The sequence below is a fragment of the Phyllostomus hastatus genome, unplaced genomic scaffold (genome assembly GCF_019186645.2).
Source record: "Phyllostomus hastatus isolate PE091 unplaced genomic scaffold, TTU_PhHast_1.1 phas_contig_17, whole genome shotgun sequence".
Classification (NCBI taxonomy): Eukaryota; Metazoa; Chordata; class Mammalia; order Chiroptera; family Phyllostomidae; genus Phyllostomus; species Phyllostomus hastatus.
In genome coordinates, this window is record NW_025333664.1 from 18,050,534 (window position 1) to 18,254,856 (window position 204,323).

General features: G+C 41.7%; 3 protein-coding genes, 1 non-coding gene and 3 pseudogenes across 6 annotated transcripts; 4 read left to right on the forward strand and 3 right to left on the reverse strand.

Annotated features, from left to right (window-relative positions):
• Nucleotides 1–17,953: 17,953 nt before the first annotated feature.
• CNBD2 (cyclic nucleotide binding domain containing 2) lies at nucleotides 17,954–70,369 on the reverse strand. Of its 2 annotated transcripts, none has more exons than XM_045832717.1 (12): nucleotides 70,319–70,369; nucleotides 68,016–68,153; nucleotides 65,668–65,721; nucleotides 61,310–61,473; nucleotides 56,637–56,793; nucleotides 55,736–55,887; nucleotides 53,752–53,890; nucleotides 46,322–46,436; nucleotides 33,984–34,161; nucleotides 31,931–32,051; nucleotides 26,063–26,214; nucleotides 17,954–18,297 (listed from the first exon to the last, which is right to left on the reverse strand). In XM_045832717.1, the coding sequence occupies exons 1-12, from the start codon at nucleotides 70,367–70,369 to the stop codon at nucleotides 17,979–17,981; spliced, it is 1,740 nt and encodes a 579-aa protein (XP_045688673.1). In that variant the 3' UTR covers nucleotides 17,954–17,978. The 2 variants fall into 2 exon arrangements, with proteins under 2 accessions (XP_045688673.1, XP_045688671.1); XM_045832715.1 differs by having other exon boundaries at nucleotides 26,063–26,226.
• Nucleotides 70,370–84,889: 14,520 nt separating this feature from the next.
• Nucleotides 84,890–85,907, forward strand: SCAND1 (SCAN domain containing 1). The gene is made up of 2 exons (XM_045833238.1): nucleotides 84,890–84,958; nucleotides 85,061–85,907. The coding sequence occupies exon 2, from the start codon at nucleotides 85,121–85,123 to the stop codon at nucleotides 85,658–85,660; it is 540 nt and encodes a 179-aa protein (XP_045689194.1). The 5' UTR covers nucleotides 84,890–84,958; nucleotides 85,061–85,120; the 3' UTR covers nucleotides 85,661–85,907.
• Nucleotides 85,908–87,870: 1,963 nt separating this feature from the next.
• PHF20 (PHD finger protein 20) lies at nucleotides 87,871–187,903 on the reverse strand. 2 transcript variants are annotated; one of them, XM_045832927.1, is made up of 18 exons: nucleotides 187,776–187,903; nucleotides 168,284–168,398; nucleotides 155,598–155,769; nucleotides 153,987–154,071; nucleotides 145,897–145,976; nucleotides 141,972–142,359; nucleotides 137,607–137,720; nucleotides 136,708–136,896; nucleotides 135,534–135,713; nucleotides 118,312–118,590; nucleotides 112,696–112,794; nucleotides 112,006–112,170; nucleotides 110,998–111,176; nucleotides 104,118–104,217; nucleotides 101,028–101,223; nucleotides 96,398–96,797; nucleotides 94,537–94,720; nucleotides 87,871–90,391 (listed from the first exon to the last, which is right to left on the reverse strand). In XM_045832927.1, the coding sequence occupies exons 2-18, from the start codon at nucleotides 168,364–168,366 to the stop codon at nucleotides 90,249–90,251; spliced, it is 3,036 nt and encodes a 1,011-aa protein (XP_045688883.1). In that variant the 5' UTR covers nucleotides 168,367–168,398; nucleotides 187,776–187,903; the 3' UTR covers nucleotides 87,871–90,248. The 2 variants fall into 2 exon arrangements, with proteins under 2 accessions (XP_045688883.1, XP_045688884.1); XM_045832928.1 differs by lacking the exon at nucleotides 136,708–136,896.
• On the forward strand, nucleotides 103,640–103,743 carry LOC123815450. Its single transcript, XR_006785107.1, has one exon. It is a non-coding gene; the product is annotated as a U6 spliceosomal RNA (small nuclear RNA).
• LOC123815024 lies at nucleotides 169,077–187,849 on the forward strand (annotated as a pseudogene).
• Nucleotides 187,904–189,351: 1,448 nt separating the features above from the next.
• LOC123815459 lies at nucleotides 189,352–189,447 on the forward strand (annotated as a pseudogene).
• A 13,017-nt stretch (nucleotides 189,448–202,464) lies between these two features.
• LOC123815182 lies at nucleotides 202,465–203,361 on the reverse strand (annotated as a pseudogene).
• Nucleotides 203,362–204,323: the final 962 nt, after the last annotated feature.

Sequence of the window (204,323 nt, forward strand, 5' to 3'; positions counted from 1 at the left end):
TAGTAAATTAATAAATAAGATAAAGTATATAAAGTAAGTTCTTTGCACGGTGCCTCACACATAAGAAATACACAGAAAGCTTCATTATTATTAATCAAATAATGAAATATTGTGATTAATGAAGAAGGAAATAAGCAGGGTGATGTGATAATAACTGGAAGAAACCTCCTTGAGACAGAGGTCAGGAGAGGCCGTCTAAAAATATAATATTGGAATGGAGAAGATGAGAAGAAACAGCCTTGCTAATAGCCAGGTAAAGAGCTATCCAGGTAGAGGGAACAGCATATGTAAAGGCCTTGAGGTTGAGAAACACTTAGAGAAGGAATAGCAAAAAAGCCAGTGTGGCTGGAATGTAATGACACAGGATAGTAGGTTATGGTAAGAAGTTTGGATTTTCCTCAAAGTGCGATGAAAAGCCGGATTAAGATCTGATTTCTGATTAAAAGTAGGAGAATGGATTAGAAGGGAAGAATAGTAGAAACAGTAAGAACAATGATGAAGAGGCTATTAGAGTCATCCAGACTAGAGATATTGCAGGTTTGGATCAGATTATAGATCAGCACTGCCCTGTGGCTTAATGGGATGATGGAAATGTTCTATAGCCGTGCTCATAAGGCAGCCACACACTTGGAATGTATGGCTAGTGCAGATGAGGAATTGAAATTTTTAATTTCATGTCATTGTCATTAAAATTTAAATAGCTTCTTGTAGCTAATGGCTAGTATATTGGACAGCACAGGAAACTGGTAGTATTTTAAATATAATGAGGAGGAAAATAGGACTTATGATGGTTGGAGGATGGGGAATGAGAGAGAGTGGAATCAAGGAAGATGCCTCATTTTTTCATTTGGAAACTGGGTGAATGATACTACCATTTACTGATTTGGGGAAGAGCAGGCTCTGGGAAGATATCAAGAGTTTCTGTTTTATACAAGAGGAGTTTAAGATGCTGGTAGAACATTCAAGTAGAGATATCAAGTAGGAAAGAGGATGTATACATGTTTGTCATCATCATCATCTTTCGGTCCCAGAGATACCAGCCCTTTGGCTGCTTAGCAGGTAGGGAGCTCAGAAAGGGAACCAGGAACTCCACACTGAGACTTTCCTTCTTTTCTTGGTTAATGTATCAACCACACAACTAGCCAGCCAGCCCTAGTGTTTGAAATCTTGTGTGATCCGTGCCTTCTCCTTCCCCCCTCCTTCTTCTCTCCAAGTACTGAATACAATGACCCCCTCCTCTGCAAAGAAACCCTCACTTCACCTGTTTTCCACTCCTGTACCTCTCCCTGCAGCTCAGGGCTGTGTCACCTCACTGTGTACTAAAGCCCCAGTGCCCACAGTCCCTGGCCTTCTCATCACTCTCCCTTTCTTCCTCCCAGCAGAGGGGTCTTTTAATTACAGGATTTTCCTCCTGGAAATCCTATCTGAGTCTGTATCAAGAGACTTAAGCCTGAACCAACCCTTTGATCTTTATATTTCTCAAGTATCCAAAGGAAACCAGAAGACTCCATAAAGTTTGAAAATTCACAAGAAGTTTCACCGCAGCATGAATTATAAAAGTTTGAAGTATAGTAATTCTCAACTGTATTTCAGGTGACCTATTAGTACTGTTTGACACTATTGATAACTCTCCTCTGAACCACTTTCTTCATTTACTTCCAAGACACCATACTCTTGTGGTTGTTCTCCTACCACTCTGGTTATTCCTCAGTCTTCTTTGCTGGTTCCTTCTCATCGCCCTGACCTCTATCCATGCCCCAGGACTCAGGCCTCAGACCACTCTTTCTCTCTATGTACTTCTTGGTGCTGTCATGCAGCCTCAAAGCTGCTGACGTCCCAGTGTTTATGTCCGGCTCAGACTCTCCCCTGAATGCCAGTCATAAATCCAAATGTCCACTTCACATCTCCACTTCAATGTCAAACAGGTATCTCAAATTTAGTATGTCCAGAATTGAACTCCCGATATTCTCCCCAAAATTTGCTAACTCCATGGTCTCTCTCATCTCAGTTAATGACAATTCCTCTCCTTCATCTGCTCAGACCAAAAGCCTTGAAGTTATCCTCAGTTTCTCTATCTCACACTCCACATCTGGTCTATCAGCAAACCCTGCAAACCGTATCTTATATTTATCTTGAATTCAACCACTTTTGCCACCTTTACTGCCGTCATCCCGATACAAGCTGCAACCCTATTTCACCTGGGTGACTTCACATTACACGCATGGCCTGTTCTAACCTCTACCCTCTTGCCTGCTCACTCTGCTCCAGCCTCCCTGCTGATCCTGGAACAGGCCAGGCTCATATGCTTCAGCTTTAGAGCCGGTGCACTGGCTGTTCCCTTCTGCCAAGAAGGCTCTTCCACCCCACATCACCTCCTTCAGATATCTGCTCAAAAGCCACCTGGCCCCCATCCAAAACATTCTACACTTACACTTCCCATACTCCCCTTCTCTACTATTTATTTTTACATAGCACTTTCGTTTGGTATCTGGCCTTTTATGCATTTTTAAGGACTGTCTGTTTTCTCTACTTTAGAATAGAAATTTCAGGAGGGCAGACATTTTCGGGTTTTTTTCCTTCACTGCTGCATTCCCCAGTGCTTATGTGGCACATAGAAAGCGCTCAATAAAAAAGGTGGTGAATAAGTGAATGAAAGATGGGAAAGAGCCTCCCAGTCCAAAAGCGAGAGTGAAGGAACTGAGAAATACGCACATTCGGGTATTCTGAGGTCAGTAACAATTACCATGCAAAGGACAAGCCAGTAAGGCGTCCTTACCCCACGTGACCCGTCCCTCCTCCCTCCCCCGCCCTCTCCCATTCCCTCCCATCCGGAACGTTTCAGTCCCGGAACCTTGGCTCATGGGTTCAGGCGCAGAGCACTTCCGGTGCTCCCTTTTTCTAGCCAGCGTAGAGAACTGCCAAGTCAGTTCCGGCAGAGATCGCAGTGAGAAGCAGAGCGCGGCCTTGTCCTCTGAGCTCCTCTGGGCCCTCCAGGCCCTCCGGCCTCGGGCCGGTGGGTGAGCTGGGGGGCCCGGGGACAGGACAACAGACTCTATCCTGCAGAGACCCAAAGCCCTCCCTGCAGCTGCCCACTGGCCGGGGCCAGGCTTTGAAGCAGCAGCAAACCTCTCCCCCCACCCTCATCTCCGCGACCTGATGACGGTGGCCTCGGAGCCCGCATCCTGCTCTGTGGACTGTCGGCTCTCCGGGTCCACCCCTGCGGGGCTTACGTGGGGCCTAAGCGAAGCCCCTGCCAAGCCACAGAGGACGCGCAGCCTTTGGGCGTGGCGGGGCTAGAAGAATGGCGGCCACTGGAATGCAGCGGAGGGCCCTTAGGCCTTCAAGGGCCCGAGAAGGCGGGTCTACGTGGACACAAGCTCGCCCACCCTTACTTAGGCTTTGGAGCTGCGTGGATGCGGCACCTGGGGCGACTCTTCTGCCCCAATTGGACGAAACCTCACCTCGTCCTGACAACGATGGACAAAGGACAAAGGCCTTAACGGGCCCAGAAGGTGAGCGGAGCCCTAGTCGGCGACGGGTGGAACGGTTAGCGGGCCTTCGGGCGGTTGGGCTTCGTTCCGCTGTAGACCTTGATTTTGGAAGAAAGAAACGACAGAATAACATACCACATTTGGCAGATGGGAAGTGCCCACCACCCTTTGGGAAGATTTACTGGCCATTTATAGAAGGCCTGTGTATATAATATGAAAAAGCTGCTCTCAACTTTCCCCCTAACCTTTCAAAAGAAAACTTTGCTACGTCTAGGCCATCTAGATGTGAAAAGGTTGCCAACGTATGATAAACTAGAGTTAGAAAATCACACATCTTGCAGATGTCCATTTTTTAAGAAAAATTCAAAAAGGAATGTCTTCTGGAAATGACTTGAAAATGGAATTGTGTGATACCTCCAGAAATGACATGAAACATCGGGAGCAACGCACGGCCATATTTGTTCAGTGGGGTAGAGGACTGGAGTGGAAGACCTTGAGGAGGAAGAAAAGAAGGTTCTGTGCCAGACTGGTCATATTTAGAAGACATTTCATATTGTAACCATTGTTTTAATATGTGCATTTTATTCCTCACTGCTGTATAATAGTTGACAATGCTAAGTACATTTTTACAATATCTTTCTACATGTTCTGAAGTGCCTGATAAAAGTAGAGGTAGTAAAAAGACATTTTAGTAAAGATCTTGTTACGATTCATATCAAATGTTGTTACTTTGGGAATGACCAAACCACCTCCTTGAACAGCGCACCTTGTATCTGTGCCTGGTTCAGGGGAGAAGGAAGTGCTAGGAGCTCTGTGCCGTGTTTTTCTAAGTGAGGCGCGATCGACCATTGTCCCTTATGTTCCTGCATTTTGTTTTACTTAGCTGTGTATATAGTGTATATAATGGACAAATGAGTCCTGATTTACAACATCTGGTCTTTCTAGATGTTAAAAGAGGTTGCCAGTGTATGACAAAAATAGAGTTAGTAAACTAATACATTTTGTATGTGTGTTAAAATTTCTAGGAAAGATTTGTCTTCTGCAAATTTGAGCATTATAGCCCATGCGGTTGGTAGAGGAGCAGGAGAAGGGAAGGGTGGTTTTAGGCTACAGTGTTCATATTTCAAAGACACTTTCAGATTATAACTGTTACGTGTGTGCGGTTTATTCAAAACTGCTGTGTATATAGTGGACAAATTAAGTCCTTAATTTGAAACATCTAGTCCATCTAGATGTTTAGAAGTGCCCAACGTATGTTAAATGTAGAGGTAGTAAAATATTACTTTTGTAAATATCTTTTTACTAAAATTCATAGGAAATACTATCTTGAGGGAATGGAATTGTTAAACCACCTCTGTGAGCAGTATATTTGTTCAGTGGTTTGGAGGAGGTGGGAGGGAAAGAATTGCAAAAGGTAGTGTGATAGTGTGTTCATATTTGGACATTTTCAGATAAAGTCATTTTTGTATGTTATGTGCATTTTGTTTTGCTGTATATAATGTATATAATGGACAAATAAGTCCTAAAATTGTAGTATCTAGTTTCTAGATGTTACAGCGGTTGCCAGTATGACAAAGTAGTAAAATTAGCACATTTTGTAAGCTTTGCGTTGAAATTCACAGGGAAGCTTGTCTCGTGTAAATGATTTTTAGGTATGAGTTTGTTCAACCACCTCTAAGAATTACACATGCTTATGCTTGTCCACGGGGTTGGTGGTGGAGAGGAGCGAGAGAGGGAATGGCTCAGGCCAACATGGTCATATTTAGAAGATACCTCAGATCATAACCATTGTTATGAGTGTGCAATTTTAACAGTGCTGTGTAATAGTGGGCAAGTAAGTTCTTATATGAAATATGTAGCTTTTCTAGACATATAGAAGTGCTTAATGCATTTAAAAGTAGAAGTTATAGAATAACACTTGTAAATAGTTTTTAAAACCTGATAGGAAATACTGTCTTTGGCAATGAAATTGTTAAGCCACCTCTCCGAACAGTGTACTCCATGCGTGTTCACTGGGTTGAGGGAGGTGGGAGGGAAGAAATTGCAAAAAGATGCTTTGCTAGTGTGTAATAGAATATTTTAGCTTATCCTTTGCCCCATATTTTATGCACATTTCATTTAACTTTAATGTATATATTGTGAATATACTGGACAAATGGGTCCTAATTTTAGAATATCTAGTCTCTAGATATTAAAGAGGTTGCCAATGTATGACAAAAGTAGAGTTAGTAAACTAACACATTTTGTACACTTTGTGTTAAAATTCATTGAAAGGCCTCTTCTGAAAAGAAGGAAGAGATAGGGAGAAATGAAGGGTTCCAGACTAGAATGTTCCTGTGCAGAAGGCACTTTCAGATATAACCATTGTTACATGTGTGTAGTTTATTCAACACTACTGTGTATATAGTGGACAAACTTAAGTCCTTTTTTGAAACATCTAGTCTTTCTAGATGTTTAGAAGTGCACAAAGTATGTTAAAAGTAGAGGTAGTAAAATAACACATTTTGTAGATACACTTTTGTTAAAATTCATTTTAAATACTGTGTTTTGGAAATGAGATGATCAAAATGGTCAAGCCACCTGTGAGCAGTACATGTTGTTATACTTGTGCTGGTTCAGCGGGGAGGGAGAGGACAGTGCAAAGGGCTTTATACCAGTATGTTTATAGTTAGGCCAGATTAACCATCTTCGCGTGTGCCTGTGCATTTTGTTTACTTAGCTGTGTATATAGTGTATATGAAGGACAAATGTCCTAATTACAACATCTAGTCCTTCTAGATGTTACAGAGGTTGCCAGTGTATGACAGAAGTAGTTAGTAGACAAATACATTGTGTAGTTTGTGTTAAATTCCTAGGAAAGACTTCTGAGAACTTGAGGAAGTGGAATTGTTAAAATACCCTCCGAGCATTATGGATGTTTCTTACACTTGTCCACAGGGTTGATTGAGAGGAGCAGAGGAAGAGTTCTAGGCCAGAGTCCTAGTTCCTTCCTGTTTAGAAGATACTCAGATTACAGCCTCTGAGTACGATTTATTCACTGCGACTCTGTGTGTAGTGAACAAATTTAGATCCCTATTTGAAACATCTGGTCTTTCTAGATGTTTGGAAGTGCACAGCATATGTTAAAAAAGTTAAAGTAACACCCTTTGAGTATTTTTTCTTGTTAATTCACAGGAATGATTGTATTTGGGAATGGAATTGTCAGACGTGGATATCTTGGAGAGTGTGCCGACTGTTCACGGGGGAGGGAAGAAAGTGCAGAGAGACAGGTTCTGTGCCCCTGAGTCTAGACAAATTCAGATTGTCTAACATTGTTACGTATGTGATTTTAGTTAATATTGCTATATATCCAAGGATAAACAAGTCTTAATGCTCGAAATATATTAAAAGTAGAGGTAGTAAAGTAATCCCTTTATAAATGCCCTTTTGTTAGTTTTAGGCAGGTGTGTCCTGTATTTAGTCATTGAAATGGTGGAGGGGAAAAGAGGAAGGGTGAAGGGAAGGGCTCTTTGCTAGTGTCTCTATATCTAGAAGAAAGTGTTAGGTTATAACCATAGGTCTATATGTGCATTTTTTGTAAACTACCTGTGTTTATTATGGACAAGATTCATTATTTTGCAACATCTTGAGCTTTTTAGATGTCCTGAGGTGACAGTATATGATAAAAAGTAGAGCTAGTGAATTAACCAGTTTGTAAATAGCTTTTTGTTACAATTGATAGAAAAGAAGTATCTTGGCCATGGAATTGTTAAACCATCTCAGAAATGGACATAAGGACTTGCTCAATGGGCTGGTAGCAGAGGGGCAGGAGGAAGGCCGAGGGAGAGAGGGATGTGGATGTGTTCGTCGCTGCGTTGTGATGGTAACCACTCGTGTGTGTGCATCCCTTGGTGGTTCTGTAGGAATATACTGTAAAGTATTTCGGTCAAAACTTGCCTCCTTGCTAATATTTTAAAAGTACAGATCATAATGAATTCTCTTAGAAGCATTGTATTTTATGTACTCTGTTGCTTTGTGTCTCATTTTTAATTGAACATTAAAAGAATGCATTATTTTAATTGTAACTTTGCCAATATCTTTATCTAATTGTAACTTGCCAATATCTTTATCTTTGTCTGTTGCTGTTTTTGTCCTTTATGAAATTTTTGTCGCCAAGAAAGGCAGGATTACACTTTCTTATCTTCCACACTGAGTTGGTGTAGTGTATTCTTGGTTATCAGAATACTCATAGTTTTGAGACTTTGAAATGGTAAATATTCATGATGTGTGAAAAAGCATGATTCATAACTTTATGATCTTTACACTAAATGGAAGCTTAGTTGTGTAGATAGATTACACAGGGGACTGAGGACATGTCAAACTGTAAACTGCTTGTGGCTATGGATGACTTTGTTCTTTGCTTCTTGTGTTTTTCAGTTTCCTACTATATGCACTTGTTAGCTTTTAAAAAATAAATGTTAATTAAAAAACCTACGTGAAGTCTTCATTACTTGTAAAGTTACCGCACTCCATAGAAGCACGGAGTTCACACCCTTCATGCCTGGGCCCTGTGGTATCTGAAGTTTCACCTCTTGAGACACCTTCCTCCATCACGTAGATTTTCCCACCCTCTGGGGGCTCTGCTGTTTTTCAAGGTAACCTTGCACTTTGGTGATTCCAACTTTGCTCAAGCTATTCCTTTGGCTTATAGTCCCCTTTCTACATTTTTCACTTAGCAATTCAAATTGCCCAACTCAAATTTTAATTTATATACAGTCTTATCTACGAGAACCTGACACCCGAGAATTAGAGTGCCAGAACCAAATGTCACAAGAAGGCTCTTTCCCTTGCAGCCCCTATTGTGCCTTTTAAACATGGACCCCACTTGTACCATCATTGTTGCTTGAGAGTCTCCGTGATTGAGTTCAGGCTTAAATCCACTCTGCATCACAATGCCCGACAAATAGCCCAAGCTTAGGAAATGTCTCGAATGCAAAGGACACATGCTCAGCTTTTCCGGCATTGTTACAGGCACTGGTTAGATGGCTGGCTTCCCAGGCTGGAAGTTCATTTCACAGCTGGCCAAACCAGAGGGTGCAAGTCAGATGCAGCACCATCCACCCCCAAGTCAGGCACAGAAAACCTCTACAGTATACCAGTGGGGTTCTTACTCCCAACTTTGAGGTGAGGCTCAGGACACACCTTCAGATGTGGGGAGGTAGTGTTTATAATGTTTCCTCGGGTGCTGTTGGTATAACCTGGGTGGCTTGGGAGCCAATGACAGCAGGTAGAGCAGGCCCGTCCCATGACCTCAATCCAGGACTCGGTCTCCACCCCATCTCTCCTGTGGATGCCCGTATGAGACAGGTGTCAGCTGACCGAGATGGGCTTCAGGGGGACACATATGTCTTGAATCCCTGTTCCAAAAGGGGAGAACCAGGTGCACTTGGACAACTTATCCCAGGCTGAGACCAGTCTACAAATCCCAAATCTGCTAGAGCTGGAGATAAAAACTGAATCTCTACTCTGCAGTTTAAGGTGGATTCGCACATAAAAGTCTCCAGGGTGGAGCAGGGCACGGGGAGAGTAAGGCTCATAAAGAGCTAAGAGTCAAGGTTAGAACTCAGAACAGCTGTCCTGGACCCCCAGGGCAAAGTTAGTCCTCTGGACAGAAGAGGAAAGGTTCAGAGAGGAGACAGCCCCACTGGGATCACACCTCATAGCTAGCAGTACCTATTGCCAGGGAAGAACACTGGATAGGTAGGGAGTCAGAGGCCTCAGTTCTCATCTAAACTCTGCAGCTCCCTGGGGAATGGCCAGATGATCCTGTCTGGGCCTCAGTCCCCTCGTCTGTAAATGAGGGGTTTGGTTGATGAGGTTTGTCCCTCCAGATGCTGGGCCTTTCAAAGCCACAAATTTCATGAGCAGCAGAGCGAGGGCCAAAAGCTTCTAAATACCATTCTCTACTAAAAGGAAAAAGGGTCCTTAGAGAAATGGCTAGCTCCAGGCCTGCAGCAGGGAAAGTGCAAGGTGCTCCTAGAATAGCATGTGGCAGAGAACAAGGGAAGTGCTCAGAAAATGATAGGAACATGTGAAAAGGACAACAGAAGCCACCTTGAAGTGGCTTCCACTGGCCAAATATGACAACTTTTGCATCAAAATACAGAATGATAATAACAGAGTATAACATGTTAAATAAAACAGAAGACCGCCCTGGCTGGTGTGGCTCAGTGGATTGAGCAACAGCCTGTGAACCAAAGGGTCGCTGGTTTGATTCCCAGTCAGGGCACATGCCTGGGTTGCAGGCCAGATCCCAAGTAAGGGGGCTCCCAAGAGGCAACCACACATTGATGTTTATCTCCCTCTCTCCCTCCCTTCCTCTCTTTCAAAAAATAAATAAATAAAATCTTTTTAAAAAAGTAACCCCCACCTCTATATGTATGTCTCCGACACCACAGCCTTCTCTGACTCAGAAAATGGCTACTCCACCCTCCGCTTGCTCAAACTAAAATCTCTGGAGTCACCCTTGACTCCTCCCTCCCATTCCTCATGTTTAGTCCATCAGCAAACTCTCATCAGTTCTACCATCAAAATATGTCCAGGATCAGCCCCATCACCACACCTCCACCACAGCCACTCTGAACTGAGCCACCATGACCTCCTACCTGGATTATGTCACCACCCTCACCCCGCCTCCCCCTTCCAACCTTGTGCTTAAACCCCAAGTCTGTACAGATCATACTATTCCTCTGCTAAGAACCTCCCAAATGCTCCCTTCACATGATCATGAGCTGGCCGAAGGCCCCTCTGCCCTAGTCTCCTTTCATTCCTCTCTCCTTTGACTCCATTCGAGCCACACCAACCTTACAGCCGCTATTCAGCCAGGCTGTGCACCCTACCTCTCTGCCTGGGAGGTTCTTCCCCCATGTACCTGCACGGCCCATTTCCTCACTTCCTGTACTCACCAATACCATATCCTTGCAGTAGCCTTCTCCGACTACCTTTTACAAAGTAGTAACCTCTAACCCATCTGCATCCCCCGCTTACCCTGATTTTTCTTGCGCCTTTTTTGTTTTCTTTGACTATCAATCCAGAATACAAACTTGGTGCCAAAGGCTTTGTTTGGTTTGGTGCTGTATATCCACACCCTGACCAAACTCCCTCTCCCCAAAGCATATCTGCTGATTGGAGATATGCTGACTAAATTCATTTGGGTTTCAGTCTGGTCCTGTCAGCTCCCATATGCCTCCCTATCCTAATGGAGATGCCCAGGAGCCTAGAGGCTGAGGGTCAGAGGACACGCACTGGCATAAAGGGAGGAGGAGGAGGAAGAGGAAGTAGGCAGCCAACAGAGAAGCTCCAGGGATCTCCTCTGAAAGAGGCAGAGGGCCCCACGAGCAGGTAGTTATTGTATGATACCAGAACAATGTGTGAATGCAGAATGGTTCCTTGGTGAGAGCTCTGTACATGTGCAAATCCCCCAGCGGCTGTGATCTGTTAAACTGAGAAATGCCCACACGGAGGACTTTTCAATGTCACTCTGTGGGCAGGGCTGGCCTGGCCTGGCCACCCTGTTGGTCTGCAGGGCCCGCGCACCTAGTATCCGTACCATTTTGTCCCTGTCTGCCCCTTTTCCCCCCACCTCAAGCATCTGCTTTCTGAGAGTCGAATTCTGAATTTAGTATTTTATGTGGACTACTTAGTTTTCATGACTTTATTGCCAGGGGAAACTAAGGCAAAGAGAATTCACTTACCTAATGTCATGCAGTTGATCTGCAGCAAAGTGACCTAAATCCGAAACTCCTGCTCATAATCCTGCTCTGTGACTTCAGTAAAATCAGACAGACAGACAGGAAAAGGACTGGCTTAATTAGGAGGAGACTTCCAGAAAAGCGATGAGAAATTCCTCCCCATCTCCACCTTACACAAAACAAGAGAAAGGCTTTAAAGGTCGTGTGAGTTTTAAGTTATGACAAGAAGAAGGACTTCCTGATAGTTATCTTTCAAGATAAAAACTTGCTCTCAGGAAAAGACATGGTGTCAGTTTCTATCCATCAAAATGATAGATGATCAGTGTTGTTAGTGCTTAAAGGCTGAGAGTCCACTGCCTTCTTCCCTGTGATAAGCCTTCAATCAGGGATGAGGAGGGAACAGCCCTCATGTGCAGCCAACCACTCTACATACCAGCTTTGCGGTATCAGAATGGGCCTGAGGTTGAGAAGTACAGAATCAAGTAGAATAGGCAGACCCCTAATTTAAGGTACCACCCAAAAAGGGAACATACAGTAAACTGAGTAGAAGGCACATATGAAAAAAGGAGTGAGGATAAACTTCCCCAACCTCCTAGGGAGGTTACTCTCCTGAGGGACTGAGCAGATTCTTCCTTTCAAATAATAAAATACTATGTTTCTCTTTTTGCCTTGACCATCAGGAAGCTCAAAGCCATATTTCATAATCATGGCTAATGCTTATACAAAAATCCATGTTGACTACTTCCCTTTGCTTCTTGGTCTTAACTATATAATTGCTAGTGAAAGAACATGTTTCCCTTCACCCTTGGCTATCAGGGAGCTTATCATCAGATTTTAACATCTATTATCACCTAATTGCAAAGTCAATTAGAGCTAATATTTATTCATATCTGTATTAGCTCCCTCTGTATTTTCTTTTTTCAGCTATACTTTTTATTTTGAAATAATGTCACACTATAATTGCAAGAATGATATAAACCACTATAGAAAATAGTATAATGGTCCCTCAAAATATTAAAAATGGAATTATCACATGATGTGGCAATTCCATTTCTGAGTATATACCAAAAGAATTAAGAGCAGGGTCTTGAAGATACTTGCACACCCATGTTCACAGCAACATTATTCACAACAGCCAAAAAGTAGAAGCAACCCAAGTGTCCACAGACAGATGAATGGATAAACAAAGTATGGTGTATATGTATAATGGAATATCATTTAGCCTTAAAAAGCAAGGAACTTCTGCTACAACATGGATAATCCTTGAGAGCATTATGCTAAGTGAAATAAGACAAGCATTGTAATTCCACTTATATAAGGTATCTAAAGCAATCAAATTCATAGTGACAGAAAGTAGAATGGTGGTTGCCAGGGGCTGGGAGGAGGGGGAAGGGGAGTTATTATTTAATGGGTACAGGGTGTCAGTTCTGCAAGATGAAAAAGTTTCTGGAGATGGATGGTGGTGAAGGTTGCCCAACAGTGTGAATGCACTTAATGTCATTGAACTAACTCTGCACTTAAAAATAGTTGAGAAGGTATATTTTATGTTTTTAAATAATTTTTAATTGCAAAAAGGGTTTAAAGAACTCCTAAATACCCTTCATCCAGATTCTCCAATTGTTATCACTTTGCTGTATTTGCTTTGTCATTCTAAATATACAAACATATTTCTAAATCATTTGAAAGTTGAAGAAATCATCTCCCTTAATGGCCAAGTATTTAAGTGTGTACTTCTTAAAAACAAGGAGATCCTCCTACATAAACACCATATAATTACCAACATCAGGACATTTGACATTAATATAATACCATGATCTCAACCACACTTCATTTTCACACTTCACCAAGGGTCTCAGTAATCCATTTTCTTGTTGATTCTGATTTTCTGTTGAGGGTGGGGAGGCTTTGGAAGTAGGAGAATAGGTGGGTGCAAAAGAGCGAGGGTCAGGGGCCCCGCAGAGCCGTGGGTTTGGAGGGAGGCTTGAAGAACGCCTCCTGGACCCCTCAGACTCACAGATGATAGCAGTGAAGCTCCCGGAAGGGAAGGAGCCCGGCTGGAAGTCACTCAGCACACACCCGACGCACCACCTCCCCCTGCGCCCGGCTCTCTCCCAGGGCTGGAGCCCAGAGCCTTCCACAGCCATGAAAAACCCTCATTTCAGCTTTCTGCACCTAGAAACTACTCGACCTCTTTGTCAGCTCTGAATCAGCGATTGTTACTCAGCACCCTTGTGGTTAAACCCCCAAATCCCTCAAGAGCAGAAAAGGACCACAGGAAAATGGCCTCTGGGAGTACTCAGGGGGTCGCAGAGTGACCCATCTCACCCCTTAGGCTTCCCGTAACTGGAAGGGAAGATTTTTCCATGAGTTATATAAAAGGAATAGAGGATTTAAAGAATGCTTTTGCTTCCAGTCCCAAGATGAGATCTTAAACACTTCCCATAACAAATACTGGCAACGCCTCCCATGTTTATTTTTCAAGTGGGTTTTTTCATTTTCCTCAAACAGTGGAAGCTGTTAGTGCTGGGGGCTATATTCTTGGCTCCAGTGGCCTGGTGTGCCTCTCCAAGTATGACTGTGCTTATTTACATATGGAAAATCACTCCAGAGGGTGATTATATTCTCTCCAGCACAGTTCCTGGGTTGTGTGCGCAGAATTGCTGCTTTGAAAACAGGTGGTGCATGTGGGATGGATGAACAAGGTGGTGTGACAGTGCACACACTGGAATGCTGCTGCCTAGGAGGGCACCGGGGTGCAGAGAGAGCACAGGGATTCCCTGGAACGGCCACCTGATTGTCCAGTGAGCTTAGACAGGCTTTTGCCTCTCTGGGCCTCAGGCTCTTCATGTGTCAAATGGGAATAATTGATGCGGACCCCAGCTCATGGGGTCTGCGACATTCTGGATGAGACACTACAAATTCACACAGACTACCGAGTCCTGTGGAGGAAAAGGGATGGCACAGTTTCTCTCTCAAGAAGAGAAAAAGCCTCGGCCCTTGCTGACAAGCTTTTATTGCTTTTCTGGGCACATTACATGATGGTCCTCATTTACTACTCACAGGTTCGCATTAGGTGGTTACCTTTTACAGAAAACAAAGGAGAGGATGCCGCTAATCACATCACAGAAGAAGGATATTTGCAAATGCAAAGGGAAAAGTGGTTGAACTGGTTACACTCATCCTTGGAAGGTTTAGCATAGATTTTAGGGAGTTACTTTAAAGATATGCAGTAAATGTTTGCTGCCTCAATTCAGGGTGAGGGAGTTTTAGCAAAAGCAGGGCTCACAGCAGTCTAGGTACAATGCAGGCCTGATTCCCCATGGGAGAACCTATTGGAGGGCGTGGGTCCTGTCTGGGCCACACCACGCAGAACAGTCTCCTATAGATAATGCCACCTAGAGAGTTGCCAGGACATATTTTCAGGGTAAGTGATGGCCTCCGTTGAGTGCCTGACATAATGCCTGGCACATGCTGGGCATCCGATACCTGAGCCTGGGTCCTTCTCCCTCATGTCAGATCACAGTGGGCTTCCTGACCCCTGGGTCTGTACCCAGGTGGGCAGTGAGGACCTCTGTAGCACTCAAGACAGAGTTTGTTGCCAACACTTGTGCCAAGGGGCATCGTATTTGCTTCTCTGAATGAGCAAATCAAGCCCAATTTGTCCTCCCCTGCCTGATCCCGATCCCTGCTCCATGTTGCTCCATGAGTGTATGTGGGGGAGGGAGAGGGAGCCTTGAGAACCACCACTCATTCTGAAGCTCACAGCTTGGAAGCTAGGAGGCTCTCGCACTCTTACAAGCAATTGCAGGCCCTCCCCCACTGTCCCTCCCATCTTTCCTGCAACAGCACCCTCACCCACAATGCATGCTGATGCTTTGGTGACCTGCCTGTGCTCTCTGCCCCCAGGGCTGCCCCTTAATGTTGATAGTAGTCATGTCACTTGGTGAAGAGTGTGGGGGTTGGGCAAGATGCCAGCCAGGACCACCTCTCCCCAAATCTCTTGGAGAGGGCCTTTATCACTGATGACGAAGGCTTAGCCTTCCAAAGCCTTGGTTTCCCATTCCACTGAAAGGGGAACAGTGTCTCCGGTTGGCCAAACTGGTCTCAGTCAAAAAGGTGCTAATAATATCTAGTGTGTATGAAGAGCTTACTCTGCACCAGGGTCTGAACATGTGTAACCCAAATATAACTGGGGCCTCCTGCTGCCCACTGTCCATTTGGTTACTGAAGTCAAACAGCGGTACTGCCTAAACCTAATTAAGAGCTATTCAAATGTGTCATTTGGTTTCTCAAGAAAATGTCAAAAGAGAAACACATTCTCAATGCACGGAAAAGCCCTTTGAAGTTCTCTTTAGACATTTCTCACTCTCAGGTTCTTCTGTCACCCAGTGGCTTCAGAAAAAGCTTTGCTCTTTCTCTGCTGCCCTCAAGACTTCCCAAAGGCCAGCACCTCACGTCTGTCTCCCCACACAGCGCCTTCACCCTCAGGTTGTCCTTCTAGTTAGTGTGTTTTGTCACCCACCACTGTCTTAGGAAACAGGATCCGCCTCCTGTTCTGGAAATTTTTTCTCTCACTTTCCAAAATGCGGAATCCAGGGGTCTTGGGTGAATGCAGTCCTCCACTTTTCGGTACATGTACCAACTCTTTTAATCCTCAACAGCCGTTAAGTGGTGAAACTGGGATCTTAGCCCAGAGGTCATCAGATTCCACAGTCAGACGCTTAGTCAGGTGGCTGTCATAGAGTAAGTGCTCAGTAATAAGCTGCTCTCCCCACATCGTATCTGCTCAGGAACCTTTAAGGGCTTCCTGTTGCCTAGAGTCAGGGTAAACAAATTATGGCCAACAGGCCAAATCCGGCCTGCCACCTGTTTTTGTAAGTAAAGTTTTATTAGAACATGAAAGCTGCTTTCACCATATAAAGTTGAATAGTTACAACAGAGACTGTATGGCTGGCAAAATCTAAACTATTTATTCTTTGACTCTTTACGGAAAGGGTTTGCTGGCCCCTGGACTAGAGAATAAGAGGGAACAGAGGCTGCCTCTTATCCTCCTTTGAATCTGCTACGGAGCAAGTGCTTAACCAATAAATTTCAAATGAATGAACGAGATGTACGCACCATCAGTTTATAGCCATACCCCTACTTGCAAAGAGATCCCAAATAAAGTCAGACACTCCCACTTACCCGGTTCCATAACAGTGCCACCCCATCCTTGTAGGTCACAGAGAGCCCTTCCGGGACTACCGCAGAAGTCTCAGACTCCCCGACCTTCCAGAGCTATCCGGGAAGTTAAGATGATTAATCCACACTGCTCCTCCACCCTTTTACACCCATATCCCTTCTGACAGAAGAATGCCATGCTCCCTCTCCTTTGCTATGCAACATAGCTTTTTTCTTTTTAATTCAACACACAAAAGGATGTTGAATATGCTTTTAAAACTATACTCACCTCTCACTCATGAAAACCATTGATCTTGCCCAACATGCTCACCTTGCCCCTGGAGAACCTGGGGTGCAGGTAAAGGACTCAAGGTGCTCAAGGGGGTCCAGTGAGATGGAAACAGAGCCAGGTTCTCCAGAGCTCCCGACATCCAGCTGGGCACTAAATCCCTCAGACCCCACTCCTTGATAGGGGTGGGGAAGGGTGAGTGTTTGCGTGTGTGGGGTGGGAGAGAGTTCATCTCGCTGCTGGTGGCCAGGCCAGGCTTTTGTGCTGCCACGGCCTCCGCCAGGCCCCTTGGCGCTGTCTAAGCTAAACTATGGGGTTTCCTAAAGCAGAGAGGTGATTGAGCACTGGGTGTGTGTTCCTGAGGCTAAAAGGAGGCAGGAACTCTAAGTTCTAGGTCCAGGCTACCCAGAGGAGAGCCAGCTCAGGTCAGCGACAGGTGGCTTCAGACTCAGCACCCCTCCCCAGAAGAACTGAGGAGCCCTCTTTAGGTCTAACCAGCCACCTCCTTGTTGCTGCCTCCTCTCTCTCAGGCTGCTTGCTCTTCATTCTTGACCCAGGACGCTGTTCCTGCCATGCCTCCCACCTCTCTCTCTGGCCTCTTACCCCTCCCTCCACAGTCCTGCCTCTCTCCGGTCCCTGGCAGTCTGAAAGAGGTACTTTGTGAGCATTGGCAGAATAACAGTTTGCAGGTCCAACACAACCCACATATGTGTTTTGTTTGCCTAACACGGTATTTCAAAAACAATTTGAATTAGTTGCTCACATTTAAAAAACAGTGGGAATCTTCTTAAATACTGGGTTTCCTGGTTCTCTTGAAAAATAGACTAGCAACAACAGGCCCGACTTCCTTGCACTTACTTCCTGGCATGGCATCGATCAACTGGGTCCAAGAAGCAGCTGCTGCATCAGGATGGGATTGTGCACACCAGTCCCAACCACCCGCTGTTGCCTCCCCAGGCCTTCTGCTGTGCCCCTTTAGATCACTTGTCTGGCCTTGGAAGGCATTTAGGTTCTCAATCTGTCTTGCTCACTTTGATCTGAGCCCCTCTGTGTCTCCCATCCATCTTGGTAGATAAGCTCCTCCCACCCTAAAACCATCTCCAGTGATGAACACGCTCACACCCAGCCTCCTGACCATCTACTCACTCAGCTCCGCACATGTCAAGGGAGACAGTGCCTCAGTTGCTGCCCTCGGACACCTCTCCAGACCCACAGCTCAGCCCCCATTGGCCCCCCACTCCAAGCCCCACAACTCCCATGGTGGTCATTCAGGAAACATGGTGGACAAACCTACATCCTTTATTGGGTTTAAAATAGGATGCCGGCATTCTTGTACTGAGGCAGGAGTTCTTGGATTTTGTACCGGGGCGGTGTGATAGCGTGGACAATCCTCAGTGGGGGTAGGTTTTTCTGTTGTACCATGAAAATGGGATAACGACGTTTAGTCTTCTTGTCCAAGTTGTGCAAATCCAGCATCAGAGACTTGGGGTTGTAGATTTCTTTCTTCTTGCGCTGGACTTGGGTGAGTGGTGGATGTTGGCGAGGCTCTACCAGCAGCCTCACCAGGTCCTTCCGAAAGACATTCCAGCTGTTCTCCATGAGGAAGTTCTGGCACACATCATCATCACTGAAGACAGAGCACAGATGCTGAGGGTCCCACCCCTGCTCCGCCCTGCCCCTCCGCCCCACTGCCCCTCCAGCCTCGCCTCCAGCCTCACCTCCCACCACTCTTTGCAATCCCCAAACACAATGTGCTGCCCTCCACCTTGGTGCCTTCTTCCAGATTCTTCTCTCTGCCTCCTTTGCCTTTCTACACTTTCTTCCCCTAGACCTGTGCTGTTCCACAGTGTTTATGAGGCACAGGTGGCTTCTGAGTACCTGACGTGTGGCCATTCTGAAGTAGAGATGTGCTGGGAGTATAAAACATACCCCCGACTTCAAAGACTTAGAACAAAAAAAGAATGTGGAGTACCTAATTAATAATTTTTATGTTGATTACATGTTGAAATGATAACATTTTAGGTATACTGAATTCAATAAAATATATTATTACAATTAATTTCACCCATTTTACTTATTTAATGTGATTGCTGAAATTTTTAAATTACATATGTGACTAGTAGCCATCAGGGAAATGTAAATCAAAGCCAGAGTGAGATACCACTTACACCCGTTAGAATGGCTATAATTAAAAAGACAGATAATGAGTGCTGACAAGGATGTGAAAATACTGGGACGGGGGTTCCCATACATTAATAATGGGAATGTAAACTGGTGCAGCCACTTTGGGAAACAGTCTAGCAGTTAGATCCTCAAAAGGTTAAACAGAGTTAACTTAATGACTCAGCAAGTCTACTCCTAGGTATATATGCACAGGAGAAATGGAAATGAATGTTCACAGAAAAATTTGCACAAGAGGTTCACTTCCAGTCATGACAGAGGCATAAACATGCCTCGCACTGCTCACAACTATAGCAAAAAATACAACTAGACAACAAAAGAGGTATCACCCTCTTTTGACAGAATTGTCAGAAAATCAAGCTTTGTATCAAGTCAGATAACCAAAAACAACTGATCTAAAGAAGCCACATTCAGCCAGTTGGGTAGGAGGGGTGAAGAGGTGCAGAGACAGGAATGGGAAGTCCCACATCCATGTGTAATAGATAAAAAATGGGAGGGATACCTCAGGAGCCGGATCCCAGCTCCAGTTCAGACCACCCAGCCCAGGGTTCCATTGCCAGGAAAATAAGTCCCCATAACTTCTGGCTATGAAAACCAGTGAGGGATGGGATGGCAGAAGAAACTGCAGGACTCTCAAAAGACTCCTCTTAAAGGGCCCCCAACAGACTTAGGACTCACACAGACCCACCCCCTCTGGGATTCAGCACCAGGGCAACAGCTGGAAGGGCACCAATGGCACATGGGGAGAAAGTGAAGTATGACTTCTGGGAGACAGCTTGCTTCCAGGCAAAACTCCAGAGGCCAGGCAGTGGCATTGTCCTCTCTTCAAACTTTCCCCCACACAGAGCAACAGAGCCATGACACAGGTTGCCCCGACCTAGCAGTTACCTAAGGCTCTACCCCATATAGCTTAACAAGTACATCTTTCTGCAATAAGCCATGCTACTAAGACAGGGAGTCAAAGCAGCTTTACATAATACACAGAAACAAACACAGGAAGGCTGCCAAAATGAGGAGACAAAGAAATATGGCCCAAATGAAAGACCAGAACACAACTCCAGAAAAAGAGCTAAATAAGATGGAGATAAGCAATCTATCAGATGCAGAGTTCAAAATACTGGTTATCAGGATGCTCCAGCAACTCAGTGGGTACTTCAACACCATAAGAAAGTCCCAGGCAGAAATGAAGGTTGCATTAAGTGAAATAAAGAAAAATCCATAGGGAACCAACAGCGGAGAGGATGAAGCTGAGACTTAGATCAATGATTTGGAACACAAGGTATGAAAAAGCATTCAATCAGAACAGCAGAAAGAAAAAAGAACTGGAGAAGTGAGGATAGGCTTAGGAACCTCTGGGACATCTTCAGGTGTACAGGACAGTGACTCAACCAGCTGAGCCACCTGGCCAGGGCTTGAGGGACATCTTTAAATGTACCAACATCTGAATCCTAGGGGTGCTAGAAAGAGAATAAGAAGAGTAAGAAATTTAAAAATTATGTGAAAAAATAATGGAAGAAAACTTCCCTAATCTGGTGAAGGAAACAGACATATAAGTCCAGGAAGGAGAGAGAGTCCCAAACCAGTTGGACCCAAAGAGGACCACACCAAGACACATCATAATTAAAATGCCAATGGTTAAAGATAGAGGATCTTAAAAGCAGAAAGAGAAAAGCAGAGACTTACCTACAAAGGAGTTCCCATAAGACTATCAGCTAGTTGATTTCTCAAAAGAAACTCTACAGGCAAGAAAAATTCAAAGTGATGAAAAACAAGAACCTACAACCTAGATTACTCTATCCAGCAAAGATATCATTAGAATTGAAGGACAGATAAAGTGCTTCCCAGACTAGGTAAAGCTAAAGGAGTTTGTTATCATCAAGCTATTATTATATGAAATGCTAAAGGGAATTATATAAGAAAAAGAAGATCAAAACAATAAACATTAAAGTGGCAATAAATTCACAACTATCTATAATTGTATCCAAATAACAAACTAAGCAAACAAGCAGAACAGAAACAGAATTATAGATAAAGAGATTATTTGGTGGGATATCAGTTGGAAGGGAGAAGGAGGGTAATGGGGGGAAGGTGCAAGGATTAAGAAGCACAAATTGGTAGGTACAAAATAGACAGGTATGTTAAGAACAGTGTAGGTAATGTAGCAGCCAAAGAACTTAAATGCATGACCCATGGACAAGAACTAAGGGAAGGAATTGCTGGCAGGAATGGGGGTACCAGGTAGAAGGGGACAAAGGGGAAAAACTGGGACAACTGTAATAGCATAATCAATAAAATATATTTTAAAAAATATCTGTATAAGAATGTTCATAGCAGCATTGTTCATAATAGCCAAAAAGTAGAAACAACCCTAATGTCCACCATCTGATGAATAGATAAATAAAGTACGATACACACAAGCAATGGCATATTATTTGACAATAACAAGGAATAAAGTATTGATACATGCTGCAACATGAATGAACCTTGAAAATACGCAAAGAAGCAAGTTACAAAAGACCACATCTTGTAGGATGCCACTCATATCTAGTAAGAGACATATCTGTAAAGACAGAAAGCAGAATGATAGCTGCCTTGGACTGGCCTTGGTGTCCTTGTTCCGCTCTGCCCCTTGCCCTCACAGCAGGTAAGACTGGGGAAAGCAGGGGAGGGTCGTATGAGCTCAGCACTCATTGGCTTATTTCCTTCTGAGACCACAGCAAGGGAAGGGCACGTTCAATTTCCATTGACTCACCTGCACTCTCACCTAAGGAGGCAAGCCTAATACATCACAAGCAGATTAGAACATTCTTCTGGCTACATTATTTGACCAGAACAGAGTCCACTTTGATTCATAGAGATCAACTTAATAAAAATCCCAGAAATTGAAGTAGGCTACAAACCAGTCCTATTGGTCTCAGTGGTGCACCAAAGTCAGCTCCCACCAGCTCACGGGAGCCAACTGTGTGCATCTCTTCTCACTTCCATGTTCAGTGATACCAGGTCAATAGCTCGAAAATGGGCACAGCGGGAGGGTGTACGCCACGGAAATTGGCAAACACTTCAAATCAGGTTTACCTCCCACCCCCCAGAGAGTTTGTTGTTAAACATTCACCCGCATACCACTGGGAAGTCTTCATTTAAAAATTTCCACTAACCTTCCAATTTCTTACATCATAAATAACAACACTAACTCTGACTTAGCACTTACCATGTGCCAAACGCCTTACATTTGTTAATTAATTTAATCCTCATAACCACCTCAATTCACAAACGTGGGAACTGTGGCCAAAGAGGCTAAGGGACTCACCAAACCCTGAGCGGGGCAAACAGATGATTACAAATTCGTAGGGGATCTTCTTTTTCCAAGTTAAGACAAACAAAATTCCATGTTACTTCCAGATGCTGATGGTCATACCCAGTTCTGGTCTAGTTTTTTCACTAAACAGGGTAGCTCTTCTGGAGCTCCACTGCAGGGAGGTGTTTTAGTTCCAATCCCTGACCCACATGAACTGAAAGTGTCGTCTACCCTTGCCAGCTTCAACCCAGGACACCTCTAACTCCCATCCTCACTGGGCAATCCCAACACTGGATCCCTCTCTGTGCTTTAGTTTTTACGTTCCTCTTCATGTTGCCCTTGGAGATTTCCCTTCTTTCTTATGATTATTTTCTACATGGCACTCCCTGTGTTTGTAGGGAGAGAGGTTTCAGGTTATCTAGCCCAAAGCATTTACAGGATAGGTGTCCTGGCCAGTGGCTACGTGACATACAGGATGTCACAGCCCCTTTCCTGGGCCTCACGGTCCTCAGTTAAAACATGAGGATTTGAGCTAGATAATGGATATGATTTCTGCCTGCTTTAGCAGTTTAGAAAACCAGGAGTTCAACAATTAATGAATAAGCCAGAACTCAGTCTGTCAGCATTACAGACGATTGCAGCAAAGTGCTGACTGGGCAGCCCCAACATCTGCTACCCTCAAACCTATGGAAACCTTCTCTGACTCTCACTTCAACAGACATTAACTGAAACCCATCATGTGCCAGGCATTATGTGAGGAGCTAAGGCTCTTCAAATGGTTCCTTGGGTAGATGGCTCTAAACAGCCAGTTTCTATACGGGTAGTACACAGAGAATTGTGGCATTTTTGAACTGCAAGAGACCACCACTGTTTCCCAATTTGTTTTTCTCACAAAACTGCCCCAATTTGGGCCATATCTATTTATTATCTGTTTTTTTTTTAATTTACTAATGACTTTTCTTAAATCTACTTAGTTTCTTTCAATTAAATACTTACTTTGGCTTTGTTCTAAGCAACAAAATCTGTCAGATTATGGGTTTGGTGAGTAAGTCATGTTATTTTTCTAATTCACACTAGAATAAATACATAGCTGTTAAAACTAACAATGTCAATCAATCATCTTGTAAACCTGTGAATGTGTTCCATACTTTAGAGAACACTGTTCTAGTCTCATTTTCTGGTTTTGCAGATCAGAGACTGAATCAGCCTAGAGAAGGGAAATGATTTATCCAAGGTCATACAGATCCCATATCAAGTCTTTTCAGGGGCTTATGGGACATAGCTACCGACCTGCCTGCCTTCACACCACCTCTCTCTAACACTGGAATCACTCGCTTCCAACGCTTGCCAGCAAAACCAAGTCTGCTCACAATATCACCACAAGAAAAGAAAAAGGGGGAGGATGCAAAATTGTATAATCCACATGATTGATTCCCATCAAAAAACTTTGTGTGTATGAATAATAAGTGATAGAATTGGCACATATCCATGTGGTTAAAAAATACTAAAAAGAAATACACAGAATGTTAATTGGGATGGCTGAAGCAATACAAGTTATTTTGGTTCTCACCTTTTTAAGTGTTCAGCATTTTCTAGTTTTCTGCAATGAGTATGTCCCACTCATTCAACAATTACTGAGCACCTACTAGGTACCGTACAAGTGCTGGAGATGAAAGACGGGTAAAACACAATCCCTGCCCCTGTGAAGCAATTAGTCAGGTGGTGGGGAAAGAACTGTACAAACTATACAGCTCTCAACAGCTGTACTACAACATGTATGGTCCACGGTAGAGCTGTGGAGGGAGCATAATGAGTGTACAGAAAGGTGTACTAACCCCTCCCGGGGGTCAGTCAGGAAAGGTGTTCTGGAGGAGATGAATCTTAAAGAATGAGCAGGGATTTATTAGAAAAAGAGGGATAGGATTGGGGGATGGCATTTCGGGCAGAAAGGCCTACAATGGCAAAGGCAGATACGTGTAGGGTCCATGAGGCCGGCTGCCTGGGTTGCTGAAGTGGGTTAGAGGTGGGGCAGGAGGATCTGAAGGAAGTTGAGGGGTCAGACTCTGAAAAGCCATTTATGTGGCACTGAGTCCGCACTGTATCCTATAGGCAGTGAGATACCACTGAAAGTTTTTTGTGTTTTTTTAAAGAATTTATTCATTTATTTTTATAGAGAGCGAAAGTGGGGCAGAGAAAGAGAGGAAGAGAAACATCAGTGTGTGAGACAGAAACATCACTGTCCTATGTGCCTTGACAGGGGACAGAACCCACAATCCAGGCATGTGCCTTAAGGATATCCAAATGGTGACCCTTCACTTTGCCCATGACACATAACCAACTGAGCTACATGTGTCAGGCTACCACTGGAAAGTTTTAAGCAGGAGTGTTAACACAGCCAGATTTGACTTTTAGCAAGAGCAGAAAGGATCTGGTGAGGAGGAGATTGAGGCAGGGTTACCAGTGGTAAAACTTGTAGGAGTCTAGGCTGGAGGTCCCAAAGTGGATGTGGGGGCATGTCACCCAGGAAGATGAATAAGATGAAGAAAGTAGTAGGAGTATATAGAGAAAATAGTAAGACTCAGCCCTGGCTGGGTGGCTCAGTTGGTTGGAGCATTGTCCTGTACACCAAAAAGGTTGTAGTTTGATCCCTGGTTGGGGCATATGTGGGAGGTTTGAGAGATCTTTCTCTCTCTCTCTCTCTTTCTCTCTCTCTCTCTTTAAAATCAATAAACACATCTTTGGGTGAAGATAAAAAAAGAAAAAAATAGTAGAACTTCATTTATATTTATCTTTGCCTTATTATTTTTAAAGATCTATTTTTATATTTACAATGTATATAATATATAGTACAATATATGGATATAATACATGAAATTAATTAGCACATGTTATTTATATTGCATATATATTCTTAGAGGAAATACACTCAAATACTTTTTTAGTAACAGTGTAAGATCAAAACAGTTTTGTGACCTGATGTGGGCAATAGATTCATTTTCACATAAAAAATAAAGTGGGTTTTTTTGACATTATAAGTGTTCACTCAGGAAAATTTGAAAACTAGGTAAAAGTAAAAAAAAATCTTCTACTGAATCTTTCAAGATAGATGTTTATCTTTTTTAATTATGAAAGTAATATGTCATCATTACAGAAAATTTGGAGAATAAAGGACAAAAATCCACTTAGAATGGCACTACCCTGACACCACTTTTACCAAGTGTATCTTTTCCCCTCATTCTAAAAGCAATGCATGCTCACTGGAAAAACAAAATGAGAGGAATGCGTAACTGCAACCAGAAAGTCCCCTTTTAGCCCCACCTTCCAGAGAGAATGACAATTACCAATTTGACAATACCACTGCAATTATCATTTTTGTCTATCTCCTTCTAGATGTTTTGCCTGTATTTTACAAAGGCACAGTCATAGTATAAACACAACTTTGTGTCCTGCCCTTTTCATTATCGTTAAATTACCTATTTTACCCTTCTGCTATTAGAGCCTTTAAACTTTATAATATTAATGAAACAGCTACATTCCATCAAGTGAATGGACCACAATTTTCTAAACTATCCCCTTATAACACGTGTGGGTGGTGGAGGTTGTTTTCTCTCTGCTATGAATAGACTGCTCTGAACACCCTAATGCACGCAGTTTTCCCCATAACTTAGTTATATAAAGATAAACTTATGGGGGGGACCATTGCTTTCAAGGGTAGGAACAGTTTTATGGCCCTTGAAACATAATAAAATTACATTGTCCAAAGGATTGCACCCATTGAGAGTCTAGCAACAACTACCAGTTTCATCCCACCCTTGTCAGCATTAGGTATTAGCATTTTATTCTTTCTTTTACTAAAACAACAGGTGGAACTGTGTTCATTTGACCGGTGGGGTGTACACACACATCCAGCACTGACCTGGGGTACTTGATCTCGAATCCGGACAACTTTTCTGTTACCTTGCTGTCGATCAGGTCACAAAATTTTTCTTTCCTCACAGTTAACAGCTCAACTCCCAGGCTCAGGAGGATCAAGGGCCGCGTGTCTAGTTGGCTGTTTGGAAGGAGGATCTGGTGAAGGCCCTAGAGAAAAAAAGTCCCAGAACGTTTGACCTCAGACTCCATCTGCTTCTACTAGCAGATATTCTGGATGGGAAAAACAAGGCTGCGAAGGGGAAGTGAATCCATCCAGGGTCATTCAGCAAATAACAGGGAGGAGTCCCGGGCTCCTTTTGCTCCACAACATCCAGCCCTCCCACTCCTCAAATTAGAACAGCCCTTAAGGCCTTTGTCCCCGTCCTGCCTGCAGGCAGCTGGCTCTTGCCCAGCATGTACTCAGAGTCGCTCCCCAGGGGATGGCATTTTACGAGTTTCCCCTAATATCCAGTCTGAACACTTCCTTGTGCCAAGGAAGTCTGTTTTCTCTTCCTTAGGACTGTGACAAAAATCACACAGCTAGTCTTCCTCTTCTAGAGCTTCCCTTTGCAGCTACCACCCTCCGCCTTCCTTTTCTGCAGGTCTTGGCTCACAAATGCATGTTACCACAGAGCCTCAGTTCTCTCTCCATCCTGCATAGACTTTGGACGCCACTGGCCTCCTCTCTGCAGCTCATGACGCTCCTTTGTCTCCCCGGTATGGATTCCTATTTGGTTATATCTGGAAGGGAGGTAGAAATTGACAGGCATACCTGGTCATTTTACAGAGAGTATAACCCCCTTCTGAGGAGACACCCTGAGATGGGGCCAAGCCCTTGTTGCTGAACTCCCAGTTCAATGATCACTCCCCAGCATTCGCAGCTATTAAGACTCAGGTAGCGAGGGAAGAGGAGGTCAGTGGTCCCAGAGTCTCCAGTGCCCTGCTCTTTAGGGCTTAAGTAGAAAGGGGTCCAAAAACCAAGAGAGCTGCTCTAAGGCCACTGGGATCAGGAAAAATCCTGGCTTCAGAAAGAAGAGCCAATGGTTTACTTGTTATGTGACTTTGGGCAAGTTCCACCTCCCTGAGCCATCTGTGAAACCCTCTGCAGGATTCTGAATTTGAAAGATCTGAAGTGGGATTTGGAACAGCATCCCCCCACCCACCATATGGGTTCTAGACAGCTGTTGAAGGTCCAAATAAGATGGTGTGTGTAAGGACGTTCTGGAAGACACGAAGCACCTCACACGTCAGTTATGCTTAGTACAGTGAGCATGAAACCCCTTCTGTAGGGCGAGACCTTGTAAAGAAATCATAATGGCTGCCCTTTAGCTTCTACTGTATGGTAGAAATATATACATGTGTGTGTGTGTGTGTGTGTGTGTGTGTGTGTGTATGCATGTGTATGTGTGTGTGTATACATATTCCTCACAACCATCCTGTAAGATAGGGATTATCATCCTTAAATGTAGAAAATGAGGCTCAGGAAAGGAAACTTACTTGTCAAAAGTCATAAACCTTGTAATTAACAATGATTATAATGACGATGGCACTAGCTAAGTTTACTGAGCACTCACTAAATTTCAGCCCCTCCTGTAGCTTTTGTGTATATTACTCATGTAGCCCTCACGACAGCCCCATGAGGTGTGTCCTCATTTTATAGAGGATTCTGCTGAGGTTCAGAAATGTATCCAACATAACAACAAGGAAGCAATAAAGCTAGGATTTGAACCCAGGTTGTCTGTCTTCAGAGTCCATGCTTTCAACCACTACACCATGAGGAAACTAAGGCACAAAGAGGTTAAGTAACCTGCCTAAGAACAGAAAGTGGTGAAGCCAGTATTTGAATCCCATGACCTGTTCAGGGCCTCACTAAGGACAGCACTGCCTTCTGGCACTCACACCTACCTCCAATCCACCCCCAACACTCTAGCTGGGGAGCAGGCCCCTCCTCTGCTGAGACCCTTCAAATAGCTTAAGGCCAGGGCTATCTGGCCCTTGCCAGGCTCTCTAGCCTGACTTCATATTGCCCTGCCTTGTTTGCTCTGATCTAGCCACGCTGCTCGCCCTTCCAATCCCCTCAACACACCAAGCTCTTTCCCACCTCAGGCTTTGAACTTGCCGTTCCTTTATCTGCAACATTCTTGCTTCAGGTTATCCATAGTTTGTTCTTGTCATCATTCCAGTCTCAGCTTACATGTCACCTCCTCAGAGCAGCCTTCCTTGACCACCATATTTAAGAAGCCTGTCCCCACAACTCAGCTTGCTACTCTGTTCCTAACAGCAATTTGCAATTTTCTATGTGTTTGCTAATTTATCTGTATATTTTCTATTCCCAGGCTAGATCGTAAGCCCCATGAAGTCAGGAATGATGTCCATTTTCTCACTGACACTGGTACCTTGTAGAATGTTTGGAGCATGGTAGATGCTCGAGAAATACCGCTAAATGATGTTCAGATGGAATCACAGAACATTACAGCTGGAAACTCCCTCAGGTGAATTTCCTAATTTTTTTATGAGAACACAGATTCAGTGAAATAAAGTGATGTCCCCAGGCCACACAGCTGGCTAATTAGAAGCAAAATGAGAATAAGACACTACCCCCTTACAATGTCATCTTCTTTCTGCACTGTCCATGGCCCTGACCTGCCCAGTCCTGACCATCTCTGAGGCTTCAGGCTGTCTGTTCTCTGGAGAAGCTCATTTCCTGATGCCTCCTGGCTCAATACCCAGGTCTCTGCTCTGGGACCCAAGTTCTGTGACCCAAGCTCTGCTTTTCCCAGGTTCAACCCAGCTCCACCTCCTGCTCCTGAGAATGAAGAAAATGTGATCTCCTCTCTTCTGGTCAGTGTAATAGTAACAGCTATCACCATTCATTATCCTACAAATAAAGCCAAAGCCTTGAAAGCAGGGAAAGGGTCTTAGCAAAGGCATATCCACAAGCATCTTCATTAAAAGGGCCCTGTTAACACATATTTGTGGGGGCCTTCCTATGCACTGGACTCTGTGTGGTGAATGAAGCAATCAGGCCCTTGCTCTGAGCCCCACCCAAAGCCTGTCAGGTCTCCCTAGAGAAACAAGTCCCAGGCCCCTATTCTGGCATTGCAGGACCTCTACAGGATGCACCCTATTCTTCTGCCATCTTACATAGCCTCATATTCCTCTCACCATCTACCAAATGGGACAATGCCCTCCCTGTTCTCTGGTGCCTCCTTCTGCCCAGATGCCAAGCCTCTCCAGCTCCTCCACCTTGCAACGTGCCAGGTGGCATTCATGGGCCAGGCACTAGGCCTCAGGTGCCTGTGTTCAGTCCAGAACACCTCACTCAGAAACACTGACAAACTGCAGTGAAGGTGGACAGTAAGAAGGCTGGAAATTACACCACGTGAAGACTAACTGAAGGAATGCAGGATGTTTTGCCTGAATAAGAAAATAAGTAACAGCACATTGGCACTGTGCCCGGTTCCATACGTGCCGAATGGAAAACAAAACAGCATTCTCTAAATACTTAGGGGCCATCACATGGCAAGGAAGCTGATTTCTTCTGTTTTGTTCTTGGAAATGGGCTATGGTGCGGGGAGGTGCAGGGAACTAGTTAAAGTTACAGGAGGCAGAATTTTATTGAATAAAAGGAAAAGATTCCTAAGAGCTCAAAACTTTTCAACTGACATTCACCGTGGGCTGAGGGAGTGCCTGGGGCTCCCAGACAGTACGAAGACACACAGTCCAGCAGGGCAGAAGCACTGAAGAGCCTGCCACCACATGGGTGAGAAGGGAGTGACGAGGACTCTGGTGACACTGTAACTGAGGAGCACTGGGGAGAGCACACATGAGGGAACAGCCTTCCAGACTAAGGGGACTCCACACAGGGCTCAAGAAGAGGACTGCAGAGATGGAGGGCCATTCTCGTCACATACCCCATTTTTGTCATGTCATATCAAGGGGACATACTATCGACCTGACTTATCCCTGTCGATGTTGGCCTTAATCAGCTGCCTGTGGTAGTGTTTCTCAGGTCTTACTTCTGTAAAGTTATTTTTTCCCTTTCCACACAGTACTCTTCAGAAGGAAATCATTATGTGTAGCCCACACCTGAGGGGCAGGGAGTTATAAGCATCCTCTCCTTTAGGGCAGAGTATCTACAGAAAGGATTTGGAATTCTTCTGCATAGAGGTTTGTCTCTTTTTTGTTAATTTATTCATTATTTATGCATTACATTGGTATGTCCTCATGGATGTTTATTTTATACTTTGAGTACTTCTTGGCACTACAAAATACTCCAGGCTCATCTTGAATGTTTCCTGCCCTAGTTCTAAAATCAATCATTTCCCAAGGATCCCTTTTCTTCTTGTTGAAGAATGGTATTAGACACCAAGATCTGGGTGCTAAGTGTGCTCGTTGTTATAGGGGTGTCACTTCTTTTAGGTCCTGTCAGCTGACAGGGCGAAAGGTATATGCTTACACATATATTGATAAATATTTCTATATGTAATTATCTATATCAATATGAGTGCATACTGATGTCTTCAACTCTGATCCATTATCACATGGATCATTCTAACCTCTTGCCCATACTTATCTGTAAATTTCCATTCCAGTGGTGAGATACCTGGCTCCTACCATTCATTTATTTAACTGATCCATTCATTTATTTCATTGATCTATTTCAGTATACATGTACAGAAGTATTAATTATTAATCCATACACTGATGGAAAACAACTTTATCAACTAGAGTACAATGCTCGTGTGTAGTTCCTTTTGCTTTTAGCCTTACAGACTCCAGGTATCTCCAAATACTTAGGTCTTCGGCACTTTTTTCTCTACCCCCTTCAATGAAGTGGTTTCATTCATTTGTAATATGGTTAGATTTTCCTGTCATAGTCTGTTCCTTTCTGAGATCCCCTGACCTCTCAGATGACATCTTTTGTTTTTACAAAATGCATACATTAAGGTTACTCTTTGTGCTATATACAGTTCAATGGGTTTTCACAAATTCTTAGTTTTGAATCCACCATTACAGTAACAAACAGAATAATCTTACTCTCCTAAAACTCTCGCGTGCATTACCTATTCATCCCTGCCCCTGAACTCCAAATCTTGGGTGACCTCTGATCATCTTATTATCTCTATGATTTTGCCTTTTCCAGAATGTCACAGAATTGGATTCATACAATCCATGAACATAGAATACTTTCCATTTATTTAAATCTTCTCGGAATTCTTTCATTATAGTTCAGAGTTTTCCTCATATATTTTGAACATATTTCCTTGAACATATTTTGTTAGATTTACATCTAAGTATTTCCCTTTTTAGTGCTATTGCAAATGGTACTGTGTTTGTAATTTCAAATCCCAATTGTTCATTGCCTTATCCCTGCAACTTTGCAATAATCATTTATTAGCTATAAAAACAAAAAAATTATTTTTGTTTTTATTCTTTAAACTGTCTACATAAACAATCATGTCATCTGCAAATAAATGCAGCTTTATTTCTTCTTTCCCAATATGTATATATTTTATTTCCTCTTCTTGTCTTAATGCACTAGCTAGGACTTCCAATACAATGCTGAATAGGAGTAGTGGGTGAGGACACCCTTGCCTTATTTCTAAATTATTTTAAAGCAAGTTCCAGATGTCATATTTTATCTGTAAATATTTTTACATGTATCCTCTAAATAGAAGAACTCTTTTAAAAACATAAGTGTAATATGGTAATATATTCTTAAATTGTCATATCTAAAAAAAATCAGCAATGCTCCTTAAGATCACCACATATAGAGCAGGGTGTTTTTCAACCTTTATGGTCATTATTTAACACTCCTGCCCCATCATGTTATACACTGTATCATAACCAGGGCTCTCTATACTCTTACAATGACTTCTCCTTCGTCCACTGTGTGGATCTTGATGTAGGCCCCCACTAACGCCTCCTTTGGGAGATCACCATGCTTGGTATTGATCATGGGACACTTGACCAGATGAGGTTGCCTGGATCTGAAATTAGACAACTTGTTAAAAAGAACTCATTTGTAACACAGGCAGTTTATGAGGGCATGGATAACCAGCTCCAACTCTACTGAACATGAGATCTTCTTCCCCTTTCTCTCGGAAGTGAGAAAACCCAAAAGCCAGACCTGGACTGATTGCTTCAGGAATTGGAGAAGTTTAATAGGAGAATACCTGGAAGAGAAGATGGTAGGACCCCTTTAAGCCCCTGAAGGCTGTCATGTGCAAGAAGGGGCTAACGAACTCACGCAGCTGAACCAGTCCTGCTGGGTGAGAAGTCCAGGCTGGCTGACACACTCAACGTGAGGAAGGAATTTCTGAGAGCTATCCGAAAATGGAACAGACTGTTTGACAAAGAGTAAGATCTGTGCCTTTAGGGACACAACTAATTCAGGGGCTCTCCTTGAGAGGAAGGCAGGGAAGAGATGGTTTTTGTTTGTTTGTTTACAAAGACAGACTTCCATGGGTAACTTGGAGACTCTACTTTGTTCATGCTAGGGTTAATTTTACCAGGCAATCTTGTGCTTTCTTTGGTCTCAGGCTAGGTAGAAGGAAGAGGCAGGCTATGCTGTTTGGATTAGAGGCAGGAAAAAGATTATTTGTCAGCAGAAAATATAGCTGAACTCACCCAACACACCAATAAGGTTGGCTCCTATTCTCACCCTCACCCTCAGGACTTGCACGTGAGTGGCACATGACCAGCATGTCCTTTATTTTTCACTTCTGGGTCCAACCTGTCCCTTTTCCCTTACTGATTTATAGCAGAGAAATGGGGTCTGTTCCACCTCTACCTTCAGAAGAACTGGGATAGGATTTCAAGCACTGGATCCCTTAGAAAGAATATCCATCACAGAAAAACCTCAGAAGCCACGGGATGCTCATCATGAAGGCAAGCAGGCTAGAAATGGTAACAGGCAAAAGACTCCGGGAAAATGGCACTACAGCGGTTCGGAAATGGTGATGCTGATTCTATTGTCAGTAGCACTGCAATATTTTTATTCCATATTTAATGTGGGAGGGAGGACTTTTATGTTTCTCTGGGTCCAGCGTTGAGCTGCGCCTAGGCTGGTGCCCACTGAGTCCTTTCCTTTTCCTCAGCCTCTGTGGGCTGAGGCAAAAGTTCATCCGCCTTTCCCCATCGTGAGAACTGCACCAGACAAGACTGAGTGCTAACAAGCTATATGGGTTTGAATCCTGGCTGTGCAACTTCCTACATGTGTGACCTCAAACAAGTAACTTAATCTCTCTCTGTACCTTGGTTTTCTCACCTGAAAAATGGGAGTGATAACAGCAGTACTTACACTTACCTCATAGGGTTTTTGGTGAGGAGGATTAAATCAGATAATCCAGTAGCAGGCAGAATATTTCGTAAGTGTTAGATATAGTTATCATTATCTTGTTTAACTGCTGACTTGCAACAACCCTGAGACTTAGACACTATTGGCTACAGACAAGGAAACTAAGGCTTACAGAGGTAAAGCTCCTTGCCCAGGGAGACAGAGTTAAACTAAGTGGCCAAGCCAGGATGTGAACCTGGGTTGAAATGACTCCAAAGCCTCTATCTACTGCCACCCTTGGATGGTTAGAATTTTCTGAAGAGGCTCAAGGCCCACCAACACACAGATAGAGTGTCAGGGCTATAAGATCAGTCCTGCCCCTTCTTCCTCAAATGGGTTCCCCAACAAAGGAAGTAGCTGGCCACCTAGAGTGGCCCCAAGAGCTAGAGGCAGAGAATGCAGCTCCTGGATATCAAACCTGGCACCTCTCAGGCCGCCTAACCCACATAACCCAACCTTTGGGGTCAAGCTACACCTGCTACCTCCACCCCTCCCCAGTATCCCTGACATTCCTGCCCTGTTAGTTATATCAACCTTTTCAACCAGAATCTGGACCCTTCGATCGGCCAAAAGCTAAGCTTACTTGATCTTTGGGCCCAAGAGCTTTGGAAGACTGCTTTCTTGGGTATTAATCTTCCTATCAAAGCTGGTCCCCTGTTGTTCCCAGGCTTTCTGGAGATGCAGAAGTTTCAGAGAACTAAAATCCTGTACAGGATATGATTTGATCTGGAATTCCTTAAATCTCTGCATAGGAGAAGATTCTGTTAGAGAAAGCACAAAGAAACATATTAGCAGGTCTTTGCATATATGAAGGTTGTGGTGGTGGCAGTTAGAGGTATATCATAGTGACCTGCCTGGCTAGTCTGGTGCATGGGGAGATTAAGAAAAATAGAAGGGAAAAAAACAACAACAACAACACTGTGGTGTCCATGTATTATCCCTCTGTGTTAGGCCCTGAGCTAGAGTCTTTATATCCATTGCATCCAGAAAATTGTCACTGGCCTCATTTAAGAGATAAAAGGAGCAGCAGAGAGGTTAAGTCACTCAGGAAAAGGATAAAGGCTGGATCTGAACTCAGGTCTACCTGATTCAAAGCTCATGTCTTTTAGCAGATTGCATTTATCTGGGCTTTTAAATTGGGATTGGGGGTGGGGGCAGCAGTAAAAGACAAATGGATAACCAGCCATAGAACTGTGAACAAGTCACATAATCTCTTTGAATCCTTACAGGATAACTGTAAGAATGACAGATAAAAGCAGGTGCTATGTACCTAGCACAGTGCCCAGCACATAAGAGGCCCTCCATGAGAGTTATTTACAAGTTCTCCAAGAGAATACTCCTCAGAAATAAAAAGGAAAACCAAGTACTCAAAAACACTGTGCTGAGTGAAAGAAGCCAGACATAAAACAGTACATATGGCATGATTCTATTTACATAAAACCCTAGGAAAGACAATTGTACAGGAAAGACTTTCTGTACAGATAGAAAGTAGGTTGTTGGTTAACTAGGACCATGGATGAAGAGTAGGGATTGTCTGGGAAGGGGCACAAGGAAACCTTTTGGGGTGTTGAATCTTATATCTAGATTCTGGTTGTTGTAACAGATACAAGTTTCTCAAAATTCACTAAACTACACATTTTAAATGTGTGCATTTATTGTATGAAAATCAAATCTCAATAATACTTTAAAATTTTTATTTATTTATTTTAGAGAGAGAAAAGAGGGAGAGAGAGAAGCATCGATTTGTTATTCCATTTATTTCTGCACTCATTGGTTGACTTTTGTATGTGCCCTGGCTGGGGATCAAACCCACAACTTGGATGTATCAGGACTCTGCTCTGAGCAACAGAGCTATCTGGCCAGGGCTCAATAATGATGATTTTAAAAACAGATCTCCAAACTCTCAGAATCAACTATTAAAGTTAATATTAACAGAAATAAGTCCAAACTTCACAAGGAGAAGGTCCTGGTTTAATGGAGCACATATAAAAAGGCCTGAGTATAAGCTCTTTAGAAGGCATTTTGGCAATATCTATCAACATTAAATGTGCATAGCCAGTACATGCTGGATCAATGACTTGATTCAGTCTTCTAAGAATTTATTCAATATGTTTTTTGCACAAATATGCAAAGATAAACACACCAGGAAATTCACCACAGTAGGGTAAAAGTGAAAAATTGGACATAACCCAATATATTTGTAAAGGGTAATTAGTTTAATCCATCATGGCATGTATGCACAATAGAATGAAACTCAACTGTTAAGAAACACAGATCTAGACTTCTGGCCAAGATGGAGGTGTAGGTAGATATGCTTCACTTCCTTGCACAACCAAAAGAAGGACAATAACCAATTTAAAAATAAAAAATAACCAGAATTGCCAGAAAATTGAACTGTATGGAAGTCTGACAACCAAGGAGTTAAAGAAGAAACATTCAGACTTCTAGCCAAGATGGAGACATAGGTAGACACACTGTGCCTCCTTGCACAACCAAAAGAAGGACAACAATTTAAAAACAAAAAACAACCAGGACCAACAGAAAATCGAACTGTATGGAAGTCCAACAACCAAGGAATTAAAGAAGACACACTCATCCAGACTGGTAGGAGGGGTGGAGTCGGGCACAAGGAGAGGACTCACAGCAAGGTGGTGGCTGGAGGACCAGGCAGGCAAGGCGTCAGCTGGCAAAGCAGGTGGTCCCACATTCCCATGCAGATAAACCAAGAGGAACAATTAGGGAGCAAGACAGACCACACAACCAAGGGTTCCAGTGAAGGGAAATAAACCCTCAAACCACTGATTGCAAATACCTACGGGGATTGAGGCAGTAAGAGAAACTCCCAGCATCACAGGAGAGTTCATTGGAGAGACCCATAGGGCCCTAGAATGTACACAAACCCACCCACCCAGGAATCAGCACCAGAAGGGCCCAATTTGCTTGTAGGAAGTGGGGGAAGTGACTGAAATCTGTCAGAGAGTGGAGCAAGTGCCATTGTTCCCTCTCAGACCCCTTCTCCACATACAGCATCACAACACAGTGATGTGGGTTGCCCTGCCCTGGTGGACTCCTAAGGCTCCAGCCCTCACTACATAACAGGCATATCAAGATTAAAAAAAAAATGGCCCAAACGAAACAACAGATCAAAGCTCCAGAAAAAATACAATTAAGCAACAAAGAGATAACCAACATATCAGATGCACAGTTCAAAACACTGGTAATCAGGATGCTCACAGAATTGGTTGAATTTGGTCACAAACTAGATGAAAAAATGAAGGCTACACTAAGTGAAATGAAGGAAAATGTACAACCAATAGTGATAGGAAGGAAACTGAGACCCAAATCAACAGTGTGGACCAGAAGAAAAAAAGAAATATCCAACCAGAAAAGAATGAAGAAACAAGAATTCAAAAAAATGAGGAGAGGCTTAGGAACCTCCAGGATATCTTCAAATGTTTCAACATCTGAATTATAGGGGTACTAGAAGGGGAAGAGGAAGAGCAACAGATTGAAAATGTATTTGAACAAATAATAAAGGAGAACTTCCCCGGTCTAGCAAAGGAAATAGACTTCCAGGAAGTCCAGGAAGTTCAGAGAGTCCCAGAGAAGTTGGACCCAAGGAGGAACACACCAAGACACATCACAATTCCATTACCCAAGATTAAAATGAAGGAGAGAATCCTAGAAGCAGCAAGAGAAAAGGAGACAGTTACCTACAAAGGAGTTCCCATAAGACTGTCAGCTGATTTCTCAAAAGAGACCTTAAGGCAAGAAGAGGCTGGAAAGAAGTATTCCAAGTCATGCAAGGCAAGAACCTACATCCAAGATTGCTCTATCCAGCAAAGCTTTCATTTAGAATGGAAGGGCAGATAAAGTGCTTCTCAGATAAGATCAAGTTAAAGGGAACTCCTTTAACTTCAAGGGGTTAAAGGAGTTTATCATCACCAAGCCCTTATTATATGAAATATTAAAGAGGATTTATCTAAGAAAAAAGATGAGAACTATGAACAGCAAAATGACAATAAACTCACAACTATCAACAACTGAACGTAAAACGAAAACAAACTAAGCAAACAACTAGAACAGGAAGTTAATTACAGAAATGGAGATCACAGGGAGGTTTATCAGTGGGGATGGGGGAGGGGAAAGAATGGGGGGAAAGGTACAGGGAATAAGAAGTGTAATTGGTAGGTACAAAATAGGCAGGAGGAGGTTAAGAATAGTATGGGAAATGGAGAAGCCAAAGAACTTATATGTATGACCCATGGACATGAACTAAGTGGGGAGAATGCTGGAGGCAGGGGTGTACAGGGCAGAGGGGGTAAAGGGAAGAAAAAAATGGGACAACTATAATAGCATAATCAATGAAATACACTTTAAAATAAAAGAAACATAGATCTAGACTTGTGGTTCAAGCCAAATGGACTAACACGGACTAGATTTACTCCCCCACTTGAAACTACTGAAGTATCAGGATAAATGTATGAAAAAAAAATGGTTTTCAAAGCATTGGCCATCTGGCCTCAGTCTTGAAAGACAGAAAACAAAGGGGATGAGCCCTACTATTGCCCCAAATTTCTGCCTAGAGATTTCCCAGGACATGGTGCAGGGAAGGGAGACTCAAGTGCCTTCTCTGAATTCATGAAATACAACTGAGACCCTGGGGAGAACAAAGTAGCTGCAGTTCACAGAGCAGAGTGCCAGAGAGCTGCAAGAGGGAACTCTGAAGATCTTCCAGGGCTCCCCCTTCAGTCTCAGCTGAGTACTGAACATGTGTATCATGTCAGCAAACCAACAGTGGTAGGCAGCCTCTAAGATGGACCCCAACGATCCCCACACTTCCTGGCATTCCCACTTTGTGTAATACTTCCCATTAAGGGTTGGTTGGACTTGATTCTAACAAACAGAACACAACAAAAGTGATGGGATGTAGCTTTGGATTAGGTTGAAAAGATTGTAGCTTCTGCCTCAGGCACACTTTGTGTTGCTCTCTTTTACTTCTAGAGAAGCAAGCTGCCATGTCATAAAACAACTCCGCAGAGACATTCATGAGGTGAGGGGCTAATAGCCATGTAAGTGAGCTTGGAAATGACTCCCTCCCAGCTGAGGTTTCAGATGAGACCACAACCCTGGCAGACAGCTACAGCCTCCTGAGACAACTTGAGCTAAAGGCACTCAGCTAAGCCATGCTCAAATTTCTGACCCACAGAAACTGAGAGAGAGTGTCTGTTGTCTTAATTCAGTAGGTTTTGCAATAATTTGTTACACTAGTACCCAAGACTGGGAAAGAATCATCCAAAATAATTAGAGAATAAATCATCAGAGCTCACACAGGACCAGAAGTAGTTCCTATTCCCAATAGCTAGAATAGAAAGCCTCATGAGTCATGGGGCACCATGAAATATTCAAAATGGTTTTTCATTATGAATGGGGCAAAATTAGCTCTAGACTGAACATTGCTCTCATCCCACCTAACAAAGCTTAAAAGCTAGTCTCCAAAAGATAAAAATATTCCCAAGAAACTTAACTATATCCCAGAACAAAGCTCATGAATATTTATAGGAATAAAAAATATGTAGCACCCAAAATTCACAGTTTCTAGCATCCTATGAAAAATTACAAACCATGCAAAGAAGTAGGGAAGTATGAACCATACAAGGAGAAAAAAATGAATCGAAACTGGCTCCAAAATGACAGAATATAAAAGGACATTAAAACATTATCACTTATTAACAGCTATTATCATATACACAAAGGGGACATTTTGTGTATATGAAGCAAAAACATGGCAGTTATTTTTTTAAATACCCAAATCAAGCTTCTAAATATGAAAACAACAAGATCTGAAATGAAAAGTCACTGGATTGAATTAATAGCAGCTTGGACAATGCAGAGACTTGTAAACTTGAACACATAGAAATAAAAACTATACAAAATGACAGTGAGAAAAAAGGACTAAAAAAAAAAAGAGAAACATTAACAGAGAATCAATGAAACAACTTCAAGCAACTCAATATACATGTAGTTGGAGTCCCCAAAGTGTAGGAGAGAGTGGGAAAAACAGGAAAAAATAATGGCCAAAAATTTCCAAATCTGATGAAATAATGTAAACTCCCAAATCCAAGAACCTAAATCAGCCCCAAGCACAGAAACATGATGAAAATTATGCTAAGGCTCAACATAATCAAATGTCTTAAAACTACTGATAAAATTTTTTTTAAACCAACAGAACAAAAGGGCACATTATGTACAGAGAATAAACAAAGTTCTGCAAAGAGGTTACATGAAGATAAAAGTGTTGTTAGACTTCTTTTTGAAAAAAATACAAGCCAGAAGACAGGCTTTAATGCAACATCTTTAAATTACTGAACAAAAAATCTGTTAATCTAGAATTTTTTTATCAACAACAGGAAGAACAGTTTCGGGGGACATGTTGAATCTGAGTGTCTCTGGCTGGACAGATGGGCAGAGAACCTGTCCTACCTGCCAAGCACTAGCCTGGGGGCAGGGACCACCCACCTGTTAACCTAGAATTCTATACCCAAAATTCTTTCAAAAATAAAAACAAGATAATTTTCATTATATTTCAGAAAAGCTGAAAATTTCATCACCAGCTGACCTGAGTTATAAGAAATGTTAAATAGTTCAGGCAGAAGGAAATGGTACTACGGAAAATTGTATTTATACAAAGAAATGAAGAGCATCAGAAATGGTAACTACACAGGTAAACATAAAAGACTTTTGTTCTTATTATTGAAGTCTATTTAAAAGATGATTGTTCAAAACAAAAGTGATAAACATGTATTGTAAGATTTTTAACATATGTGAAAGTAGAATATACAACAATACCAAATATGGAAAGTGGAAGATTATCATTGGAAGGCTCTGATTCTATATGTGAAGTGGTGTAATATTTCTTGAAGATAGATTATGGTAACTTAAAGGTATATACAATAAATTAGAAAGCAACCACTAAAATAATACAATAAGGGGTTATAGCTAATGAACCAACAAAGAAAGTAAAATGGAATTATACAAAATAATTAATCTAAAAGAAGGAAGAAAAAACAAAAAGACAAGGGGAATAAAGAACAGATAGGACTAATAGAAAACAAATAGCAAGATTGTAGATTTAAACACAACCGCAATCAATACTAACCTTACATATAAATTTAGACATGTCAATAAAAATGCAGATTGTCAAGATTTGATTTTAAAACAAAGACCCAACTATATGCTGTCTTCCAGAAACCCACTTCAAATATAAAGACACAAATAATTGAAATGTAAAAGGATGGAAAAAGATATACCAAACTAATATTAATCAAAGGTGTGGCTAAATTAATATCAGAAAAAGTGGGTTTTAAAGTAAAGAATATACCAGGCCAGGGATAGAAGTTCATTTTATAATGAGGAAGAATTCAGTACTAAAGTCTTAGCACCTAATAAGAGAGCTTTAAAATACATGAAGCAAAATTGGTAGAAATGCAAGGAGGAAAATATTAGAGATTTTAACAACTCTCTACATTAATAATTGATAAAGTAGACAGATATAAGTAAGGGTATAGTTATCTTGAACACTACCAATCAACTTGACCTAACTGACATTCACAGAACAACACTGCACCCATTTCCAACTGCAAATGGAACATTTACCAAGAAAGACTATATTCTGATCCATAAAACAAGTTTCAATACATTTAAGAGAATTCAAATCATACAAGGTTTGTTCCCTTAGAAACCAGCGACAGAAAGATAGCCAGATAATCCCCAAATATTTCTAAACTAAATAACACCATTGTAAACATCCAATCAATCAATGATCTCTTTTCTTTCAAGAAATCAAAAGGGAAATTTAAAAGTATTTTGAACTGAAGTCTACAAAAACACAACATAAACTTTGTTTAGAAACTCTGAAGATTCCATGATAAAACTGCTAGAGATAATAAATAAATTCAGCAAAATAGCGGGATACAAAGTCAACACAAAAATCAGTTGCATTTCTATATACTAACAATGAACAATCTGAAAAGGAAATTCCAAAAACAGTTCCATTTACAACAGCATCAAAGAATAAAATTCTTAGGAACTAACTTAATCAAGGACTTGAAAGACTTGTACAATAAAAATTACAAAACACTGCTAAAAGAAATTAAAGAAGATATAATAAATGGAAACACATCCCAGTTCATGGATTTGAAGCCAATATTGTTAAGATGTTAATACTGCCCAAAACAATCTACAGATTTAATAAAAAATCCCAGTGACTTTTTTTGAGAAATAGAAAAACTCATCGTAAAATTCATAAGGAATCTCAAGGGACCCCCAAATAGCCAAAACAATCTTGAAAAAGATAAATAAAGCTGGAAAACTCACCTTTCCTGATTTCCAGTTTACTACAAAACTACAATAATCAAAGCAGTGTGGTACTAGCATAAAGATAGACATGCAGATCAATGGAACAGAATGGACAGCCCAGAAATAAATTCTCACTTATATGGTCAAAAGATTTTTGACATGGGTGCAAAGACCATTCAATGGAGAAAGGACAGTCTTTTTCAACGAATGGTGCTGGAGTAACAGGACATCCACATGCAAAAGAATCAAGTTGGACTCTTACCTAACACTACACACAAAAATTAACTCAAAATGGATCAAAAATCTAAATGTATGATCTAAAACTATACAGGTCTTAGAAGAAAACATAAGGCAAAATCTTCATGACATTGGATTTGATAATGATTTCTTGGATATAAACCAAATGCACAAGCAACAATGAAAAAATAGGCAAAATGAACTTCAAATTTTATGCATCAAAAGACAAAATTAAAAGAGTAAAAAGCAAACTAAAAGGGGATAAAATATTTGCAAATCTTATATTTGATAAGCAATTAATGACCAGGATATATAGAGAACCCTAAAACTTAAAACAAACAAAAAACAGATTTAAAAATGGGCAAATAATTGGAATAGACTTTTCCCCAAAGAATATATAAAAATGCCCAACAAGCATGTGAAAAGATGTTCTACACAGCACTAGTTATGAGGAAAATACAAATCAAAACTACAATGAGATACCACCTCACACCCTTTAGGATGAATACCATTAAAACATAAATAAACAAGTATTATTGAGGATATGGAAAACCTGGAACCCTTGTGCACTGTTAGCATTAATGTAAAATGGTATAGCTGCTATAAAAACAGTATGGCAAGTCCTCAAAATAAAAATAGAATTACTATATGGTCCAACAATTCCACTTCTAGGTATATATTCAAAAGAAAAAAGGGTCTCGAAAAGATAGTTGTAAACCCATGTTCATAGCAGCATTATTCACTAAAGCTAAAATGTGGAAGCAGCTCAAGTGTCCACTGACAGATGAATGAATAAACAAAATGTAGTTTATTTGTACAATGGAATATTATTCAGCCTAAAAAGGAAGGAAATTCTGACATATGCTACAACATAGATGAAACTTGAGGACATTAAACAAAGTAAAATAAGCCATTCATAAAAAGGCAAATATTGTATTATTCCATTTCCATGAGGTACTTAAAGTAGTCAAAATCATAGAGACAGAAGGTAGAAAGATGGTTGCCAGGGGCTAGAGAGAGGAGGAAATGGGAGTTACTGTTTAACGGGTACAGGGTTTTAGTTTTACAAGATAAGTTATGAAAATGGATGGTGGTGATGGTTGCACAATATGAATGTATTTAATACCACTGAACTATATGATTAAAAAGGGTTAAGATACTAAATTTGGTTACATGCATTTTGCCACAATTAAAAAAAAAAAAACTGGGCCCTGGTCGTGTGCCTGAATGGATTGAGTGCTGGCCTGCAAACCAAAGGGTTGCTGGTTCGATTCCCAGTCAGGGCACATGCCTGCGTTGCGGGCCAGGTCCCCAGTGGGGGTACACACTACACGCAGCTTCACATTGGTGTTTCTCTCTCTTTCTCCTTCTCTTCCCCTCTCTCTAAAAATAAGTAAATAAAATCTTTTTAAAAATAGGACTTCCGGCCAAGATGGAGGCATAGGTAGACACACCATGCCTCCTCGTACAACCAAAAGGACAATTTAAAAACAAAAAAAAAAAAACCAGAACTGACAGAAAATTGAACTGTATGAAAGTCTGACAACCAAGGAGTTAAAGAAACATTCACCCAGACCAGTAGGAGGGGTGGAGTTGGGTAGTTGGGCAGAGAGGGCTCCCTGCAAAGAGGCGGCTGCTGGACCCAGCAAGGCGGCAGATTGTGGAGGGGCTCAGTGTACAAGGCAGCTGGTGGACCTGGTGGTCCCACATTTGCGCGCCGATAAACCAGACGAAACTGGGGAGTGAGACGGACCACACAACCCATGGTCCCAGCGTGGGGAAGTAAAGCCTCAAAACACAAATTGAAAACACTTGTGGAGGTTGAGGCAGCAGTGGAAGAAATTCCCAGCCTCACAGGAGAGTGCGTTGGAGAGACCCACAGGGTCATAGAATGTACACAGACCCACCCACCTGGGAATCAGCACCAGAAGGGCCCAATTTGCTTGTTGGAAGAGGGGGAAGTGACTGAAATCTGGCAGAGAGTGGAGCAAGCACCATTGTTCCCTCTCTGATCCCTCCCCTACAGACTGGGTCACAACACAGAGAGGTGGGTTGCCCCACCCTGATGAATACCTAAGGCTCTGTCCCTCATATGTAACAGGCGCAACAAGACACAAAAAAATGGCCTAAATGGAAGAACAGATCCAAGCCCCAAAGCAAATACTTTTAAGCAACGAAGAGATAGCCAACATATCAGATGCACAGTTCAAAGCACTGGTGATCAGGATGCTCACAGAATTGGTTGAATTTGGTCACAAACTAGATGAAAAAATGAAGGCTACACTAAGTGAAATGAAGGAAAACACACAGGGAACCAATAGTGATGGGAAGAAAACTGGGACTCAAATCAACGGTGTGAACCAGAAGGAAAAAAGAAACACCCAACCAGAAAAGAATGAAGAAACAAGAATTCAAAAAAAAAAAAAAATGAGGAGAGGCTTAGGAACCTCGAGGACATCTTTAAACGTTTCAACATCCGAATTATAGGGGTACCAGAAGGAGAAGAGGAAAAGGAAAACTTATTGTTAGTGGAAAAGTTATTTGAACAAATAATAAAGGAGAACTTCCCCAATCTGGCCAAGGAAATAGACTTCCAGGAAGTCCAGGAAGTTCAGAGAGTCCCAGAGAAGTTGGACCCAAGAAGGTACACACCAAGGCATATCATAATTACATTACCCAAGATTAAAGATAAGGAGAGAATCCTAGAAGCAGCAAGAGGAAAGGAGACAGTTACCTACAAAGGAGTTCCCATAAGACTGTCAGCTGATTTCTCAAAAGAGACCTTAAGGCAAGAAGGGGCTGGAAAGAAGTATTCCAAGTCATGAAAGGCAAGAACCTACAACCAAGATTGCTCTATCCAGCAAAGCTTTCATTTAGAATGGAAGGGCAGATAAAGTGCTTCTCAGATAAGATCAAGTTAAAGGAGTTCATCATCACAAAACCCTTGATATATGAAATGTTAAAAGGACTTATCTAAGAAAAAGAAGATGAAAACTATGAATAGTAAAATGACAGCAACCAACTATCAAAAACCTAACCTTAAAAAACAAAAATAAAAATGAACTAAGCAAAAACCAGAACAGGAACAGATTCACAGAAATAAAGACCACCTAGAGGGTTGTCAGTAGGGAGATGGAAAGGGGAGAATGGGGGAAAGGTACAGGGAATAAGAAGCATAATTGGTAGGTACAAAATAGGCAGGAGGAGGTTAAGAATATTATGGGAAGTGGAGAAGTCAAAGAACTTACTTATATGTATGACCCATGGACATGAACTAAGGTGGGGGAATGATGGTGGGAGGAGGGGTACAGGGTGGAGAGGAATAAGGGGAGAAAAAAATTGGACAACTGTAATAACAAAATCAATAAAACATTTTTTAAAAAAGAACTATTTATTGAACACCTACCAGGCCCTGTGCATACATGATCTCACTCAGCCTTCCTTAGTAACCTGTGTAATAATGACACAACATCTACTGTATTCTTTATTTTTTTATTTAATCTTTATTGTATTTTTTCCATTACCATTTAGTCCCCTTATGCCTCCTCCCTGCCCCGTAATCACCACAGTGTTGTCCATGTCCATGAGTCCTTTTTCCTTTTTGCTCAATCCCTCTACCCGCTACCTAGCCCCCCTTAGCAGTCATCCTGCTCTCTCTCTCCATCTATGCTGAGTGAAACAAGCCAGTCAGAGAAAGACAAGTACCATCTGATTTCACTCATATGTGGAATCCAATGAACAAACTGATCTAACAGGGAAAATTGGGACAGACTCATAGATGAATAACTACATATTCTTATGTATCCAGGCAGTGTTCTGAGAGCTTTATATAGTCATCTGCTTAATTTCATAACTAGTCTATGAAGCAGGGACCACAATTCACATTTTACAGACTGATGGCATGGATACACAGGGACAGGGAGTGACTGGTTTAGAATTACACACAGCTGGTGAGAGACAGACCCTGGATTCAGACACAGTCCGGCTGCTGGGCCTATGCTCTAAACCTGGCCCAGACGCTAAAGTACCCACTATAGTCACCCAGTTAATCAGTGGGATGCGAATCAGGCTCTGTCTAGCTCCAAGCTCTCTTTTGCCCCTGCCCTCTACCTAGGGGAACCTGAAGTGAAGAGGGAAGGCTGCAAAGGAGTGGTAGAGGTGGGCTGGAGCCTAACTTGGCCAGGTTGTGTGGACCAGGTTTCCACAGCTTATAGAAGAAGGCGTCCAACCAGACATCCTGCCAGGCCTTCTTAGCTATAGATTTCTGAGACTCTACGGGCTGGGGACTGAGAACAGGATGGGACCAGGTACCCCACAGCGGCTTACCTTTGAGGTTGGTCTTCAGAGCTCTGTCATCTATCAGCTCCAGATGCTGCCAGATCCACTTGTAGTAGGAAGGCGAGGCACCAAGGTCTAGTAGCCGCAGGACTTCACAGCTGCCCTGGACACATCAAGGGACACAAACCAAAGGTTTAATCTCAAGGGCTCCAAGAAGGTCTCGCTTTGAAAATAAGCTCTCTGTATTACGACTCATTCAATTGTGTTTTACTAGCTCAATACAAGTAGTCCCAGGTCCTTTTTATAAAAAATTTAAAATGTTATATACTTATAGAAATTCAAATAGCTAAAGAGGCACAAGAACCAAATACAATGCTGGCACTGGAAATAATCATTGAGGGTGTTATTGGGACACTTGGTGAAACTGATTATGGACTATAGATTATACTTTTTTTAAGTTTTTAAAAAATATGTTTATTGATTTTAGAGAGAGAGGAAGGAAAAAAAAGAGAGGGAGAGGGAGACATTGACTGGCTGTCTCCTATACGCACCCTGACCTTGGATTAAACCCGCAACCTAGGTATGTGCTCTGATCGGGAATCGAACCCCCAACTTTTTGGTGTATTGGATATGCTGTAACCAACTGAGCCACCCTGGCAAGGACTATAGATTATATACAAATGTTAAATTCCCAGATTTTGATAATTATTCTATAGTTAATTTCTGATTTTAGAGAAAGTATTCATGTAAGTGTATGGGGTAAATAAGTATGATGAATGACACTTAACTCTCAGATGATTCAAGGGGTAAAACATATATATATTAAAGCAAATACCACAAATGTTAACAATCAATGAATCCAGGTTAAGTTTCTATAAATCTAAAATTATTCTAAATTAAAACTTTAAAAATATTTAAACCAAACAGAGTTAAAACTATCTCAATTTTAACACCCAGAAATAACAAATAATAACATTTTGGTGCATATTATTTCAAACTTTTCCCTATAAGCATATACAATTTTTTTCATAAATGAGCCCATTTATGTAAACAGACTTTTGTAACCTTTTTTAAAACTCAACATATCAAGGACATCTTTTCACACCAAGCAATATGGTTCTACATTATTGCTTTTAATGATTGTGTATTGTTCTATGTATGTCAGTATTTAGAAAATATCAAAAACAACAAATATTCAGATGACCAAAAGAGGTCAGACACAAAAGCACATATCATATGATTCCATTTATAAGAAGTTCAAGAACATGTGAAAGTACTGCAGGGTGACAGAAGTCAGAAGAGTGGTTGGGGAATGTGCCTGGGAAAGGGCACAAGGGAGCCTCTGAGGTGCTGAGAATGCGCTCTATCTTGGTCTGGGTGGTGCTTACACTGGCGAGCACATACAGAAAAATTCACCAAGCTGTAAAATTTAGAGTTATTTACTGTATATGTTACGCCTCAAGAAAATATTTTTGAATTGGATGTGGCCTTCTTACTTGCTTTGGCCAATTTCCGTTAGCACAGTGATGTGTGGTACTCTCGGTGGAAACTTTAAAAGCCAGTGCTTGATTCTGAACATTCCCTTCCCCTGCCCTATTGATCATGGGAGCATGGGTCCCTGAGTGACCATAAGGAGCCAGACCAGCTGGCTTGCTGTGATCAAGTAGTAGGCTGAAGAAATAAATCTTTGTTAGTTAATCCACTGAGATTTGAGGATTGCTTATAATACAGCAGAATCTAGTTTACTTAATAGAATACCCATGTTTGATTATCTCCTTGGGATTAATTCGTAAAGGTATGCATATTTCATTTTTAAAGGTTTTATTTATTTATTTTTAGAGCAAGGAGAAGGGAGGGGGAAAGAAAGGGAGAGAAACCTTGATGTGTGAGAGAAACATCATCAGTTGCCTATTGCATGCCCCAATGGGGACCTGGCCCGCAACCCAGGCATGTAACCCGACTGGGAATTGAACCAGTGACCTTTCGGTTTGCAGGATGATGCCCAGCCCACTGAGCCACACCAGTCAGGGCTTTGCATGTTTTTGATACACATTGCCGAACTGCCCCCCAGAAATGTCAGATCAGTTCTGACCCTCTCTGACAGTGTATAACATAGCCCCTTGTAATACATCTTTGTGTTACGATGACAGCTGGGTTTGCACAATCCTTTTAATCTTCTCTAATCTGATAGGCAAGAAAAATGTCATTTTAAAATTCATGTTTTTATAAAATCTTACCTTTTTTAGCAGAAACTCTAAGGGATACATTATGAAGGGTTACAGTTCAAGACAGATTACCGTTGAAGAGGAGAAGAAGGGATAAAAACATTTAATAAGCCCTTATTATATGCCAGGCATTGTGCCTGGAGCTTTATTCAACATTCATTCAGCAAACATTTATCAACCAGGAACTGCAGGTGCTAGAAAAAAAACTCCCAACAGTTTCTTCTTAGAAAGCCTCTCATGGGTATTTAACCACATCTGTATCTGTGGAGAAAACAATTTCACCATGTGTCCCCAAATGATAAACTGTTCAAAATGAGTTGATTATGGGCATTAATTATGTTTGTGATGCCAGCAGGAAATCAGGTTCTACTTTTCGCGGGTCTCAAGGACTTCCAGCCACCAGATGCTGATTTTGCCCTCTAGTGGTAATATGAGTCAACTACAGGTGTTAAGACATCCAGTCTCCTTTAGCACACGAACACTCAAGGAGCTAGACAGACAGGAAATAAAAAGGAAAGAAAAAAAATAAAAAAGAAAGAACGAACAGTTCCTTTACAGGGGACAGGTGCTCTTCAACTCCAGCTAGAGGGGGCCACACCTGGTGTTTCCTGATCTTCTAACTATGCAAAAAAAAAAAAAAAAAAGGCAGAAATCAGAATTTTTCTGTACAATTTTCACCTTGATGATTATTAAATCACCTTTTTAAAAAATCCTCACCCAAGGACTTTTTTTTCATTGCTTATAGAGAGATATGAAGGGGGAGAGAGAAACATCAATGAGAGAGAAAAGTATCGATTGGTTGCCTCCTGCATGCAAATGGACTGGGGACCACATATGCCCAGACCTGGGACTGAACCCACAGCCCAGGTATGTGCCTGACTGGGAATCAAACCTGCAACCTTTCAGTTACAGGAGGACACTCCAACCAACTGAGCCACACTGGCCAGGGCTAATTCAGATTTTAATAAAACACTGGAAGGGACAAACCAAACTTATCTGCTGGTTAGGATGAGTTTATGATGTCTCTATTATTTTTCTCAGAATGAAGTTTAGCACACCTGCATTAGAATCATCTGCGACACTTATTCCAAATGCAATTTTCCAGAGTTAGTGAATCAGGATCTCTTTGGTGAGGCAGGAATCTGCCTTTTTAAGAAGCACCCTAGGTATTCTTTATGTTTACTGAAAGTTGAAAACGCCTCCCTTAAATCACAGGTTCTCCAGCTTTAGTGTGCATTAGAATCACCTGAAAGGCTGAGCGAACACGTTACTGAGCCCCCCCCCACCCCCGTCTCCCAGAGTTTTGGATTTAATAGTTCTTGGGTGGGCTCGAGACTTTGCTATTTTAATGAGTTCCCAGGTGGTTCTGATGCTGCTAGTCTAGCCACAACATTCTGAGAGCTACTGGATTAGAGGATAAATGTCAACTGAGTGAGTATATATGCTAAATTCTCCTCCTTACAGACTTTAGGAGGTAGATTGGTCCCATTTTACAGATGAAGAAGTAGGGGCAAAGAAATGAAGAACAGTCCCCCACTTTCTGCTGGTCAGGATGTAATCACCCTGATGATTAAAGGAGTCTTGAACTCATACTCATAACCCCTCCCCCTCAATAATTTTAGGAAAAACAACTTTTAAGAATGACAAAGCAGATATCAGGGAAGAGAAGGAACTGCAAATTATTCAGGTTGACCTTCGGGACTCTACCTCTTCTTCTAGGCTCTCTCCCTCTCTTCTCACATGACCATCAGGATTCTCCAAACTCGTATAAACCCCAGGCCCATCCCTACTGCAAGCTGGCTGCCCACTGTTCCCCTCAGCTGGCAAGGACCGCATCCTCATCTCCACCCTCGACTAGGTCAGACCCCGTCCATCCAATCCCCTTTTGTTTAGTGTTGAGGCTGGAAGCCAAACACTAACATTTCCTAAGCTCCCCTGCAGCTAAGGCTCTGGATGTGATTTGGGTTCTACCCGTCCTATGCACTCGGGTAGGCTTGGCTTTGGAACTGCCAGACATCCACTTTGTCAGTAGAGGTGGTGGCTATAGAAGCGGCTTCCTGAACGTGGCAGGAGCAGCAGCACCTGTGGCGCTCCTGATCCGGACTCTGATCTGGAGTTGTCTGGGAGTCATTTTCAGTCCAGGTCTGTTTCTTCAGGCTTCCCCAACCCCCAATAAATCTTTTAGCCATTGAATAAGTCTGTTAGTCAGTAAATCCCTTTCTGCTTAGGTTAGTACAGTCAACTCTGTTCTTTAGGACTGAACCCAGAATAATAACACAAGCCACATCCCTGGTGGTGCTGTTAGGTTTAACAATTGGCTCTCTAGGAAAATGTACACAAATCTATAAATTTTACTGTTATAAAGAGTATGTTAGCCCTGGCTGGCGTCAGTGGATTGAGCGCCGGCTGCAAACCAAAGTGTCACAGGTTCGATTCCCAGTCAGGGCACATGCCTGGGTTGCAGGCCATGGCCCCCAGCAACCATACATTGATGTTTCTCTCTCTCTCTCTTTCTCCCTCCCTTCCCTCTCTGGAAATAAATAAATAAAATCTTTTTTAAAAAGAGCATGTTATATTCAACTTATAAATAACGAAACATATCATACTTTTATTGGAAATTCCACATAGCCAATTGATTCTCATAGAATGCTTCTGTTGACTTTGGCTGGCCTCTTATGTCCATGGTCAATTTATAGTCATGATTTGACAAATGAATTTGTATCCCAATCCACTGTTTTCCCAATAAATTTCATCTTATTAAATCTGATTCCTAATTTACTGGTAAACTAATCCTCACTCTCATATAAACCACATTCATTAAATTGAAACCTCTTTTAGCTTTATCACTATGTATATCAGAATTTCACTGTTCATCAATGATATGACTAATTTCTATGATAAATCAGATAATACCTTTTAAATACTAGAAGAATATTTTCTCAATTTTCTTCTCTTCATAGTGTGATGGCTGCAGACCCTATCCACTATTAAATATAACCTGCATTATAAACACTCTCTATAGCTTTCTTAAGACAATCAGAAAAACCGTAAACCAAGACCTGACTTAAGAGTATCTGCCCATCCCCCTTGTGTAAACTCCCATGGTGGCCGATTTTAAGCCACCAATGAGAGTGAAGTCACTGAATGTGGAGTTGAGAAGAAATGTACACAACTGTATGGTATTTCCACCATATAGATGCAATAGACATAAGTAACCTCAAAAGTATCCATAATAGTAAAATGCAGTGACATCATTAGAAAATGGTGAGTTTTCAGCATTTATTACTCTTGTTTTCAATATAATATATAATATACTTAATTATAGGTTTATATAATTTAGTCTTTAATAATTAAAGTGTTTACGGACACACAGAATTCCTGAAAACTTAGTCAGCTCTCCAAGGTGACTATGAGCCAGATCCAGCACACAACCAATTTTGCCCCCTCCTTTTCTCAAATGGTCCAGTACTTCAAGGCTCACCTCCTACCTCACCTCTTCTAGGAAAAGGCTCACCCCCTACCTCACCTCCAGTCTTTAGAGAGCTATCTCTCCTGAATTCTTTTTTCATTTTTATTCATTGATTTTAGAAAGAGAGAAGAGAGAGAGAGAGAGAGAGAAAGGAAACAGGAGATAGAGAGGGAGAGAGAGAGAGAGGGGGAGAGAGAGAGAGAGAGAGAGAGAGAGAGAGAGAGAGAAATCAACCTGCTCTTTCACTTATTTATGCATTCACTGGTTGGCTCCTGAATGTGCCATGACTGGGGATGGAACCCAAACCCTGGCACATCAGGATGACTGTCCAACCTCCCAAGCCACCTGGCTAGGGCTCTCTCCTGAATTCTTATAACTCACAGAGTTTGCACTCATCACTTGGTAATTGGCATTGACTCCTTTGTCTATGCTCAGAATCTAGTGGAGGAGACATATAAGGAGAGAGAACCAGTCTTTTCCATCTTTGTATCCCTCCTGAGCCTGGACCAATGTATCATGGACCTTGGCAAAAACTCGACAAATGTCTATGGTGGTTTAACATTTAGATAATAGATATATGGGAAGTACCAAAAGTTTGGGGGCAGGACTCTGGCTCTGCAATTTAGTAGCTGGGTGGCCTCTCTTAAGGTATCTTATCTACAACAGCCTTCTATAAACTTAGGATAATAATATCTTCCTTATAGAGCTTTGGTGAATATTTGTGGTGAAATACTATGTACAAGGTTATTCATCAAAACACTGTTTGAAATAACAAAAGATTGAGGCAACCTAAATATCCATCTATAGGAATCTGGTTAAGTAAATTACAGTACAATCATACAGTAAAATACTACACAGGTAGAAAAAAAAGAATGAGTGTGTTCTATATGTACTAATATGAAACAATCTACAGAATGGTCTTAAACGAGAGAGCAAAGTGAAGAACAGTCTGTATAATTTGACACATTTATGAAAAAAGGACTAAACATATACACATGCATTTGCCTGTACCTGCAGAGAATACACACAGGACAGACATGCAGGAGCCTGGTGACGGCAGTTGCCTCGAGAGGAGAATGCTGGGTGGCGGCAGGGGAAAGAGACGGAAGGGAGACTCACCACTCTTTTGAACCTTTTGAATTTTGAACCATATGAACATATTGCCTATTCCAAAATACACACACACAACTTAATGATGGTAGTAGAACCTCTGGCACAAGCCAAAGAACCTCAAAAATTGGTGACTCTTAAAATGATAATCATGATTAACTACTTAGGGTCTGAGCAGAATCAACAATTGACAGGAAGTTCAACTCAAATTCCAAATCCCAGCTCCCAAGGAGGAGGGCTTTGGAGTCAGACCTGGGTTGAACCCTGCCTCTGTGCGACCTTGGACAAATCACTTAACCTTCCTGTGCATCAGGTTTCCTCCTCTGTGAAATGGGAATAATAACAATACCAACCCCTTTTGCTGCTCTGAGGCTGAAATGAAATGCAGCATGTGAAGCGTGCAGCCTGCTACACGGTAAGCACTCAATATGTTAGATTTTCTTTTCATTATCAGCCAACAGAGAAGTTGGCAAAGGCATCAAGCAATTCGCAAAAGACAAAATTTAGATAGTAAACAAGCATGATTAATCTTACTAATAGTCAAAAAATATATAAATTAAATCCTCAATGAGGCAGCGATTGCCAGTTGCAGGTGCTGTAAACCCCACCTATCTGGCCACAGGATATCATATCAGGCGTGCTCTCCCCAACCAACCCCAGCCCAGACTTCTTACCCCGCAGACAAACATGATGGAGGACGACTTGACAATGTCTTCTGAGATCAGCTGCCCATATGGGTACTTCTCCACCTTCCCCAGGGTTACCAGCATCCAGAGCTTCTCATCAGACAATGACAGTAATAGATCCATCTTCCTAAAAGGAAAAGCCTGCTACAATTCATCGCCCTCCATCACAGAAGGTGCACAGCTCTTAGCAATTTCCAGAAAGGGAGCGTGTTCTATGGTTGGAAGATTTCACACACCCGCCAATCACCTAGCCTGTGGCCAGTCTCCTATCACATATTGCCTTGGCTTCCTCTGTTCTCTTCTTGAGGCCCTCGCCTCTAGCCATTCCCCTCTGCTGTTTCTCAAACACACCTGTGTAACCCAACAACTGTGATTCTCTCACTTCTGTTCTCCCTCCAGGAGACTTTCCCCAGCTCCACTGCCCACGCCCTTGTGGCTCACTAACCTATTCCCATTCTAAGGAACACCCTGAGAGGGCCTCGCTTCAGCTCACCAGCTGTTCTGCCCCCTGAACCCAGAAGTTCTGGCCTTACTTTGGTTTGGGAAGCTCATTCCTAGTCATCTCCTATGGCCTATGGGCTTCAAATACTCGGCCCTGGGGAACTGTCTGGACTCACCTCTTTTTGCCAGATTGTTCCGTGGTTGAAGGCCCACCACAGTGAGCACCCCTTCACCTGACCTCATACACCACATACACGTGTTTGTCTTCCCTCATGTGTGGCCCCAGGGGGCTACTACCAATTGGTTACTGAGCTTAGATTTTTTCAGCTCAGAACTTGGTGACTCAGGCCTTAGTGGGGCCACTGAGTTCCATCCAGAGCACCAAAGGATAACAGGGTTGGTGCCATGTGTACATGAGGAGAAGGATCTGGAGACACTGAAGGAAAGCAGGGCCACCATAGAAGGAGCACCTACTGTGTGCCAAGCATAGGGCCGCACATTTCCCATGATCCTTTTATTTGATCCTTACAGTGACCTCGGAAGAGAGGGATCATTATCTCCATTTCACAGAACAGGAGACTAACGCTGGAGAAGTGAAGTGACCTACCTAGGGTCACGTGGCCAATAGGCATAAGAGCTGAGACTGAAGGAGCCCAGCCCTGTTTTCCTACTGTATGAACAAATGAACTGCTCCACCCTTGGGCTAACTTCCCCCTTGTCAGGCTCCAGCTCCTTTGTGAAGCTCTCTCTCCGCTCTAGTGCACAGGGGCTCTCTGTCTGTCATGATTCTCTATAGCCTGCAACCTACAACCTGTATTTTCAGTGCCAGTGCATATACTTCATGGACTTTCACTCTCTCCCCAAGGGTAGGTAACTAAAGATAACTATGTAAGTACCTGCCTGTGCCCGGCACTATGACAGCACAGGGATTACAGTGGTGAAAAGGGCAGATATGGCCTTGTCATCATACTGCTTACTGTCTGATGGGGCAAATACACTGTAAAGAAAGCACTGTGTAATCAAGAATTAGTTTGCATGGGGTTTTATGGAAATACAGTGTGATAAAAGCACTGAGGGGCACCCTCTCTATTCTGGTGTGAGGGTAGGTGGAGTTGGTTAGTGAAGTGGGGTGGTGAGGCCTGGAGACGTCTGAATCAGACATTCTGGGACATCCCCATCCTGAGCCTTACTTCCCTCACCTGTAAAATGGGGAGAATGAGAGAAACATCCTCACAGGACTGAATGTGAAATTAAATAAGGCAGGTAGTACAAAGGTCTTAGCTCTCTGCCTGGCCCAGTAAGCACTCAGTACATGTTAGCTGTTCTAGTATTACTGTCCCACAGGGAAGAAATATTTGAGCTGACACCTGAAGGTATGGTAGGAGTCTGATAGAGAAGTTGGTGGGGAGGTGGTCACTGAAGAATATTTGAGGCAGGGAGAAAAGCAGCCAGATTTTCCCACCAGGCCTGGGACAAATTTTGGCACCTAATAAACACCCAGAAGGAAGATGCTGGCTGATGATGGAGTTACCTAAAAAATTCAAACCGACACTGAGCATCCTTTTTAACTTCCTGGTCCAGGTTATTAGCCATGAAATCCTCTTTGTCAACAACCAAGAACTCTGTTTCCTCCATACAGACCACAGTGGCCCTCCTTACTGAAGAACTCAGGAGACCCATTTCCTGTTGGGTAGACAGAGGCAAAGGCAAGTGAGAGGCTACTTCTGGCTTCCTGCTTGCAGCCTTGCACACCAGTTCCCTGCTTTTATTGCCCCCCACTTCCTGGAAATATCTTCCCCAGACTGCAGGTTCCTGGGCCAGCCCTGTGCTCCTGCTCATCCCCCTCTTCAATGGGACCACTCCTCCCTCTTAATATATTGCCTGTGGTAAAAGAGGCAACACATTTGACCAGGCCAGAGACAGGAGGCTGGAGAGGCCGCACTGAGGAGTTGCTGTATCTCTAAGGGGTTATATAGGGAACATACTCCTTAAATATCACAGAAGGAGAGGTTGGCCTTGGCTGACTAATGTGTGGCCAAGTTGGTTGGGCATCATCCTGCAAAACGAAAGGTCACTGGTTTGATTCCCTGTCAGGGCACATGCATGGGTTGCAGGCCCAGTCCCCAGGTGGGGTGCGTGCAGGAGGCATACAATCCATGTGTTTCTCAAACATCAATGTTTCTCTCCCCTTCTCTTTCCCTCCCTTCCTCTCTCTCTAAAAAGTAGATAAATAAAGTCTTAAAAAAAAGAGGCTGGCCTTGGATAGCACTTGGTCCAACTCCATTGGCATTTGACAGTTAAGGGTGCTGGGACCCACAACAGGGCTGTGACTTTCACAGAGAGTAAGGTGGGACTAGATCTGGCTGAGAGGTTCTAACAGCAATCCTCACACCCCAACCCCACCCCAGGAAGCCAGGCCCTTCCCCTGTTACCCCAAAACAGTCGCCCTTGCACAGAAGCATGGGATGGGGGTCCAGGAAGGCACTGCTGCCATCTTCATCCTCAGTCACTGCGACTCTGCCCAGGTAGATGAAATAAAAGCTGTTGCTCTTCTGCACCTTCTTTATGATGACACGCTTGCGACCAAACCTGGGAAAAGATCATGGCAATTTGATCTGGTAGCAACGCAGAGCCCAGTCCTGGGCTGGAGGAGAGCTGAACTGGCAGTGCTCTTTGCTCTGGAGCAGGAAAGCACAGACTGGGACTAGAAATGACCTCAGAAGAGCCCAGGCCCAGTTCCATGAGGCTTCACTTCTTCATGAACACTTACCTAGTTGCCCACCTCTGTCAGACTGAAGCTTTCTGAGAGCAGAGCCTCTGTCGGTCTGCTTAGGCACATAGTAAATGCTCAATGAACTGTTGTGAAATAAATAAATGAACAAATGCTAAAAGCAATGAATAAGTAGCTACATAATTAACAGCACTGGCTTTAGAGTCACATTAGGATCCCAATCCTGGTTCTGCCCCTGCGCAAGTGGGCAAAACATATCCGCTTTCTGAGCTTCTGTCGATCTTATCTGTAAAAATACAGAGGAGTATGTCTAGAAAGAGATAGATAAATGGTCTTATGATCCTCAAGAACTCACTACCCAACTGGGAACACTTAGAGTAGAAGCACCCAGGTCCAGAGAAAACTGGAAGTTAGTTCTTAAGCTCAGAGGAAAGTTTCTGTATTTCAAATGCAAGCTCAAGTCTCACTTCTTTCAATATTCATTAATTTTCATCATTCACTCAATAGTTAAATAAATGCCAACTGTGTCTATTAGGCACAGTGATAAAGGACAGAGATTTTGTTCTCAAAATTATAGCCAAGTAAGATTTTAAAATGCTTAAGGAGAGGTAAGCGCAGGCTAATTCAGAAGCACAGAGAAGGAATGTTTAATGCAACTTAGGAAAGCCAAAGGAAGTTCTGAGATAGTGGCTGGAGTCACCCAGATGGACAGAGAGACAGAAGAATGTCCCAGGCAGATAGACCATCATGTACAAAAGCACAGCAGAGACTGGAAGCATGACACATTCAAAGGGATACCATAAACTCCATTAGAGGGGGAAATGGGAGATGAGGAGGAGGTCGGAGGAGTAGTGGAAGAGAAATCTGGTTCAGTCCAATCATGAGGACTTCAAAAGCTGGGCTAAATTTGGATTTGGGGCAGACATGGGGAGCCCAAAGTCTCTTCCAAGGTCTGATGAAACAGTGGCCTTTGTAGAAGTGCCCCAGTGTTGTCCAGACTGCTGCCACCTCCCTCAACTCTAACCCGTCTGCCCTGCCCTCAACAGGTCTTCCTGGTCCCCTTCCTCTCCTCACTGAGCTCCCAGCAGCAGGAGGAGAGCCAACCCCCTGCACGGCGGGCCAGTGGGCCGAGTGCGTTACTTCCTTTGTTTCATTAATTGTCCACACTGCTCCCCCTGCCTGGAATGGCCTTTCCTCTCTTATCCACTATCCAAATTCTTTCAAGAGCTCAAGGTCCAGCTCAGATCATATCTCCTCCAGTAAGACCTCCCTGACTCAGCCCACAGCAATCTCCCCGCTTAGGAGCTTCCAGAGCACCCACTGGCATCGTGACCCTGTGGCAAACTCTTGAGGGCAGGGATCAGAGAACAGGGGGACTGAGGACAGCATTAGGCTGGAATCAGTTAGCTGCAGGCTCCCCTCTGGCTGTGGGCCTGTTTGGATACAAACCAGAGGCAATGTCAACTTAGGAAGGAGGTGATGACCCAGGTGACAATGACTGGATGGGCAAAGGCAGGCATATTCAGCCAGGAAATAAGACACTGGGGACAACAGAGCATAGCCACTGCTCATTAAAGGGCAGACTCCTACAGTTGGAGCCAGAAAGACCCTCAGGGGCCATCTGGCTCAGTCTGCATTTGCAGGATAAGGAAAGTGGGGCCCTGGGGAGCCCACAACTTGTTGAAGATCACACAGTGAGTCACACCTGAAGCAGCATCAGCACCTGAATCTCCTCCAGTAGACAGACATCTATGTTTTTGCTGCCAAGCATCTGGTCACATTTTTCTACAAACTGCACCTGACTTTGCTTTGGGGGCAACACCCTTTCTTGACTCAGAAAATCAGAGCGTCACTGCCCACAGATGATTCAAATGAAGCCAGTCTGGCTCAGAAAAAAACTAACCCCAAGGCTCTGACTCGAGGGCCTGGGAGCATTTATTCTCTCTTTTCCAAGGGACTGAAACCAAAAGGATGGAAGTAAGAAGCAGCCATTTTGCCACTGTAAGAAGAGAGTCTGGCTGGGAAGGTAGCTTATGCTATGAAATACCAAGAGGTAGAGATAAACACTGGGTCCTGGTGACGTTAAGGCCCTGATTCCAGCTCAGTCTGAAGCTTGAGAACTATCACAGGAATTTGCAGATACATGAGCCACTAATGCATACCCTTGGGCTGTGTTTTCTGTCACTTGCAACTTGAAAGACCCTGTCTAATCTGCTAACTCCCAGTCCTGGCCATAATCTACAACTGCCTTCAACAATCACCATCTCTTGATCTATATAAAATCCATATTATCTTCATTTCCCTGATGAGGATACTAGGCCCAGAAAGGTCAAAAGTCACAGTGGGACAAACATGGCATTAAGTTCCAGCCCTGGCTGGTGTGGCTCAGTGGATTGAGTGCTGGCCTACAAACTAAAGGGTTGCTGGTTCAATTCCTGGTAAGGGCACATGCCTGGGTTGTGGCTGAGATTCCCAATAGGGGGCATGCAAGAAGCAACCACACATTGATGTCTCTCTTCCTGCCTTTCTCCTTTCCTTCTCTCTAAAAATAAATAAAATCTTTTTTTTTTAAATCCAGAGTGTCTTGCTCCATGATTCCTTTTCTTTTCATGACACCATTCTGCCTGCTCTGGAATCTTACTTTAAGATAGCAATGACTTGGCCCTGGCTGATGTGACTCAGTGGACTGAATGCTGGCCTGCGAACCAAAAGGTCACTGGTTGGATTCCCGGTCAGGGAACATGCCTGGGTTGTGGGCCAGACCCCCAGTTGGGGGTGTGCAAGAGGCAACTGATTGATGTATCTCTCACACATCGGTGTTTCTCCCCCTCTCTTTCTCCCTCCCTTCCCCCTCTCTAAAATAAATAAAACCTTTTTTAAAAATTAAAAAAAAGATAGCAGTGACTCACTCTTCTTCACTGGGCTACAACAAAGCAGATGGTTCCTTCTGCCTTGAGTGAACTTGTCCACACTTCCCCTGTCAGATCTACCTGTTTAAATGCCACCTTGGTGGGAAACTCCCTTGGTCAAGCCAGCTGGAGAATAATCTCCTCCCCCTGGCTAATTACCTGTAAAAAGGATTCTGCATGGCTCATAAAGGTCATAATCTATTGTGATTATGTCCTAGACTGTGAGCTCCATGAAGGAAGATATCAGAGCACAAACCTACAGTGACATTACATCCTGGATTTTCAAGAGGACCTTACCTCAAATATTCGGCTAGGCTGTCCCCTAGAAGCCATGGAAATGTCCTAGAAATGGCAATATTTCCATACGTACCTCTTAAACTTCTCTAGTACAAGGTATTTACATGGCATCTTTTGTGCCAAGGGCCCTGTGACAATTTGGTGAAGTCTTCACAGAATAACATTTTAAATGTATAAAATAAAGTGCAGCAGAATTACAGTTAATAAAACCCCCAATTTTTTATATAACAATATGTGTGCCTCTTTATTAAGGCACCAGATAAGGACAGCATGTCTAATATCTAATAACTACCATATTTTTGAAGATGTGATAAACTATTTTTCCAGAAATCTGCAACAACTTAAATATGATTTGAAAATATCTGTGATTTCTTTTGGTGAAAAAGACAATAATGTTTAGTACTACAGTGGTTTGTTACCTACATCAATGATTTTCAAATAAAAAAAAAAGATAAATTTCAGCCCAGCTGGTATAGCTCAGTGGATTGAGCACTGACCTAGGAAACAAAGGGTTGCAGGTTCAGTTCCCAGTTGGGGCACGTGCCTGGTCTCTGGCCAGGTTCCCCGGTGTGGGGCGTGTGAGAGGAAACCAAACACTGATGTTCCTCTCCCTTTCTTTCTCCCTCCCTTCCCCTCTGTCTAAAAATAAGTAAATAAAATTTTTTTAAAAAGATAAATTTCAGTTAGAGATGAATGAAAATACGGATATAATTTTTTTCTCATGCAAGTTCAAGAGCCTTGTCCTGGTTCCTATCTGGATGTAGTATAATCACTTGAGATCCATTCTGGCTTTTTGGGCCTGAATTTGAGCCTCTGTTCTGCTACTTATTAACTGGGTGATCTAGGATGAGTCATTTTTTTCCTTCTGAGCCTCCATTTTCTCATCTGCAAAATGAGGGAATTGGACCAGATCCTTCCTGAGGTTCCTACTAGATCTTTCCAGATTCAGCGGCTCCTTAATTCTGGGTAGACTCTCCATAAATGATTGAGATGAATTGTACTGCAACCACAAGAGTGAGCAAGGTGAACTAACAGATGGCTTTCCATGGCTGACACCCCACAAAGAGACTAGCACACCTGCCATGGCCTTCTCAGGTGGCCTCCTCCTGCTCAGCACAGCTCTAGCCCAGCTCCAGCCCAGGGACCGAGGGGTGTGCCTCGCACTGACCGTTCAAAGCGAACGACTTTGGCCAGAAGCAGCTGCAGGGGCTCCGAGTAATTCCGGTAGGAACTCAGAACCTGCAAGATGTTACAGAGGGTCTGGATCTCCTCTTCTGTCCTCCAGGAAGGCTTCTTTCGTGTTATCTCAATGGCCTTTGGAGGGAAGTAATCCTGGGGAGAGAGAACTGGAGTGATACACAGGACCCCGCAGTTTCCCCCATGGGCCAGCAGGCAGCTCCTCAAACTCCTGCTTTTACACTTCCCCCACGTCCCCCAACAGTGGCTGACATGTAGTCAGTGCAAGCTGTGTGCCACACACCAGGATATGCATCTTACACACACCATCTCGCTGCATCTTTGCCCAGCCCAAGAATCGAGGCACAATTATTCCCATCTGACAGGCAAAGGCGCTTGGGTAGGACTAGAACATAGATCTGATGCTTGTCAAGGCCTATATCCTCAACCTCTGACCATACTGCCACTGCTGTTCCCTCACCACCCCCATCCCAGACAATATGGGCTCCCTGGGCTCCAGAGTGCCTCAGCACATGCACCCTGCAGTCAGGGGAGACCCCTTACCCCAGCCTATACCATGGCATGCTACAGGAGACTAAGAAACAGGGAGCCTACAGAGACTATTAGCTGGCCCTCATGAACCAGGACTCATAGACTGGTAGGTTAGCAGATCTACCCATTCACCCACCATTCTCACCTGCTGGGAAAATAATACTTAAGTTGTTAACACCCCCACTGGCCACCCACTGCACTGGGATAAAATCTTAACTCTGTACCACAGCCTAGGAGCCCACATGGTCTGACTCCCTATCTCCCTAACCCCTCCAACCTCACCTCCTGTCTCTGCCCTTTATTCTGTAGTCTCTAGCCTCCTACCCACCTCTTGGAGGTGCCAAGCTTGCTTCTGTCTTATGGTCTTTGCTTGGGCTGCTTCCTCTGCCTAGAATGTTCTTCCCCTGGATTTCCCCATAGATATGCGCCCCTTCTCCTCATTCTAATCTCAATTCCTACGTACTCAAAAAACCCTAGTAGATCAACTGAGCTAAAATAACATGGTCCCCTTCCCAGCACCCTGTAAGCTCTGAATCCTTTCCTTCCAAGCATTTAATATTTTCTGAAATTACCTTATTCCCTTTTGTATATTATCTTTTTTTTGTATATTATCTGTCATTTCCCCACTGCCCCCCCAACACAAATACACACACAATCTATAATTGTACTGCCCGATGTGGCAGCCAATACCCACACGTGGCTAAATTTAAATTAGATAAAAAATAAGTTTCTCAATCACACATGTGCTCAATAGCTACATGGGTGTGCTGACCACCACAGTGGACAACACAGGCTAATGAACATTTCCATTTCCACAGAAAGTTCTAGGTGCTCTAGAATGTAAGCCCAATGTAAACATGACAGTGACTTCGTCTATCTTGTTTACCACTCTAGAACAATGTCTCACGTGTAGCGGCACTCAACAAAATATTTATGGAAATGATGGATGGGTGCCAGCAGTCTTACAGAACAGTAATTGTCATAGGAGCAAACATGAAAGTGGGGCATGATGGAGAATTCTGGACATTAGAACAACAGATCCACAGCCTTGCATATTCATTCAGAAAGGCAGTGTAAGGAAAAAAAGTTAAAAAGAGAGCAAAATAAGAAAAAGAAACAGAAAGGCAGTGTAGCTCAGGGATTAGAAGCTCCTGGGCTCTGGTGGCAGGTGTCTGGGCTTGAACCTTAGCCTGCTACTTCCTTGCTGTCCTAAGCCACCTCTCCCTGAGCCTCAATTTCCTTATTGATAATAGCAGGAACTATATATATATGTACGTATGTATACATATATAAATGTGTATATGCATATATTAAAATGTGCATATATGTATCGTATCTATAGTATATATGTATGCTTATATACATGTATAGTATATATAGTATGCACATATATAGTATGTATAGTATATATATATACACACACACACATAGCAGAGTTAATATGTGCAAAGGACTTACAACATGTCCGGCACAGCAAAGGCTATGGAAGTGTTGGCCATTTTTATGTCTGGATCTGATCTTTCTCCTTTCTAACTCCTTTGCTATCAATAACCCATTGGGATTTCTATCACAGGGTCCCACTTATGACAAAACACAGATGCTCCTAGCATCCATGAATCAAAATGATTTTTCAGGCCCACTTAGGGCCCTAATTCTTTCAGGAAATCTTTCTTGCTACCCCCTCCCCCAACCCTTAGGAGCCCCTTTCTTGGGTTCCTCCCAAACTGATTCTTATTTAACTTCCCCAGTAAGTTTTATCACCTTAACTTCATTCCAATTAACTCCTTAAGTGCAGGTGGGAATGTTACACAGCCTAGTATTCCCCATAATCAGAAACACTTCTAGGCTCCCTGAGGAGATCAAATGAATCTCTGGAGCAGGGAAAAGGAAATATAATTCAAACAGGGCCTGGCCCCTGCCTGCTTCTCAAACACCATTTCTCAGTGCTCTCACCCTCATTCCCCGCAGGCCAGCAACCCCTCACTGCGCTCTCTAGCACACGGGAAGGATAAAGGAACAAAAGAGGGACTGCCCTTGACCCCACCACCCAGAGCTAGCCATTAACATGTGACATAGTAGTTTCCTGTCTTGTATAAATAAACTCTTTGAAAATAACACAAGTACTAGATGACTATATTTTCCATTAAGAATCAGAACAATATAAATGGTTAAAACCCTTTTACCATGTCATCCCTAATATGAATCAGCTCTCCATCACCAGAGGTGACTATTTTTATACATTATTATATACTTATACATGTGCCCATAGAATATGTGTAGAATTGGTTTGCTTTGATTTACATAAATGCCAGACTGCAGACATCATTTGTGCGACCTGCTTTTTTCATTCAATGTTCTTTTTTAGATTATGTTTTTGAAATGTACCCCTTGCTTTCAATGTCTCACAAGTGCTATAACAAATGAGTCTAGAGTCTAAGTCTCTAACTCTAAGGATTCTCTTTGAGAAGTCCAGTGTTCACAGAGTCTCAATATGGACTATATTGAGGTTTACTTTTTGGTCATAATCCAAGTGCTGTCCTGGGGGGCGGGTTATGTATGTATAAACACGTGTATGTGGGCCAGCTTGATTGAGATATAACTCATACACCATATGATTCACCATTTAAAGTGTACTTCAGTGATTTTCAGTGTATTCACAGAGTGGTGCAACTATCACCACAATGGATTTTATTCATCACCCTGAAAAGAAACCAGTACACATCAACAGTTACTCAAAGGGCAAGTTTTTTAATTGAGTCTCTACTCTTTGTCTCTGTATTGGAGCCACAGGCATTCAAGGCAGTGAGAGGCCTTGCCTGTGCAATGGGGTTTTCCTCTGCGCCCTCTTCTCTCCCTGCAGTGTTACACGCAGAACTGCCTTCATCTCTAGAGTCCTGTGACTCTCAGGGAGGCCCCTAGTTTCTCTTGTGTAAACGGAAAAACTTGGGTAAACTTCAGGGTACAGTGTCAGACACTGGCCAGTCTGGAAAGTTGAGGAAAAAAAAATTTTGGGATGGCTTAATTGTGCTTCTATACATAATAGGGCATGAGAAATCAGATTATGCCCAGGAGGGGCACAGGTCATCTTGGTAATAGTTATAAAGCTCTGTCTGGCCTCTCTTCGCTGAGAGAAAAACCAACACGGTACTCCAGGCCAGAGTCAAATCAGGTCTTCACTGGTGAGAACTTTAGATCTGCCCTATAAATAGGCAGGTCCCTTTAAATTTTAAATTTAATTTTAAATTTTAATTAATGTCCAGGATTTGACAGGGAGAAGCCAGCTGGGAAGGTAACCATGATTCCTGAAATTCAGAAAACAAGTCACAAGTCCAAAGCCTCACCCAGACATATGGCACTTTCTCATTTGAATGGCCATCCTGCAGCCAGGTTGGGGACAAGTGTGCTCAGCCTCTCTTGGAGAGTTTGGGGCAGAGCCAGAATTCACACAGGCCAGAGCTTTTCCCACCACCCTGATTATTTCCCCTCTGTCTAGGGCTCTCACTTCCTCTGCTGTGGTCCCATGGGTGCAAATGCAGGCTCTCTTCCATGCTCGTGACTCTGCTTAGCTATAAAGCAACGAAGAGTTGGGAGTGGGGAGGGGCTCACAGTCTTGAAATGCCAGGACTGGAAGGGGTCACTGAGATCACCTGTTTTATAGATGAGGAAACTCAGGGTGACACACTGGACTGGTGGCAGAACCTGGACTAAACCCAGCTGTCCCGATGCCCAGCCCATTACTTCTTCCAGGCCATAACACAGAAAGGAAATTCTCAACATCAAGGTCAAATCTATGCATACCGACTCTGCAACGAAGTCCATAGTATCAAATGTGATTCGGCCTTGCTTCTTTTTCTGGGGGGAAAAAAGGAAGAGGAAAGAGGAAGGAGAATTAACAAGATTGCTTCTAGAATTCTGCATGGAAACCCGTCTGCGTACCTGGACGACTATAGCCGGCAAGAAGCCATGGGAAACCTACCAGCTGGGCTTCGCATGTCCACCTCCACACAAAAGCCCCAACTCAGCACAAGACTTGGGCCGAGCAATGACAACATACTATTGTAAAGAGAAAGAAAGATGGGGGTGTGGAGAGGAAATGGAGAATAAAGAGAAGAAGCATGGAGAAAGAAAAGTATGAGGGAAAAGAAGCAAATAAGTAGGAAAGTACAGAGGGAAAAAGAACAGAAAGGAGGGATAAAGATGAAGGAATAAATGAAGCCAACCTTTGCTGAGTACCTATAATGAGCCAGGCATGGCACATCTTCCTTATCTTACTCAGTGTTGTCTTCAGCAGAGCGAAGGATTATGCAGCAAGTAAATGGTTCTCATATAGAAGATCGCTAAGAGGAGGTGGTGTGAGAGGTCTTGGGGATAAATTAATCCAACTCTAACTCCTAACAGATGCAGAGAGGATGTGGGAAGAGGAGAGAAATGGGCAGAGACAGTGGGAAAAAATATGTAGGGGAAGACAGGGGTGAGAGAAAAGGACAGACAAGGCCCTGACCACCACACTGGGCCAAACAGGGACCCCCACACACCCCTCTGGCTATTCTGCATGTTCTTCCCCAGAACTCACTCAGATCCCTGTCCTCTTCCCTCATTTGTAGTTTGCGTATCCGTGGGGTGCTTCTCAGGGAGGCCAATGAAGGAAAGAGGTGGGGTTCATATGCTCCACTGAAAGCCAGTCTTCAGCTCTCTCTGCCCGACCCTTTGCCCCAGCCCCCCAGTTCTCTGTCCAGCAGCCATACGACCCATACACTGTCCTTGAGAGGCTTCTGCTCAAGACTACCCTGATGTCAAATCTGACTCTGATCTTCAACTTCCAACTGCCCAGGCATCAGCCCAGGTCTGCGGGTAACCAGACTCCTGGTCTCCTGGGCCCTTCACTTCACCAATGCATGATACCCTGGGTCAGAATGTCCTTCCTGGAGAGTTAATCTCAGTCTCTTAGGCGACGATTCTTCTACTCCATCCCTTCCTATCTCATGGCCCAACTACAAGGCAGAAACTGGCTGCAGAATCTGGCTTCAGACTTGATTGGTTTGGCCAGCATAGTGTCTCCAAAAAATATGAACCTGAACATTTTTAGATGGAGCATGCCCTTCTTCTCCAGCTGGCCATAGGCCCCTTCTCCCTGCTACGTCTTAAACTCAGCCACACACACACACACACACACACACAGGTACATTACCTACTGGCCCCTTAGAAACCACCTTCTGGTGCCCCATCATCAGCAGAACACCACCCCCTCCCCCGCCTTGGCTACTTTCCTTCAAAAACCATTTTGGGAAAATTCTCAGAGTGAATCACTGCATGCAGGAAGGAGGCAAAAGCTACATCTAGTCACTCTTGGCATAACAAGAAAATGGGCAGGGGAAACTTTGGAGCCCCGGATGGTAATGAAGACAACTTTGGAGAAGCATAACAAGTTAACAGAATTGTGATCAACTCTTCTGAACCAAAAAGGGGCTCATGATCTACCACTGGGATACACTATTTGAAACAGGGATTCTAGAAAAGATAGAAAGCATGGTCACCAGAGTGAACAGGGTCTTGCAAATGTTCCCTTCTTGTTTAAGAGACAGGAAGGAAGGTAGAGAAGAGGCACAGCTGGGTTCTGTTCATCTTCTGAAACCCAGTCTGGATTTCTCCTGGCTCTTCTGATCATTGTTGGAATGGAGGTGGCTTCTCTCCTGCTCCCAATGTGTGTTTCCACATGGGGGGGGGGGGTTGTACTCATTTAACACTACTAGCCCCCCACTCCCTTCCACACTGAAAAGGAGGGACAAACTTCTTGGTAGACTTGGAAGGAGACACTGAGCATGATCACCCCTTCTCCTTCCCTCTGGGCCCACATTCTGCTCTGCCCCTCTCTACCGGGAGTTTAAGGCAGGAGGTCCCGGCACTGCGGTGACTGGGTGTGCAAGGCTGTCTAATTCTGGGGTTCGGCAGTAGGAAACCCTCTCACTTGATGATCCTAGTCATCCCCAATATAAATCTCAACATTAACAAAAGCGACAGTTGGGGTCTCCTTCTGCTTTAACCTTTGTCGTCTCTCTCAGTTGATACAGAACTGGGGCTGGGAAGTGGGGTGCTACTTATAGGCGCCCCCTTAAACTCTGCTAATCTTGCTGAGCCCAGCGGCTTACATCCCAGAAGGAGAAGATCGGGTGCCTTCTGCGAGCAGTCTCAGTGACCTGATACCCCAGGAATCCTTTGAGCCCTTGGATGAATATTTTACACACTCGCATCATCATAATGATATCCAGGATGAACTGGCGCAGCCCCTGTGGAAACAAAACAAACAAGAGCATTGGCAACTATCTGTTTCCCACCATCAGCAGCAGACTGGAATAATGCTGAAGGAGGGGAAATGTAATAGGATTCGACGCTGTGGTGTGCTGGAGCGGTGGCTACATTTTCAGGAAGTCTTCGAGACTGTTGAAATCATGTTGGTAGCTTGAAATTGCCCACAGCGGGAATATTTATGCCACAGAAGTACTGGCAACTACTGCAAATGGAGGCATCCCCCTCCCCAGGGACCAGTGGTTAAAACATTCACCAGTACAACTCTAGGTAAATGTCCAGGCCCTCACTTTGGTCCAGAAAATGAAGAGCAAGGGTCTTGGCAGGAACTGAGGGCTGATGCGGGGAGCCTAAACTTGGGAATCCAATGGAGCGGAGGAAAGAATGTTTTAATTTTCTTAGTGGTATGGTGATATTGTGGTTGTGTTATTTTTAAGTAAACGTCATAAAGTATGCAACTTTTCCTCTTGGTCTTAACCGAAAGGCCAAGAAGTGATAAAGTATGCAACTTGTACGTGATTCAGCAAACACACACCCGTGCTCCTGCACACACACAAACACAAAGCCGGGGGGCAGAATGTTGACTGTTAGACCTAAGGATGAGCATTATACATATTTCAGCTTTTATGTGTGAACATTTTCAGAATTAAAAAATTCAAAAGCCAGAAACTATTGTTCATTAACTTCTGATAATAAAGACATCATAAACACAATGAAAAGACAAACTGAAGATTGGAAGAATATGCTTTCCGTGCATATTACTGACAAAGGACTGCTATCCAGAATTACAAAGGATGACTATTATGAAGGATTAATATCCAGAATTTTAATTTAAAGAGTTATACAAACTAAAAATATACAAATAACCCAATAGAAAAATGAGCAAAGTATAGAAACAGGTAATTCTGAAGGGAAAATTCAATCATCTATACATAATGAAAAGATTCTGAATACCACTCAGAATAATGGAAATATAAATTAAAGTAACCATAAGATACCATTTTATACTTACCAGACTGGGGAAATAAAAAACATGGTACAACTATGTTGGAGAGCAATTTAGCAGTATTTTTAAAAGTTGAGGATGTGTGTCCTTTACAATCGAGGAACTGTATGCACCTTGTGTATACACTTTAGAGAAACTTACACATGCGCACAAGGAGAGAGCCATGAGAACGACCACGGCACATATTGAGAGTGAAAGGCTGAAAACAATTGGAGTTTCCATCAGTAGGGGAATGCATCGGCACATCACGGTATAGTCACAGAATTGAACACAGCCCTAGCTGTGTATGTCAATGTTGGTAAAGCTCACACATAATTTTGAGTGGAAAAAAGGTGAAATATGATGCCATTTAGAATACCATTTTTTAAAATGTGCTGCATACTATATAGTTGCTTATGGATGCTTATCACTGCTATGTTTACATACATATGTAATAAAATTTAAATGTATAGGTAGGAAGGGACGCATCAACTTCAGGAAAGTAGTTACCAGTGAGGAGAAAGGGAGTGGGATGGCGAGGAGCTTCACCTGTAACTGTAATATTTTCTTTAAAAATTATATATCTAAAGAAAATATAGGGAATGCCTCTATGAATACAAATTAGTGCTTATTGAGAACAATTTGCCATTGTTGGGCACTAATCTAAGCCCTTTGTATGCACTGACTCATTTAATCCTCAACAACTTTTAGCAGAGGGAAAAACAGACACAGTAAATCAAGTAACTTGCCTAATACTAATATTAGTCACGCGACTAATGGGTGATAGGGAATTGAACCCAGGCAGTCTGGGTCCAGAATCCATAAGTTTAACCTATTACTTTACTCCACTGCTGGGCCTTATTTCCTCTGATCTCATAACAGTAGAAAGAGTGGGCACGGAGCAGGACTCGAGCTCAGAGGGTAGCCTGTGAGTTTCCCAGTGTCAATGGGGTAGTAAGCTACAGTGCCAGGCTCAGAATTCAGTCTTTCTAAAGCCTAATCTGGCACTCTTTCCTTTGTGTGCATGCTGTCACTCCAAAAGGTACAAGGTAGCCATGTTCAATCCAAGGCCACCTCCTACACACCTGCCTCCCGCTTTCTCAAAATACCTCTCTGTTCAACCTTCCACTCTTCCCTCCCAGGGTTCCTCACACTCCTTACCCGTTCATTCTTCAGGAGCTTCCAGGAACATGACATCCTAAATCTCCTCATGGTTCTTGATTTGGCAGATGGCACCAGCCCCTTTGCCTTTCAAGCATAGAACCACGGATCCTTCCCCAAGAATCCAATTATATTAGAAATGGATAGTTTCCCTTAGTGGCAAGGAAAGTGCTCCTCTCCATTCCTCGGCTGCTGTAAGCCTTGTTCTGAGAGAATCTCATCCTTGGAATCTCCTTATGTCACAATGAAGGATTCTAGAAGGAAGAGAGGAACCAAAATCTGATGGTCTAACATTTATTGAACACTCACACGCACTGTCTTATTTAATCTCCATAACTACCACAAGGTGAGAGACCTCATGCCCATACCACATGAGAAGACGGAGGCTCAGTGGCTAAATGACAGCCAGAGCCATGGGGCCGTAAAAAAACAAAGTAGAAGGCTCCTGGGCTGGGGCCTGGGGCATCAGACACCTCACCCTGAGGACCACCCTGAGGCTTAGAACTAGGACACCCTGAAATGTAGGTAGATGTCGCTGTCCTACACGTCTTGTTAAATCAGTAAATCAGGAACACTCAGAAAATTGCAAGTCCTCCACCAAATGGGGTGATGATTGTTGAAAGGAGCTTAGTGACTGAGTTCTGGGGTCCTTTCGAAAGTAGAGATTATAGGGTCTAAAGTACTGTTTTTCTAATAGATTAAAGATGGCAGTTGATAATCCCAATTTGCTCTTATATAAGAATCCTCAGTGAAGTGGTGGTGGGAAAATGGAGACAACTGTACTTGAACAACAATAAAAAAAATTTTTTTTAAAGAATCCTCAGTGAGCCCTGGCTGGGGAGCTCAGTTGGTTAGAGCATTGTCCTGATACACCAAGGTTGTGGTTTCACTCCCCAGTCAGGACACATAAAAGAAGCAACCAATGAATGCATGGATGGGTGGAACAACAAAATCAATGTTTTTTTCTCTCCCTTACTCTCTCTAAAATCAATGCTTTTTTTAATTTAGAAAAAATAAGACTACAGTGAGTAACTGTGACTTCAAGTATAGGCTGATTTGCCATTCCTATTTACCTATGCCTAAATGCGAACTCTCCCCCAACTGACAGCCAAATAAATATAAGGGCACTGAGCACAGTGAAAACAGCAGAACAGCTCAGAACAAAGACCCAGGCTCTGAATTACTAAATTCATAAGTCACCATTCCTGATGTGAGACACAAACTACTTACAGAGGCAAAAAGAGATAGAACTGGCTTTTTCCCCCTTATCTAGAGAAAAGGTGCAAAAGATTCAGAGACAAAAGAAGAAAATGTTTCAGAAAGAAAGAGAGAGGAGAGCACTTCCGGTCAAGATGGAGATGTAGGTAAACACAGTTCACTTACTCACACAACCACAGCAAAAATTACAACTAAACTAAATAACTATTACCGAGAATCATCAGAAAATCTAGCTGTAGGAAGTCTGACCATCAAGGAATTAAAGAAGTCACATTTATTCAGACAGGTAGGAGGGGAAGAGACATGGAGATGCGGAGACACAGAGACACGGAATGGATGATTCCACACCCATGTGTGATGGATAAAAATTGGGAGGGATATCTTGGGAACAAGTGAGATCCCAGCCCCACACCAGACCACCCAGCCCAGGGTTCCAGTGCCAGGAAGATAAGTCCCCATAACTTCTGGCTGTAAAAACCAGTGGGGGCTGGGGCAGAGGAAGAAACCGCAGTATTCTCAGGCATATCCTCTTAAAGGGCCCACAATGGACTTAGGACTTATGCAGACTCATTACCCCTGGGCTTCAGCACCAGGGCAGCAGCATGAAGAGCACCAGTGGCATACAGGGAGAAACTGAAGTGTCTGGCATCAGGGCTAATTCCAGTGGACAGCTTCCTCTCAGACAAAACTCCAGAGGACAGGCAGCAGCCAGTGTCCTTTTTCTGAGCCTTCCCCCACACAGAGCCACAGAGCGACTGTACCATATCTAACATTCCATCAACCTAGTTCACAGGGTTGCTTCACCCTGGCAATTACCTAAGGCTCTGCCCCATCCAACTTATGGGTGTGCTTTTCCACATTAGGCCACATTACTAAGACAGGGGATCAAAGCAGCTCTATCTAATACACAGAAACAAACATAGGGTGGCTATCAAAATCAGGAGACAAAGAAATATGGCCCAAATAAAATAACAGAACAAAACTCCAGAAAAAGAACTAAACAAAATGGAGATAAGCAATCTATCAGATGCAGAGTTCCAAACACTGATTGTTAGGATGTTCAAGGAACTCATTGGATACTTCAACAGCATAAAAAAAGCCCAGGCAGAAATAAAGGTTATACTAAGTGAAATAAAGAAAAGTTTATAGGGAATCAACAATAGGGTGGATGAAGCTGAGAATCAAATCAATGATTTGGAACACAAGGAAGAAAAAACCTTCAGTTGGAACAAAAAATAATCCAAAAAACAAGGATAGGGTAAGGAGCCTCTGACACAACTTCAAATGTACCAACACTCAAATCACAGGGGATGCCAGAAGGAGAAGGGAAAGGGCAAGAAATTGAAAACTTATTTGAAAAAATAATGAAAGAAAACTTACCTAATTTGATGAAGGAAATAGACATACAAGTGCAGGAAGCACAGGGAGTTCCAAATAAGATGGATGTGAAGAGGACCACACCAAGACACATCATAACTAAAATGCTAAAGGTTAAGTATAAAGAGAAAATCTCAAAAGCAGCAAGAGAAGAACAGATAGTTACCTACAAAGGAGTTTCCATAAGACTACCAGCTGATTTCTCAAAAGAAATTTTGCAGGCTAGAAGGAACTGGCAAGAAGTATTCAAAGTGATGAAAAGCAAGGACCTACAGCCTAGATTACTCTATCCAGCAAATCTATTATTTAGAATGGAAGGGCAGATAAAGTACTTCCCAGACAAGGTAAAGCTAAAGGAGTTCCTCCTCATTAAGCGATTACAATATGAAATATCAAGGGACTTATTTAAGAAAAAGAAGATGATCAAAACAATGAACATAAAAATGGCAATAAATTTACAGCTATCAACAATTGAACCTAAAAAAACAAACTAAGCAAACAAGTAGAACAGAAACAGAATCGTAGATATGGAGCTCATTTGGGTGGTTACCAGTTGGGAGTGGGAAGTGGGGGAATGTGGGAAAAGTGCAGGGATTAAGAAGTATGAATTGGTAAGTACAGAATAGTCAGGGGGATGTTAAGAACAGTATATGAAACAGAGTAGCCAAAGGACTTACATGCATGACTCATGGACATGAACTGAGGTGCCAGGGACTGCCAAAAGGAATGGGTGGTACTGGGTGGAAGGCAGCAAAAGGGGAAAAATTGGGGCAACTATAATAAAATATATTTTAATAAAAAGAGAGAAAGAACAATATGGAGTTTTTGCCTCCCCTGCCACAGACCTGGTATTAAAGAAAATACAAGAAGATCCCCTATAAAAGTTTAGGGGGGTTCTGAGAGAAACTCCTGGGCAAGGGGAAAGCAAGAGAAATGGTGGGAGGTGGCTACAGACAGGGGGGTGGTCCCATCAGTTTTCTGAGTTACCTACGGATCCGAGTGATATGGATAGGACAGACTAACAAGGGTCATCAGAGGATGTCAGTAAGTAAGCCCAAGAACATGACAAGACTCCAAAAGTAGACAGTGCTGGCCTCACCTACTGCCAGCTGAGAATGTGTGATTTCCTCAGGAATTAGGTCAGTGTTGGGAAAGAAGAGGCAGGAAGTTTAGAGAGCTCTGAACTGACTTAAAATGAGTCAATAAACCTGAAATTACATTCCCTCAGAATTACTGGATTGGATTTCCACTTACCTAAACACATCTAAATTAAGTCATCTCGTTCTGGCCTCGTAACTCAGTTGGTTAGAGATTTGTCCCTATACACCAAGGTTGCAGGTTTGATTCCCCGTCAAGGCACATACAAGAATCAACCAGTAAATGCATACAAGTAAGTGATTAAGTTTTCTGCTAGGAAGCAGGCTGGGAACACAATCAGACATTAAAGTCAGTTCTAAAAATTAAGGAAGTGCCATTTCTTTCCTAGTTCCTAATCTTACAACTGAATTGTTACAGAGTAGAATGTCAGAAAGAGTACTGGTCCGATTCCTATGTGATCTTGGGTAAATCACTTAACCACATGGGGCCTCATTTTCCTCCTTGTAAAATGGAGTTAGAGTCAATTCCACAAATACCTAATTTTTCGGACTGGAAGACGCACCAGACCATAAGATGCACCTCGGTTTTAGAGGAAAATAGGAAAAAGAATTGTGAAGCAAAAAATTTGGTAAAATATTTAAGAACACAAATAACATAGGCCACCGCCCACCCCCACAGTGAGCCAGGTAAGCTACATTCAGACTATAAGATGCACCCCCATTTCCCACCCAAATTTGGGGGGTACATCTTATAGTCTGAAAAATATGGTAATTTCTTTTCAAGATAAGATCATTATTGTTTTGTTCATTATAAGAGTTATGTAACAAACATTCACTGAGCTCTAACTACATATAAAGGCAGAAAAGATGAATAAGACACAGTCTCTGCTCATAAAGAGTTCACAATATGATGGGAAAGAAAAATGTAACTGCAGCCATAGGGCAAAGTCTCACTATGATAAAGTTATAAACATATATGAAGAAAGGGCGGGGCCTGTGTAGGGAGCATGAAATGTGGCTAGAATGTAAGGGGGCCGGGAGGTGTGGCCGAAAGTGCGATTGGGCTGGCGGAGGCCGAAAACTAGCCATCCAGGGGCCAAACTGAGCTTGAGGCTGCTTTACTGACCTGCATGATGTTTTGGTTAAAATATTATTAAAATTTAGCTTGCTTACCTATAATTGGAGAATGTGCTTTCTTCACTTAAAGGGGAGTTATAGTAAAAAATAAACAGCACCAGACCTATATAAATATATCACTCCAAAAGTAGGAGAGGCAGGGAACAGGAAAAACAAATGGCAGATGAAAGACACTCGCCAGAAAAAAAATTAACATGAAACAGATGATAATTATGAACAACAAAGAACTCAGAGGGCTGAGTGAATTTTAAAACAGAACATCAAAGCAAAGATGCCAGAGTTCAAAGAAGAGATGAGGAGACAACTGGAGGAAATGGCATTGGCAGAGCTCAGGAAAGAAGTGTTTAAAAAAAAAATCTCAGAAGTGAAGATCATTTCCGCAACATCAAAAAGGAAGCTAGCCTTGCTGAATACAGAGAACAGGGTTGCAAAAAGCAAGTGAAGGAGTTGAAAATGAACAATTAAAAAGGAACCAGAAAATAATATAGCTAACAAGTATGGAGATAATACAGGGATGTGAGGTAACATAAGTACATGGCTTTCTTCGACTTTCATAGCTATAAATCTTTTTTTTCTGGTTTTATTGAAATATAATTGTATTAGTTTAAGGTGTGCACCATAATGATTTGATATATGTATATACTGTGAAGTGACTGCCACAATAAATTTGGTTAATAGTCATCACTTTACTTAGTTAAAAAAATTTTTCTTGTGGTGAGAATTTTTAAGAACTGTAAATCTTAAGACACCTTTTAAACCTGATAAAGAAATAGATGTGTAAGGAAACTTAAAGACAGAAAGGGAACTAATAATAATCAAGGCTGGAAAGAAGATGAAAATGTATAACAATTACTCTTTTTTGACTCTTGAGTTATATATATAACCTATTCATATATATATGAATATATAATTTATATATATATAACCTATTCAGGAATGAATGAATCAACTTTTAAGTAATAAAATAAAATCAGTGTAATGCAATAAGGAATGCAGAGCTACTGGTAGAGCGCTACATAAAACCAGGTTCATTGAAAATTAAACAGGAGCTAGCAGAATGGCATCTGAATAGAAATCAGTGAAAAGAGAGAAAGGCAAAAGGATACAGTGTATGTAGGCTTCTGAACTGCACATTGGTCTATCAGGAATGAGAATTACTCATCACTGGGTTAATTACAAACACAATCCAGCTACATTGAGCACACTAGTCCAATTATCTGCGGCTCATCAAAACATCAAAAAAAAAAAACAGATCCTCACTCTAAGATCAAACACATTTGATAAAATAGGTTCCCAAAAGAAGTTAGTCAAGTCAGTAGAGAGACCAGAGCAAGCTTCTTAGACTTTGTATTAAATGTAAAAATACAGAAAATGGAACATCCTGGAGGCTTTTTATCCAAGCATCTCATTAGCTGAACCCACTTCCTCTTTACCATGAGCACAGCTGGCCCCCTGGACTGATGTCCATAATGTATGGTGTGTGTAAAGGAAATCACAGGATCACTAAATCTGTTGAAAATCTAAATTTCTTGTCCACTGGTAACATCTTAAAATTTTCTACTTAATATCTCACACTTAAATAATACAAAAGAACCAGGGTTGAAGAGGATGTGGAGACATTGGAAGCCTTGTGCCTTGTCGATGGGAATTTAAAATGGTGGGTCTGCTGTGGAAAACAGTACGTGTTTCCTCAAAAAATAAATACAGAATTAGGACATGATCCAGCAGTTCCACTTCTGGGTATACATCCATAAAAACTGACTGCAGGGACTTGAGAGAAATCTGTACACCAATGTTCACAGCAGCATTATTCTTGACAGCTAAAAGGTGCAAACAGCACAAATGCTCATCAATAAATGAATGGATAAACAAAATGTGGTGTTACGTACAATGAAATATTAGTCACACTCTGGGTGGTTTCGAGGATACCTTGAAATTACCTAAAACAGTATGCAAAAGTGTTTAAGTTCATCACTCTTCTAGGAAGAAGTATTTTTTAAGATTATGGGGGCTTACTGACCCATAAAGAGTTTAGAATAACTGAATGCAATTTTTTAATTTAATCCCTAAGGCCCCTCCCATTCTAACAGTCCACCATTCTAATAGCTCTTTACGATCTCCCATCTCTGATACTCTATGATTCTAATACAGATGAAAAAATGAACTGGAGATCTAACATTCCATGATTCCAAATATCACAGAGTGCATTCCCTTTCCTGAGAGGAAAGGATTCAATTTTTCAACATGGAATTCTAAGCTCTGTATGATTTAACCTCCAACTGACCTTTCACCCTCAGCTCCCATTCCCTCCCCACACCTCAACCACTCCCCTGTCTTTCCTGCAGTTTCCACAAAGTTTTGCCCCCATTCACACTGTAGCTTGGTATAGACAGTGCCTTCTACCTGGAATGCCCAACTCCACCCTTTTTCTTCTTGAGTCTCAGTTTAAAGGTTCCCTCCCCGGTGAGGCTTTCAATGACCCCCCACCCTTGCAGCAGGGTTTGGTGTGCTCCCTTAGCCCTGGACGCCGACTGCCTGTTACCACACAGGGAATAGAACTGTCTGTTCACTCAGGGTAGCAAACCCAACTGCCAAGAGGCCAGGGAGAGGAAATAAAGGTTTGAAGCTTGTAGTTACAACAAATTCTGGGCCCCTGCTTTCCCACCTCTGAAAAGAAAATAGAGAAAAATGCCAGCTTTGAGGAAAACAAACTGAGAGCAATAGTATTGTAAAGGCAACCAACATTCTACAGTATTTCAGAGATAATAGGGAGTGGTGGGGACTGAGGCCAACTGGGACAGAGTATCTTGTCTAGAGGAAAAAGACTGGAGCTGACTGTTGACTGGCAGCAATGTGGTGGGTCCAGTGTGGACAGCTCATTCACTTTTTTAAAAAAAAACCTGGAAATCCAGATTGCACATGAAATCTCCCAATTTTTACACGGCAGTAACTAAAAAACATTAAGGACCCATTCCAGATTCTCTGGAATCTGTTCTGTAAAGATCCACTTCTACCCATTTAAGAGAGAACATCCTATGCAGGGGGCAAGTTCCATATCAGGGCCACTGGCGTGTTGAGGGCTGTTAAACAGGCCCACTCGTTCTGCACAGGGCTCAAAGGGGCTGCAAGTGTCATACAAACCTTTCATATGAGGGACCTGTTTCTCTCTGGGCCTCATTTTCCCTAGCCATAAATCAGAGACGATGAAACATATTTGTGAGTCTTCTGGTGACTGGTGGGACGGACTTCAGGACCCTCGGTAAGTTTGGGTATTTTGCAGGGAGCCCTGTTGGCTGCCTGGACTAGAGGCCCCAGGTACAGATTTGGAGAATCCCTAGAAGATGCCAAGTGACTTCCCTTGGGAACTCAAGGAGAGTCCTGACCACCTCACAGTGCCTGCACTTTCAACTGAATCACTGCGCTTTCTGGTTCAGGATTGTAGTCCTGGGTTAATTAAGGCGCCTCTGGTTTACAGAGTCTGTCTGGTATATTACAGAGATCTGTCTGATAAAAAGGTATCTTCTGGTTTAATTAAGGTGCCCTGTGATTTGTGTGATATTACAGGGCTCTATCTGGTAGAATGGTGGAGAGGGGGAGACTCCATTCCAGGAAACAGCCACTTGGGGCAAATTCTGGTTGATTGGTCGACCTATGCTTAATAATCTAAGAAAATGATTTTTAAATTGTACTACTGCTTGGCTTATGTGTAATCTGGACATAGGACATAGCTGGTCACTAAATGGGTCTTTAAGCTACTATACTACACTGCAATTCGAGTTGTTTTGTCAAAGACCAGGGAAATGGGAATAGTCTGGAGGGAGAAAAAGAATCTGCCTGTGGCAGAGAGCAGAGGCTCAGAAGAGAGGGACCAGGAAGATCAGGATGGCTGCTGCAAGCATGGCCCCAGGGCTCCCGCTGCCCCTCCTGCCCTGCGGGATCCTCCTTACTTGGCTGAGGGAGTGAAGGAGGAGGAGCCTGACCTGGTCTCTCCATCCCAAACCCAGCGGGGAACCAAATTAGGTGGAGGACAAGCCCCTTCTGGGGCATGGCAACCGTGCTGCAAGGGAAAAGGGCACTGGAAAAATGAGTGCCCTAAGTGAGGGAAAAGGAGCTCAGAGTCTGAGAACTCAGGTATAACTATCAGCGTGGAGGACAGATACCAGACACTCTGATACAAGTGACATATTACACGGTCAGTAGACCTCTAGCTGAACTGTAACTGGAATTTCTGGAAGCCCTGAAAGCCAATTTTTCTTGAAGCCATTAGATGTGCTATGGGAGATACGGTTTTTTCTCTTCTGCAAAGGGATTTGTTGTCCAAGTTCCATGTGCAAATCACTTTCTATCCAGAAGAACAACAGCTCCACCTACAGGTCCCTCCAGAGCACACCCAGCAGTTTCTTAGGAAACTGTGGGAACGAGGAAAGCAATTCTGGCCTGAGGAAATTGAGAATCATGTAAACCCCATTGTGTGGGCTGCTGGAAGGCCAGGGAAGGCAGGGACTCCCAGTAAGAGGCAGTATCCCTTGCAAAAGAAGACCCTCATAGAAATATGCTCAATAATTCATAAGTTTTAAGAATATGGACTCTTTCAGCCCTGCCACTCCCTGTACAAGATTTAAGGGCCATAAATGATATTGTACGGAACAGTATACCTGGGGACAGCCTCTGGTATTCAGTATTGGACTTAAAGGATGCTTTTCTTGCCCTGGCTGGTGTGGCTCAGTGGATTAAGTGCTGGTCTGCGAACTGATGGGTCGCTGGTTTGATTCCCACTCAGGGCACATGCCTGGGTTGCAGGCTGGGTCCCCAGTTAGGGGCGTGCGAGAAGCAACTGATCGATATATCTCTCACACATTGATGTTTCTCTCCCTCTTTTCCCCTCCCCTCTCTCTAAAAGTAAATAAATAAAATCTTTAAAGAAAAAGATTCTTTTGCATTCTGGTTGACCAAGACTCTCAACCATTGTTTGCTATTGAATGGCAGGACCTGGAATCTCAGGTCAAGACCCAGTCCTGCTGGACAATCGTACCACAAGGGTTCAAGAACTCCTCCATGAGTTTTGGGGAGACCCTGAGCCAGGACTTAAAAAAGGTTCTAATAATATAAGGAAGAATTCTGCTACAATGTGTAAATGCATCATTTAACTAATATTATGACTACCTTGAACCATATGGCATCTTGTGGCTATAAAGTATCAGCACAGAAGGCCCAGATTTGCCAAAAAGCAGTAAGGTTTCTTGGGTTCCTGTTGAGCCCAGTAGAAGGAGTCTTACTAGGTTTGTCAAGGAAACTGGATCACACTGTCCAGGATTGGCCAGCCTGCTTGAGGCCTGCAGAGCTGTGGCAGCCAACTGTGAGCTTTTAAAAGAAGCTGAAAAAGTTTTTTTGGGGACAGCTTATCACCATTTACACACCCCACCAAGTGTTGAGCCTGCTAGAGCAAAAAGGAAATTTGTGGCTCACTGCTGGAAGAAGGGGCAGGTATGAAGCAATTCAAAACTCTAAGTTCAACCTTGCCTCCCTTCTCCCAGAGCCTGACTCGGCTGTGCTACTCCATGACTGTGCTGAAATAATTATTGAAATTTATTCTAGCAGAATTGATTTACAGGACCGTCTTCTAGAAGAGGCAGACTGGACTCTATATGCAGATGGAAGCAGTTACATAGACAAAGGAAACAGAAAGGCTGGATATGCAGCTGTGACTTCTGAAGGAATGAATAGTAGAGACCAAGTCCTTATTTCTAAGAGCCTCTGCTCAAAAAGCTGAACTGACTGCATTGACAAAGGCACTGGAATTGTCGCACAAAATGAGAGTGAGTATGTATATCGACTCAAGTTATGCTTTTCCTCATTTTGCATGCACATGGTTCTCTCTGGAAGGAAAGAGGACTATTTACTTCCAAAAAAAAAAAAAGAAATAAAGCATGTAGCAGAAATTTTATAATTATTAGAAGCTGCCCAGTACCTTTACTGATGGCAGTTATGCACGGCCTCAAGAATCAGAAAGAAGACACTGAAGTGGCTAGAGGAAACCATCTGGCTGATGGAGCAGCGGAAGAGGCCACTAAAGGAACATTTAGACTGCCTTTGATACCTGGTCTCAACTTGTCACAATTTGACCCTGAATATTTGACTGCAGACTTGGAGGAAACTAAGAGCTGAGGTTTTAAATCACTTATATTAAACCATGGTACACAGGTCCTAGAATTTCTAAAGCCACGTGTGTCAGAAGAACAATCCTAAGACAGGTCCCCATCAGAAAAAAAGGAAATAACACCAAGGGCAGTGCCTGTTTGAGAACTGGCAAATAGACTCTACCCAGATGCCAAGTGTCCAAGGATGGAAATGTTAGTCTCTGTTGATACCTTTTCAGGATGGGTTAGCCTACTAGAACTGAGAAATCCTTGGAGGTGATGGAAGCCCCACTGAAGAAAATAATTCCTCGAGTGGCCTACCCAGCAGCATCCAAAGCGGTAATGGGCATACTTTTTTTCCCGAAGTTACATGGATGATTAGTATATTTTTAGGAATCAAGTGGAGACTCCACCTGGCATGGAGACCTCAGGCTTCTGGGAAGTTAGAGATGAATCACACCCGGAAGAAAAATGTAGTCAACTACATCAAGAAACTCAGTCTCCATTGGGAGCAAGTATTCCCTATTGCCCTGCTCAGGATAAGGGCGGCTCCTTGAAACGGAATTCAAGTGAGTCCATATGAAATTCTGTACAGGTGACCATTTCAGGTTATGACTGGGATGGGAGATATGTATGTAGATCAAAAAGTGAAGGTAAATAACTACATACAACATTTAAATCAGACCTTAGCTGTGATTAATGACCTTAGCTGTATTAGAGACCTCTCCCTCACACTCTTTTGAGCCTGGATGTAAGATGCTACTCAAGACTTGGAAGACAGGGTCCCCAGAAGCCAGCTAGAAGAAAAGTGGACTGGAACCTACGTCAAGCAAACTTTTATTTTATGTCTTATAGGTGTTTGTAATCCCCTGGAAAGATAATTGGGGACCTATGGTAATTCTAAAGGACAGGGAAAAGTTTTATTTAAATATGGGAATGTGGTCCTAGCTGGAAAATGTGCAGATGTTGTCAACTGCACTGTTTGAAGAATTGCAACACCCAACTAAGGTATCTTACATTGTTTTAGTTTGTAAAATAATCGTTGTTGCATGGGTCACCCGGCCAGCAGTGATCACAGAACGCTGCAGATGGCTCAATGAAAACACGCGAGAAAAAACATGCACAGAGACAAACTAGTTTCTGTGGAGAAGTAGGGATGAAATGGCCACCCCCTCTAGTGAGGAGCGCGCTGATTTACCATCCATACCTGCTTTTATTGGGCTCATTTTGCATAATAATTCAGGTAAAGTACAGTACTCATTAGAGGGAAGTAAGGAATCATAGAAAACAAGGAAATCTGAGGGTCTATTTTGAGTCAGGGTAAAAGAGCTGTAAGACTTCCTCCTAGGACCCTTCTCATTCAACTGAGAGCATTCTAAACAAAGAAGGTTTCACAGTAATTTACATATTCTTTCTTAGGCCTGATTACCCGGGGAATCCGCCCTTTTCAGCACAGAGCTGCACCACCCTGTCATTGTTTCAGGCTTAGGTGGAGCAAGGGAACTAAGGCAACCAAGAGATAAGGAGATTTTCTCCCAGACTATGAGGACTCAGGCTATGTCAAAGCCAAGGAGGGAGGCTCCATCACCCCCTTTTGCTGCAGCCCCCCAAGTCCTTCTTTTGGGGCCCTCCCAAAGTGATCGTGCCTGTCTTAGGTCGTTCCCCCCTTGGGGAATCTTACCCGTCTTTGGCTAACCGACCAAGCTTTTTGAGGCTCAGTTATGAATAAAGCAGCAGAAGCAGCATTCCTGCCTGGGAGATAAGCTTTTGTCTCCTAGCTGGCTTACTGTTCCAGGGGCGTTCCCTTAGCCTTAGCCTAGGTGGGGGTTTCAGCTTCTGATACCAGTCAGGGCGGTTCCCAAAAAATCGTATAGAAATAAGATAATTAAAAACTAACAGCAGGGAATGATAGGAGAATTCAGGAGTTAAAGATTTTAGCCTTACTCGATAGGCTGACGTGACAGGCAGACCGAACACTTTTCCAGTTTCAAGTCAACTGTCAAATGGAACACATCACTTACTGAAGGGCTCTCAGAGCTACATGTTTTTACCTGCATCGTCTCACTGAATTCTCATAACTTCTATGAGGTAAATTCTATTATATCCACATTTACAGATAAGAAAACTAGCTCAGAAATAGCAAACAATTTATCTAAAGAAGACAACTGCAAACATTTTAAAAGCCCTTTCTTTCCGAGGGCTTTACTAGCTTAACCCTCTCAACAACTCTGGCCTAAGGCAAATAAACCATGCACCAGGGATTCATTCCACCAAGGCAGCCTACCCTAGCACAGTGCTATTGAATTAAAAAAATAATGTCAACCATATATGTATTTTAAAACTTTCTAGCAGCCACATTTAAAAAGTGCCGTAAAATGACACAAGTGAAGTTGATAGGGAAAATCTGGAGTTAAAGATTTTAGCTCCAGTCGATAGGCTTAAAGCTGTTACTCCAAGAACTGGAATGCGTGACCTACACAAATACCGGAGGTGGACCGGCAATTCGACTTTTGTGCCCAGGGGATCTGCAAGAGAGGTAGATGGTATCTGAGTCACTGTGCTGTAGAGGGAGGGAATGTCCTGAGGCAGATAAAGAATTGCTGATCAACAAATAAATACTCAGACTGAAACCGATTAACCTTTTTCTCCAAACCCCTTTACCTATTCTTTCTTCTCCTTATAAAAAGGTTGGCTTGAGATGAAATGTTAAGATCTATTGCCAGCATCTGCATAAAGCACCTACAAAAATTCAATCCTTGTCTCTACTTATTGATTCTGGTAGTGTCAGGAAGCATGAACAAACTTTTCTGGTTCCAAAATTAAGTCTAATCGTATGTTTTATTTGACCCAATATATGCCAACTATTATCATTCCAAGAAATAATTTTAAAATTATTGAGATACTTTCCATCATTTTTTCACACTAAGTTCTTGTGTATTTTAGATTACAAAACCTCTGAATTCTAATTAGGCACTTTCAAGGGCTTGGTAAGCACATATGCTAGTGACCACTATAGGAAGCAATTCATTTAGTGTATTTACTAATCCTAATGTGAAAAGCCCAACCCACAGAGCCACCTGTCCCTCCGTTTCAGAGGACACGCAAGAAATAATAATGGTAAAGAATTACTTTGTGACATGGGAAGGGCTAGTTTCACTGTTTCCTGAGGATCTTACACACGTTATATTCTGTAAGAACTTTCTCCAGTGGAGCCCTGCCTCCATGTCAGCCAGCCATTCAGCTGTCCCGCAGAGGGCAGGGGTCGGGCGCCAACCCTCGCGACCCCGTGACTCGCCAACATCCTCATCAATATCTAGAGAGCAGATGCACAAGCTGGAGCGGACTAGCATCTGTCACCTTCGAGCTGATGTGATCAATACGGATAAGAACGTCTCTGGACTCGGGGCCCCTCCCCGACCCCTCCCCATCCACCAGCTCTGACTCCGGCTCGAACTCGTGTTTGGAGGAGCCACCATCCCAAGGAAGCCATTGTGCACTTAGGTTGGCCTGCGACAGAGCGGTCGCTGTAGCCTCCTGACGCGACTCAAGAACGCCAGGGGGCGCCGCTTCCTGTAACCGGGATTTGTCTTCTCTGCGCATGCGCCCCAAGCTCGTCTTGGAGACCGCCCCGGACCCTTCCGTTTTAGTCAGGCTCCAGCGGTTCGCTGCGGTCGGTAAGTTTAGCGCGCTCTCCTTCCCCTCCGCGGCCACTTCCCTCCCAGTTTCGCGGGCCCTCCCCTTTGGCGGAAAACATTTTCCTTCTCACTCCACCCCAGCGCAGACGCAGTGCTGAACCCACAACCGCAGAACAAAGAGCGACGTCCAGAGCCGGAGTCATGGCGGCGACCGAGCCGGGCTTGGCGACCCTTGGGCGTACCGCGATGCTGCGAGAGAAAGAGGAGGGAGCTGGCGGGAGCTCAGACCCTCAGCGTAACCCTGCGGGTTCCTCGTCCACTCCTGAGGCTCCAGAGCCTGCGGCCGAACCCTCCAGCCACAATGCCTCTGTCCCCGAAGCCATTCCCCCAGATCCCGCGGCTGCCTCCGCGGCCCGGGAGCTGCTCCTCGAGCCCCCACCCTTAGGGTCCGCACCGCATGGTGAAGCCGCTCCGTGCCTCCCTCCAGGCCCTGGCGGCTCCCGGCCTGGCCCGGAGACGTTCCGCCAGCGTTTCCGACAGTTCCGCTATCAGGACGCGGCGGGCCCGCGAGAGGCGTTCCGGCAGCTGCGGGAGCTCTCTCGCCAGTGGCTGCGACCCGACATCCGCACGAAGGAGCAGATCGTGGAGATGCTGGTGCAGGAACAGCTGCTCGCTATCATGCCCGAGGCGTTGCGGGCCCGCCGATTGCGCCGCCGCACGGATGTTCGTATCACCGGCTGAGCTGCGGGAGGCCTGGTCCGGGGCGCTCTCTGGACTGGGGGGAGCCATAATCCTGCTCGGAGGCCTGAGCCTGGTTCCTCAATCCGCGTTAATGAAAAACGAGCTTTTTGGCAGCTTGTGTAGTCTGTTGTGGCCCTTTTCGTTCTTTACTGGGTATATTTTCCCGAGCGTATTTCCAGTCTTCTTTCTGGCTTGTGTTGACCCCAAGTTGGGAGCCCATGAGAATAAAGCCTTTGTTTCCTATTCACTTCGCCTTCGTTGGCTTTTGTGGGATCATTTACCTGTTGGCTCGGCCTTGGTATTCGCCACATCTGGGGAATTTCTCTTCTGCACGTTTTCTAGGACCCCATTTGTTTATTTGGAGGATTTAACGAAGTTTCCATGTTTCCCCCTACCTCTCACTAGCTAGAATCTGAACTTGTTTTCCTACATGAAAAAAATAGTGGTGTCTTGGGTTATAGATAGGTAGTTGTAGCCTCTTGCAGGCAAACAGCTGGCTCTGTTAAATGATCGTTTAACTGGCTACCTCTGTACTATCACTGCCGCCAATTTGTGCCACTAGTCTGCCTTTTGGGCAGAGTCCCCAAAGGCCCAAACCATAGGGCTGTTTTAATAAGTTTCAGTGCAGTTACTTATATAGACTAGTCATTTTCTAGCTGTGGTTTAAGCCTCCAGGCTCACCTTCCTTGCCAAATTTGAGGTCTCTAGAAGGATTTAAGCAGAGCTGGTGTGAATTAATGGAATTTATTGTTTTAGAGAGGCCAAGGGAGGGAGAAGGGAAACATCGATGTGAGAGTGTAACCAGATTGGCTGCCTCTTGCGCACACACACCCCCAACGAGGGACATCTTACAACCCAGGCCTGTGCCCTGAACCTGCAACCTTTTTGTTTTGCAGGATGATCCCCAATCCACTCACTGAGCTACACTAGTCAGGGCAACTAAAGAGTTATTTATATTGAGGGAGCTATGCAGAGGTTTTTTTGAGCTATGCATTTTTTGATCGCCAACTGCCTCCATTTATTTATTTATTTATTTTTTAAAGCATAATTGTTTATAAAGGGAAGAGGGAATTTGGGAACAGGGAAGCTCCACTATGATGTATAAGTTTAAATAAAGCCTTGCCATGCCAGGTAGCACAGTTACAGTGTCTCCCTGATAGCCAAGGTTGTAGATTCCATCCCTAGGGACACCTACAAGAATCAATTAGTTGGAAAAATGTCCCCTATACCAAAAGGTTGGGGATTCGACTCCCAGTAAGGGCACACACATAGGTTACCGGTTTGATCCCAGGTCTAGACAAGTACAGGAGGCAACTGACATGATTCTCTCTCCCTCGCTCTAAAATTAATAATTTTTTTTAAAAGATTTTATTTTCAGAGAGAGGAGAAGGGAGGGAGAAAGGGAGAGAAACATTGACTGGTTGCCTCATGTTTGCCCACAAAAGAGGACCCGGCCTGCTCCCAGACATGTGCCCCAACAGGGAACTGAACCAGTGACATTTTAGATTGCAGGCTGGTGCTCAATGTGCTGAGCCATACCAGCCAGGACCAATGAATATTTTTTTATTTAAAAAAAAATCAAACAAATGCATATATAAGTGGAGCAACAAATCAATGTTCCCTTCTCTGAAATTAATAATAAAGCCCACTCTGTTCTTTGAATCTTCAGCCCAAGAGGAGCTAATTGGAATCCACTGGCAGTTGAGATTGGTCTGAGAAGGGCCCTAAGTAGTGGGTGCCATCTCTTACCAGGAAGTCCAAACCTGTCTTCCCTGCACTTTCAATAATCAAAATCTAGTAAGCCTGCAGTTCGTTCACACCACAAAACATGAGCCAGACTGGGCTAGAGGCTTGTGTGGGGCATTTTACTTTTGAGTATTAGACTTAAATGAATTCGAAAGTGTTTTACATACTTTCTTAGGACTTAGGATCTTGAGCTTGCATCCATCTGCCTCCCTCCAGAAGATAAACCTGTTTAGAATGTAAAAAGTAGATGGCCTTTAAAATGGGTTCCCAATCCCTGGGCCCCTAGGGAAGCTCACCTGAGCCCCCCACCTCCCCCCCCCCGGCTCCTGCCCCCGCTGTCTTCCACAAAACCAGTTCCTGGTGCCAAAAAGTTTGGGGACTGCTGCTTTAAAAGACAATGTTTACAGCAAATCAAATAATGTATATTAATAGAGAATTTCATAATTCAATAACATGACAAAATATAGCAACAAAAACCTGTTTTATTTTTTCCAAATACAGATACAGAAGTTTGCATGTTTTGCAAATATTGCTTCAAAGCAACATTTCTATATACAGCGCCTTCTGTTCTAATAGCGCGTAAACATAGATATGTATCCACAGTGCAATGTTGGCTCATCAAGGGTCCACCTTACACATACTCTATTACTTTTTAAAGAAACAAAATGATTAGTCAAACCAGAACTGTTTTTGTCAAGGCAATTTTTTAAAGGTGGATAGTTTTACTCAAAACTTAGGTAGTGTACATATTTCTAAATGGTAACAGTAATATTTGCAAATAACAGTTTCCAGTGCTCCAAATTGGGGTTTACTCAACTTGACCCAGGAATGAGGATGGAGCCCCTCAACATGGCTTTAAATTAGGGAAGTACACTGAGGTTATCAGAACTTGGAGTCATCCCTGCTTCCCTAAGGACAAAAGTCACAATGAGTGAAATGGAATTAGTTCTTCAATTAACAGACAAAACTAGGGTAGTTCAGTTTCTGATTCCATCTTTGAAAAAGACATGAGATTGACAACCTTAAATTACAGCTTCCCAGGGTGTGACGCTCAAACTTATTTTCAGGAAAAAAAAATCAGTAATAATACAAGTCATACCTCACAGTTGTGGCTACAGAAAACCATCCTGTTTCTTTCCTTTTCAGACAAGCATCACATAGTTCTCATAATGTGGCTGTCTGATTAAGTTATGCAAAGCAGATGCCATGCACACTCCTTGAGCGTTTCTTCCCATACCAGAAACGCCAACTTTAGCAATGGGAAACAGCCTCTTGTAGAGAGGAATTGTGTCAGCTTTTATTACAAATGTCATAGCTACTACATGTGCTCCTTCTGATGGATAAGCTACAGCAGGTCAACTTGTACTAAATTCGTTTTATATCACATGGTGAATAAATCACTGGACAGCACACCTTGAAACAGATCTTGGTACAGAGGCCTCCATGACTGTAATGACCTGTGCCTTAAAGCCTAACCATTCCACAGATCACAGGAGATAACTGTCATTGCTACTGAGATATTGGCTACTTCACGTTTACATAGTAAATATTTGCAGCATATAACATTACAGATTCATAAACCCATAATTAACTTGTGAGTGTTAATGGACAACTGTGCTTTGCTTTTCGCCTTTAGTGATAAGAAAACTAAAATGAGTCACTCCTCAAAACATGGAACATTTTTTTTAACTTTGCCTACTAAGGAAAAACAACAATATAGCAATTACATGTGGAACCGTAACCTGCGAGAGTAACAGATATTGTGTCAAAAGGTACAGATTGTACCTGGACCTTAAGCAGCATCATCACCTTAATCTCACAAAATAACACAAACAGGAAATTTAAACTGTTAAAGGATATTAAAACAAACCTGAAAATGCCACTACTGAATATACACCCTTCAGGGAAGGAGGAAAGCAACACTTAGAATCTGAAGTTTGTTTACAACAATATAAAATAAGGTAATTCCCCAAATCACATCTTTGTAACAAATCTTTACAGTGAAAAAGTTCAAAATTTTGGGAAACTTTTTTTGGACATTGAGAAGAACTGGGAAGCTGTTGATATTAAGAAGTGGGTAGAAAATGCTGTCCTTTGGGTTCCAGACCCTGCCTGCTTCAGTTTGGAATTCCTCCTAGATTCCTAGTACAGTGAGATTCTGGTTCCTCCACAGGCTGATGGGCTCTGCTATAAAAGACACTACCCAGCCAACTCTGGAGTGAAAGCATACGAAACTTGTCCCCGGTACCATGAAGTCATGCAAGAGATGTGGTGAGGAAAGTGAAGAGTCCTACAGAGAAGGTAGGGCAGCCAAGGCCTCTGCTCCTTCCCAATCTCCACAGAAGGATGAAGTCACGACATTCCCATGAAGCTGGAAAAATGAAAATGATGTCTGCTGCCTAAATCCATGCCAGGCAGAAACCAGAAGGCTTGGCATGTACCCCAACCTGACAGAAAAGTCAATTAAATAAGCTGCAAGTTGAATTTACAACTGTTTCCGACGAAACTTTTTTGGCTCTCATTCCATTTATCATCAGTGGCACGATTTCAAGTGAAGTTTGTGCAAAAAGACTCACTCTCCATCCAACAATGTGCACAGAAGAAGGGAATCTCAAGAGTCTTATTTGCTACCTTCTCGGTAGGCTCTGAGATCAGAGTGCCTGGCCCTCTGGCAGCCAAAACGGCCTCTTTGTCCAACGTCCATCACATCCCCTCTGCTCAGATCCCTGAAGTCAGTCGGTGTCACGTGCATTCGGCATGCTAGGTTTATTTATTTAAAAATGCAAAGTCCTTCCTGCAGGCACCCCAGGATTGTGCCTGCATTAGTTCTGGGTGCCCAGGTTCATGTTGAGCAGCAGAGCGCAATCTGCTGTACCTTGCCCAGGTCCGTCAGCAGCTGCTTAATGCAATGCTTGAGCTGAGGAAGCCTGGCCAGCGGCTGCGGGGGCTCCAGTTCCCCGGTGTAGTCCAGCCAGCTCTCCAACACTGTAGGCAGAAGAGAGAGAGAAGACCCAGTGAGTTCCCAACACTTGATGTGCAAGACTCTCAACAAAAATTTTAGCACCATATCCCATCTGACTGCTCATGAGGGGCTGGGAAGGGAAGGCCAGTTCAGGAAACAAGGCCAGTTCATCATCCTCTCTACAAATTACTCCTGGGGTAAAACTCAAATGCTTTAGAGCAGGAGAGTCCAACCAAACTTTCTGCGATGATGGAAATGGTCTATGTTTGTGTTGTTTCAGAGTAGCCACCGGCCATATGTAGCTGCTGAGCACTTAAAAATGTGGCTAGTGCAAATGAGGAACTAATTTAAGTTTTATTCAATTTTAATTAAACAGCCACACATAGCAAGTCTATTACTGCAGCAGTGCAACGCTAGTCTAGAAGGCTTTCTGAAGCAACATATAGCCTCACACATAATCCTTTCCCCTCCTCAAAACCAGCCCTCTGCCTTCCATCCCACCTTTCTAAATGCTTTGTTTCCTGCAAGTTACTTCTTAGGGAAACTTTTCCCAACTCTACACCCTGAGTCTGGTCCTCGTGCTAGGTATGCTCTCATGTTCTCCTCCTTCGGAGCACCTACCATAGTTTGTAATCATATATAATGGTGATGACTTAATCTTTCTCTATGCAAGTAGAGGCCGATTCTGCCTTGTTCACCATTATACCCCTAACATTCAATTGTGTGTGGAACTCAAAGGCAGTGAAAAGAATGTGGGAATGGCCTGGTGAAATGCCCCACTGACTGCTCAACCTCCACAGAGCTCACCTTCCCCCCTCATCAAATTTCGTATTGGTACTTATGCGTTCCAAGGAGGAGGAACCTTCCTTTCTTCCGATACCAACATGTACAACATGAAAGTAACAAAAATAAGACTGCCTTCTCAGACCTGAACTTGAAAACCAAGAGTAAAGGATCAAAGTCACGTGAGAGTGACTACCGACCTCCTGAGCAAGAAAAACTCCACAGTGACCACTTTCAATACATCTGTAAGTCTTTAAAAAAGAAAAAAACAAAAAACAAGCAAACAAAAAAACCTAGAAGGAGACAGAGCATTATTCAGCAAAAGGGAAAAATGACTCCAAATCAATGCTGGGAGAGGTCATCTGGGTGAGTCTGAAGAAGAGGGAGTCAGGGCTGGCTAGACTGATTGATTCCAAGAGACAGACAGACAGACAAATGGTCCCTAGCAAGATGATCCTACAGCCCTGGCTGGAGTGGGTCAGTGGACTGAACACCAGCCTACAAACCTGGCCAGGGCCCCAGTAGGGGGTGTGTGAGAGTCAACCACACACTGATGTTTCTCTCCCTCTCTTTCTACCTTCCTTCCCCCCTCTCTAAAATTAAATAAATAAAATCTTAAAAAAAAAAAAAAGATGATCCTACAATTGCTGAGAGGCCCCTCTGTTATGGTCACTGTAACTACTTCAGATATAATTCCAGGTTCACCAGAAATATCCCCCAACACTGTGGTGACCCAGGAAGCATACACAGGGAGAAAGCACCAGTGCACAGACCAGGAGAATCTGAGAATCTGAATGTGTCTGTTTAGGGCCCTTAAGATGGAAGCCCTCTCTAGATTTGTACAACCAACAGCATCTCCTCTGAACCCCAGCATCCAGCAGGCCTGCCTTTTCTCCACACCATGTGCTGGACCATCACCCTAAGTTTTTCTTTTAAAAAGTTCAAAGTCAGTATACTGACTATAAGCAAGGCAGAAGGCTTCATTTCAAATACACTTAGACCAACTGAGTGTATTTGCTCTTAGTTGAGGCAATGCTCTCTAAAGTAACATATTTTCTTAAAATAATATATATTTCAAATGCTAAATGATTCAAAATTTTCGTGGTTATTAAATATCTTTTGTCTTTTAGTTTTACAATATTATTCTCACAACTACATAATTAAATAATGATTAATATCAAAACAATGACATTTAAAAACATGTATCAGTCCACATAACAGCTTACTAGGCAGTTTTAAGAACAGTATTATATCCAACTTGCAATGGAAGCTTAGCTTATCTCAATAGTATTTAATGAACTGAAGAGTTCACTCCCTACTACAGTAGAAATAAAACAGGATTCTGATTAACCAATTAAATAAAATGTAAGTCTGTTTATCTGCATAAAATCTTTAAATTTTGTTAAGTGATTTTCATGCTTCCTCAGTACCTCTCAGGGCCTGGAGTATCAGCACACGAACAGGGTATATGGCCCCAAATCAGCAGGGCACAACACAGAAAGTTCTCTGGAAGGCCAGAGAAGGGAGCCCAGGCATGTCATCCTTACTATACTGCCCAAGCTGCATGGAAGGGGATGGGAGGGGACAGGGGTGTCAGTCGGTGAGTAAGAAGTAGGTAGGCCCAGACTTCTCCTCTAATGGCAGGTTCCTTTGGCAAGAACAGAATGCTGTTCACCCTGTTTCCACGACGCTAAGCCTCCCCTTTTCAGGGACCCAGAGCCATTCCTACTTTCAACATCTATAATTTTCGGTCTGATATTTAATACTATTTCAGCAACCTAGTAGGGTTTTCAGACAGTGGCATCAATTACAATTCTAAGGTGCCCAAGCAAATCTTTTAGGAGTAAAAAAGGCAAAAAATACTCCCCCTTCCAGAAATGCCCTCACAACTGGACTCTGGTTAGCCTCCTATTTTCAGTTCCTCAGGTTTGCCTCAGGGGCAAGACATAAGCATGAGGGTATGTAGGTCTCTCTGCCCACCCCCTCTCTTCTCACTACCCTCCAATACAGCAATCTATTTTCCAGTAGAGCCAGTCCTCTTAACATCCACTCTGAGCCACCTTCTCTCCAGCAGAAGACATCACGCTCTCCAAGGCTCCACTTCAGTACCAGGAGTTCCAGGAAGCCTTCATGTTATTGCTTCCCCTCGCAGCAGTTCTCCCCTGGCATGGCCTCAGCGGTACACATGTTCTGGCCATACCTCATGACGCTAGCTTGTACAATATACAGTATTTTTCTGAGCTATTGTCACATGTATTTTATGTCCCCAGTTAAAGTAGTACAGTGGCTTGACTGTACCCAGAATTCTCAAACTTTTTTTGAATTTTTTTTTAGATTTTATTTCTTTATTATTAGAGAGAGAGGAAGAGAGGGAGATAGAGAGGGAGAGAAACATCAATGTGTGGTTGCCCCTCACATGCCCCCCACCCCCCGGTGGACCTGGCCCAAAACTGAGGTATGTGCCCTGACTGGGACTCAAACCAGTGACCCCCTACTTTGCAGTCCAGCTCTCAATCCACTGAGCCACACCAGCCAGAGCAGAACATTTATTTCTTAATTGGGCTCCATTTTAAGGATGAAAACAAATAATTGAGGGATAAATGAACAAGCGAGAAGGAATTTTGTCTTCAAAATTCAAACAAGCAACTTCCTGGGGATCAAAAGAGACTGAATTTGATCATGTTGGTCACCACAGGTTCTGTCCTCCAAGCCCACCTGTTACCAGTAACATCTGGGAAAAACCCCAAGGACTACACAAATGACTCAGTCAACTTCTTAAATCTCTACTGATAAAGAAGAAAAGGCTTCATTTTAGATTTCATCAAGAAGTGAAATAAAAGGGTTCCCCCCCCCACCCCCGGCAGATTAATCCTCGGATATCTTAAAAACTCAGTTAAGAACTTGGTTAGCCCTGGCCAGGTAGCTCAGTTGGTTAAAGCATTGTCTCAATATGCTGAAGTTGCAGGTTTGATCCCGGTCAGGGCACATATAAAAATCACCCAATGAATGCATAAATAAGTGGAATAGCAAATTGATGTCTCTCTCTTTTTCTAAAAATACCAATCAATTAAAAAAGAAAGAACGAACTTGGCTAGTAAATATTTGCTCAAGTCGAACACTGCCTGCAGTAGAGCTCAGCTGCTCTTTTGCAGAAGAGACTGAGCAAGTGAGGCAGGACTCCTGACACCACGCAGTCCTTAGAAGTGCCCGATAAGTACTTCAAGTAAGGCTGGTCCATCTTGAGGAATGAAGGTGAGTGAGATTGAAAAGAAGAGGAGGCAAGAATAGAGTCCCTGGAAAGCCAGATAGGGCAGTGCAGATAGCAGCTCATCCTGATAAGCTCACAGTGCCTGCCAACGGGCAGAGAGCCAGGGAGGAGCCCTACCATCCAGCTCCTTCTCAATGGAGTCCATCCTATGCGTGACTTCGTCCTGAAGAGATTCCACGTGGGTCAGCAGGTTAAACTGCCATTGGTGCTGCGAGCTCAGCAGCCCCTCTCCGCCTCTGTCCAGCAGCTTCCGCGCAGGGGCTTCCTCTGGTAGGACCTTTTTGGAGACATATTCTCTCACCTGAGAATGCAATGACCGACATTCAAATCATTAAGTAGAGAGAGCTCCCAACCCCTTCTCCAACCAGGCAGTGTTTGAAACCATCTGAAAAACCAGTTGCAGTTTGAATATTTCAAATCTCTGTCTTCCTTTCCTCCCTCTCTCTTGGGTGCTGCTGTACCAACTGCAACTGCCTCAGGGCAGCACAGACCTGTGGCTCAGAAGGCCCCACAGCTGCTTCTCAGTTGCTGGCCCAATGCCCTAGGCCTGACGTGGGCCTCAGAGAATGGCTTCCAGAGCCCTGAGATCAGAGTATAGCAGGGCAAGTACAGACAAGAATTAGTCTGTGGCAATCAGACAAACAGGTTTTAAGTCCTAGCTCCATGTCTTTCTGAATAGGTGAACCTGGGTAAGTTATTTTACCTCTCCAAGCCTCTGTTCCCTTATGGAAGTGGTAAAATAAACTTTAAATGTTCATGCGGATGAAACAGGATCAGATTTATAAAACACATTGCTAGCCTAAAGTCAGCCTGCCACCCATGAAAGAGATGTTTAACCCTGTTTTGTTTAGACCCAATATTTTCTGATCTGTTGTTGTGTACAGATGCCTCTAGGAAATCCGCCTAGTCTTCAAGAGCAGAAACTTTTTCTGGGGTTTGTGAGCTCAACTTTTCATTCGTTCATTTGAAATAAAATAGATTCTAGCTAATATTTATTTAGAGCTTACTATATGCAAAGCCATGATGCCACAGAAGTAAAGTGACCTATCGTACCACACCGTAAATGGGGCCTCGTTCAGACTAAGAACTGGGTCTGTCTTCAAAGACTCTGTGCTTTGACTCCAAGTGTCTGGTGTCTCTAAGACCAGCCTTGCCCAGCATTGTTTTGACACTAACAAGGGCACAGGCTGAATGAGATCCAATGCCCATCCCGAGGGGCTTATACTTTAGGATGCTCCCTCTCCGCAATAAGCAGCAACATATTCAACACTAGTGATACCCACAATTCTGTGAAAATAAGTATAACAAGGGTAGAGAAGCTCTCAGATCACACTGAGAACAGGGTAGAATGAGACCAGTGAACAGTTAAGGACAACTCTAGCCAGAGGATGACACAGGGAGTTCCAGAAGAGAATAACTTAAAAAAAGAAAAATGACAAGTGGCTCTTGGGAAAACTGATGCAACTTGCAAACATTTTGACAAAACAGACTGTTTTTATGTCAGGGCTGCAAAGTTAAAAGTTCAACTAAAGCTATCATAGAATTGTACTGAAACACTTATACCTAACACCACACTTGACTCATTCTTTGCTCATGCTAAGAATTAGCACCTAGGTGCAACTATTAATTACATCAAAAAAAAAATTCATTTTCCTAACTTAGTTCCATTTATCAAGTCTCAGTGTACCCTTTTCTCCTCGCTACTTCCCACCTCTCCACCCCTACCCCCACAGACTATACTATTTTGTGGGCATTTCCCAGAACCAATGATCTTTGGTTTAAGTGGGCTCTCCTGACTTTGCACCCATTTTAACAGGAAAAGAAAAAAAAACCCCTGTGATAAGAAATTTAAATACAAATTTACAACAAACACAGTATTATAATAAATACCTTCTTCTACAGAACAATTATCCCTAGATGGAGAATTTAGAAGCACTCAGACAACTGAGTTAAGAACAACTACAAGCAAGCTACCTACCTTTGGGGAGCTGGATTTGGGGTCACTGTCCCCCTGGCTCCTGTCTTGGTCTAGAGGCCAGCCCAGGCGTGGGGAGAGGGAATCATCACCATTTTCATGGAGGGGGTTGACTGCATCATCTAGGGCAGAACCACGGGTCTCCACCACCAGCTTCTGCTCCACAGCAGGGTAATAGGCGCGGGGCTTCTGGTAGCAGTGCTCGCTGGTGATATATGACTCCTCCACAGACTGGGGCAGGGGCAGGGGCTTCTCCACCGCCCCGTTTAAAGTTCTATAGCTTGGGGCTTCCTCCTTGCTCTTGGCTTCAGCAACTTGGATCTGCCTGGAATGAGATCTCCCGTCCCCTGAGTGCTGTTTCCAAGGCTGACACCACAGCTGCAGATCAGGATGCTCCCTGCTTCTGTGGGGAGGGCAAACATGGAAAGGGCTTTGGAGTAAGTGGAACCATGGCAGGGGCTTCTCAGTTCCCAAACACTCCCAGCAGGAAGACGAGCTCCCACCTGGGCCGTCTGGTAACAAACCACCCTTTGCCAAGCAAAGGGATTGGAAATCCGTGGTCTCCTCACCTCCAGGCAAACTCCCCTATGTACACTCGCACTGAGTGGGAGGACAGAGCGGTGCTACCCTCATTTGGTCCACAGATGTGTAGAAACATGTGGGGCCTTCTGAGTGTCACAATGACAAAGGGTACTACTGGCATTTAGTTCACAAAATCTAAGGGCGCTAAACATCTTGTAATGCTTGGGATGATGCCACACAAGGAATTACCCCATGGTACAATTGTCAACAGCACCTTTCCAGCCCCAGCTGAGAAACACTGATCAGCAGGAAAGCACAAACTGAACTTCCCAGCATCTACCACACATGGGTATGGCCCCCTCCCCCACTTTACTGAAGCCTTCCTACAGAAATGGAATAGGTCATAAATACGAAGGTGTCCAATGATCTTACAGAACCCAAAATTCTGCCCCAGCTAGTGTGGCTCAGTGGATTAAGAGCTGGTCTGTGAACCAAAGGGTCACCAGTTCAATTCCCAGTCAAGGCACATGCCTGGGTTCCAGGGCCAGGTTTCCAGTTAGGAGCATGCGAGAGGCAACCACACATTGATGATTCTCTCTCTCTCCTTCTCCCTCCCTTCCCCTTTCTGTAAAAATAAATAAATAAAATCTTATAAAAAAAGATCCTAAAATTCTGCTCCCAAGAGGATGCAACTGTCCTTTCTCAGCTCTCCCACTCCAGCAATCCCCAGTATCAACGCTGCTCTTGTCCACCGGGGAAGGAGAGAAAACCACCAGCATTGTGGCAGCATGGGCCCCTGGGTCACCTCCAACAGGGTATCACAGTGTATCCCAGGAAAGGCACCCAAAAGTGCCCCTAAAATCTTACTTGCATCAAGGGAAATGCGAGTCATTGTTAACTTTGATATCTGTTAATATGGAACACAGAAGTCCCAGTACAGACCTCCTATTGCATGAAAATCGTGAAAGTCTTTGCCATCTCCCTCTTATAATTTTCACCCTCACAGCTAAGATCTGAAGCCCCAACTCCTACACTTCACACAAAGATGACCCTCGCCTTTCCTTGTAAGCCCTGTCAATCATAAAGAAGGTATGCACAGCCATGTATGCTACTTTTTAAATAACAACAGATGCTCTGAAGATACTCCCTTTTATTGTTTGCCCCGGAAATTAAATTGGCCAGGCCATTTAAGGAACAGTGTTTCTGAGGATGAAGATCCAGAGCCTGTGGCAAGAGACTATCCATGTGCACAGACAGGTTGGGGCCACCTGCCCTTCTCCCAGATCTTTTCTCCACATATAACGACTAAAAACACCTCCCTACACCCTCTTCTGAACTGCTTGGAGAAGTCAGGTTTAATTCCAGTACAAAGTCACCACTATAAAGATGAAAGATCTAAACAGGGAAATGCAAGGGACAAAGTGCCCAACTATGGGACAGGGCCAGGAGCACTGGCATTTCGGCGAGGAAAGAGAACACCCTCTGACTGATTCTGCAGATGAAAAGAAATCTAGCCACGGTCACCATCTGGAGCATCACTCGAGGATTTTTTAGGCCTTTACACAGACCACCTTCTCAACTACCTCAGTCCATTTCTGGCATCTCATTAAGAAGAAATTCCTTTGGTTTAAATGTAGTCAAGTTTTCCAAGTTTACAAAAAGTAAAGGAATAGTTACTCCTATCCAGGGCTGTCAATTGATTTCAGCTCACCTCGACAAATACTGTCACAATAGCTAACGCACCTCACAACCATCCTCCCCTTCTCTTATACCCATTCTACCCTCACTCCTGAGTTTCAGCGGGGCACATGGCCCCCTGCCTAGGCTCCCCAGCAGTTAAGTGTATCCATGAAACTGCTTGTTCCTCCTTTTTCTACTTTCCCCTTATGGGGCTTGGAGCAGAATTGAGGTACAGATGAGACTGCTTCAACCACACAGATGAGAATAATCCCAATGCAATGCCAAAGGAATAAACCTAATGCAATGCCAAAGGAATGAGACAGAAGAATCCCAAGTCCCTAAGTCCCCAGACAGAATCCTTGAGAAAGTCACCTACCTGGCCAGGACTCCTACATACCCCCTGAAACATGCATTATGTGAGAAAGAAAATTCCATTTTGTTTTAGTCTCTTTTGGGGGTCTCTGTTATAGCAGCTCAGCTTTCACCCAAACCAATATATACTCTCACTGATGTGCCCTGCAAACCAGTCCTTGTCATGCCAATACTTGAAGCCAGGCCTCTGCCCACCAGAATGCAAGAGAAAACAGACCCTCATTCTGCCATCTCAGGGTTCCGACACTCTGCCCTGCCTGATGCCCAAGAAGCCTCCAGGACTAGTCAGCACAAAGGAAACCTTGTCAGAGAGTGGCCTGTCATGGCTAACTCACTCATGGCGCTAGTTTGTCATCGTTGATGATGTCACTAAAACGGTACCCTATGGGAGAACTTAAGGAGAGATTTTTACAGAAGAGAAGCCGTCCCTGCACAGATTGTGCTAACACCATAAGAAAATTTATGGAACTGCTGAGGAAAGGCAGCTAGAAAGGTTAGAACAAGTACTTGGCAGGAGCCAGGACCTGAGTTCTAGTCTTGGCCCTGGAAAACGTGGAGGACGGCTGCCCCACTCAAGGCTCAGTTGCCCTGTTTGGTAAAGAGGGGGAGGTTATAAAAGCCAACAGACTCCAACAAGAGCTGCTTATCTTTCTCAGAGTTTACATAAACTTGGGTCACCTGACATGCAGAATGCAGCCACAGAAGGGAATTCACACTCAATTTAACTACAGACTCTGGCAACTAAAAGTCAGAAATCCAGCTCTGAAAGGCTTAAAACTTTTCTGTATAAGCAAACCATCAAGGGACATATTTATTGAGCAACCTCTATGCTAGAGAGCAGGCTTGCCAACAACGCCTCTTCCAACAGCTTTCAATTTTACTCTGCTTACCAGTCAAGGTTTAGAATGATAAATAAAATGTGGTGCCATACACAATGAAATATTATTCAACCTTACAGAGATAGGAAATTCAATACACACTACCAAATAGATGAACCTTGAGGACATTACACTAGGTGAAATGAGTAAGTCATAAAAAGACAGGACCCCACTGACATGAGGTACCCAAAGCAGTCAAATTCATAGGGACGGGAAGTAGAATGCTGGCTGCCAGGGGTTGGGCAGAAGGGAAATGGAGTGGAGTTATTTAACGGGTAAAAAGTTTCCATTTTACAAGATGAAAAGAGTTCTGGAGATTGTTTGTACTTACCACTGCTGAACTGTACACTGAAAAAACGGTTAAGAGAGTAATTTTTTTATTATGTATATCTTAAATATTTATTTATTTTTACAGAGTAGGGAAGGGAGGGAGACAGACAGGGAGAAACATCGATGTGAGAGGGAAACATTGACTGGTTGCCCTTGTATACGCCTGGTTGCCGACTGGGATGTGCCCCAACTTCGGACCGAACCCATAACCCATGCACGTGTCCGGACCAGGAATCAAACTGGTGACCATTCACCTTATGGGACAATCAACTGAGACACTCTAGTCAGAGCTATCTTACCACAGTTTAAAAAATGAAAACAAAACCTTTAGAATCGACACCAAAACAAAAACAATCTAAACTATAAATACCCATGCTGTATCTTGACTGTGATGGAGACTGCAAGAATGTATACATTTGTCAAAACTCAATGAACACTTAAAAAATAGATGAACTTAATTTATGTAAATATACTTCAATAAAGTTGATTTTTTTAAAAAATGTTTTACCCTGGCTGGTGTAGCTCAATGGACTGAGCGCAGGCCTGCAAACCAAAGGGTCGCTGGTTCGATGCCCAGTCAGGGCACATGCCTCAATTGCAGGCCAAGTCCCCGGTTGGGGGTGTATGAAAGGCAACCACACACACCGATGTTTCTCTCCCTCTCTTTCTCCCTCCCTTCCCCTCTCTATAAAAATAATAAATAAAAATCTTTTTAAAAAATGTTTCATAACTGAACATTTTTAGTAAGGTCATCTGTCTTGATTTTGTAGCTTTCCAAATTCTCAAATCTATCCCCATGCCAGGCCATGCCAAATCAGACATGTCCCCAAAGCTACAGGTGCCACACTTACTGCAAGATGCTCATCTTGAGCTGCAGGCCGTGCAGAACCTCGATCACTCTCTGCACATCCCCAAGAAGCTGGTGCGTGGCCACAATCTTCTTGGCATTCTGGTGGGAGTAGTTCTCTTCTAAAAATGCCAGGCCATGCATATGTCCCCTAGTCAACCACTCCTTGTCATACCAGTACTTTAAGCCAGGCCTCTGACCTAAAATAGTGAATGACAAAGAGAGTTAATGCTTGGCCTGGAGGAAACCGTATTATTTCACCATTGTACAATTATCACACAAAGGATTGGAAGGATGGGTTGGTGTGTCCATTATTTTCATTTATTCATCCAAAATACATTTACTTGGCACCTACGATATTCTAGGCTGTCTAGTAAGTGTTAGGGACAAGATAGTAAGAAATGTAAGTTTCCTGATCTCCACGAAATGTCCAAAGGTGCAGTGGGAACTGGAATATCTCTTTAAATTTAAGTCCTACCATCCCCTCTCCTATTTAAACCTGAAAAGACATTCCACTGCACATGGTAGAAACCCAAAGCCCTAACTCTGGCCTACTGAGGCTTGTAAGACAGGCTACTTTCTGCCCTCTTGGCCCCACCCTTACAGTGGCCTCCTTTCAGTTTATGCAACATATCAAGTTCTTTCTGGTCTAGGGTCTCTGCTTTAGCACACACTCTGTCTGGCACACTATTCCCAAGGCCTTTGCAAGACCAACTCCTCACCACTGCTCCTCAGAGAGGCCTTTTGTCATCTCCCAAAGTAAGACAGCCTCTTCAATGCCCCTTAGCTGTTCTCTGATCGGTTTCACCTTCCACCCCCACCCCATAGTAGTCATCCCTATCTAACAAGTTCTAGTTCATCTGACTTATTTTGACATCTGTTTCTAGTCCCAGCTCCACTAAGCCAAAAGGATAGTAACAATCTTGTTCAAGGTTGTATTCCCAGTGCCTGGCAAAATGCACCTTGAATGGATTCATAAAATGGCTAGAATCCCCAGGTGCCCCTCCAACAGCCAACCACCACTGAACTAAGTAATGACCAGGCTCCCTCCCTTCTCTAGACCTCCACCCATCTGGTCTGGCAGATGACCTGGATGGCTTCAGTGGTCTCGTCCATCACAGGGACTCTTAAGAAGGACTAAAAACATGACACCACGTGACTTGGCAGCGTTTCTAGCTCCAGAAGCCCAGGGAACGACTTTTAGACTGTTGTTTCCCTCTCAATATCCAGTAATAACCTAAATAATCCCTATCAAGGTCCTGGCTTTACCAAGACTCATGGTAGGAACGCACCATGATTCTGTTAAAAGCATCTGTAAGTAACCTTTAACTCTGTTCGGTTAAACTTCTGGCGCAAGATATTGCAAAGTGCAACTGAGTCTACAAACACAACAGACACCGAGTTCTCAATTCAAGGAGAAATCTATTCACAGTCTTGGCAATTAGAGTTATTAAAGAGAGTATAAAGGGGGTAAATGGTAATGGAAAAAAATACAATAAAAATAAACTATTAAAAAGTAAGTTCAGAAAGTGTACAGGAATTGATGAAGAACGTGTGTATGATTTCTAAAAAGACAAAAGTAAAGGGAAAGAATGGGAGACAATGAAGTAGATAAAAGAGATTTTTAAACAGTGCCTTAAGGAGCCCCTCTGAAATCTCAGAGGCAGCTGCTGCAAGAAGCCACCTGAACAGGATTCAGAGCAGCGTTGTTTTTCCAAGACAAAAGTTAGAGACACTGGTTTTCATCTTCTGTCATGTCCACTCTGGGCCTGTATTTTCTTACCTGTCAAATGCTGGGGCTAAACTAAGTGGTCTCTGAGATTCTGCACATCAAAAATACTCTATGACTCATAGATGAACCTTCTGACCATATTCTTTCCTTGAGATAAAGGGAAAAACAGAAGCAGATTCCTCTCTGTCTATGGTCTAATCTAACACAAGGAGACAGAGTGTCACAAACAGAAGTTATCAGGCCCTGAGGGGACCTACCTGCTGGAAAATGAACTGTGGTGGCCAGCTCCACCCTACACAACCAGCAAAATTAAGAGATTTGGCCCTGAAAACCAGTTCTAATTCCAATTTGCTTCACGAGATTATTTAGGAAAGTCATTCACATCTATTACATCGATTTCTTTCTCACTAGCTAAAATGGAAGTAGGCGTTCCTACCAGGCCCCTCACAGGACTAAAAGGAGTAACAGAAGCAGAGGTTCTCAAGCATTGTCTAGGCAAAGGAGATCAAGGGACTGGAGCTGAGGGGAGACGTTACAGGTGGTGAAGGGAGAAGATGTTACCACCCTGCTGACAGCAAGACAAGAACAACAGATTTATAATCTACCCCTAAGACTTCTCTGAAAAGGGGCACCCAAGAGCTACAGGCCAGCCTGGTGGCCATGGAACAATGAAATTAACTGACCCTGCTAAGGCATTAACTCACTGCTTTAGGTGGCAGGTGGGCTCTTCGAAACCACACCTTTCCCTTTCCCCTCAAGGGCGCATCTCCTTCCCTGGTGCCAAGGAAGCAATGGAGGGCAGATGCCACCAGAGGGAGCAGTGGCAGGTTTCCAACCCCCGACCAGTCCCTAAAAGCCAAGGACAGAGTCCACACCCTCATGAACTCTCAGGAAAAGGAGAGTTCTGAAACTGGAACGACACAGAGAAGATTAGCATGGCCTTTACACAAGGATGACATGCAAATCTGTAGAGCATTTCATAGTTTTTATAGAGTCACGCAAGGTGAGTTAGTTCTAGAGATTGGTTGTATAACACAGCTTCATTCATACACAATACTGTACCGTATACTTAAAATGTAAAGAAGGTATATCTCACATTACATAACATTTACAATAAAAAATAAATAAATCTAGCTCAAGGCCAGCTCTTCCACTGGGCGAACCTTTTCACACAAAGTCTCTTACTGCTAAGCTCAGGGAAGCTGGCCACCAGGTGAGTGAACGACAGGGTGAGAGAAGCCAGAGTCCAGCCGATGCTGAAGAATGAGTCTCAAGACCACGGACACTTGGGCTGCTTCACAACCAGCTGTGCCAGGGAAAAGGCTACATACTGTTAATATCCCTGACTCCAGAAATCTCTACCTGGAGGGTCTTGGCAAACATAACAGGTGTATTTCTCAGGCACATTTTCTTCCAGTAATCCCATGCAGACCCCATGCTGCCAGCACTGGCACTCTTCACACTGTTAGAATTAAAGAAGCAATACAAATTAAACTCAGAAGATATCCTCTGTCCAAAAATAAGACCCACCCGTGAGGGGAGGGGACGGCGGGAGGTAGAAGAAGAGGGGGGAGAGAGCACCCACAACCGACTTATACAGGTGTGGGGCTGCAACCATTCACCTAGACCTCTGCTGGCCAGTATGAGCCGCCTGTGGCTCCTTACATTTGCGTTAACAAATTAAGTTAAAAATTCTGTTATTTAGTCCCACTCGCCACATCTTAAGTGCTTAATAGCCGCACAAAGCTAGTGGCAACTGTACTGAACAACACAGATGAAGAACATTTAGATTCATTAACAATGCTGGTCTGTAAACATGGTTTTCACTCTCATTTCTAGAGGCTTAAACTTTTCTGACCTTTTGGACAGAGGAAAAATTGCTGAAGTACTTAGAGTAAGGCTAACTTGCAATGACAAAAACCTGAGTTTGCATTCTGGCTCAGATATTCATTAGCTCTGTGACCTTGCAGGGGTCACTTCTGCACCCTGGCAAAATGGGATACTATCAGTTCCCCATCTGCAAAATGGGATACTATCCTACCAACCAAGTGGGCTATTTATGAAAAACCAATGGGTTATGTATAAAAATTCCTATCTCACAACTTTAACTATTAAGAGCCCAGAACTACTACTAATGGGCAATCTAATTCCACTTTGATATCTCCTGAAGTAACCATGTGCTAGCACTTCGCATTTATTTTCTCTAAACCTTACCAAAGGTCACACAGCTGAAGTGAGGCAAAGGTGGATCAGAACACAAGCCAGGCAAACTGCAAAGCTAGTTCTTTTAACCCCTAAGCCTCACTGCTTTCCTTGGGTAAAAGGGGAGGTGGGGAGAGGGAGGAGAGGGAGGTGAAGGAGGCGCAGGAGATACAAAGGGAAAAGAAAGGAGCAGACAACGAGGGCAGCATTGGGAGACCTGTGGAAAGTAAGCCTGGAGACCAAGGGCCCAGAGGAGGAATTGAAGGAGGAAAAGCAGATGTCTAAAGAAATACTAAGATAGTTCAAGCAATTCCAAACCAGGGCCCCAAACCTTTAAGTACCCAACTAAATGAATAGCTCTGGAAGGTACAGAGTGAGCTTCCTGACATGGCCTTGAGGATGGGTCACCAGCCTGGCCACAAAGAGACTAAAAGTCTGAAGTTCAGACAATCTTCAGCCACTTGGAGTCAGACAGTCTCTGCATGAAGAGGGCTTTTGTGGGCAGATAGAAACCCTCTAGGGAGATGATCATTTTGGAATCAATGGGGGCAGAGCTAGAAGAGAAACTTCAGATTAAGATCTGATCCAGATTTTTCCATTTCCAATGAGAAAACTAAAGCTTAGAGAGAAAGTAGAGTGTATAGCAACAAAGGTAGTTAGCACAAAAAAGTCTAGCAATTAGAATGAAAGTCTCTCTCCAATGAGTTTGTAAGTGTCTTGAAACTAAGATTCACCACAATTGAATCAAATACAGCCAAGATGAAAATTTCAAAATAGCTTTCCTCACGTGAGTCTGGCTAACATGAATTATTCATTTTTTAAAAATACATTTTATTGATTTTTAGAGAGAGGGGAAGGGAGGGAGAAAGAGAGTGAAAGAAACATCAATGTGCAGGAGAAACATCAAGTGGTTGCCTCTCGCATGCCCCCAGCTAGGACCTGGCCCACAATCCAGGCATGTGCCCTGACTGGGAATCAAACCCGCAACCTTTCAGTTCATAGGTTGGCACTTAACCCACTAGCCAGGGCCACTATTCATTTTGTAAAAAGTTTGAATTTAGAAATGAACAAGAATAACATAAAAGATAAAATATCTAAGAATCTAAAACAATTTAAGAATAAAAATACCTAAGACTGTCTAAGAATAAAATATGCAAGATCTCTATAAAGAAAAATTTAAAATACTATTTGAGAGATGCAGAGCCTTAAGCCAATGGTAAGGTGCACCTTATTCCTGGATAGATAGCAAGAGTGGGGTACGGCATTGGGGCAAATGCGTAGCCATAGTCCTCATCTTTTTATCCTACCTGGATAAATTCCAGGTAGATCAAATATTTACATGGTTTTTTTTAAAAAAAAATGAAACCCAGCCCTGGCTGGTGTAGCTCAGTGGATTGAGCGCGGGCTGCAAACCAAAGTGTCCCAGGTTCGATTCCCAGTCAGGGTACATGCCTGGGTTGCAGGCCATGACCCCCAGCAACCGCACATTGATGTTTCTCTCTCTCTCTCTCTCCCCTCCCCCGCTTCCCTCTCTAAAAATAAATAAAATCTATAAAAAAATGAAACCCCCAAAATACCATAAGAAACCATGAGAATTCTTTTATTAACATTTCTATAAACTTTTACAAACTTCCAAATAGAAAGCAACTATTATTCAAATCTCAGAAGCCATAAAGAAAAGTTTAATATATTTGACCTCAGAAAAACAAAAAATCTGTAAGAGAAGCCAGAAAACAGATGGCAGAGTAAGAATGTGAATACAAACATTTGTAATTGTTCATTTGTAACAACCAATACAAAAACACATCTACAAAAAAGCCTATACAAAAGAGCAGCAAAAAGACCAAGCATTCAACAGAAAAATGAAGAACATGAACAAAGAAAAAAACCTAATTCTTAAGTAAAAAGATGTTCAAATCAACCCTTAAAAGAATAAATGTAAAGTAACTTGAGTTAATATAAATTAATGTGAAATAAAAGCAGACTAATAATATGCATAACACAGTATTTCTAGGTTTGGGGATTACATGTAAACATCAATCGACTTTTTATACTTTTACGTACTGTCTGAAGTTTTTATAACATTTACTACCATCATCATAAAAGTGTTATTCTTATGAAAAACTGTTTATAGAGCATAATTCTCATTTATATGTGCATGTGTATGTGTGTATTCCAAAATATTAACAGTGGTCATCCATGGGTAAAAATAATCTGGGTGATTGCTTTTTTTTCTTATGATTTTATTTATTTTTTTTGAGAGATGGAGAGTGAGAAAAAAAGGGAGAAAAACACCAATGTGAGAAACATCGATCAGCTGCCTCTAGCACACGCCTCAACCAGAGACTGGGTCAACAATCCAGGCATGTGCAATGACAAGGAATGGAACTGCTGACCTTTGACTTTGTGGTATGACACCCAACCAACTGAGCCACACAGGTCAGGGTTCTGGGTGATTCTTGTTTTCTAGTTTGTGATTTTCTGCATTTCCCAAATGCTACAATTATGAAATGTTTAAAACTTATTTTAAAATAAATAACAAAATGACCCTGGCTGGTGTAGCTCAGTGGACTGAACGTGGGCTGTGAACCAGACATCGCAGGTTTGATTCCCAGTCAGGGCACATGCCTAGGTTGCAGGCCACGGCCCCCAGCAACCGCACATTGATGTTTCTCTCTCTCTCTCTTTCTCCTTTCCTCCCCTCTCTATAAATAAATAAATAAATAAATAAATCTTTAATAAACAAACAAATAACAAAATGGCTATAGACTATTTTTTCACTTAAAGAGCAAAGGTAAAAAAGTTTAATAGCATAGTGTATACTAACAAGGATGCCTGGCATGAATTCTTTGGTATTGCCTCCAGGGAGGTTTATATAATATTGTTATTACAAATAGCAATATTTATTAAACTTACAAATGCAATACTCTTTAGCCCAGGAATTCCACTTCCCAAATTAGGATCCACAGGTATATTTATACAAAATTATTCATTACATCACTGTAATGATTAGAAACAATCTAAATGTCCATTAATAAGGGAAAGGTTAAATAAATTACCATCTATGCATTATGTAATCATAAAAAAAGAATAGGGGAGCTTTTTATATTTGAAAATGAAATGGTCTTCAACTTATATATATTGTTATATAAAAAAATCTTGAAAATACTACATCTAAGACACTACTTTTTAAAAAATGCTGGTTGCAGACATGTGAATATACTCAATGCCTATTCATTTAATGCCTCATACACTTAAAAATGATTAAAATGGTAAATTTTGTTTGTATAATTTACCACCAAAAACAGAAGAATGAAGAGAATATATTTGTTATTGCTTGTTTAGCTACAGACTGTGGAATGACACACAAGACGAGGAGGGCTGCCTCTAGTGTAGGGCAGCTGACACTGACAGGATGGCAGTAAGACTTTTCTCTGTATATCTAAGCATACTTTTCAGACTTTGAACTATGCAAATGCCTTAGCTAGCAACAGATAAATAATATAAATTTTAGAACAAAACTTTTAACATGGGCTTCTTGTTAAAACTGCTATATAATTTATACTGTGGTTTGGCACCTAGTATATATGTATTGCTCTAGGGCAAAGGTCAGCAAACTACAGCCCACAGGCCAAATCCAACTGGAATCCTGCTTTTATAAATAAAGTATTTTATGAACATGCTCATTCATTTCACATATATACTTGCCTACAGCTGCTTAGGGCAGGGCTGAGTAGTTGCAAGACACCATATGGTCCTCGAGGCCTAAAATGTTATCTGATCCTATTAGAAAATGTTTGCCAAAACCTAGTCTATAATAATTAAAATAATTTAAGTATCAAATGGGTTTTCTGATGTTCATTTTCAACGTGGTATCCAGATTTCTCAAACGTTCAAAATTACTAAGTAGACTTTAACCTCCCAAGTGATTTGAATTAGTAGTGGTAAATAAATTCAAATAATATATTTGAGTAATGTTGATATCAATCAAATAATGAAAACTATCTAAGAAAATTATTTCTCTAAAGTAATATACATATTATAGGGAATAAACTAAATGTATTCTAGGGTTGTATAAATTATCAATGTAAATTAAAATTTTCTTTTAAGAAAAAATTATTTGAACCTTCCTAGATGATGAATGAATTTTAAAAGTTTAAAATGTATTTGATCCAGTTAGCTCCCTCTAAATTTATGAATGCCTTTTGCTAAAAGTCCTGAGTGGAAAATGTACACTGCTCATAATGACAGGGAAAGTCAGAAACTGTCCCTCCACAACACAAAGCCAGCTGGACAGCAAGTGGATAGCAGGAAAAGTCTACAGCAAAACCAAAGGGGTTCTGAAGTGAGCTCATCATCACCACAGTGCCAGACAGGAAGCCACAGTGTTGAGCTGAGCTGGGAGGAGGTCATGTAGAGCCTGGGAAGCACATGGAAGTCAGTTCCGGGCTCTACCATAACAGCTGGTATGCCTCAATAGCTACAAACTTAGTTTCTTCCTATAGTACAGAATGGCACACCAAGCTCTACCTCCCAAACACCCTGTGATCCTTGCTACTTATAGAAAAATGGAGAAAGAAACACAGTGGATTAGCACTGTGTCCCATACTGATAGGCCAGAATAGCCTTGCCAGAGTGGCCTTCATCACTCACCCACTAAAGGCTCCTATGGACAAATGAGGACCAGATCAGCTTCCAAGGCCCAGAACTGAGCACATACATGCAAACATACAGTATAAAAACTAACAATCTCCAACATTCTCTTAAAAACCAAACTTAAAAAAATGCATACTCAAACATGTTCTGAGCTTAATGTTAAGACAACAGAGCCCACCAGTACACATAATTCTGTATTTCTGGGTTAGGTCAGCAGTATGTTGTCCTTGGAACAAAGCTTTTCCTCCCACTTCTGATTAATCAAAGTGACTACACAGTATATTGTTTAGAAAAACTCACCCAAACAAAGGCCACAAGCATTAGGCTTATCTCACAAAAAGAGAAAAATAATTGAGCCATTGAAATGCTCTAAGCTGGCAACTGTCACTCACAACCCTGACTGCATATCAGAATTCATAGAAATAGGCCCACCATTCACATTTCTGAACTCAGAAGTGAGAATTATCCATTTAGAACTTTCTACACTATTTTTTTACCTTTATACATTTTGGACTCTGAAAAGAGTCCATTAGGAAGGGGGGTTCTATGCTTACCAAGTTTGAAAACCACTGACCTAAGGCATACTTGAGGTCATAAACATCAGACAATACTTGAGACCATTTATGTACCCAGAATTCCCAGAGATTACCATAAAGGCTATTCCAAAGGGAAGAAAATCCCAAAGAATCCTGACCAATGTAACCACGACTTACTTTAAAAACTCAGGTTTCCTGTACAGCCAGGCAGCTGCCAAGACATTTATGACAGCCCTTGGAGGCAGCCAGACAGGAGATACCTCCGCCAGAACTGAGATTAAGAGAAGAGAAGGACCAGAGGCAGGGAGGCGCTGGCCAGTGAGTTTCCCCAAGCAGACAGGAAGGCCCACCCCACAGGTGCACATCCCAGAGAAGGAAACGACAGATACAAATGTCAAGGGGAAAAAGAACAAGAAATAGACAAGTGATAAAACTGGCCTCCATTTCTTTAGGCCACAAAGGAATTTTATCTCAGAGAAAAGGTATGGGTCCACAGGAAGATGCACTGCCATTCCAGAAAGCTGGGGCCCTGCTGTTCAAATCCTCACTGTGTGACCACAGGCAAGGCCCTTCCCATCTGTGGGTCCCAGCTGCCCCAAGCAGAGCAAGAGAGGTTTAGACTCAATGATCCCTTGAGGCCTCGCTTCTTCTATTAATAGGCTATTTACACCAGCCTGAGATTCAGAGGAAGCTAACCCAAAAAGCAAAGCTCAATCTGTTGCTGAAAATACTATCAGGGGCTGCTGATGTGACTTATTTTTACTGGCCTCTAACTGTAGTCCCTCAAAATTCCCTCCAAGGACCAGCTTGTGCCTCTCTATTACCTGTCTCCTGGAAGCTCTACCTACCTGAATCATAAAGTCATTTTCCTCCTGAATCTCACAGATGCAGCGGACCACTTCAAAATCATAGCGGTCATCCCCTTCGAGCTCCTCATCCGGGTTGGTGGTCACATCGACGTCTTGGCCATATTCCTCATCGCTCCAAAGAAAGCTCTCAGAAGAGGATTCACTCACATTATCCTCCTCTGAGAGGAAAGGGAAAACAATTAGTCACCATTTCAAATTATGCTATGAAATTTTAGAAATCCTAGACTGTCAAGAGTAACAGCCCGAACAATGTACGCTGCCTAGCAGCAACCTAAACAACTATTTCCTCATTTTACTGGAGAGAAGCCCAAGGTCACAAAACTCATTGGCAGAGAAGCTGCAGCTCCTCATGAACCACACAGATCATCATCCCTAATGATTCACGTGTGTTCTTCAACCTCACCCCATCCAGCCAGAACCAGGCTTATAGCCAAGTCTGTATCCAGAGCCACCTTTAAAACTCTTGTAGACGTGGGGAATGAGGTAGGGGCAGATTCCACAGATAATCAGAACTAAAATCACAAGGTCTTAGAGCCTAATTAGTTATAATTACAGCTAACCTTTACTGATCACCTATTGAGCAGACACTGTTCTAAGTACTTTACGCATAGTTATTAACTCCTTTCAAACTCACAATCGCCCTACAAGGGGAATCCTCAAATCTGACTCAGATTTGCATGAGCAACCAGATTAGATGCAGAGGCCATCAAATAAGAAATGGAGGAACTGGGGGCTGGTGAGCAAGGGATGGGGGATAATGGATATAGTTGTAGACACACTGGCTTGAAGTACCTGAAGACCGAAGGTAGAAAGAAATTCAAGGAAGGCACAGTTAATGGCCTTCATTTCATTTGATGTACTTACTTTAAAAACATAACAGATTATACTTGCAGAGGGCCTGGGGAGTACATCACAGCATCAACATAAATCCAGTCTTGTCAGGCTAAGTGCTGTACAATTGATCAAGCCAGAAGAGAGCCTCCTTACCCGATGCTTTCACTTTCCCTTTGTGGTTTCCAGATTCTGAGCCATGGAGCTGCGGGCTCATATGGACCCCGGGCTTGTGTGAGGACCCACACCTAGTGACAGCAAATGCCTTGGGTGGAGAAGGCTCCTGGGAGGTGTCACTGATCTCCTCACTGCACGGACATTCTGCAAGAACAAGATCGGAATGGCATTAGCAGCCCCAGACATCATCGGGGCATCTCAGAACCAACCCCATCCAACCAACATCTCTGCTTTTCATAAAATGTGTCATTCCTTTAGCTCCCAAGATTGAAAACACTGATTTCTCTTTTAAAACCAACATCTCTGTGAGGGCTAGACACACACTTTTCAAGAAGTGAATCCTTTCCTGAGAGGGTTCAGAGATGTGAACAGTCCATTACCTGTATACCCTCTGCTACTTTGATGCTTCCCTATGCACTGTCCTACGACAGGGCATACTGGCCAATGAAGCAAGAAGGGACAGCTTTGCAAAATGCCAATGTGTCCTTGTAACTCCCAGGATGAGTGTGCTCCTCCCCTGCCAGGGCTGAGCCCACTGGCTCCAGTAAAGGCCTGCTGGCCCTTCCTCTCCACCACACAGGCTCAGAGGCCAGGACTCAGGAAAAAGCAAACCCCTGGCCCACCCATGGGGTAAAGGAAACCCCCAGTGAACCTCACAGGAAAAATTACCAGGTTTGGTTTTCTTTTTCTTTTTCTTTTTCTTCTTTGGCTTCACTCTCACAAACTCTTTGAATTTCTTCTCTTTATTCTTTTCCTTGTCTTTTGCAGCTAGAATTAAATACAAGTGTTAAGTACTGGCATTCTAATATTTTGTTGTAAACTCTGGAGTGTTTATTTTTTTTAAAGATTTTATTTATAATTTTTAGAGAGAGGGGAAGGGAAGAAGAAAGAGTGGGAAACATCCATGTGTGGTTGCCTCTCCAGTGCCCCCTACTGGGGACATGGCCTGCAACCTAGGCATGTGCCCTGACAGGGAATCGAACCAGCAACCCTTTGATTTGCAGGCCCATGCTCAATCCACTGAGCTATACCAGCCAGGGGCTGGGGTGTTTATTCTTAAGTTAGCAAGCATGTCCAATGTGGAGAAAATGAATGGCAGAACTCTGGGCCTGGTTCTGCCTGGTTCTGCCCTCAGGACTCTGGAGCCCCTTCCCCATCACCTTCTGTAGAACAACTAGAATCTCTTCTTTTTAAGATTTTATTTATTTATTTTCAGAGAGGGAAGGGAGAGAGAGAGAGAGAGAGAGAGAGAGAAACATCAATGTGCGGTTGCTGGGGGTTATGGCCTGCAACCCAGGCATGTACCCTGGCTGGGAATCGAACCTGGGACACTTTGGTTCCCAGCCCGAGCTCCATCCACTGAGCTACGCCAGCCAGGGCTGAATCTCTTCTTTTTATCCTCATTCTCTGAACACAAAGGGAAGAGAGAAGCCTTCAGAGGCACGCTCTGGCCTCTGGCTGAAGACTGTGAAGTCGTGTGGCCTGAGGTGGCAGAGGTCACAGGGACAGTTGTCTAGCAGGGATGAAGCCAACCCAGGTCCTTGAGGAGCAGGGGCAGCCAAGGTGACAACAGGCAGAGCTCATTTGGGACTACAAGTGCACAGGAGGTCTCCTTCAGGTAGGCACTCCTAGTCCCTACTCCAGGGCCCAGGGGCAGAGCACTCCTCCCTTGAGTCATAACAGACACCAGAGCCTGGAGACAGGAGTATGGGCTCTGCCGCTGGCTTCAAATCATGGTTCCACCACCTGCTAGATATATAGATACTGGTTCAAGTTAACCCATATCACCTGCACCTCAGTTCTATTCTTTCTATGAGGTGGAAACAACAGTACCTGCCTCATAGGCTTGTTGTGAGGATTAAATAAGATAATACAAGTGAAGAATCTGAAATGGCGCCCAGCACATGGCAAGTACTGAAAATGTCAGCTATTATTATCTTGCCTGCAATACTCTCTGCCCAGAAAGTGGTGCTGATCAGCCGTCAGCCATCTCCAGACAGCCTGAACGATTGTTTCAAGATTCCCAGAACATGTAACCTAGACAGAGTGACTTCCTGCCAGGGCTGTGCATCGCAGAGCAGCCTGCCCCCTGAGCAGGCCAAGCTTTTCCAGGACCGACACCGGTCCTCTCCTCAGGCTGCAGGCACCCCTCAGGAGAAACACCAGAGCCTTCCTGCTCCCTCTGCACATACGCTTGCTCCCTATTTCTCCATCAGATCATCACTGAGTCATGACAGAAAACAGGCATCCAACTTGTGCTTCCACAAGGGAAGAGGAAAGAATTACGTCACCCTCACCTAGGGAAGAACCGCTTGCCCACCACAGAGCAGCTGACACAAGCAGTGACCAGAGAGGGAATGGCAGCTCATGGGCAGATCAGAATTGGGTATGCTCTTGGAGAGATTGCCACTGCCTATCAGAGGAAGTGACACTCAAGGCCCTACAGTATCACTTCCCCATGTCAACAATTTTTAAAAATTCCCACCTGAGGATACGTTGATTGATTTTAGAGAGACAGGAAAAAAGAAAGAGAAACATCAATGTGAGAGAGAAACATCAATCGGTTGCCTCCCGGATGTGCCCTGACCAGGGTTCGAAACTGCAACCTAGGTATGTGTGTTGACCAGAAATTGAACCCACAACCTTTTGGTGTAAGAGATGACGCTCCAACCAACTGGGCCAGCTGCTCAGGGCATACTATGTCTACTTCCCCAGCCTCATCTCCCATCAATCCCTCACTATGGATACAACCCAACATTGGCCCAAAAGGGCCCCCGAATAACTCCCTCTCTCAAACCCTGTATTTTTCTGCCTTAGTTCAAATGATAGAGACTGCTATGCATTCTCCAATACACTTTTCTCCACTTGTTCTATATGAAAAGAGTACATTTTCCTGCTTCCCCTGACAGAGGTGAAGCCAGGTACTGATGCTTGAGATGTGAACAGAAGTGTGCTACTTCTGGATTGTGCCCTTAAAAGAAAAGAGACATGCCCTCCCTCCCTCTCCCTTCCCAGCAGCTGAAAGACAGGCATGGTGGTAAGCGATTATGGACCATGCAGAGGAGAGCAACACCTGAACCTCAGGCCTGGGGAACACCCAGGAGAAGGTTGGTCCTGGACCATTTCACGGAGTTTCATGTGGGAACTTGCAGTCTGACCAGAGAAGAAAATAAACCTCTGTCTTGTTGAAGCCAACTACTTTTACATAGTAATCAATACCCTAATTAGTTCATATTGCTCTCTTCCTTTAAAGAAAAAAGCACATGTCCCTGTGAGGCCAGTCTAGTACCATAAGAAAAGGTACAGACTGCGACAAAGAAGTGCCCAGTGCCCCAAGGCTCATTTCGGCCCGAACTAACGTTTATCCAGAGTGAGAACTTAAACCAAAGCTTCCTCTTGATCCTCGAATATTCTTTATGAGCCAAACCTCTACTCAGGACTGAACTCACCTATGCAGAAACAAACCCAAATACCAAGGAAGCCTGAACTTGCCCCTGAAGAGAATTTATTAAATGGATTCTGGTATTATGAGAAATCTCACTTGGAAAAGCAAATCTAACTTCACCATCCAAATTCACTCACGAGACTAAAGGCCTGACTGAGGGAAGAGGAAACATCCGAAGGCGAGCGTCAAAAGGCCACCTCAGGAAGATTATCGTTGACAGTTCACTGGCCTCGATGCCTTTAAACCTTTGCTCTGCTTGTTCTCAGCACAGGGATGCCGATCCTATTCTCCTGCCCTCTGGTCCAACCCTTACCTACCTCATCCTTCAAGGCCTAACTCTAACGTAACCTTCTCTTCTCAACATCCCACCCTGCTCTGTAGACAAAGTCTGAATCTGTGTTCCCACAGCACTTAATGTGTTCCCACTATAGGACTTAGTCCTTTTCACTGTACCTGTTTATGTGCCCCCCCCCCCCCACATTAAAGGTCCTGTATCATCACTTCAAACATGAGGAAATCAGCCCCTGCTAGTGTGGCTCAGTGGACTGAACGCAGGCCTGCGAACCAAAAGGTCACCAGTTCAATTCCCAGTCAGGGCACAGGCCTGGGTTGCAGGCCAGGCCCCCAGTAAGGGGCATGTAAAAGGTAACTACACATTGATGTTTCTCTTCTTCTTTCTCCCTCCCTTAAAAATAAATAAAATCTTTTACAAAAGTAAAGAAATGAGAAAATCAGATCTGTGAAGAGCTCAGAACATAAGTAGACAAGTAGCCACAATTCAGTCTCTGTACTCTTAGGGAAGAATTGGATCTCCTGCTCAACATTACCAGCAGGAAAATTGAGGTCCTCCTCACCACAAAAAGAAAGAAAGAAAGGAAAGAAAAAAAGATTTCTGCAGAGTGTTCTGGTCCTGACAGACTAGAAGTCCCAGGAACCTCCATCTGAGAAATCCATTAGAACCCAAGTTTCCATTTCACATAATTAGCACACACAGCATAACAAGGGTACTTTTTTACAGTAATAATTATCCCCAAGCAGCACAAATCCTTTAATATTCTGTTTTCCATTTAAGCATAATGTCAAGTTCACACTGCCTATGAACCAGGACATAGGCTGCCTGGTGTCAGATCTCACCTTGAAACATCTCCCCAACTGAACTCCCCTCAAATGTCTGAAATTCTACTCCTAAAGATAAGGGCTTTCTCAGAAGTCTGAGGTGAAACCTAGATATGCCGAGACAACAGATGAGCTACTAAGTTGGTTTTATTCTTTCAAATCCTAAGAAATTCAGCTATCAGCATAGTCAAATACAAACAAAACCATGAGGAAATGGACAGAGGCTTTGATGGGAGAAAATGTGAAAGGAGATGCCTGGGACGGGGAGGTGGGGGGCCTTCTGGAGCCCTGGGGCCTGTGCAACCTCCTGACCACCCTGCTACATTTGCTCTCACTGACAGCCAGCAGCGTGAACATGTCTGCTGTCCCCGGTTCACAGCTGATTACAACTGAGGTCCTGCTGGCTAGTGGCAGCGGCAGGACTTAACTCTTATTTAGATCAATAAGCCTATGGTAAAAAACTGGCTTTATTTGAAACTGGCTTAGATGAAATATTTCACCTAAAGTCATAGAACCTATTAATGACATTAAGTGAATACTTACTCTACATTAGTATGAGATCCGAGGGCAGTACATAAAAGTAGAAACCCAATCACCCAGGCTTCTTAATTATACCAAATGGCAACAACCTGTCTACTGGTTTCACTCACAGGGTCAGAGATCACCTTAGTCTGCCTGGCCCTGCCCTACTGTCCTGACACCTGATTTTAGAAATGCTGTCAGTTGTCTCAGGAGTTTCACGTGCCATCTAATACGTAGGTATTTTAATGGAGAAACTATAAGCAAAACATATATCATAATGTTACAGTTTTATGTAAAAAGAAGCTGGGAAGCTTGCAGAATTTACTGGAAACTCATTAATTTTCCTGCAATTCCCCAGGAACATGTAATTTTTCAATTTTTGCAAGTTTCAGAAGAACTCCCCGAAAAGGTTCTCTGTAATATAACTTGAACATGAGATTTTACAGTAACCCTCACTACCACCATTGTAGTTTCTATGCAAAATAAATAATGCTATAGGGAAACATTTTCAGTTGCAATTATGATGAAATCAGACTCAAATTTGGACACAACAGGAAAATCACATATCACCTTTACATTTTTCATTAATTTATTGATTTGAGAGAGAAAGAAGTAGGGGCAGGTGGAGAGAAACAGAGAAAGAGAAAAACATTGATTTTGGTGTTCCACTTATTTATGCATTCACTGGTTGTTTCTTGTATGTGCCCTGATTTGGGATCAAACCTGCAACTTTGACTAATTTGGATTATCCTTTAACCAAGTGAGCTACCCAGCCAGGGTCAGGTAGCACCTTTTAGTTCTTTTGTCCTACAGGCAGGAAGGTGCCCCCTACCCCTCGAAGAATGACCACACCCATGCTGTTCTGAGCACAAGTTCTCCTGCTGGCTCTGGAAGGAGTTCCCTTTCCTTGACTGTCCCCACTTCACACTGGGAGGGCAGAGGCCTTCAGAGGCTAAGTGACTTTATCAAGGTAATTTGAATAGCAAAAGGCTGAGATAAGAAAGAGAGTTAGGTATTTCTGCTTCTTCTAGGGGGCCACAGCTCCATAATGTAAACCCTGAGGATCACTTGTCATTTACAACCTTCTGGGATTCGGCTGGACCAGACCAACACCTGCTTTCTGTGTCAGAAATGCAAGCACTTGTGACCTGAGCAGCAGAGCCCTCCAAGGAACAGACACAACACAGAATGAAAACACTTACTTGGGGAACTGGCAGAAACTCGCTTCCTGGTCAGGTTCTCCTGGCTGGCCTTGTCTGAGGCTGAAGAGCCCCTCGTTTGAACATGCCTCTTTCCTGGGCTCTCCTCTGGCTCTGGAGACTTCTCCATTCCATGGAAATACTTCATGTGATAGTGCAACAGTTTGGCTTTGCGGAAAAATTTTAAACAATCCACAACCTTGCACCTAAATTTGTGGTCAAAGTCGACAGCTGGTGCTTTAGATGTCACCAAATCATCTGTTTTCTTAAAGGCATTTGTTACTGAAAGAAAAAAAATACACACACAAAGATCCATTGTGCTTATCTTAGTTATTACAATACACACTTTAAACACATGGCAACAGAAAGTGGAAGAGCAGCATGCATGTGTAGTTGAAGACATCACTGGGACTCTTACCTCCCAAAGATTACTTTTTGGAGAGAAGGAATTCAACCTTAGGGTAAATAACAGAGACTCAACTGTGATTCACCCTTTGAAAAAAGAGATCAACATGTTTGTTTCTTTGTTTTTTCTGAAGCTGCCCTAGAAGGTCTCCGGGTTTCAGACTTTGAGGAAAGAACAAGAGAAAATCCTAAGAACAACAATCATGACCCCAATCCATCACTTGTTACTGATGCACGCTGGACTAGGTTCAGACTCACCACCATTCCAGTGGCTCTCTGTGTGGACAAAACTAGGGATTATTCTGGGGGGATCTCTTTATACACTGAAGGGATCTTACAACAGTTTTTCACAAGGAGAGAGTAACTGTTATAAAGGTTTTAGTATTGAACGGTTTTCAGATTTCACTGCCATGTACTTTGTTTCATCAAAAGGACTCAAGACTATAAAAAACCACCAAGTGAATGAAGCTGGAAGGCATGAGGAGAACTTGGACAGCTCAATGATTAAATTCAAGAGGCAAAGTTTGGAACCACCCTCCCAAATCAAACAGAAAGCAATGGTCTCATGTATCAAAGGCAAAAAGTAAATCTGTCACAAGGTTTTTGTGTGTCAGAAAATCAGTTTATTGAAGACTTCCTTCACAGAGCCCTCCTTCAAATGAGAGCAATCACCTTCAACTCAAGTTACTGCTTTTGGGTGACAGAACAGGTCACCCCAAAATATACTTTCTTGAGTGAATCAAATTTTTCCTAAATGCAATGATACAAGTTCCATTAGGACCAGATCATGTGCTGAAACTTTAGTAAATATTATGATTACTTTTTGAAGAACATTCCATAATCAAAACAAATTTTAAAATTCTTAAACTCAACCTAAATCATACTCTTCTGCAGCACTAGGGTATGACTGCGGAACTGCTAGGCTTGACGACTGATGGATACTACTATATCGGCAATTTAAACAAGTACAAAACTTGTACACACACACACACCACCCCTCCAAGAAGAACTCCTTAAAATCACTTTCCACCCCTGACGAGATATAAAAGGCTCATATCAGAGGCAGTTAAGAGAAGAAAAAGTAGTAACATAAAGTAAAATGGAATACATACTTCTCAGACTAATGGTATAGGACAAGAATATCAGGAGAGAAACTAAAAACTCGAACTTCTGATTCATTCTAAAATTCTTTCTTAAAGCCAAGTAACAAGCAGTTTCTCTCAAACTTCCTCCTCTTGGGCCTATTAGGGTAAACCATATGAATTTGTCATTTTTGTAGGATTAAAAAGGTTAAATATTGACCATTTCACAATAATTCCTTTTCCACACGACAGCATTTCAAAACTCATTCCAGACAACTCCACTTACCACTGTGTCAACAAAGCTAAGGTATGAGATCAGGGAGCATTACTGACTGCCACAACCTGAGGACTAAAGTTCAAGTAAACTCAACCATTCTTTGAATTGCATTTGAAGCCCAGATCTGTGATAAAATTATTTATAATGCAAAAGAAGAATGCTGAAATGCAAACGTCTTTGAATTTTTTAAAAAATTTACAAATTGAAATTCATCTTCAGCAAGTGGTGCTGGGAAAACTGGACAGACACATGGAAAAAAATGAAACTGGACCACTCGCTTACACAATATACAAAAATAAACTAAAAATGAATTAGACTTAAATATAAGGCCTGAAACCACAGAACTCCTAGAGGAAAACATAGGTGGTGAACTATTTGATATCAGTCTGAGTTAAATATGTTTTTGGGCATGTCTCCTTAAGCAAGGAAAACAAAAGCAAAGATAGACAGGACTTCATCAAACTAAAAAGCTTCTCCACAGCAAAGGGAACCATCAAAAGACAAAAAGACAACCTACAAATAAAAAAATATATTTGCAAATGATATATCCAATAAAGGGTTGATATCCAAAATATACAAGGAACTCAATAACAAAAACAATCTGATCCAAAAATGGGACAAGGACATGAAACAACATTTCTCCAAAGAAGACACAGAGATGGCCAACAGACATAAGATGCTCCACATCACTAATCATCAGGGAAATGCAAATCAAACCATAATGAGATAACACCTCACACCAGTCAGAGGATAGGGAGAAAAGGGAACCCTTTTGTAGTGTTAGTGGGACTGTAAATTGGTGAAGCCACTATGAAAAACAGTTTGGCGATGTCTTAAAAAGCTAAAATAGACCTACCATACAATCCAGCAATTCCACTTCTGGATATTTACCTAAAGAAAATCAAAACACTATTTCTAAAAGACACATGCACCCCTATTTTCATTGCAGCATTAGTAACAACAGCCACAATATGGAAGCAATCTGTGTCCACCATTATAATGAATGGATAAAGTAGATGTGGTACATATAAATAATGCAATATGAAGCAATAAACAACAAAATCTTGTCATTTCCAACAGGGATGGACCTAGAGGGTATTGTGCTAAGTGAAATAAGTCAAAGATAAATACTGTTGTTTCACTTAATATGAATATAAAAAAAAAGAAAAAATAACCAAAACCAGACTCATACAAACAGAAAGCAGAGGGATGGTTGCCAGAAGGGGGGGGCGGGGGGAGGATAGGGATGAGTAGAAAAGGAAAATGGGAATATAGTTTATAAAATTGTGATAGGTTTGCACAGTGACAGATGATTGTTAGAATTAATGGCGTCGATCACATTGTAAGGCATAAAAATGTCAAATCACTATATTCACCACCTGAAACGTTATATACCAATTATATATAAAATAATTTGTGAATAAAAATTTAAAAGCCTATATATGAAGAGTTGAAAGTGAGAACTTTGAACCAATTTTATAAAGAATTACCATTCTCTCTATTCGAAAACTTTGTACTCTTGTACACCTGTCATCTGCATAAGGCTAAGACAGGACAGTGGTTAAAGGAGTGTGCTCTGCAGCTGGATGACCTGGTTCCAATCCCGGATCCTTTACTTATTCCTCCTGCCTCAGTTTCTTCATGTGCAACTGGAGATAATAACAGTAACTTTAACTTCTTCCCTGAGGTGTGAGAATTAAATAAACTGCATGCAACAAGTCCAGAAAAGTGTGTGGTATTTAAGTGTCTTATTACTACCCAGTATCATTTTGGGATGATGAACAAATGGGACTATGAACAGCCTTTCAGGAATTAACCTGCTCATAAGCAGAAGGGCAGAAGTCACTGCTGCTCAAAGCCTCACTGCATACTCATGCCAGGGGCAGTATGCTATAATGGAAATGGCCAACTTTAAGCCCCAGCTCTACCCTTCATTAATTGTACAGGTAAGCTGTGCACATTTTTAAAACATTCTGATTACTCAGTTTCTCATCTATAAAAAGGGGTAAATAACACCTATTTCAAAGAGCTGGACAGAGAGCCATAGTTACCCACGTACTTGGCACAAAGCAGGCCATTTCGAACATAAAATACATCTTAGAAAACAGGCTTGTCACTTATGGAACATAGCTAGAAAGAGCTATTATAATTATCAACCAAGTAAAACATACCTTTGACCAGCCCTCAAAAGACAAGCTGGGAGATACTTCACTCTGTCAGCACTGTTTTGTCTACATCCTAAAAATGTGAAATCCAAAACCAACCACAGGATTTCTAGTATGGCTATTTAGTGGGATTGTTATCCCCACATTTTAGGACATCTTACTTTTACAAACTGCAAAGACCTTTTTTTTAAATAATCACATTATACAATGCCAGAGAGGATCGAGCTTAGTCCACCAAAACCCTGAACTTTGTGTTGTCTTTTTAAAACATTAATTAAAGTGCATTTCTGTTTTCCCAAAATAATTTGGTTAATCTATATAAAAGAAGTTACATTTAGCCCTAGTAAACTCTATCTTATTATTTTAGTCCAGTAATTTTGTAACTCCATTCTGTAGTCCCATATATTCTTAGGTCTTTTTCCAACCTGTTGATAAAGATCCAGAAGGACATGGCTGAGGATGGCCTATGGAATTGATTAGGCTTACACCAACCAATTAATCTACACTCTGGATAGAACTGCCTGAGTCAATTCAATTTCGTCCATGCAGATCACCAATACGCTCATATATCTATTTCCTCCTTGTCCACAGATAGATTTCAAGAGAGACGTGGTCAAACTATTTGCTGAAATAAAGATATACTGGGTATGATGGTGCTATGGATCCCCTAAATTCATACGCTGAAACCCAATCCCCAATGTGGTATTTATTTAGAGGTAATCACCCAAAGGTGATTACGTGATAAAGGGACTAGTGTCCTTATCAAAGAAACCCCAGAGAGCTCTCTTGTCCCTTCTGCCAGGTGAGGTTACAGTGAGAACTGTAGGAACTAGGAAGTAGGCCCTAACCAGAATCTGAATCTGCTCTAGCTTTGATCTTGAACTTCTCAGCCTCCCTGACTATGAGAAATAAAGTCCTGTTGTTTATAAGCCACCCAGTCCATGGCATTCTGTCATAACAGCCTGAACCTAGTAAGCCTCTCAAAAGGAAATAAATTTTAGTTTATCAGGATAAAAACTCCAAAAGCAAAATCCTTAATTAGCAAAAGGTAGGAACAGCTGGACCTCCAAAGGAGAGCAAGCCTGGCATGCAGGTGGGCCACCTGCCTCCGAGAGGCCATACTAGGATCACAGAGGCTCAGGTGAACAGAGAAACTCCCTAGGAGAGAAGGCACTGCCAGGTGTCAATGTCATGAAGCCCCTTGCCAAGCCAAGAGCCCCCTTCAAGATAAGCATTGATAAAACAAAAAATGAGTTGCTAGTAATTGTCTGAAGGAGTAAACATTAAAAGAAAGATTCGAGAATTATGAATCTTCAACGATGGAAGTTCAGGAAGATTCCCCTGTAAATTCAATTTAATAACAGTATAACTCATTGATATGCATGTCCTTCTAATTACAAGCCTATTAGTAATACAGCTTGCACTATTGGGAAAGAACAATCAACACAAGCATCAGGATGAGACAAGCAGCAAATATGGTATAAACCAGTTATGGATAATAGCCTGTGGGAAAATCTGATAGATGACATAATTAACTATAATCTCAGACCCCCAAACTGAAAAGTGATAAAAAATATTACATAGTATTAATGTGTATATTTGCTTTTAATGAGAATTATGTGTTAAAATGAAACAGCAGCAAAAAAATACATACATATGTGTGTATATATATATATATACATAAAATACATATACCCCAAGACTTGAGTATTTGTTCCTTTTTCATGAATGTCTTACAAACTGTACTAATTTTGAACACCACAAATTTTTAGAGGCATAGAAAACTTCCCAGACTTTATCATTTTATCCTACTTTTCCCTTACCAAAGCCACAAGGAGCTCTCTGTAGGCACAATGAAAGCTGCCAGTTCGGCCAGTGTAGTCCACGTGGTTCCCTCTGTCTGGCATGCTTCTCCCATATGCAAACCAAGCCCTACTCATCCTCCCAATGCCACCTCCTTGCACAATACTTCCTCCTTGGTTTCTCAGCAGAAAAGATTTTGTTCTGCCTTCTCTGCATCTCCGTAAGTACTTCATGGAAAATAAATCATGTATCTGTCCCTTTCTATTTGTATTACAGTTGGTTCTGTTCACTCCTTATTCTAAAATGTGAAATACAGAGTGTGTTCATTTTCTTCTCTTACAGTACTTACTGTACTACTACATCAAACAAGAGAGTCAGCCTCCCACGAGTCTCCATGAGGTAAGAGAAGAGAAAACCCCTATCAACTGTAATGAGTTACTTGAACATTAGGTGTCATCATAGTTGTCACTGATCTCACAGTGACTTTCTTAAAACAGTATTATGCATAGTCCAAGCCAGGGGTTCATATATCAGTGGCATGACCCGCAAAATTTTAACATCTAATTAATCAAAGGCTGATGTATTAATAATTAATAAAAGCACAATAGGAACAGTAAAGTGATGCAGCCAGCAAGTGTTTTACATAGTTTAATGTAAAAAAAACAGCATAACTATGCTCAAGAAAACCCACAAGAGACATAATGAGCAAAACATAAAATCATGTATAAGACTAATATATAAAATGTAATAGTATATATTATTTTTTAGAATTGTAAGAAAGTAAACAATGGCAATCTTTGATTATGAGTTTTCAAGTAAACAAAATTAGTTTGCTCTGCTTTTCTGTGTTTTCTAACATACATGTTTCTAATAGTCATATTATTTTCACAGAACAGGCAACAAAATTCTTTTATACTTTCACATTATGCTCCTCCCCAGGAAGCTGTTCCTGTGACAAAAGAAACACGGTGTTGAAGCACCGTCAAGACATGAGAGAGCCACTGGCTGCCCAAAGGGCCCGCGGGCCACTGTCTACGTAAATCCCAAGTCTCACACATGGATGTGTATTTCCCGAGGGGAGGACAGTTCATTTGGAACATCTGTCACCAGTGGTACCTGTTAAGTGACATCATCCACTCCTGGGAGCAGTTACTAGGACACAGAAGGCAGGAAATATGTATATTAAATCCTCGCAGAAGCCTGGTTCGAAAGCTAAGGGTAATCAAGTTACCCTTGGGGTAGAAACCAATTTATTCCTGTTTTATAAAGAAGAATGGGTGGAAATCAGTATATGCAAAGAGTTACGGGTATTCTCATGTAAATGCTCTGTGCTCTTCCTCATGTGATTTCCAGCCTCTCCCATGTCACTAGTATACAGAGAAAAACAGTCCACAGAATTTGAATTTCCTTGTAAGAATAGTAACTCTAAGGAATGTTTTCCTCACTGTGTGTGTGTGTGTTTTTTTTTTTTGGTGGTGGTGGTGGGAGCGGGGAATAGACTATAAAATGTCTCCTAATAATCCCTACCTTCTGGTAGTCACAACCGCATATAAATCCCCTGACACTGTGTGTGGGAAGGACCGGTAACTTGCCTCTAACACAATACGGCAATGGTGACAGTAAGTCACTTGCATGATTATGTTACATAACATTGTAACAGCCATCTTACACTTCCGTGCTGGCTGGATGAAACAAGCTGCTATGTTGTGAGCTAGTCTATGGAGAGGTCCATGTGGCAAAGAACTGAGAGTGCCAGCAAAAAACTGTGGCCCTCAGTCTGACTTCCTGCAAGGAACTGAATGCGGCCAACAACCATGTGAGCTTGGAAGGAGATCCTTCCCCAGTACAGATTTCAGAGGAGAACACAGCCCTGGCCAACCCCTTGATTGTAGCCACACAGAAGACCCAGTTAAACTGTGACTGATCTCCTCACAAACTGTGAGACAGTACATGTGTGTTTTGAGTCATTATGTTTGCAGTAATATTGTTAACATAGCAATAGATAATACAGGGTAGGATCGGAAGCCCTCACATTTTCTAGTAACACTTAATACATTCCCTTTTACAATAAGCATACATTACTTTTATACTAAAAAGGGTGTTTATACTGTGTGTCTTGAAACTTGGATTAGAAATAAATGTCCTATTTAACCCCCTTCTTTTGTATATTTATTACTAGTACCTCAAAACCTCACAGTTAGATGACTGTGATGCTGATATTCAGTCTGATTGGCTATATTCAGTCTGGCATTCTAAGTACCATCCTGCTTTCGAAGCGCATCTCCCATTAACCCACAATGAGGCCTCAGCATCTGCCCCAGCCCACTACTGGCCCCAGCAACTGCTTCATGCTCCCACAGCTCACGCTTCCGCTCATGATGCGCCCGCTCCCGCTGCTCCCGCTGCGCCCGCTCCCTGTCATCCTTCCCTGGCTCAGCCAAGTCTTCACTTCCATCCAGACCTGGCTCACTCCACGCGCAGAAAGGCGGCCAAATGGCTCTGGCAATCAGGGACCACATGCCATCAACTCCTGGGACAAGTGACCATCTGCTACAGAACGTCTTTAGCACTCTGGATCTGCTCTTGGATCCTGTTATTTGTCACTTTTCCAGCCAGAGGATAAGGGCCACGTATCACTATCTTATGTTCCCTCAGCACCAACCTCTAATACAGTTGGTATTCTAATCAGCAATGATACCACATGAACCCAGTAGTTAAAATACTTTTTTTGACATGTACTTCAAATACTATAATAAACAAAACATTTTTTAGTCTGTGAGGGAATAACTTTCTCAGCTTTGAAGTAAAAAAATCAATAAAAGAAAAACATGAACAGATTTAAACATTTACAGCAAATTCAGTCAAATGCTTAGAATAAAAAAAAAAAACAACCAAAATGTCCACAGAGAAACAGTTTTAAAAAATACAGGAAATCTGAATTATGTAATTCTAAACAGCCACTTAAAAGAGTGAAGTAGCTCTGTACTTACTGATATGGATAATCTCAAGACATATTATTAAGTGAAAGCAGGAAATTGCCCAGTACCTACTATTCAATTCCATATATGGTTATAGGTGGGGGGGAAAGATATTAAAAAATGCACAGAAAGGAAACCAGACGGACAGGAATTAAACTGTTGATAATGGATTCGTCCAGAGAGGGGCTTGGGCTAGGAAGGCAGGTGGTAAAGAGAAACTTCCACATTTTCTCTGTGTACCTAGGAACAATGAGCACACTTAGCACCCAGATCTCGGTTTCTAATTTCTCCACTTAAAAGAAACAGAACTTCTTGGAGAAACAGCTGAATCCAGGGTTGGGTAAATATGGGCTGACATCTTGTTATGCCAAAAAGTTAAAAAGTGCTTAAAGAAGAGAAGATACAGTAACAAGTTTGAAGGGCTCCCACTGGCCAAACAAATTTGGGACCAAAATGGGTATTAAAATAAATAATAATAGAAACATTATAACCCATGTAACAAAGTAAGAATTTGTAAGTCCACGTGTCTATAAATAAATACAATAAATAAAAAAAGGGAAAGCTCTTCCTTAAAATAAAACACAAACTAATAGATGTAGAAGGAATGATGAGAGTTAGAAATCATCATTAGGAAGCCACTTGTTAAAGTTTGTTTCAAGCAAGAAATATCAATAAACGTTAAAATAGTAGGCAAACATTTAATAAAGAAAGAAGGTATTTACATAGTCTCAAAGTATCCTCTCACAAGAAATGTTTTAATTATAAAGGAAAAAAATAATAGCTTTACAGTAAAGAAACCTGGTAGTTACTACCTTAACCAAATGATCAAAGTTAGCAGCACCAGTAAACGGGACAGATATCATGAGCCTCCTGATACAATTCAATTGAAAAAGACATACTACTTAGATGGTATTTCTGCTAAAAGTGAGTAACTTAAATCTGATCATGAGGCTACATCAGAAAACTCCATATTGAGAACCACCATATTCTTCAGAAATATCAAAGTCATGAAAAACAAAGAAAGACTGAATAATTGTTTCAGATAAAAAACAAAAAAAAATGACAATTAAATCCATATGTCATCCAGGATTAGATCCTGACCAGAAAAAAACAAAAAAGTTTTTCCCACTTTTGCTACAACTGATAAAAGTCCTGATTTTGATCATTATATTGTGATAACATAAGAAAATGTCCTTGTTTTTAGGAAATATGTACTGAGGTATTCGAGGGCAAAGGTCTGCAACTTGTTTGCAAACAATTCAGAAAAAATACTTTAAAAAACAGAATAGAGCCCTGGTTCAGTGGATTGAGTGCCAGCCTGCAAACCAAAGGGTCACTGGTTCGACTCCTAGTCAAGGCACATGCCTGGGTTGCAGGCCAGGTCCCCAGTAGGGGGCGTGCAAGAAGCAATCACACATTGATGTTTCTCTCCCTCTCTCTCCTTCCCTTCCCCTCTAAAAATAAATAAGGAAATCTTAAAAAAAAGAAAAGAAACAAACAAACAAAACAGAATAGGAACATTTGAGATCTTGCTTCCCTGGCATATGTCATCAGTTTGGCTCAAAGAAACTCTTGTAAACAATTTTTTTTAAAAAAGTAATAAGGCTCACATGGTAAATTGATAACAAGTGGGGAGCTGGTTGATGACATACACACATACCTCATTTTACTGAGTTTCACTTTATCACACTTTGCAGATGTTCTGTGTTTTACAAACTGAAGGCAAGACCCTCCACAAGCAAAAAGATTCTGACTCACTTTATTGCTATACTCCCTTTATTACAGCAGCCTGTAACCAAACCTCATTATCTCTGAGGTATGCCTATATAGGAATTCTTTGTACCATGCTTGCAACTTTTTTATAAGTCTGAAATGATTTCAAAATAAAAACTTCTTAAAAATATATGCAGGAAAAAATACTTTGAAGCCAAAGAGTTTCTAAATAGGAGGAAAGCAACCTTGCCAAGCCTATTACCTGGACTGCAACCTCTGCACTCACAAAAATCACTGAGCATTTGTTCCACAAGATGGCAGAGTTGCTCCAAATGCCTGAGCTGCCTCAGAAGAAGCTAATCCTCTCTTCTGCTCCAGACTAGACTTGTTGTCGCCATCCCCAGCTTCTCCTGCTGCTGCCCAGGGGCCCCCTCCACACGTATCAGATCATGACTCCAGGCCATGTTAGAAATTCCACGACTGGCACCAGCTAGTCACTAAACAATGACTAACACAGCAGCATCCTGGCCTCAAGGGGCCTTCCTAGATGTTTCTGATGATACCGCCCTCCTTCCTGCTTGCTTACATAACACATTCCTGGTAAATGAGTTCTCAACAACAACACCCCTCTCCCAGCAATCTTCCTGGATCATCCTGTACACACCACTAAACCCTGTTCCAAAAGGAACACCAGGAACACCACTCACATTCCAGATCAAATTAAAGAATTCCAAAGGCACCACTGTGTCTGGAGCTGACATCATTTGTACCATACACTGCTCTTCAAGCCTGCCACCTTACTAATAAGCCTCTTAACTCAGAGTGTACACATTGCTTTAAGGAGTCCCCTCAAGAGCAGTGGGAGTTTTGCATCACACACGGTACAACTTTCCTAAAGCAGGGATTGAGTCACATAGCACCTAGCATCTCATCAGATGGCATTAGGCACTCATTTGGAAGATGGGAGCCACAGACCATGCATCACCACGCCAGCCATCTAGGAAGTGTACAGCTCTACCTAAGTCATTCCTTGGCAAGTACTGGCCTCTTTGCCTATAAAACAGGAAGAAAAATTAGAAATAAATATCTTTCAGCAGGGGATAGTTAAATCAATTATGGAATACTCATACAACAAAATAAATCATATACAATTGTGAAAGGAGATAAAGAACATGGAAGAATACCATAAATAAAAATAGCAAGCCACTGAATGATAAAAGAATATGGTGCTATTATTATGTTTTTTAAAGCTATATGTATATATGTGTGTTTGTATATACATATGCACAGAACCATATCTAGCAGGATAGAAAGCCACACACCAAATTGTACCATAGGTTTTTCTAGAATGAGAAAATTGTAAAGAGAAGACTTGCTTTTTCTTTTAGCTGTTTTAATTTTTCCTAACATATATTGGCTTTGAAATTTACAAAAAAAACCGAACAGCAAAATGACTATTTTTTTCCTTTATAAAACTCTTTTTAAAATAGGGGTCCCAGATGCCTTAATTCAGAAAGTAGTTCTGACAATTCATCAAAAGAACTAATACTTATTAAAAATAAATTTCATTTAAAAATCAACATTAAACAAAACCTTTCCTTGTCTCCTTATGACATCATTTTTGAGTCATCCCACAAAGTCTGGGATGACCTTATATTCCTGCCATGTTATGTTTTTCAATGAAGAAAATCAACGAACAAATGGTGTGATTTTAACTTTTAATACTTTAGAAAATGTATTAAAACACCTTCTCACATTAATTTTCAAAACATTCTTTATCTCGTCATACATATTGAGTTTTCAAAATCCCCATATCAAGCAGGAATCTTGGAGAAAAAATCACTGCATCAAAAAATAGGAGTCACTTGAAATTTTGTTTGGGGAAGAAAGGGGTTGTCAACATTATGGTAAATCAGAAATATTTAAGGTAGGTGATGAACAATCACTAATGCTATTTACCATTAATTTTACCAACTGGAAGTATCCAGGACAATCCATTCTCGTAAGTAAGTGCCTCCCTGAGGTCAAGGTGACAAGTTATTCATTTTTGTGTGTTTTCCTACCCCCCTCCAGCTTTCCTCTCTCTCCCTCAAAGTTTTGGTATATAAGAAACATTGTTCAAGTAACTGTTGAATGAATAAGCCAAAGAATTAAATATTACCAGCTACTCAGCTGATGAAGTAACTTTTCCAATGGATCTATTTGCTCTGGTTGGGAATAAGCGGTATTCAATAGAATTGTGCTGAGTGAAAAGTGACAGTGTAACTGCTGTGCTTGAAGAACAGCAAGGAGGCCATGTGGCTAGAACAAAATGAGTACGGAGAGAGAGTGAGGAAAGAAGAAGCTGGAGAGGTAGCAGGTAGCCAGAAAGAGCAGGCCCACTGCAGGCCAGCATAAGAACCTAAGTGAGGCTTTCATGACCAAATACCAATAGTTCTGGGCAGTGGGAGACATGAATGTTAATTTTATTATTCTTGTACTCTTCTGGACTTCTTTTCAAATTTATGGATATAAAAAAGCCAGTTACCAAAAGAGTAACTGAATGAACCCAAGACCACTTCCATAAATGAGGTAAAAGGTTAACAACAAAATCCCTGGTCAAGTTTAAGTAATGCCCTGATTTCAGTAAATTATATTGTGGTCATGTAAGAGAATGTCCTTGTTTAAAGCATTTAAGCATAAAAGCCGGCAACTTATTTTCCAACAATTCAGAAAAAGTACTTTAAAATACCTTAAGGCCAAAGAATAGCTAAACAGGAGGAAAGCAACCTTACCAACACAGACAGCCAAATGAAAGTTTCAGGGCTATCCCTCCCTCCTGCATTTTCAGTAGCTCCATAAATTCCTCAAAGCAACTGACCTCAGTTTGGCAGCATCTTACCAGCTCAGTCTTAACCCACTTCAGGAAAGAAGCGTGGTAATTAAGTCAGAAAGCACACCTGACAGTCTTACCAAAAAAGACCCTCTGATTATGTTTGTTGACACTGCTCTACGTCCACCTCGAAATGCCTAACTCCTACTCATCCTTCAAGAACATGTGCCAGTGCCATCTTCTTCCACCCCGCCTCCAAACCATCAACCTAAATATCATTCCTCTCCCAAAGTCATATCCAAATAATATTTAATGGACACTAAGACCAAGAATGCCCACTTGTCTTTGTATGCTCAACAGTTAGCAGAGCTCCTGGGCATATAGAAAGGGTTCAACAAGTGAGTCCTGAGTTCAACTTTCATGTGGCAGGCAAATACTATCGCTGTCAAGTCTTCTCTTCCATAGTTTTATTCTAAGTATTATGCATGACACCACCTTTCTGTCTTGTGTTATGATACCTGCAGTTTTATTCATTCATCTGGACAGAAAGACCTAGAAGGGCATGGATCGGATGTTTCATTCATCTCTCTAACCCCTGGGACAATGAATTCCCAACCAATTTTCCATTACAGCATATGCCCGATGGCAAACCACAGACACCACAATTTCCCAAGCTATAATGGCTGTAACCTTATGACCCTCCTTCGCAAGTGCATCAAAGCTAAACCATTATTGTATTACACTAAATCTGACCTGGTTAATTTCAAAATAAATCATTTGCAAAAACTATTATAGACATGACTCTGAAACTAACCTGGATAATTTAAAAGTAAATCATTTGTAAGCTTTTGATACTTTACTGACAACTTCCTATTCATTCTATAACTGACAATACATTAAGACTCCATATGTCAGAATCATTGATCTAGACTAGCAATTTTCAACTGGTGTGTGGGGGCACAAGAATTTTTAAAACATGCGATACCTAACTTTAGTCAGGGGCACTGATCTCTCTTCCCTTAGACTGCCAAATAAAAAATGACAACAGCCAACACAACAATAGCCATCCGGTGTGAATGAATCAAAATTATAACATATCTTGGTGTGTCACAGAATTTTAGTAATTAGTTTATATGTGACATGAGATGAAAAAGGTTGAAAATCACTGATCTAGACCACATGGCAGTGTCCTGTTCTAACAAATATTAGTTAAAAAAAAATTGCTGACTGAGACCATACTTCTGTTAGCTCTTCTCTTGTTTATTCTGTGTTTCATGTAGAATATTCTCACAAATGAGACAGCTTAGAATAGCGTATAGCACTTAGTAGGCACCTGCTAAATATCTGTTGACTAAAATGAATGAATGGACTACAGCCTATTTTCAAATGGTCCTGGTTTTCTGTGAATGGCCAGTAGGCTGGGCCCAGATTTAAAGAATAATCTGAGATCTCTGAACTTCTAATGGCACCTCCTCTTAATTTCTGTGTTACAGCATAAACAAATGCCTACCCAAGAAAAACAATTTCAACTGTATTCTCCTCTGGCTTTTAAAAGTCATCAAAGCAAATAGCTTAGAGCCTACTTCCAGAGTACAGTAATAGGTTCCATGATGCATTTATTCCTCCCAGCACAAGCCCAAGGAAATCTGACCTGTGCCATTACTATAAACTCTCTTGGAAAATGGGCAGCACTTCAGTTAGTTGTAGTGGTTTCAGTATCATTCCCTAGAAAATCCTCTGTGAAACCTTAAAAAGCAAAATACATAAAAGCTTACCATCTTCCTTTCCCAAGACTCACTTGTCCCACCCTCATTTTACCTTTTTTCCATCCTCTATAGAAACCAAGACACAAGACAGATACTGTGTGTGTCGTTTAGAAAGAGGTTAGCCCAAGACCCCCAACAAAATATGTAAACTTCGAAACAGGGACTGGATTTAGCCTCTAAACCTAGTCTCCTCATTCATCTCATCTGCATAGCATACTTTCTAGTGGTATAAGAATAATTCATTGCCAACCTCAAGTGATGCCTAAAATAATACCACCTTTAAGACAACATAATTTAGAGTTTAGTCTGAGTTATACGGGATGTAGCTGTCATCTAGAGCTCTCCCTGCCAAAAACAGACAACTAAGTTCTGAGAATGAATTTCTACCTTATTTGTACATCAACTCTAATGACTTTCCCCACGTGACAGAAAGCAGGCTGGAAGGAGAGGATCCCTGCCACTGAGAGGAGGCTCAACAGGAAAGGGAGACCACCTGCACCACAAGACTGAGGTACAACACTCTGATCCAGGGGTACCAAAGACCAACCTGATGATCCAGGAGTAAAATACTTAAGTACTTTCGGTTCGCTATTTTCAAAGAGCTGTTCTGCTACAGCATTTATGTTAACTAGATGGCATCCGGTCAAGAAAGTATAAGGAGGAGAAGAAGGGGAGAAGAGGAAGAGGAGCAGAAGAGATCTACCCCCTCCTCAGAACTGAAATTATACAAATACAAGTACGCAATTCTGTAGACCTGCAGACATTATGGTATAAAAGTCTTACATATGGTCACATTAAAAACAAAACTATTTAGAGGGTGTGTACAAGAGGCAACCAACTGAAGTTTGTCTCACACATCGATGTTTCTCTTCCTCTCCTTCTCCTCCCTTCCCTCTCTCTAATAAATAATAAAATCTTTAAAAAAAGACAACACTTAAAATTTAAAGACACACTTATATTGACAGAAAGTGTCTGATATGCCATACATACAGTAAGTAAAAGAAAGCTGGAGTACTTGTACTAGTAACACATAAAGTAGACTTCGAGTGAAATACCATTATCAAAGACAAAGTGATATTTCATATTACAAAGGGGATAATTCACCAGGAGGACATAATAATCATAAATGTGTATGCACCTAATAATAGAACTTCAAAATACACTAAGCAAAACTAACAGTATTAAAAGGAGGAACAATACACAATCACAGTTAAAAGATTTTTAACATTCTTCTCTTGGTAATTGATAGAACTAAACGAAAAAACAAAATCAATGAAGATTTGTATCGGAAAAATACTATCAATCACCTTGATCTAATTAACAGACATAGAACAGATAAACAAGAATGGCAGAACAGACATTTTTTTCAAGTGCATATGAAACATTCACCAAGACCATAGATCATATGCCAGGATCATATGCCAGGCCGCAAGTCTCAACAAATTTTAAAAGCTTAAAATCCTATTGAGTACATTCGCTGACCAAAATGGAATTTCATTAAAAATCAGTAACAGCAAGGTATGAAACACACATCCTAAGTAACCCATGGTCAACAAATAAGTCACAAGATATTTAAATTGAATGAAAATGAAAAAGGAACATCAACATTTGTAGGAAATAGCTAAAGCAGTGCTAGTGGAAAATTTGTAACTTTATTTTTTTAAGGTTTTGTTTATTTATTTTTAGAGAGAGGGGAGGGGAGGGAACAAGAGGGAGAGAAACATCATGTGCAAGAGAAACATCGATCTGTTGCCTCTCACAGGCCCCTAGCTGGGGACCTGGCCTGCAACACAAGTATGTGCCCTGACAGGGAATCAAACCTGCCACTCAACACTCAACCCACTGAGCTACACCAACCAAGGCGAAAATTCATAACTTTAAATGCTCATACTGAAAAAAGAAGAAAATCTAAAAGGACCTACATTTCCAGAAAATTTTGTAGGAAGAAAACACTATTAAGGCCAAAACAGAAATCAACGACATTTTAAAAAGACAGAGAAAAAATAATAGGTTGGTTCTTTGAAACAAAATTGATAAATCCCTACTCATACTAATCAAGAAAAAAACACAAACTAGCAATATGAGAAATGAAAAGGGTATAACATTAAAATAAGGGAATATTATTAATAAAAGGTAAAGAAACATAATTTGAAGAATCCATTATTTATAGTTCACAATCAAAAGTGTATAGTAGGAGAGAATTATGTTAACTCTAAATATGAACCTGCCACAGTAGAAATCTCTTGTAACTCAGTAAGGGGAGAAGTAGGTTCCGTTTTCATAGCGTTTTCTCCCATTGACTTGCAGTTCAACTCCACGCCTGTAGCCCCCAATCCATCCCCCAAGGAATGGCAAGTTAATGCAGATGGGATCTGGCCAGCTTCCAAAGGAGATTTCAACTGACCTAGAAGAAAAAAAGAAATCTCAGGAAATATATATTATACATGTATATAGTCTGAGAACCAAAAGTACCTCAACAGACTAAGAAAGCCAGGAACTTTTTAGAGACAGCCCTTCATCTCACAGCATAAAATATATTCACAGCCCTGGCAAGGTAGCTAAGTTGTTAGAGTGTCATTCTAATCTGGCAAGGTTTCCAGTTTGATCCCTGGTCAGGGCACCTACAAGAATCAACCAATAATGTATCAGTAAGTAGAACAACAAATCAGTGATTCTCTCTCTTGTTCTCTCTCCCTCACTGTCTCTCTCTCTTTCTCTCTACCTCGCCCCCCCCACTCCCTCTAAAATCAAAAACAAATTTTAAAAAATTGCCCTGGCTGGTATGGCTCAGTGGACTGACTGCCAGTCTATGCACCCAAAAGTTGCCTGTTCAATTCCCAGCCAGGGCATATGCCTGGGTTGCTGGCCAGGTCCCCAGTTGGGGATTGTGCAAGAGGCAACCAACTGATGTCTCTCTCACACACAGATATTTCTCTCTCCATCTCTTTCTCCCCCACCTCTTCTAAAAATAAATAAAATCTTTAAAAAAGGTATTTTTTAAAGAATATATTCAGAGGTTCTAGCACATATAGCCAGGGCTGTGAGCACCTCAAAGAAAGAGGCTGCCAATGAGGGAGGATTTGCCAGAAGCATTAACAAAAAAGCACAGGCACTGGAATAAGATGGCACCAGAAAGACAGAGAGAAGGGCAGGGCTCTTCAAGCATTGTACCTCCCTACAACCCAATATTCAGACGTATATAAGCAAAACCAATCTCATAAAGTTTGTCTACTGAATTATCAATGAAGAATAATGTTATAAAAACACGGCAGCCCATTCAATAACTTGATTTCAAGACCATCTAAAACTCATGAAAGTCAGTACACAGAGATTTAGATTGGTTTTCACTAGAGAGGCATCAGGTTGGCAACACAGTTCCAGAACAGACTTTGACTCACCTTCTTCAGATTCCTTGGTACTGGATGATGTGTTTTGCAAAGAATCAGTATTAACTGTATCAACCATATCTGATACAACCAAGTCAGGATCTAAGATCTCGTGAGTCCCATTTGTGGACAGCCTGGAGGACCGTCTCCTCGATAAGTCTTTGTCTGTGTTTTCTGGGTAGTTTTTTGACTTTCCCTGCGCTATAAACCATTAAGAGAGTTGTAGTCAAGAAACCAGAAGAGAAAACTCTGCTACTACAGATTTCTAGACTGGCTGCCCTCTATAAGGGCTTTATAGAGACTTATGGAATACTAGAGCCATGATAAAAGGAAATATTTTTTCCTAGTTTATAGTTTTAAGTAAAAGCACAGTCTCTCTGCCAGGACAGAATTTTCCTTACTTAAGGATTATGGTCTGCAAATATTTGCCAAGGTCATGTCCCAATCTTGACAACTCAGTTCTATGTTAGAACTTTCCAACATAAAAATCTACATACTGTCTTTCAAAATCAATAAGGTTTATAGAGCCTTAGAACAATCATCAAAAATCCTTTTTGGGGGCAAGATACTTTTTAAAAATCAATAAATAGTATTTTTAAAGTTTCACTCAGCATATGAAATCCATGCCCTCCTAAGCCATTAAATTTCCAGTGGAATTCAAATCAAATCAAACTAAAAGGTTATGGGTATGAAGGTGATACCACTGAACCCAGTATTAATGGGGCTTATATTCTAAGGTTTACTTTTCTCCTAGCAAAACTCTTTTTGATCTAACCACATCCCATCCACATTAGCTCCTATGAGCAAGCACAAGTCTTAGAGCCTGCAGGAAATAGGGGAAAACATGGATACAGGCAAGCTCACCCAAATGAAGTCAGTTCTAGGCACACATACACAAACTGAAGACTCACATGAATTTTTGTCAAGCCGAGGACGTTTTAATGGGATTTCACTTCCTTTTGATATTTTTCGTCTTCTCAATTCCAGTGTTATTGGCTGCAATGTTTGAGAGTTTGAATCCACAGCTACAATGAAAATAAAACCACACAAAAATGGAATGGAATCTCTTAGTGTCCAATCCTCATCATTATCTATAAATACACACACACACACAAAGACACTCTTGTGGGAGAAACAGACCAAGGAGCATTCTTACTTAAGCTAAAAGAAAACAAAAAAGTGAAATGGGTGAGAAATGACCTCCTTACGGGAGAGGTTAACATCTGTGACCCAGCTCTAGTCATATGCTTCTCTCCTGAAACCCTTTCTTTAAAACACTCCACACCAACATGACTGCTTTAAAATATGAAGGTGTAAGAATAATAGGAAAGTCATTTTTATCAGCATCAAATCTTTTTCATCAAAACTTGACTTATCCAGCATAACCACATGGTTTTGGGAGCTGAGAGGGGGCCTTCTTGAACACATGGCTTAGGAAGCAAGAAAGCAAGATGCAGCTGCCATGAGAGCTGTCTTAGTGGTTCTAGAGAATGCAGGACTCCCACTGGCCCACCATGGGGATGAGGTTTTGGATTAAGAACGGGAGTCTGGCCGAGCTACAGACTTCTATTTCTTTTCCTGAGATTTGGTACTCCCGACTGGCCTGGTCTGACAAGAGGAGGCAGGAGTGTGTTTCTGGGTGTTTTAAAGGGACTTCAGGATTTAACGGCAACATTCCACCATTTTTTCTGAACCTGTATAACTTTTCATTAAATAGTTCATGTTATTTTTACAAAAACAAAATAAAACAAAACCTTGACTTACCCAATACTCAGAAAAATCTACCATGTAGGCTAATTCTTAAAACATGAATCTTAGAACTACAGCTTGACTGTTTTCAATCGCTACTTACTAAATTAGTCAGCTTGGCATTGATCCTAGTTTTGAGGAACCAAAAAGAATGTCAAAATTTACAACCTCTAAAAACAATTCCAGAAAAACCTCAGGAGACTCCTCCATTTAACAGTGTTCCAGGCAAGGCTGCTGACCAGCAGCAAATCCCGCTCTGAAATAACTTAGCCGTGCAGACACTAAACCCTCAGACAGTACTCTTTATTTTTAAATCTAACACTTAAGAAGCTCTTCCACAATCAGGAAAGATAAGAATCCCAAAGGCAAGCAGTAGAAGAAAAAGGAGGAGGAAGGGAAGAAAATGCAAAGGGAAGGGAAAGGGGAAAGGAAAAGCAGGGGCAGGAAGAGAAGAGAAGACCCATCTTACACCAAAAGCTTCAGACCTGCCATGCGGAATGGCCAAACATGAGACAGGGCTCAGTTCCGAGAAGGCGTGCCTGATGAGAGAGAGCTGAACTCCTCGGCTCATCCTGCACTCGATTTTCCCAGTGTGCTACCACTATTTTGTTCCAAGTGGTGGGAACTTGGAGATCACAAACATTCCAAATTAAACACAAACGACCCTTCTTAAACAGCTCAGATCCCTCTCCAATCAAGTCTGTATATAATCTAGGGGGCTCAAAGCTCCCCTGAGTCAATGAACTTATTCTAAGCAATTTTTAAAGGGAATGTGAACTATCTTCTCAGCTATTTGGCAAATCTTCTTCACTTCAATACCATATACAAACTGGGGCTAACTATACAGAGCTTCAGTGTTCCCCCAACTCTTCTTACAGTAAGAATCATCTGGAAAGGTTGTTTACTCATATTCCAGACCCTGCTCCAGAGATTCTGACCAGGGAGGAAAGACAAGTGTTAACAGTAAGTTTGGAAAACACCATTTCTCTCTTAGATTGATCCTATCTGGTAATGAAATCCTACACTTACAAAATAAAAGCATTAAACTGAAAGACATTTTATCTGAATGAAGTCATATGGCTTCATAGGAGTGGTCTGAAAGCTGAAGTGCCACTACCCTAGTCCTCACTTTCCAGAGGGTACACGACAGAGCATGAATAGCTGAAGAAGTATCAGTTTCTCAACACTCAAAGCCCACGTATACAATTTCCTAAACGGAGAAGAGGACACATTCGATTTCTGCCAGTTCACCTTTCCCACTTCTCCCACTTACATAAAAAGGCCACCTTTCACTCATCTCACATCTTAACATGGTACACTGTCCAGAGGTTTAAAACTTCTAGACTTTCTTAACTAGGATTCCTCATTTGAACACAAAACACCCAGGTTATTTTCTCAGTTCTCCCAAGGGTAGTTTATAACTAGTATCATTCAGAATGCACAGGAAATAAGTCAATTCATTACATGGATACCTTGGGCATTAGAGTTGAATCCTTTACCAGAACGCTGTTGAGAAAGCCAGTGATGAGGCCAGTATTGTCCAACAGAAATATAATGGGAGCCACAAATGCAAGCCATATATGTAAACTTAAAAATTTTAGCCATCACATTAAGAAGTTAAAGAAAAAAGTAAAACTGATTTTTAAGAATATATTTTATTTAACCCAATACATCCAAAAATATTTCACCATGCAATCAATATAAAAATTATTGAGATATTATACATCCTCGTGGGGGAGTTTTACATTAAGTATCTGAAAGTTACAGCACATGTCAATTCAGATTAGCCACATTTCAAGAGCTCACTAGCCACAGGTGTCTAGTGGATACTGTACTGGACAGCACGGGTCTAGGCCCTAATTTGTCTAGGGACAATTCCGGCATGCTAAGCTTTTGAGGGCAAACCCAGTCACAACCACTAAAGGGGGAGGTGCCTTATTTCATCTGGTAAGAAATCAATCTATCCAATTTCCTGTCTTAAAATTAGAACTCAGATGCAAGAAGCTGGTCTATTGTGAATGACTTTAATACATGTATTTGGAGTATATTAAGGTAGACTTTATGCCATAGAAATTAAGCCTGATGTAAAACTGTCTGGATTGATAGGACTAGCTTTGAAACAATGAAAGAACCAATTCTGTAATTTCACAGTTTTGATGAAAATAAATTTTATATTTTAAATATATCTTTTGCCAACTATTTAAACTTGTGAGAAAAAAATAGATGTCACTTTAAAATGTGCTAAAAGATTCACAGTTTTACAATATTCATGTAGAGAATACACAAGCCGAAATGTCTGACGAACACTGCTGGATAATTACAGGCATTCCATCTAGAGATCCTCAGAACACTTCATCCCACTAAACTAATATAGAGACGTATTTGGTTTAGGAAGAAATTCAAGGTGTGTCCCCAGTTGGCGTGGCTCAGTGGACTGAGTGCCGGCCTTTGGTGAACCAAAGGATCGCCAGTTCAATTCCCAGTCAAGGCACATGCCTGGGCTGCAGGCCAGGTTTCCAGTGTAGGGCACGCAAGAGGCAGCCACACATTGATGTTTCTCTCCCTCTCTTTCTCCCTCCCTTCCCCTCTCTCTAAAAATAAACAAATACAATCTTTTCTAAAAAAGGAAGAAGTTCAGGGTGTGTTTCATTCTAGGTTATTCTAGAAAAATTCTAAATGTCAACCTTATTTCACAATTGTGCATTCTTCCCTAAGTCTGTACTCTAACCTCGACTCTTACCAATTAGCCACCTCAGCTTTTTATTCAGACTGTGAAAATTTTCCATCAATAATCACTCTCTAGAGAGCACAATTTCCAATGCACCATGCCTTTCTAGGTCTCTGGGCCCATTCTCCTTCAGTAAGCCTCCTTCAGACACCCACACCTATTTTACTTCTTTCCTCTTTCATGTCTCCATGAAAATTGTATTTCCTGAACCCAGGCTCTATTAAGCTTGCTTAAACAGAGATCATTTAAACAGGTACAAGCAAAAAGCCTTTGCTTATTAGGTTTTATCATACAAGCTGAAGTATCTAGTGAACAATTATCTGCCCCCCGCCAAAAGCTCAGTCTCAGACATGTTTTCCAACTTATGTTCATCTACACCAGCAATTTTCAACAAGTGTGCCACAAGAATGTTTAAAACAGGCAATAACTGACTATTTAGTCAGGGACACTGACCTCTTTCCCCTTAGATTGTCAAATTAAAAGCGACAAGAGCCAACACAACAATAGCCATCCAGTGTGAATGAATCAAAACTATACCTATTTTATTTTTGTCAGATCAGCAAATAATATACTTTTTGGTGCTGCAGAATTTTAGTAATTAGTCTGTGTTCCATGAGATGAAAAAGATTTAAAATGGCTGATCTAGATACATGCCTCCCTTAAAATTCAGATGACTTGTTTTCATATCATAGAGCAATTCAAAATCTGCCACAAAAATGAAGGACTGATGCACAGAACCACAAGGGGCCACAGAAAAACACTGGCATTGCCCACTGCAGAGCCCACTTGGGAAACTCACCAGTAGGAGCTATAGAAGGGGGTCTGCCTCGTTTTCTTTTTGGCTCCCTCAAGTTTTCTTGTGGACTCTTCACAATGTCATTTTCAGGTTTCTTATCCACTTGAGCATCTCCAGAGTACTCTCGGTCATTTTCTGAAATGTTCTCCTTATCTTCCTTCTCGTTCTTGGGAATGTTTTTCTCTGACACTTTCCCCTTTTCAGAACAGATTAATTTCCCTTCTTTATCAGACTGCTTGGGTCGCTTTTCCGTCTTTAAAGCTTTGTCCTCTTTGTCTTTCTTCAGGTTGACTGTGACTTTTCTCTGCTCTTTAAACTTCTCTCGTTTATCAGGAGATGATGAAAGATTTTTGTGATCTGTTTCTTTAGGCCTACCGTTACCCACAATATTCTAAAATAAGCAAAATAGCGATGAAACACACTTGTGATTACTTGCAAATATAAAATCAGATAGTTTTTTACAAACTTATGAAAACAAAGAAATAAAAGGACATATGCAAGTCACTTAATGGTCACCACTGAAAATATCTGCCCATACCCTGAGAGCTTGAGAAATAATCCTAAGAAAACAGCAATCATGTGCAATTCCTTCTGAGGCAAAGCTATCTCCCTTATGATTAAGAAGTCACTAAAAAATAATTAAAGGGACAGACAACTACCCCAGGGACCTCTTTTGGAAAGCAATCTTTCTAAGAAAATGCCTTCATGTACCATTCTTCTTATCCCAAACATGACCACACTGACCCAGGGCCTTTCAGAGGCCCTGTGTGGCCCTGTGTGACTCAGTGCCAGTGGATACTGATTCCCCGTGTAGAATAGAACCCAACATGATAACTAGAGGCTGAACAGGAAAACTGCAAAGATTTTCCAACCCAAAACAGGGTCTTTGCTCCCTCTACTGGGTTAAGGCTGTGCTCAGTCCAATAAGCTACCTACTATGCTCCTCCAGTTACTTACTGAGTTTTTATCTACCAAAAGGAAGTACTGCTTCTTGGTTACTTTCCTCCTAAATTACTTTCTTTAAAATTCATCCTAAAAATCTTGTGTCCTAGTATGACTGCCTCATAATAAAGCTAACTTGGAAAGCTCTGGAGTTTCCAAAACTACAGTTTAAGTTTTTTGTATGTATACCTGTCTTTCCAGACCTCAATCTTCAGCATATCATATTCATATGAGATCCCCAGCACCTAGCATGTGCTAGGCACACAGATCTTGCCAGATGCAGGAAGGAGTGTCTAAACACTCACTGAGTAAAAGTTCAATCTGTCCCACAGGGAAAAATAATAAAGGAGAATCCCTGTGGTTAGAGCCTAGAAATATTTTTTTCAACTCCCCAAAATTTTCTGCAAACAGCCATGTTTGAGAACAAGCATTCCTCAGTAACTGCTGGCAGAAATATAAATTGCAACTATTTGTGGGGTGGGGCCACAAAGGGGGGACAGCAATTTGGGTCAAAAGACTTAAATTTATACTTTTGAACTAGAACAAATTCCTAGAAATAAAACCTGCTTATAAGATAATCAGACTTGGCCCTGGCTGGTGTGGCTAGGTGAATTGACTACCAGCCTATGAACCGGGAGGTTGCCGCTTTGATTCCTGGTCAGGGTACAAGCCAGGGTTGCAGGCTGGGAGGCAACTCATCACATTGGTGATTCTCTACCTCTTTCTTTCTCCTTTCTACTAGCTCTGAAAACAAATAAAATCTTTAAAAAAAACTAGACTTGGGCACCCAGGTTTACAAATACCCTTAAGTGATCATCAGGGAATTGGTAACACAAAGTAAGATTACATACATATTATAGAACACTACATAGCCATTAAAAGCCATATTCACATAGTACTGAGAAACTTGGGGAGCCCTGGCTGGTGTGGCTCAGTGAGTTGGGTGTCATCCTACAAACTGAAAAGTTCACAGGTTTGATTCCCAGTCAAGGCACATGCCTGGGATGCAGGCCAGGCCCACAGTTGGGGACGTGCAAGAGGCAACTGATCAATGTTTCTCTCCCACATGGATGTCCCTCTCCATCTCTTTCTCCCTCCCTTCACCCTCTCTAAAAATAAATAAGTAAAATCTCTTTTAAAAAAATTCAAAAAGAAACTTGGGGAAATGTTATTTCGTTAAAAGAGCAAGTTATAGTACAGTAATATACTACATGATTCCAACTTTGAATAGAAATATATACACATTTAACAAAAAACACAGAAGGAAGGATATACATCACAATGTGAACAGTTAACAGCAATTGCATCTAGATGCCAGAATGATAGTTTTTACTTTCTTTGTGCTTTTCTGTACTTTCTTAATTTTCTATAGCAAATGCATGAGGTTTTTTTAACTTAAAAAATAAAAGATAAATGTTCTTAAAATACAGTTAATCAAAACATTTAAGATAGTGTGGTCCTACAAAAGAAACCCCAATCTATTCTAATACTATATGAGACAAGCTTTAAAAATTGTCAGATAGATATTTTTAAGAAGTTTTACTTTGTAAGTGCCTTAGATTTTAGGGTTAAAAAGACCTGAGGAGTCACTTACCCAAACTACTATGTCCTCTTAGGGTGGGGGGGTTGGGGTGAAACAAACGGGTGCCATGGGACTGTGCCTGACCACCTGCCGGGTCTGGGATGAGGTGAAGACACTCAGAGGCATCAGGAAATTGAGAACTGAAACACCCACAAATCCACCCTGGGTAAGGTGCCCAGTGCCAAGCCAAAGCACCATGAGTGCCAGCAATCAGTTTATGGAGTACAGCAGAATGAATTGTTGAACATTTGTTTTCTGGAGCCCTGAGCTTTTCTGTTTGGGGAGGTTCTGGATACAATCTGACAATTCCAGACAAGTTCTTAATATGGTCCTCTATCTATATTAACACATTTCATGAAACTGCACACAAAAATCATCAAATCAAACACCAAAATAGTATTTTACAGTACTGTATAGCTCTGTAGATGTCTGAGGGGCAAATGATCAAAGAGAAAACATCTTCAGAGCTAAAGCTTTATAGTTTTGACAATTTTCTGAAGCAGAAAATCAGTAAAAGGCCAAAATGTCTTGGGGCTACCTTTAAACATTATCATATATTATGATCCACTGAAACTGCTAAACATATATACAGAAGAATTTACAAAAATATGTGATAAGGAGAAGCATTTGATCATCATAAGAAAAAAATACAACAGGTCCCAGCATCACCAAATATTGTCCCATCAGCAAACACCAAAGAGGTGAGTAACGGTAAAAATCAGAGTTTTTAAAGCATCAATATCTAAATTCTGATCTCTTCTCCCTCAACTACTTCATGAAAACATAAATATTAAAAAGACTAGAAAGGAGGGGAGGATCATGAAATAGGAAATACTTTTAGATGACCTGTATCTGTGAGCCCTGTATTTCCAATATCAAAACTCAGGTCCCATGCTCAGCCAAATCCACGCCTGGGACAGTAAACAAAATTGTCAACCCAGGCACTTCTAACACAAGTGACTGCCAAATCCATGCCAAACTATAGCTCTGTAACCACCACGGCATGGTCCTGTGCTTGAAGACCAAAGTAGATGAGGAGAAAACATACTCTAAATCTTTACAAGCAGTTCAGCAAGTTTCCTGTGATGGGTAATAGCTCTGGGGGCAGGGCACATGGAGAAAGAAAAAAGAATACCTAGACACTTTCAAGGAAAGATGAGGAAAACATAACAGGTAATGGTATCCAAGTATTTGGTACATTTAAAAAGAATCTGTGTTACAAGGAAACGATAGACAGAGACAAATATTTACAATTTCTGAAAATATGCATACTGCTTTCTGGTGAATTTGTGTCAGATGGAGGAAATAAAGACTTTGCCATCACAAACAAATGTAATTATTTAGGAAACAAAACTACAATGTTAGCATTATTCATACCACAAAGCACAAAACCACATTTCTCACCTGGTCTTTGGAAAAAGCTTTGACATGAATGTGTTTGACGGTCTGAACTACTCCATCATAAAATTTCACAGTGTAAGTACCTAAAATTCAAAAAGACATCGTGATTTTAACTTGCAGTTTCATGAAACACAAGGCAGCTCCAATGATAATAATAAACTTATGAAAACTTCTTTAAGAATCACATCTTAATAGTATGCACGCCTTTCTTTTTATTTTTTATATATACAGCTCAAAATCCATCAGAAAACAATTCCTTTTTATGATGCTTCATTAAAATAAAAAAAAACTTGCACTGAATTTAGACTAAGAACAAAAAGCAGTAAAACAATTAAGAATCTGAGGAAAATGCAGATTTATTTATTGGTGAATTAATTTTTATTATTTAACCTTTATTTTCTGAATTTAAAGATACTAATAGTTTTCAAACTTTAAAAGACTGTCTGATAAAGGTATCATGTTTTCAGAGATCACATTAATCTCAAAATCCATTTGAATTACCTTCATGTCATAATATGTAAAAATAGAAACTTAGCCAAAACACTAAATGGTGCCTGCTACATTGTCAGTTTTATTCCATTAGAAAAAAAAAAGTCCAACGAAAATCATACTCTGCTACAAATAAAAGTAAGTTAAATCAAAATAAAGTAAAATTTTTTAAAAAATGAAGCTGGAAATCCACAAATAATCTTTCTTCCAAAATAAAGCAACCAACTCAACAAGCTCTCATTAATTGTGCCCAAACCAACACTTTCAAACTTCTGCATCTTAGAACCCACCTATGCCCTCGCTGTTTTTTTGTCACAGAGATTTAAAAAGAATCATAGTTAATCTTGTCAAGACTACCAATGAACCACTGGTAATCATTAATAGTTTAACGCTGATAAACATGGTCAGTTTTCAGGACCAACTTCCCACCCAACATGGAATGAAAAAAGAAATCCCAAGGGCTAGGAGCAAAAGAATGCTACAAGGAACTTAAGACCTGGCTAGTTAACTCCTTCTTGAACATTGTCCCCCCACGGTATGCCACCTCTCCTCCAGTCCTAAAAAGGGTCCTGCCAGTGGCTAGCCACCGCTATTGAAAGCTTCCCTCTCTAGTGCTGAAAAGTCAGCAATCCGAGCCCAGTTAGTCACCCAACCTTATTTTTCATTACCAGCATACAACACCCATCCAAAGTGACTACCTACATGCCACCCACTGAAAGTGCCTCCACATCTTTAATGTTTTCCTGCCTGGAACGTGTCACTCATTGATCCTTAAGCCTCCCTGCTCAAAAGACCACAAGAGTTCTGTAAAAGCTTCCTGACTTAGCTAATAGAGATTTCTCCCTGTTCTGAGCTTCTCGAAGACTCATCTGGCACCTTGCCTCACACATATGTAGATCTACTTTAATACAGAAGGCAGATCCCAAATGAAGGCAGGCTCTCCACGGCCACAGATCATATCTCACACCAGATTCTCTCTCACACATAGCCTGGCTCACTGTAGACTATTGCTCCTCAAAGCGTAGTCCCCAGATCAGCAGCAAATGCAACTCCTGGACTTTGTTAGAAATGCAAGTTACCAGCCCCACCCGCAATATACTGAATCAAACATTGTAGGAGTGCCACACAGAAATGTATGTCTTAGCCCTGGCTGGTACGACTAAGTGGACTGAGTGCCAGCCTGTAAACCAGAGTCAACAGTTCAGTTCAGTCAGGACACAGGCCTGGGTTGGAGGCCAGGTCCCCAGCAGGGGGTGCATGAGAGGCAACTACACACTGATGTTTCTCCCCCTCTCTTCCTCCCTCCCCCTCTCTAAAAATAAATAAAATCTTTTTTAAAAAATGTATGTTTTAACAAATCCTTCAGTGTCCTAGTGCACACTAAAGTCTGAGAACCACTGGTGTAGACAATTAGCAATTACCAACTGATCTTTACTCATGGCAATTACAAAATAAAGGTATTTGTCACAAGTATCACCAACACAGAAAGAAAAGGGCTAGCATACAAGCTAGATATTAATGATGTATATATATTTATGTCTGGGTGGTTAAAACAAGCAATTTAGATGACAGGCTATGGTAAAGAATTCTACATAGGGCAGCTTGACAATGACTGATAAGTACTTACAACAAAGGTCTGGGTTCCTGTCTTCCTGCTTCTGCTGTGAGGGTGTTGGCAAGCAGCAGAGCAATGACAAGCAATGTTACGGAACTCTCAACAGACCCTTTGCAGGCAACTAAGGGGAGCTCTGGTCAGCATGGGAGATGGGGACCGGGGCTCTAAGCACCCAATTCTCATGAAATCTCAAATATTAAGAATACCAACAAACCACCCAAGCCTGCACTTTAACCTACTTTATCTACAAAGAAAGTTCAGTGTCAGTTGCAGCAAAATGAAAACTGTCCATTTTTACAGACATTTCAAACATCCAGAAGGATAACATTAAGTAATGCTATCTAACAGTTTATTTCCCACTACATGAGGTCAGTTTTGAAGCTTACTACTCCTTATGGCAGACTCAAAAAGGATGGCTTAGACAAAGGTTGTGCCCTGAATTCCATAAGCCTGAAACAGAGCTATGATTATAATCTAAGCCTGCTGCTGAACTCTGACCAATTCTTCTCCCACCACCCCACAAGTCTCTCAGCCTCAAATTCACAACTGGCCACTCTGAAATGACCCAAACTGTAGCCAAAGGTGCTCAGAGGCCACTGTGCTTAGATAGCAATATCCCGACCCTGGCCCTTTTTACTTCCAAAGGACTACAATGGATTGTCTTGAAACTGTCTCCTTTGATCATGCACACAGCCTAACCTGGGCTTCAAAAAATCAGTGGGAACAAAACAACACATCCCATGGATAACAGAGAGGTCCCAAATCTACAATATTTTAATGGTTTCATGTATAACTGAAAGACTGTCTTCCCGTGGAGTCTTCCCATGGATGGCTGACAATAAAGTTCCCCCATGGCCACAAACAACATCTAACAAATAACATGTAAATGACAGAATTCAACAAAAATAACTGCATCCTTATCACAAAGACCTCCTGGCTCAGACTCCCTTTAAGAAGCCTGTCCTTACACTGCCAGGTAAAACAAAGCTTCCTGGCCTTACCCCTCTGGGAGTTAAGAACTTAGCATGCCAGACGACCTTATGGTAGTCAGTTAATAACAGAAAGGATGTAAGAACAAAACTGGAGATGCATAGCAAGCTCATCTTCTCTAGGACCAAGGAAATAGGGATACACTATGAATAGGACAGACTTCTGGTGCTCTTGAAACCTACCATAACTGTGGCTCCAGGGTCTTTTCTCTATCCTACTCATTCTCCAGGAGTCAGAAAATTCCACAATGCCATGCATAGGAGACTCAAAGTTTTCAAACATGGTTTCTCAAAATCCTCAAGTTTCCACAGATGTGCCTCAGTGGGTGGACAGAGGGAAATATACATGTTTGCAGACACACCTTCCCTTCCCTCTGTCTTTTCCTTTTCACAATTTTTACATAATAGGCTTGGGTTCTGTGGCCAACAATTTCCAAAAATGTTCATCTATTTCAAATTCTTCTTCAATTTTTAATTGCTCAAATGCTCTAGAGCAAGGGCAATGAATTGTCTATATCACCAAGCAGGTACTGGGACCAGAGACTTCTCTCCCAATCATTGCTATCAAGACACCTCCAGGCTCCAGAAAGTATAAACCATCCACATCCATCCTACCATCATATTAGGCCCACGCATTCATGCACACACACATTCCCCCATGAACACCTGCCCCCAGTGGCAACTCCTGCCCCGAGTGGCAACTCCTGCTCCAGAAAACCCTGCTCCAGAGAGACAGCCTGGTACCGTGGGAACTGCAGTTCAGGAACTCTGCCATCCCACAGATCTCCATGCAGACCTGAGCTCTACCATTTATGTATGTGCTCCGTAACCTCAAGCAATCTCTCCTATGAGCTCAGTTCCTCATATGTTAAATGAGGATCAAGTTGATGGCAACAACCTTTTCCATGTGTGATCAGAGAAGGAAACTGCTTAGCAAAGGGACTGTCATAGAGCAAGGGATTAATAGTGGTTCTAATTATCATCATCCAAGTCACTTTAAAACAGAAAAGCACCAACCCTTCCCCCCACAGAAGATATTCATAAAAGCCAAGCTAGAACTCAGACATGTGGGCCTAAACCTTCCTTTTTATCTCTGCGCAAAGCTGTTCACACAGGCAAAACACCCCTGCATTTTAAATGTAGGATCAGTTACAGCATAAAGAAAACCAAAAATAGTAACTGCTTCAACAAGAGACTCTAGAAATAAGGCCATTTCCATAAGATCTCCTGCTGTAAACAAAGACTTCAGTCAATGAACCAAAAAGACTGAACTGAGAGGAAGTGTAGGGCAGGAATGTGACCCAAAAATAAGCATTTAACTTTAAGGAAGAGGGGCCTGATTAGCCTGCTCACTCAAGTTAAAGAACCACAGATCAACAGGAAGGAACAATTCCTCATTTTGTTGTAAACGCAAACCTACTTTCAGTTTCCTCCCGACTGGGAGCACAAAGCACTGACTGACAAGTGCCTCTGCCACCACTGGAGTCAAAAAGGGGAGCTGGGCAGCCCCAGCAAAGAGCTGAGATCAACTCACCAGAGATGGCTTCTGAACAAAGATTCCCTGGAACCAGAATCCCGTGTTTTACTACAACACAGACCCATGGTTTACAAGGCTACCAGGTGTGACTACCTTCACACTAAATGATGATTAGTTATCATTACCAGAGAACCATTCCAGGTGAAGAGAGCTAACTAACATGGCACTGCCCTCCCCAGTTTCCAAGTGCTAACTAACTCCCTCAAAAAACTCTCAAGTTGGTTATTTAGTTGTAATGCAATCATGCCAGACTCCAAAAGCCAGCAGCTGTTTGCTCTCCACTCCGGCTAGAGCCCCCACCCACCAGCCTGCTCAGTCAATAATCAGCCTGAGCACAAACAACAGAGGTTAAGAATAACAAGAAAACCAGACCAAGCCTTCCAAAGATGAATCTACAGAGTATGACTCTGCTATATCACCAGAGTCCTCTTGGCAGCACCAACAAGACAGAACGACTTTTACAGGAAAAAAAAAGGGCACCTTGCCAGCAGAGCTTCTACTCACAGCGCCATTAAGCTGTGGTGACCCCTGCTACACATGAAACTGAGGCAGGGCAGAAAATAATAGGGAAAGAATGAGAGCCCAGGATTGTTCCTTCCAATCCTGCAATTGCTAGGATGAATCATGATGAACTACGAACTGCATACCAGCTCCCATAGATGAAATCTAATCCAAAGGCAGCACCTAAGGGTCATTATTTCCTCTCAAAATATCTGAGCTCCCAGAAAGGCTAGCTTTCTCTCGCAATCCACGGTTTGGTAATAATACCACCCAACCAGTTCCACTAACTTTCAGGACTTCCCCTCCCCCATATTCTTCCTCTCCTCCCCCTTCCAATTACTCTCAAGAACCAGTAAGGGTACCAGCATAATACAGGACTTCAGAAAACAGGTTATGGCAGAAATCTTCACTCATTTTCAATGTCCTTCAATTAATTAAAATTCACTGGACAGAAGTCAGAGCTGATGGAACCTATATATTAGGGCAGCAAATAACTGTTTTCCGAACAACCATTACTTCCAGACTCTTCCTCCTATAATTTTAGTTCATGGAGGAAATAAACTGAAAAGATTTTTTTAAAAAACCTTCTAAAGCTCTGGTTGCTCCAGTTTAAAATACATTTGAAAACCTTAATTAACACCCTGGCTGGTGTGCTTCAGTGGACTGAGTGCTGGCCTGCAAACCAAAAGGTCGCTGGTTCGATTCCTGGCCAGGGCACATGCCTGGTCGCAGGCCAGGTTCCCAGTAGGGGGTGTGTGGGAGGCAACCACACCTTGATGTTTCTCTCCCTCTCCTCCCTTCTCCTCTCTCTAAAAATACATAAAATATTTGTTTAAACTTAATTAACTATGGGCAACACTGTGGCCAGTGACTTTTATCCCTTAAGTGATTATTTCAAGATTTCAGACACACATACACACAACCGTTAACTGTAGGCAGGTGTCCATGCTCACTCCCCTTATGATTTATCTGCACCATCTGCTCCTGCCCTGCCTCCTCCTGGCAGCTCTATCTCAACACCTCATTCAGCCCTTCAGATATCAGATGCCTTTAGTGCCTCCCCCAAGACATCCATCCCCACCCCTCTGTTAGACAGCACCCAGGGCTCTCCAACTCCTCTTCCTCAAACCACCCCTCCTTTGCCACTCCCTCATCCAATCTCCTTCACCTCATTTCTGTCCTCCATGTGACCCTGAGACACCACCAGAACAAAATAAAAAATGCCGCTTCCTTTCTGCTACCTCCCTTACCTACAAAGTCACCCATGTAATCACCCACAATTTTCATTTACTCTAAGAGGCAGCCACTTACCCAAGAGGAAAAAAATGCCAATTTATATTATTCTGGAAAATATGACTTGATCAGCATAAAGCAACCTAATAGACTCAGAAATACATCTATGTACATGAAGAACATCTGTGCTTCAAATCATGATTTAAATACAGTAAAAGCAGAACAATTATTAATCTTGAAAATAAGTCTGAAAAAGTATGTCTTTTACGAAAAGGATTTGAGGCACTTTAATAACATATAAGCTTTCTTTTATGATATGTTTTTAGGTTAATGTCAATATATGAAAAGTAGTAACAGTACTTTATTTTGAACACAAGCTTACAAAAGTAATTTAAGGAAACAAAGAACTATTCAAAAATGGCCCTGACTGATGTGGCTCCACTGGTTGGGCATCGTCCTGCAAACAGAAAGACCGCAGGTTCTACTGCCAGTCAGGACACATGTCTCGTTACAGGTTCAGTTCCCAGTCTGGGACCATATGAAAAGCAAATGATTGATGTTTCTCTCTCACATCAATATTTCTCTCCCTTTCCCTCTAAAAATAAATAAATAAAATCTTTATTAAAAAAAAACTATCTAAAAATATTTAATCAACCATAAACTGGAGGATCAATAACTGCTTAGACAACTAGAAGACACAACCTTGCTTTGGAGGCCTGAGGCACAAGGACTGTGCTTGAAGGATCACCTACATCTGGCCCAGGAGTAAACCTCCATCTACTAAACCCACACTTGCCCAACAAGCTGCAAGGGAGGAGGGGGGTGAATGTAGCAAGAGAGAAACTAGAATTTCTGCTACATGCAAATGAATGTTCATTTTTGATCATTTCAACCCATCCTCCCTCAAAACTTCTCAGTCAGCCCAAGGCCCAGCATTTAGCAGAGTGCTGAATAAACACTTAAATAACTTCATGGAATGAATAGTCAATCTGGCCTTGCAGTCACCCCTAACAATAGTACTAAGGGCTTGATTACCCTAAATATTCATTAGAGAAATCATGCACGAACCATAAACATCCTGGTAGAAAATGCTATTTTAAAAAATATTTTTAAAAGGTATCACTTGAACCCAGAGTCTGTTGTCTGAGTGTCAGGATGCTGACCATACATCTTATCTCCCTCCTCTTGCCTTTGTAATAGCAGAATGAGCCTCTATGGGTTGCAGTCCTTGTCCTGATTCCTCACATGTTCTAAACTCTGGCAAAGGCATCCCAAATTTGTGCTCTAAATCCCAGCACCCCAATCAACCAGCAACTGTGATGTCACAGACCACCCTCAATCACCGTACATGCACAAAGCACATTTTTAAGAAATGTTTGTTGGTGTTCACTTCACTTCTAGGCTATTCACAAGTAAGTAAAAGGAATATTAGGGACTTATTTCATCAATTGTATTAGGAACTCATAGAGAACAAGAATCTACACACTTCTCAGCAGAATGACAGACAAGCCACGGCTATTTTAGAAAACAATGACCAAAATTTAGAAAGCAAATAATCAAACTCCCCTATTTAACCCAGCTTTCTCTCCATTTGTAATTTATTCCTAACTCCTGACATAGTGATTACCTTGGAGAGAGAATTCCTAGGTAACACATACATACTGAAAATATACTATCAAACTCCCTCCCTAAGTCATGAATAAAAATAATTACAACTCAAATGCCTTACCATCCTTGTTAACAGCAGTAACTTTGGCTGGGTAAAAACGACAATCAGACCAGCAAGCAAGGACCTGCTCGTTTATTTGAAATTCCTAAAAGACATAAAAAGAAATCCTGTTACCAATTCAATTTCACAGGACACACACAGTACCAGAATTCATAAAATGCTAGAATTCACAAGAGCAGGAACACGAGACAGCTACTGGAATAGAGGAAGTCATTGCTGCTATTCAGCACTAGGAGTCAAAACAAAAGGGCTGGACCCAAGACTTTTCCCCTCCTAGGAGGTGTGGGCAGTGCAGCACAGGACTGATGACAATCCTACCTGTCTTTCAAAGTGAGTCCTATCCACACTTTAAAACGGTCTTTTGCCAAAGAACACCCACTCACTTTTAATACTTCATACTGTTTTCCCAGTACACAGTTTGCATTGACACATTTTGTAGAATAAATATTGAGCAATTAAATTGGACAATAGTAAACAATCCTAAATTGGCATGGGGGGGGTGGGGGGTGGGAGGATGGGGGGTAAGACTAACAAGAGTTCAAGTTCCCTGGTCAGAGTTAAAATAGAAAACAACCCAGGGCTGACAGATCCAAAGGCAGCAAGATCTCTTCAGTTGTCTCAATGTACGTTTAAAAAAACTCAAAACTGCCCTGGCTGGTGTAGCTCAGTAGATTGACCACAGACTGCAAATCAAAGAGTCGCTGGTTCGATTCCTAGTCAGGGAACATGCCTGGGGTGCAAGTCAGGTCCCCAGTAGGGGCCATGTGAGAGGCAACCACACACTGATGTTTCTCTGCCTCTTTTTCTCCCTCCCTTGCCCTCTCTCTAAAAATAAATAAATAAAATCTTAAAAAAAAAACTCAAAACTAATTACACATCCTTAATTCTGAAGACAATGAAAGCTCCAAGCACAGTGATGAAATTTAAAAACAGAAATAAAGTCCAATCAATTCCAAGTTTTTCAAGGGCTTATAAAAGACCTTGAGGCCCTGCCCAGGCAGCTCAGTTGGTTAGAGCATCATCCTTATACACCAAGGTTGTGGGTTAGATCCCCAGTCAGGACACATACAAGAATCAGCCATTAAATGCAAAAACAAGTAGAATGACAAATTAATGTTTCCCTTTCCCTTTCCCTCTCTTTCTCCCCCTCCCCTTCCTCTCTAAAATCGATAAATAAAATTTTTTTTACAAAAGACCTTGATATGAAGCTAGCACAGTACTTCACATGGAATGATTGCTTACTAAATGCTAAAAAAGCAGATCAGCTTAATAAATGACCTAAAGGTATACAGTGGTGAAAAAGAGATAATAAAGTCCCCAGGAATCATCAGTGAGGTTCCAACCAAGTCAGTTTATGAGTTATCACATCAGTAATATCATTCAAGGAGATGACAACTGGAATTCTTTCTTTCTTCTTTCTTTCTTTTTTTTACAACTGGAATTCTTTAAGAGCCCTGGGGAGCCCTGGGATCTCAGGTGTGCAACTACAGGCCTAACTAAAAGATTGGTCCCCAGTTGCTGCTGACTTTCACCTGGAAATCAAAGGTTGGAACATAAAGTGCCCAATGGCTGATACAGCTCATTACTGAACTTCCAAGATGTGTTACTTACAGAAGACCCTTCCTCTTCATGTAAGCCTTCTTTTCTCAGCTGTATTTTCTCTAACGGGCGTAAATAAGGACTGTCCCAGCAGAACCACTCGTCATAACGATGGTTCCAACGCTTGAAATGGATGAGCACTTTTCCTTCTTCGTAGTCAATATCTTCTATGTGAGCTGGATACCTGAGTCAGGAAAAAAAATTGAAATGCCTTTAAACACCCACCCAAAATATCTACAACAGTACCCTTCCGAACCTCTTTCCAAAAGAGCAGATTACCAAAGTACTAAATAAAACCCACCATTTAAAGGCTCTGTATAACTGTATCCAACCACAAATTATGGAGGCTAACAGACATGGGGTTCAAATCCCAACCTTGATACTCCTTAGTTTATGAACTATTAAATTAACCTTACAAAGTTCCCTCATGTGAAGTAGAGGAAGGATACCCAACACACTGGGTTGTAATGCAAGTTAAACAAGATGACAGACACACAAGTCCTGAGCACAAAAGAAACAGGAAATAAACATTTAACAACTAGATTATATTTTACATGTCCCAATAAATTAGAATGACCATGCAACCTAGACTGTATTAGGCAGTCTCAATTTCAAGAATGTTGCAGTCCAGAGTGGAATACCATGTGGTTGTTAAAAAGATGGTTCTATGTCATGCCATGAAAAGCTCTCCAAGGTGAACTATTAAATGAAAAGAGCAAGGCATAGAACACGGTGTGTGATAAGTTATGTTTTTTTTTTAATTAAAAAGAATATATTCATACATGCTTAAATATGCATAAAATATGTGGAGAGATACACAAGAAACTAACAATGGTTACTTGTAGAAATGTGGTCAGTTCAGTAAATGGGCTCTTTCAATTCCACCCTCCTTCTAGACTGAGAGTTGAGAAAACTAACAACTACCATTTCCCTGCCCCCCTTACAACTGACAATGAAGGCAACTACAGTGGCCAGGCCCAAAGCTCCAGGGCAAAGCCTCTTAAACTTTCATGTACAATAATGCAAATCGTCAGGAGAGCTTGTTATAAAGCAGTTTATGATTCAGTAGGTGGGGCTAGGGACTAAGATACTTAAACCAGCTCCCAGGTGATACTGATGTGCTAGTTTGCAGTAGCAAGGGGCTAATGTCTAGTCACTAGCTTCATGGTGGGGGTAGCAGTTGCAGTAGTGACTTCCTGATCTCCAGATCACAGCCTCAATGATAGGTCCTTCAAACTGATTCTCTAAGGGCAGCCCCTGAAGCCTTACTCCTCCCACCATTCCAACAATTTATAAGTACCCACTTTCTTGTGTTAAATCCTTTCATGGTTAAAGTACTCAGAGTGGTTTCTGTTTCTAGCATTTAAACCTGACTGATAAGAGAGGAACTGGGTATAGGGATGAGAAGAGGCAAAAATGGGAGGGACACTTTTTGCAGTGTTATCTTTTAATAATCTTCTCAGTTTTCAACCATATAAATGTATTGCTCACCCCAAAAATAAATAAATGGTTAAAAACAAAGAAAAATAATTATTGCATGCAACTCTCCCCTTAATCAGATTGCTATTCTAGATTAAGAAAGTTTAGATTCTACCAATAGTTTCTCCTTGAAACTTGGATCTGCACTATTTTCTTCTTTTCTTGTATCCAGCACCTAGTACCCCGCTGTGCTAATAAACTGTGCTACCCGAAATAAACAGACCCACTGCTTCTGTTTATATAATGTGTCTTCCTCAATCCTACACTAGTATCCTTTAAGGCAATTTGCTTGGTGTTAACCTATTACAGTAGGCTACAGATACTGGACACAATGTTCACCATATGAATTCCACTCTTACTATTCTTCCCCAAAGGTCACATGTCCTGTCAATTCTCCAATCCCAAGGCTCTAAAACTCCAGCTATCCATTCAAATTTCCGTCACTCTCCAAGTTTAGGCCCACATCACTTCATGTGGGTCTTTCCCACAGAGGACTGATAGGGTATGCTTTTCAAAATTCTTTATGGTACTATGCAGACATTAATTGCTGAAAAAATATTAACTGAAGAAATTAAACAGCCCTGAAACTAGTCTCCCTACTCCAATCCAGCTGGCATAAAGCTACTATAAATACAAGATGTCTTGACAGCAGAACGGCTAATTGTAAGATCTGATGAGCTGAGTAGTACAATGTGGGAGACAAAAGAGGTTTCCTCTCTGTAAAATGTGGAGGACATGGATATCTCAATTTTATTCCTCTTGCCCTATCATTCAGCCTACCAGAGACTAGTGAGCCTTCCTAAAATAATACAACGTGCCTAACATATTCCCATTAAAAGACCTTTTGTAATAGTTTACTATCTCTAGCAATAATTTTCAAACACAGGCCTTTGGACCAATTCATAAAATTGATTTTTCACAAATTAAAATTTATTTAATTTACAGAACTTTTCTTTATACAAAAATCATACTCTAACTTCTTGGTGCTTAAATATATTTTAAATTAAAACAGTGGTAACTGTTTTTAATACCCTTACTAATATTATGCAGCCATTAAAAAGAATGAGGCAGCCCTCTATGCACTGATTTTAAAAGATTCTAAGTGGGGAAAAAATCAACTCAAGATGCAAAATGCAATTGGAACACACTACTATTTTGTTTTTATTGACTTATAGAGAGAGGAAGGGGAAGAGAGAGAAAGAGGAGAGAGAGATATTGATTTGTTATTCCACTTACTGATGTATTCATTGCTTGGTTCTTGCATGTGCCCCAACCAGGGGGATTGAACCCACAACCCTGGCATATCGGGACAACTCTCTAACTAACTTAGCTACCCAGCCAAGGCCCTATACTACTATTTCTTTGGAGGAAAGGAGAGAGCTAATGCATTCCTACCTGTTTTTAAATGCGTGGGCTATCTCTGGAAGGATGATCAAGCAACCCAGTTTGCCTCTTGGGAGGGGAACTGGATAGTTAAGAAACTGGAGAGGAAGTATGAGAGTTAATTTATTCAATGTATATCCTTTCGTATGTTTCGAATATTGTACCATGAGCATGTATTATCTATAAAAAGTATATAATTATACACTTATTTTAATATTCTTATTAGGCAAAATAAAAAGTTGGTAACTTCAGGACAAACCTCAAATTCTCTTGCACTGGTCAGGGTCTTTCAAAGTCTGGGAAGTTTGGCCCTGGCTGGTATATCTCAGTAGACTGAGCACTGGCTTGAGAACTGAAAGGTTGCCAGTTCAATTCCTGGTCAGGGCACATGCCTGGGTTGAGGGCCACATCCCCAGCTGGGAGCATGTGAGAGGCAACCAATCGATGTTTCTCTCACACATCTATGTTTCTCTCCGTTTCTTTCTCCCTCCCTTCCCTTCTCTCTAAAAATAAATTTTGGAAGTCTGGATCCACAGAATCAACTCCAAATTTCTAGGCTAGCAACTTCTGCTGCACACACTTAAGAGTCTGAAGGACCTCTGGGCCCTTGGCTAGCCTATTTTTCCTTGCTCAAAAACCTTCACAGGACACAGGCAGACTACACAAAACTTTCTAGGAGAACCAACAGTAACCAAAGAGTCAACAAGGTTTCCTAAGGAGAAGGCGGTTCTCCCTATTTCTCTAAAGGTGGCAATGATGCAAGTCACTCACAGAGGATGGAAAAACCCAACTGCATTTCAGAGAACAAATCGACAGCTGATCTTAGAAATCAACCCAGTAAGACTTGGTGGATCACAAGCGCTAGCTGCCCTGAGAACGGTTCAACTTCATCAGTCAGCAGAACTTTATTAAGTGATTTTGGTTCAGCCAGTCAATTCCAGGTCTTGGAGGGAATTATAAGACATGCATGTTCTGGCCCCTGCCCTTGTGGAAAACAAGACACACAAACCAATTAAGCTTTACAACTATTAGGGTACCATATGACACTGCTGATAATCTGCAAATCAAAGCCTCTCTCCTTTCTTCCTCCCTTCCCCTCTCTCTAAAAATAAAGAAAGAAAATAAAATAAAGAAATGAGCTCTCAGCCCTGGCTGGCGTAGCTCAGTGGATTGAGCGCAGGCTGGGAACCAAAGTGTCCCAGGTTCGATTCCCAGCCAGGGTACATGCCTGGGTTGCAGGCTATAACCCCCAGGAACCGCACATTGATGTTTCTCTGTTTCTCTCTCTCTCTCCCTTCCCTCTCTAAAAATAAATAAATAAAATCTTTTTTTAAAAAAATCAACAATAACATGCTTTAAAAAAAAAAAGAAATGAGCTATCAAGTCATGAAAAGACATGAAGTGAAATTTTAAATGAATATCACTAAATGAAGCCAAACCAAAAAGTCTACATTCTGTATGTATGTCCAACTAGATGACATTATGGAAAAGACAAAACTATAGAGAGAGTAAAAAGACCAGTGATTGTCAGGGTTTAGAGGAAGAAGAGACAAATCACAGAGGAATTTTAGGACAGTGAAACTATCCTGTGTATTACTATAATAGTGGATACATGTCTTTTATATATTTGTCAATCCCCACAGAATATATACCACCAGAAGTGAACCCTAATGTCAACTCTGGATTTTGGATGATACTGATATGCCAATGTGGATTCATCACTTATAACAAATGTTATCACTTTGGTGAAAGCTGTTGATAGCAGGTAAGGCTATGTATGTGTGAAGGCAAGGGATGGGGATTCTAGTTTCTGCTCAATTTTACTGTGAATCTAAAACTGCTCTACAAAATAAGATCTTTCTCTTTTAATCCCATATACTGACTACCAACTCCCATATTCCTATCTCTAACCCAGAGCTCAAACCTGAACACTTGACTCAGTTATTCAACCATCTGCTCAACCTCTCCACTTGGTTATCTATAAGGAATTCTATATTTAACATGTATAAAAACAAACTGATTTTCCCATTTCAGCAAATAGTAATTCTACTAATATTTAGACCAAAAGCCCTTCGAATCATCCCTGACTCATCTCAGTCTCTCACAATGTCTTCGATAAATCTGTCAGCTATACCTTCAAAAAAATACCCACTCTGTCACTTCTCATCATCTCCACCACTGCTTTTCAGTTCAAGCCACCTTTAATCCGACTACACAAGACTCCTTACTATTCTCCTTGTTTCTGCCTGTGCCTGCTTACTGCATATTCTATATAGAATAACCACAGCTACTGTTAATAACTGAAATCAAATCATGTCACTTCCCTGTTTAAAATCTTTCAGTGACTTCCTATTATAGTTAGAATAAAGTCCAAACCTCCTTTTGTGGCCAGTCTGGCTTCTGCTGACATTTGTGGACTCCTCTCCTACCTCTGACCCCCTCACTCTTTACCCTCCTTCTACTGCTTGCACATACCCACCATTCTGTGTCTTGGCTGCCTCTGCTTGGATTTCTCCTCCTCTGGACACCGACCTGGATCACTCCCTCACTTTGGATCTCTACTCAGATGTATCCTTGCCAGACAGACCTTCCCTAAGCACCCTCTATAAAAAGCACCCCTCATACACAGAAAGTCACTCTTCTACGTATCGATACTTACTCCTCTTCCTAGCATTTATTATCACCTAACTTTACAGGTATAGATCTGTTTGTTTATGGTCTATCTACCTCCACTGGAATGTCAGCTCCTAAAAATCAGAGTCTATGTCTGTCTTAATCACTACTCTACCTCCAGCATCTAGCACTGAATGAATGACCTGGCATCAACTCATCTTTTGAAGTCCTCTGAAATTCCCACACATGAAATTAATTGTTCTCCCCCAGGGGTGTGGACATCACCTGTAAATATCACCTCATGATATACCGGTAATTAATTTCTGGGACTTTATTCTCCTAGATATCTTTTACAGGTAGGTATAAAACACAGCATGAGGATCAAAGCTATACCCTGTCATGTTCAGAAGCCAGACTAGCTGGATTCAAATCCCAAACCCACTACTTACTAGATATATAACTTTGGGCAACTTACTTAACCGCTGTGTTTCTGATTCCCAACATATAAAATGGTAATCATAAAAGTACCACTTCATAGTGTTGTAAGGATTAAGTGGGACTTAACATGTACAACTTTTAGATCTGTTCTTAGCACAGAGTAAATCACTCAATAAATGTGAGCTATTAGAAAAGACATAAGCATGAGACTAGATGATTAACAATCCTTGGCTAGCAATGCTAAAAGCCAAAGCCAAATACCCCTCTAGCCTCTATATTTCTTAAAGGACCAAGGTGATTTTTCTTCATTCCACAGTGCCTAGCATTATGCCTGACTCGCAGGAAACATTCATGTATGCGGAAAGCTCAGAAATGAAAAATTATTAGAAAAAAACAGATGGTACCAGATGTGAAGAGGTATGAACCAGGAATTCAGACTCGATCAGTGCAAATAATCCTAATGAAAAAGAAATAGCAGGAGAGCTAAGAACATTATGAAATTCAGATTTTAAAACCCTTTGTAAAAGAACAAGAAGGATACCATGACCAACTTAAATGAAAACAAAGTAGTGGAAATGTACCAAAAAGTCAGGAAAGCAACAGACAGAAGGAGCTTTTTTTCACTGTGTTCTGAGGAAGAACAGGACAGGCCAGGCCTACTGTTCAGGGCAGATGGTATGCTCCTGACAGATGACAGGAAGAAGGCGAAGGTGGCAGAATAAGCAGCTTCCATTCTATCCACCGAGCATCAATAAGGAAACCGTAGCTTCTCACATGTTAGTTCACATACACAACCCTGGAGGTAAAAGGGCAAGCAGGATTACCCTGTTTACAGAATAGGAAAAGGATATGTGGAAAGTTCGCCCCAAAGTGGTAGGTCCCAAATTAGAACATGGATTCTCATCACTATTCCAGTCTGTTTAGTGAGATAAGGTGAGATAAACTGCTTTGAAAACTAACAATCTCCATGAAAAATCCAAATCTATACAGAAACTCCCTTTAAAAAAAATTAAAATTTGCCCTGGCTGGTGTGGCTCTGTGGACTAAGCGCCGGTCAGCAAACCAAAGGGTGGCCAGTTCGATTCCCAGTCAGGGTACATGCCTGGGTTGTGAGCCAGGTCCCCAGCTGGGGGAGCACAAGGGGCAACCACACAGTGATGTTTCTCTCCATCTCTTTCTCCCTCTCTTCCCTTCTGTCTAAAAATAAATAAATAAAATCTTTTAAAAAATTAAAATCCTAATTTCATGATTTCTTAGGGATCCTATAATTGAAGAAAAGCTGGTTTGGATGATTTACAAATAAATTCTGGTAAGACACAAAGAACACTGGCATCATAGAAAGCTAAGTAAGTCTTAGATCCATTCGTAATTAATTTATGCCTTGAGCAAGTCATTTTACCTCCGCACTTCAGGTCCAAATGGCTTTGCTAATGGGGGGATGTTAAAAGAGACAGCCCAAGTAAAGCAATTAAAAGCCATCAGCATCATGCTGATTAAATGTTAGCTATCACTGCTATTGTTGTTACTTTAACAAAAGTATAATATTGGCTGTTCTGTATCCTGTCACTGCAGTATACAAAGGCGAAAGAAAAACTAAGTTTCTGTATAAGCAATAGAAACAAAATAAACCAGAGATATAAACATGAAACCCATTCATCCACTCCAGGTCACATTTGTTTTTCCATATACTTCTACTGTTACATGGATTTTGAAAATACTTTAACCCTTTCATGACTTGTTTTGTTTGTTTGGTTTTGGTTTTGCAACTAACAGCAAATCAAGAAAATATGGAAAAGCACCTAGAAAAAAAATCACCTGGGAAAGGAACCACTTGGCAGGCATGGCGGTCTTTGGATCAGATCAACAGGGGTATAAATCCCAGCTCTACCACTCACCAGCTACAAAATTTGGGACAAAGGACTTGCACAGCTGTGAACCTTGGTTTCTTCCTTCATCTATAAAATTGAAACAATAAATAACCTGATAGCTTGTTGAGAAGATTTAACAGAGAAGCTGCATATGAACAGAAAGTCAGTCCTTTACATAATTGTTATCTAATTCTGCAATTTTTGAAAAAATTTCTCTCAGGCTTAAGATGTAAGCAAGCAATCAACACAACCTAGGAAAATGTCTTCCTACAATCATTTGGAACTCAGTCTACAAATATTTTATTGAGCAACTATTATATACCATGTGCAATTTTGAGGTACCGGAGATATATCAGAGAACAAAATACAGGGTCCGGCAGAAGTAAGGCCTGCTTGAATGTGGTTGGAAGGGTAATAATATGGGTGTAGTAATTTATAGTTTTAATTTGAACATATCACCTAAAATGTCATATGGTATGCCTGAGTGTGATATTGTTATGTTACAGAATTACATGCTTATGATTTTGTAATAAAAAGTTTTATAATAACAAAGGGGCATTATTTGTGCTGGACCCTGTAGTTAGTCCACCTAAGGCTGCCTTCAAAATACACCCACTACATCTTTTTCTAGTGGCCAGTAACTGATGATCACTCAGCAGCCTTGCCTGGGCAGAGAGGCAGACCAGCTCCAAGACTGGGAAAGCTCTTTGTTTGAGGACCCAAGTCAGGCAGACCTTCCACCTTGCTGCATTCTCTGGCTGGATCATGCCACGTCTGCAAATCAGCAAAATCACTGATTGGGATATTTTCTTGGGTGTTGCAGTGAGTCACTGGCACCCTGAGTAGCAAGAGTGGCACTGCCAAGCTCCTCTCCTAGGAACTACAATCAGCATCAAGCCACCATAGCTTTGAACTGTGTCTGTTTGGAGCTGAACTTGCTCAATAGGCAGAGAGAACTGCCTTCTCTCTTCAAAGATATAAGAGAACTTGTTCAGTAGGAGAAAAAGGTCTAAAAGCCTTCTCTAAAAGGGTGAGAAGGAGCAGCAATGAGGCACTTTCAACACTGAGTGTACCCCTGATTGTGGCTCCTATCAATTCTACTATCATCTGAATGTGCCAAAGAAACAAAATATAAGTGCATGTGACAAACGAGAGTGCCCTTATAAGAAGAGGCCAGAGAGCTATCTGGATCTCTTTCTGCCCCATGACAGCACAAGGAGACCTGGGCAATGTGTAACTATGAAGAGAAATAATTTCTGTTTAAAAAACCCCAAGTCTTTTGTTTCAGCCAAAAATGACTAAGACATCATCTGACCCTATACAGGAACTATCTGACTGGGCTCTACAACATGAAAAGGTGGCTGTGGATACATGAGGGAAGAAAGATTTTAAACAAATAAAATAATTAGATAGGACAATCTAAATGTGAGGTGCCTCTAGAAAGGAGTGAGAAGTGGCATCACAACGGGATGCTTTGAAACACTCCAGAATATAAAATTAACCCTCACAAAAGTGTTTTGAGTAAAAACTATCATAAAAATGGAAGACATTCTTAGACCCCCACCCAGAGGCAGGTTATCACCCTATACCATTTAGATAATGATTTTAGCATCCACTGACAATCCCTGTCTGATACGTTACTACAGTAATTGTGGAAGTTTCAAAACCAACAATAAAGAACAGCAAACCAGAAAGTCTGTCAAAGGCAAGGGTTGATAAGGATGTGGAAAAACAGGAAATTTTATGTACTACTGGTGGGAATGTAGTTTAATAGAAGCACTTTGGACATCAATCTGGTAGTTTCCAGGAAAACCAAAAGTATGTACATTATATTAACAAATTCATGGAAGCAGGCTTATCAAACTGCAATTCATGACCCATTAGAAGATTATAAAATCAAATTAATGCCTCTTGACCACCACTTGTGTGTATGTTAAAGAAATACACAGACACAGAAGAAAAACATCAGAGTGCAATGCATGCAATAATGTTAAAGACTTTCATAAAATTTTTGCTTCAGTTAAATTTATATGTGTGTATATATATGTATATATAAAGAAAGGAAAAATTTAAAAAGGAAAAAATTATATGTATATAAAAACAAAAGAAAAGAAAAAATTCTATATGTATATATAGGCAGGTATCACACTGGACTTAAAAATATATTTCTTACTATATAGGTCATGTTCAAAAACATTTGAAAGCCATTATCCAAAAAATATTCTTGGCACATGTGCACAAAAGAGACATTTACAGAGATGTTCAGAGTAGCACTATGTTTTGTAAAGTGAAAAACTTAAATCTAAATATCCATCAATAGGCCCTGGACAGTGTAGCTCAGTGGATTGAGTGCCGGCCTGAGAACCAAAGGGTTGCCAGTTTGATTCCTAGTCAGGGCATGTACCTGGGTTGTGGGCCAGGTCCCCAGTAGGGAGCACATGAGAGGCAACCACACATTGATATTTCCCTCTCTCCCTCACTTCCCCTCTCTCTAAAAATAAATAAGTACATTTTTAAAAAATAAGTAAATAAATATCCATCAACAGGAGACTAAATAAACAAAATATGGTACATCCATAGAGTGGAGTCTATACAGAAGTTAGGATGGATATCTTACATATCAATATGAGTAAATCATAAAAAAATGAGATATAGAAAAGAAACAAACAATATGATACTACTTACATAAATTTTTGGAAACACCTTAAAAGATTCTACCATTTACAGATACATATATATGGTAAAAATGTAAAAACATGAACAGAAAGGATACAACCAACTTCAGGATGCTGGTTGCCTGTATGGAATGTGGGGAGGGGAACTGAATTGGAAAGGGTATAAAGGTACTTCCATTTTATCAGAAATGTTTTGTCTTTTTTAAAAAAATAGAAATAAAACAAAAATGATAACATTTATTAATTCTGAGTGATAAGTACACAAATTATTTTATGGTTAGCTGTACTTTTTTACTTTTTCTATATTTTAGGGTTTTTTCCTAAATCTAAAAAGAATTCCTAGGGCTGCTAGTCTCTCACCTGTCAGGAGGCGGCCCTGGGTCAGCTCTGCTGGCTTCTGGCAGGGCCCCAGGGCCCCACTCCGAGGTCTGCCAAAGGTCCAAGGCCACAGCAATCTAAATGTGCTACTCCACTGCAAACCCAGGAAGCCAGTTCCTCCTGACAACAGTGAGGTCTCCTGAATTCATCTCAGGAGACCACTGCTGCCTGTTCCTCAAGCCTTTCCCCTAACGAACAGCCTCAGGAGGATACATAATGCAAAACTGGAGAACAATCAGCAGAAGATACAGAAGACAGGACTTCCTGAACTCCTGTTTATTCATGGAGGACACACAGCCAAGATATCAGACTTTAGCTGGAACTCCAAATGAGCCATGGGTCATTTGCTCAATGTCTTAGGGTAACGTCACACAGATATGGCAAATGACTGAAATATTTACAATAATAAAGACTCAGATGTCACAACATCAGAACTGGAGGGGCAAGGATCTTAAACCCAAAGTATAAGTAATGTTTCTGTTGAATGTAATACTGATATGAATGCTTGGTTTATCACGCACCAAAAATAAATAAATTAATTAAAACATTGCATAGTAGGAAATGTTAAGTGGATGACATATGGCATTCTTTACCTTCTGATTCTAGCACTTTCAAGTATGCTACTGCATTCTGTATCATATCGTAGCTTTTAAAGAAGAAATGTTGCTAAGAAAGAACATCACAGTTGTTTTAAAACAGAAGTAGCAGGGTACTGTCTTTGATTCAACTATTTTAAGTTCTTGTTTTCTAGAACTAAGTGCTTACTGTTCCCGAATATGCAAGAATAACTTTACACTTTCCCCCTCCAACACTTGTTGATTGGCTTTACAGAAAATAAAGTTAAAAAAAAAAAAAAGAATTCCTTCCCTTTATTAAAGTTGCCTTAAAAAGATACTGAGAGAAACCAAAAAGGGGAAATCATTATAGATAAAACAAGCAGCCCAAAAACAACTAGGTGTTCATAGCATCTCTAATTCTTCTATCAAGTCTCTCAACCCTAAAAGGCAGCAGAGACATTTTTTGCCCCAGTCATTTCCCTGCTTCTCTTTCCCTGTCTTTTCTTCTGCTACCCCCCAAACTGGGCAGCCTGTCTATTTTGAGATAAATCCCACAAAAGGCTATACTCTTCCTTATAAAAACTCAGAAAGGTTTGAGTTTTAAAACCCCCACTTTCACCTTGAGAATTAGCAAATAACCAAATTCTAGAATGTCCTCAACAACTATCATCGTTTTATAGTTTATAAGGCCTTTCCCCACATATCCTATAATTTGATTCTCAGAAAAAACCCTGCGAGGTCAATGCAATTACCCACATTTATAGATGAAGCTGATGCTCAAAGCAGCTAATTACCAGCCAGAGGTCACAAGTCAATGACAAAGACTACAACCCCTCAGCTTCTGACTCTAATCACCCCTACAGTACAACAATTAAATTTCAACCATACAACATACCCAAAAACCAGAGGGGTTGTTCACAACACAATAGGGTTCTGATCCAACCCCTTTTCTTCATTCTTCCATCCCTGATCTTTCTCTCCTCTCCTCTCCTCTTCCAGACAGGCAGCCAAAAGCAAAAGAGATGCCACTATTAACTCTTCCCTTCCCTGTAGCCACTTATGCTTCTTTTTCTCTTAACTCCTTCAGATGCAGAGGCAGGAAGGGGAAACATGTATAAACAAGAGGTCACAGAATAATCCCCCCGACACAAGGGCCCCTGCACCACAGCTCTAGACTTAAGTCTCCTTCTACCTTCTGAGAGTCAGGGAGGACAACACCTCAGAAAAGCCCAGACTACCCCTCTTTATTAGTGCTGGCAAGAGTCCTTTACTGAAGGGATTTAATTAACAGAAAAATGTAAAAGTACCAGTTTTTTAATCGGTCCCGGGCTTCCAACTGGGCTCCCACTTCAAAGCTGATTCCTCGTCTGTTAGGTGGATGCTTTGTCATTTTCAGTCATCAACGGGGCTGCCTTTATTCTCCTGAAAAAGCCAATTAAATATTTATGAAACTTAGGCAAAGTCTGCCCAGAGTGTAGCATCATTCACTACACATAACAGACAAACAGGCATTATTCAAAACACAAAGCTTCAGGAAACCCTGTCTGCTTGACCCTATTAACCAATGTCACCCTAATAAATTTAATAAAATGTTTTTAATTAAGAAGGAAAAACAAACCCTGTCTGGGCCCTCTTTCACTCCTGCCTCATCCTAACACAGGTGTGTGTTCTCTCTCCACTGGTTCCTTCTCTATTATGCAACATCTTATAGTCTCTGAAACTATGAAGAAAAAGGACATACCTAAAGGGGGTCCCCTCAGAACTCCAAGAAAACAAGTAATTGCTCTCAGGGTTAAATTCATTCATTTGTTGAAGTAGTCACCAAATATCTGCAGACTGACTATTTGGAAAAATGGTACCAAAAGAGACACAACGCCTGCCCTCATGAAGCCTCCATTCCACTGGGCAAGGACAAAAATGTAGCCTGTGAACAGGTAAATGAAGTAACCACAAGCTGTAACTGCTATGAATGTTTAGGGCTACAAAGGAGGCAAACAAAAGCTGAGACAGTGATGTCTGGTCCTACTTTCAGAAGGCTGGACAAGAAAGATCTCTTGAGTTTCTCTTCACTATCTTTCCTTCTTTCCAGCAGCTGCAGCCATGAAGGTCAAGCTGTGCAGTTTCAATGGGAACAAGATCTACCCTGGACACCAGAGGCACTACACCAGGACCGACAGGAAGGTTTTCCTATTTATTTATTTATTCATTCATTCATTCATTCATTCATTCATTCATTTAGGAAAGAAGGGAGGAGAGGGAGAGAAACACCAGGTTGAGAACCAGTGATCCTAGGGTGCCTCTTGTCCACGCCCCAACCAGGGTCCTGGCCCACAACCATGGCATGTGCCATGGAATTGAAACACCAGGAATCAAACCAGTGACCTTTCACTTTGCAGGACAACGCCCAACCAACTGAGCCACAGCAGCCAAGGCATGGCTTTCCAGTTTCTTAATGCAAAATGCAAGTTGGCATCCCTTTCCAGGAGGAATCCTCGACAGACAAACTGGACTGCCCTCTACTGAAGAAAGCACAAAATGGGACAGTTGGAAGAAATTCAAAAGAAAAGAACCTGCTGTGCAGTCAAATTGCAGAGGGCCATCACTGGTGCATGTCCTACTGATATAATGGCCAAGAAGAATCAGAAACCTGAAGTTAGAAGAGCTCAAAAGAACAAGCTATCAAGGCTGTCAAGGAAGCAAAAAGGCTAAGCAAGTATCTAAAAAGACAGAAAGACAGAAGTGGTTGCTGCTAAGACTCCCACAAAGGCAGCACCTGAGCAGAAGCCTGTGAAGCCTGTGAAGGTTTCTGCTCCCTGTGCTGATGGAAAACGCCAAGTTAGCAGATCGGATTTTTAAATAAAGACCTGATTATGAAAAAAAAATAAAAAGATTTACACTTTCTTTGATCTATTTATACTTTCCACTTCTTCTTAAGTCCATTCTCACAATATATTTTCCTAAGAAATTCTTTTTCGAGCTTTTGAGTACTGGGATTGGTGGTCATTTTCTACGTGAGTTAAAACCTATCTTTAGGGGCTACTGATGGTTTTGATGGAGATGGAGCCACTCTTGAGCTCTCAGGGCATTTGAGCAGGCCACCTCCATACAGCAAGCTACCTAACTAAATTCTTTCCCACTAAACTTTGGATCTCAATAGCCTGCAGTGCCTAATCTGTCTCATACCAGGAGGACAATCTCTGCAATGAAAGAATGCAGAAAAATCACAGAAGTGAGCCCTCATATCTGATGTGTAATACCATCCATCACATGTTAAAAGAATTTGCTTGCAATATATTACATGAAAAGGCAGAATGCAAAATTATACGAATTTGAGCTCACATTAAAACTCATGTGCATTAAAAAAAGACTGGGAGAAAAAAAACAGGCTGTAGGTGACTGTCCTTTTCCTCACAAACAGTTTCTTAAATATATAAAGTTTTTCACAACAGAAATTTTCCTTAAGGAAGCAAAAAGTATAATATGAACTTTTATAATATGAAAAAGTATAAGCTACCTGTTAACCAACCCATTCCATAGGTCTGATATTGGGGAGCACACAAAGCAAATCAAACTAAGTCAGAATGGAGACAGTTGTAAATAAAGAAGCAGAAACCCAACAGCGAACTGAAAAGCTGTTAAGCAGAAGTGTTTCATATGAACCCTAGGAAAGGGAGTCAGAGGTCTGACTGGCTTTACCTAATACACTCTGAAAAAATAAGAAAGCAAATCTGATATAAGTAAACCAATCAGTAGAAGCCGTCATTTTGGCTTGCCTGAAATACATCAAATTATCTTTTCACCTCTGACCTTTTGCATACCAAGTAATATTCAGTGAACAGTTTGGCTCCCAGATTATACGAAAATGTGGTGCCAAACAAGAAAAAGGAAAAATGGCACTGAACTGCTAGTGAAATGGGGGTGGTGGTGATAATAGTACCTATCTGCAGGCAGTGCATGTGAGAGGATTAATGAGATAATCCATTTAAGGATCACAGAGATAGTACAAAATAAGGCCTCTATAGCTAGTAGATATTAATAATTCTATTATCACAAAATAAGGCTTAAAGTTATTTGGCTAAGGTTCACGTGCTAAGAGTCAGGCCCCAGGACAAAAGCCCAGGTCTGCCTGATTTCTGAATTAATACTTTTATCACACAACTCCCCTGCCCCAAGTACCCCAGGAGACTGTCAATTAAAATACAAGAGTGTGGGAGCAAGGCAGTGAATGAACAAAGATAAGTAAATTATTCCCAATGGCTCAAGGAAAACAATTCCTCTGGAGCCTAAATTGTCAGGTATTCCTTATAGTGAACTAAAACCTGCTTGATTTTAACTGACCAGTTTGTTTGAAGTTTTACTCTCCAACAGTTTAGAGGACAAGACTACAGACTACTCTGGCTTTCAGGTCCCATCCTCGATCTTCCCTCCACTCCTCTGGGGGTGTCAGAATTTGTTTTCAAATTTCACATTAATTCATTGAACAAACAATTAGTGAATACTCTTAGAATGTCACTGTACTTGAAATTAGAAATGAGAAATCCAACTCAGCCCTGCCTGGTGTGGTTCAGTGGACTGCGTGCTGCTGGCCTGTGGACCAAAAGGTTGCCTATTCAGTTGCCAGTCGGGGCAAATGCCTGGGTTGCTGGCCAGATCCCCAGCTGGGGAAGAAGAGCCAGAGGCAATGATCAAAGTTATCTCTCACGCATTGATGTTTCTCTCCCTCTTTTTCTCCCTACCCCTTCTCCAAAAATAAATAAATATTTTTTTAAAAAATCCAACTCAGTCCTCACTTCAGTCCATCCAGGAAGACAAACACAAACATTGAGAAGAGATGGACAAGCTTTATAAAAGGGCGAGGGATGGGACACCTGGAAAATTATCTCAAAATCTCAATTTAATTTGACAACACCTGCTACCGAGAAAGAGTTCAAGACAGAAACAGAAAAATTTTTAATTACACAAGAAGTACATTTTTACTTCTCACATTTAGTTTTAAGCAAATATTTCAAGATAGAAGAAGGCTCAGATTCTATAGCTTTTAACTTATCCATTCTTCAGGGCCTTAGCTTTTCTTCCAGAAATCTCCAGCTTCTAGAATAGGAAAAGGAAATATATTCAACAGGACACTGAGGAAAACTAAGAGAAAAAAATATGATGCAATCCATTTATATAAAATTCCACTTTAAAGACCTTGGCAAGATTTCAAATTACTCCTTTACATTCAGATTTCCCTAGAATAGGAGCTCACTGCTCCCACACAGAAGACAGAGCCTAGTTTACTTCCTTAAATACAGTATTCACAGTCAATAATGCCCCTGTATCAATAATAATAATGAAAATTTTACATATATTCTATGAAATACAGTTTAAAGGGCACTTTCACAAATGACAAACTAGAATAACTGCAACACATATGACAAAGAGCTAACTTACTTTAATTAACAAAGAGTGCATACAACCAAGAACAAAAAGGTCAAACTCACTTAAAAATGGGCAAAGTATGCCCTAGCTGGTGTGATTCTGTAGAATGATTGCCAGCCTATGAACCAAAAGATCTCTAGTTTGATTCCCAGTCAGGGCACACGCCTGGGTTGTAGGTTCGGTCCCCAGTTAAGGGCATGCAAGAGGCAACCAATGTTTCTTGCACACATCAATGTTTCCCTCCTTCTCTGTCTCCCTCCCTTCTGCTCTCTCTAAAAATAAATAAATAAATCTCAAGCGGGGGAAAATGGGCAAAGTGTGCCTGGCCGGTGGCCCAGTGGTTGGAACATCACCCAGTACACCAAAAAAGCTGCAGGATCGATTCCCAGTCAGGGCACATACCTAGGTTGCAAGTTCAATCCCCAGTTGGGACATGTATGGGAAGTGACCAATCAATGTTTCTCTGTCTTCCCCCTGCCCCCCGCATCTTCTCTCTCTCCCTTCCTCTCTCTCTGAAATAAATAATGATAATAATAAATATCCTCAGGTGAGGATTAAAAACATAATTAAAAATGGGAAAAGTGTAAGAACTGGCAGACTATAGGGGTGATAAGAAGTAGCAAATTATAAGGGGGAAACAGTATAAAGGTCTAATAAATATGTAATATTATAATCACATAAAGCTCACCCTAAATTAAGAAAATGTAACTCAAAAAGACAATTTTTTACTTCTCAGATAGCAAAACTCAGATATGGAGGATGCCCACTGTTTACAGGGATGAGGAGAAAAGAGTCTGCTTATATACTGTTGGTAGAAGCATAAACTGGAAAAGCTTTTCTTAAAAGCACCTTTGTGCTGTCTACAAAAATGCACATACCTGCAACCCAGCAGCAGTCCCACTGCCAGTAATTTATCCTAAAGATACATTCCCCAGATTCTGCCAAATTACCTGTAAGGATGATCAAAACAGCTTTCCAATTTCTGCAGCTAAAATGTGCATCAAGCCCTGGCTGGCATAACTCAGTGGATTGAGCACGGGCCTGCAAAGCAGAGGGTTGCTGGTTCAATTCCCAGTCTAGGGCACATGCCTAGGTTGCAGGCCAGGTCCTCAGTGGGGAACACATGAGAGGCAACCACACATTGATGTTTCTATCCCTCTCTTTCTCCTTCCCTTACCCCTCTCTAAAAATAAATAAAATCTTTTAAATAAATAAATAGAATGTGCATCAAGAAGCCTAGTTAAATGAATTATGGTTCATCAATATAATGTTATACAGCTATCAAAAGGGATAATGGCAATCTGTAGATGCTGATATGATATGAAGTCATCTGCAAAATATACAGTCAAATAAAAAAGGCATGGTGTAGAGGCCTGTGTATGGTATTATCCCTTTAACGTAAACAAATAGATGTAAATATAGAAAGATCTATTATAGCAGAAACATTATTATATTGTTATAATTTTCTAACCTAAGAATGTACTTCCATGGCTCTGGCTGATGTGGCTCAAGGGATCGGGCCTCACACGCCTCCAAAAGGGAACCTGGCCCACGACCCAGGCATGTACCCTGACTGGGAATGGAACCAGTGACCTTTTGGTTTGCAGGCCTGCACTCAATCCACTGAGCCACACCAGCAAGGGCTATTTCTTCTTATTTTTTAAAAGCATTTTTAAATATACAAAACCCTGTCTTGTATTCCTATACTATCTTACTGGATCTTTACAACCACGAAATGATGTATTAGAACAAAATGTGATGTGTACAGAAAGGAAACTGAGATACAGAGCAGCTGGCAGCTTTCAAGGTCCCCCAAGAAAGGAGACATTTCTCTTAGCATAGTTAACAGGATTTCCCCAGAAGTAGACAAACCACTTCTCAAAAGCCCTTCCCTCTTTACCCTACCAAAGAAGTTGTTGCTATGCTTACATTCATGCCGTTAGATATAAACGTAATTTGAAGAAAATTTAGCAATTGAATGCTTCTCAAATGTTGTGTTACAATTATCATATCATTATGTAACAAGCAGAAATACTCAATTTTTTAGAAAGGACAAAACCTAAAAAGGCTAAGAGGGCCCAGCTATGGAGAAACTAGACCCCATGAACCACTGCCTGGGGCCCTGACTATAGCCATCACTTTACACCTCGATCTGGAAACAAGGAACGAGCTGTTAAACTGCTTATACACTTGGATTCAGTAATTTTTAATCTGCAGAATACAGCCCGGAATAAAAATAAATCATTCCTGAAAATGAGGATAAAGCAATAGCTCTTTACATATGATTCTGGGGAAGCTAGATATAGTTCACATGTTGAAGAACAAGAAAATAGTTCAGCAAAACCTAATATCAGGGTAAAGAATGATGCTCAACAGATGCCCAATAAATGAAATAAAGAATGCTGCTAACACGGTGAGGATGTGAAATGACCTTACAAAAGGAGACCAGATATAAAATACCCTTATGCAGACTAACGAGACCTACATAAAAAACATTTATAATGGTAATAATAGCTAACTCTTCATATAGTAAGTCATGTAATCCTTAAAACAACCACAGAGGTAAGTATCATTATTAATCCTCATAAACAGAGAGAGAAAAATTAGGGACACCCCAGGATGCCCATATATTGAATAGCAAGGGGCTGAGTCAGGATTTGAATTGAAGCCCTGTGGCTCCAGATTCTTAACCACTACCACATTTGTTTCTGAGGTACACCTTCGAGTTCTCTCTCCTAACTCATCAAATGAGGATTAATGGCTCCTATTATAAGGAGTAGTTGAGAAAAAAAAATCTGTAAAGCCCCCATTTGGCATCAGAATCTTCAGATTTCATAATACATTTAGAGTTAATAATGAACTAATAACGACTCTAGGTTTTATTTGGGGAGAAGTAAAAGGGTACTATAGCCATGGTTCCTGCCCTCAACAACCCCATTGTGCTCTGAGGAGAAGGGACTGAGGACTCAAAATAATAAAGAATTAAAGTGATAGAAGTATGAAACAATATATTTCAACCAGTCAGCTCTGAGACAGGGTTAGGGGAAAATAAACTCTGAGACACTCGAGAAAGATTATCAATCACCAGAAACGACAGAACAGTCTTTGGGATAACCTAATACTGCTTACTACCAAGCTTGCATTCACCTCCATTAAAGGGTGATAGTATCTTTTCTACTTAATGCCACCCCCTTTCAATTAAGGGGCACTTCAAGTAAAAGACATGCTTAGCCCTGGCCAGGTAGCTCAGTTGGTTAGAGCATCACCCCAATATGTCAAATGCAAGTTTGATCCCTGGGTCCGGGCACATACAAGAAGCAACCAATGAATGCATAAGTGGAACAACAAATCAATGTCTCTCTCTCCCCTTTCCTCCCTTGCTCTCTAAAAATCAAACAACTTAAATTTTTTTTAAAAGACATGCCTCCTTCCTAGATCTTTAGTCCTCCTTCCTTCAATAGTTATTGAGGCCTGCTATGTGCTGGAGACCGAGACAGGAAAGATGAGACAACCTCAACCCTATTCTCTAGTGGGGAAGTCAGGCAAAGTACAAAATAAATACATACACAAAGACAATAATCTCTGGCAGGATAACTACTGTTGGAAAAAAACGCACCAAAATAATGTGAATCGGTGTCAGTAACATGGGAGGACCATTTTGATGAGGCTGTTAGAAAGGGCTCTAGCCCTGGATGGGTAGCTCAGTTGGTTAGAGCATCCTCCAGATACGACAACATTGTGGGTTCAATCCCCAGTAAGTGCACATACAAGAGTCAACCAATGAATGCATAAATAAGTGGAACAACAAAAAAAAGTTTCCCTCTCTCTTCCCTTCTCTCTCTCTCTCTAAAACCAATTAAAAAAAAAAAAAAAAAAAGCCCTGGATGCTGTGGCTCAGTGGATTGAGGGCCAACCGAAAGGTCTACAGGTCAGTATGTTCTGGTCAGGGCATATCCCTTGGTTAAGGGCCAGGCCCCCATTTAGGGGCAAGCGAGAGGTAACTGACCAATGTTTCTCTCCCTCTCTTTCTCCCTCCCTTCCCCTCCCTCTAAAAATTAAAAAAAAAAAAAAAAATGAGCTGAGTTGGTTTATCTTACTTGAGGGGTTATGGAAGGAAGCAAGAAGAAGGGAGAGTCAGGGAAGGAGGAGGGGAGGGAAGAAATAGGCCAAAAAATTCCCTTACCCGCTTCCCAGATCCTTGAAATGTTTTCTCCAAGAATCTAGCTTTTCCTTCCACAATTAAAATTCAGACAGACCAAAAAAAAAAAAAAATCAGACAGACAGCAAACACACATTGAGTTTACCTATTTCAAAGTACTGAGAATGAGTCGGTTAAATCAGTGTAAATTCCAGAAGCAGTGGAAAGGGCCTAGTGTCTAGGCTTGGCTCCAGAATTTATTTTCTGAATGACCTTTGACACATTACTCAATTTTACTTAACTAATCATCTTACCCTCACTAGTTCCTTCTCCTTTTCTCCCCATCACAGTTTAAGGCCCCAAGATTGGCCAATGTGTCAAGCTAGAAAAATGGGCATAGCCCTTGCTTCGCACTCTCAGACACCATTCTGTAACACCTTCTTCTAGGTCTCTCCCATTTCTGGGTGGTTGCCCAGTTCAGACCCCACCCCCTCAATCAACTACTAATCCAACTACTCCAACTACTCTAATCCAACTACTGCAAGTTTATGATGGAGCTCAAAGCCTTCAGACACACCCTCCCCAGGTCCAAATCAATACTCTCGTAAACTGACATCTGACTGCCTATTTTATGACAAACACTATTCTAAGTACTTATAAATATATCATCTTGTTTAGAGTCTTACCTCACAGGTTCATAATGAGGGTTATTATTATTCCTATTTTATAGATGAAGAAAGCTAAGGTTCAGAAAGTAAACTGCTCCAATGACGAAACTAGCAAGTATTGGGGCAAGGAGTTAAACCAGGTAGTCTGACTCTAGTCAACTACTGCACTGTTGCTAATCCTCCTCACTGCTACTACAGAGATTTTTCTAAAGCACAAATCTGATCATAAGACACCTCTGTTTATAATAGTTCAGATTACAATGGTGCAGGGATTGCCTGAGGGATGGGGGGGCGGAGGGTAGGCGGTGCTGGGTAGAAGGAGGCAAAGAGGGGAAAACTGGGATGCCTCTAATACCATAATCAATGAAATATAATTTAAAAAAATAGTTCAGGTCACTTCCTTGGTTAATTTCAAGTAAAATTTATTGTGTATGGTCTAGTAAAATACCATGTATATATTTAAAAATAAAAATAAGATAAATACAACAGTTCAGGTTACATGTCAACAGTATCTCAATTTATTTTTTTTAAGATTTTATTTATTTTTTAGAGAGAGGGGAAGGGAAAGAGAAAGAGAGGGAGAAACATCAATGTGTGGTTGCCCCTCATATGCGCCCAACTGGGGACCTGGTCTGCAACCCAGGCATGCGCCCTGACTGGGAACCAACCCCTGATCCTTTGGTTTGCAGGCCCGCACTCAATCCACTGAGCTACACCAGCCAGGGCTCAACAGTACCTCAATTTAAATAAAAGCAGTTCATCAGTTTCCCCACAGAACTGAGTTTAAGCTACTCCGTGTGTGGCATCAAGGCTGTCAGTGAGCCAGCCCTTATGACCAAACCAAACTCGATAGGAGCTTAAAAGGAGGGAAGCAGGCAAGCCTAACAGAGGGGCAGTGGCACATAGTGCTTATGAGCCAGAACGCTGGAGTGAGACTAGTATGGATCCCAGCTCCACCATTTCCAGATAACCTTGCACAAGGCCATTTCCTCGCTAAGCCTTGGCCTCATCTGTAAAAGAAGGGGATAGTACCAGCACCGTCATACAAGTATTGGGAAGATAAAAAATTACTTAGCACAGGGCTGGCACACAATAAGCTCTCAAGGTTATTACTGCTCTTGGGGCCCACACACCTAGACTCCTTGCAAGTTCCAACCTCCAGACCTTTACTCAAACAAGCTGCTTCCTCTGCCTGGTCCTTCAGGACTGGGTTCAACCACAGCACTGCCCTGAAGAGCTTACTAGGCCAGGGGCTCACTCCAATATTCTCCCATGTCAGTCTGGCCTGTCCTCTGGGCCAGAGCACTCAGCACTCTACACTGAAATTGCCTCTTTTGAGACAATTTCTCCTTAGGCATTTAACTCCTCATAGGCACCCCTGGCATCTAACAAGCAGTACCCTTACATGGTAGTCAGATGCTTGTTGAAGATAAACCTCAGCTTCCCTACTGGCAAAATGGGAATAAAAACAGACCAGTATCACCACCCTATAGCAATGTAGAGATTCAAAGAGATAATTACTTAAAAACTCTTTGAAAAGTGCTATCCGCAGGTAAAAGTAGGAACTGTTATGACTAATTGGGGGCAGGGAGAGGAAAGCAAAGCACAAAAAATGAGCAACCTAAAGACAGATCACAATTGTACCCATGGGGCTGAAGAAAAGCTGTATTCTTTCACAAGGAGGTCCCAGTCTATAAATGTCAGTAGCTCTGGAGTGGGTTTGTGTGGGTTCCTTTCAGGAAAGGGAGTGTTTTTTGGTTTTGTTTTGGTTTTGGGTTTTTTGGGGGGTTTTTTGTTTTTCAATATAACCTGACTAAGCTTATAGGATTCTTTGAGGTATCACTATATTACAAAGGGAAACAATTTGGAGTTGGAGTCATTACTTCATGGGGCCTCCAAAGACATTTTCCTGAATCACAACCCTTTTACTATGTATGGAGTTTTAAAGATAAGTTATTTAATAGTCAATGAATTTATTATCTTATTCTTAGATACTAACTTTTATTCCTGGCCTTTATTATCAATACCAGGAAATGGCTAACATTTACTGAGTCTTCACCACAGGCTAAATCCTTGACAAATATCTCATTCCCAATAATGCAGAAAAGTTGGCAATATTGTCCCACTTTACAGAGAGGGAGAGGAGGCTCGGAGCAAATATCTTCTCCCTGGTCACCAGCTCATTAGAAGAGCTGGAATTTGAAAAGCAGCACCTCCTTCAAACCCACTACACTTACAATGCTTTAAAAGAGAAGGTCCTTGGGATATCTAAACACTAATGATATTAAGGGAGTACTGCTATGTTCTTAAGTGGGAATATAAGGGAAAACATTTAAGTATCTTTCTCTTCTAGATACTACTGATGTAGTAAGCATAAAGTAGAAACTACAGCCCTGGCTGGTGTGGCTCAGTAGATTGAGTGCCAGCCTGTCAACCAAAGGGTCGGTCACCACCAGTTTGATTCCCACTCTACGGCACAAGCCTGAGTTGTGGGGCAGATCCCCACTAGGGGGTGCATGAGAGGCAACCACACATTGATGTTTCTCTCCCTCTCTTTCTCCCTTCCTTCCCCTCCCTAAAAATAAATAAATAAAATCTTAAAAAAAAAATAGAAACTACAAACAAGGTCCATGAGGGGATTTTATGAACACTTTGTGAGAGAAATAAAACAAAAATAATGGTAACATATACTCAGCTCTTCACAGTTCACCAAGTTTTGCTAACTTTATGAACTAGGTTTTTCTAATTCCCATTTACAGATCTGGAAATGTGGGAAAAAGGTAACATTTACTGACATTTCTAATGATCAATGGAAGGCAGTTATGATGATACTTGAGTGTGGAAACAGAGGACCAGATAGGTTAAGTAACTTGCCATGCTAGACATCTGTCTCTGAAACCCATGCCACAGTGAGAGGCCCAAAAGGTTTAAGCTGCATGCCCAAGTTGCAAGTTACAGATGCTGGATCTCAAACTCAGGCATTCTGTCTCCAAATCCTGGTTCCTACCACCAAATACCATGCAGCCTGGGCATAAAAAGGTGGCCTCTACTTATCTCGCCTTTCTGAATTGCGGACGTATAATTCTCAAATAGGTCACAGCAGGACCAATTTCCTACTCATGAAAGCACATTGGAGAGCAGTCCCACACCATGGGACAATTAAGCAGCTCAAACCCTCCGTGCCCAGGAGCCTCAAGAGAGAAAGGTAACCTGAGCTAAGAGAACTGAGCTTCTATAAGTAAGGGATGTTTGCATGGTCAGGAATAGAGTCTGGGGGGCTGGGGGACAAGGCTACCCCTTCTCTCAGCAGTGCCTCAGTCCTGGGTTCCAAGATGCTGCTTGTTTGCTACTGTGATTAAAGTTACTTATTCAAACCTGGAGTGGGGAGTGGCAGGGGAGTAATGCAGCTGTTGGGAGGAAGATGTAAGAGAACCAGGATTACAGGCCAAGAAATCTGGTCTTTAACTAGCCAAATAACCTTGGGCAACTTACTTATTCTCACTTTCCTCATCTATTAGATGAGGATAATAGATAAGTTGTAAAGATTCAATTAAAGCCAACAGAGTGCTCCAAAAAATGTTTGCTATAGTTATTATTATTACAAAATGCCCACATTTCTAAATCAGGTTTCCAAAACCTAGAAATCCCAACACCTGTCTGTGCACCTATAAAAGCAAGGAAGGCATGTCAATCCACCTAACCATGTACCTTTTCCATGCAAGAAAGAGACCTCTTGAAAATCAGGTTTCTACTAGGACAGAGAACCCCAATATTCATCTAAGATACCTGGGAGTTAGCCTTTTAAATTCTAGGATTAAGTTCCTGACATGGGATAAGCTCTCATCAAATAAAACCATCATTTTAAGTCCTTCCCCTAGCCCCTCCTCTCCCTTCTTCCCCAAAGTCCACTGATTCAGGCAAGCACCACCTCCCTTTCATACAACTGCACTGTTTATGCTTGGTGACTCATACCAGGCTCCTAAAATTTTACGGGATTTCTGCAAACTCATTGCTTCATTATTTGGCCAAAGAAAGCAAAGGACAGCTCAATACCTAGCCCAAGATCTAGCAAAGCTGTCACAGCATCATTACAAATCAGGGTTTCAATTTCCAATAGATTACCTCAAGGTTAGTCAGTCAGTCAACAATCTGAAAGGGCAGTTGCTGAGAGAGATGAACAGGGACAAACAACATCTTCCCTTTTTCTTCCCAATTTTACAATCTAACCTAATCAAGGAGACTCTAAAGATACATTTTGGCTTGGATTTTTAAAAAATGCTTATTAAGAAAAATATAGTCCCTACCCCCCCCCCCACCCAGTTACTTCCTAGAAAGATGAGGAAGGTTAGGAGGTTATACAGAGATAGCTTTGAGCCCTGATTTCCGGACACGATGTAGGCAACCGCCTTTGAGGTGTTCTCAAATACTTGTTAGTTTTACTCCTTGATAAAGTTATTTGAAATCTAGATTTCTTATTATTGTCCTTAGTAATTTCTTTTCTGGAGTTTTGTGGCTGAGTGTTCTAGGATGAAGTGCACTTGGAAGTAATTTTTAAAAGGTGTCAGCACTCAGGGTACACTTTCAGATTTCAGATAGGGAATTTAAGCTCCTTCAATACACTTTTTTTTAAATCCCCACCTGAGAGCAGTCTTATTGATTTTAGAGAGAGGGGAAGGGAGGAAGAAAGGGAGAGAAACATGATGTGAGAGAAATATCAATCAGTTGCCTCTCACATGCACCCTGACCTGAACCAAACCGGCAAGCTAGGTATGTGCCCTGACCATGGATTGAACCCACAACCTTTCAGTTTACAGGACAATGTGCCCACTAAATGAGCTACACTGGCTGGGGCTAAGTACCTATAAAATCCAGGAAGAAATACCAGGTGGCTAATTCCCCACAAATAGGGGAAACTTTGGGAGAAGAGGGCTGAAAGCAGTACATCTCATTTCCCCCAAACTCTGACCAAAGGCAAACTACCTGCTTCACTTTTAAATTTCATTCTACCTACACTGTTAATTCAAAGCAAAAAAGAAAACTGAGGTGGGGAGCAGAGGAGAACATTTTTTAAATATACATCAGGCCCTGGCAGGGTAGTTCAGTTGGTTAGTCTCATCCCAATACACCATGGTTGCAGGTGTGATCCTCGGTCAGGGAACATACAAGAAGCAACCAATGAACTGATAAATAAGTGGAACAAGTCAATACCTGTCTGTCTATCTAAAATCAACAATAAAGCCCTGGCTGTTGCGGCTCAGTCGACTGAGTGCCAGCCTGTGAAACAAAAGGTTGCTGGTTGGATTCCCAGTGAGGGCACATGCCTGGGTTGTGGGCCAGGTCCCCAGTTGGGGGTGTATGAGAGGCAACTGATGGATGTATCTCTCGCACATCAATTTTCTCTCCCTCTTTCTCTCTCCCTTCTTCTCTCTAAAAAGTTAAATAAAATATAAATAAAATAAAATCAATAAATAAAAAATAAAATATACATCAGATGAGAGAACTTAGAAATAAACATGTACATGTTGTATGTAAACTACAGACTCCCTCTCAGTGGTTCAGAGAAGTAGCAAGCATTGAATAGAGAATTCAAGTAAGACTTCTTTGAGAAGTTTAGGCAATTTTGAATGAAATAAAGCAGGAACTGGAAGAGGGCATGTAGGCAGAAGTATGCTAAAGTTGGGTGTTAGGACAAGCCGGCTGCCTTGGCTAGAAAAGAGGCAGTGGCAGAAGTGACTCGGACAAGAGAATGACTGGCAGCCTGCCCAACAGAGCACGTGAAGAAATCGGATCTGCTATAACAAGCTCCCAGACACTGGGTTTCTAAGCGAGGTACTGAGGAAGGCACAGAGCACCACAGACCTTGGAGATAATCAGCCCCTCACTTTACAAATGGGGACAATGAGTCCCAGCAGCATTAAGTAACTTGCCTGGGGTCTCACAGTGAGTGAACAGCTGGGACTAGAGCCAAATCCAGATCAAACCTGTGACTGAATAGGATCTGACATTCATGTGAGAGGTGTTGGGGGTGGGGGGAAGAACCAGGACACAAAATAGTCTAGTCATTCAGGTTTGTCCTGATTAAAGCCCAGAATAGGATCATATTGGGAAAAAGCCATGACAAATGACAGCCAGGGAAATAGGTACAGATGACCTAAGACATTTAGAAAGGAAAAACCCACTAAGTCTGAGAAATAGACTAGAGATGTGAGTACAAAAGGAGATAGAACATCATAAGGCATAATCCCCATCAAAGGAGGTCATCTTCCCACCAGCATTCACCATTGTGAAGCTCCCAAACAGAGACAAGCCGGCAGGTTCCATTCAAGGTCCAGGCACTACCTTTCCCAGACCCATTTCCAGAACCTAGAAAACTAAGGACTCCTTGAACATTCCAACACCTGTGACCTTGCTTACTTGGGGTATCTCAGACTCCCCACCGTGGTAGGATGACAGGTGAGGAACCAGACAGACAGGCTGGCTGATTATTATAACAAGTATAAAGTATGATATAATGATTCTATGTCAAGAACTATGTTCACATTTAAGCAAAAAAATCTGTATTTCAACATTTAAATTTGACAAAATATAGTGATGGAAACAGACTTGACTTGGGGTAGTGAACACACAATACACAGATGATGTATCACAGAACTGTACACCTGAAACCTGCGTAATATTGTTACCAATGTCACCCCAATAACTTCAAAAAAATTTAAAATTTCCTGGCTGGCGTAGCTCAGTGGATTGAGCGCAGGCTGCGAACCAAAGTGTCGCAGGTTCGATTCCCAGCCAGGGTACATTCCTGGGTTGCAAGCCATGGCCCCCAGCAACCACACATTGATGTTTCTCTCTCTCTCTCTCTCTCTCTCTCTCTCTCTCTCTCTCTCTCTCTCTTCTTCCTCCCTTCCCTCTCTAAAAATAAATAAATAAAATCTTTAAAAATGTTTAAAATAAAAATTTAAAATTTAACAAACAATAAATTTTCAGGGGAAATAGAAAACAAAATTCAGCAGCGTTTCGTACCTAGGTTTTAAAAAGAGCACCCTCATACATTGTTAGTGGGAATATAAACCAGTGCATCCTTTGTGTGGGTCACTTTGGCAGTATTCATTAAAAGCCTTAAAAATAAGCATGTGATTTGACTTAGTTACATCTATGAATTTATCTTAGGAAGATAATCATGGCTGGGCAAAACGTGTTTGTGCAGAAAGCATTGTTTATAGTAGTAAAAAACTAGAAACTACCTTGACATCCCAGAATTGAAGAATGAATAAGATTAATTCATGCACAAAAGGGAGTACAATGCCTACAGCCATTAAGTGAGCTATCGTGGAACTTGAAGGGGAATGCTCAGGATTTGGGAAAAGGTAGGCAAAATAATAATAATAATAATAATAATGATGAATATGACAAAATACATAAAAAATCAAATTGCTGGAGAAGTTTTAGCTATGGTTTTAAAAGCTAAAAGCTAGAGTAACTGTATTTCAGTATAATAGTCCTCAGAAGGGGGCCATGCCTTGCACAGACTTTAAGGGACATGTGTCTGGATAAAGAGAAAATGGAACATAATACCCCAGCATAAGGCTAACCACCACCTTCCTATTTTCACAGCGATATCTTTGGCTTTGTGTATAGAACCTCACCATTCAAAATGTAATTCAATTACATTACCATCAGCTGGGAATTAGAAATGTAGATACTCAGCCCACACCCTAAACCTACTGGATCAGAATCAGCATTTTAGCAAGACCCACCCTCCCACACAACCCCAAGTGATTTATTAGCACATTCAAGTTTGAGAAGCAGTGGTGTAGAATACTTTGGGTGCACTGTACCTAGCAGTACACAGATAAAGTACCAAACAGGCAAATAAAGAGGCAAAGTACCTGTTCACTTTCCATATACCATATTTTATTAGGTACTGCTCACTCAGACAGACCTCCAATGTTTTTTAATGACTCTGGTATTTATTAATGACCAAATGATCAAATACGATCTATTTCACATCCTAAAATAGCCCATCTTAGCTCTAGGGCTTTCATGAACATGAAATATAATATAAAACAGCTTAGTTGTTCCAAAAATACAATAATGATTAATTTTATTCAAGTTCCAACACAGTTCAAACACTTCTCCACAAGCCCCATTAATTCCTACAGGTTCCTGGGAGCATCAATCAGTAAATCCCCCCAGCATCCTTAAGAAGCAGGTGCTTGGCAAACATCCAATCTCTAAATGAGATTCAGAAGGACGTGTTCCTAAAAATGCAGTCTTTTCCTGCCTTGTCCTGCCAGGGTAGCTTCTCAGGCCCAACTCTCTCCCCCACTCAGGCCTCATACAGCTGCACACTCAAGTACTTCTCAAAAGGGAGAAAGGTCAGAGGTGTCATTATCCCATAAGCACTTGGAATTCCAGCTGTGGAGAAATTAATCTGGTTAAGGGGTTTAGGCTGAGAAGCCCTGAGTAAAATCTAGAAAGACAGAGAGAAATACAAAAGAAAGAACCTACTGAGAGATAAGAAATCCCAAATATTTGTAGATTTTAAGGTGGGGGTTGGGAGCAAGGCTTGGCGGATGAGAGGGTGATGGGGAGAAATAAGGATCCACCCCCCAACTGCCCCCCAAGGACAAGAACAAGAAAAATGACTAGGAGAATCCTCCAATGACCTCTTTTTCTCGATGAAAGGAAAGAAGAAAGCCTATGTAGGGAGGAAGCTTTTGCGCTGAAAGCAAGACTAGAAGAATTTCCTGAGGGTTCCCTCTTTCCAATACAGGAAAATAAAGCAAAGTAGAAAACAATATTCATCTAACCAGAATGTTATAGAAAGCAAACCACCAGGAGGATTAACAGTCCTGTGAATAACCAAAGATATGGGAGGAGATTCCTTTCCAGTTTAAATCCAGCACTTGGGGCATCAGGCAGCCCTTGACTTGAAGCCATCTCCAGCGCTAGGGGAAGAAAGGGAAAATCTGTACAGCCACCACTAAGCAGAGCAGTATCCAAAGAGTCAGAAACCAGAAAAAATCCCTGGCGACAGGGCAAGCCAAGAGAAAGAGTTCCAGTTAGCAAAAAACAGAAAGATAAAGTAGACACAGGAAAGAAAACATGCAGCATCCCTTTTGGAGGGGGAATCCTCCCCTTTGGGAAGGGGATTTCAGAAGGTGGGGACTATAGAGAGCGTGCTTAGAAAGAAAAAAAAAAAAGGCCACAGAAGCAGAGAAAGCGCTATGCTAAAAACACTCATTCATCAAGGAAGAGGAAATGGGTGCACTGATCAGAAAGGGAGAGCACCAAGAGGGAACTGGGGTTCCAAAAACGGAAGGAAACTGAGGAAGGAAAATGTCTTCGATGGCAGAAAAGCTCAAAAACCATAGACCATCGCCTGGGAATGAGAGGACTCGGAAAAAAGATGTACCCTTCCAGATTTAAAAAGTATCAGGAAGGGGCTGCACCCTGAAAACTGTGTAACCAAAAGGGGTGCATCCTGTACATTTGGGGAACACAAGAAACAAATGCACTCAGGTATGGAAATGAGTCTCCCCCGGGAAGTAAGATAGTTCTATTTGGGGAACTCATGAAAAAGGGTGCAAACCCAAGAACAGTGACTGGAATAAGCGAATTCCCTTATTTGTGTAATTGGAAATATGTAACCTTAAACTTCAGGATTTGGATCTCATTGTCGGTAGTCTCTGGAAATGAGGTGCACCTCGGATTTGAAGGGTTAGGGAAAGGAAGTGGCCCCTAAATTTAAGAAATTCTGGAAAGCAGGTTGCCTGATTTGGGGCCTAGAAGAGTTTTCCCTGGATTTGTGGAAACAAGTGCCCCAAAACTTTGGTTATTGGAACCCAGACTTGACAGACTCGTTAACAGGCCGAAGGTTCAAATTTAAGGAGTGCTTACTCAGATTGAAGCCTCGAAAAAGGAAGTGTCCTCCCAGTTTGGGGGGCCTGGGAAAGGGGATACATCCTCAGTTTGAAGGGGCTTTGTAAGCGGAGATAAAACCCCAGGGCTGGAGCTTAAGAAAAAGGGTGCCCTACCCACATTTTCAAAACTAGAGAAAAGGGACACTCCCATAGTCGGGGGCTTGAGAAAAGGGGTGTGCTCCCCAGAATAGGATAAAAGAGTAATTAAAAAAACACGCGATCTTAAATAACAAGGCAACAGGAAGAGATGGTGGTGGCGATCTCGCGGGCCACAAAGCTCTGGCTCTAGCTGTGGCGCTTACCGCCCCCCACCCCCAACACGGCCCGCTCCGCGCCCCGGGCCCGCACCCCGCGGCCCAGCCCCCTCGGTCGGCGCTGATTGGCCTACACGGCCGTCACTCCCGTCGGGAGCCCTGGGGATTGGGCGCCGCTCGCACGCCCGCCACGCTCTCAGCAGCGGTCCCCGGGCCTCCCTCCGGGCTGGGCGAGACGGGCCAGGCGGGGAGCAGGGCCGGGCAAGGGACCGGAGCCGCGGCGGGCGGCGTCCGTCACCGTCCCCGCCCCCACGACACGCGCCGGCGCGGGCCTGTCCGGACCCGGCTTCCACCAGCCGGCTTCACCTCTCCGCGCCTCACCGCGAGCTCACCTCACAGCCCCGCTCCGGCTGCGCCGCTTCAGGACCAACCGACAGAAGGACTCTGCGTGCTGCGCACCACGTGACCCTCGGGACGCGCCTAGCGTATCCCCCGCCCCCCACACACACGCACCCTGGCCACCACCAAGTGACGCAGCGCCCCAGCTGCCCCGCCCTCGGCCCCGCCCAACCCGATCACCGTGGCGACGGATCGGGCGGGCCACGCCCACTGCCCTGAGGCGCGGGAACCGGGCCGACGCCCTTGATCTAGGGCTCGAAGTCCCCACTCATCCATAACCACGAAGCCCGAGATTGGATACTCCATCACCTGTTAATTTTGCCTCCTGAATGCATCTTGAAGCCTTCCACTTCTCTCTGTACCATTACAACAGCACAGTGTGAACCACCATCACGTCTCGTAGATGATAGTCGCCTTCAGCCCCTTGCCCCTTTCAATCCAATTTTCACACCGACAGTGGAGGCTTTCAAAACGCAAATATAATCACAGGCATCCCTGCCCAAAACCTGTTTCCCACTGTTCTTCAGATTAAGATCAGTGGGATCTTCACTGAAAGCCTATCTATCAGGCTCTTGGAAGTCTGGACCTAACCTGCTTCTCACATTATCACACATCCAGCTTCCCCACTTCTCAGCTGCTTTCAAATCCTCAAACAAACTAGGTTCCTTCCCACCTCAGAGCCTTTGTACTAATTCGTCCTCCACTTTGCCTCATTAACTCCTAGGAATATGGTTCCAATTGCTGGTGTTAGGAGGAGCTGCATTTTTGCTTCTGGGGACCAAGAGTGGAGTTGCACCTACCCCAGAAGGTTCAGGGATGCTTTTACAGTGGGTCTTGGAAAGTCCCAAGAAGAAATGCTAAACATTTGTAATTTAAGAGGGCAATAGTAACTTTATTTAACATTAAAGATGACAGAACAGCCAGATTTCACTTCTTAAAATGTAAATCTAATCATGACACTGTCCTGATTAAAATAACCAGTCAATCTCTCCATCTGCATCCTCCACCCCTGCTCATCCTCATCTAGCCACACTGACTTTCTATCAGTTTCCATGACTCTTTCCAAGCTCTCTCCAGCTGCTGGGCCATTGAATAAGCTGTTGCTTTTTGCAAACTTGACTCTTCATCAGGTAGGTCTCAGTTCATCTCTGAAATCCTCTTTGACTACAGTATCTAGAAGTTCTTCCTTCTATCACACGTCTCACCATGGTAATTACTGTCTACCTTATCACTTCAATTTCCAACAGAGCACAACACAGTTTGTTATTATTTCATTTGTGTGTTCTCTTGGTTGTATTTGTCTATATCCTGAGCTTGAGTTAGGGACTGTCTTGTACCTACTGAACTGCTGGGACCTGACAAATAATAGATGCTGTATGTGTATCTGTGGAAGGGATGAAAGAGAATAATATCAGGAAAAATTGGTAGAGTCTCCATGACCTGAGTCCACAGGAGAGATGCCTTTCACATCAGGACTGGAGACTGAAGAGGGACCTACCTCAGCTGAAGTAGGACAGAGGGTAGTGCTTAGAAATAGGTCCTGGGAAACCAGGGACAAAAGTTTCAGCCATGCTCACTTCCTCAGCACATATACAAAAATTATAGAGAAGATTAGTGTGGCCCCTGCCCAAGGATAACATGCAAATTAATAAATTCCATATTCAAACCAAAAATTAAAAACTTAGGGAATTTGAGGACCAGAACTACCAACGTGAACTTAGCCAAGTACTTAAATAGAAGAAGAAAGGACCTTCCCAGTACTCTCTAGTTTCCATTAACATGATGTTGCTCAACTGTTAGTGACCGTGGTAGTAGGTATTGATTTTTTTGCCCTGCAACCACAGTAATGCCAATAATCAGAAAGTCTAAAGCTCCATATAAATATAACATGTTTCTTCATTTATTTGACCTGTATGTACTGAGACTGGGGTTAAGCTGGGCACCAAAGACAAAGAGCAGGATAAAATTTAGGCCTCACTTTCAAGGAGCTTATAGCCTGGTAAAGAAATTGTCACAACTTGTAAGTCAAAATCCTTTTTGCCTATTATAAGCACCAGCACAGACACTGTTGCAAGTACAAGCAAAAGAGAAATATAAAGAAAGATATTGTTGGGGCCCAGAACATCAGCAGTCTAGCCAAGTCTTGGTCAGGAGCTATGGTTAACTGGTCGATCTCAGGTCACATGGTAAGTCTAGGATGGCAAGGAAAGAAGAAAGAAACAATCTACCCCTAAGAGTATCCCCCCAAAATGGAAACACAGGGGAAAAATGATGCTGGCCAGATAAAAATAATGATACAGATATGAATAAAGTACTTTGTGAGTTAAACTCTTTTTGATTAAAAAAAAAACCTTCAGAAACCTGCCTTGCTAACTTCTAAACTGGACATTCACTGACAGCTAGCTAGCCACAGAACTCTAGTCTGCAAAGTTCTGGTCTGAAGCCCAGATCTTACCACTGTCTCCTTAGCAGTACCCACCTTTTTGCCTTAAGATCCTCCCCAGCATCTCACTAGTAGTTGGTCTCAATTTCCCAATTCCTTCTTTGGTAGAGCCTTTCTTTACACAGGACAGGCATTAATAGTTGTGACTGAAGGAATGAGTGAAAGATTGACTGTATAGCAGCCTCAATTCCAGAGAGTAGAATCTGTTTCTAAGAATCTAACAAGTTCAGAACTGTGGTCTCAACCCACAGTGAAACCCTGCGTACACACAAGGTATACAATAGTACAAGAGGTATTCGTGATCGGCAAGGAAGAATCCTTTCTCTCCCTAGGAATCACTTTTCTCCAACTCTAAAATGGGATATCTATAGAATTGTCACATTTAATTTAAATAACATGAGAAAATGTGTTGTAAACTATTATGTTCTGCATAAATTATTTTCTAATAGCTCTTACTAGATCTGTTGTCAAAACATCCCTAGTAAAGAGAAGCAGAACTAAAGACCTAATGTGAGATAGGATATTCAATTCAAAAAGTGATCTTTCTCAGCCTCTATGCAGCAAACCTTTATACTCTGTCCTTATGTAACCCAAGGTATTTCCCTTACCAGGTAAGGGAAAGGAGGAAAATAGCAAAGCAAGTCCCTTAGCTATGACCCACAGACCCCGTGTATTCAGAGTATCACCAAGGTTGAGCATGTCAGTCTCCAAAGGAGGAACTGGGGTATGGTATCTGCAACACCAAGCTGCGTATGAGAACTCAGGAAGCCGGAAACCACAGCCACAGCAGCATCTGAGAGGTTCAAGAACCTCCACAAGGCAGCAGGGGCCCAAGGGAAGCAGGTTGAGTCTTGGCCCAGGTCTGAGGCCTGCCAGTCTGGGCCTGATTGAAAGTTCCTGAGCTCCCCAAGTCTTAGTACTCTCCAAGTGAGGGGGAGGAGGATTAAATAGGAACTCTAATATATTCCCAGCATTGTGAGTGATTAGAGGGAGGGAGGAAGGGATAAGAGGAGAAGAGAACATTTTTTAATTCTTGTCTTACCACTAAAAAGAATGATAAAATCCACCTAGATGACTTCAAGAGCAGAGACTGTGCCCTGTTCTCTCTTGCCCCTCGGGAGCCCTAGTACCCAGCACTGTTCCTTATAGTTTAAGCATACTTAATACATGTTTCTTGGGGATTGAACTCCTGCCAGCCCAGAGATAAAGAGAAAGGGGGAGGAGTTTAGCCTGAAGGACTAAGGGAATGGAGATTATCAGGAAGTTGATTAAATAAACAGTCTTTAAAGCTGCTGGTACTCCACTTCTTATAATTTAATTTTAAATAGTTAATGCTGTTACACAGTTCAAATATCAGAAACTATATGAAAAGTATACAATACAAAGTTTCCCTCAAATTCTTGCCTCTCATTAGTCCTATTTCCATTGACAGCCACTACTCCTACTTGCTTATGAATCCTCTCAGAATATCTGTATGCATATACAAGCAAATTTGAATACAAGTTCAAATATATTTCCATCCCTTTACACAAAAGGAAGCATTTATATATGTAGTTTTCCACCTTACTTTTCTCACTAAACAATACATTTTGGACACCCTACAACACATTTTGTACAATGGTATAAAAATAACCCTCATTATTTGTTTTCATTTACTGCTGCATAGTATTCCCTGTGCAGATTTACTGTAATTTGCTTAATCAGCTTCCTACTGAAAGACATTGGGGTTGTTTCCAATCTTTTGCATTTTAAATACAATGTTCTACACACAAACAGTACAGCACACATGTGCAGATAGAACTGCAGCTTAAATTCTCAAAAATGGGAGATCTGAGCCACAGGGATACACGCACTTACAATTTTGATAAACAACTATAGATCCCCCAAAGATATAACTCCATAGTTGCAAAATGTGTCACAAGTCATCTGTTACTGATAACAATTAAAATCCAGCCACTTATAGTTTAAGAAGTGAGGTGGTTTCAAGATTATCCCCAATACAAGTGAGAATGCGAATCATTCTCACTTACTTGTATTTCTGATAGGAAGTGAAATGAGTAATGTTCCATTTTTCCTGTGAGACATGTGTATAACCCACTGCACCGTCATGTATGTCACACGTGTCAATGTCATCACCATGTGTCTTTAAAAGAGATATATCTGAAATTATCTTGAGCATCTTGTTGTAGGGGAAAATATCCTTTTTTAAAAATTTTTATTGTTTTTTAAATAACAGTTGTGCCATTTTTCCTCTAGGGAAAAATATCTTTAAGACATGGAAGGGGCAAAACATTAAGGAAAATATTATAAATTCAACAGCATAAAAATTATATTCTATCCACCCAATATACATATATACATGATGGTCTGAGGGATGTAGGGAAATGAGCCAGGGAATAGAGGCTAAGAATAGTTAATTCAAGCAAAGAGGGGCCATTCACTTTCTTCCTAATATTTTTTTTTTTAGAGAGGGAAGGGAGGGGGAGAGAGAGAGAGAGAAACATCAATGTGCGGTTGCTGGGGGCCATGGCCTGCAACCTCGGCATGTGCCCTGACTGGGAATCAAACCTGCGATGTCTGGTTCACAGCCTGCGCTCAATCCACTGAGCTACGCCAGACAGAGCTTCTTCCTAATGTTTATAAACATCGTTGCAATGATTCATTCCCTTACTGATAGTCATTCACATTTCAATTGTTATAAACAACACTTCAATAAGCAGGCTTGTACACTAAAAAAAAATGGAAAAGGAAAAAAAGTAGTACTATGTCTGGCTTAATGAAATTGTGGACCAAAAAACAAATGTATGATTGAGTGTATGAGTATAATTATGTGCATTTGAGGTTTTACAAAAAACGTGGGGGCGCTGATGGTGAAGAACGTTGGTAATTGATATTCTGCAGTCTCACTGGATTCCTTCTTGACTGACTCTTGACTCACTAAAACCCCAAAGCTCCCTCCCTCTTCTCTACTGCCCCACGCTTGTAGTTTTTAAAGCTTACCTCCTTGCCTTCACCCTTCCCAACCCAGCCCACAGTTCCCTTGGGCCTAAAACAATATCTGAAGTCCAATCTAGATTCCAAATTCCAGGCCCTGAACAGCACCACCAAAGGAATTCATTGAATGACAGTTATGAAGAAACAGGTAGTTGCAGGTACTCTCACACGTAATTCTACTTTTCCTGGCTTCCTTGCTTATATCATTGTTTCTTTTTTTTCTTTCTACTTTATAAGTATGTTTCAGGTCTTTATGCTTAAAAAAAAAAGATTTTATTTATTTATTTTTAGAGAGGGGAAGGGAGGGAGAGAAACATCAATGAGTGGCTGCCTCTTGTGCACCCCTGACAGGGGACCTGGCCCACAAACCAGGCATGTGCCCTGACTGGGAATCCAACCAGTGACTTTTTGGTTCACAGGTTGGTGCTCAATCCACTGAACCACACCAGCCAGGGATAACAACTCTTTTAATGTGATGTCCAAAACTTTTCAATGACCTATGAACAACTCGCTCTCTGAGAGAAAAAAAAAAAGGTTGATTAGTAGCATTTGCAGATTATCTGTGATGTTAATACTCACTCTGTGGCTGACTTCAAACTACCAACATGAGATCAACAGGTTCCCACAGTCCCTGGATGTTTAATAATCAGTTCATGAGCTGATACGAGCCCACTTCCAGCACACAACTGCTACTATTCTTAGCACAGTGTAGAAAACTTTTCACAAATTAGCCCTATCTTTCCAATGGAATCTCCTCTAACTCTCCAGCTCACCCACACAGTCCTCTTTCAAACCATATCAAATTCCTGACTGTGTGAGAACATGCCCTGCTTGTTTATATTCAATGGTCACTGGGTGATGTGCTCTGTTTCTGAGAAGTTCTTTCATCTCTCTTTGGTCTGCCTCTGCACTGATCTATCTCCAAAGCAACCCCAACCAATTCCACAGATAGTTGTTAAACAACCAGCACATTCCAAGCAGCATGCTAGGAACTGGTGGATAGAGATAAAGAAGAAGCAATAGATGTTCTCAGAGTAGCTCACGACCTGATGGTAGTGAAGGCAAATGTCTGAGAAATGAAGTTGAAGTACAACAGAACAAGAGCAATAATGAGGGGTTGGTCAAGACTAATAAAGGTGGGTAGAATTAAGGCCTACTCCCTAGAAGAAGTAAAACAGAAATATCTTTAAGGACATACATGTTCCAGGCAAGAACACAACAGGGAGCTTGAAACTTCTGAAACAGATTAAGAATATGGTGTAAGAAAAACAATAAGGCTTCCTTGACCCCCCAAACCATCATTAGAAAACTCTATTGCATTCCATTACAGCAAAATCTCCAATGGTCAAGTCATGAAAAATCAATGAGTAGATCACAACACAGGATAACAAACATACCTTTGTTTGTTATCCTCATCAAGGACATTTTTTTCATTGCTTTCTGAGAGAGAGGAAGGAAGAGAGAGAAACATCAATGCAAGAAAAAAACACCCATCAGTTACCTCCTGTACACACGCAGACTGGGGATCGAACCTGAAACTAGATATGTGACCCCACCCCACCCTCTGGGAATCAACCCTGCAAACTTTTAGCTACATGACGACACTCCAACCAACTGAGCTACTGCAGCCAGGGCTATTTATTGATTTTTTTGGGGGGGTGAGGATATCAATTTGTTTTTCCCCTTATTTATGGACTCATTTGTTGAACCCACAACCCTGGTGTATCTGGACGATGCTCTAATCAACTGAGCCACCCAGCCAGAGCACTCAGTCCACACCTTGAGAAATGCTTGCCAAAATACCTGTTTGTTGTCAGTAAATTATAGCCAACAAACTATGCATTTTTTTGATAGGTCAAAGAATGCCACAGAACTTGATAGGCCTGATTCGATCAGTACAAACATTAGAAAATGTAGCAAAAATCATTGGAAATGACAAAGCAATATTAGTGAGAAGTGAAGAAAAGTACACATAATATATAAATACCATATAATAAAAATAACATTGATACTGATTTTCAGCCACCTATTTATGTGCTCTACTTGTATTAACTCATTTAGCTTTTGCTACAATTTCATAAACTATGTCAGTTTATGATAGGACTATTATTATCCCATATAGATATTTCACAGATGGAAAAACTGAGACTTAAGAGGTTAAATAACTCACTCAGTGCTACAGATATACAGTGGGGTACTGGAACCAGCTTATACTGGCTTGCAAGAGCTGATTATTAAACCACCAGAGGGTAGCTTAAAATAGGACATAGTGGGAGTGTGGGAATATTTACACTGTAGATATTGGCAAACACTGCATATCAAACTTTTTTATTAGAGCAATTTTATCAGGACATCATTGGTATTCTTAGATATTCCAGGTCTTGGAGATATAATAATGGTGGATGATGGACAATGAAATGAACAAATAAATAAAATATATGGTATTTTTTTTAGATTTTATTTATTTTTAGAGAAAGGGGAAGGAAAGGAGAAAGAGAGGGAGAGAAATGGAAATGTGTGGTTGCTTCTCAAGTGTCCCCTACTGGGGGGCTTGGCCTGCATCCCAGACATGTGCCCTGATTGGGAATTGAAGCAGTGACCTTTTGGTTCACAGGCCAGCACTCAATCCACTGAGCCACACCAGCCAGGGCAATGTATGGATTTCAAAAGATGACAAGTGCTATTGAGAGAAATAAAGTATCAAAGGGGAGTGAAGGTATTTCATTGTGATGTTGGCATATGGGTGTGATTTCACATGATTATGAAAACAAAAACCTATAGGCCTTCAGAAAGACATTAAGAATTACCTGGAGCCTTGGCTGGTGTGGCTCAGTGGGCTGAGCACCAGACTGCCAACCAAAAGGTCATCAGTTGAATTCCTAGTCAGGACACATGCCTAAGTTGTAGGCCAGGTGCCTAGTTGAGGGTGTGCAAGAGGCAACAAATCAATGTTTCTCTTGCACGTTGATGTTTCTCTCTCTCTCTCTTTCTCCCTCCCTTCCCTCTCTAAAAAATAAATAAATAAAATCTTTTAAAAAATAACTAAAATCTAAAAAAAAGAAGATTCCATGATTGCTTCTTATTTTATTATGGATATACCACATTTATTATGAATATACCACATTTGGTTTACTCATTCAGAAATTAATGGATATTTAGGTTGTGTTCATTTTTTGGCTATTTTGAATAGTGCTGCTATGAATATTCATATACAAGTATTTATTTGAAACATATTTTCAATTCTTTTGTCTATACCTAGAAATGGAATTGCTGAGTCACATGGTAATTCTATATTTAACTTTTTGAGAACCCACCAAATTGTTTGCCAAAGCAGTTGCACCCTTTTGCATTCAATGGCAATGTCTGAGGCTTCCACTTCCTCCCCATTCTCACCATCATCTCATTTCTCTTACAACCACTGCATACAAGTCATGTTCATGCTGCAAATATTCCAACTCTGATGCTTCATTTGTATATTGGTGTAGGACTTGGTTATTCACAGATGTCTAGACAAGACATATATCTTTGGGTCTCCTCCAGAAAATGATTATTAAGGATGTTTTTTTTTTCTCCAGCTCCAACAAAGACTGAGTCTATTAACTACATTCTTTCAGAAATACTGTCTTTCTGGGATATTCATTTTATAGGGCCACTCACTCATATCATGGAATCACAAGCTTTTCATTCAAAATCACTGTGGGTTGATGCTTCTTTTGTTCTCCATCCATCATTTTCAACACATATTTCCATCTTGTGGTGTCTTATCAGCAGGACCTCCCCTTCTATAGCTAAATTTGCTTGAATCCTGAATCTTGTACAATGTTATGTTTGATTGCATTTCTTTTTGCTTCCGTTAGCAGATGTTTTTAAACAATACCCTGCCTCCTAGTTTGTACTGTTTTATCATCAAATCAGGGTATTTTGTGATAAAATATGTTGCTTTCTCTATATCTCTCTGCCTGCTTCTGTCATTCCTTCATTTTAAATAAAATTAATATTATTCAATTGATACGCATTTGTTAAAACTCATCTATTGGCACAATTAAAATTTGTGCATTTCACTGTACATAAAATCTAACTTATAAAAAAAGGAATGTAAACTCCAGTTCAGGCCTGGCCAGGTAGCTCATTTGGTTAGAGCATTGTGCCAATACACCAAGGTTACAGGTTCAATCTCCCATAAAGGCAAATATGGAAGAACACAACCAGTGAGTGCATAGATAAATGGAACAACACAATTGATGTTCTCTCTCTCTCTTTCTTCCATCCTTTTCTCTCTCTCTCTCAAATCAATAAAGAAAAATTTAAAAAAAATTTAAACTCTAGTTCAGAATATGCAATGAGGCGGTGGCTGGTGTGGCTCAGTGGACTGAGTTCCGGCCTGTGAACCAAAGTGTCTTGGTTCCCAGTAGGGGCACATGCCTGGGTTGTGGGCCAGGTCCCCAGTAGTGGGCTCACGAGAGATAACCACACATTGATGTTTCTCTCCATCTCTTTCTTCCTCCCTTCCTGTCTCTCTTAAAAATAAATAAATAAGATCTTTTTAAAAAAAGAATATTCAGTGAAGTGTTTAGAGATAAAGTATATTGGTGTTGACATTTTACTTTGAAAAACATTAAAGATTGAACTTAATGGATAGGCAGATGGATAGACATGTGATAAGGCAAATATTGCAAAATTGTTAAATGTGTAATAGGTGGTAGGCATATGTCTTTTTCTTTCCACTTTCTATTTGATAATTTTATTAATAAAATGTTGGATAAATACTCAGGTACTCTGATGACCTACATCAATCAGCTACTTTCAAAAGAATATTCTATGATCACTTCTTTCATAGTTTGATCACATTAATTTATTCCATTCAATTCAAGTAAATGAATATAGATTTAGAGGAATAAAAGGGATAATGTATAGAAAATGTTTTGTAAACTGTGAAGTGCTATATTCTATTATTAACACTATGCTTTCAAGGTAAGGAGTTCATGCAAAATCTTAACACAATACAAAACACTATCTTGAACATGGTTTTTGTTCCTTCAGATATTCTCTGACTACACTGGAAATTCTTTTAAAGACTTTTTTAAAAGATTTTATTTATTTTTTATTTTTAGAGAGGGAATGGAGGGAGAAAGAGAGAGAAAGAGAAACATCAATGTGCGGTTGCTGGGGGCCATGGCCTGCAACCCAGGCATGTGCACTGACTGGGAATAGAACCTGCAACACTTTGGTTCGCAGCCCATGCTCAATCCACTGAGCAACGCCAGCCAGGGCTTTAAAGACTTTTAATTAATTAATTTATTTATTTATTTTAGAGAGAAGGGAAGGAAGGCAGAAAAAACATCAATGTGCAAAAGAAACATCAATCAGTTGCCCCTCACACACCCCCAACCTGGACCAGCCCAAAACCCAGGTTTGTGCCCCAACCAGGAATGGAATCCACAACCACCCAGTTCTCAGGCTGACACTCAATCCACTGAGCCACACCAGGCTAAACTGAAAACTCTTGAGGGAAGGGACTGTGCTTTTTACTTATTTTGTACTAACAACTTGTCCTGCAGAGAGCTAATAATTCTAAAGGTACTAAATAAACACTTACTGAATGAATCAGTAAATGGCACATTCAACTGATAAAAACCTAACAGACTGTTCTAAATTATATTTTGTTATAATTATTGAATTTTGCATTTTATTTTCATTCTAAAAGTGTTTTTGGGCAATATTGTTGTCCATGGGATGGACAAGTGGGCTATGTATTATCGCTTTATTCATGAGCACCCCTTAATTTTCTTAATTATCTTAACTATGAGAAATTCAAAACATTCTACTTTTTTCAACCAAAGATTAAACTCTGGCCCTGGCTTGTGTGGTTCAGTGGATTGAGTGCCAGCCTGTGAACCAAAGGGTCACCGGTTCAATTCACAGTCAGGACACAGGCCCGGGTTTCAGGCTAGGTCCCCAGTGGGGGGCATAGGAGAGGCAACCACACATTGATGTTTCTCTCCCTCTCTTTCTCCCTACCTACCCCTCTAAAAATAAATAAATAAAACCTTAAAAAAAATTAAACTCCGGTAAAAAAATCAATTGTTGCTTTCTCATTTAATTCACATAGGCTCTTAAGAAATTGTATCTTGTTCCCTCGCTGGTGTGGCTCAGTAGATTGAGTGCTGGCCTGGGGACCAAGGGGTCACTGGTTTGATTCCCAGTCAGGGCACATGCCTCGGTTTTGGGCCAGGTCCCCAATTAGAGGCATGGAAGAGGCAACCACACATAGATGTTTCTCTCCTCCCTTCCCCTCTCTCTTAAAACAAACAAACAAACAACAAAACTGCATCTTGCTCACCTGGCTGAGTAGCTCAGTTGGTTAGAGTGTTGGCCTGATATCCAAAGGTTGTGGGTTCACTCTCAGGTCAGGGCACACACAAGAATCAACAGATGAATGCACAAATAAGTAGAACAACAAATCAATGTTTTCTTCTTCTCTCTCTCTCTCTCAAATCAATAAACACAATTTTTAAAAAACTATTTTAAAACAAGCCAAAAAACTAAGCTCATAGATACCCAGAAGAGATGGGTGGTTGACAGAGGCAGGGGGTTGGATTGGGCAAAATAGGTAAAGGGATTCAAAGGTACAAACTTCAAGTTATAAGATAAATAAGTCATGAGGATGTAAAATACACTGTGGTAACTATAGTTAAAAATACTGTGTTGCATATTTGAAAGTTGCTAAGAGAATAAATCAAAAGTTCTCATCACAAGAAAAATACTGTACGTATGGTGATGAATGTTAACTAGATTTATTGTGGTAATCATGTCACCATATATACAAAGATCAAATCATTGTGTTGTACCCTTGAAGCTAGTATAATGTTGTATGTCAATTATACCTCAATAAAAAATGTGTGATTAATTAAATACTTCAGATTTGTTAAGTATTTTTAAAAGATTTTATTTATTTATTTTTAGAGATTGGGGAAGGGAGGGAGAAAGAGGGAGAGAAACATTGATGTGAGTGAGAAACATCAATCATTTGCCTCCTGCACATGCCCCAACCAGGGACTGGGCCAGCAACCTAAGCGTGTGCCCTGACCTGGAATTGAACTGGCAACATTTTTCTTTGCAGAATGATGCCCAACCAACTGAACCACACCAGTCAGGGTTTGGGATTTGTTATTTTATTTGAAAAGGTGCAAGACACTACATTAGAATACTTTAAGAAATTTTAAGTCACTATATTTGTGATTTTAATTTCTTGGATTTAGAAGAATTGTTTACATACTTGGGAAAGTTTTAAAGTGCTCAAAAATTATACAACGTGTTAAATTGATAAAAGTATACTAAATTTGAGGAAATTTCTCTAAGATGAGTGGGACGACTGCTTTTTTGAAATGAGTTTAGTTTGTTCAACTTAAATTTAACTCAGGATTAATGGAAAAATTGAAGGCAATTAAAATTTTGTTAGATTCATAAATAATACAAAAAATGTAAGTCAGTCTTAAAGTCTTTAGAAAAACAATTAAAATACATACTTTTAAAGTAGAACATGAAATTAAAATGGAAGTATCAAAAATAGCATTTTCTTGCTTTGGCCAGTGGTGGCTCAGTTGGTTGGGGTATTGGCCAGTAAACCAGGAGGTCATAGGTTCGATTCCTGGTCAGGGCAAATGCCTGGGTTGCAGATACAGTGCCCTGTCAGATCTGGTGAGAGAGGCAGCCTATCAATATTTCTCTCTAACATCAGTGTTTCTCTCCCTCTCTCCCCCCTTCTGTTTCCCTCTCTCTAAAATCAATATGCATGTCCTCAGGTGAGGATAAAATAAAAGAGCATTTTCTTTTAATAAAAGCCATACTTAAACATAAAAATCTTACACTGGCAATATATATAATTTTCAGCCAAATTCTCTAAGTATAATATCTATCACTTTCTCTTTTTCAGGCTCTTGCTTTTGCTGTGGCCTCTTCTCTACAAACTATAAGATAGAAAAATGTTCTTCTCTTTTTCTTTATTTTTTTATTGTTTACGCTATTACAATTGTCCCCACTTTTTCTCTCTTTGCCCACCTCCACTCTGCCTCAACCCCCCTTAGAATAATATTCTTGGTGCTGGTGGTGATGAATTAACTCAATGACATTTTGCTGCAAATGACTTGAGAACAAAATGATGAAAGGGGAATTAATTCACACAGAAAGTCCATGAGCTAGTCAGACTGAGAGAGGTTTTGCAAAGTGAATGAAAAGCATATTATGTTAAAGCATATATGTTTAACCTTTTGAAATATAAAAACATATTTTTGTTTTAAACGTCGAGTTTTCCAGCTGGTGTTTCTTGATTGTGTGCAAAATTGTCCTGTTCACCCTGATGGTCCCTGAACACAAAACCTTCCTCTTCTCAAACAAGCAAACTAGAGGTTAAGATCAAGTTTTTTTTTTTAAGTTTTTTCTTTTTTTTTTTTTAAGATTTTTTGTTTATTTATTTTTAGAGAGGGAAGGGAGGGAGAAAGAGAGAGAGAGAGAGAAACATCAATGTGCGGTTGCTGGGGGTCATGGCCTGCAACCCAGGCATGTACCCTGACTGGGAATCGAACCTGCGACACTTTGGTTCGCAGCCCGAGCTCAATCCACCGAGCTACACCAGCCAGGGCTAAAATTTTTTCTTAATTTATTGATTTGTATTTGAAGGGAACTATTAACAAAGAATCACTGAAAATAAACTGAACAAGCAGGAAAATACAGTTAATAATACTGAAACACTACTAAAATAATTCCAGGACATATGGTTTATATGCTGTAACAGTACCTCTTAGATGCTGTCATTGATACAAAACCTGACTGCTTTTTACTGCTCTCAACACGCAGTGATATAATGAACAATATTCAATCACTTCTGTACTTTCCTGAATATATAAAAATTAAAATACCGATTAAAAACTAATATATCTTCTTTTTAAATGTTTCTTACAGATACAATTTCAAAGTTCTCATTCAACAGTGGTGTAGCTTAAGAGATTTTTCATTCACATGTCAAATAACAATCCACCCAAAGGGAACTGATAGTCTTTAGGCTCATAGTACAAATAAAGAGCTCAAGAATGTAGCAACTGACATTTCTAAAATACAAAACAGATAAAATTCTTAGAAGATACATGCAATAAACTCCACTAAGCAGCTAGCCACAGACCTAGAACATTCAATAACTTTACTGGTGATTTCAATAGGATTCCAGATGTTTCCAAACTCCACTTGAACTCTCATTTTAGGCTTTGTATTTTGCTCTTCCAGTTTCACTAAAAACACAAACATGATGCAAACCCCTGAAGTATTCATTGTAGTCAAGGGCATATCCTACAACAAACTTGTCTGGAATTTCAAATCCAACAAAGTCTGGTCTATATCCAACACTTCAAGGGGTCCTTTTTACCAGCAAATTTGTGACCTTCACCACCTTTGAATTATACCTCTTGACCAAGGAAAGCAAGGTTTGCATTGTCTTGCCAGTGTCCATTATATCTTCAACAATCAAGACATCCTTTCCAGTTAGAGTTGGGAGATCATCTCCACCAATTACTTTTTTAAAAAAAGATTTTATTTATTTATTTTTAGAGAGGGGAAGGGAGGGAGGGAGAGGGAGATACATCAATATGTGGTTGCCTCTCATATGGCCCCCACTGGGGACCTGGCCTGCAACCCAGGCATGTACCTTGACTGGGAATCAAACCTGTGACCCTTTGGTTCACAGCCTGTGCTCAATCCACTGCGCTACACCAGCCAGGGCCTCCACCAATTACTTTTATGTCCCCTATCTATTGGTCATTACAGTAGCTCTTTAGTCTGATAAAATCTACACTCATAGATTTTGCCATATGAATGGATCTATCACTATTTCTGTTCCAAGCTTTGATGTAATCCAGCAGATGAGCAAAGAATTTATAGCCTCCCCTTGAGCACACAGAGGGTTACAAATGTGATGGCCTCCCATCTCCTTCATCACATCTCGAGCAAGCCATTCAGTCCTGTCCATAATTAGTCCTTGAGGAATAAACACCTTTCCCAAAACCTTAGCGTAATGCTTAGGTATACAGAAAAAAATCTAGGTCATAATCTGGTTCATCATGACCAGTCAGGACACTGGGGCTACGAGTCACCATAATGGAGTTGGCAGGTACACCAGCTGAAGGCAGTCTAGAGGTTAAGATCAAGTTCTGTGCTGTCATGCCCCAAACAAAATATTAAGAAAGGACCATCTTTATGCTGCGATATTTGCACAATTACAAGTCACACACCTGGCTAGTGTGGCTTAGTTGCTTGGAGGTCACCCCATAAACTGAAAGGTTGAGTGGTAGATTCCCTGTCAGGCACATACCTAGGGTCAGGGTATATACATAGGTTGCAGGTTTGGTCCCAGTCAGGGCGTGTACAAGAGGCAATAGATTGATGTTTCTCACAAGGAGTCCTTAGTGAGGATTAAAAAAAAAAAAAGAAGAAGAAGAAGAACAGCAACAACAACAAGTCACAATACTGGAATTAAAGGGGAAAAAGAGAAGGCAAAGGTTAGCTTTCCTTTTCTGACATATTATACTTCAATTTAGTTTTCTTTGATGATTTTCAACACTTAAAAGTCAATAGAGGCCCTGGCTGTTGTGGCTCAGTGGATTGAGTGCCAGCCTGTGAATCCAAAGGTCGCTGGTTCGACTTCCAGTCAGGGCACATGCCTGGATTGTGGGCCAGGTCCCCAGTTGGGGGGTGTGCAAGAGGCAACCTCTTGATGTATCTCTCACACATGGATGTTTCTCTCTGTCTTTTTCTCCCTTCCTTACCATCTCTCTAAAAATAAATAAAATCTTTAAAAAAAATCAATAGAGGATCTGAATTTTCAGGAAAGGAGTAAGAGAACATTACTAATATGCAAAATCTATTAACCCTCTAAGAAAAACACTGTTTGAAAAGTTAACTCAAAACAGAAAGCCACCTTACACCTACATTTCCTCTAAATAATTTGCTTAGTAATAACAGAAGTTAACTTTTTTGAGAATTAAATATTTTCCAGGCATGCTACAGGCATTATCTCATTTAATTCTCACTAGGCATTCATTCATTCATTCCTTTATCA

Excerpts from the sequence above, each read along its gene's own strand:
- SCAND1 (XM_045833238.1), top strand. The coding sequence starts at position 85,121 with ATGGCGGCGACCGAGCCGGGCTTGGCGACCCTTGGGCGTACCGCGATG.
- CNBD2 (XM_045832715.1), bottom strand. The coding sequence starts at position 70,369 with ATGAGGAGATTTAGGATGTCATGTTCCTGGAAGCTCCTGAAGAATGAA. Across the intron at positions 53,891-55,735 it reads TGTCGGTTTGAATTTTTTAG|GAAGATGGATCTATTACTGT; the intron begins GTAACTCCATCA and ends TTTTCCTTTTAG. Across the intron at positions 32,052-33,983 it reads CTCTTGGGCCCAAAGATCAA|ATCCAGGCAACCTCATCTGG; the intron begins GTAAGCTTAGCT and ends GTCTAATTTCAG.
- PHF20 (XM_045832927.1), bottom strand. The coding sequence starts at position 168,366 with ATGACAAAGCATCCACCTAACAGACGAGGAATCAGCTTTGAAGTGGGA. Across the intron at positions 142,360-145,896 it reads AAGCTTTTTCCAAAGACCAG|AATATTGTGGGTAACGGTAG; the intron begins GTGAGAAATGTG and ends TGCTTATTTTAG. Across the intron at positions 104,218-110,997 it reads AAAATGACTTTATGATTCAG|TGTGAAGAGTGCCAGTGCTG; the intron begins GTAGGTAGAGCT and ends TAATTCTAACAG.